At 32.4% G+C, this 277143-nt stretch overlaps 43 protein-coding genes and 5 non-coding genes across 82 annotated transcripts; 20 read left to right on the top strand and 28 right to left on the bottom strand.

Annotated features, from left to right (window-relative positions):
* Window positions 1-2976: 2976 nt before the first annotated feature.
* Window positions 2977-5532, bottom strand: LOC103487958 (uncharacterized membrane protein At1g75140-like). The gene has a single exon (XM_008446477.3). The coding sequence runs from the start codon at window positions 5145-5147 to the stop codon at window positions 3186-3188; it is 1962 nt and encodes a 653-aa protein (XP_008444699.1). The 5' UTR covers window positions 5148-5532; the 3' UTR covers window positions 2977-3185.
* Window positions 5533-8129: 2597 nt separating this feature from the next.
* LOC103487957 (uncharacterized) lies at window positions 8130-12719 on the top strand. The gene is made up of 6 exons (XM_008446476.3): window positions 8130-8326; window positions 9043-10727; window positions 10807-10882; window positions 11456-11796; window positions 12252-12350; window positions 12436-12719. Exons 2-6 carry the CDS (start codon window positions 9081-9083, stop codon window positions 12610-12612), a joined length of 2340 nt encoding a protein of 779 aa, XP_008444698.2. The 5' UTR covers window positions 8130-8326; window positions 9043-9080; the 3' UTR covers window positions 12613-12719.
* Window positions 12720-13096: 377 nt separating this feature from the next.
* Window positions 13097-16905, bottom strand: LOC103487956 (transcription repressor OFP8-like). The gene has a single exon (XM_051082387.1). The coding sequence runs from the start codon at window positions 13982-13984 to the stop codon at window positions 13175-13177; it is 810 nt and encodes a 269-aa protein (XP_050938344.1). The 5' UTR covers window positions 13985-16905; the 3' UTR covers window positions 13097-13174.
* Window positions 16906-17402: 497 nt separating this feature from the next.
* Window positions 17403-19052, top strand: LOC103487960 (uncharacterized). Its single transcript, XM_008446478.3, has 3 exons — window positions 17403-17873; window positions 17975-18196; window positions 18828-19052. The coding sequence occupies exons 1-3, from the start codon at window positions 17628-17630 to the stop codon at window positions 18873-18875; spliced, it is 516 nt and encodes a 171-aa protein (XP_008444700.1). The 5' UTR covers window positions 17403-17627; the 3' UTR covers window positions 18876-19052.
* Window positions 19053-20266: 1214 nt separating this feature from the next.
* LOC103487961 (protein ESSENTIAL FOR POTEXVIRUS ACCUMULATION 1) lies at window positions 20267-29485 on the bottom strand. 3 transcript variants are annotated; one of them, XM_051082385.1, is made up of 11 exons: window positions 29287-29485; window positions 27939-28027; window positions 26840-27751; window positions 26630-26759; window positions 26330-26521; window positions 24882-25679; window positions 22004-24758; window positions 21568-21743; window positions 21389-21448; window positions 20505-20916; window positions 20267-20344 (listed from the first exon to the last, which is right to left on the bottom strand). In XM_051082385.1, exons 1-10 carry the CDS (start codon window positions 29354-29356, stop codon window positions 20531-20533), a joined length of 5568 nt encoding a protein of 1855 aa, XP_050938342.1. In that variant the 5' UTR covers window positions 29357-29485; the 3' UTR covers window positions 20267-20344; window positions 20505-20530. The 3 variants fall into 3 exon arrangements, with proteins under 3 accessions (XP_050938342.1, XP_050938343.1, XP_008444701.1); XM_051082386.1 differs by adding an exon at window positions 28945-29077 and having other exon boundaries at window positions 20267-20916; window positions 29287-29448; XM_008446479.3 differs by having other exon boundaries at window positions 20267-20916.
* A 2093-nt stretch (window positions 29486-31578) lies between these two features.
* On the top strand, window positions 31579-32948 carry LOC103487963 (deoxyuridine 5'-triphosphate nucleotidohydrolase). The gene is made up of 3 exons (XM_008446485.3): window positions 31579-32282; window positions 32354-32445; window positions 32541-32948. Exons 1-3 carry the CDS (start codon window positions 31846-31848, stop codon window positions 32783-32785), a joined length of 774 nt encoding a protein of 257 aa, XP_008444707.1. The 5' UTR covers window positions 31579-31845; the 3' UTR covers window positions 32786-32948.
* Window positions 32949-32980: 32 nt separating this feature from the next.
* Window positions 32981-39927, bottom strand: LOC103487962 (glucose-6-phosphate isomerase, cytosolic). Of its 3 annotated transcripts, none has more exons than XM_008446482.2 (24): window positions 39738-39927; window positions 39319-39379; window positions 39163-39239; window positions 38984-39065; window positions 38858-38905; window positions 38447-38602; window positions 38278-38374; window positions 38080-38122; window positions 37773-37840; window positions 37586-37670; window positions 36805-36853; window positions 35729-35801; window positions 35569-35629; window positions 35157-35223; window positions 34913-34969; window positions 34752-34805; window positions 34547-34675; window positions 34328-34391; window positions 34166-34239; window positions 33953-34006; window positions 33809-33877; window positions 33625-33714; window positions 33398-33505; window positions 32981-33280 (listed from the first exon to the last, which is right to left on the bottom strand). In XM_008446482.2, exons 2-24 carry the CDS (start codon window positions 39361-39363, stop codon window positions 33230-33232), a joined length of 1701 nt encoding a protein of 566 aa, XP_008444704.1. In that variant the 5' UTR covers window positions 39364-39379; window positions 39738-39927; the 3' UTR covers window positions 32981-33229. The 3 variants fall into 3 exon arrangements, with proteins under 3 accessions (XP_008444704.1, XP_008444705.1, XP_008444706.1); XM_008446483.3 differs by having other exon boundaries at window positions 39677-39877; XM_008446484.3 differs by lacking the exon at window positions 39738-39927 and adding an exon at window positions 39455-39542.
* A 55-nt stretch (window positions 39928-39982) lies between these two features.
* Window positions 39983-40054, bottom strand: TRNAE-UUC (transfer RNA glutamic acid (anticodon UUC)). Its single transcript has one exon. It is a non-coding gene; the product is annotated as a tRNA-Glu (tRNA).
* Window positions 40055-40643: 589 nt separating this feature from the next.
* On the bottom strand, window positions 40644-43739 carry LOC103487964 (uncharacterized protein At1g01500). Of its 10 annotated transcripts, none has more exons than XM_008446487.3 (4): window positions 43252-43686; window positions 43018-43146; window positions 41646-42448; window positions 40644-41131 (listed from the first exon to the last, which is right to left on the bottom strand). In XM_008446487.3, exons 3-4 carry the CDS (start codon window positions 42348-42350, stop codon window positions 40901-40903), a joined length of 936 nt encoding a protein of 311 aa, XP_008444709.1. In that variant the 5' UTR covers window positions 42351-42448; window positions 43018-43146; window positions 43252-43686; the 3' UTR covers window positions 40644-40900. The 10 variants fall into 10 exon arrangements, with proteins under 10 accessions (XP_008444709.1, XP_050938336.1, XP_050938340.1 ...); XM_051082379.1 differs by having other exon boundaries at window positions 43014-43146; window positions 43252-43660; XM_051082383.1 differs by having other exon boundaries at window positions 43014-43739.
* Window positions 43740-51574: 7835 nt separating this feature from the next.
* Window positions 51575-58158, bottom strand: LOC103487965 (S-adenosyl-L-methionine-dependent tRNA 4-demethylwyosine synthase). 5 transcript variants are annotated; one of them, XR_007819523.1, is made up of 10 exons: window positions 57091-58158; window positions 56734-56849; window positions 55934-56109; window positions 54718-54908; window positions 54526-54612; window positions 54011-54168; window positions 53711-53921; window positions 53461-53624; window positions 52023-52143; window positions 51575-51882 (listed from the first exon to the last, which is right to left on the bottom strand). XR_007819523.1 is itself a non-coding variant. In XM_051082375.1 (9 exons), exons 1-8 carry the CDS (start codon window positions 57928-57930, stop codon window positions 53478-53480), a joined length of 1926 nt encoding a protein of 641 aa, XP_050938332.1. In that variant the 5' UTR covers window positions 57931-58158; the 3' UTR covers window positions 52290-52551; window positions 53461-53477. The 5 variants fall into 5 exon arrangements, 2 of the variants coding, with proteins under 2 accessions (XP_050938332.1, XP_008444711.2); XR_537361.3 differs by having other exon boundaries at window positions 52023-52130; XR_001762457.2 differs by having other exon boundaries at window positions 52023-52120.
* A 1907-nt stretch (window positions 58159-60065) lies between these two features.
* LOC103487967 (3-ketoacyl-CoA synthase 4-like) lies at window positions 60066-62213 on the bottom strand. The gene has a single exon (XM_008446490.3). The coding sequence runs from the start codon at window positions 62022-62024 to the stop codon at window positions 60480-60482; it is 1545 nt and encodes a 514-aa protein (XP_008444712.2). The 5' UTR covers window positions 62025-62213; the 3' UTR covers window positions 60066-60479.
* Window positions 62214-68780: 6567 nt separating this feature from the next.
* Window positions 68781-70106, bottom strand: LOC103487968 (protein RADIALIS-like 4). The gene is made up of 2 exons (XM_008446491.2): window positions 69799-70106; window positions 68781-68984 (listed from the first exon to the last, which is right to left on the bottom strand). The coding sequence occupies exons 1-2, from the start codon at window positions 70074-70076 to the stop codon at window positions 68960-68962; spliced, it is 303 nt and encodes a 100-aa protein (XP_008444713.1). The 5' UTR covers window positions 70077-70106; the 3' UTR covers window positions 68781-68959.
* A 3445-nt stretch (window positions 70107-73551) lies between these two features.
* Window positions 73552-74313, top strand: LOC103488545 (B3 domain-containing protein At3g25182-like). Its single transcript, XM_008447343.1, has one exon. It carries the CDS (start codon window positions 73552-73554, stop codon window positions 74311-74313), a length of 762 nt encoding a protein of 253 aa, XP_008445565.1.
* Window positions 74314-74743: 430 nt separating this feature from the next.
* Window positions 74744-81432, bottom strand: LOC103487969 (uncharacterized). 2 transcript variants are annotated; one of them, XM_008446492.3, is made up of 16 exons: window positions 80762-81432; window positions 79097-79413; window positions 78788-78865; window positions 78439-78659; window positions 77825-77917; window positions 77460-77543; window positions 77270-77386; window positions 76589-76694; window positions 76451-76513; window positions 76286-76339; window positions 76012-76069; window positions 75846-75922; window positions 75643-75713; window positions 75472-75532; window positions 75324-75383; window positions 74744-75220 (listed from the first exon to the last, which is right to left on the bottom strand). In XM_008446492.3, exons 1-16 carry the CDS (start codon window positions 80895-80897, stop codon window positions 75035-75037), a joined length of 1782 nt encoding a protein of 593 aa, XP_008444714.1. In that variant the 5' UTR covers window positions 80898-81432; the 3' UTR covers window positions 74744-75034. The 2 variants fall into 2 exon arrangements, with proteins under 2 accessions (XP_008444714.1, XP_016900080.1); XM_017044591.2 differs by lacking the exon at window positions 80762-81432 and adding an exon at window positions 80541-80706.
* Window positions 81433-86342: 4910 nt separating this feature from the next.
* On the top strand, window positions 86343-88480 carry LOC103487971 (uncharacterized). The gene is made up of 6 exons (XM_008446495.3): window positions 86343-86636; window positions 86733-86840; window positions 86915-87042; window positions 87251-87351; window positions 87649-87708; window positions 88158-88480. The coding sequence occupies exons 1-6, from the start codon at window positions 86423-86425 to the stop codon at window positions 88240-88242; spliced, it is 696 nt and encodes a 231-aa protein (XP_008444717.1). The 5' UTR covers window positions 86343-86422; the 3' UTR covers window positions 88243-88480.
* A 2325-nt stretch (window positions 88481-90805) lies between these two features.
* Window positions 90806-96667, bottom strand: LOC103487972 (sugar transporter ERD6-like 6). Of its 3 annotated transcripts, XM_008446497.3 has the most exons (20): window positions 96523-96654; window positions 96367-96389; window positions 96012-96253; window positions 95639-95701; window positions 95467-95556; window positions 95321-95380; window positions 95158-95223; window positions 95019-95084; window positions 94839-94914; window positions 94275-94339; window positions 94093-94185; window positions 93877-93957; window positions 93702-93786; window positions 92755-92801; window positions 92607-92669; window positions 92472-92531; window positions 92314-92379; window positions 92175-92234; window positions 91914-92028; window positions 90806-91144 (listed from the first exon to the last, which is right to left on the bottom strand). In XM_008446497.3, the coding sequence occupies exons 3-20, from the start codon at window positions 96201-96203 to the stop codon at window positions 91032-91034; spliced, it is 1461 nt and encodes a 486-aa protein (XP_008444719.1). In that variant the 5' UTR covers window positions 96204-96253; window positions 96367-96389; window positions 96523-96654; the 3' UTR covers window positions 90806-91031. The 3 variants fall into 3 exon arrangements, with proteins under 3 accessions (XP_008444719.1, XP_008444720.1, XP_008444718.1); XM_008446498.3 differs by lacking the exon at window positions 96367-96389 and having other exon boundaries at window positions 96523-96667; XM_008446496.3 differs by having other exon boundaries at window positions 96367-96549.
* Window positions 96668-100254: 3587 nt separating this feature from the next.
* On the top strand, window positions 100255-102658 carry LOC103487973 (uncharacterized). Its single transcript, XM_008446499.3, has 3 exons — window positions 100255-100809; window positions 100910-101781; window positions 101909-102658. Exons 1-3 carry the CDS (start codon window positions 100379-100381, stop codon window positions 102493-102495), a joined length of 1890 nt encoding a protein of 629 aa, XP_008444721.3. The 5' UTR covers window positions 100255-100378; the 3' UTR covers window positions 102496-102658.
* Window positions 102659-107738: 5080 nt separating this feature from the next.
* On the top strand, window positions 107739-109537 carry LOC103487974 (zinc-finger homeodomain protein 2). Its single transcript, XM_008446500.2, has one exon. The coding sequence runs from the start codon at window positions 108407-108409 to the stop codon at window positions 109349-109351; it is 945 nt and encodes a 314-aa protein (XP_008444722.1). The 5' UTR covers window positions 107739-108406; the 3' UTR covers window positions 109352-109537.
* A 5908-nt stretch (window positions 109538-115445) lies between these two features.
* On the top strand, window positions 115446-115518 carry TRNAA-AGC (transfer RNA alanine (anticodon AGC)). Its single transcript has one exon. It is a non-coding gene; the product is annotated as a tRNA-Ala (tRNA).
* A 1070-nt stretch (window positions 115519-116588) lies between these two features.
* LOC103487975 (protein RADIALIS-like 4) lies at window positions 116589-118236 on the bottom strand. Its single transcript, XM_008446502.3, has 2 exons — window positions 117791-118236; window positions 116589-116810 (listed from the first exon to the last, which is right to left on the bottom strand). Exons 1-2 carry the CDS (start codon window positions 118066-118068, stop codon window positions 116783-116785), a joined length of 306 nt encoding a protein of 101 aa, XP_008444724.2. The 5' UTR covers window positions 118069-118236; the 3' UTR covers window positions 116589-116782.
* Window positions 118237-124285: 6049 nt separating this feature from the next.
* Window positions 124286-124359, top strand: TRNAN-GUU (transfer RNA asparagine (anticodon GUU)). Its single transcript has one exon. It is a non-coding gene; the product is annotated as a tRNA-Asn (tRNA).
* Window positions 124360-125504: 1145 nt separating this feature from the next.
* Window positions 125505-128552, top strand: LOC103487976 (protein RER1B-like). Of its 2 annotated transcripts, XM_008446504.3 has the most exons (5): window positions 125530-125728; window positions 125979-126341; window positions 127155-127335; window positions 128108-128181; window positions 128266-128552. In XM_008446504.3, exons 2-4 carry the CDS (start codon window positions 125992-125994, stop codon window positions 128159-128161), a joined length of 585 nt encoding a protein of 194 aa, XP_008444726.1. In that variant the 5' UTR covers window positions 125530-125728; window positions 125979-125991; the 3' UTR covers window positions 128162-128181; window positions 128266-128552. The 2 variants fall into 2 exon arrangements, with proteins under 2 accessions (XP_008444725.1, XP_008444726.1); XM_008446503.3 differs by having other exon boundaries at window positions 125505-125728; window positions 128108-128552.
* Window positions 128553-129642: 1090 nt separating this feature from the next.
* LOC103487977 (uncharacterized) lies at window positions 129643-130669 on the top strand. Its single transcript, XM_008446505.3, has 2 exons — window positions 129643-129881; window positions 130228-130669. The coding sequence occupies exons 1-2, from the start codon at window positions 129761-129763 to the stop codon at window positions 130470-130472; spliced, it is 366 nt and encodes a 121-aa protein (XP_008444727.2). The 5' UTR covers window positions 129643-129760; the 3' UTR covers window positions 130473-130669.
* A 1692-nt stretch (window positions 130670-132361) lies between these two features.
* On the bottom strand, window positions 132362-135688 carry LOC103487978 (eugenol synthase 2-like). Its single transcript, XM_008446506.3, has 5 exons — window positions 135306-135688; window positions 135050-135184; window positions 133877-134114; window positions 133383-133586; window positions 132362-132736 (listed from the first exon to the last, which is right to left on the bottom strand). The coding sequence occupies exons 1-5, from the start codon at window positions 135495-135497 to the stop codon at window positions 132570-132572; spliced, it is 936 nt and encodes a 311-aa protein (XP_008444728.2). The 5' UTR covers window positions 135498-135688; the 3' UTR covers window positions 132362-132569.
* A 2727-nt stretch (window positions 135689-138415) lies between these two features.
* Window positions 138416-139365, bottom strand: LOC103487979 (uncharacterized). The gene is made up of 3 exons (XM_008446507.2): window positions 139244-139365; window positions 138875-139124; window positions 138416-138740 (listed from the first exon to the last, which is right to left on the bottom strand). Exons 1-3 carry the CDS (start codon window positions 139293-139295, stop codon window positions 138596-138598), a joined length of 447 nt encoding a protein of 148 aa, XP_008444729.1. The 5' UTR covers window positions 139296-139365; the 3' UTR covers window positions 138416-138595.
* A 2279-nt stretch (window positions 139366-141644) lies between these two features.
* Window positions 141645-143422, bottom strand: LOC103487980 (putative pectinesterase 11). The gene is made up of 4 exons (XM_008446508.3): window positions 142817-143422; window positions 142500-142688; window positions 142179-142414; window positions 141645-142076 (listed from the first exon to the last, which is right to left on the bottom strand). The coding sequence occupies exons 1-4, from the start codon at window positions 143180-143182 to the stop codon at window positions 141881-141883; spliced, it is 987 nt and encodes a 328-aa protein (XP_008444730.1). The 5' UTR covers window positions 143183-143422; the 3' UTR covers window positions 141645-141880.
* Window positions 143423-146396: 2974 nt separating this feature from the next.
* Window positions 146397-148966, bottom strand: LOC103487982 (flocculation protein FLO11). The gene has a single exon (XM_017044439.2). The coding sequence runs from the start codon at window positions 148964-148966 to the stop codon at window positions 146594-146596; it is 2373 nt and encodes a 790-aa protein (XP_016899928.2). The 3' UTR covers window positions 146397-146593.
* Window positions 148967-149208: 242 nt separating this feature from the next.
* On the top strand, window positions 149209-152234 carry LOC103487984 (CBS domain-containing protein CBSX3, mitochondrial). 2 transcript variants are annotated; one of them, XM_017044529.2, is made up of 6 exons: window positions 149209-149358; window positions 150586-150853; window positions 150939-151017; window positions 151581-151654; window positions 151738-151798; window positions 151930-152234. In XM_017044529.2, the coding sequence occupies exons 2-6, from the start codon at window positions 150593-150595 to the stop codon at window positions 152070-152072; spliced, it is 618 nt and encodes a 205-aa protein (XP_016900018.1). In that variant the 5' UTR covers window positions 149209-149358; window positions 150586-150592; the 3' UTR covers window positions 152073-152234. The 2 variants fall into 2 exon arrangements, with proteins under 2 accessions (XP_016900018.1, XP_008444736.1); XM_008446514.3 differs by lacking the exon at window positions 149209-149358 and adding an exon at window positions 149789-150480.
* On the bottom strand, window positions 151350-156301 carry LOC103487983 (pentatricopeptide repeat-containing protein At1g71060, mitochondrial). Of its 4 annotated transcripts, none has more exons than XM_051082374.1 (5): window positions 156002-156301; window positions 154359-155493; window positions 152489-153734; window positions 151839-152047; window positions 151350-151585 (listed from the first exon to the last, which is right to left on the bottom strand). In XM_051082374.1, exons 2-3 carry the CDS (start codon window positions 155463-155465, stop codon window positions 152688-152690), a joined length of 2154 nt encoding a protein of 717 aa, XP_050938331.1. In that variant the 5' UTR covers window positions 155466-155493; window positions 156002-156301; the 3' UTR covers window positions 151350-151585; window positions 151839-152047; window positions 152489-152687. The 4 variants fall into 4 exon arrangements, with proteins under 4 accessions (XP_050938331.1, XP_050938330.1, XP_050938329.1 ...); XM_051082373.1 differs by having other exon boundaries at window positions 151839-151950; XM_051082372.1 differs by lacking the exon at window positions 151350-151585 and having other exon boundaries at window positions 151632-152047.
* Window positions 156302-157382: 1081 nt separating this feature from the next.
* LOC103487985 (gamma carbonic anhydrase 1, mitochondrial) lies at window positions 157383-163018 on the top strand. The gene is made up of 5 exons (XM_008446515.3): window positions 157383-157825; window positions 158504-158647; window positions 161270-161395; window positions 161732-161883; window positions 162457-163018. Exons 1-5 carry the CDS (start codon window positions 157711-157713, stop codon window positions 162739-162741), a joined length of 822 nt encoding a protein of 273 aa, XP_008444737.1. The 5' UTR covers window positions 157383-157710; the 3' UTR covers window positions 162742-163018.
* A 2896-nt stretch (window positions 163019-165914) lies between these two features.
* Window positions 165915-169138, top strand: LOC103487986 (uncharacterized). Its single transcript, XM_008446516.2, has 8 exons — window positions 165915-166154; window positions 166546-166812; window positions 166908-166979; window positions 167142-167180; window positions 167424-167531; window positions 167658-167755; window positions 167917-168028; window positions 168657-169138. The coding sequence occupies exons 1-8, from the start codon at window positions 166002-166004 to the stop codon at window positions 168903-168905; spliced, it is 1098 nt and encodes a 365-aa protein (XP_008444738.1). The 5' UTR covers window positions 165915-166001; the 3' UTR covers window positions 168906-169138.
* A 610-nt stretch (window positions 169139-169748) lies between these two features.
* On the bottom strand, window positions 169749-173261 carry LOC103487987 (proteasome subunit alpha type-1-B-like). The gene is made up of 2 exons (XM_008446517.3): window positions 172738-173261; window positions 169749-170437 (listed from the first exon to the last, which is right to left on the bottom strand). The coding sequence occupies exons 1-2, from the start codon at window positions 173086-173088 to the stop codon at window positions 169943-169945; spliced, it is 846 nt and encodes a 281-aa protein (XP_008444739.1). The 5' UTR covers window positions 173089-173261; the 3' UTR covers window positions 169749-169942.
* Window positions 173262-174122: 861 nt separating this feature from the next.
* On the bottom strand, window positions 174123-174194 carry TRNAE-UUC (transfer RNA glutamic acid (anticodon UUC)). The gene has a single exon. It is a non-coding gene; the product is annotated as a tRNA-Glu (tRNA).
* A 3269-nt stretch (window positions 174195-177463) lies between these two features.
* On the top strand, window positions 177464-178201 carry LOC127148704 (uncharacterized). Its single transcript, XM_051082912.1, has one exon. It carries the CDS (start codon window positions 177464-177466, stop codon window positions 178199-178201), a length of 738 nt encoding a protein of 245 aa, XP_050938869.1.
* Window positions 178202-184007: 5806 nt separating this feature from the next.
* LOC103487988 (abscisic acid 8'-hydroxylase 2) lies at window positions 184008-187449 on the bottom strand. Of its 2 annotated transcripts, none has more exons than XM_051082370.1 (9): window positions 186942-187449; window positions 186416-186737; window positions 185842-185994; window positions 185517-185762; window positions 185359-185451; window positions 185162-185240; window positions 184885-184991; window positions 184351-184469; window positions 184008-184239 (listed from the first exon to the last, which is right to left on the bottom strand). In XM_051082370.1, the coding sequence occupies exons 1-9, from the start codon at window positions 187178-187180 to the stop codon at window positions 184140-184142; spliced, it is 1458 nt and encodes a 485-aa protein (XP_050938327.1). In that variant the 5' UTR covers window positions 187181-187449; the 3' UTR covers window positions 184008-184139. The 2 variants fall into 2 exon arrangements, with proteins under 2 accessions (XP_050938327.1, XP_008444740.1); XM_008446518.3 differs by having other exon boundaries at window positions 185842-185991; window positions 186942-187441.
* A 312-nt stretch (window positions 187450-187761) lies between these two features.
* On the top strand, window positions 187762-193716 carry LOC103487989 (inositol-pentakisphosphate 2-kinase-like). The gene is made up of 10 exons (XM_008446519.3): window positions 187762-188038; window positions 188114-188231; window positions 188468-188671; window positions 188873-189020; window positions 190126-190166; window positions 190377-190487; window positions 190623-191222; window positions 191741-191946; window positions 192510-192660; window positions 193241-193716. The coding sequence occupies exons 2-8, from the start codon at window positions 188130-188132 to the stop codon at window positions 191894-191896; spliced, it is 1362 nt and encodes a 453-aa protein (XP_008444741.1). The 5' UTR covers window positions 187762-188038; window positions 188114-188129; the 3' UTR covers window positions 191897-191946; window positions 192510-192660; window positions 193241-193716.
* A 664-nt stretch (window positions 193717-194380) lies between these two features.
* Window positions 194381-201281, bottom strand: LOC103487990 (transcription factor bHLH110). Of its 2 annotated transcripts, none has more exons than XM_008446520.3 (11): window positions 201252-201281; window positions 199531-199643; window positions 199313-199443; window positions 198170-198247; window positions 196871-197063; window positions 196289-196739; window positions 195490-195603; window positions 195294-195359; window positions 195065-195130; window positions 194848-194907; window positions 194381-194734 (listed from the first exon to the last, which is right to left on the bottom strand). In XM_008446520.3, the coding sequence occupies exons 5-11, from the start codon at window positions 196969-196971 to the stop codon at window positions 194564-194566; spliced, it is 1029 nt and encodes a 342-aa protein (XP_008444742.2). In that variant the 5' UTR covers window positions 196972-197063; window positions 198170-198247; window positions 199313-199443; window positions 199531-199643; window positions 201252-201281; the 3' UTR covers window positions 194381-194563. The 2 variants fall into 2 exon arrangements, with proteins under 2 accessions (XP_008444742.2, XP_050938326.1); XM_051082369.1 differs by having other exon boundaries at window positions 195071-195130.
* On the bottom strand, window positions 201044-206770 carry LOC103487992 (cyclin-T1-3-like). The gene is made up of 7 exons (XM_008446522.3): window positions 206451-206770; window positions 205420-205743; window positions 203804-203885; window positions 202751-202885; window positions 202469-202641; window positions 202212-202363; window positions 201044-201933 (listed from the first exon to the last, which is right to left on the bottom strand). The coding sequence occupies exons 2-7, from the start codon at window positions 205647-205649 to the stop codon at window positions 201341-201343; spliced, it is 1365 nt and encodes a 454-aa protein (XP_008444744.2). The 5' UTR covers window positions 205650-205743; window positions 206451-206770; the 3' UTR covers window positions 201044-201340.
* Window positions 206771-210590: 3820 nt separating this feature from the next.
* Window positions 210591-213972, bottom strand: LOC103487993 (alcohol acyltransferase 9). Its single transcript, XM_008446524.3, has 2 exons — window positions 213380-213972; window positions 210591-211657 (listed from the first exon to the last, which is right to left on the bottom strand). Exons 1-2 carry the CDS (start codon window positions 213827-213829, stop codon window positions 210662-210664), a joined length of 1446 nt encoding a protein of 481 aa, XP_008444746.2. The 5' UTR covers window positions 213830-213972; the 3' UTR covers window positions 210591-210661.
* An 8491-nt stretch (window positions 213973-222463) lies between these two features.
* Window positions 222464-226342, top strand: LOC103487994 (mitogen-activated protein kinase homolog NTF3). Its single transcript, XM_008446525.3, has 3 exons — window positions 222464-223029; window positions 223289-223714; window positions 225284-226342. The coding sequence occupies exons 2-3, from the start codon at window positions 223292-223294 to the stop codon at window positions 226019-226021; spliced, it is 1161 nt and encodes a 386-aa protein (XP_008444747.1). The 5' UTR covers window positions 222464-223029; window positions 223289-223291; the 3' UTR covers window positions 226022-226342.
* Window positions 226343-233059: 6717 nt separating this feature from the next.
* On the top strand, window positions 233060-234404 carry LOC103487995 (bZIP transcription factor 11). The gene has a single exon (XM_008446526.3). It carries the CDS (start codon window positions 233667-233669, stop codon window positions 234165-234167), a length of 501 nt encoding a protein of 166 aa, XP_008444748.1. The 5' UTR covers window positions 233060-233666; the 3' UTR covers window positions 234168-234404.
* A 3613-nt stretch (window positions 234405-238017) lies between these two features.
* Window positions 238018-238101, bottom strand: TRNAL-CAA (transfer RNA leucine (anticodon CAA)). The gene has a single exon. It is a non-coding gene; the product is annotated as a tRNA-Leu (tRNA).
* A 493-nt stretch (window positions 238102-238594) lies between these two features.
* LOC103487996 (uncharacterized) lies at window positions 238595-241686 on the bottom strand. Of its 5 annotated transcripts, none has more exons than XM_051082366.1 (8): window positions 241325-241686; window positions 241090-241182; window positions 240624-240702; window positions 240291-240369; window positions 239645-239684; window positions 239418-239552; window positions 239094-239249; window positions 238595-238998 (listed from the first exon to the last, which is right to left on the bottom strand). In XM_051082366.1, the coding sequence occupies exons 1-8, from the start codon at window positions 241558-241560 to the stop codon at window positions 238968-238970; spliced, it is 849 nt and encodes a 282-aa protein (XP_050938323.1). In that variant the 5' UTR covers window positions 241561-241686; the 3' UTR covers window positions 238595-238967. The 5 variants fall into 5 exon arrangements, with proteins under 5 accessions (XP_050938323.1, XP_050938324.1, XP_050938325.1 ...); XM_051082367.1 differs by having other exon boundaries at window positions 238595-238995; window positions 241325-241685; XM_051082368.1 differs by having other exon boundaries at window positions 239094-239231; window positions 241325-241676.
* A 993-nt stretch (window positions 241687-242679) lies between these two features.
* On the top strand, window positions 242680-245230 carry LOC103487998 (uncharacterized). 3 transcript variants are annotated; one of them, XM_008446530.3, is made up of 5 exons: window positions 242683-243027; window positions 243277-243417; window positions 243976-244095; window positions 244362-244457; window positions 244935-245230. In XM_008446530.3, exons 1-5 carry the CDS (start codon window positions 242788-242790, stop codon window positions 245037-245039), a joined length of 702 nt encoding a protein of 233 aa, XP_008444752.1. In that variant the 5' UTR covers window positions 242683-242787; the 3' UTR covers window positions 245040-245230. The 3 variants fall into 3 exon arrangements, with proteins under 3 accessions (XP_050938320.1, XP_008444752.1, XP_050938321.1); XM_051082364.1 differs by having other exon boundaries at window positions 242881-243027; window positions 243273-243417; XM_051082363.1 differs by lacking the exon at window positions 243976-244095 and having other exon boundaries at window positions 242680-243027.
* Window positions 245201-249153, bottom strand: LOC103487997 (26S proteasome regulatory subunit S10B homolog B). Of its 2 annotated transcripts, XM_008446529.3 has the most exons (10): window positions 248883-249153; window positions 248368-248487; window positions 248133-248269; window positions 247859-248020; window positions 247630-247716; window positions 247457-247543; window positions 247228-247365; window positions 245903-246094; window positions 245713-245811; window positions 245201-245604 (listed from the first exon to the last, which is right to left on the bottom strand). In XM_008446529.3, exons 1-10 carry the CDS (start codon window positions 248980-248982, stop codon window positions 245530-245532), a joined length of 1197 nt encoding a protein of 398 aa, XP_008444751.1. In that variant the 5' UTR covers window positions 248983-249153; the 3' UTR covers window positions 245201-245529. The 2 variants fall into 2 exon arrangements, with proteins under 2 accessions (XP_008444751.1, XP_050938319.1); XM_051082362.1 differs by having other exon boundaries at window positions 245201-245811; window positions 248883-249104.
* A 461-nt stretch (window positions 249154-249614) lies between these two features.
* Window positions 249615-253535, bottom strand: LOC103488000 (26S proteasome regulatory subunit S10B homolog B-like). Its single transcript, XM_008446531.3, has 10 exons — window positions 253219-253535; window positions 252586-252705; window positions 252358-252494; window positions 252087-252248; window positions 251886-251972; window positions 251701-251787; window positions 251478-251615; window positions 250408-250599; window positions 250226-250324; window positions 249615-250120 (listed from the first exon to the last, which is right to left on the bottom strand). The coding sequence occupies exons 1-10, from the start codon at window positions 253316-253318 to the stop codon at window positions 250046-250048; spliced, it is 1197 nt and encodes a 398-aa protein (XP_008444753.1). The 5' UTR covers window positions 253319-253535; the 3' UTR covers window positions 249615-250045.
* Window positions 253536-253773: 238 nt separating this feature from the next.
* On the top strand, window positions 253774-260848 carry LOC103488001 (uncharacterized). Its single transcript, XM_008446532.3, has 9 exons — window positions 253774-254066; window positions 254499-254566; window positions 254852-254948; window positions 255040-255168; window positions 255309-255417; window positions 255555-255699; window positions 256818-256860; window positions 259957-260130; window positions 260612-260848. The coding sequence occupies exons 1-9, from the start codon at window positions 253845-253847 to the stop codon at window positions 260720-260722; spliced, it is 1098 nt and encodes a 365-aa protein (XP_008444754.1). The 5' UTR covers window positions 253774-253844; the 3' UTR covers window positions 260723-260848.
* A 757-nt stretch (window positions 260849-261605) lies between these two features.
* Window positions 261606-266994, bottom strand: LOC103488003 (cytokinin dehydrogenase 5). Its single transcript, XM_008446533.3, has 5 exons — window positions 265915-266994; window positions 265583-265710; window positions 265194-265481; window positions 263225-263487; window positions 261606-262460 (listed from the first exon to the last, which is right to left on the bottom strand). Exons 1-5 carry the CDS (start codon window positions 266537-266539, stop codon window positions 262124-262126), a joined length of 1641 nt encoding a protein of 546 aa, XP_008444755.1. The 5' UTR covers window positions 266540-266994; the 3' UTR covers window positions 261606-262123.
* Between the last annotated feature and the right edge of the window lie 10149 nt (window positions 266995-277143).

Genomic DNA, 277143 nt, shown 5'->3' with positions numbered 1-277143 from the left:
ATTGTTCACTCACTAACTATAATTACTCAGAGGGATTTTAAATGGTAATTTAGTAATTAATTATAGGTTATAAAAATTGAAAATATAAATATCACAATTAGAGCCTCAAATACATTAATTAGTAAAGTTGGGTAGCCCAACGCTCCCTACAAATTTAAGTTAATAGGTTATATCAAAACTTGAACATTTTCATCTCACTTGTGATCTAATAAGTCAGTAAAGTACATAAAAAGGTGAAAATAAAATTGTTCTCAACCCTTTGTCGCTTATAGATTCGAATAATTAAAAAAAAAAAGAAAAAGAAAAAAACATGTTGAAAGATTACTACACATATATAGGGTTGAAGTAATTATTTGGTGTGAAACGCAAACAAAAACTTACATTGATTAGGAAATGCAAAGATTCAGAATGATAAGCGTCTGTATTTGGGAGGAGAGTTACCAATTTATTTAGATTTAATTTTTGATTGAACCAATAGGGATGTGAAAGTACAAGCAACACCCCGGGGTGATTTCAGTAAGAGAAGGAAGTCACGGGGTGAATTGAGGGCAAATGATTTATAAAAACAAAGGTACATTAGAGTACAAAAAGGAAAAAAACGTGGAAAGCGGGAATCTCGCCACGTGGAAGATGATGAAGAGGTGAGAAGAGAGAACGCAGAAATTGAGGGATTTGATATAAAAAAGAAAAAGAGAAAGAGAAAGAAAAGGTTGTAGATGGGGAATTATAGGAATGGTTGCATGTTATAGAAACTGGAGTGCTAAAAAGGTAAATACCCTTTTTTGTCCGTTTTAGAGAGGGTAGGGACTTTCTCTGGATTTGGGAGTGAGGACAGCTACGGAAAAATAGACATCACCTAATTTTCAAAAGTTACAATCATATAATAAAAGGAAAACTTAAGATGTGGGAGGGGAGGGGCTTTTTCGACATTTCAATTATTGGAAGAAATGATGGCTAACCAATTTGAACACGTCTGCAAGATTCCCCCCTTACTCATATGATATCACATTTATTACATACCATTTTCTTTTACTATTATGTTATAGTAAACTTGTTTACAGTTAAATAACTTTTTTTTACCTTTTGAATTTTATATTTATTGGAAATTGCAACTGAAAAGGTGGAAAGTTGTGGACCTTGTACGTGGTTAATGATAATAATAATAACTTCATCCTCATCTCTGGGTAGTAATTTTTGCATCTGATCCATCGTTGAATGGCGGGGCATGCAGTTCCTGATTCGATGCTGGGGTGCACCACGTGGGACTTCAAATATACCCAACAAGGAAACAGAACAGCACAAATTATTTTAGATTGCATGTTTCGTTTGATAGATTGTTAAGAATTATAATAGAAAAACAACAAGAAGAAATTTCATTTGTATTTAGCGGCTTCATTGAAGAATTTTCATCAGATTGTTGGCGTTATGTTTTGTATTGTTTGTTCTACTTTCCTTGTGAAATAGTGTAGTTAAAGTTATTTTGTATGTCTACACTTTAAGAAATTGTAGCATTTAAACAGATCAAATCAGATACGGTAGTAAACTATTTTATTTAGTTTCAAAACATTCATTAAATTCTATTATTTCTGCAAACTGCAAAATTATATTATCAATCCCATTTATATTTTGACTGACTAATTGGACGAGTAGCATAATTTTATTTTATTTTTCATTTTACGTAGAATCGAAAGTTTTGAGTTGAAAAGATTGGAACTAAAAAAGACTATGTAATGCACCATTGTGACTGAAAAGGAAGGAAAAAGAGCAATTAATTATATACATTAAATGATTCAAGACAATTTAATTTATGGTCTAAAAATCCACATGTTGATACTCTACTTTTTTGAACTATCGTTTTCTTTAAACATATTGAGTAGCGAGAGAAAAGGGTGAAAATCAAGATTTAGAATATTTGAGACATTTGGTAACTCCACTTCACGATCATACATCAAAATGTTGTAAAACTTTGGTTTTCAAGAGTGAGCCAAAATTTATTTGGGGATTGTTTTGAGTGTGTGGTTCTCCTACAATTTTCTCAAACGTGATTCATTTAAAGTGAAAGGAAAAAGTAAGAAACCACACAACCATCCAACCAGAAGATTGAGAAATTACAAAAAAAAAAAGCAATTAAAAAAAAAAAGTAGTACAATTGCATGATGTGGAGAATTTTCACAGGGATAAAAAGGAGAAAAAGGAGAGACTGACAGGTAATCATAGCAATTTTGATTCAACTTTTTGAGTTGCTTTTTGATCTCTCTCCCTCCCTCTTTTTTCTTTTGCTGATTGCAAAAACACAGTGTCTTCAATATAGATATGAATGGAACCCAATTGCCTTTTTTCTCCTGTTTGCAATAATGCTATTCATATGCACTGTGGGTCACCCATACTAGGCTTTGACCTCAGAATTATTGCTTTTTAATCCTTACAAAAATCATGCCAAAGCAAAACTAAGTTGGTGAACTCCATCTAAATTGACCTAAACAAGTCGACTGAGATAATTCGGTTGGTGACTGAAGTAATACCAATGAAATAAGATGTTCATACTAAATATCAATAATTTGCTAGCTAGGAAATTTGTATGAACGACTAAACTAACCCAAACAAGCAAGAACCCTACTGTACCAATAATTTATTTGAAGATGAGTTGCCTGCTACGAAAGTAACAAATAAGTAAAAAAATAAAAAGTAAACAGTAGAGAATCATCACAAAGATCTATGTAGTTTACTAATGGTGAAGGTTCACACCTCATGGACAGATCATGGACAGAGGGAGAGATTCCCGTTCTAACATTGCCTCTGATAGCTTGTGATTCTCTCTATTTCTACCTGATTATACAGTTTCATGTCACATAAAGAAGTTGGATTTAACTTAAACTCAGAGATTTGAGATTTGATGGTAAGACCGAGCAGGGATGATCAAATCCTTTTGCAAATACTAATGAAACTCGTAGTCAGAGTCACAAAGGGAAACACCAGTTTCAAAATAAGATTGCATTATTTCACTATATTTTACCTTTTTTTTGCATGCAGCTACAAAGAAGAGAGATATATTTTGAGATCAAACATGTTCATATCTATCAGCAAACAAGCAGTCGGGAATTAAATAAATAAAAAAAGAAGTAATTAGGATTTAGGAACTTGAAACTCTTCGAAGCAAAGATTTGTAGTTGATAATCACCCCTCTTTTAATTGCTATCATCTACCACCTGATTAACCACTTGATTGTTTGCAAATAGAGGCTCCCGTCGTTTCGGAAATCCGGGAGGTTCTAGAGGTGAGCCCCTGAATTTTAGCTCCGAAGCTGCTCGATAATTTGGATCAACAGCAGCCGGTCTCGAGCTATGGTCGCTTGTCGTAGCTGGCCTAAAGGAACTTGTTGCCCCACCTGGATAGCCCGTGGGAGAACCATAACGGCGTGCTGGTCCTCTTAGGCCACCACCACCTCTGAGATCCATCACATCAGTGCTTCTTGAAGGAGTGTCTATGAAAGATGCTCGCTCGCTGGATCCAGTTCCCATTGGAGCTCCAGTCGTTGGTGAAGTGGCAGTAAAAGGGTCATCGGGTCCCCATGATGTGAGGGCCTCCTTCTTCTTGGCAAAGAAATGCCAAGCTCCAAAGAGAAAGAGTATGAAAAACAGAACAGGGCTTGTCCAGAGCATTGTATTGAACTCTCCTTTAAAAATTGGAAGATTAGAGCGATACATTCCTACGTATCCACCCCCGAGTCCAAGAACCACAAGCTTTTCACGGTCACTGGATATTAAGGGTATATAAAAGTTTGCTTCAGATTCTAAATCCAAATTCTGGTAATTTAGAAAAGATGATTTGATTTCATCTAAACCAGCCGAAAATAGAAGCCTTGGTGCACCCACTCGAACATAATGGTGAGATGACACATTGAAAACATGAACCTTCTCATTGCTAGTCACAAGCAAATAACCCTTAATTGTCTGAAAAGCAAGCGGTTCATCAAGCTCAAACTTCCGTTTAGATCTAACCCTGCATTTGAAGTTCATTATATCTCCCAACAACAAAACATGTATTAAATCACCGTCTGATGTGAAACCATAGGCTTTAGATCGCTCTGTGGCATCAAACACGTAGTTCCGAACAAGAGAATGATTCAATCCCTCACATTCCGACTCCCTAAGTTTCATGCTTCTCAAATCCAATGAGCCTGCACCACTTTCTGTCAAGAACAAAAGCCTCTGCTTCAGGAATGCTATCGGCCTACTTGTAGGCATGACAGAACCATAAACCGTACCATCTTCTTTGAAAACCTTGATCTTTCCCCTCAAATCTGAAGACAGAATGTACCTAGTCCTTCCAACATGATGCAATTCCAATAGAGAAATCTGTGACTGTGACTCGTCTTCCCGACTGTCGGTGGCCACAAATTCCACGACACGTTCCATGAAAATCAAATTCAAATCCTCCCCATTGGATCCCTCCCAAATCCGATGCATCAAGATCCCCCCATTCTTGTGCCCAGTAACCAAAAGGGTCTCATTCTTATAAATTGACATATACGACAGCATTGCCGTAATGGGAGATCCAGGCACCGTAGGAAGCTCAATGGCAACATCTCCATTTCTCACAAACACGTAAATTCTCCCTCTCTCATCTCCAACCGCAACATACTTACTATTCCCCTCAAAATCCCTAAGAGGCAAGACATTGGTACAAGTAGCATCAGACTCCAGTTTCACAGCAGACAAAAAGTGAAACCTTTCAGACCAAAATGAACTATATTTGGTCACCGAAACAGCTCTCGTCCTACCCCCATCTTGAATTTTATGGTCTAAACCAACATCATTCGGATCATCTTCTTTCCCTTTCCCTTTCTCTTTCCCCACCTCAGGCACTACCCGTCTGGAAGCATCGATATTCAGTTTCTCTCTATTCACCGCCGTGGGAATATCAGATAACCTCAACTCCAACTTAGAAACTACATCGCTAAGGTTTCTCACTAACTCTTCGAGATTTTTCAGTAAATCATACTGTTTGATTTCAAAAGGGACTTCAATTTCAGATTGATTCTGCTCAAAGGAGTTGGAACTACATACAAAAACCCTAGAAACATGGGGAAAAGCAAAAATGAATAGAAAAAATATGAAAAAGAACCTGCCTTTCCGCTCAATCGCCATTCAAGAAGCTGAGAAGAAGCTCTTCAATAGGTTGCCATTCAAAGTGAAGTTAAATCGAGATCTCTGATTCCGTTTTGGATCTGGGAACAGGGAAGTTTCCCCCAAAACTTACTTGGATTGGTTTTTTTGTTTTTGTTTTGTTTTGTTTTTTCTGAGGAATCCGTGAGAAGTTATTGGAGATTGAGATTGAGAAAAGTGTAATAAAATAAAAACAGAGATGGAGAGTGTGGCAATATCAGGAAGTCGCGGTTTTGAAAAGGGCGGGTCGTGTTCTCAGGTGAAATAGTGTCAAAATGTTTCCGACCATTTCGTTGAAGAAGGGAAAGAAAGGGTTTTTACTTTGGTCAACTTTCAGTCAACTCATCGTTGCGCACTCCACCATCTTTTCCTAAATTCTATCCTCTTTTGTATTATATTTTTCGTTTTTCCTCTTTTCCCTTGCCGACATGTCGTACTGTGGGTTTTTCTTTCTCGATACAATTAAAGGAGCGAGGAGTTTCCCAAAAACCAAATTTTATGAATATTAATTAATACGTTTGAATGTCTGTTAGAACTAAATTGTTATTAACTGTTTTGACTATAGTCGATAGCATAGATATTATTGATTGATTTTTATATTTATTTTAACTTATAACTTATATTAAATATATATACAAATTTATTGATTTTAGAGTCGTATTATGTCATTGTCCATGCTAAGTTATTTATCAATTTTAAGTGTGTTTGTAAATTTATTTATTATTATTTTAAACGTCTTTAAAAACGTATTTTTTAGTTTTAATTTCATGGTTAAATTGAAAATTTTAAAAAGTTGATTTTAGTTCCTAACATTTTAGAAGTTGTATTATTTGTGTATTTAATTTTTTTAATCAAATATCTTTCTTCATATAATGTTTAAATTGATATTCAAATTTCATAACAGTATAGTTCAAACTGTACACCTTTTTCAGTACGATAAAAAAATAAATGTTTCAAACATCTTGTCTCTCTTATCATTTAATATGTGTTATGTCGATCAGGTTAAACTTATTTTAGCATTTGGATTATACACCTAACCTAGTCTAAGGTGTAACATGAGTTCTAATAATCTAACATGGAATAATGTTTGATGAGTTTGCACGTAGATTTAGTCAATGATGTATGAGATTGTATACGTTGTGTTGAAAAAAGAATCGACAACAATCCTTGGGAGATTGAAGTCTTTTTTTTCTCTTACCTTTTTTCAAACGAAGTTGACTACAAAACTTAAATCACAACTTTTAAAGTTTATTGAATAACCAACAAGTGGTAATCAATATAAAACAAGAGAATGAGACTCTAACACAGTACATAAAGTTCAAACACAAAATCTTCTACTCTCATACCATATCGAAATCACTAAACAACCTAAAAAAATTCAGTTGTTGATATTAAAGTATTGATGTAAAATAAACTCACAGCAATTAATAACCCTCTATGATAGCGAGAACTTCGACTTAAGGAGGATAGATGAAATCAATAATTGAAGCAGAAACAACGGCAATCACACCATCGAAATTACGACGAATCTCAACTCCAAATCTAGATCTAACACAATTCAAAAGCATATATAAGGCTTTTTTTTATTAATAGTTTCCTCCAAATTTTAAGAGCCTTTTAATATGACCGATCACGATGCATTAAAACGACATTTAGTTAGAAATCAACTCGTCCTAAACCTAAGATATGCTACTTAATTAGTTGAAAGTCGTATTTGCTTTTGTTGTTTTTATTACTATTGTTTACCATCTTCGTACTAGTTACAAAGATTTGACATGTTAGTTGTCTTGTCGTTACAAAACACTTTATGGCATCACTTTGTACTGCCACGTATTGTTTGTCATTGCAAGTTTCGAATTCATACATAGGACTTGCCTAATGCCAACTAATTTGGAACTTTTGCTGTTCCATGACATTGTAGCTATAATTTCACAACCACAACTTACCTTCTAACTTGTCTGTTGGAGCCTGTTAGACCAACATAACATTAATGTCTACACATACATGATTTATAAGAGATTCAACTTTCAATTTAGAAACAAGTAAAAAGTCGTGTCGGTAACTATCGAGTTAAGTTTATTTTAACTATTTTTAATGACAGTATTATAAATATGTAAGTAAAACTTGGTGCACAAATTGTTTATAACTACAATAACTACTTATTGCTACATTGAACATTACTTAAAAGTCTTTGATTAGCTATAGTAAACACTATATCAAAATTTTCAATTTGTTACGGTATTCATTATTTGCTACGATTTTTACTATTTGATATTTATCATTTTTTTATTATTTGTTATAATGTTCATTATTTTCTTATTATACTAAAATAGTCTATGCACTAAGCACTTACTATTATAACCCAAAATAAAATAATTCATACTACAAATACAAACTGTAATAATCTAAGACTGTAATAACTCATTCATTGTCTAATACATCCTCGTACTTAATTGATGATGCTAAAATATTGATATATATAGTTGATCAAACTTATTAATCCATAGATATTGATATGCTTACGAAAAGTTCTAGAATTTAATTGTTAAAGTTATAAATTTCACACATTGTTTATTTAGATCTATATATATTTGTAAAACTTAGGATCTAAAATGATACAATTATTCGTTTATAGTTTATGTAATTGACAGAACTCTCGAACTTTAGAATAATAAATTGATATTTTTAACTTAAATTTATTATTATCCAGCACCTTTTTAATTTCCGAAAAAATCTTCTAAAAAAAACCAACAAAAACTTAACTCAATTGTATAACTTTGCGGTTGAAATCTTTAATTTCCGATTTGAACGTATGGAGTCAATGAGTCAAAGGCGCACCCCTCTATTTTCCCGTCAACAAAATCAACGGTGAGATTTGGAGTTACGGATCTTAGAGAATGGGCCAGATCTAGGGCACGTTATAAAAAGGGATTTCGCTCTTATTTTTCTACAGTTTCATTCACTCTCGATTTCCCGCCAGACGAATTGGCGCGAAACTCAAGCCTCTCTCTAATCTCTTCTTCTTGGTAGAACTAGCCCTAGATCTCCCTTCCCGCCTTTCTCCACCATTGGAGTGACCTGCTTCTCTCCGCCCTTTGATCGCTCTACTTCTCCGTCGTTTCTCAACCTTGCCGCCGCCGATCCTGAGAGTCTCATCACTGGTTAGTCGATCTCTGCTCTTGCTTATCTGGTACTGCCGTTCAATCGACGGAGGTCGATTCCTTGATCAGATTTGCATATATTTCTTTTTATTTTCATCTTTGACTGAATTAGCGCATTTATCTTATCAGTTTAATTTCGGATCCATGCTTTTGAATGAAACCCTGGGCGTTAGCTCTGTTCATTATTCTTGTATCTAGATTCAGGTGTTTTGATTGATCGGAATATGTTTTCTAACGTCTATAGCTCTACAATGTCCATGGTTAAGTCGAGCAATGTTCACGCCGAGATCTTGATTTAGCAATTTTATGTTTAAAAGTTCAAAGTAAATTATGACTGTGTTCTGTGGAGGATTTACTTGTGATGCTTGATTGTTTTATGAACTGTGATCTTTCTTTAACGGTCTGCTTGGTGTTTTTCACGCACTTGCTTGTTGCGTGGTTACTGAATTTTTTTGCTGCACGAACGTGCCGATTATTTTATTCATCAATAACTTGAGTGATGAATCAGGAGGTCAAAAGGTTTTCAACTATATGAGACTTCACTGCAACAATGTTCTCAGTTTGTAGCATTATTGAAATTTCCTTGAATCTGAAGATCGATAAGATATTTGGCGGTGAACTTAGATTATTTTGATTCTCAACTTTCCCTTCGTTGCTCGGAATCATGCTGTCTTGATTTATTTCTACTATTACTTAATAAGTATTTTTCACCGCAGGAGAAGTATTATCCTGGTTTTATTAGAGGAAGAGTCCAATGGAGTTGCGAAGTTTCTGTCATTTGCATTATATCCATGCCATTAAAGGCGGCGTAGTAAATAAAATTTTGAACATCAACCGTGGAAAGCCTGCAGTCGTATTTAAGAAGCTTACTGACATATATGGATCTATAGATGACGAAGCCCGAGAACCACTCCCAACACGAGGGTCAAGAGAAGGTCTGGAAGAAAATACTCTTCATGGATGTGAGTTTAAGGTGGATTCCCAAGTTCTTTACGCGGAAAGAACACTATGCAATGATGAGCCCGAGATTTCTGATTCTGACAGTAAAGGTGATAGTGACGTGCAAAAGAGTGATTTTGAAGTTGATAGCATGACTTTAAAACAGATAATGGAAGGTTGCAAGAAAAGAAAGTTGAGCCAGTCAAGATCCGTTGACTCAAGTAAGGAAAAAACGAAGACATGTTTCAAACAAAAACTTGATCATTCATTCATGTTAACCGAGGAGGATGATAGTGATCTTAATATAGCGCTTAGCATCTGGAAATCTAAACTTTCAAAACGCAGAAAATTGAAAACCAAATGTGAAGAAAGCAGAATATCTACCAGTTCACAGTGGGACCAAACAATTGGAAGTTCCGACCCAACCGATAGTGATGAAGATCTGCTTCCCTCTGGTTCAAACCTACCCCTACCAGTAGACGTTAAAGTTGAAACTCCTGAAATCGATGTGACAGAAATCCAGAACACAAACCACACAATCGAAGAGTGTTCTCTATTTTGTGATGAAAATATAAACTTTTGTCTCAGTTATGGTCCTGTTGGACCTAATGATTTAAATTTAGATATAGGATTGACAGCATCTGAGAAAGAAGCTGAATATTGTGTTCTAAACAGTGCATGTTATGAATATTTTGAAGGATATGAACCCGGAACTTTTCAGATGGTAGGGGAATCCAGCACCAAGTGGATGAATGAAGATAAACTGGAGGTACACAAAACCCATCATTCAGATTTTTCTGCATCAGAGAGCATGAAGGGACAATATACCCCAAGTTATATATCCAATTCTAGTATATCAGAAGCTATTCCCTTGACTAAGGAACAGTGCTCTGGCTCTTATATTTCCCCAGATAATTCTATTACAAACGTGGCCATGTGTCAGAATAGCAGCAAAGGTATGTCAGAAGTAATTGCTCTGACCGAGGAACAGTGCTGCGACACTTATATTTCAGAAGGCAAACCTCTTACACACGAGGCCACATGCCTCAATAATGGTGAAGGCTCTACTCATATGCATGCATTGACCAATCTGAATAGCCTGGAAGCACCAGAGATGAGTCATGGAGCTGAAGTATGTTTAACTGAGAATAGTTATAAAGATGAGTTGGCAGTTGATGATGAAAGAAGTATTCCAAAAAAATCTAGCTGTGATAGTAACTTAAGCCCCGACCATGGAAAATGTATTTCAACAAGTTCTATCAGTGATCGTAACTCAGGTTCTGATCAGCGTTTGATATCTGATGACGAATGTCCAGCTAAGGAGAGACAACCACAAATGTCTGATTGCTCCGATTCAGAAAGAAATACTTCACCAAACTCTCATCTCGATGGTTCTGTGGACAAATTTAATCAATTTGAAGAACCTAAACGCCATCCAACAAGGCTGTTATCAACAAGAACGGTAAGTTGAATCTAATTGATTTAATATTTGGTTTAAAACCATCCGGTGGTTGCTAATATTATTTTGTTTTCACTTTCAGACCATTTCCCCAACATCTCAGGAAAGATTGTCCAAGGCTATGAAGTCTATGCGGTTACATGACAAAGAATGCAAAAGTAAGTTCCTGAAGTTAAACATTAGTTTGTAGGGAACGTGGCTTTGATATTATCCTATATTGATCCTTTTTTTATAATAATTTATTTTGATATTTGTAATTATGATTAAAAAAAGTTGTTTTTACTTCCTTAATATGCAAGTTATTTACCTCATAAATAGAATGTAAAAACATTTTCCTGACCAGAAAATGCCAAGGCTAGCAGTCTCCTTAGGAAGGGTTAAGTACGAACTACTTAAAAGCTTTGCAAGTCTAAACTCTCTTCCTTTTAGAGGGCTGGGCTTCTGTTTTTATTATAGGTGAAATAAAAACATCAATGGAATACAACACTTGTTTTACCAAGCGAGCCTTGGCACTGATACGTGAATATATATATATATATATATATGCATATACATATATAAATTGTGGGATCATTTGGTAAATATTTTATTTTTACTTATTTTGTTTTATAAGCATATTTGAATCCTTGCGAAATCCTAGAAATACAATTATGATAAGTTCTGATAGTTTGGGAATAGTTTCTTCACTTCCCATTTTTTATTTTCCTAATTGTTTTCTCTTTTCATTTTAGCATATGGTGTCAAACCACATTTCAAGCAAACCAAGTACGCGGTTGGCGCAGCTGAAGAGTGTGACCAGACAAAACAAGTGCACTCCGATATATATCAAGAGAAAAATATAAGGAAATCTAAGAAGAGAAGTTTCCATTCATCGAGCACCACCAAAGTTCCTCAAGCTACGGTCCAAAATTGTTCAGAGAGTGCAATTACATTCACACAAAGGCAAATGCAGGACATAGAATGTCTTGCTCTGAAACTTACCAGTCAGTTAAAGTCAATGAAAGCAATTGTAGAAGACAGACTTCATGTTGAAGGCAACAAATCTACAAGTTTCAAGTTTAACGCAGATGAGGTAACTAAACATATATGGGAACATAACTTAAATGACAACTTGATTACTGTTACCTTATTGCAGATGTCCCTCACATTTATTGTACTTGGCCCAGCTTGCTTTATCTTTCTTAGAATGTTGAGAAACTGAATTTTCCATGTTCCCTTGCACTTTTTATTAGCATATAGGAATGTGTTTTGTAAAGCTTTTAATCGCGATGATGGTCTTTTGGATGGTAACTCAGTCAAAGATAAATATACTTTGTTGGAATAAAAGGGTTAATTGGGCTTGTGCTTGTGTCAGTTAGGGACATTGTTCATTCCTATAAAAACTTATAACATATTGTTGCTTAGGTTTTGGTATATCAGCATTCAGCACCTCATGAAACTTGTAACCAGTACAAATATTTGATAGTTAGACTTAATGTAACTTATTATGCTGCTGTCCCCTCATGTACTATTTTGATTCTTTGGCAGGTGAGAACAGCCATTGCTGATGCCACAAAAGCGGAAACAAGTGCTAAAAAATGGCTTTCGATTATGTCAAGGGATTGCAACCGCTTTTGTAAAATAATGGTTCGTTCCTCACCAAAATCTTGTAAGAGAAACAGTAGTAAAACACTAATATTTCTTCCCCTAACTGTTGAATAAATAACTGCAGAATACAACCGAGCACTATTCAAATGCTTCTCCAGCTGCAATCCAGAAGGCGAAGAGGAAGGTTACATTTGCTGATGAAGCTGGTGGAAAGCTTTGTGAAGTTAGGTTGATTGAGGACGACGTCAATGCCGAGTCTTCTGCCGAAATGAGTCCAGAAAATTGTGAAACAGCCCAGTAACTTTCGGAAGCATACCTACTTGTATACTAATTTTTAACTTATACTAAATCATCTTTCGTTGTAAATTCCCATGTCTCGTTTAATGGAGTTCAGCCTAAGTTTTCTGATATCTAGTGATAATTCCTTGTCGTTCCTTTTACCTCATATTGAAAGTAAAATCAAGAAGTTTAAATTAATACGTAGAAATGCATTGAATCTGTTATCTAGTGCTCAACGTATATTGAAAGCAAAATCAAGAAGTTTAAATTAATATGTAGAAATTGTTATCCTGCTTAACGTATTGTAGCTTTTTATTAATCAGTTTCTATTTTGAGTCTATTATGTCTAAGGTTTAAGAGATGTGCTATACATGAAGCTTTTTAATCTTTACTTTTACACCAAGACAATAAAAAAGTTTCTCATCATGTATAGATTCCGCTAATTTGTGCATCAATTTTTTCTCATTACTTCTTGCAATTTGCAAATCTAATTATGGGGAGCAGTGTTAGAAATTAAGTTATTCATAATAATCATTGAATATAAAATGGACTCTCTTATGTTATCGTTAGATAAGAAAACTACATCAGTCACATTGAACAGCCTTGTTCGAGTGGGAATCACAGAACAGAAACTCCCAAACCTCAGAAAAAGCTCCGACGATAATCCGATGATACTCCGGCGAGTTCAATGTCAAATAACATTGCAACAGCTCCTCCAACCCCTTCGTTTCAAAAATCTCCTTCTCCAATATCATCTGTACCATTGACCTCTTGAAATCTTCTTGTGGTTCCTTCGATCTCTTCACCTGCACAAAGCTCTTCCCCATTTTCCCTTCCAATTTCCTCAGGCACGTCGCTCTTTTACTTCTCTTCACCGGTGATACATCGTCGGAGAAACTCATCGAAGAGTTCACCAACGCCTCTGTTCCTTCGCTTTCCTCTTCCCTGTAGCCATTCGCCTTGAATGGCTTGCTTTTAAGCCCCGTCTTCTTCAATTTCTTCTTAATTTTTGATCCCTTTCTAGTTATCCAAGAAAATAGAGCAGAACGTTCATTCTCTTCGTTGGTAATTCCATGCTCCGTTTCGGCTCTGTTTTCTTTCCCTTGCAATAGTCCGTTTTTTCGAGCGAATGATTTCAATTTGCAGCTATTGCAGATTGATGTGGACTTTTCTTTGGGAAAGTCTGCAAATAAATCCACCGGCGTTGACGGGGGTGGTGAGGGTGGATTGGAGTAACAGCTGCAGAATTTGGGGTTTGTCGGAATTTGCTTCTTGTAGTGGAAATTTTCCGGCGAAGAGGTTTTGGGGAATGTTAAAGCACGTAGATGTTTGGGGCGGCAGAATCGGAAAGAGGAGATGAAGAGACGGACTCTGAGCTTGAAGCTTTTCGCCATGGAGAGAAGGGAGGATGAAGGCCGGCGAATTGCTCTGTTTGATTCTGCATAAATAATTGTGATTAGAGACCATAGGCTGCCGGCCTTTGACGAAATCTGAAGTGAAGACGAGAGACTAATATTGATGTTTAATTATGGTGTAAGGAAGGTGAAAATTACATTTTGATAATTGAATTGGGATGGGTATAGATACGTCCTAAACTTGGAGAAAGAACGAGATGTGATACACTATTTTTCAAATTTGTGGTTTCTTTGATCTTTTATGTCAAAATTTTCTGGCTCTCCTCTTTTTCACTTCCAATCTTCTTGTTTCTCTCCTTGTTCTCCTCTTTCCCACTCACTCAACTATCTTTTTATTTTGAGCAAAAATTAAAAAAAAAAAAAGTTCTGATCTCTCTTAAATGTATGAAACCCAATTATTCAGTTGAAATCTTTTTGATTTTATTTGCTTCAAGAGCCACAAAGCTGCAACTTAAAAAATGTACTGTCAACTACATTTAAATTCAAAATCAGCATCTCATTTCTTGATATACACATGCTTATAGCAAAAATTCTCTCATAAAATTCTCTCTTCCCAACAAAAAAAACTTTTGATTTGATCTTGAATTCTTTTGAAGCATGGTTGATTGTGAATTGTTGTAGGGATCTTTAGCATGTTTATCCTATTGTGTTCTTTGACGGTTGAATTAAATTGAATGTGTTCTTTGTTCAACGAAAGAAAAATTGCTACAATTATCCATTTCCATTTTTGTCATTTGATTGTGAGAATTTACTTTTGGTATGCTAATCACTATCTTAAAACATCACCAAAAAGATTTAATTGCTTTCTTTTAATTCTTGCTTGTTACTGTTACACAATTATTCAATTTACGTTTTTTTATCTTGAATTGCCTAAACTGATCGGACCCGAACTAAACTAAACTTACCGAAACAAGCAAATAACACTATATTGTGAATTTTTTTTGAAGGTTTAGTTGATATACAGTTTTTGAAATTGAATTTAAGTTAACTTAAATTGATGTTAAACATTATGAAATCTTACTAAGTAGACCAGCAAAGAAAAACAATTTGAAGATAGAATATTGCATTATTTCACTATTTTTTTTCCTTTTCAAGTGACTATATTTTCAAGTGAAACATGGGGATATGGATATATTTTGAGATAAGAGTGCTAATATCACCAAGCAAAAATTTAACACTAATTTATGGCTCATATCTACTTCTCTTTTAACCATTTTCATCCACCACCTGGTTGACCACTTGATTGTTTGAAAATAGACTCTCCTAGTCTTGGAAATCTTGGAGGTTCTAAAGGTGAACCCTAAATTTAACTCACATCCATACGGTACTTGTTTATGAAGGTTGGATCCTCTCCCCATTGGAGCTATAGTAATAGGTGAGGTGGCAAGGATCATCAGGTCCCCATGAGGTGAGCAAACAAATGCCAACCTCCAAAGGGTTTGTACAGACCATTGAATTAGAGGGATACATTCCTATATGTCCACCTCCGAGTCCAAGAACCACTAGCTTTTCACCATCGCTAGATAGGGCATACAATTTGAATCTAAATCCGAATTTTGGAACATAATGGAAGCCTTGGTGCACCCACTCGAACATAATGGAACCTTTTCATTGGTGGTCACAAGCAAATAACCTTTAATCGTCTGAAACCATTAAGACATTTAAAGTTCGTTATATCTCCCAGCAACAAAACATGGATTAAATCATCTGATGAAACCATAGGATTTGTGCCATCAAACAGGTAGTTTCGAGCAAGAGAATGATTCAATCCCTCACATTTCGACTTTCTGTCAAGAACAAAAGCCTCTGCTTCAAGAATGCTATCGGCCTACTAGTAGGCATGACAGAACCATAAACCGTACCATCTTCTTTGAAAACCTTTATCTTTCCCCTCAAATCTGAAGATAGAATGTACCTGGTCCTCCCAACATGATGCAATTCCAATAGAGAAATCTGTGACTGTCACTGTCGTGGCCACAAATTCCACAACATGTTCCATGAAAATCAAACTCAAATCCTCTCCCTTGGATCCCTCCCAAATCCCGATGCATCAAGATTGCCCCATTCTTGTGCCCACTAACCAAAAGGGTCTCGTTCTTATAAATTGACATATACGACACCATTGCTGTAATGGGCGATTCAGACACCATAGGAAGCTCAATGGCAACAACTCCATTTCTCACAAACACATAAATTCTCCCTCTCTCATCTCCAACCGCAACATACTTGCTATGCCCCTCAAAATCCCTAAGAGGCAAGACATTGATACAAGTAGCATCAGACAAAAAGTGAAACCTCTCATACAAAAATGGACTATATTTGGTTACGGAAACAGCTCTCGTCCTTCCCCATCTTGAATTTTACTGTTCAAACCGTCATCTCCACCCTCATTCTGACCATTTCTTTCCCTTTCCCCCCGCCTAAACTAACCACCTCACCTGTCTGGAAGCATCAGTATTCAATTTCTCCCTTTTCACCGCCGTGGGTATATCAGATAACCTCAACTCCAATTTAGAAACTACATCGCTAAGGTTTCTAACTAACTCTTCAATATTTTTCAGTAAATCATACTGTCTAATTTCAAAAGGCACTTCAGTTTCAGATTGGTTTTGCTCAAAGGAGCTGGAACTATATACAAAAACTTTAGAACGATGGGGAAAAACAAAAACGAATAGACAATAGATGAAAAAGAACTTGCCTTTCCGCGGATTCGCCATTCAAGAAGCTGGGGAGAAGCTCTTCAACGGGTTTCCATTCAAAGTGAAGTTAAATAGAAGATTTCTGATTGCGTTTGGATATGGGAACAGGAGAGTTTCGTCCAAAACTCGCCAGGGTTCATGTTATTTTTCAGCTTTTTTAAGGAATCCGTGAGAAGTTATACGAGATTAAGAAAAAGGAAAGAGTATATGGAATGAAGAGACCGTAGGGATTTTGAAAAGGGTGTGTCGTGATCTCATGCGAGGTAGTGTCAAAATGTCTCGGTCAAGTTGTTTGTTTAAGGTAAGGAGTAGTTTTACTTTGGTAAAACTTTTAACTCTCCTATATTGTTAAATTATTATTTAACAATTTTTTACATCTAACTATAACTACAGTAATTAAGATATATAAAATCCTCTTATTTCACATCTAACTATAAAATTAAAATATATTTTTGGATGGAAGGAAGGAATGTGTGTGTATAATATGCATACAAAAGAGTAAATTGTTAATGGGTTTAAGGCTTTTTATTACTTCTTGTATCAATGTATATTGATACTATAAATGTGATAAAAGTCTCAATGGTTAATATTAAATAGAAAAAGGTATGCACTAATTAATGGTAAGTTAATGATGGTGAGGTAATGGTTAATTTTTTGAAACCCACATGGCTAAGTCTAAAAACATTAACTTGAAGAAGACAATGTTATTATAATTTCAACTAAGCGGGTCCCTCTTCCCCTTTGCGTCGGCAAAATATTGCAGAAGAAGCTCAGTCCATGGCGTTGGCCCCATTCATCACACACTCACCATTCATAAATTCCCATTATAAACTTCAAACCCATTGCCATTTACCTAAATCCCCCCCTCCCCCACCTACGACAAAAATCCTCCATTTATTTCTCCCTCAGTTTCTCCCCCAAATATGAAATCCGAGCTTTCACCCACTATGGCCGCCCTCAAGAAGGACACCTCATCAGAATCTGCCTTCTCCTTCTTCTTCTTCCTCTCAAAAAAAGCTCGCTACAAGTTCTGGGCCTTAGCTGCCATTCTCCTCCTCGCCTTCTGGTCCATGTTCACCGGCTCTGTTTCGCTTAAATGGTCCGCCGGAACCTTCGCCAGATTCTATGACGGTCCTCTCAAGCCGATCTTCGACGATCTCGACATTCTGGTGAACCTTTCTAGCCATTTCCATGGTGGGTTTTTGATTTTGTTTACTCTTCCTTGTTTTAGGGTTTTTTTTTTCTTTTTTTTTTTTTTGGTGAATTTTAGGAAGTTGAAGACCGGGAGAGGGATGTTCGGCACATGTGGAATTTGTACACACACGGTGGCGGTGGGCGGTTGCCGCGATTCTGGTCGGAGGCATTTGAAGCGGCGTATGAGGATTTGATCGGCGACGATCCCGGCCTTCGAGATGCTGCACTTTTGGAGATCGCTAGAATGTCTTTGCAATCTGTTCATGTTGATGTTGACCCAATTTCGATGAAACCGAAGGTCAGCTATCGTATCTGTGACTGAAATTTCATGCTCATCAATGGTTTTTCAGTAGAAAGGGATGATGAAACTTAACATTTCATATTATAATTCTCGAGATTCATTCTTTTCTTTTCTTTTTTAGCAAAACGTTTAGGATAATGGGAATTAGAAAAAGATCTACGCGTTTTTCTCTCACATCACTTTTTTTAGAAGAATTATTGTCTTTTTTATTCTAATTATTTGCATCATTTTATAGTGGAAATTACTTTTGTTTTTTTTTCGTTTGTGTCTATTAAATAATTTAAGAATTATGATTAATTAAATTTTATTGTTTTTTAATTGTTTTTACCATTACATTTAGAACTCTACTTTACTGTTATTTTTTAAATAATAATAATAAAACTTAACTTTAAAAGTTAATCTTAAATTCTTAAACGGTAAGGATTAAATTAAAATAAAAATTTAATTTCAGAAATAAATTGCTAACATTTTAAAACCTATTAACTAAAATTGAAATCGAACTTTCAAACTTAAAATAACTAAAACACACAAATAAGAAAAATATACATTATTTCGTTTTCTCAATTTAAAAGTATTAAAATATTGAACTAAAATGAAAAGAAACTGATACATTGGTTGTGATATGCAGGGTGAGAGCAAATTGAAGAGCGGCTCAAAGCAAAAGCAAATTGGATGAGGTGTAGCAGCCCAAGAAGGTTAAAGCAAATGCACTGTTCTAAGCCCCAAGGGCTTGTGCTTTTTTGAGGGAAGCTTTCAACTCTGTTTAGTTAAATTTCTATACTACATTGAGAACAACAATGGAATGTACAAATTTCACCACCAATCCAATATCAAGTGAAAAAGTTATTTTGTAGTTCATAAGTTCCTAAAACAAGTTCACATGAAAGTCTGATAAACATTTTCTTTCTTTGAATTTTGAGAAACAAGCTTCCGACATAGTATGTGTAGTATTATTAACCTTGAAATTAGACAAGTTAGAAATTAGAGAACCGAATGCCCACTTCATTCACATGATTTATTATCAAAATAATGATAGTCTTTTCGTATTGTTCTCTCTCATGTGCATTCAAAGTTGCAACTACTTTTTTTGGCCACATGTAAACATTTAATTTTTTGCATTCATAATTCTGAATTTATCCGAATCAGCATTTGTCCTGTTCTTCAACTTTCAGATCTGGTATAGCCTGCTTTATGACCAAATCATATGAAGAAAGTCAACATTAAGATTAAAAAATGAACAATATTTGTGGCTAATACAACCATAGTGAAGTAGACCCACAGTTTGGACCATTCAAGTTCATGTTTACACTACTTTTATCATTTTGTTATATATCAATCCTCAAATCAACCAAAAAATTTGTTTGATTATACATTTTGATAAAAATAGTGAGTATTATAATGAAAATAAGATGGAAGGTACAACCGAGTAAACCTCTCCAACAAGGTGAAAATGCATGATTAAAATTACTCTTCGAAACACAATTTTAATCCCTCTTGAATGATTAGGAACATCTTGGAAGTGTTCTAAAAATGACAAACATGATTTTATTCATATTCTAGAATTACTCCCAAACATGCAGTTCAACAATTCAAATCACCGACAGGCTCTGGATGCCCTTTACCTACACTAAGCAAGGCTCTTTACACAACCTAGAAAACTCACATGTGACCTTTTTCTTTAATAAAAGGCAGAATTAGGCATCCCTATACAACAAACAGCATCAACTATGACCTTTTTGCTAACAGCCCCATGGCTCCATAGACTAGGCTGGGCTAAAAGTATGGGTCACCAATTCTAATTCTATTGTTATGATCCAATTAACAGAACACTTACAAAAGGGCATTTAATGATGCCAGTCGATAAAATGAACCAGCACCAGCCAAGCTAACAAATTAAACAATAAACTAAAACGTTGAAGAATTGAACCTGCATGCCGAAACATCGAGAGCTCAACATCATCATTTTTGCAGGTGTTGATAGGTCGTGGGGCCAATAATGCATGAGAAAACGTTACTGTGAAATGCCGATGAATTCCCATCTCCAGAAGGAAGACCAACAAAAGGAAGTGAAACACACGAATAAATTACCTCGGTTAGGTTAAATCCAGCTCAAAAATGTTTGTAACAGACCCAATAACAACAAACCTACAAAGACAGGACAGTTAATTGTCAAAATCGTCCAGCAGACAGACAAAAATAGTCACTGCTGCTGCATCTCTGTGATGTTCTTTGGGGGGGGGGGGGGGGGGGGGGGATGAGGTACAAAAAAATCCATTTACAGAAAAGTTGGATGTCATGTATTTACATTTGGCTCCAAAGCCGCTCTTTTTCCTAATCTTCAATTGTCTGAATCTCGCCCATCATGATTCTGTTACTAACTACATTGAAACCCAAAACCGATGGGCTAACCTTCTTCCCTTTCTTTCCTTTCTTCTTTCCTCCACTCTTTGCAGACCCATCCCGGCCAACAGGGACATCAGGGTCCAGATCCCCACCAGCATTGCCTGAATTTACTTCTCGGGAAGCAATAGCCGATACCTTCCTGTCGTTGCGACTTTGAAAAGCAATTTCAAGAACATCTGCTGCAAGCAACTCCTTGTAATTTAGGAATTGATCAATGAAGTCGTGGTCAGGATCATATGATCCAAGGTTCTGTATTAAAAGCAGCTCTGCCTCAGATCTCGATTGCTTCAAGCAGTATTCCAAGAAACTTGTGTCTATAACAGGCAAAAAGATCGTACTCCATTAATAAAAGATATTAATAAAACAGTTCTTAATAACCCCAAAATATATATGTATAAAATTTAAAGAGGCCAAGTTGGATTATTTTCTTGTCTAACATAAATTGTGGACAATTAATTTCAGAAAAAATAGACATCGGAACAATGAAACATTAAACTAAATATTTTTAAATATTTCCATAACTTTACACGCTCAAGTATTTATATGCTCAAAAGGTGCAATTTTAATTATTCACTTATAAGATGAATGAGGGTCTCCAACCAAAGTTATCTAAGATAACACTTCAGAGTAAGAAAATCGCATATATGTCAAATATCGAAAACATTGTGCAAACCATAACCATTCACGCATCATAGGACATTTTTTTTAAAGCTACGAAACAATCAAGCATTCACATTGGACTTGCTTTCACACGCAAAATGTTTCTTCAACGGGAAAAAAAGATACCTTTTGTCCCAATGAGCCTTACACATTCACTCTCACACCAATCGCGGAAGCCCATAGCTTCTACAAGGAGAGGAAAAACTTAATCAGTACACGAGCCCAAAAGAGGCTTTTGACAAGAAAAAGCAAATGGGAAAATATCTAAACCCTTCCAAAGGAAACAAGGACCATAAAAAACAAACCTGAATGCTTGGTAACTGGATCTTGTTTGCCTTTCTGAGATGACTGTGCCGGCGAGGATGAAAGATAGTCAGCTTTCCCACCAGATGATTTTTGTCGACTTAACACCCCAGTCGAAGCTGCTTTTGCAGGAGTATTCCTATTTCCCCAGTTGTTGCTCCCAAGACGAACATCAACCCTGAAAACAAAAACATGGATTTGTTCCCCTTGATTACCAAGATTATATTGCATAAATGGCGGTTACAGAGGACAAAAATCTTTAGTGCTACCAAATATACACAAATTATAACCCTGACCCAGAAGAGGTGGGTAACGAAAGGGAAGTTCAAACTGCATGGACTACAATACTAAAAGGAAAAGTAGCAATACTATGTCATTGACCCATTAGTAGCACGGACGCTGATAAAAGTAAAGGTGGGGGCTCGAGAAAAAACGTACTGCTGATTTTCTTTCTTTGACTCAATGGGGCCCCAAAATAAGTCATCATCACCTCCATGATTTGACTGAGTAGGAACATTCTGAAGGGGGGATGATGCAGCTTTTGATGGAGAAGAAGCAGAGAGAGCCCAGGAAGGAGTACTAGTGCTGCTGCTACGACCAACCTGACTAGGCTGAGCCTTTTGGGGAGTGGGGATTTGATGAGAATGCTGAGCAGCAGCAGAGGTTTTTCTTCCCTGCTCCTTCTGAATATCCCTCAAAGAAGTGGGTTTGGGAACCTTCCCAGAGTCACTGGACCATGCTGGAGCCGGGGCCACGTTAGCAGCTTCTCCCTTCCAGAGGACAAAGTCACCAAAAGAAGGCCCAGAAGGAATGACAGGCATTGCTTCCTTCTCCTGCTGGGTCTGGCGGGAGATTTTCCCTTTCTCAATGGGACTTGAAGCAACAGGCACATCGGCAGAAGGGACTGGTGCGGACGGCTTGGTACCAACGCCCTTAGCCTTGGCAGACTTCTTGCGGCTCTTTTTGGTGTCTTTTGCCTCAATAAAATTGTCGTCCATGGGTTCTGCCTGTGTGGCCACAACACGAGGAGAAGAAGCAATCTGTACAGAGTCAGAAACACGAACATCACTTGCACCAGACTTTTCCATATTGTCTTCTGCCAGCAGATCATGCAATTGGCTCTTTCTACTCCTCGAAGTCAATAAATTTTCGTGTTTCTCACTTGATTCTGAAATCACAGAATCTTTATGAATTTCTTTGGAAGCTTTAGGGTCTGAACTGCTCACAATCCCAGCCCAAGGAGTTGATAAACTCATAGAGGTGATAGAAGTGGAAATCTCTGATACAGCCGTTTCTGTATGTGCCCTTTTCTGCTCTTCCTCCTGAATTTCCAATAATGACTTTGGCTTGAAACTCGAGGCAACTTTCCAAGCTCTTTGGCTAGATTGAGTCTGTGAGTTAAGGACAGAATCGGACCCAACTAGTTTGGCATCATCCTTCACTTGAACAGTGTCACCATCGCTCCAGGTATTCATAGCAGAGGCAGAGCTTTGAACTGGCTGATTGTCCACAATGGAAATTTTGCCATCATCCCCATCTCTGATCTTCCGAGGAGAGGAAGCCATATCACTTGCTTTTCCCATGATATTATCTGCCTTCAATTTCAAATCATTTTCTGATTTCCCACTTTTTGATTGCTTTGACTGCTGAATTGCAGAATTCTTAGAGTCCTTGGCCTGGTCTGAGGAAAGTGACTTCGAAGATTTTTGCTTCTTGGTCTTTTTATCAGAGGATTTTTTAGGTTCTTGTACTTCAACATTTTTCAATTCTGTCTCCAAGGAGGTATCATCTTTGTATCCATCCCTTTCAAGTTTTTGCACAGGCACACTAGCTTCTTGAACCTTCAGAACAGGTACACTATCAGCAGTCTGTGTAGAGCAACTATCGGGAATGGAAACTTCAGTATCATCAACTTCTGCTGGTTGTAGAGCAACTGAAATATCAGCAGTCTTGAGAGGAAGAGGTTCTACCATGGCATCAGATGCAAGAGATGTGGCAGTTTCATCAAGCCTTGGTACGGCCTCTCCTATCTGCTCCAAAGCTTGAACAGTGTGGCTATCAGATGACTTTTGCACATGACTCACATCCTCGATTTGTTTGCTAGTCAGCCCAGGAAAAAGTGAGGCCTCACCAACTATAGATCCAGGTAACATATCTTTCGGACGAGTATCAGTGAGCTGCTCGGGGAGACCAGGAGTCCAACCCTTCTGCTGAACATTTCCAAACATTTGATGCGGAAGAGCAAGGGAAGGATCCTCGGGATTAACATTGTAACTGGCTCCCTGGGTGACTTGCAAAGCCATATTTCCGAAGGGAATCGCACGATCAGTTACGACGTTTAAGGGCTTCTGTGAACCAATTTGAAATTTCTCTCGTGGTTGCTGGACTTGAGATGGATCAGTAGATGCATTTCCAATAGGTATAGGAGCACCTTGTAACTGTCCAAAAGATGGATCGATAAGATGCTGACGTGACTGATGTTCTGATAGAACCTGCGAGAGCAACTGTTGTTGCTGTAATAACTGTTGTTGCTCTTCTTGTTTTTGCTGCTGCTTAAGTAATAGAAGTTTGTCTAACAATGACATTTGTTGTGCAGAGAAAGGCACTTGAGAATGCAACTGCAACAAGTGTTGTTGTTGCAATTTACTTATCAGTTGTGGATCTTGAGATAAGCTGGAAGGAAGAAACTTATCTGGAGTTAAGGTAGGATTATCAGTAGCTTGGGCAAGTAAATTTGTCAAGGACGGCTGTGGTTGCAATCTCTGTTGTTGGAAACCAAAAGGTGCCTGCGAAGACAAGTTAAGCTCATGGTGCAAGTCAAGTTTACTTTGGAGAGGATCGGGAGCATGAGCAAATTTTGACCACCCTGCAACCTCATTAATGCCAGGAGGTGCTTTGTCAGACAAGCCTTGTAGAATGGCTGACATGTCAGGACTCTGAGAATGAGAAGTTTGACGAGAATGGTCTATGATTGAAGACAAGAGTTTGGCCTGCTGAATTGGATCATCTAGGCCAATATCCGGCTTAGAAACCTTGGATGTAGCATCTATTCCAGGCCAAAATGCATAAGGGTTGGACATAGACCTTTGCCGTTCAAGTTCCATTCTTTTGGCCAACAGGAAAAGGTTATTTCCATTGTCCATTCCCAAGGAAGACAGACTATTAGGATTAGTTCCAAAATATCCTGGCACACCTACACAATAAGTATCCGTGTCAATTTAGATATAACTGTAATAATATAACAAGAATTTTAACAATGCAAAAAATCTTTAAAGGAAAAAGAGAACAATTTTCCAATTCACAAACAAAAACAAACCTTCAGAGAAGGCACTCTTCTCGAGAGGTGAAGAACCTATATTGCCAGACATAAGTGACTCCAAAAATCTGTTTTCAGCTTCCACCGTTGAGCCATGTTTATGCCTTGTCTCGTTCCTCATAGTATCTATTTCATTCAACCCAGTATGAAGCTTCCCCAAGCTACCATAACTAGCGTTACCTAATGAATCTGCAAATTCATTCTGCTTCGGTCCACTAAATCCTGGTGGTGGCTTGGCTTTAGATCGTAAATGAGGCATAACATCACCAAGAGCTGAAAATGGCAAGTCACTTGGTGCATTTGTCGGACGGACAGGTAAATCTAAGCCAAAATACCCACCCTCAAACCATTGAATAATGTCAGCCCCACCAAAAGGGCCCTGAATTGCACCAGAGGGATCAATGTAATGAAGTTGCATATCCTCTGGAGCAGGTTGAACTGTTTTCCGCGATAGTTGTTCCTTGTCTAAAATCCCAGAAAGCTGCCTTCTAATGATGGATTCCTCCGTGGACTGCCATTTAGAATTATCCTTTGCATAAGATGGAGTAGTTGTGTTACTTCCCCACCCATCACTAAGATTCTTTGAAGACTGTACCCAACCCTTGTCAGGAGTTCCTGAGCTAATAATATTATTGGGATTGTCTCTCCAATCAGGCAAGGATGTATTCAGGGATTGCTCAAGTGATGAGGCATCCCACGTGCTGCTAGAATGAATATTGGTAGCCCCCTTAACACTCGATTCCCTATTGCCGGGCACCTCATCTGTTTTTCTCAAAGCATTGTCATCTTCTCTGAAAGCTGCATATACATACAGCCGCAGTACAGACATCTTGAGAGATAAAAGAGCAAATAGTCCATGCAAAAAAATGAACTTGAAAGACACAGATAAAATCCATGACTGAAACAGATGTCAGGAAAAACCTACAAAATTGAAAAAGACCAAAGGCAAGACGGAGCATTTAATAGTTCAATGTCACAAATTTGCCTGCCATTTCTTATATTCTCTTCCTTTTCTTAATATCTATCCTACAGTGGATCTAAAACAATGTGATAAATTAGAAGTTCAACTCTAAAATCACCCAAAAGCTTAAATTGATGGGTGAAGGTGAATTTAATATTATTTCATCTAACACTCTCACAATTGTAAGCTTGAAATATGTAGAAGGTCCAACAAGTGGAAATCAATATTAACTGGGGGTACATACATTGTAGGAGTTCGAACCCAAAAACTCCAGACCCTCTGTTCTAATACTGTCTTAAATCACCGATTGACCCAAAAGCTTAATTTGATGGATGAAGGTAAATTTAATATTACATGATCTAACATTAACTAAGAGAATTAAAAGAACACTAAAAGCATTTCTGCCCACATCAATCAAAAAATAGGTAGCAACTAGCAAGAGTAAACTTCTGAACTTTATTTACCCTCCAGTTAAGGTGTAACTTACCTTCAGATTTGAAATTGCCACTAGTATGTCCCATCTGTTCCTGAATGGCTTCATTTTTTGACTGTGGCCTGTGATAAGGCACCTGCCTCTCAGTAGAGACCTCTGAATAGTTTGTGTGACCAAGTTTAGTGGTGCTGTCATCTTTATCATCGTTGTAGTCATCAAACCCATGGGGTAAATCTTCTCTACTGCCTGCTCACAAAACAGGGTCCAAAGTAGTGAATTCCCCACTGATTTTTTTTTTTTTTAAATCAAACACCAAGCACCAAAATCAAACAATTGAGGGAAAGCATTTCAAACCTAGGGAAGGTGAAACACCAAGTTTTGTTCGCCTTGCTTGCATAAATTCTGATGAGTTTCGCCCATCCTTTGACACTTGAGGTGCACCACTACTGACAATTTCCCCTTTATCAATCCCCTTAAGAAAAGTCTAAAACAGAAAAAGGAAAAAATAGTCATTTAAACAACTAAAATGCACACTTAACATGACAGTAGATAATGGTATTTTACCATTTCTTCCGTAGTTGGTGCACAAAGAGCAAGAGGCTCCAAAGGTTCATCTAGTGTAAGAGTAGGCACAGGCACAAATCCATCTTTTAAAGTTTGCTGTGATGTCAAATTGGTAGTCCTGAAAACATCTAGCAATTTTGTCCTGCTATATTTGTAGTAACAAGGCTCTCTTCCAGATTTCTCGGAAGAAGCTCCAAGATAATTGGGAGATGAATAGACACTATTGGTAGGATTTACACCAGAACTGATGATTCCACGACCTAAAGAGAAGGTAGGAGGCGTGTTGTCTGCACGTCCACGATGGGAAAATGCAGGGACTTGTTTGCTTGGAGTTTGGGTTTGATGATGAGGCGGCTCTCCCTTACCTCGACCTTGAGCGGAACTTGACCTCCATGGGCGATAATGATCTCCATCCCTGTCATTTTTCCCGTAATTGGACACATGAGAGAAATTTTTGTCAAGATGCAAATCACCATCTCTTCCAGAGTCCACCCGCTTCTCACGAAAGCCTTCAGTTTCCTTATCATCAGGGCCCCATCGTGTATTCCATTTGCTCTCACGCCGCTGATCATAATGAACATTATCCCGATTATTTGAATCAGACCAGCGTTCCGATGGGCCTCGACGAGATTCCCTAAAGACTCTTGTGGATGAGTCTTCATTCCAACGATCCATCTTGCGACCGTCACCCATTTCTTTCTCGCCATCCCTCCAACGATCTTTACGCATTGAAGAATTATTTTCTCTTTCTTCATCATGCCAACGGTCACGCCTACCAATTTCAGAATCAGTCACGGATGGCCTAAACACTTCTTTTTTCTTTTGAGTGTCATTCATATCCTCATAATTCTCAGATCCCTTCATCATGTCCATGCGATTCCCATAAGCAGGTTGATGACTGAAATGGTTTTCCTACATTTAATATAAAATTTTAATAAGAATGAGAAATATTGTCGGAAATTATAGAGAACAAACCTACAGATAACATATTACAGTTGTTTCAATATAAAACTGAAAACTCAAGTGTCCCACTGTAGTCAAGTATCGCAGACATATTGTGGCATAGATAAATCATAGGGTCTGAGTTCAGATAACACACCCCAGTTCCAATTCCATGCTTACTCTCCCCTGGCTTAGGCAGAAGCCACTGTGGTGAAAGAGGAATTGGATTTTCAGATCCCTGAACATCTGCATAAAAATATTAAAGATGAGTAACCCTGCAACATTACGTACGTGATTACTAAACAGAAATAGTCGTGACATTTAATTTTGAAAAACTATAAAAGATTAAAACTTTAAACTATTCCAATGACCATGTAATGTGGCCTCCAGGAAATAGAGATAGTTGTAGATACAAAACCCTTTCGTCAAAATCAATTCTCACATTCTTAAAAACAAACTTTAACAAGTAAAAAGGGCCAGCCAATGGTCTAAAACAGTAGCATAAAGTATCAAACATTCGAATTATGGTAGGTTAGTACTCACCATTCTGATGAACTCCGGTTGTGAAACTATAATTGTAAAATCATTCAAATAGAATCATATGCAACACTACTCAAATAAATAAATTCCAAAACTAAGTTCACAACGTAAAAAGAAAGAAGAAACACATCAATGTGCAAGAGAAGCATTTAGTGGCTGCAAAATATCATTTGAAAACCTTGGTTTAGACTAATAGTAAACCCAAAATGACGTTAGCAATATGCAATCATCACAGATGTTTCAGTTTTAAAATTCTACAAAACATCCAGAAAAATCGAAGAACGCCAATATTCACATTCAGTCGAGCGTTTTACTGCTGCAATTCAAGTGGTAAGAATAGCAAGAAGAGACGAAAAGTTGAGATCCTTCAGAAAACGCGCACCATCAGGATTGGATAATTGCAAAATAAATCAAGGTTCTCATCTGAAAACCAAGTGACTGATATTAACTCAAAATTCGCGCTCATCGTGTATTGTCAAGTAGCTTTAGAAAGACAGAACCTTTCAACTTCAAAACAAATAAATTTAACTCAAGCAATGCTCGGAGACTTAACCTCAAAAAGAAGAGAAAAAAAATATACAGAGAGAGAAAGATGAAATGAGCACGGCACACATTAGCCAAACCTCGAAATTACGACGGCCGATGGCATTCAAACTCGTTCGTTCATTCCCCAGCAAGACAAAATGAAAACCCACGAGCCAAATTAAGAATGCAACCCAAAAATTCGAGGCCCATTATCGAAATACCCCAAAAACCCTAACTCCAAGAGCGATAAACATCAGCGCAGTCAGACGATGCCACACCCACATAACAAGATTAAACCAAGAACATCCAGCCATAGAAAAACCCTCAGCTAGGTTAAAACTAAACAGTACAAAACCCCAAGAATAACGATCAAAAAGGAGATGAAAAGAAAAGGAGTGTCGGAACTTAAAGTGAGTAGAAAAAAGATAAAGAAGAAATACCATTGGCAGCATGGAGAGGACTGGAAACAGAGAGATTGGGACGAGAACCAAAGTCGAAGCGGCCGGCCATGGATGATCTCGTAGAGTTGCAGAGAGAGATAGAGAGATAGGGAGCGGGATAGATAGAACAAAGAAAACCCTTTTCTTTCTTTAGCTTCGGTTGATGATTGCGCTTAGAACGATGTAAGAGTCGAGAAATGGGGTTACGGTGAGAATATATAAAACGAGAGACAATAGATAAACAGAGAAGTTTCAAAACGGCGTTAGGTTTAAGTAAAAACGACACGTCGTCCCACGACTGATTAAATTCTTCCTCTTGTGAAGATCGTGTCCCTCTCTCTCTTTAATCCATTTTTGCTCTTTCACTTCGTGTGGAAGCGTGACTTGCACGTGTTTATGTATCGGGTGTGAGTTTGTGAGTTCAAACGTAAACGGGCGCGTAAGAACCACGGTATATGAAATGCAAACAAAGTGATTAAATTCGTGATCTTTTCTTTTAATATTTTACCTAAAATTTATTGATTTCGACATGCTTCTTTCACTTACCATAATATATCATTTGGTCAACTCAAGACGGTTAAATATTAGAAGTTTGTTTAAATTTGTAATATACCATCTTTAAATTTTGTTTTATGAACTTTGTCTTACTAGCATCATTTACTCTATATAGTGTTGTAACGTACAAAATAACATAACATGCATGCATTAACTTGAGAAAGTGTGAGTTTGTGAGTTTAAATGAAATCTGCACGTGGAGTTCACGTGACATGTGGAATGATCGTGGGTTTAAGTTGATTGGTTTTGAGTAACGTGGATATAATTTAGACATTAATATTAAATTGTTATTATTATTATAAACATGTTATTTCACACAACAACTAGTGGTAGCCAATACATCAATGCTCATTCAATTTTTAAAATATTTGTAAACTTCAACAATCATGTTTTGCTTGATGTGTTATTTTCGACAAGTAAAGGAGTTGGACAATAATTGTTGTAAGATGTGAATAAGTGGCGTGGTTTTTTATAATTGATCACATGCACTGCTTAAATTTTTTTTTTCTATATCTTACCTATTGTTCCTTATATGCGAACAATTCATGCCTACGTATCAAATACTAAAGTGATGGTTGGTCAAATGTTTAAGTTATTTTATATTGTTTGTATACACTTTGAATTTGCATTTGCAAGTCTTAATAAGTATAGTCTCGCTATATTACTACCAACCTCAAAGTTAAAGGTTCAATTATCTCTTGGTTACGACACTAGTACCCAGACTTAAAAAAAAATTGTATCCACGACAAGTCTAAACGAGTATAGTCTTGCTATATTCTCTCGTGATTACCCCAAGTCGTAAAAAAAATTTGTATTTACAACAATTTACAAACATATTTGCTGAGTATGTTATAGTGACACGTTTGATTTGATTAACGAGGTAATGACAATACACAAGTACACATGCTAGTTGATAATGATAAAATAGCTAAAAGTTTGGTTAGAACATATGTGATTTTTGCATTTGTTCCGAACATTTAAATTGAGTTAAGAAATGCTCTTATTGGTTAGTTTTCGATGTAAACTCTTAATTTGTTTCTAAAATCCACGCCCAAGCTTATGCATGGTTTTAAAAACACTCTTAAACTTGAAAAAAAAAACACACAATAAAAGTATACCTAACCGTTAGTTTATTTTGGTAAAAAAATTGGAAAGTTACCATTTTAATATATTACTTTACTTTTTGAGTCTATCCACTTTCATTTTTAATTTATTAAAATAGTAAATCTTTAAAAGTTCACAAACCTTTAATTATATTTGAAATCATAAGACCTAAAATAAACGTTTTAAAAGTATAACACCAAAATGAACTAAAAACCATCAATTGACTGACAATAGTAGTACTCAAAATTAAATTTTACTAAGTTATTATATATCTCCAATAGAAATTAAAGTGAATTACAAAAATAGATTTGAATCTCGATTCCCTTCCCAACACACAAAAAATAAGTCTTAAAACATAATTCAAAGAATTTGAGAAAGGTAACACTTTAGAGCCAATAAATAAGGGACATGGTTAAAAGATAGAGATTAAAGAAATAGTTAAAAAGCATCTTAAATTTTGTTGGTAAAAATTGGTTTGAGTGACTTAAAGTATGAATCATTTGTTTTGAAAACTAAACGCGTAATAAGTTAATCCAAACACATCTTTTAAAGTATATTTTTAAGGAATTGCTAATATTCACGAGAAAAACAAAAACCAATCAATTCATCGAATCAACAGGTTCAATTTGCTCTAGAGTTTGGGATGAACCAAGATTCAAATCCCTTGACTTTAGGGTGTTGGGCTTGTGTTCATCCCTGACTACAAAGTCACCGTAAGAGGGTGTGCAAAGCAACCCAGCAGCCCAATTTTCCTTAAAGTCCATTAAACAAAAGAAAACCCTAGAGTAGAGGGTTAAGTTCACGTGGAGCCGCCCATCACCCCCTTCGCCTTCGTCTTCTTCGCGGCTCCGGTAAGATTCGTATTGAATTTGAATCTCCAAAAAATAACCGAGACCGAGCATGTTCGGGTTGGCCGGTTCAAAAGCATTGAAAACCGGTGTACTTGGTTCGGCCACTGACTTCGTTCAAACCGGACCGTGCGCAAGGCGATCGCGACGCAAAATGGCGGGAAATATTGGCGCCATTGTCGACAATGGAGCATTTCTTTCTCGTCTTCCGAGATATAAACCCCATTTATCTTCCTCCAATTCTAAATCCAACCGCATCAATTTCAGGTTCAATTCCTATTTCTCTCAAACCCTAAAGATGGCGCAGAACGGCACTTCAGAAGTTCAGGAATCGTTGCGGTCGCCCAAGGTGCAGAAGCTTACTCACGACAATGGCGAATCTGAAAATGTTAGCAAGTCATCGATGCTTCTCAGAGTGAAAAAGCTGTCTGAGAAAGCCGTGTTGCCATCGCGAGCCTCCGCTCTCTCCGCTGGTTACGACCTTTCAAGGTGTGTCATCTGAGATCTTTTTATCTATCTTTATGAACTCGTTTGTTTGATTCTTTTGTACGTTAATACAGTGCAGTAGAGACGAAGGTCCCTGCTCGAGGGAAAGTTCTGGTTCCAACTGACTTGAGCATTGCGATTCCGGAAGGAACTTACGCTCGGATCGGTATTTCTTCTCAGCTAACCCTTTACGCACCTTCTTTCCCGCACATTGGTTGTTTTCTGGAGATTGATACTAAAGCGTTTTTGGCTATTTGCCAGCGCCGCGCTCTGGTTTGGCTTTGAAGCATGCGATCGATGTTGGTGCTGGTGTTATTGATGCTGATTACAGAGGCCCTGTGGGAGTGATACTGTTCAATCACTCCGATGTGGACTTTGAGGTGAAAGCGGGCGACAGGATCGCTCAGATGATTCTTGAGAAAATTGTGACGCCGGAGGTGATGGAGGTCGAGGATTTGGATTCCACTCTCAGAGGTGAAGGTGGCTTTGGCTCCACAGGTGTTTGAGAAATCTCCACCTTAGAAATGGCAGATTTTCAGTTCTTTTTCCCATTTTGTATCTCAAAAGCTATATCAAACTTTTTGTTGAACATATATATGATTGTCAGGAAAAAGAACTTTGTTTTGTAGCCATTTCTATCAATGAATGGTCAAGTTTTCAGATATAAAACATGAAGATTGAAGGGTATATAACAACTGAAGTTTAGCAATCAAACGTTCTCAACAATTTATTTCATTTCGAGGCCTGGCAAATGCAACTGTTCCCCATCATGGTGGGCTCTGCAATAGTACACATTGTAATGTAGAAAATTTGTGCTTATTAAAAGTTGTGGGGCATAGTTTAAGGATAAGTTACTCAGCATAAACTTCATCAATACATTTAAAGTAGTAGGAAAATATACGATTAAGTTTATGTTATCCAATATCAAAATTCTTGGTCATCAGCAGCAGTTAAATTCGGGGTAGAAGAGTAGGAAGATCGGATGGTACATCTGAACTTGCCTGCAAAGTAAGATACCAACAAAATCATAAGATGTGATGTGCCTTAAGAGTAATTCTAATTATGAACATTGAAGAGATACCAACATCGCCACCACTTTGATGAATGATCAATCATACCTCTAGATATCTTTTCAACAATGTTGTTGTACTGTGGTTAAAGCCTTCAATTGGTTGTCCCTTTGTTCTAGATGCATTGAGCTGTTTCCGAACCTGGGTAGCAAGCGACTGCAATCGCACATGGCATAACGTATATTAGTACCAATAAAACCCATGCAACCTAAGCCATCACGAAAAAAAAGAAAAGAAAAGTGAGGGTGAAGAGTTATGATCATGGAAAAGCATACCTTGCCCAATTCAACTCCCCACTGGTCAAAGGAATTGATGCCCCAAACAAATCCTTCTACAGCAATTCTATGTTCATAGATTGCTAGCAACTGTGGTTTAAATATAATTAGTCACGATGTAAAAGGTGCAAGTAGGTTGAATAAAAAGCCTTAAAAATAGGGTATTTTGAAACAGACGAGATACCTGACCAATGTTGTAAGCACTTAATGATGGAAGAAGAATGCTGAGAGAAGGCCGATTTCCAGAAAATGTCTGAAGGGAAGGAATAGAGTTAGGTTGTTGAATCCAGTTCAAAATGATAGATAGCAGTAAAGATCTAAGTGTTACCTTGTGGGAAATAAGATGCTCTGGAACATTCTCCTTATGCAATTGCTCTGGCGTCTATAAAAGTGGTTGGATGTTTTAGTTCGGGAAGAACACAGTAAGTTATCACACCTCAATTTCCACAAACAGGGGAGGGAGAAATAAAAGATACATATTATTGTATGGATGGAAGATGGTTCGTTTTCAGAGTTCTCATAGAAGAGTGTGAGAACTGACCTTCCCATAGGCTAGGGCATCTGGCTGTGCAAAGAAGTTCGACATGAGTTCATCATGATTACTCACGACCTCACCTATGTGACAAATGGGAAATTAGAATTTGCAATAAGAAAAGCTCATTCTGGCTTCTTTATGATTGAAACTAAAATATGGCTCAAATACCTTTTAAGTAAACGGGTTGCTGGCTCTTCACAACACCAATAAAATCACAAGGAATAACACGCCCCTGGAATTTAAAAAGAAAATAGTTCAGATAACGTAGCAATCAATTTATAGCAATAACTAACAGAACTTACAATCTCCCTGGTCATAAAGTAGCATTTGCTGTAAAACAAGATCCATACATACATACTTGAGCACAATTTAAATATCCATACATACTTGGTGAATTAGTTGGTAAAAACTGTGTTGGCCGTTCGTTCCAGGTTCCCCAAAGTCGATTTCTCCAGCCTCAAAAGGGAGTGGAACCCCATCAATTGAAACACCCTTGCCATTACTCTCCATGCTAACCTAGAGTACAGTGGAATGAGCCTTTAGAATTTATCACTAGCGAAAAAGTTCCTCAAAGAAGAGTTTAGCTGCATGCCTGCTGAATGTGTGGAGCAAACTTCTCCAAAGCCTGGGAATAAGGTAAGATGGCCTGGGAAGTAATAGACGTCAATAGAATTGACAAAGAATAAGAGATAACTAAAGCTCACAAGAGAAAATATTCTCACAAACCCTCAAAACAAATTTGCTAAAACTTACTCTTGCAGCATGCCCAAGAAAAGAAACATTCCATACGCTCAACAATCCCAAAAGCACCTAAAGGAATTACAATATGGTTAAAATGTTAGGAAATAATATAGACAAGAAAATGTACAGCTTTTGACCAAATACACAGAAAGAAATACATCCAAAACTAAAAGAAAGAGAGAAGAATCAGGAAAGGAGAGGGAAACGTATCAGTGGCAAAACGTTAACTACTTTGTTTAGCTTCACACAGACTTACTGGAATATTTTTCTCAAAAGGAGAGGTGTAGAAATGCTGGTCAATGCTTGAAGCTCCCTTCAAGAATCTGTGTAAGAAATGCATCATCTAAGACGTCTCAAACTTAAAAAGGATCAATATAATATATTATCTTTTTAGATCAGAAAATAATATATTTTTTGTTACTCTTATTACACGACTTCAGCAACTAGTATACTAAATTTCAGAAGTTCAAAAAATTTCATTTTCTTTTGTTATCTTTCAATATAGATTCAACTGTTGTAAGCTAAAATGGAAGTAAGCATTTGATGTTACACAGGTACCGATACATCAGATTACTTGAGGGAAAAATCCAAATCAAATTAATTCTCAAATTATCCATGTTGAGATAACAAAAGACAAAACTATATGTTAGAATAACAAGGGACCATACTTTTCAACAACTGAGAAGCCATATTGAAGAGACAAAGGCAACACTCCTACAGCACTGCAAACTGCAATTGAACTTCACATTTTAACAGTTTTGTTGTGACGTATGAGATAGCAAACATAAGCATACACAGAAGAATTTTCAAAGAGCGAGAAATGTTTACCACTGTATCGTCCACCAACCCAGTCCCAGAATGCAAAGGCATTATTAGGATCAATTCCAAACTTCTCTACAAGCTACAACAGCAAATTTATAGGTAAGTTTACTGGAAGTGGCAAAGCCATAAAAGTTTATCCAAGGAACAAAACCTATAAACACTATTTAACTTCAAGCAGGACAAAATGAGCCAGCAAATATCATTGATGAAAAACACTGCCGAAAATCTATGGGAGAAGGCAGAAAATAGCAGAAAGGAAAATTATACATGTGAAAACGAGGTTGGGATGAGATATAATTAAAATCAAAGATTTGAAAGGCGTCCCTAGTGTGCATTGCTTTGTATGAGATGAAGTGACAACTTGGCATCATGGCACATACTCCAACGGCTTGTTTTCTTCATCTTCTTCTTTCTTTTTTTCCCCTGTTCCTCCTCCGTTCTTTACACTCCTTTTTTGAACTAATGAAGAAAGGTGCGGAGGTGAATATATGTTTATTTCAATAATTGCTAGGCACCAGAAATCTTTGAGACTATAATTGGTGTCTTATCCACTAAGCTATGTTTAGATTGTCTGTTGACGTGAATATTCCAAACATAATTTTCTAAATAAAGCTCACATCTTTAGCAATTTTTTCTAACTCGCCACTGAACTATTAGTTTTTTTTAACATAAATTATAGATACTATGGCTCATCTCTCACTGAAGCTCATATTTTATTTTCAAATCAAGCTTAAGCTCCAAAAGGCTGTTGGTTGTAAAACATTTCGCACTTAACAAAACACTACCTAAAACTAAAACATGCATCCCTGAAATGCTAACCAAGTGGCTGAGGAAGGAGTCCTTTAATCAAGCTTGGGGGCGGAAAGTTTGAATAGAAGATTTGCACAAATTTTAGTTCAAAATTGAAGTTAGCAGCTGTGAACTTAAATTTTTTAATGTACAAACTGCAGGTAAGGATAAGCACACAAATCGGACAGAATGAAACATTTGCTTCAACTAAAATAATGCCTGAGCAAAATAAACATGAAAGTTGTCAGGCATGGAGGAGCCACAACAAAAATACTTAAGGATCAGAAAGATACCGGGAGGTTTGTGCTAACTGCTACCATATGCTTTGCAACAGCTGAAGGCCTGGGATTGAAGAAAATATGTCATAATCCAGCCTTTGTCTGTGAGAAATAACAAAATGGTACTTCTATCCCCATGAAATCAGGGAAAAGAAATTCTGTCTCAATTTGCCAAAATGTACAAAACCATTTAAAAATGCACCAAAATGGATAGGTGAGTTGTGAATAATTGACGGATAAATGACATGTGATCAATTCTCATCTTTAATATAGCCAATAACAGATGCAAGTATAGCAAATTATATGCACGAGACTCAACGACATGACTCCCCAAACAGTTCAGCATTAGACTTGATGAAACACAAAAACACTTGACTCGACAATATTAAAAAATTCCCAAACAATTTAGTAGTAGATTCCACGAACAAGCACAAAAAGAGATCTCTTCACAATTTTTACATCTAAAAACTGTGGTAATAAATAATGAGTGAGCATCCCAATAAACTCAAATAGGTGGATGAACTCATCTTGGCATAACTAATTGATTTTTACATTCTTTTTTATTTCCTCTCACTCTAGGCTTACTTTTGTTAGTTACATGGGTTAGTTTTAAGCTATCTTAGGTGATCATTTGTTTACTTAAGTTAGTCCACCTTCTATGAAGTTAGCTATCTCTTAATTCATTACCTTTTCTATGTCAACCTCTCAAATCTATTTACAAAAGGAATATCATGCAATGCCTGTATGAAGTAGCGATACTAAAATGACCTTAATAATATTGTAGATAATTACTAACCCAAGAGCTGCAGAAATCCACTCCCTTAGTGTCCGGGCATTTAACATAGTTTCAGCAGTGGTAAAAGTCTTTGAAACCACCACAACTGTAAACATATTCAATCAGCAAAAACAAATAAAGAAGGTAACTGCGGTTTATGAAGAGTGGAAATTTGAATGACAATGCTCTTGATGAATAAAGAACCTACCCAAAGTAGTTTCAGGGTTTAAACCAGTGATATTTTTTGCCACATCAATGGGATCCACATTAGCAAGACTGCAAACATAGCACAGAAAATGATGAACTTTTTCAGCTTGATTCCCAGTAGCGCAAAATGGTGAAAATGCAAAACCACAAATCTTAAATCTGTAATTCATCTATTGAATAGCTGAACTCTTGTAGTTTCTGAATATTCCTGCTCCTTTTACAACTTCTCCAATGAGATGAAATCCCAGGTTCTCTAAAGTAGATTACTTCATTGTATCATTACAGAGAAAGTGCAATAGAGTACTTACAAACGTAATTGACGTCCTTCTGCAGATTTAATAGCCTCTGGATCTGAAAATAACATTGAAATAAGCTACAAATCAGTAAAGCCTTAGGAGATGGTTCTACTCAAAGAAACTAATTGAATGAGTTTTGACTTTAGAGATAACTCTACACAATGGACTACAATAATAAAAATAGACTAGAAGAAGAAATCTTTTCTCAACCTGTTTGAAGTGCAGTGTGCACAAACAGAGGCCCCAAGAAGCTGCCACCAATGCCAATAGCGACAACGTCCTTCAAAGGTTTTCCTGTGGCTCCAACCTACCAAACTTGTAAAGTATTAGAAGTGCAAAGGGTATTGGAGCCAATGAATAATAAAGAGCAAAGATTTACCCAAGAACCATTGCGAACTTTCTCAGAGAAATCCTGAATCTTATCAAGAACGTTCCAAACATCAGGCACAACATTCTTTCCGTTACTTTGTATTGTTGCATCTCTAGCTGCACGAAGAGCAACATGCAGGACTGCCCTATTTTCTGTGCTGTTTATCTATAAGCCACAAAAACCGAGGATAGAAAGAACAGTTATCATCTATTTTTGCAACGTTGAAGTCTTGATAATACAGATTTTAGATGCTCTTGAACAAGGAAGAGACGAGCTTAACAACTTTTTCATTCAGAAATAAATACATAAAATGCCAACATTTGCTTCCTGAATAAAAGAAGACTACTGGGCTAGATCATTACTATTGATTGCACAAAAACTTCCACACGAACTGGAAATGATAAGAAAACCTGCACTTACATGTTCCCCATTGTACATCCGATTAATTTTTTCCTTGAGATTTGCCGCCTGGATTTGACGAACGGGAAAAAGATATCAGAGAACAACAACTTCCACAACACAGTAATAACAGTGACCAAAACTCACCTCTGCCAATTTGAAGAGCTTTCCAATGGTGTCAGAGTTGACCCTTTGTCGTGAATAATCCAACAAAATCCCATCATACTCACTGACAAAAAATTAGCACTATCATTCATCAACGAAACGTGTTATCAAATTAAAGCATATCAAGCACAATTATGTAGAACCAAAAGATGTCATCCTACACCATCAAGGAATTGCATCTGGCAGCATCGCTCATCAAATCACGTAGATGGGTCTTGTTAATGTCCTCAACATGAGCCTGCAGCCAAGATAATCTTCAGCATTATGATATCACATAACAAGCGTAAATTCAACTCCAGTCCAACCAATCCAAGTACCTTCAGATTCTTCCATGCATCGGTGTCAGAGATTAGAGAAGCCATTTCAATCAGAAATCACCTGCAACAATTGGTAATTGAAAATCAAGATTTGTTTTCCTTCAGTTGAAAGTTATCACAAGATTCGACAACTTACAGAACATTCAAATACCAAAACGACCGAAAAAAAAGAGCATAACATTCAGAAAACCAAACTTGTTCATAGAACTTTCAAGATGAAAAAGCAGTAGAGGAATCAAGACATTGATGTAGCATAGATAGGGAAAGATTCTTATTCAGAGAAAGAAAAATAAAAAGAAGAAAAGAGGATTGGAATATGTAAAGATATACGACGAATACAGAAAAAGAGGACACAAACATTAGGTTCGATTCCGAGGTGGAATTCCAAGTTTGAAAGAGATGGAGAGAGCTGAAATCACCTGAGAGAGATGAAGAGAATGTTGTATTGGGGGATTACGGCGATGGGGAATTGCAAAAGCAGAAGTATTTTAGTTTCTGAAGAGCGAAACCATGGGAGGTGGTGAGTGGAGGTCTGTGGGCTTCGGGTCGGAAATGCCACGTGAGATCGGCGTTGTGTCGTCACGTGGAAAGAGCGCGCATGGTCCGTGCTGGTTTTCACTTTCAGCTATTAGGTCATCAAATTTGAGTAAATATAAAAACAAAATTCCGTTGCCGGGAATCGAACCCGGGTCTCCTGGGTGAAAGCCAGATATCCTAACCGCTGGACGACAACGGATGATTTGATGATAAGATGATTAGTTAATTTAATAATAAAGAAAATATCAGTATTTGGACAATTTTAATTTTAAACCATAAAATTTAATGTTTTTGATACAATGAACTACATATTCGTTTTAATATAATGTTATATTTTATAAATATTTTCAACAAGTTTATCATTTATATCAATTAATTTTCAATTTTTGTGTTTATATTCATACTAAATTTAGTTTGAAAAAAGAAAAAAACCATTTAACTGGTATATTTCAAAACATTTCCAATGATTTTTTAAAAATTTAAGACAATCTATTTTAATATACAACTTGGTACAGTATAACTATTTGAAAATACACACACAAACTATTTTAATAAATGTTACAAGAAATCAAACCAATTAAAATTCAAAATAGTTGTGAAAACAATAATAAATTAATACAAAATATAAAATTGAGGTGGTTGAGCCATTGAGGGAAAAAGCTAAAATCTAAAAAGCTTTATCTAATCTACTTATTTCTAAAATATTTTATTCTTACTTTTAACATTTGTTTAATGTTAAAAAAGGTTGAAGGATCCAAATTCCCCCTCGCATTAAAAAAGAAAAGGAATAATTAAACTAGAAAGTTAAATTATCATTTTGCTGTTTCCATACAACAGAATCACACTACTATACATGCAGACAAAGGCATTACAAAGCTTACAACGATCAAATCATCTCATTGTTCCTCTTAATGGACAAATAAGTAATGCTCCATCACTTTCTTTAAACATACAAGTTTTACACAATCAAAATTTCAGCTACACGAGTCTCCACTACAAAAAACAAAAGAAAGAAAAAAAAAAACTTCAGTGACTGTTGGATTTGTCAAATGAACCTCCTCGAGAAGTTTCGAGTAGTCGCTCGGTAGGTACGGACGAGCAAGCCAACTCCCACACCAATTCCTAAACAAACACCAAGCCCTATACCAACACCAACTCTCACGCCTGCATTAAACCAGGAGAGTTCACCATCTTCATTGTCTAAATATTCTCTCCTTTTCCAATACATGTTGTAGTCGTTGTCGATTTCCTGTTTGTATCTTACATATTCTGTGGCCTACAAGAAGTAAATGGATATTTCAGGGTGTGAAGGCCAAAAGTACAGCAGATCAATCAACATCATAATCAAGTAAGATAAGCCGAGCTGACACTTGGTGCCGATTACAAATTAAGATGACAGTTGAACCCAAGAAAGATTTAGCTATCAGAGAAGAATATCGGCTGAAACCCAAAGAACGTAGCATTATAGTAGGCAGAAAATGATGATCAATTTAAAATGAAAAGGCTACCAACCACACTGGATGAAAATCAGGGGTAAATTTTCTTTATAAACAAGTAGGTGCATACCCTTGAATTTGACTTGTACGATATCATCAAGCATGGAATATAATTAAGACACTTTTGTGTGTAGGTCAGTTCGCAATAGAGTGTAGACATTCGCTCATAAATTTAACTTGGCCATAAAGAAATCAATCTAATCCGAAGAAGGTTAACAGAGCCAATATTTGTGTAAACAAACTGGCAGGGAATTGAAATCTCAAGTGGCCAAACTCAGAGTATCAGTGATGTACCTGTAAATCATATTCTGGAAATTGATCTTCATTAGATTCAGGTGTCTCAGATTCTGGTATGACATCCAACATGGATTTCCAACTCTGCTTCTTTCGGGAGCTTAGATGCAAAGTTCTGGTCAAGATGATAGGATTTCCGGAGAAGCTACCAGCTACATAAACCTCAATTATTGGGGAAGAGGTTTCAGCTCCATTCATATGCTTTCCCTTCAAGAAGCCAACGCCCAACTTCGACTCACAACTCATGTGCCACTTCTTCGCATTGCCTTTTGATCCCCCTAATAAACCATTACAATTTGACATCTCTAGAATCCCAGAGAGAATCAAATCTTCCTGGTCATATACTTCAAATCTTACACTTCCACTCAACCTTATATTATCAGTAGTCACAAACGTAACTTCTTCGGATTTCTTATCAGCCCTATCTCTCCTAAGAGAGGAAGAGACCCCCTCAGAGTGACTACTACATCTAACACCATTGACCTCAAAAAGGGTATCGTGGCTGAGAGGGATATGGTTGAGTGTGAGGAACTCGGGCGTCAAGTTGTCCACTTGGAAATTACTGATCCTAACATAGAAGACTCTCAAATCAAGCCAGGATGATGAGTAGGCTTTAACACGAGGCTGATGACGAGAGAATCTTGCAAGTTGAAGTTCATTATCAATCGATTCAACTTTTGGTGGTGTCTCAACGGCACCCTCCATGGTTAAAGGAGCTCAAACTTATCGAAATGGCTACAACATGAGAGCAATCGTCCAAGAATAGATCAAAGGGCAAATCTAGGTTGTCTCACAATTCAACCCTGAAACATACATATTGCTAATATCATTAAAAGAAGAAACAAATTGATATTTTCTTTTAAGTTAAGAAAAACAAACAGAAAGTCTCAATTCCAAACGATAACGATGAGCACCATATGCATGCATCCACAACGACAGGTAAACAAGTTCATAAATAGAAAATTCAGGAATAGAAAACCCTTGAATTAAGAGGAGTCAAAATCAAAATAAAAGAAGTTCTAATTCAGGCAAACTCAAATCAAATGGCCAAACCAACCCCAACAAACACCAGTTGAATGAGATCCAAGTATCCAAACAAAGAGGATAAGAAACAGACTATGTAACGAATTCCATCAGTAGTATACTTATAAGCTATGACCTGTGGATGTAAGCAAATTGAAAGAGAGATTAACTAAGAAAATACAGATGAAACTCCTTAGATTTGGAAATATAGAAGCCGTTAGAAGAAAGCGAATCCACCCGACACGAACTTACATATTGCCAATTCACTAATCCCAAATAGTTCTAATGAAAAAGAAAAGACCCAGATCTCTTTTTGGCTAAATTTAATCAAATTGAACTTCTTACTAACCTGACAAAACGTTTTGGCTTAAAATTTCTGTATTGATCGTCTCCTCCAAGAACCAGCCAACCTCCAGCAAATCCAACAAACCCACATCACACGAGATAGAACCAGCCAAGAAACCCTTGGTCTGTATTGCTTGAGAATTACAACGAACCCAAAAATAAAATTAAAAAGGAAAAAACAGAGACAAATCAAAACCCCCTTTGACAGTTGGATAAATACGTAGAAAAATAAACTCACACGTCAAAATCCAGCACTCAAAATCTCGACAAAGACTAATATCTATAGGAATCCTTCTGCTTGTTCGAAGATTGTCCTCAAATCGCTTTCAAAGCTACGCGATTAAAGCTTTTGATTCCAACCCAATAGCGAGTAGGCAGCACCCACCACAGAAACAAATTACCGGGTCCCTCGTTACCCAATTGAAAATCTGACGCTTAGAAACGATTATTAATCGAAATTAAGCTGAAGCATTGAGGTGGGTCTACATGAAAAAGTATAAAAATGATGAAAGTGGGATCACTATCCAGAAACTTGTGGGAAGAGTTGGAAGTGAGAAAGAAAACTACCCGTTTCTCTGAAGAAAGTGATGGGAAATTACCCCGAAGAAGTAAATCTGAAGAAAGAAAAGAGAAGAGGAGATGGGGAAAATATGGGAGAGATCGATCTTATCCATTAACAAAAAGTACGTAGTGGCGCAAGAGCAGAGCGTTGACGCTCAAAGGTTGGTGACAATGACCGAAACCATAGCGCGGTTCGTGGGACGGCGTTAGGACCATTGTCAATGTTAATGGGCCACGTGTTACGAAGGCTTGTAATCCAAGAAAGCCCATGGGCCGTCCGTAACTCAAAATGTTACGCGGGACGTATCATATATCTAACGAAAATTATAACCGTAGGAATTTCAACTTCTAGCAACATTTTTAAAAAATCGTAAATATAGCACTGAACTCTTATAGTATATTTCGATTAATATTTAAAACAGTGTTTATCAGTGATAGATTTTGACAAATTTTATTATATTTCCAAATTTTTTAGAATGTTGTTATATACCTAATTATTTTGAATCTAATTGCTATATCTAATTATTTGTCATATTGTCAACATTAAATTACAAAAAATAAAAAATTTGAGAGAGTATAGGTTTCTCATATATCTAATTATTTGTCATATTTACTTTTTTAAAGATATTTTTGTTATCCGATGTAATTCCTAAAAATTATTAGCAAACAAATTTGTACGGTATATAATCTTATAAATCAAAAATACATGTGAAGTATATTCAAATTATTGTACATTTGTAAATTCTTAAAAAATAAACAAACCATAGTATATCCAATGTTAATAACCTTTTCCAATATATTCGACCCAAACTTCAAATATCAATAGATATTTGATTGGTTTTTAGTTAATAGTGTTTTAACGTTGAATGAATATCAATCAATGTTAATAAACTACTAAAAAAAGACGATTTTTAAAATTAAACTCAAATATTTAAAAATAATGGTACATGAGTGACAATTTTACAACTAGAGCATAAAGGTAAGAAGGATTCGAACTATTTGACCTATATTAGTTCCATGCTTATAAAATTAACGTTAATGGACGAAATAATTCAAAATCTAAAACATTTTATGAAATATAGAACATATGAAAAAACATTTGAGTTTTTTATTCCATGAAGAAATGCATATTTTCAATTTTTAGTTTTTGAAAATTTGGACAAATGAATGCAAATACAGTGTTGTTGTGGATGAGAAGTCCTAATTTAATCCCCTCTCGATGCGTCTAGGCTTTTCTTGAATATAAAATTATCTTTTTTTTTCTCTTTAGATTTAACTTTCAATTTTATTATTGAAATTTAGTTCCATGAGGATTCTTCCTGAGATTTTATTTAATTAGTTAGAGAGTGAATTCTAACTTTTGAAAGTAATTAATTAAGTTTAGAATTATAAAACGTGATATTTATCATTAAATATCAATTAAAATATAGTTAGAATGATAAATTTTAATCTTTTATCTACTTTAGATAATTTAGACGTGATAAGTAAAAAGTTGGTACGGATAAAGAGTTACAATGAGAATTGTTCTCAACAAAAAATAAGACGAACCACTTTAAGTTATTTACTATCGTGTTTTATTTTGTTATATGCAAAGGGTAATTTTATAATGAGAATCTTCCCTAAAAATAAGTTATTTTTCGACTAAATTGAGTTTGACCATAAAAGAGTATTGATTAGTCGATCGGTCAATTTAAATTGATTTAAGCAATTGAAACTTTTTACAATTAACGACGGTTATTTTTTTCTTACAAATCGACATTAATCAAATCCTATCATTATCTCTTATCAATCACCTTTGATTTTATTGATTTGATCGATCAACTCGATTTTCAATTTATCATGTTTACCTCTACGTAATACCAAATTTTAAAAATAAACGAACACGTACGAAGATTTTCATCGATATATTTTAACTAAATAAATATCGTAAATTATCGTATAATATAATTTCGAGAAAGACGGTTGATGGAGTTTCGTAGAAATACCTAATTTAATATTTTTAATTAAGAAACAAGAGCCACATGTTAATTTCTAGTCAATTGGTGAGTCAAAAATAATTTGGATGGCTCATTTTCAATTTTTTGGATTGCTTAATATTTGACTTTAGAGACCAAAAAGTTTATCCTATAGCAAAAGATGTATTAATTTAATGGCCCTTTATATATAGGTCGGTTGGACAAGATTGTGAGAGTTTATTATCAAATCACTTTATAAATATCATATTTCAACCTCCATCACCCATACATTATACAATCATGAAAAATAAAACATAAAATAATAAAATAATATTCGTACAAATATTTAATCCTACTGGCATGACTCAACTTGTTTAATCATATTACTTTCATTTCGAATCAAAGAGGACCGTTCTCTTAAAATTTATCTTCACAAAATCGTTGTAGGTTTAGATTTTTCTCCATAAACTCAATTTTCACATTTAGTTAATTTAAAAAACGATAGAATATTTTAAAGTCTTTATTATTTCATCTTTACATTTCGAATTACACACTTTTAATTGTTAATCATTAATGGGGAATTTTTTAGATTTTTCGGGTATGTCTATTACCTCTGATTTAGATCTCGATTGTCGACAAACTTTTCAAAAGTTAAAAACTTTCAAATCACACCATAAAACTAAAATACATTTAAAGTCAAAATTAAAGACTAAACTCAAAAGTGAACTAATTAAGTATGATTTAAGAGTTGACTAATAAAAACATTTGAAACTAAACTTTAAAGAATTCTCAAATTTAAAAATAATTTCAAAACTACTAAACGTAGTAAGCTTTCCCATAAAAAACCTATAAGTTTATATCAAAGAATCTTCATGTATGTATTAAAGTTTTTGAAGTAAGTATCCGTATTATGATTTTTTAAAAATATGACCAAATAAAACCATTTCGAAAACCAAATTAAAAAACGTGTAAATTTTTATTCCAAAACTAAAATTTTAAATTGAAAAAAATATATTTATGGTCTATAAATTTCACATCTAACTTTAAGTTTCGGTATTAAAGCTAAATTTCGATAAAAAAATAAGTTAAAATAAAGGTAGGGAACAAAAGTAATTCTTCTAAAAATTTAAGAAGTGAATAAAAAATATATTTAGAAAATTAGAGATGAATAAAGTAATTGTAATTATAGTGTTATATATATATATATATAAAAAAAAGATTGCATTAAAAAAGAATAAGTGAATAATTAAAATTAAAAGAGAAAACGAGTGGTTCGGTGTGCTCGAATGCATAGCATTATGATGTTACCTTTGGGCATATTTTGTTACCAAACCCTCAGTCAATGCAACACTCACATCTAATCAAATAATTAATTCTCCCCTTCTAAGCTTATAATATCCTCACACGTGACCCTCACGTGCTACAAATCACGAGTTCTATTCTCTTTATCATTTGGTGTCACAACACAATTCATCAATTCCAACTCAAAGTTTAATTTCACCAAAAGTATACATATTCATTAGTCCATTCTAAATTATTACTATTTATACCTTTATTATTTTTTAACTACGTTAGAAGTATCGGGATTTGAATCACATACTTTTTTTTTTTTTTGCTTATTAACAATTTATATGTCAGTTGATCTATGAATTTAGTTATATCTTTTTTATCCCTTCCTCCTTTATGGATGCAACTTTAGTATCGATTCTACATCATTGCAAATATTTTAATAAACAGTGGTAAAATTACAAATGTAATATTAGAATTTTGAGGTTTTATTTATTATATAGTATCTAATTTTCTAAAAATTAAGCAATTAAATTTAAAAGTTATATGGTTACCATATTTGATAAATGTCAGATGGTTACATTTACATCTAATGAGCCTTTTGAGATGAGATTTAAATTTTTTATATTGACGATAATGTTGAAGTCTCAATTTTATGAAAACGTAACAACGAAAGTATCGATAAACTTCTAACGTTAGAAGCATATTTTTACAAAAATATGAAAACAACCAAATATTATACCAATTAAAAAAATTACATTTTACCATTTTATAAACAAATTAACAAGTTTATTACTTAGATTATATCTACATAAGTAACCATTGCAAATTCCTAGATTTTATGATTTTTTTTTCATAATACAATAAAAGCTTTTATTTTCCTCCCTATGTGAATGTGAAAATATCTATAAAAAAAAACAATTGAAATTTATATCTAATTCATTACTTATTGTAAAATTGAAATTTAAGCAATTTAGTAGATAATTTAAAAATTAAAAACCTACTAAACAAAATTAAAAATTGATAATAAATCCATTAACAACACAAAATAATTGAAAATTAAGAGTTTATATAAAAATTAAACTCAGCCCACTCTTCTCCCTGTCTTCCTTTTTTATTTCCAATCAATCAATCTCAAGAAACAGCAACAATAGAGTTTGATTGGTTGAACCACTAACAAAAGAAAAAAAAATGATGTTGGAACAATCTTTGTTTTTTCTTTGTTCATTGTGAAAAAGAACATGAAATCTTGAAGAGAAAGTAAATACAAAGATTTGGATGAAAGGAAAAACAAGTAAAGATGAACTTGAAAGTGAATTTTCCAATCCAAATTTCGAATTCTTTCAACCTAATCCAATCAAATACAACAACAATACAATTTACCCACAAAAATCAAAGAAACGAAACCCAAGGATTTTTCTTCAGGTTTTTCAGATTCCTAAATTCCCCCCCCCCCCCCCCAAAAAAAAAAGAAAGAAAGAAAGAAGAAGAACCCATAAAATTGTTTTTTGATTTTTGATTTTCGTTTTATGTTTACCCATTAGCTACTTTTTCTGGGTTTGTTCTTTCGCCTTCCTCTGCTTCTCGAACCATCCCCTGTTTTGGGTTCTTCTTGTTTCGAACCTTCTTTCACGGAACCCGGCGGCGGTTCATCCACAGTCGCTTTAATTTTTTTCTCAGGTGGATTCTCTTCAACTTCCGGCAGCAGCGGCGGCGGCGGCGGCAGTTTCTTGTTCTCCTGTTCGTTTTGTTGTTCATCAAGAACCTTACGCGGCCGGCCTCTTTTTCTGGGCTGTATGGATTGGCCGATACCATCATCGGCTAATTTGGAGGTGGAGGTTTCAGCTATGGCGACTGCAATCTCCTTAGTTTTCTGGGTTTTTTTCTTACCCATCAAACAAACGAGGAAACGGGAGTGAAATTAAGAGACCCAAATGAAAACCCACAGAATCGGAAGGTTTGTTCAATAGAAAATCGAAGCGAAATCCATCGGCGGAGTTTGGAGGAAAGGGGAAGAAGGGGGAAAATTAGGAGAAAAGTAGTAGAAGAAGAAGAAGAAGAAGAAAACAAAAACGTCAAATCCTTGTAGCCAATCCACTGCTGCAGATTTCTATTATGGCTCTACTAAAAAGGGGGCGATTGTGAGAAGAGCCCTACAAAACAGAACAGACAGCGAGTTGAAATTGGAGTTTTGATGGACTTGGAGGGGATTTTGATTCATTCATTCATTCATTCATTCATTACATCTTGGGGAAATAAACTTTTTTGGAACAAAAGGGTTTTTCATGCACTCAATTTAGGCTAATGATACTTTATTTTGTGGATGAATCATAATGGTTTTTTAAACCAAGTATGTCTTCTCATCCTTACCAATTCCGATCAAGCTTCAGGTAAAATGAAACCCGCTTCAAGTCATTTCAATTTTTATTTGATTCGTAAGTTTTAAAACGTCCTAGTTACATCGATGGATTAATTGCAATAGACCTCGATTATAAACACAGTTACACGGACCACCTTTAGCTCGTAAACCAATTTATACATGTTCAAATGATAGTCCTATTTTTACTTTATGATTGATTTACTATGTCTTTTCAAGATAAATATAACCTAATATAAATTTCATATCCGATATGCTATATTCATAACAAAATAAAATAAATACCGGTTAGTTTCTTTAAACAATATTTTATGTCATTTAATTCTTTTATGTACATAAAAATGGCAATTTTGTAACAATTTATTCATTGAATTTTAGCATATAATCATCTAATTCTTATATTTTCAAATGTCGAAAGAAAAAAGATGTTAGGACCAAATGTTGAGTCATTAACACTCTTTATGAAAAAATTTAGATAGAGATAAAGTTGTTATAAGTTTTTAAGGTATATGAATAAAATCGTTGTTGTGTAAATTTTAATGACTAAATTGTAATGTATTTTTAAAGTAGATAGATCTATTATTTGATCGAACTATGTATAAATTTAATCAATCTCCCCGATATTCAATAGATTCATGACTTTTCTAATGGATTAAGTATGAAAGTTCAAGACAAAATAAAAAATAAAATGTAAACATAATATTGTTGTTATTATTATTATTAGTGAAGAGATGATTGTGTTTAATAGGCACTTAGATAAACTACCTTTACAATAAACACCTAGAAGAATACTAATTTTAATTTTAAGTGGCGTTTAGTATAACTTTTAAATGAATACTAATTTTAATTTTAAGTGTGTTTAGTATAGTTCATAAAATTATTTCAAAATGAATAACGTGTGTCCTTTTCTTATTCTGAAAAGTTTTAGAAATAAAAGGCACCATGAATAAAAAAACTGAATTAATTAATTTTTTTGGAAGAAAAGCACAAGAGACAATTATCCAACATAGCTTAAGAAAAAAATTTCAATATGAGTTTGTCTCCATCTAAAATTTAGATCAATAATTGTTTTAATTTAAACCTTAAACCAATAATTACATCAATTTAAAGCCTGAACTTATACAAATGTATCAATTCAAATTGTTTATTATGATTTATTTAGACACAATTATGAGAGTTGAGAGAGTTTAAATTGATACATGAATGGAAGTTTAAAGTTTCAATTGATGTATTGATGAAAGTATAAAGTTTAAATTGATACAACCTCCAACTTTATGATTTAAATTGATACAAATATTAGTTTAAATTAATACAACTTCCAAAGTTAAAGATATATAAATTGATATTTGCCCTAAATAGGTTAAGAAATTTTGGTGTAAAAATAACACTATTTATCTTTAAGAAAAAGCACCAAAAAAAATAACATTTGGCATGCAAGTAGGAAACTACATATTCATAGAAAGCTAGGGAATAACAAGGCACAAGAAATAATTAAATAATATTTAATATTGGAACAATTATAATTATTGGACAATGTACAAAGTAATTAAGAGGTTGATTCAATCTTTGATACGACCAACAAAACATGATTAGGTGGGCATTTAGTTGGTAGGAGTTTAAGATTATAGAAAATTTGAAGTTTTGTTTAATGAGAATGTCAAAGTGGAATTGAATTATTTGTCACCTAATACAAAATTTTTGTATGGGTATGGACAAACAAGGAATCTGGAGGAGGACAAAAGTACAATTTTATGTGTTGGGAAATTTCATATCTAAACCCATGACTTTCTTTTCTTATGCTTCATAGGTTTTTCACCAGGGCCAAACCTCAATTTCTTAGACTATTTAAACACTGATAAATCGATGGGAAAAAAAATACGACAGTTAGCGCCCTCAAATGAATAAATAGTTATACATAAACATATATACATATCAAGTAAGGTTGAAGGATGTATTTCAAAGTCGATTATATACTTTCTGGAATCATATTAAATAAAGGTAACCTTTTTCCATTTTACTAAGCTTTATGATGTTGCACACATTGGGTTTGGGAGGTTATATAACATCTCATGAGTGTACAAAATAGTCTTTGGATTTTGGATCTGGGAATAATTTTTTTTTTAGTATTGATGATGAATTGACCTTTTTGCAATACTTGATCATTTAGTAAGATCGACAAACCTTATGTAGCGAAGTAGTTCTCGTTACCTCATGGTCTTCGATCCCAAGATAACCTTTTTCCAACTCTCCTTAAAATTGTGCTGGATTGACTTGGAAAGCTTAGAAATTGTTATTATGGACTCAAATAACCAAAGGGTTCCTGATTTTTAATTTCTAGGACTTCATATAGTGAACAGACAAATAAACAAAAAAGCTTAAAATTCGTATCTAAAAGAGAACATAAATATAGAATTTAAATCCAAAATTTAGGGGATAAACCCTACGAAACAACACACTAATTCTGAATTCCTAAGCCTTTAAATATATCTAAATCAATGGTCATCCCGTTCTTTGGTTCATGGTATGTAAAACTTCCTAAAACAAACGACCAAATAATAGAAGAAACTATGTTCCAAGGTCAATTTCACATATCACCAAAGAAATTTACCTGGGGACAAATGACCAGCAGATGAGGATCTTGTCTCTCCATCTTTTACCGTGGGTTATTCACCAGCAGCCCCAGAAGACTCTGTACCACAAATCATTCTTTAATGCAACAATATACACCTTAAGATTACAACATCCATCAAGAATTCAGACTTAGGGATACTGGAAGTAAATTTGGAGTTCTTAAAGTAACGCTGAGTGACCATTTTCAAGACTCTATACCTTTACTCCCTCGCCACTCGCAACCAATTAAAGTACTTTATTCTCCACGGGTTGCACTTGAACTGATCGGATGGAGTTGGCAATGACAAGCTTTGTTTCTGTACAATCCTATAAGAGGAATCTGTTTCAACATTTATAACAGGGAAAATATACACCAGACCAGTTGTATATCATGAAAAACTTTAAGAACTATTACTACTACAGTACTACTAACACAGATCTAGATTTATCTGGACTTATTCTTACTGAACGTAAAACAAATCTTGATTTGATTGGGACTTATTCTTTGATTTTGAAGGTTGGATACAGTTAATATTGTAGGTACAACTATTTTTTTAGTATGAAGGTAGGTAGATGGCAACATGCCAGGATCCGTTCCTATCCTGATGGATTATATCTACTGATGTGACACGTACAGCCATGGTGCCCCTTCCTGCTTTCTGAGGTTGAAATAATGTTATACGTCGGCTGCTAACTCTTAGAAGGTAAACCAACCTTAAATGGATGGTGACATGACTCTGGAAGAACGCTGAACGTTTGCTAGTGTTAGGAAAATTCAGCAACTGTATGGGTTTCTTAATGTCTGAGGAGAATGATTAGGATGGGGCCCATAAACGTTTCCATTTATGAAAAAAAATCACAACTAAACATAAAAACAACAAAACTACAATTGTGTTAAAGAAAACAAGAGAAAAGGTAAGAGAAGACGCTGTCTTAGTTATCAGCTAACTTTGCATTCTTACATTTCTCAGAAACAATCAAGGAAATTAAGTTTAAAGATAAATTGGTTAAACAACACCTTACGTCCATGAAAATAACAACGTAGTACACGAACTTTAGTCTCTCATGATTTAGTCGCTCCAGTTTTACTGGTGTAACAAATTAGCCCATGAATTTTACCACATAACAACTTAGTCCTTGTATTTTAAAATTTATTACAATCTGGTCCATGAAAAAAATTGTTAAGACTCAATAAGATTTCTTACAGCTTATTTCTTACAAATGTAAATTGATACAGGACTTCATAGACAAAACAAAGATTAAGTCATTATGTAATAAAAATTAGTACTTAATTTTGATGGAATTTTTTATGATGGGATAAAATTGTGACAAATTTCAAGATACAATAATAAATTGTAACACGTTTAAAAACAGAGTAACTAAAATATTATTGATAAAAGTTTGAAAAACAAGGCGTTTTTAACCTATAAATTTTCCACCCAAAATTAAGAAAACAAGCTCCAAATTTCATTACCAAATTAAGCTCTATATTTTCTATAACTAGAAAGTAGAACAAGTTTAAACATGTATATGTGCGGAAATGCAACGCAAGACACCTTTTAAAAATAAATAATGCCAAGCTAGGCTGTTTTAATAGAACAATATAAACCACAGAAGTCCTCAATGAAAATTGATTAACCCATTAAACAAAACTGACCCGGACATTCAAAGCTGTCAGGATGTGGGTTTTGGTTTATGATGTCGCTCCTTCCTGTATCGAGATTGATCAGGATCGAATCCACCTTCGTCAGAGCCATATACAGCCCATGATGGTGTTGGAGCCATGTAGTCCTTGCTATCAAAAGGTTTTCCAGAGGCCACCTGAAATTTTCAAAAAGAATAAATTTAATGGAAGGAGCTTCAGCATTTTAAAGTTTCATTGTAAATTAGTTGTCGTCTATACAAACCAGGTCATGGAATTTCTCGTAATCTATCCAAGTGAACCACTGGCCATCGACCCTAAATTTGTCAGTTTTAGCTAAAAGAACGCAACACGAGTGCACGTGCTCACAAGCAACTTCATACTCCCCTTGACTTTTCGCAGCTAAAGCCTCCGAAAAAGACTTAACATCAGAATGCCAAGGAACATTCTCCATTGTCAACTTTGATGTATTAGATCTACAGAAGAACATTAGATTCGTTGAGCTCCCACAATTTTCAAATCAATATCCTGTCATCTAATGCAAAATAAATAAATATAAACTCACGATCCACAATACGTGACGCCCTTGATTTCTACAAAATCAGGTCTACCAATGCTAAAGAGATTCGAATAGGCATCGATATCTTCTGTGTTCCACCCCTTCACCAACGTCAATCGATAAACTGTTCGCTGTTGCTTTTCATTTAGAGCTTTCAAAGAATCCTGCAACATAATGGGAGTACACAATCAGTTATTTAAAGAATATTTCCTTCGGTCCACAGAATTTAAGGCCAAGATTAATTGTGATAGTCAAAGAACTTAAGTTATGGTGTGTGATGACAAATTGACAATGTACTTGAGAAACTAGAATGTCTTTTTAGGATTTTTGTAAAGAAACTGCAAATCTTTTGCATCTCTACATGGAAAAGAAGAACAGAAAACTACAAAGTAGATTATGGCAACAAAGCAACAAGATATAACCCCCCCCCCCCCCCCAAAGATCTATTTCTCTCATTAGTTCAGTTGAAGCCTGGTTGAAGAGACAAACTAGGAAAGAGGTGAGGACGTGAGGAAACTTACAATGAATCGCTCCCAGAAATCCCCAAAAAGTGGTCTATCAATTGCCTTCAAGCTCTCCTTCGTCGCAGCATCTACACTTACATACAACTGCATGCATCACAAAAATTAGATATGTAATCTAGTAACATGATTCATGAATATAATCCTGATATTTGATGTTATTTAGAAAACAAAATTCGAAAGCACGTAAACCTGGGTGACTGGCTTCAGCAATTTTATTTTATCGGGAAACTGAGCATTTGTCACCAAGAAAGTTGAAATCCGTCTTTGATGCAATTCATCAACAAGTGTATTAATCTCCGGGTACATAATAGGTTCACCAACAAGGGATAAGGCACAATGTCTTGGAGACAGGCCTTCCTCCAATTTCTCCTGCGTAACACCTGCAGGAAGATGAAAGACATTGCTTATCAACAAGATGGCATGCATTAATGACTCACCTTGTCATTAAAATCCCAAACTACCATATGCTTTTACACCTCAAAGCATTCATGGTTCATTAACTTCTATTTTATTAACATGGGTGGATCTGAATAACTAAAATTAGGTTTACACTTGTTTTGTCAAGGAGCAAGCAAGGGTTCGTGACATGTACTTCTTTGTCATTGCCTTTTCATGACATGTACTTCTTTGTTCTTTCTGAATAAAATAAATAAATAAATAAAAATAAAAAGGTTTATATGAGCATAAACTCATCGATTACATTTCATGGATTACTGCCCAAAAAAAAGTTTGAAATTTACAAGTAAAAAGAATATGAAAAATAACTTGCATATCAAGCATCCTCACAATACTCTCACCGATGGCTATTGGCTACTGCAAAATAAAATACCTCAACTTTTCATTCTCAAGCAGCCAGATAAAAGGATCTTAGATTAAAAATATTGCTTAAATTCCTTTGGAAGGTCTCTAAAACTCCCAAAGGAAAATTCAACTGCATAGAATACAGGTAACTTTTGGTCCCTACTACTCTTGATCTCTGTTTAGCCACAAAACACATGCTATGCCAACGCATTTTATACTCTCGCAAGACCCTCGATGATGGCTACTATAAAATAAAATACCAAAACTTTTCATTCTCAAGCAGCCAGAGATTCAGGAATCTTAGATTACATATTGCTTAAATTTCCAAAAGATCTCTAAAACTCCCAAAGAAAAATTCAACTGAATAATATGCTGGTTACTTTCGGTCTCTACTGCACCCGATTGCTTTTTAGCCACAAAACTCATGCCATGCCAACACATTTTTATGAAAGTTTTAAAAGAACAATTAAAAGTAAAAATATTGATGATTTACCAACATTTCAGATCCCACAATCAGAAAATCACGGAAACAATTGAGTATATCCAAGAAAAGACATTCATAAAAATATTGCTAGAGCCAGTGTGGTAAGGCAGGAGCACTAACCCGGAACACCTTTCATTTGCTTGATCATCTTTGTGTGTAAATCTATTGCGGAATTCACAATATCCAATGGATCATCCATCTCCCACTGCCAACTCTTTCCTACTGGATTTGTGTGATGCCTCCAGCAGAAAACACATTTGTTGGCACACGCCAAACTGGGAGTTGCCTCCATGCATCTGTTCTCAAAATTGAAAAAAAAAGTTACTCTGAGCAACAGCACTGATCAATAGATAGTTTTTACCAGTCCATTAAGAAAGTTAAGAGCTTATGAAAAGCCTTGTTGAGTGAAAGGAAAGTGAAGAGTCAACTTGAAATTTCCCAGAGGCCAGAGAAGTGAACTTAACACGCATGAATAAGAACTCATAATGCAAGTCAAACAAAAGGACCTCTGAACACACATCTTGCACCCGCGTAACAACTAAATGAGGATATTTAAGATATCAGTCACGCAGGCAAACTGTTAAAGATTGCCTGAAAAGTAGCTGGATATAATATTTGGCCGACCAAAGAATATCCAACAAAGTGATCTGCATTTGATATTGTGAATTCTGCAGTGCTTTGAAGGCCACGGCCAATCTATTCTTATATTCACCTAGTCGGTATTCAATCATATTCTATCATCCAGAATTGAAATTATATATTAACCAAAGTAAAGTGGCATACATTTCAATGACGGGGGATCTCCACTCCATTGCCACTTAATGCATTACAGTATCAAGAATTACAAATTTATAATGACCATGAAAAGGAAATAAGAAAAGCTATGGCCAAGCAGAATAGGATATAAAGTGAAACATTACCGATGACTTTCTATGCCATAAAATGAATGTTTATAGCAACCTCCTCGTCCTCGAAGCTGAGACTTCGTCCATCTACATATTTTTACTCCGCTATGTGAGCCAATAATTTTATATCCCTGCATAAGAAAAATCGTTCAAAGAGCCAACCAAACAACACAAGAAAAAGAGGTAAGGCTTCTAATTCAACCCACTAGCCCCTTGCAAGAACAAATTATCAAGTCAGTACAAATTTGTATTGATTCACAGGACACTCAGAATGGCCTTAAAAAAGCAGTTATTCGAACAATTTGGAAAACGCAGATGCGTGGAACCATATTTATGATTAAAAATATGCATATAAACAGCCAACGAACTTACCTGCTTTTCCAAGCTCGCTCTAATCACCGGGGTCACCATAACCTTTTTCCCATTCAACTTCCCATTAGTTTCAACTACATTCGTAGACTTTCTCGAAGGGCCCTTACCGGCAATATCCTCAAGATCAACGATGTCCTCCTCCCCAAGGTCGTCATCTTCTTCTTCATACTCCTCCTCAACACTTACAGCATCACTGTCCCCAGCAATCCCAGAACATAATTCCACCCCATTTCCCTCGGCATCAACCTTCACAACCTTCAGCAATTTCCTACTCCAATCATCAAAACACTTATCAATATCACCTCCATCAACGTCTCCTTCGCCAATCGGTAAAATCTCCTTCGCACCCAATGCCTTCATCCGCTTAGAAAAATCCCTTGCAACCGCATTGTATGTCTCACCATAAACTCGACTACCAACCCCAAACACAGAAAATTTACACTGAGAAAGCAACAACGAACCAACTCTAAAATCCTCAGCGCTTTCAGATAGCCAATTAGCGAGAAATTTAGCATGAGGAGGCGGTCCTCCGTCTTCCCAAGTGGAAGCAACAAACAAAACTAAAGTTTCCTTAAAAAGATCCTCAGGCTCGTAATCCTTGGGATCAACAAGATCGAAAACCAACCCATTGGAATTCAAAACGTTGAGCAGACGATGAGCTAGGGCCTTGGAGGTACCAGTTTGAGAAATGAAAAACAGTTTGGGTTTGCGAGAAGAAAGAGTGGGGTTTAAGGAGAGTTTAAGCTTTCTGAGACGGCGGGACTTGTAGAAACAATACAAAGTAGAGGCGGAGAGAAGAGCTAGAATGGTGAGCTTTGCGGAGCGTGAAGAAAAGGACATGGCGAATTGATTGGTTTTGAGATGCTATTAGGTTAATTGATCGAACGTAAACCGAAAGAAGAGATCCTTCGCTTCATTTTTGTTGCGACGCACGAGAGAATATTGGAAACTGAAGAAGAAGAAGAAGAAGGTGGCCTCGCCGGAGCATCCAGGTCGGAGCGGGCTGCCCAAATGCGAACTGAAGTGAACAAAGTCCAAGCCCAAATCTACATTGGATGGTTGCCCTAATTCATTTTCAAACATTTTTTAGTGCTATGTACTAACCTATGATGGTTGAAAGTATGATCAAATATAGCAATATTTTTTAAATAAAGCAAAATCTGTATAGTATGTTAATGAGAGATCTTATTGTTAAACTTTTGGTATATTTCTATTTTTTAAAATGTTATTAAGCATTTTATTATTATCTTTAAAATTATTATCTATTTTAATTATCAACAACAACAACAAAAAAAAAAAAAAAAAAAAAAAAAAAAAAAACCTTTTCCACTTAAATTTTATATCTAATTTTTAAATTTGGTAAAGTTAAGAATGTTGCTTTATGTTACTTTTTAGTTTAAGAGTTGTTTTAATTCAATCTTAGATTTCAACGCTACATTTTTTAACTTTATATTTTTCATAAATACTAAATTTTAGTCTTTAGATCGACTATACTTACATTAATCTAAAATAATCTTAAAAAGTTATAATTAGTTAGGTTTAGTATTTCTTCCTATTGCTTTGAAATTAATTTTGAAATTCATTCATTCATTTTCTAAAACAAACAATGGATACTGACATTAAAAAAAATGTAAATGAATATTTATTTAGAAAAGCTAAGCTTAAAATAATAAATAAATTCAAATATCACATTGAATCAAAACTAAAAATTTAAAAATTAACAATAAAACATTTTAAAATTTACAAACTAAATTGAAATGAAACCTCAAAACTTAGAAATTATAAGTATAACATTTTGAAACTTAACCATTAAATAGAAATTAGATTCACACCCTTTTAAATGAAATTCTATTTTTCGAAAGAAAGAAAATGTAAAAGTAGTGTTTATTATTATATTTCAATCTTAATGATTGTACTTTCAATAATAATCATCGACGTGCTTTTAAAATTACATAATATATAAAATTACTTATTCACATTAATTTTGATAATCATAAAAATTAATAAACATATGTGTATATATGTCAAATCGATGTAATACAACTAGTCTAAATTTATATTTTTAAGCAGAGACAAGAATTCGAATATGATATTACACTATTAATTCAAATTTGTAGTATTTAATAGTTAGGGGGTGCTATACTACCTAAACTAGTGAATCTAATATTTCTTATTAGCCCCCACCAAAAGCCTAATTTGTACATTTCGGAAAAAAGAAAAAAGGGAAAGAAAACCCTAATTTGTAGGTAATAGATATATTAGGTAATATCTGATATCTCTACGTGGTCAACTATTTCGATGTTTTATTTATTACTTGTTAGTATAATGAAAATATGAATCATCGAATTGGATGGACGTTTGGTTGAAACAAAATTGGGATGGACGGCCATGTCTTTTTTAGGTAGGGGATGATGCAGGTTGGGGGGAGATTACCCTAATTTGGTGTGTTCTATCATTTATGAGGGTTCAAATGAACTAAGACAAAAAGATGAAGTCCAAATTAAAGTCTCACAAACATTGTAAAAGAAATTTCAAATTGATCTTAGGCAGTGTTTAGTCTCTGTCAATCACAGTTAGCTTTATTTGGAGAAGCAATCTAGAGTCAAATTTGATATTGTTAAAGTCAAATTGGTTTTTATTTTCAAATTTAAATTTATTAAAGAAATTATACCCAAAAGTGAAGTGGAAAGCAACTACCTCTTGTCTTACACCCCAGGCCCTGGTCAAGAATGATATTGAAAATAGAAGAAACATATGGTTTATATTAGTTATTGTTATTCCATATCGTATACTTTATAATATATTCTGCATTTAAAAAATTTAAATTCAAGACCAAGATGTACTTAAAAACATAAAAACAAATTTGTCAAAGGGAAACATTTATAAATAAATTTCATTCAATTAATTTGAAAAGCATGCAACATCAGAAAAACCTACCAGAGGGGAAAAACATAAACATAAGCAGGCAAAAGTCAGAACAAAAAGCTCAAAAGCAAATTCACTGGGTTGAGAGGTAAAATCAAATTAGAGACAGAAATTGGAAGAATGCGTTCGAATGCGTTCGAATAGCAATAAGAGAGAAGGTTGTTGTCTTTTTTTTTTTTTTTTTTTTTTTTTTTTTTTTTCCTGACCTGAGCCATGGAGAATTTCTCGTGGCAGTAACCGAGTCTCTTCTCTAACTCAGACGTACAAGCATCAGATAAATGTAATTGAAGAAATCTTTGACATAATAAATAACCTGATGCAAACTGAAAAACTCTAGAAGAAAACTCATGACTCAATTTATGTTCCTAGATGCAAACGATATAAGCAAATAAAGGACAACCATCAGGAGCAGAGGGCAAAACCAAGAACAGTCGAAAACCGATTTTCCAAACCATGTTATGGAACTAAGCAACTAACTTAACAGGATAATTGTCAATGCAGTCTTCCCATGGACTTGATTGAGATGGCCTCACGTTCCTCAGCGCTTCCCACACAGCACTATTACATTTGAAACCACTTCCAAATGCAATCTGCCACACTCGGTTGCCTTTGTGCATCCTCCCTTTAGCCTCTGTATACGCCAATTCATACCAAATGGAGCTCGATGAAGTATTTCCAAATCGGTGAAGTGTCATCCGGGAAGCCTCGACATGAATAGGCAAAAGCTGCAAATTCTTTTCCAATTCATCAATCACAGCCCTTCCTCCAGCGTGTATACAGAAATGATCAAATGCAAGTTTGAAATCAGGGATATACGGCTTCACATTTCCATTAAAGAATTTCTTCACCAATAGTGTCGCAAAGAACAAAAGTTGCTCGCTAATTGGGAGTACAAGCGGACCCAAAGTAGTTATGTTTGTTTTTAAAGCACCACCAGCAATTGCCATCAGATCTTTGGACAGTGATACACCCGTCTTACCAACGTCGTCCTGCTCTTGATAGACACATCGAAAAGCCTTATCGTCAGCTCCACGATGGGTCCGCACAATGTGAATAAGCCTATACTTGGCTCGTCTCCTATCTGCAGACTTGTTGGACAGTAAAACTGCAGAACCCCCAACTCGAAACAGGCAATTAGGAATCAACATAGACTTCTTATTCCCAAAATACCAATTCTGAGTAATATTTTCAGTACTGACAACAACAGCTAAAGTGTTCCTATGAACTTGCAACAAATCCTTAGCAAGGTCAACTGCAATAACCCCAGCACTACAACCCATCCCACCTAAATTAAAGCTCCTTATATTACCCCTCAATTTATACTTGTTAACAATCATAGCAGAAAGTGAAGGGGTTGGGTTAAACAAGCTGCAATTAACAACAAGAATACCAATATCCTTAGGTTTGACATTAGTATTAGCAAACAATTTGTCCAAAGCACCAAACATGACCTGTTCGGCCTCCTCTCTAGCGGCAGCCATGGAAGGGGTAGGAGGAATACAATGCATAGCTTCAGGAACATATGTTTCCTCACCAAGTCCAGAGCGCTCCAAAATTTTACGCTGGAACTCGAGGGAGGAATCATCAAAGTCCCCTGTTAGCCTGGAATGCTCCATGAATCGATGAAATGGAGCCTTAAGGTCATCGGCAGGGCGATAACAGGAATAATCAACAAGATAAACAGGACGAGGACGAGTCATAGTATAAACCGTCAAACCGAAAACCATGACAGTGGAACAAATGATGACGCTAACCAAATTGTACTGGAGATGAAACCAAAGGTGACGAACATCATCGAGATTCATTTGAGAAACCTCGATTAGGGTGACGGCAATTAAAGGGACAATACACAAGGTTAATAGATTAGAAATCAAGTAGTGGTACCCTAATTTGACGTACTTGAGATTGACGCTTTGAAGAAAATCAGGCAATCTTGTGGAATGTTGGATCCGAAGGGCACCAGTACCGGAGCCACTGGTGGGAGCAGGGGTTGGGCCGCCTCGGTCCATGGAGGAGCGGCGGAGGATTTTCCGGCGAGTGATATCAGAGAAAGCAAAATCTGTGGAAATGAAAACGGAAAACGAAGACGAATCCGATGCGAAAGGAATTTCAATGGAAGGGAGAGAGTGGAATTTTTTTTCTTTTTCTTTTTCTTTTTTTTCCTTTTTTATTTTTCTAATGAAGCAGTGGTGGCGTTTTTTGACAGTTAAAATACAACTGAGAATTTCAATTTATAAAGAAAATAATTTTTATTTATTTGATTTTAATTCATATTTGTAAATTCCACGTATGGAAAGGCGAGTAGGAAAGCACGTGCACATGCCGGTGCTTTGACTCGGATTCCTTCTCTCTACAGCTAATACAGATTTCACTTTTTCTATTCTCTTCTCTTTTTCTTTCTATCTCAAATCATTTTTTATTCTCCTTTTCCACAAAATTAAACAATTAATAACACTCTATTACCTAACTACTCTTTTAATTTCTTTTCTTTCTTTTTAATTTTTGTTTATTAAAAACAATCCCATATTTTTCCTAACCAATTGTCAAATAAAACTTTCTACACTTTATGACAAAATCAAGAATAATTTTATTTGTAATATAGTGTAAATAATTTGTATTTTTATATTATTTTTTTTAAAAAAAAATCTTTTTTTTAAACTCTTTTCATTTTTAAAATTTTTTAATTTAAAATAAATTTATTGAATTAGTTTCTAAACATATTTGTTTAATTTCCAAGATCGAAAAAATAAAATTGGTTACTAAATATACCCTAACCATTTGATTTTTTAATTTACATTTTGTTTAAACATTTTCAAAAAGTTCCCAAATTTAGTTGCTTAAATATATTTTTTATTAAAGTCGAATAAAGAATAATAAAACACAAAATTTGAATATTGTTTTTAGAATTTACAATAAGATTACTAATATTAATCAATGTTTTAAAAAAATCGAATTGAATGCAAATTCACTCGTTCGGTCATGGAGGGTCTTTAAAGAATTAAAATGAAGAAAATTATCAATATTATGAATTATATACTATCTTCATTCATTACTTGTCATGCCGTTAAAATGATTTGTTAATTTATTAAATAATTATTGTACTTATTTTCCATATAGTACTCAATAATTGTAAATTGAAAAACGAAACTCCAAATATTTTAGTGAAATATCGTGTTAATTACTATTATATCATCAAAATGACATCGAAAGGGACACCTAAGTATCCTTTTTGTTTTGGAACTTTCATATTTGTCTACATTTAGTTTGTAATTAGTTAAATGTGCTGCTTCAAATTCCAAAGTTGGCAAACATTAATTAAGATGTGTAAAATAAATTATTAATTAAGAAAAAACTAGGCTAGTCCATCAAATTGATTTAGAAGTCTATAGCGTATTTAAATTATTAACAACATCACGTTGATTGTGTTATTAATTGTGTTGACTATTTTAAAAACTCATTTAAAGCATAATATAGCATCGCTTAAAAATAGTTTTATTTTCGAAAATGATCATTTAATAGTTATAATTCCTCTAATCTAAGTTAGAGTGAATTTCAGGTTTTAAAATATTTTTCTTTCTTTTTACTTTAAAGTTGAAATTTTAAAATTATCCTAAAAATAACTACGTCTCTAATAATAAGAAATCAAAAATAATATTATTTTTGTGTAAATTTGAAACAAGTCATCAACGAAACACATTACTTTTACGCACCATGTTACTTTGTAATTACGTTAGAGTTTTTAGGTACTTAACAACGATAATATACAAATAGATATTAAATTGTTCGGGTGTGTAATTTTGAAAATGGGGTTATTAACAAAGATGTATTTGTTTTTACTATGTTATTTTTTTTGCAACTATGTCTAATTTTCTAAATACTTTAAAACCATACGAAATAAAAACTGGATTTGTCTTTTTTTCCACTTGTATCAATTTGTGGTAACAAATAAAAGACAATAATTTAAATATATTTGTTTGTTTGGGTTTGTTTAGGTTTGGAATTGGATTCCATAGGCAATTGATATCCAATTCCAAGCTCAGCTAATTTTGTTTTTGTGTTTATTCATGTGGGGGGGAAATTTTTGGTGGGGCCTTGTGGAAGTTTTCATCAGGTCCATTGAAGACAACTCTTTTTCTTTGACATTTTTGTCCTAATCTTGTGTGAAGCTCCTTCCTCTTCCTCTACCTCTACCTCTACCTAGGTTGCCAACTTGTATTAATTTTGGTATAATGTGATATCATTTTCTTTCCGTTGAATTACGGTTTCGTAATCGTTTTATTTATTTGTTTGTTTTTTAAAATTAGGTTTATTTTTCTATTCTTTACATTGATGTGCACTTTTATTAAGTAAAATGACTAAATTTTTAGTCAAGTTATAAAAATAAACATAAAAATTTAAAACATATTTCTTAGTTTTTAAAATCTCACTTGGTTTTTTTAAGCAATATATTAATAATATATTATGTACATTCCATATATATATATATTAATAATATACTTTGTACATTTTAAGGACAAGTTTTTCTTCCATTGTCTATTAATTTTTAAAAATTTATGATAATTCAAGTTGAAAAATATATCAACAAATAAGTATATGAATTTCAATAATTTCGATATTCAAAAAAATTATCCTACTTCGTTTTAATTAGATTTTCTATTTCGATGAAATGAAAAATCTTAATTAAGTCAAAATAAATAACAATCGTTTATACTTTCGTAAAAACCATAATTTTGGACTCTCTTAGTTAAAATTATCATTATTATAACTTAACCATTATGATAGTTTTTATAAGAATCCTAAAATTGACGTGATATATAGTGAAATGATTTAAAATATTTTAAAATACTGTAAAATGTCATGATAGACAAACTATTATCATCTATTATCGATGAACACCAATAGATCTATTATATTTAAAGAAGTTATCTAAGGAGAGTCTTTACGTGCTTCTTTTACCTACATTTCATATAAATTCCTATATATTGCTTTTTATCGAATGGTTGCAACTTTTCGAGTAATTTCTTTCGTGGAGTGATTGTGACTTTTAAAGTACAATTGATGTTGACAGGACGCTGCTTTTCGAGATAAAATGTAATACATGTTGTTAGATGTATTTATTTGCACAAAGGTTGGTTATAATTCACATCAAATTGGTACCGTGCATCAATTATTCCAATGTATATGCGAGATGCACATTTAAAAGAAAAACAAAACAAATACTTGTATTATATATATATATGATATTTTAAAAAATAGCAAAAATTGAAATTTTCTTAGTCAATTTAAGTTTTATTTTTTTGTTATATTTTATAATATATATATATATATATATATATAATTATTTTTTTGCTATCCATAAAATCGTCGTATTAAATAACTTGGGAGTGGACGGAACGCAACCATTAAGAGGACGCATTTCGGGAAATAAAAACATAAAGCCAAAAAGCTTGCGTTGTTTTGGGAAACGGATATAGCGGCAAAAAACAGTTTTTAAAGAGGGGGAAATTTTTTGTGGGGATGAGAAGAAATAATTTTTGGGTAGGAGACATCAATTATTACAAGAGGGGGGAAAAAACAAAAGTAACCACGTGGATTGAGTTGACGTTATGCTCCAAAAAAAACGTGTCGTATTTTTTTCTTCTCTCTTTTATAGTATGGGTTCGGCAATTTTCTTTTCACAAATGGATCTGCTGCTTAATACTTCTTTTTCACTTTTCTTATGCATCATCTTATCTTAAGAATATTATACCTTTTTGGTACACTTTTTCTTTAGTAATTATAATTAGATCATCTCATTTTAAACGATAAAAATTGACTTTACACTTTTATTTATTTATATATATATATATATATATATATATATATATATATATATATATATATATTTATATATATGAGTATTAAAACTCAATCCTTAAATTTAAGTAGAAATTGTAACAGTTGTATAATCTTTAAAAGTTTAATTTATATATTTGGATACCAAGTTTCTACGACTACCTTAATAAATTTAAATATTCAATTTTTATAAGAAAAAGTACAAAGGTATAATGTAGTTATCACTATATTTTATGGGTGATTGTTGGAAGTAATAAAAAGAAACGGCCACACACAAACACATTCTTCCATGCTCCCTTGACCAACGAGCAACTTGATATATACAAAAGTATAATTGCACAAAATTCGAAGCTACACATTGCCCATGTTATTGGTAATATATAAAATAAACTTATCTTTAGTGATTAACTTAAACTTTTGAGTTAATTGACGAGTTAAGATGGTATTAGATCAAATGGTCCAAAAATGATCACATAAAGTTTTGTCTTTATATTGCCACCTTTATGTGAATTCACCTTTTTGTGCATATGTACGTGTAGATATGTGTGTATATTTTTTTTTATATCAACGAGTGTTCAAGACAGTTTATGCGTACTTCGACTAGTCTTGCAAGTCTTGTAAGACAACTCGTCTGATCCTATATCATTTGGATGTCAAGGTAGCTCATAGGAATTTTGGATGTCAAGATAATTCATAGGAAATTAATTCATAAACAGGTGGTCATCAAACTTGTGTATATATACATAATTAGGAAATGGTGAGAAGATAATTATAAATTTGGTTTTTAAACAATTTTTTTCCCAAAGCAAGGGTGAAGTACGAGGATTTGAATATTTAACATTAAAAAAAAAAAAAAAAAAAAGCATACCAATTGTCTATAACATAAACGCCTGTATATTATTAGCACGAGATCTCAATGTTCAAATTTATTCAAATACGATTATTTCATCCTTTAAACTTGAAAATAGAACATAATTCAAATATCAATGTAAATAAAAAGGAAATCGAAAAAAAAAGGAGAGGACAAAAATAGTAACCCTCAATAAAGTTAAAAAACAAAATTGCATACATCTTTGAAAAATGATGGCACAGTTTATAATCTTAGGTTTGTTTTTGTCTCGACGATTTTCATTTGATAAGCAAGGGATTCTTTGTCTCTTTCACAAGGTACACATCTTGTTTCTTCTTCGATTCTACAATCAATGAGTCGTCACACATGTGAAATATTATGTATAATAATTACAAAGTATTTATAGATACAATATAAAATATATCTATCAAGGTTTAGATTAAATTCTCAAAGTCTATAATGTCTGTCAAAATAACAACCGAATTTTTATAAATAAATTAAAGAAATCATGGACTATTTCTTTGAAATTTGTTAATGAAGTTTGGGATACTGTACATATTTTTTTCAAATAATGTGACGCAATCAAGATTATTGTGGGAGCAACAAAAATTAATAGATTTTGGATGAGAATTAATTATATAAAATATGGTTATTATTATTCTGAAGAAAAACAAAAATTTTAAAATACTATAAAACTTAGGCCTCAACAACAATCAAGATATCCATGTCATCGAAATGGAGCAATATTTGACAAAATCAATGGTCTCGTAAACTTTAGAGATGTTTAATATTAAAATTATATAATTGAATGATAATAAAATATAAAGATTCCTTGTAATCAAAACCAAAAGTTCAATTACTGAAAAAACAAACTGCCATTTTCATACCTCTCATTTCCATCCTGTCCCATCAATTTCATTGTATAATTTATTAATTTTAACGTTTTAAATAAAGTTACGAATTGAATTAGTCTACAAAATTCAAATAGATATTTAATTTTGAAGAAAGTATATGTTATGAATTTCACGTCAAAATATAATATTACAGCGTACTAATTTTAAAGTTGAATTTCTAATAATAATATATAGACGATATGACTTTTAAGTAATAACATGTTTATATACTTATTTTAATAAAAGAAGAAAAATAGAATTACAATATAAAATAAATTAAAAATTAACTGATTTAAGTGCTTTGATTTTCACATCATATTTGAGACATCAATGATGAATGAAGAGAGTAAATTGACAAATTTTATATTTAAGAAGAAACCGCCATATTTGACCTGTCCACAAAATTTATTTATATTTGCATTTTAAACATTTGGTCATGTTTACTATATTATATAAAAAAAAATGACATTGTTTCACTTGAGAAGAGATTATCTTATCTAATAAAACAAAGTATTGTGGAAAGAGATGCAATCTACTGATGACGTAATAGTGTCACCTATCGAAGTGATTTTCTCATAAAATAAGTACAAAAGTAAGTATTATAAATAACATGTTTTAATCAAAATTATTTTATTACTAGTATTTGTTCAATTTTAATTCGTACATTTTTTTAATTGTGTAATTTTAATTCCTAAAAATAAGTCTTTACAGAAATTGAATAAATAATAATAACAATTTTTATGAAAGAAAATACAAAAGAATATACAAAAAAAAGAAAAAAAAAATCAAAATAAATGAAGGTTCAATTTAGTTCGTTAAATGGGCCTACTTATATAATTGGGCCAAAACGACAAAGCCCAATAGCTCCGAAAGGTCTCTATTAAATATTTTAAATGTTATTAATAAATAATTGTTATATACGGAGTTCCATCACAAATTCAAAATTATAAAAATTTAATCGATCCATCACCTAAAAATTAAAATTTTATATTTCTTAAATTTTCAATTTTGAGAAAAATACAATGTGAATTTTAAAAGTTTTTGAAGCTCGTGATTAAATTTATAATATAATTGAAATTATTTCACACTATAACTTATTGAAACAAAAAACATATCACTTACTATATATGTTTTACATATTGCACAACATGGGTAAGTGACAATTTGATACAATATGGCATAGTAAATTAATCAAAATACTTCATATATTATATATGTATATATAGTACAGTGGAAAAAACTTTGTAGAATAATTTTCTTATTATATATATCTACAAGGACAATATATTTCAGTTTTGGAGCTTTGGTTGAATAATATAATTGTATTATCTTTTATTCTTCACTTCAATCTTGACGTGATTGCAAATCATTGTAACTTTAGACCCTTCAATCTGCATAACTCAAAGAGAATATCATCTAATTAATCCACAGGCAGGCATTAATCAATAAATGAAAAACCATTAAAATATTTCAAAAACTATTTTTAATTGGTTTCAAAATAGTTTATTTAAAATGATTGTTTCTTTTCAAAATTAAATAACCTATTACTCAAACAATTCAATTCATTTTATGAAGTTTTGGATTAAAGTTTTTGAGTTAATAAACAAATGAAAACCCTCCTGGTCTAGTTAATTAATTAGTTTGGATCATACACATATATATTGATCAAAGAAGTTTTGGATTCGATTAGATTAGATTTTTATTTAAAAATGGTATTTTGAGTTGAATTAAAACACTTGTGACGATTAACAATTAAATTAAGTTTAAAAATTATATGATAGTCACAGTCCAATCCAACCCACAAACTTACTTAGAATAATTCCCTTCCTCATATGTACTTCAATGGGAGTCACTACTTTTAATTGATAGTGACACATATTTTTCTTAATCAATTATTTACTATAATATATACACAAAATACAATTCTTCTGTTATATTATAATACCTAATAACACATATATTTATTAATTATATTCCAATCAAAATAGGATATATCTTACTAACTCTTTCACATGATACATTTTATTCGAACTTAATTACTATACTAACCTAAAAGTCGACGACGGTTAGACTTTGAGACCAACAAAAATGGAAAAATTAAATAATAATAATAATGGAAGGTTTAAAAGAGAGAGAGAGAGAGAGAGAGAGAGAGAGGAGAGAGAGAGAGAGAGAGAGAGAGAGAGAGAGAGAGAGAGAGATTGCCTTTGTTCTTCATCAAGAAAGTTGTTGTAAGAATAATGTTTAGAGTAATTAGGCAAAGGAACTTTGCCAGTCTCGATATTATGGACGTCCTCAACCAGCATCTCATAGTGTCTCTTCACCTCGTCCGCCGTCTTCCCGCCGACTGCTCTTGCCAGCTTCTGCCACCGATCGGGCGAGTCCTTGTCGTACACTGTAAGGGCATTTTCGAACATTTTGTTTTGCTTTGAACTCCAGCTTGAAGATGAAGATGATGAAGAGGAAGTAGTAGATGATGCCATTTTTATAATTTTTGTTATTCTATATGTATCTCTCTGTTCTCTCATTGCTTCTCTATTTATAGACAGCAAAAAGTAATATTAATTAAAAAGAAATTTAAGGGTTTATATATATATATATATATATATATATATATATATATATAAATGTGACATAAAGTTATTCTTCAAAATACATTCTTTTCCTCCACCCTCTTTTTCCTTGGCAAGTTGCCTCTGGGTCAAAATTAATGGATATCCACCAAATTTCTTTTTTTAAAAAAATATTTGATTACTATTGTCATGAAATTAAATTAAATCTTGGATTTTAGATTTAAATAAAGGATGAATATTGAAGAAAAATTAAGCTGACATTCAAGTATTTAATTGCCACCAATTTTAATATTTTTGTTTTGTTTTGTTTTGTTATTCAGTTTTTATGTAGGATGTTTTTGAAAACCAAATTAAGGATTAAAAAAAAACATATTTTTTTTCTAAAAATTTGCTATGAAATCAAATGTAATTTTAAACCCATTATTAGAAAACTAATACATTTTTAAAAAAATATAATTAAAAAGTGAAAATAGAATTAGTTATTAGATGGGGTGTAATTTTCTTTTTAGAATAAATATCTGTGACTAATAAAATCACTATAATTTGATATTGTATTGCATTTTTAATAATTAAAAGTAAATATGTAACGATGGAATGTCTAGTTTATGACTTCATGATTTCTACAAGTTAGTATGAGTTTGCCTAAAATGGCAACCTTAGTTTATGTAAAAATAGCTACACAAAATTGGTAATTTTGATATTAAGCAAACTTTTTTGTAGACCAAAAATTCGTGAAAATTATTTCTTTTGCTAACTTAGAAGATAAATCATCGAAATCACCATATCTAAACATTCTCAATCGAACTCCAACGTTTAAAGTTAATGAAAAGCTGTAAAAAAAAAACACAGTTAATAATTTAATTGACATATGCGCTTGTTTGTGTTGTCCACGAGGTGATTTGAGTCTTTTTTATTCTCATGTACTATAAAACAACGTTAATTAAAGTCATTATATTGATTTTATTTTTTAAAAGCGTTAACTAAGAGCGAAAAAAAAGGAAAATAACAAATAATTGGAATTACTTAAAAAAACTCAAATGAGTGATAAAAAATTTAATGCTTTTATTATAATTTGTATATTTTCGACCCAAAAGGTTCATTTTAAAAAGTATTTTTAAATTTTATTTTATTTTTTGAAAACATTAATCGAAGTTCTAATGATGAAAAGAATTAAAATGATATTTTTTACATATATAGAGATATGCAACAAAATAGGTAAATCATTCATAATGAATCAATAGATTAATTAATGAGAGTCGAAGTCAATAAAAAATTTGAAAGGGAATCGCAGACAAAAGGGATTTTGTACATTACGGAATCCTTATCACTCCACGTTCGTCGGGATGAGAATTTCTCCTCTTTTTTCTTTTCGAGTTGTTTTCCAAAATCATTTTCCTGTCTATTTGATAGCGATTATTTTAAATCAAAATCAAAGCATATATTTTCAAAAGCACATAAAATAAGCACTTATATATGTGTGTGTAAAGAAAAAATGGTATTGGTTGAATGGCAAGTTGGGTCATATCTCCCTTTTAGATATGAGCTGTTTGAAGATGCAATACTTAGCTTTTCTCAACCAGTAGTACTGTTCTTCCCTTTCTTTTCATGTCGAATCAAACCCTAAATCGCTTCTAAGATTCTTCCTTTGCTTTTCATTCGTATGCTTTCACTTACAACATAACTTTTAAGTTACAGAATCTAACCTTTAAAGATATCTTTCATCGAAATATTGCGGTTGAAAATATTCTAATATTTCTTTTATATCATGTTTGACGACAATTTTTCACTATTATGTTTGTTTCTTTGTGATAATGTTATTTCTATCAATTACCAATATATTAATACAACGATCAAAGATAGCCAAGGAGATTCACACATAAATTTGATGGTTAGGAGTATACTTAGATATCAGTTGAACTAAGTTTTTGTTAGCATAAAATAACGTTTGTTACTATAAAGCGTATATGAATAAGTAAGATTTAAAAGTTCTTCCTCCAAATTTGCATAATTAAAAATGCATGGTGTTAATTAATGGTAATTTCATCGTTTTTTTTAATAAAAAAGATAGATATTATATGAATTACATGAATCAAATTCTTGTTATAAACGTTATATATATTCAAAACAATCATTTAGTTAGCTTGATTCCATATCCCATATATATCTAATATATATATATTGAAATTGTGTTACATTTTATAAAAGTGATTCAAAAAATAGTCTCTTAAAAGTTGGAAATGATTTATATATAACCAAACTTTGATATATATATATATATATATATATATATATATATATATATATATATATATATTGTTGCCACATTGTTGATTTTTATTCTAAGTAGATCCCAATTAATTAATGTTACATTTTTCACCATAGTTTTTCTTTTTAAATCATCCACTTATTTTAATTAAAAAAATAATTGTTTTCACTAGTTTTAGTAATATTAAGTTTTGGTACAAATGTCAGTTTGATTCACACAAAATCTAGTTTGTAATTTTCTTTGAGATCTTATTGATTTTGTACCGTAAAAGAAATTTATAATATTTAAATAGTTTAATATCAAATTTTATTATTTTCAAACAAAATTAATCATGATTAATTCATAATTATTTTAGACCTATTCAAGATCAATTAGATATTAAAAAGATTAAAATACGGATACTAAATTTATAATTTAATCTCTTATATTTTGTTAATGATACATGCCTTATTATTAAATAAATAATAAGTTAGCATAAAATTGAAAATTTAAATACGAATTTACATAAATGGGACAATGTAATATAATTATGATTAAAACACTAAAATTTGCAAAACTATTTTAAAAAATAAATAACATCCATTAAATTAATTAGTTTTACTCTACATTCATTAAAAAAACAAAAGAAAAGAAAAGATAAATTATAACATTTTCTAATGGATTAAATTTCATACCTAACTCCAAATTAATTTTAGCATTGAGGTGACAATAGAAATTAAATAAAATTTAAAAAAATGAAGATATCGACGAAAATAATAAAATAGATAAAATATTTATCTAATTCAGGAAGAATTTGAACTTGAGATCTTATGTTCACGTCTTTATGGTATGGATTGAGTTAAGTTCATGTTTGATATATTTTTTTTTAATTTTTAAAAAATGTAAGGATAACTATTTTCTAATTTATATTTTCCTTTCCCGCCATCTTGAAGGGAACAGATGACTTTTTTCTTTTGAAGTTTGGGTTTCCGATTCCGAAGTGGAATTTCTATGGGATAATATTTTTACGAATACCCAATTCCTAATCGGAACTTGAAAACCAAACACTTTATATAATACAACTCTGACGATTTCACTTTCATACTTCAAACTTTCTGCATTTGATTTCCTCCTCCAACAATGGAATCCAACAACCACGTCTTCAAGACTTTAGATCTTATCTCATTGTTCGCTCCTGATCGATCAACGGATGGAAGCTCTGAGAGTGATACGGGATCGCAGATATCGAGCGAGAAGAGTAAGAACTCTTCTGGGTCTGATGATCATAAGCCAAGGATGGAGACGCGACGACGAAAGGCGAGCGAGAAGAGGAAGAAGAACGACAATTCTCCTGGGTCTGATCATAGGCCGAAGAAGGAGAGGCGAAAAGACATGGTGTTTTCGAAGACGATTGAGATGTCGGCGATGTTGAGAGATAGGATTGATGAATTGGATGGCTTTGACATCCAATATGTGACTCAAAAGAGATTGCAAGACACTGACATGAACAAGAATCACGGTCGGTTACTGATTCCTTTTAAAAAACTAAGGAATGATTTTGCTTCAGAAGAGGAGAAGCAGCTGTTGAAACAACATGATCAAGAAGATTTGAAAAACAAGAATGGAATGACAGTGTTGATAATCGATCCTCAGTTAAGAAATAGACACATTGAGTTGAAAATGTGGAAGGTTGGGCAACACGATAGCTATTGTCTGATGTCAAAGTGGAATTCGTTTGTCCAAGAAAATTCACTGGAAAGTGGAGATTACATCCAACTTTGGAGTTTTAGATCAAACAATATTTTCATAGTTGGCCATCAAAGTCAAGTGCCCGTCAACTCCAATCTTTGCTTCGCTTTAGTTAAACTTGACATCTCGGAGGGAATTTTTAAGTTTATTTGATCTAATTAATCTGTACAGGATTCACTTGATTCAATTATTAATAACATTTATTTTTTGTTTCTTAAAGGGTATTATAATTTTTTATGGATTTAAAGACTTCCAGCCAAATTAGTTTACAATTATATTGATATGTTGGCATAATAATAACGTAAGCATAATTATTTAGGAACATCAAAATGACACAAATAAACCAAATTTATCATCGCTATTTCCTAATTGGGTGAAAAATGAAAGTTTCAATTAACAATTTCATATAAGTTTTTAAGAGCATATTTGAAATCTCAATTGTAATATAACACTAGTCGTGACGTAATTTGAAACTCGAATCCCCACCACTAAACTTTTATTTTGGGTTCGACAAAATTAATAATACTCATCTTTTAGTTGAACTCAATCATTCATTTTATAAGTAAAAGAAATAATAACAATATACAGCCATAATTTATGTTATTATTTTTTATAAAGAACTAGAAAATCAATCCTTTTTATTTCTAGACTTTTTTTTACATAATTTTGGAAACAAAAAAAAAAAAAAAAAAAAAGAATAGCGACCAAATAGAAGGCAAACAGAAATTACAGGACTAAAGTATTAAAATGGCGCAAGTGAAACTATGTACTAGAATGTTAACTAATTATATAATCCTCTGTTTTGAGGAACTTATGAAGACACATATTGGATTTTTTTTTTTTTTTTTTTTTTAATTTTAAATAAAAACTATTTTCACAAAGGAATGATGCCAAATTCATGGGGCATAAAATCTTCACTTGGCCTGTAGTATTTATCTGGGGAATATAGGCTCAAGTTGGTCACTTGGCTGCTGTAGAGGCAAGCAAATCTCTCTACTTGATGAGCAAATCTAGAGTTTTGATATCCAGTCTTCATCAGTTGTCCCCAAACCCCATGAAACTGCCATATTTGTAGAGGAAATGAACCTTCTTAAGTTTCTTGAAAATTTTGAAACATAATATAGAAATACTCTAATTTTGCAAGAACATGCTCCGTGCCGTACCTGTCGGTGACATTCCCGTAGAGCATCTTGATGACTCAACCGCACTCGTTCTCGTTCACCCTATAAAACGAACCAAGTCAAGCTTCATTTACATGCGTGCCTACCCTATTAGTTTTACAGTTGAATTATGATGATTATTGAGCATCACCTCTAACTGATGTAGTCCAGTAGATAATTTGTCCTTCTCATCAGCCTCGATATCTTCAAATCTATAACAAAAGATTTATTACATTTCAATCTAGGTGGGATTGGCACACGGCAGGACAATGACAGAGACAGAGCATAGAACAAAATGAGGAAAAGAGTCCAGAAAAAGTACTTGAGAGACCACTTCAAATGATGTATTTGGTCTTCAATGGCATCCCGCTCGTTTCTTAATAGTTGAAGTTGCTGCACAAGGTTGACGCATACATGTTACATTAATTAAAGCGAGGAATTCACGAGTTGAACTACTCCATTCTTATTTCTTTTACTATAAATATAATTTCGTATAGTTGCTGACAGAAAAACGGAGTTGAAAACCTTGCGGGTCTTCCTCAACTCCCATAAGAGCTCGACCTCCCTTTCAAGCTCCGGAACTACAAGCATAGTCCTCCATCCTGCCAAATCACCAAGCAACGAATGATAAATGCTTATAAAACAACACTAACAACGGAGTAACAATCGGGGAAAAATGTGGGTGGAATACCTAGAGCCTTTTTGCTCCGTAATATATCTCCATAGATGTGATCTCCAACATAAAGAACCTTAAAAGAAACAAAAGCGATAAAAGGGTTCAAAAAGAAGTTAGAGGCGAAGTATCCATATTCAGCACGAAAAGTTTATGAAACAAAATAGCCATAAGCTTGGATCTGCGGGGACAGAAGAGAAAACCAATGGGACTTATTATGCAAACTATCATCTTTTTCCCCTTTTTTCCTTCCAACGCATACCATATCACTACTAGTAAAGTAAGAGTTTACCTGTGAACTCGATTCAATGGAAAGAAGTTTGTGCAGATGCCTGACATTGCCTCCCTGGAAGAATGCATGTCAAAGGCAATCTAAGTATCATATTGGGAAAGGGAGGGGGTATGTCTTGTCAAAAAGGTTTTAACTTGACAGAAGGCAGAAGGTTCCATCCCATACCTGAAAAACTCTGCAAGATTTACTTAACTTTGTCGGTGACAAAGCCATCGACGCCGTTCCCACCTACATTGATGAATTAAGGTCAAATTAAAGCCATAAACAAAATGCATTTGATGATACAAAACTTATGCAGCTAACCTGAGGCATTGGCGAACCATTATCAGTATTAAGTAGCATTCCGGACTTTGCTTCAACCTCAAATAGATTGGCACGATTGTCATCATGGAAGAAACCTGGTTTAGCACTGTTTTTACAAATAAAATTTCAGGAAAAAGATCCAAGGAAATGAGAAATCTAAATATACGTACATTGGTACTAGACCAACTCAGTGCTAGGCTCAGATATTGTTTTGATTGTAGTTGCAAAAGAAAAGGAAATCTAAACAGTATAACATCTTCCTACTATTTCAACTGTACAAAAATCCAGTCACAACGCAACATCATACCTCCACTTCATCCCCTTTTGAAACAATGGTTAAGATGGAAAACAACAATCAAATGGCTTCAATATTTTGTCTCCTCATATAAATAAATCCAGTTCCCAAATCAGGCTAACGGTATTCATATTTATGTCTTGTTTTATCAGAACATAAGTTCCAATTTTATCCAACACAAACAAATGTCAACATTTAAAAAGTCACTAAATAATGAAGCAAAAATCAAGAGACAGAAAACAAGAATGAAATATCTTCAAGGAAAATATGTCAACATTTGAATTCCACTCCACAATTTGATCAGTAAACAATAACTGTCAACGTGTTTATACTGAACTATTAACCATGGGCATAGATGATTTTATATTAGGATGTTAAAGGACAACCTGCCCGTGATAACAACATCGAAATACTGAAGCCAATCAAAATTGCGCTTCTGATCACCATCTGATGCAGAAGAATTACAAAGGAAGTTCATCACAACGTTTGTATAGTCCCATAAGCTGCAATCAATATCGAACCCTTAGGAACTATTGTATACGGGATGACAATAGCAACACTATGAAACTAATGTACCTGTTTGTCACCAAGAAAGTAGAACGGCCTGAATCTCTGAGCATTTTAAGCATGGGCAAAATTGAAGTATCTACATTGATATATCTAAGAAGGCAATGCCCCAAAGTAGAGGGAAAAAGATGTTAGTTCCTGATTTACAATAAGAAAATCAGCATTACATATATCAAGTTCAAGTGCAAAACCCCCATGAACAAAAGAATCAAGAAAGATTTCGAGTCACTATTACAAAACTAAAAAAATCTATTTTATTTGAACACTCAAGAAATTCTCATTAAGAGATTCAACCTTTGCATCTGTTAAACCACCATTGCTGTTTACATACAATCGTAAAAATAAGGGGAAGTTAGCACGTGACACATCCTCACCTTTCGGGATCTTTTGCAACCATTTGCTTTAAGGTTCCATCACGGTGACACAAATCTACTGCAGCTCTAACATCTTTATACATCCGAGCATAACTGGGAGAGCCAAATAAGAAACAATGCACAGAAACTAAACATATCACAATCAAGATAATACCACAAACCGTTAACAATTTCACAACATTACAGATCAGATTAAATGGCTACGAACCACCCTTCATGAAAGAAACTTCAAGCGATGCTTCATGATGGACATGTAAACCAGTGTAAAAAACAACAAAATTAATCTACTATTTTGATGTGGCAAAAAAATCTCACAAAATTAAATATTAGATTAAATGCTTTAGATTCACGACCTAACATGCTTGAAAGTTTCGGCTTTAACTATTTTTATTTGAGAAGATCTTAATTTATTACCTTTAAGATTGGACTAAAAACCATATTTGTCTGTGTTCGTAAATCCAAACATGTATTGATTAATGTGGTTTATCAAAATCCAGCATCCTATAACTTATGAAAGAAAACGAACTTCTAGAAAACTATGGCCAGATTATTGAATCGATACTTGAAAATGCAATAAAAGAAGTAAAAAGTGTCAAGGCAGAACAAATTCCTACTCAATATCTTCTGGAACTTTGTCTGGATTATTATCCTTGAAGTCAACCAGTTGAGCAAACAAGTAGGCTTCAGCTAGTGAAAAAAGGGTATCAATGAGAGCATAGTCAGGCTCATCAAAAGAATCCCGTACTAAAGTATTTCCATATGTCTCAACTTTATCATCCTTGGACATTTCTTTGAAACCATGGTAAGCCACTTTGACGTACTTGTGCCTATCCATCTGTACACAGACTCTATGTCAATCATTCTAGCCATTACATTTAAATTGGAAATAAGTACAAGCGAAAATAAAACTAAGCTGTAGGAAAAACTAACGGAAAAATATAAATAATGAAAGAGTAGAGTCACCTTCAATATGTTGCCTCTTTTTTTATCAAGAACCAAACCTCTGACCATGTATTTCCAGTCAAATGACCAATTCAGCAACTGTATAAGATCGATATATTCTTAACCAATGAATATTGCTACATCTCATATTAAAAAAAAAACAAATTGAACTGAAGGAAGTAAAGATACATTTATGTTGCAACAAAAGAATAAGATGAAATCACCGATACTCATTCACCAACAGAATCTTAACATTAAAGTTAAAGTCCTGAAAGTGGAAAATGAGCAGCTAATTAAAAAAATTAATTTAAGTTATAAAAGGTAACAAACCTCTTCAGAATATCCCAAATCATAAACCAACTTTCTTATTGTGCCTTCATATGCGAGGGACTCAAAAGTTTCTGGCTTGTATTGCGCCAACGTGTAATCCATGTCAAAGCCCACGGCAACAATATTTTTCATATTCAAAGATCTATTGCAAAAGATCTGCTTTCCAATATCAATTTTGCATTCTTCCGGTGATGACCATATGCATGGCTCCTGGCCATCCTCAGTGTGGGTAACATCAAGAGAATGTGTTCTCTTCTCCTTCAAGACAGTCCCAAGGTTCTCACCCATGGCATCAATAGGACGCAACTGATTTAATCCTGCCATGATAGTTAACAGAAAAGGGAAACTACGAGCTTCAAATTGAGATCTAAATAAACAGTCCAAAATTTACTCTGTGATTTAATATAAACCAACGAAGTATCAGAACATAGAAGTATAAAAGAAACTAATAATGTTTCATATAGAAGTCCTGACTCTGGAAGTCAATATTGCCAAATAGATTATAGATCCTGTACATAGACAAACCCATAATCGAACCCAAATGACAGACATTCAAAATTACTCTCTTGTCCCCTAGTATAAAACTTGTTCACGAAATAACAGTAATCTGACTTCCTAAACACAAATGTTTTCTACCTATTAGGGGGAAGAGCCAATTTACTGTTGGTGGAAATGTTTTCTATCAGCTTATTTGCTTATCAAAGTACTCAAATACAACCAGTCGATTCCCTCTCATCTTTCAGAACCTCTCTACAATCGATAGTAATCTCTAATGCAAGAAGAAGAAATTGTTGCAAAGAAAAGAAAAGAGAGAAGCACAAGGTTCCAACAACAACAGACTTGAGTGATTCAACAATCCACACCTACATCCAACATGAGAACTGAGAAGCAGTCAGGATCCTTTCTACATTAATCTTGGAGTGGAGAAATGACGCAAGATGGTCATGCATTCTTATACATTTCTTTCAAAATAATTCAGACATCGAAATAACCAATTTTGCCAACTAACTCCTCTCCTCTTCTTTCCTGTGCATGGTCTGAATTTTCTTCAGGTTTTAAATCGAATCGACAATCAAGAAACACAAATCTTCTCTCCCACAGAAAGCCCAGCCTTAATTCCTTACCCCTACTCTACATGGTCAAATTTAAATCAAACCAAACTCCATATCCAACACACATTTAAAATTCAACTCTCTCAAACAAGAAAAGAAAAAACCCTTTTAGCGTCTTTAAATATCCCACTCAAGAACACTGGTCATTGCATCCCAGACCTGCAGTTTCCAATTCTTGAATATTTTGTCAACTAAATGATCAAACTATTCCCCAAGAAAGGTACATACAAATACACATCCATTCAATCTAGATATACTCACAAACGTAAACAAACAGACAAACACAAAGGGACACATACATGAGAGATGAAAGAGCAAACTGAACAACGAACCTGAATAAGAAAGGTGCTAAATCCCCAAAAAGCAACACTAGAACGATAATTACAACAGACCAACGTACGGGTAATGAAGGTTGAGAAAACAGAACAAGAAACCATTGAAAGAAATATTAATGACACGTTTCAATTTGACCCAATTTATAAATGCCCCACATACATACAATAAACATGGCAGTTAAGCTCAATCTTGGAAAGAAAAGAAGAAGAAGACGAACCTAGGGTATGAATCCTTTTGGGTTTGCGGATAAAGGAATTGGGAATTCCCAGAAAACTTGGGGAGGATAAAGGGTATGTGAATTCGAGCGAGAATAAGGAGAGGCAAAAGGAAACCTGTCTCCTGGGAATTCGCATGGTGCATTTAAATAGGCATTTGGGGGAAGAGAGAGTTAAAAATGAAAGGGGAAGATTAAAGAAAAAGGAAAAGGGAGAATCAGATTCCGAAATGGACGTGACAGATGTTGGATTAGGAGTTGTGGCATTTGGGAAATTGAAGAGAAACAACAAATCTAAATTCCCAATACAACGAAATTAAGAGAGTAGTGGAAGTTGAATTTGCAGAGGAATTATTCGAACCCAGGATCAAATTGGTTGGGAAAATGGAATCGTACACCTAATTTTTTGATTCCCTATTCACCGGGAAATTGTGCTTTGATTGCTCCGGTCAGGTTGGGGAACTTGAAGCATCTCCGAAGAGGGATTGTGGGTTTTCGCCACGTGGAACTTGCTTGCAAGAGAGAGATTGTGGTTGACGATTACTGTTTGATGGGACGGCGCCGATCAGTTTCGCCGATGAAGATGTTGGACAATAGAAGGCGAAGATTTAACCTCCATTTTTCTTTTTCTTTTTCTTTTTTTTCTCCTCATCGCTTTCGCAACGAGAAACTGTCGCTGTGCATAAATCTGGCGGGTAAATATGTTCGTCGTTTCCCCCTCCATTTAACCCTTTCTTTCATTTTCTTACTCTTAAAAGATTCTTTTTAATTTTATTTTCTTAAACGGCTATTTTCAAATTTAGATAAATATTTTAAAATATTTGTAAAATATAACACTCCATCTCCATTACATATACGTAGAAATGTATTCTTGTATTGGTAAATATTTATAAAAAAATTTATCATTTTTTTTCGAAGTTTGGTTTTTATTTAATATTTGAAAGTTATTTGATAATATTTTATTTTTTGTTTTAATCAAACATATTTCTAATGGTCTGTTCATATTTTCGAAATATTAACCAAATTCAAAACGATAAAAAAAAAAAAATGAAGGCTATTTTTTTAAGTTAAAAAATTGACCTAGGTGTCTAAATTTTAAAATATTATACTCTGAATTGTGTTTAAATTTTATGAGTAAATTTCAGATTATTTTATTTTTACTTCTTTGTTTCATTCTTTTTTTTCTTTTTCATTTAATTCAATCGCTTTTAAAAGAGTTTAAATTTGAAAAGAAAATAAAAAAAAATTTGAAGTGTTCGATAACTTTTTAAAAATACACTTTTAAAAAATAAGATCGAAAAATAATGCATTTTGAATAAAATGCTAATAAATAAATTTTTAAACAAATTATGTATATAAACACACGAAACCTAACTAAATAGGTAAGTATTTAAATTTTAAATTAATAAAGCGTTCTAAAAAATATTTTTTTAATAATAAATTTTTTCCATAGATAATACAAAGGACACTCTAAAATTATACTTTTAGTCTTAATTTTTTCACTAAATCCGGTGATATTAATGTCTGATAATTAACATGAAATTTGTCTAACATACTGCCCAACTCTATTCTACACATCATAATTTAATAACATCTTTTTCTTCTTTGCTTATTGTGTTATGGGTTAGCTCATAATAACTAATGTGTTCACCAATCAAATATATTGATTTTTGTGGAATCATATTTTATTTCATTTTTATAAATTGGTGAAATTCAAGATGAATATAAAGTTCGTAACAAATTTAGATGGGGAGGATTCTTTGTCATATACCACATGTGACTTATATTTATTTATCCCGACACTTCCAATAAATACTTAAACTATATCCATCGATAAACTCTACACGTTTTACGTTTATTCTTTAAAATAATTAATATTACATTATAGTATAAAAAAAAAAGTCATATTTAAAAAGTATTCTCAAATACTAAAATAATATCATTGATATATATACACACACAACTTATCTATAATAACGTAATGTCATTAATTAACATAATTATTCAATTGCTTGATTGTCGTAAACTATATTCTATCTCATCTGATATAAAGAGGAATATTAATATTCATGCTCATTTTATCATTTGTTTTTTAACATATTCATATTCTACCCTCGATCTTAATAATTAATTTAAGATTACTATTAAAGTGCGTAATTAACATTACTTTATAATTAATATTTCGCAATTTTTCAAATAGGAATAATGTAAAAATGTCATATAAATATTTTAAAAAGGAATTCTCGTCCTACAATAATTTTATCAACAATAAATATTGAAAAACACTAGTAAATAAATGGTTATTGATAGTTCAATCTTAAATTATGATTAGGGAAATTATTGTAAATGAAATATTTACAAAACATAGCAAAATTTTAAATTAGATTAGTGTCTACCATAATCACTAATAGATGACGATAGATGTCAATATCACTAATAGATAATGATAGATATCGCCAAAAATTCAATTAACTCGTGTAACTAATATCAATAATAGAATCCAAAGAACGTTGCAATTCCTTTTTCAACTACCAAAGAGCTATCATATATTATATTCCTTCCTTTACAAATATTGGAGTATCTTGTTCCTCTTTCGAATTATTCTTTCAAAGTTTATAAAATCACATGAAAAAAAACCTACAATCTTTAGGAGGAAAATATTGGATAGTTGCATCTTTAATCTACTACATACATCATTAAGCATGTTATTTCATTTCTTTAAAACGCCATGCTTTACTTTTTTAGATTACGATATTGTATGAACAAATTAGTTGCATTCAACTTTAAAAAATTTATGGGATATTTTTGGTTAAGTGAGAAAAAATCGAACCTACAAAGTAAACATCAACATTGAAAGATAAAATTGAAAATTTGATAAAAATAAATAAATAAATTATATATTCGTAAAAGCTTGTTGAAGCCGTTAAATAATATGTATTTTAAAACTCGTTTTAAAATTTATATTAAATATGTGATTGGAATCGATCTATAACAAAAACATTATATATTCAATTCTAACACTATATAACAATTCTTTCTTCTTCAAAATATTATAAATGAAGTAAAACAAGTAAATCGTGGATATACTAGTGGTAATAGATTGTTAGTAAGACTGTAAAAATATACGATGACGAATGTCTCACCGCCCTATGAATGGTTAGAGTTAAAAAAAATTATATGCTGCCCTACTACTTTATGGGTGTATATGTATTTGAAATAAAAGTTCATTAGGATTGTAGGACCATATAGATGTAAACATGTGATGCATGTGTGAGATGTAATTTGTTTATATTCATTCTATTTATTCTACATGATATATATCAGATGTGGTTATATTGTTGAACCAGAAAAGTCAATAAAATTTTTGTATTTTCCATAAAAAATAAAAATAAAAGTGTCCATATTTAAATGGTATGTTATAAAAATCATCGACCAAAATTTCGAAATTTCAATAATCTCGTAACTTTGACGAGGGACAATTTTGTTTTATTAAAGATAAAGTTTTTTCAACGTGCTACTATTTATTGTCTTCTCGATTTACAGCTTAATTTTCGATTTAAAACTTTCTTTTAGAATAAATTGAATTTAAAAAAAACACAAAAAACGAAATGGCCTATATATGCTTAGGAAGAACCTATGATTTTGAATCTCACTCAAACTTTATTTTATTAAATTTTACCGATCGATTCGTCTCGTAATTGTTGATATGAACTTTTGTTTATTTTACCATCCAAAACTCTCGATCTCACGTTGTTTTATTTCAAAAAATTTTAAAATTTTTAAATTTTCGCTATGTTATTTTAAACGACAAGTTTTAGTTTAATTAGACCGCAACCGAAATTTCATTAATTAATCGTCGTTATTAATTTTTATAAAGTCTTCAAATTTCGAATGAGATTTTCCTAAAATCGGACCTCAATCTCTCAAACCCCCTAGCTTTTGTAACAAAATAATTTTATCCATTAGTTTGTGTTTAGTAAAAACAATTATGAATAAAATAATTCAAATCACTTTTTTTAAGTTACGTCAAAACATCAATCACAAAAGTCTATTCTCTAATACCTTTTAAACAAAATACTATATTCTACTAGAACCATATGCCTATTCCAAAATGATTCATATTCATTTTTATGTAATTAAACTTGATTTTTTATATCAAATATTTTCTCGAATTTCGAAGCTTTTAAATCGATCAACAAATAAACTATTTATCGATTTTTTTTTTATGGTAAATAGTTTTTTTTCCTTCTATTTGTTAAAAAAATTTCTTTAGAAGATAATATCGTTATAATATTTTAAAAATATGAAAATAAATAAATGAAAAAGAAATTCTTATGAATAGCAACAAATAATAATAATAATTAAAAGTATATAACTAATAAAAATTATATTATCTCCCTTCCTAGTTAACATATATATATATACACACACATACATATACTAAACAAACATCTTTCTAAAATTGCTAGTAGAATTGCTTTAGCTTTAAAAGAAGAAACAATGGTTTAGTAGTGAAACGGAAATTAAACCAATTTCTAAGAAGAGGTATGAATCAAAATAAGATTTTAACCTTCACTTTGTTTTAATCCTTATATATCCCTTAAATTTTAATCTATTTTTTAACAATAAAATTAGTCCACGATATCGGAATTAATACTCAATATTTTGAAAAGAAAAATAAAATTATTAAGTAGTTAAAATACTTTGTTTTAATAGTCTCTGAATATTTTCTTAATTGTCAAATGAACATGAGTATAAGGTTATTTATCTGCTTCAAATATAGAGGTTTGATTCCTAGATCCCATATTGTCAAAAATCTATCTTTCCTACGTTATATTTTTTAAACAAAACATTTATCTTATTTTCTAAAATTTTATAGAAAGAAAATTAAATTCAAAATTCAAACCTAACAATAAGATTTATTTTAAAATTTATTGAAATTAAAGATGTATGATAAGATAAAATTCAATCTGATTTTTTTCTCTTCCTGTAATAAAAATGACATATTTTAATTTTGTTAAAAAAAAAGGAAGTTATATGGATGAAGAGAGGGAAAAGAATGTCTACTTTAGACCATATTAAATTATTAATGACCATACACACTCGATCAATAAAATTATGAACCTAAGAAGGTACGGACCTTAATAACAAATAATTCGATTTAAATTGTAATATCGGTATTTCTCTTGATAACTATATAAATTCAAGATACTTCAATACTACAAAATCAATAATTTCTTGATTATTTTTAGAAAATTCTAATTATATAGATTTAAAGATTTCTTCAGATATGTCGAGCTTAATAAGAGCAAAACATACATGGTGTAAAGTCTCTCTTTGTTTAGGAAATCGACTCTATAGAATATGAAACTCCAAAATTGGATGAAGTCTCCACTCTCTAATAAATTGTTTCCCACAACATAATTTCCCTCTTACATAGAATGTTAACGTTATGATACATTTTTCTCCTATTAATCACAGCAAAGCTGTTCGATCAACTTTTACACTTCCATACTTCAGTTCACACAATCTAAGATTCTAAGATTTAAAAATAAATTAACTAAATCGAGGGAGGGGGGGGGGGGGGGGGGATTAGAAGGATATTTTATTTTCTAGAGGGAAAAGAATATCCGTTCGTTGCATTAATCATCGCCGTTCTCCACCATGACGACAATCGGATTCCGCCTTTTCTCAGTTCCTGCCGCCGTTTCACCACCTTCTCAAAGTCCGAACAGCGATCAATTTCAAGAAAGCCAAACGCTGCGCCATCAACTTCCGATTACTACATCTCGCAGAGGCCTCACCATGCTCTCATTTATCTCTGCAATGCCGTCTCTGTTTCTTCCCGCTCCCGCCAGTGCTTTCGATATCGGCATTTGTAAGCACCAATCAACCGCAACCTTCATTCGCCAATTTCTTCGTTTTCTGTTCTTTATTTTGTTTTTGGAACCCTAGTTTATCGGTTTGTTTGCAGCAGGACCAAAGGATTGGTTGAAGGAGCAGAAGAAGAAGTCCTCCAAATTCCTCTTGGCACCAATTGAGGCCTCCAGAGACAGCCTTCAAACAGTTTACCTTTTGCTTTGTAAGTCTTTTTTCCGTCTCCTGTTTCTCCGTTATCTCATTTTTCTGTATTTTCTTACATTGCATCGGCTGCAGCCAACGATTCCGATTACTCAAATAAGGATATGGAGGATGTTCAAAGACTGCTTAAGTCCGCTGCAAGGGATTGCGTTTTGAAGGACAGAAGTTCGTTTGTTCAATTCCAAGCGAGCACTGGAGTCGAGGTTCCTAATGTTGCTTATGTTTCTCTTTATATTCGTTTTCAATTCCTTGTGTTTGTAAACCAGGAATTATAATATAATGTGAATTCAAACTATTATTTTAGCATCCCATGCCGCTACTCGTAGACTATTTTGAACTAAATTAACATCGACAAGGTTAGATTAGATATGTTGAAATGTGTTTCCAATATCCTAGCTTGAAATTCCGCAGGTCTGTACATTCCAATTGATTGTGAAAAATGCAGCCTCCTTGCTTGGAAACAAAGATCCTATAAAACTAGAAGCTGAAAATCTATTAAAGGATCTAGTAAGGTAACCTTCATTTCATTTCTTGATGCCTATTATATCATTTCTTCAATTGGATGGTGCTTTGATTTTGATCAGTAATAGTGACCTGTCTGATCGGCTAGTTTATAAGGTAAGCTGCTTCATGTTCATTTGTTCAGTGGACGGTAAGAATAAAGATTACCCCGTCTAAGGGTTGTTGGATAAAGAAGTTCCAACAAAATTGAAGAGCTGTGTTATATCCTCTCTTCCAATAATCGAACAGTCATTAGTTTAGTTTTTTTTTTATTGGTATTGTAATATTTTCTCGCTCTTATGATGCAGCTCTTTCACATCTCTGAACAGTCTTGCTTATGAAACTGATATTCAAGTCAATTCCAATAGGTATGTAAATCCTCATTTGAAGGCTCAAATACGTTGTCTTGAACAGTTGTCTCATCTCAAATCAATATCTTGATGGACAAATATTATTATCTTAGTAATTAGATTATCCAACATGTTTTCTGCTACATGATAAGACTGCTGGATGATGATCCATTTTTCCAATTTAGGCGGTCAAGTTTAGGTGGTCCATTTTCTTTTGATTACATGACTTACATAAATTTAAAGACTGATGTGAAATGGAAGAGAAGTGAAACTAGAAATGGATTCTATGGGAAATTGTACTTTGGGTGTGCATAATTGAAACAAGCTCTTTCATTCTGCTTTATATATTTGATATTGTAGGGACCTTTTCTTCCGAATTTACTATTTAGGTACAAAAAATTGTGATAATCATAACCTTTTTCCGTGTATACTTGTTTACTTATATATTTATTATTGTTTTGTTGCAGACAAAAAGTACTGGATGCACTGAATGATACCATGACTTCCCTCGACAAATTTGAGAAGGGTATTAAGGATTGTCTTGAAATTTAACTCCAATTAACTTTTTCTGTAATTATATTTTTCTTGTCTAAACAAGCAACAACTAGATGAAACCAAAAGAAAAGCTTTTAAGCTCAATCTCAGTTAGCTTCTTTATTGCTAAATCTAGTGATTTTAAAGTTAAACGCGAACAGACTCACCTTTATTACACAATTAAATCTGTAATGTGCTTATGGGTGCGTGATGTGTATATTCATATTTAGTTTGGAATAATTATATATCTTGCAAATCTGGGATTGTAACTGTTTGATTTTCATTTCTTTTCCAAGCTACGCTATTTAGATATTTGGGGGTAAACTCATTGTTTCTTTACAGTAGTTATTTATCATTGAACTTACAAAGGTAAAGACATTTCCTTTATGATTGCGCTCGGAACATCATTATCTCTATTTGGTCTAATGGCAAATGATCTAGTAGCCTTCCTTTCATCCGTTGGGCAGTTCTCACAGACTATTGGCGCATTCTTTCGATGCTTTCACTGCTACTAACTCTTGCTGCATGGCTGTGATTCATAAAAAAATAAAACATATGAAATAATTACTACCTGATGATTTGCCATTCGTGATGTAATTATTTTCACTAGTTGCAAATGATCGAGTTGTTAAAATCGTATGCCTGTTGAATCATGTAGCCAAGAGATTCCCAATTAGTTATTCCAAGTCCAATGTCATGATCTCTTGCAACAAAATATATTCTTTATAGGTTATACAACTCTGTCCTTGATAGTCCAATTTCCTATGCCCTTCTCATTAATTTAGTGGACCCTGTTTCAGGGAAGATATTTGTATAAGTGATTTCTTTTCACAAGCAGAGATGTGAATTAGTGGAATACTTATAATCTACATTCAGAAAACACAATTTAGGTCCAAGTTGTGTTTTTTCTAATTGCTTAGTTTACATATGATATGTACTACAATTACACGAGTATGACCACCTCTGCTATGGAGTGTTGCAGAAACCTTGGACTTATAATTTGACATCCTTTCCATGGAACTTTTATAATGAAGCATGAAGTAGGTAGATGTGGCGTATGACATCCATCCAGCCTACTCAGAGATTCTCATCTTAGTTGCGGATTGTCTTTTTATGGGACGGGTGGTAGCTGAGGTGAACCAGAAGCCTGCTCCAAATCCAAGCAGGAGCTAGGTTTTCCATTATCATTAGGACTTGTTTTGCTATAAATATAACAAGGTTGTTATTTGTGCTATTTTGGCTATGACTAACATCCAGTTGTAACCCATCTATGTTTTGTAATGCAGCGCGTTGGAGTTGAAATATCAACCTGCATCAAGGAGAATGACCTGTGACTGTTTGCTATTGAAGGATGTTAGAGCACCTTCAATTTATGAAATCAAACCCGAGGGCACAAACAACAAGAATCACTCCAGAAATCCCTTTAGGGTTGTTGCTTCGATCTTTTTTTATCTTCTCATGAAGGTTTCTCAAGCATGCCGCTTCGCCCAGTGTTATCACGTGGTTCCAAAGTGCTCTTCCAGCTGCCAGTTGACTCTCCAAGCGTTGGAGGTAATCCCGTCTTTAGCCTCAAGTCTAGTATGGACTTCACGTACACTGTCGGCCGACAACGCATCTGGAAGCTTTAGCTAAGACCAGAGTGGTCTCGTAAGTAAATCTCTTTATCACTCATACTTCTATTTTAAAACTCTGTTAGAATTTGATAAGAAATAGGGAAGCAGATAATCATTCTGTTTTTGTAGGAAAAAGGTGTGCGAGAGAGAAAACAGAGCAGAATTTTATGGGATAAGGAAAGAAATCCACACACAACCAGTGCTTAAAAAAAGCTCAATCAATTGAAAAGGGATACTTGAAGTTGGACGAGTACGTTACAGGTAACCTCTGGCCCTTGATGAATATCTTGATTTTTGAAAATTGAACCTACAAATCTCAATTTCATTTATCGATTTCTAAATTTGGTTGTTTAACTTTTTGGAATGTTTTTGAAACCCGACTAAAATTTGTAATTAAAAAAAAGGTTGGTTTTGGATTTTGTCGAAGAACCAAACTCTATTACCTAAGATAAAAATCATGCCAAAACATTGATTGAAAAGACGTTTGTGTTCTAATTTAAATAGTAAAAACTTTTTAAAATAATGATGTCTTTTCTATATTTTATTTCCTTAATTCAGCTCATTCTTTCAATTGATTTGTTTGTTTATTTTAGTACATTCTTTGAATTGATTTGTTTGTTTATTTTATTACGAACCTTTTCTTTTTAGAAATTTTTATTTGTTTGAAACTGCATCATTCACGAAACAATTTTCCAAGAAATTGAAAATTTGAATATAAACAGAATTCTTTTTAGAACAAAATAGACATTTCAAACGAAAGTATAATTTAGAACGACAATTTTTCTCAGATAACAAGAGTGCTTAATTTTGTAACTCTCACAAATTACAAATAAAAAGGGATTTTTTTTTGTTCATTTAATTAAGTGGTAATTAGCATATGCTCCAGCCATAATTCAAAAGTCCCATGCTCCACATTCATTTTAATTAAAAAGGAAAATTTTTTTGTAGTTGAAAATGTCGAATGTATATAGTGCAGAAACAAAAACAAGAAATACATAAAATATAATTTAATGTAATCAAATAATATAAACAAAATTATTGGCCAAAGAGATGCAAAAACAGATTGCAAAAATATGAAATGATAAAAGAGCCAAAGAGGAGACTTGTTGTTTGATGCTTGCAAAATGAGAATGGAAGCAGACATGTCCTCCTCTTCCTAACTAATAAATCAAATAGGAAAAGAAAAGAAAGGATTCATCTAAAGGAAAACTGGATTTCTTCAAGGGTTCTGCCTTTGGTCTCAGGAACCCAAAGTGTTACGAATAGCACCATGAAAGCAGTCACCACCAAGTAAATTGTGAATGTTCCTGCAAAACCCATGCCTCAGATTGACTTTCATTCGAGCTTAAAAGGTTAGATTTACGCCCACTATTTCTATTATCTATTAGATCCATAAGTGTTCGTGAAAGTTGTTTTATCAGTTGCATCTTCTTCTTCTTCTGGCTTACTAAATTAGGTCCATGCATGTTCATGGTTAAGTAGGAGGGCTTGAATTTGGATTCGGTGGGGCTGGAAGCCAAATTTATCACTAAGTTAGTTAATAGTACTTATACTACATTAGTTTTATACGGAGTCTAGTTCTCTGAAACCCTCTCCCTATATAATGGTACATATAACATAGCAAAAATTCTAACAAAGGGGCTTTTGTGAGTTGTAACTTCTCGTGTGAATTTAGACGTTTGATTAAATTTTTAAAGGAACCCAATGTATGAAGAGTAGTTAACATCTATGGAGAGATGACAAAATGCTATGACCTGTGAGTTCAAATGATACTTTTGTGCTAAACAAAATGTTTAATTTTGTAAATACGTACATTATATACACTATTACTTCAAAAAAAAGGTTAATTTTGTAGATAGGTACATAAATGTAAGATTACTTCCCATCCTCTCCCTTTAATTTTTCATGACTAGTACATCAAATTAGAATGTCTTACTGATGTAATACTCAATTTGACGGTTGATATTGCATTACTAAAACTCAAACTGTGTCATTAAATCGCCACTAGACCCAAAAAATTCAAACTGTCTCATATTAAATCGTCACTAGACCCAAAAACTTGAGAGAGAATCATACCTCCGCTGCTCCATTGTAAGAGCAGGTTCGCCGACATTGTGACTGCCCATGCGCTAAACCAATTGGCTAGGGTTGCTATACTACCAGCAAGACCCTTGATATTCACAGGAAGAATCTGCACCCCAAAACCATATAATTAGCTTAAAGTTGCTAGAGAATTTTGTAGCTTATGTTCTAAATGAATATATTTTTATTAATCTCTAAACCATGCTGATTTTACAGTGGAAGAGGAAAAAAACCGAGATATTACAATGAGCATACCTCAGACATTATGATCCATGGAATTGCTCCAACGCCCAAAGAGAATGCGACAACCATTGCCTGCAGAAAGATATCTCTATTGACTCACAGGATCAAACTTTTAAAACTAGATTTTAATGATGTGTAAACTTGGACATACCACAACTCCAACTACCGACACGATCCCCGCTATACTATACAAACTGGAATCCTCCGAGACAGCATCCTGATGTCAATTTTGCAACACAGCAAAGCTTTTAGATGGCATTGCACTAAGATCTTGAGGCTAAGAAATAATCAAATAAAGAACTTCTTTACCTTCAGAAAGAATGCCACAGCAACAATCAAAAGGCTAAGAGTCATTCCAGCAGAGGAGATCTGAAATAAGATTACAAGATAATTAACAAAGAGTATAGTAATTAAAAGAATTAAGAATGACAACATGGAACTCACAATAAGTAGAAGACGACGTCCAGCTCGGTCGATCACCCATGTTGTAACTGCAGTGGCAACAACCTAAAAAAAACACGCAAGTCGTTGCTGAAAAGCAGAGTTCCGGTAGAGCAAATAAATCACTAAGCACATCAATTTTAGATTGTACCTGGATAGCGCCGAGGCCAACTGTAGCTGCATTACTTGAGGTAATACCTGTTTGAAAATGCGATATCGAAAAGTCATTTGATGCTTAAAATTGGGAGGAATTTAGGATAAGAATATTTTTTTGAAAGCGTAGATATGTAAGAATGTGCCTCAAAAGAAAAAAAAAAAGAAAAAAAAGTGCGAAAATATTAGGAATGTTATTATAAGACAAAATTAGGAATATTATTAAGATATTCAGAAGACTAACTTTTAATTGGCTTAAGTTATAACTATTAAATAGAGCAGGTCAGAGTAGTTTTATTGGCTTGCATATTTTGAGTACCCTTTAATTTTTCTTTGGTAGTGCATCATATTTCCAATTTTATTTTTCTTCTTTTTCAATCTCAATTCTGTTTCCTACCATGGAAGGTAATGTTCTTCACACTAGGAAATAGAGCAGGGCTAGGCGAACCGATTAGGACGCTAAGTAACTTTGTTCAATAAAAAATCTAACAACAAAGTGACAATTTTGGTCTCTTTCAAAATTCTAACAAAAATTTTATACACAACAAGAACCATTCAATATCATGACAATATTCCACCAAATGTATTGAGTGTGGACTGTTTGTGTTGCAATTGTCATAGAAAAGAAATAAATTTAAAAACAGAAACAAAAGGACTAAAATGGTTGCTTTTCAAGAAGGATTTTCAAATATAGCAAAATGAAGTAAAATATTTATTAAATATAACAAAATTTTATATTTTATCAATGATAGACACCGATAGATATAAAATTTTGCTATATTTTGTAAATGTTTTCAGTAGTTTTTGTCACATTTATAATAATTTTCCATTACAAAACTAAAATAGACAAAAACCACGTTAAAAAAAGCCAAAAGAAAAAGGTAAAGGGACCAGAAAATATGATTTAAACCAAATACTTAATGTAGGCCAGATATATTTACTTACCGGCGGATGCAAAGATGGTACTGGAGTAGAATAAAACGCCATTAATTCCACTCAGTTGCTGCAGGATAAGTAATCCTATGCCAATCTGAATAATATGAGAGAGCTGGAAAAGTAAGTTCCTGAATTCTAGGCTTAATATGAATATATTTAAACAGAATCTTCAAAATCTCCATACCGACAAAGGCAACCAGTATCTTCTCTGCTTCAGATCAGCAAATCTAATAGTTCTTCTTCTGTTGGCTGAAGCTACAGACCTCTGCATCATGAAAGCAGGAAGAAGTAATTTGAATCAATGGTGTTACTAAATAGACATACTTTCCATGGTTCTGCATGAAAAAACATGACTCGTAGCTAAAACGAATTCATTGAATTATCATGTGTATTCATTCACCTTGATTTCATTTACTTCAACGGTAATATCAGTGTCAAACCCACGAAGAACTTGCAAAGATGTTTCAAACTCCTCCGTCATCCCCATCTTTGCCTAAAAGTTGATAAAAGATATATAAAAGAAACTGTAAGAAATAAAATTTAGATTTATCAAGTTGAAGATATTCATGTCATGACTTTTACCAGCCATCTTGGAGATTCTGGGATGAAAAACAATCCAGGTATCAATATTGTACAAGGCAAAATTCCTGCAAAAGAAGTTTGCCGTGATGTTTCATCAATGAAAGTTTGTACTTTCTGATGTCAAAGAAATGTCACACAAATACATGACATTTTATCACAGCAACCATCACACACTCTGTGAAGAACTTTCTAACATCACCCACACACCAAAATCTGATGCTCATATTCACAAGGTTGAACTATAGGTTCTTCATCAACTCCACGCTTATAAAGACTAGATTTCAGAGCATGTCTTTTTCATTAAAAAAGAGAGTGCTTTTAAATGAAGGTTCTTTACTGAAGTAGGCCTGGAGCAGTATGCAATTAGAAAATAGCCAAGCACCCTCCACATCCCACAGCTTCATTTTTGGTACAATATTACATAACCTTTTTAACCATTGGCTATTTATAAGCACGATTTCTAGGGTCTAATTTCATTCCATTTGTCTGCCTAAAGGAAGATAAATATATCATTGATTAACAAACAACAAAAAGCACTAACAAAGATCATTCTAGATAACTTACCCAATACTGCAAGTATTCTCCATGGTACGAATAGTCCCAGCAGATAAGACAGCATTATTCCCAAGGTAACAGACAGCTACATCACAAAAGGTGAAAGTAGCTAAGTTGAGAGGTGGTTAGAATTAAAATGTTTTCCAATCCCAAGACCAATTCACAGAACAAACACCAAATATGTCCAACCTGATTGACTGAACCAAGACTTCCTCTCAAGTTTTGGGGTGCTATTTCGGCTATATAAACGGGGACCTAGAATAGAAGATAGATTTCCATCAGTAAAAGTACAAAATCCGAGATAATCTAGCTGAAATTAATGTCGCACCGTATAAGAGATTATTCCCACGCCAAAACCTTCCAGTAACCTCCCCATGTAAAGGAAAGACGAATCCTACATAAACAACAAAAATTGCTTATATATAGTAAGTATATGTTGCCAGTTTATATGGAAGAGTGTCCGTTACAAAATGAATCTCTTTTAAACTAACTTTTGCAAATGATATGGCAAGCCAGCCTATGATATTGGGAATTGCAGCAATCATTAAGGCCTGAAATTAAGCACATAAAAAGTAAGATTAAATCATCCAAATAGAAGAAAACCTTCAGCAAAACGAATTAAAGCAAGAAATATTACCCCTTTCCGCCCAATATACTCAGCCAACTGACCGCTGGTTATGGCCCCAACCATAGCACCAACATTGCTTAAAGAACCAAATAAAGAATACTGTTTCATGAATCAGGTCAGACATGATTGTAGTTCACAAATGTAGAATGAAAAAGGCAAATACAAGATAACAGAGACATACCTCCGAGACAGTAAGTCCAAGATCCCGAGTTATTGCAAATTGGGTCGGTGATGAATACCCTCCCTGCAAAGTCAATACTTACTCTGAATGTTTCTTCAACACAATCGACAATTTGCAACGAATTCCAGAGATACCCAACAAGCACAAATCTAATTAACATAACCGATCACAACAGAAATACTCGTCTCTACCTGATCTTTTAGTTCATTCTTCTAGTTTTTTCCATTGAAAAACTCAAACCCAGTAACTCTAAAGGTTCAACTGAAAAACGAACTAATAAACTTCCAATAATCCCACAAAATCCCTAGTCAATCAGCAACAAATTCTCTCAAAGATTTGGAAAACAAGACTGGAAGAGGTAGTTAGTTATTACCGTGAAACCAAACTGGATAGGGCCCAAAGCAACGATGAGAACACAAGCAACAACAGAGATGGAGTTATCACGAATAGCCTGAGACGAACCCATCAAACTGGATTGCCTGGAACCCATTCGATACCAGCTCCCCGTGTGCAAAAATGGCTTCCTGATGTCCCTCCCATCTTCACTATCATCCCTGAAACTCATCCTCTTGAACGAAGATCAATCGTAATCAAACCCCCAACCTGGCGCGCGATCTGTTTGTAGAAATGCCACAACCAAGTAACAAATTATATAGAAACTGAAAAGAAAGAAGAAAATAGTGGATATACATAAACTTCCCAGAGTAAGATATTCCCCAATTACTCACAAATCTAATTATGTTGCTTCAATCTTCCTCTCAAAAATTTGGCCACAAACGGACAGATTCACCAAAAACCAAACATCAATCAATACGTATAAAAATACAGATGCAGATTATATATATATAATTTGTGGGCTCGTTTCATTTTCTACTGGGCCATACCTTCTCACCATCATCGTGGCGACTGGTAGGATATTTGGCGAGTTCAATCGAATCTGAGGTTGTTGTGGTACAGCTTGCGCTATAAAATTATTTGTTCTTTGAGCTATGGAAATCGGTTGGTTTGAATTTACTAGCACGTTTTTAAGCTGCATCCTTACTAAATTCCAGAAATGTCAGCTTGAATTCGAGTGATCACATTGTTTTCAGAAATGAATTAGCTTTTCTCATTAATTAACCTTACATAATCTGACCCTTAAGTTGCAAATTTAGTCTATGGATAATCTATGAAAGTTGACTTTACATTGAATTATTGGTTCAACTTTCAGTTCTGTGCACAATAGATATATCGATTTTCATAAATTCAAAGAATTTAAAAGTTAGTTTTTTTACTAAGCACAATTTTGTGTTTTTATAAAACTCTAAGCCCCTTGTAAAAGTTTTTGGTTCTTTTTTAAAAAATCAGCATGTTTTCTAGACATCTCTTGCAATAATTTGTATGTTTTGTAAGAATTTTTAATCTAACTTTTTAGAAAAAAATCAAACGTTGTTTTTTAGGTTTTAGATTTTGGCCTAGTTTTTAAAACCATAAGAAAAAAAAATAGATAAAAATGAAGAAATTTGAAAGTGGAAAAAGGGTCTACAACAAATTTTATTTTATTTTATTTTATTAGATTTGCAAGTTTTAATATTTTTTAGAAAACTAAAAATTTTAATTTTAATTTTAAAAGATCGAAAAAAGCAAAGTTGACTGAATTTTTAATTTAATATAGTTTGGTTTATGGGATAGTTTGCTTTTGTTGGCTTTTCACCTAATTGGGTTATTGCAAAGAAAGGGATGATATGAAGCTTAGAGTTGTCAAGTAGAAATGTGAACCCAAATTTGGGAATTTTTGTCATGATCATTCAATTAGTTTGGATTTGTTAATGATTTAATTGGAACCAAACACAAAAGAGAAAAGGGAAAGAAAAAAACCTTTAACTTGTCCTCTACAACATTAGAATCCAGCTTTTAGTATTAATTAGGTATATGGATTGATCATTTTGCTTAGTTGAGTAACTAACCCCCATGTTAACAAATGGTTTGTCAATTTAGATCAATAACTAGATAACTCGATTTGTCAGTTATCTAACATCCATCTTCTATTAACAAAATGTGATTTTACTAGACTCTTCATTCATAACCATCTTAATTTGTTGAGTCAACCGTACAAGTTTTACAAAAATCAATCAACTAAGAAGTCTATTAAGTAATATGACGTGTTTCAAACACTAAGTTAAATTATGAAATATGGAATTAGGTTAGAATTAAGAAGATTGTATTTAGGGTGAAGATCAAGATTGAATTTTTTAATAAATGTCATTGATAAACATACAAACTTAAAAAGTTGAGTTATTTAATATGCAACTAAAGTGTGAGATTGAAATGTTTAATAAGTTTATAAATTGAATAGAGAAAAAAATGTGGGCATGACATCTCACTTATTTTTTGGTTTTTCATTACGTGTTTGTTTTTAAAAAATTTACTTTACTCTTCATAGGTAATTTGTCTTTGGGCAAAGTATATTTTTTGTTCTTGTATTTGACATTAATGTCTATTTGATGGTCTCTAAGGAATCATTTGAGAGAAGAGTTGGGTTATGGAGGATTAGTGTTATAATAAAACTAATTTGTGTTTGGAGGAAAAGTTTAAAAAGGTAATTTTATGATAAAATGTGTTTGGATGAAGAGTTTAAAAATGTAGTTTTATGGGGGAGTTAAGAGGTTGAGCTATGAAGAGTTGAAAAAGGTTTAAGAAGAAGGAGAGGGTGGGAAGAGGGATTATGATAACCGTTCCCCTAAACAAGGGTTGAATTACTATAACCCAACTCCACATTGATAACCCTTAGATCGAACGGCTCATAAGGTTTCAAAATAGTTGCTTTAATTAATTCTTAAGTTTGGTAAATGACCCTAGATGAATCCTTAGACTTGACAAACGAAAAATAATATGAAAGTTAAGTTGGACGTCTACTTCCCTCTCAACCATTGCATTCCTTTCTCTTTTCTCAAATTCATCGGTTAAAGATTAATTCTTTAAAACCCCGTATTTGATTTTTGTTGTGATCTAACCTAAAATTGAGAATGTTTCGAATTTAGACCAAAAGTAAAATTTAACTACACTTTCATTTAAAATAATAGTACAAAAAGCTATTCATCTAAAAAATAAAAAAGTTTCGACTAATTAGACACATTTATTTAGATAAATATGTATAGAAAATTCTAAGATAAACAGAAAATGAAAGCTTTGGTTTGGCCCACCAAAGAGAAAGCCCAAAAGCCGTCTGACGCTGAAGTCCCAAACTCTTCGATCTCACTTAAATCATATTCAAAATATAAACTTTATTATATTTACAATTTTTTTAAAATGTTAAATCAAACTCAATTATTATTTCTAAAGATGCTACCTAATATAATTACCTACGAACCTATAAATTTGTTTGTACTTCGAAAGGAAATAAAAAGGTTTATAATTTTGTTATCACTTAAATTTAGATTAACTAAACTTTAGGTAGTTATAGTTTTAATTTATTGCTCATAATTTGATAAAACTTCGTTCATAAATCTCTCCGTAAAATATTCTCTATCTGTGTGTTTCCTTTGACTAATTTTCTACCTTTTCAATATATCATAGCTAAAGACCAAGTTTATAGAACTAAACTTTCTTTTCTATTTACATTCCTATCTTCTATCATTTTTTCAGTACTACTTCCAATCTTCTACTTATAAGACTATATAACTGTGGTGATTAACATATATAGAACAACATTAACTTAATTAATAAGTTAAAATTCGATCTAGTATTTCTAAACTAAACTTTAGAGAACAACATAGATCAAACTTAATTCATAAAGTTTCAATTCCAACAAGACATGATCACTCAAACAAATTTTAATATACACACATCGATACACGTACATACATATTATTCTAATCTATACATTTTACTTAATTTGTTTAAAGACATAAAATTTCATGGACACCCACCAATAATAAGAAAACAAAATGAAATTTGGCATAATATTTAATACATTCCTTTACAAATAATAGGTTTAAACTAAGGCAAGACTAAATAAAATCCTATCATAATATAAACTTTCTCCACATAAGAGCCTATATGTCAACCTAATACAAAAGAATAACAACCTAATACAAAAGCATAATACTTATCTATATCTTCATACACCTCCTTCGATTATAAAAAAGAAAATTTAAAATATATATATATATATATATATATATATTGTTGGAAAAAAAATCTGACCTCAAAATTTATATGCATGGTTATGGTTATGTAAGTGTGTAGACTGTTACAAAATAGATAATAATATCCGAAACGAACAGATATGGTTGACATTAAAAGGTGAAATAATCAAAAAAACATATATGTATGGCATCTTTCATTTGTCGTGAGATTAAGCAGCCTGATTTGTTATTAAGCAATTTAGTGGCCATCTGATCTTAGTTATTATCAGAAATTATACGAAGATTCTTTTAGGATATACAATTAATTAAGTCTTTGTTTATTAAATTTTTATATGGCGTCTGTTTGTAGTTGGCATTGGCAGCTTTTATTATTTGCAATATCACATATTCTCATGGTATATCCCTTTCTACTAACTCTTGCTTTGGAACCAAATATTAAACCCTTTTTTTCTTTGTCATCTTCAAAAACCCATTTATTATGTCATTTAATCTTTAGTTTATAAAAAAGATCCATTACCCCATCAGTAATTGACTAGCTCTTCACGTTTTTTTAGTATAAATTGGGCCATATGCGGCAAACCAGTTGCTTAGTCGGAAAAAATATCAGATAATAATGTTATACGAGAATTTTGATCCATTATTCCCGGAGCAGCCGGTGGTCGACCGGTATCTCCCGGTTTGGGCGAGCCTTCCAGCGTTCGGGTCGAAGCCAGCGTTCATCTGGACCGAAGATGGCACCGTTGAGGCCATAAATGAAGGCTCATTTCTGACATACCGGCAACTTCACGATACCGTTCAGTTGATCACCGAACAGTTGCTCCGGCAGTTGCGGCGGCGGGATACGGTGGTTGTATTGTGCTCGGCGGGGCTGGACTTTGTCCAGCTAATATATGGTTGTCAAAGAGCTGGGCTAGTGAGTGTCCCCATCAGCCCCCCCGACGTTTTTTCTGAGAATGAAAATTGTCACCATCTTGGTAGAGCTCTATCCCAGACTAAGCCCCGTGCCGCCATAGCTCACCAATCTTACATCACTACCGTTTTTCGGTACGTTTTCAACGAACCTTAGTTTTTATTTGTTCATTTATTTAATACTCAAATGCATCCTAATGTGCATTTATTTGTGTGTATATATATATATATATAGGTACATCTCCTCATCTCCGGCCGACGAGAAGTTGGCTTTGTTATTGAAGAGCGTGCAATGGATTTCAATGGAGAGTTTAAAAGAACCCCACAAAGAATCAGAGCTCAATCAACACAAACACCATTCCTTTTCTCATCATTCTTCCTCGTACTCCGGATGTAATCCAGACGATCCTTATTTAATCCAATACACATCCGGCGCCACCGCAATTTCCAAGCCAGTGGTGATTACCGCCGGCGCCGCGGCCCACAACGTCCGTGCGGCAAGAAAAGCCTACGACTTAAACCCAAACGACGTCATCGTTTCATGGCTCCCACAGTTCCACGACTGTGGCCTTATGTTCCTTCTCTTAACCGTCATCACAGGGGCCACGTGTGTACTAACCTCACCCATATCATTCGTCACCCAACCAATCACGTGGCTCCACCTCATCACAGCTTTCAAAGCCACGTGCACTCCCGTGCCGTCTTTCACTCTCCCACTCGTACTCAAGCGGGTGGGTAATTATTCAAGTGGGCGGGCGGGTAATTTGGATTTGCGGAGCTTGAGGAATTTGATTTTGATCAATGAACCGATTTACCGGTCTACGGTGGAGGAGTTTGTGGATGTGTTTAAGGCGGTTGGGTTGGACCCGGGTTGTGTTTCTCCGTCGTATGGGTTGGCGGAGAATTGTACTTTTGTTTCGACGGCGTGGTGTGGCGGTGGTGGGTTTCCGGCGATGCCAAGTTATCGGAAGTTGTTGCCAAGTGGGAGGTTGAGGGATGGGATGTGTAAGGAGATTGAGGTGGTGGTTGTTAATGAAGAAACTGGGGAGGTGGTTGAGGATGGCGTTGAAGGAGAAATTTGGATCTCCTCGCCCAGCAATGCCTTAGGTAATTTTCTATTAAACTATAAATGTGGAATTCTTACCCTTACAAAAAATTTCAAAAATTAAAAACATTTGGTTTTTTACGAATTGATACTTTCAAAAGAAAAGCTCTCACAAAAGTTCTCTTTCAGGTTATCTTGGCCATCCATCTCTAACCGAAGAGACATTCCACCGTAAACTCAAGAACAAAGCAAGCCTTAATTTCGTCCGCACCGGCGACAGAGGAGTAATTAAAGGTTCCGACAGGTTCCTCTTCGTCATCGGCCGGTGTTCGGACGTAATCAAATTCAACGACAACAACCAACAAATCCATCCGCATTACATCGAATCCACATCTTACAAAAATTTCTCCGCCTATCTTCGAGGCGGCTGCATCGCCGCCGTCAAGATATCATCGGGGACAGTCGCCTTAGTTGCCGAGATGCAGAGAGACGACAGAAACGACGCCGAATTGCTGAGAAAAATATGCGAAGAAATCAGAAAAGCGGTGTTGATTGAAGAGGGAATTGAATTGGGGGTTGTGGTTTTGGTGAAGAGGGGAAATGTGTCCAAAACGACGTCGGGAAAAGTAAAGAGATGGGTGGTGAAGGAGAAGCTCGGCGGCGGGGGATTGGAGGTTTTGATGGCCGTCGAATTTGGAAAAGACTGTGAGGGTTTAAAGGATTTAGAAAGAAAAGGAGAGTTTGGAACTCGTCCTGTTCTGCTCTCCATGCTTTAATTTGAGTGTTATATATATGTGGGTGAATTTAGAAAATGTTGGCGACACCCACTTTAAATTTTACACCTTTAGCTTAAATGCATAATACACCAATGTAAGATCAGATTGCAAAATTACTTAGTTGTAATTTTCGTAATCACTACTTTACGTTTGAATTTAAAAACCCCCCAAATTTTATCTTATTCAATTTTACAAAAGACAAATGAAATTAAAAAAAAAAAAAAGAAAAAAAAAAAAAAAAAAAAGAAAACCATTTCAAATATAACAATAAAATAAAATAAAATAAAACTATTTATAAAACATACCAAAATCTATCAAATTCGTTTGTACATTTTAGTTTCCTTTTCTATTCGACTCTTTTTTTCTATCCGTAAGAATTTTGCTTCTTTTTCTTTCTTTTTAAACCGATGCAATTTGGTAATCTTATTTTTACATAACAGAGAAATTTTATCTTTACGTGACAAAGAGAGATAACTATATAGTAAATTACATTTTTTTTTCGATGCGAACCATGTTTTCTCTAAAAGAAAATATTATTACAAAAAAGTTGAAATGCTTATTCGTGTAGCCTCCAACTTAAGGTGGAGATTCGAAAATTCAACATTTTATAAGAAAAAAGCATAGCATTTTAACTAGGTAAGTTTATTTGATAAAATATAATGGAGTAAAAAATATTACTAGAAAAACTTATTTGCATTACATCTGTAAATTCTATCATATTTAATAAATTAAGTATCAATTAACATAAAATTTATCCTACAAACCTGTTTGTTTTTTTCCAACAAAAGAAACCGTAAAAATAAGAGTCATTTGCAAATATAGTAATTATATTCAAAATAATAAAGTATATAACAACATTTTAAAAAAAAAATTGCAAATATAACAAAATCTGTCAAAATCTATCAATAATAATAGTTTATCACTCATAGACCATGTAATAAATGTTAGTCAATAACTGATAAACCTTAAAGTCTATCAATCATAAAACTCTAACTTTACTATATTTGTAATTTTTAAAAAATATTGTTACATACATAATAATTATTCTCAAAATTGTTACCAACTATAATTACCATTCAAATACGATGGAATCGCCGTAATTTTAATTTGAAATCGTGGTCCATAGGCGACGCAAGAATCGAGGCACGTGATGGATGTCATTGGGGAGGGTAAAACAGGCCCGTTGAAAATAACCCCGACGTCGTATATGGGCCCCATCTTATGCTAGGTAATAATAGAAAAACAGTTGGGCCTAATTTTCCCCCTTGGAATAAAGCCCAACAAAGACAAATGTAAACTATTCTTATTAGTAAAATGAAAAAAAGAAAAGAAGAAAAGAAAAGAAAAAAAAAGAGTGATAAGTAACAGGGTCTCAAATTTTTATTTAGTAAATTTCTCGAATATATTAAATCCAAACTTGAATGTTTAAGATCATTGTTTAATGAGTTTTTCTCTCTCGTACAAGTACCATATTCCTTCTTAAAGGTTAGAGGTTCAATCTCTCATTTTATAGTTGTTGTATCGAAAAAGAAAAAATGATATATATAAATAGAAAAATTAGACTAAACTACATAAAGTTAACAATACATTGGAAACAATAATACATTAAATATTTTAATATTTTCAATATCTTGTATCAAAATGTCAAGAAAATGGTCGAGTTAATTTTAAAATGGCCATTCTTCTTTTAAAGAGAAGTCGTGTGATTAGTGACAGTGTGGTATTCTACATTAAAATTTTAAATCGTAAAAATTGAAAGAACAAAATTATAGAGATGTTAAAATTAGATTTCGTACAATATAGTTGTAGAGACGGTAAGAATTATATATATAAAAAGAAAAAAGAAAAGGTTTAGGGTTTGGTTGGTTAAATGGGAAATTTGGGATTAGGATTGGTGGAAAGATTTGGGATGATGGGAGTGTGGAGAAAACAAGTACCAAAGCAAAAGACGTGGAAAGAGAGACAAATGAAAAAAAAAAGAAAAAAAAGGCATCGATTGCATCAGAGAAAGGTAAAGACATTGCTTGGGGCAAGCGTGCTGTTTGCAGACACTTTCACAATTAACCTCTTCTGTACGACCAAACCCAACACACACACACTCACACACAATGCAACGCGACAATCCCATTTACTGTTCACTCTCTCTCTCTCTCTCTCTCACTTTTCACTTTCACCTCCCCATTTTTTACCTCACCCTTAATTTATGTGCTTAACCCAAAACGTCATTTTCTCTTCATTTTAAATCCATGAGCTTTCACATTCTCAAAACTTTAGGTATGTTTTTTCTTGTTTGTTTTGGTGTTGGTAATATATATGCAGCGGATATTTGAGTTTTCTAAAGCATGTCAAGTTGCAACTTCTATTTGATGTCTATACGAGTTAAACTATGATTGAGGACTAAAATATACTGCAAGCTTAGGTATTTATACAACTTTTTTACCTAGATAACTCAATAAATAAGAACTACAAACATATTTATATGGGTCATGTATTAGATATGTCCACGAACAAAAGGAAAAAAAAACTATCGTAATACATTTCGTATAAACCCTAAACAAAATATAGACCTAAGGTTTTAGTATCATGAGATAATTGTGCTTAATATTAAATTAAAAAATCAAGACATCTAAACGTTATAGCATACGTTCATTTATCACACTTTGTAATTTAGGGGTGAATGTATAGAAAATTTAAATGATTAATGGTATAACCTTTAAAAGGGTGAATGTACGGAAACTAATTAAATTAAATATGATTAATTAACATGCCTTTTAAAATAAAGATTTATTATGATTAGCTTCGGACACATAAAATGTATATGTTTTCATGCATGGTTCCGTTTGAATATTATGGGACCGCTATAGTATGGCAACAGATGCAAGAGGGTCGCCTACACAACAACAAATGAATTAGACTAAACCATGGAAAAGCAATACATATTGCATCCTCAAGAGCTTGTTTTTTAGTGATGCATTTTTTGGTATTTTCTAAATAACTTTTCTTTTATGACATTTTGAATTTTTAAATGAGAATATGTTTTTTGAATTTTAAATATTTTAAATCTCTTATTTGAATGCTCAAGAAAATGACTGAAACCTACAAAAAATGAGTATACTCAATTTACAGTTTTGTCAAATATGTTTATTGATAAATAATTATTAATAATTTATAGTCAATATATTTTTAAGAAAAAATACAATTAATATAATTATTGAATCCCTTGTTTTCCCATTTTTATTTTTAAATTCCCCACCATTATATAATACTTTTCAAATAGAATATTTGATCTTTAATCTATTATTTTCCCATAAAATGATGAATACATATATAATAGAAGAATTGTCCTTTTTTTTTTTTTTTTTAATTTTAAGAGAAAAAGAGCTTTGAAGCAAAGCTTCTAATAAGTAAGTTCATAAAACCATTATTATTCCAAAGAAATCAAATAGTTCATGATAATATAAAAAGAATGAATCTAACTCAAATGACATAGGGTTTGTAAAAACATCCAAGTTAGAGGGTTAATTCCTTACTCCACCATAGAAAAGGATTTATATATTAAATTTAAAGTTTCAATTTATTTATTTTTTCTAATTGAAAAAGGGAGTAAATCTTTTTTTTTTTTTTTTTTATGTCATGAGTATCCAACCTATATTTCACTCACTTTAGTTCTTAAAACTTTAAAATATTCCAATTTCTAAATTCCACCTTTAAATATTCTACATTTTCCCCAACCACAACTTTAAATTTGTCTTTATTATTATTACTATTATTATTATAAAATCTACCCTATCATTCATTCTTCATTAATCAACAAAGATATATGAATCAGTTTCAAAGTTCAACACCTAAACTTACAACATTAAAGTCGAAAATACTTGGTCTATGCAAATACCTACTTATTAGGTACCATAATTTAATAACAGCACACCTACAGACCATGTATCAATAAATCAAGTATACATTCATCAATTTATGGTTAAATTACAAGTTAAAGTCTGCAACTTTTTTTATTGATTTGGTCAAAATTTGCAAAAATGTTTAATAAATCTTTAAGCTTTTAAATTAGCTATTAATTGACATATCCATGCCTTGAGAAATGTCCAGCATGTCCTTAAGCTTCTAAGTATTTGTCCAATATGTATCAATGAATTTTGTAATGTGGTATGTAATAGAACATTGACCTACTATTATTATTACTTTTAATTTCTACTATGTACAAAATTGAAAGTTTTGAGTTAAATAGATATAAATTTTAAATTTATATATATAATAGATGAGACACACTCCTTTTAAGTTTTTGAAACGAAACTAATAAGTGAAAATACTTGGGGTTATTTAGGACAAGGATCATGCAATAATACTACAAAAAACCACTTATAGCTACGGTAAATACTATTTCAAAACATCTTGTTTGCTATATACAACATTTACTATATTCTATAACATTTATTGGATTGCTCACTCAAATGTTTAATCACAAGTTGTCACATAACATGATTATCTTTTTTTTTAAAAAAAAAATAACTTATTATTTGGGGAATTGTTATGAATAGAAAAAAAAAAAAAACTATAGCAAAAAAAAATAATAATTGTAGTTTAATAGATTTTGTTATATTTTGTAAATAGTTTCACTATTTTGCTATTTTTTTAAATGTCCCTGTTAACTTTTCAATTATGATCGAAAAGGAAATACGGCCGGTTGTTAGTTGCACATAGTTTTTTAACATACTTTCCTTCCTTCAAAAGTTATAATATTACGTTAAATCTTACGTAAATAGTTTGAAACTATCATTATAATGTTGGACACTAAATCGGAGTGACAATGACATAAAACGTTATGAATAATGACCATAATGCTTATTTGAATATAAAAGAATTAAAAATAACAACATTTAGACGCAACATCCGAAAAGTTTTTCTATTCTAATAGTTTTATATAGTACTAACTATAGATGAGGAATGAACCTCTAACTTCGAGAATAGTATGAGGAATGAACCTCTAACTTCGAGAGAAGGGAAGGAGTGATGGGGGAATGGTTATTAAGTAAAATGAAGGAAGGAATAAAGAAGATTAGGGTTTAAGGGGGGGGAAATGGGAATATGAAAGCGAAGTAAGGTCGCATCAAAAGGGGGTATGGTTATGAGTAGTAGTACAGAGCATTGGTGATGGACCATGGTCAAGTGCTTAGAGATAGAAAGAGAGAGAGAAAATAGAAAGCAATGAATAATAATGAAGGGGCCAAGGGAGGGAGGGGTTATGGGTCCCATTTATGGCAGGGCGTGGGAGAGGGATGAACATGACGTTGTCGGTTGTTTTTGTGTATTGCCCTTCCCTTTGGGTGCCATTTTTACCCCCCTTTTCCTATTTTTCCCCAAAATACCCTTCCCATCTCTCTCTTCTTTCTTCTTTCTCCTTCCCTTCGCTTCTCCATAAGCAACCAACCTGTCTCTTGTTGGATATGTAGCTGGCCTGTTGGATCCCTTGAAGCATTCCCCTCTCTACTCTCTCTCTCTCTCTCTCTCTCTTTCTTTCTATCTATCTATCTCTCTCTCTCTCTAAAACCCTAATCTCCTTTCATTTCTTCACTCTCTCTTTAATGGCGCCCAAACCCTAGCTAGCTTGGTCCCATTTCTTCTTCTTCTTCTTCTTCTTCTTCTTCTTCTCCTTCCTTGTTTTTTCTAATTTCATGGGGGAAAGTGGGAAAGTGGAAATTAATTTAATTGAGCATGCACCACTAGCAGTTTAATTTAATTCGATTTTCAATTTTAATTACATGTATGTACCTGATTGATTCTTCGATTTGAACCCCTCTGCCTTCTTTGAGATCTGAGCTCTCTTTTTCCTTTATCCAATTTTTTTTCTCTGTGTGTGTGTGTGTTTCTGTGGTTTAGGGTTTTGGAATTTACTCGTATGGATATGAGAGAACAAGAGAAGGAAGTAATAATGCCTGGAGCTAATTCTGGTGCCGGTGCTTATGGTCATATTTTTGGGGAAACTTCTTCCGATAGGATTCATAATGGTTCTCATCACCATATCCAAACAGACCACCACGATGCCGGTGAGAATGTTGGCGGCGGCGGTGGCGGAGGAGGAGGAGGTGGAGGTGGTGGTGGTAATTTTTCCTCTGGCGGTAGATCCAAGGCGCGAGGGGGTGTTTCTGGAGTTAGATATCGTGAATGTTTGAAGAATCACGCGGCGAGCGTTGGGGGGAATATTTACGACGGATGTGGAGAGTTTATGCCGAGTGGTGAAGACGGAACCCTAGAGGCTTTGAAATGTGCTGCTTGTGAATGTCACCGGAATTTTCACCGGAAAGAAATTGACGGTGAGACTCAATTGAATATCAGTCCTAATTACAGAAGAGGCTTAATGTTGAACCATCTCCAGCTTCCTCCGCCATTACCTTCTCCTTCCGCTCTTCACGGTCACCATAAATTCTCCATGGCATTGAACCTCCATTCTAGTCCTACTGCTCCAATCATCGCTCCGATGAACGTCGCCTTCGCCGGCGGTGGCGGAAACGAGTCTTCCAGTGAGGATTTAAACGTTTTCCACTCCAATGCGGAGGTTATGCCGCCGTCTTCCTTCTCCTTGTCGAAAAAGCGTTTCCGTACAAAGTTCACACAGGAGCAAAAGGATCGGATGCTCGAGTTCGCTGAGAAAGTCGGATGGAGGATTCAGAAGCAAGATGAAGAAGAAGTGGAAAGATTCTGTACGGAAGTCGGAGTGAAACGGCAAGTTCTCAAAGTCTGGATGCATAACAACAAGAACACTGTGAAGAAGCAGAACGAAAATCACGAACCTGATCAACTCACCGGTACCGGCGCCGGTGCCGGCATTACAAATGAATCGTAACTTGGAATCCATGGCGGCCAATGCCTGCTGAAGAAGGTAAGAATCACGTACGTTAAATTAGAGGAATATAACGTCGTTTATATAATTGAAGGAATATTGAGAGACGATTTTATGTCAGAGACCTTCTTGTGATTCTTCTTCATCTTAATTAATTTTAATCCCTCAATTATTTATCGTTTTTATTTATTTATTTTTTTTAATCATTTTTTTCCTCAACAGCTTTTCATCATTTCTGACCAATGGGACCAATTTTAATCTCATTCATCTTTCAATTAAAATTAATTAATATCCTTTCTTAACTCCAATGCTCTTAACTCTGACACTCACATTATTGTAGTCTTCATGTTTAAATAATTTCTCCATGTTTTAATTGTATTTATAAACAAAAAAAAAACCCCATTTTTTATTATTTAAATTTAAGTAAATTATTTGTGGATATATATGGACAATTTTTAACTTAGAGAAAAAAAGGAAAGAAAACACATGAAGCAAGGATTGTTCTAAGAACAGTTTCTTAAAATAAAATTTGCCAATTTAGTTTATGCATCAAATAATTGTTTCTTATCCTATCTTTAGTTTAGTCCTCAAATATGCTTCTATTTAGTAATTTTCATAATTAACTAGCTAGAGGACCTAAGTACTCATATTTGTTATTCTTTTAACTTTTTTTCTTACTATTACTAATCAAGCTTTCGAAAATGATGATGTGACATGTTAATTTAGCTTTTTTTAATTAAAAAGTATTCATCTTGAAATACATCTATAATTAGAATAGATATCGAAAGAGACATGAATGTCGATAATAGAAAATGCATGTATTCTTTTTTGTTTTTCAAAAACATTGAACAAAATCTTGTCTTTTTGACTTGAACGAAATAACAATAAAGCCTTTGATGTTATGGATGATATAGAGTATGTATTATTATGGTTTTTTTTTTCTTGGAAAGAAAAACATTGGGGCCTAGGAAGAGTTGTACCGAAAATTTATTTTAGATGCGGGTACGTAAAACTTTAAGGTTGTAGTGCACTCCATGGAAGGAATAACATTATGTCATCTATATTTACATATTAGATTTTAGGTTTAAATTTCATCATGGATAACATAGGTTTAAAACCCATTCGTCACATTATATATATACATATATTTATTGCAGTGAGAAAACACACACATTCAATTGAGGTGTGAGAGTAGATCATTTTGGGTTTGTTGAATAATAACAATGTTGTAAAGGGATTGTTTTTCTTAAAACTAGTCAAAAATTAATTACACCCTTTATATTCACCGAAAAATATATACAATCTAAAGGTAAATAACTAAAATAAAATAAATATTTTAAAAATAGGCATAATTCAATTATATAGAATTTGTACATTAAGCTAGTAACGTTATTTGTTGAGCAAACAATCCTTCTTCTATAGTCAACACCATAAGATTATTAAGGTCGACATTCATCCATGCACGCTAAGGGAGGTATTGGAGTCGAGCTCCTCTCACCGCTACGTATGAAAACCTTTGCGTACCTCTATTGCTCTATGGAATATGGAAGAGCTACCTCCCATAAAATCTATCTACCTTAAACTATCCCTTAGCTTATAGGTTCTTATATGGGGTTGTTATTCTAGTTCTCCTAAAATTGTATTACTCACCCCACATCGGAGATGAGAAACAAATGTTAGAATTTAAGAAAGAAGGATAAGATTTAAACCTATATTTGAACTATAGGCGTATTTAGAGTATAAATTGGTAGATTTTGTAGGCCAAAAAAAGGAAAAATTGTGATTAGAGAGTTAATTATATTTTGTGTTAGGGAGGGTCCCAAAAGAGTCCTTTGGATTTGGAGGGATGTGTGAGATTGAGTGTGATATATAAAGCTGATTTGACTTGAAGCTTTATTTATTTATGGTTGAAAATAGGGAATGGGTACATGAAAGATAGGGCTACCCATAGGCTACAGACTGGGAGGAGGGACATGTCCCCCTCTTTTTAAATTTAAAGTTAGAAAACTATAACAATAATAATTACAATATTAATAAAATAATAAATACTTAATTAATTTTCAGATCAAAATTCAAATTTGTATTTTGAAATTTTACTTGAAATTATTCAAAATTAAAGATAAATGAGAAAAGAAAAATGAAGGCAGCAATTCAGGCACAATACATACGTGATATATTATTTATTTGTTTCGTCTGAAAAAGTTATCGTTACACTCAATTACTTAATAAAATTTAAAAATTTAAAAATTTAATTTATACGTTGTCAATGCGATAATGGTATGATAGTAAACGATTCAATTTTAATTTTTACTCACTAATAAGATGATGCAACGATTATCATCTAATTTAAAGAGGAAAAAATATTCTCGATAAGATTTAGTTTTTCAAATATATCAAAGTTCATAAAAATATTAACCGGGGAATAATTTGAAATAATTTTCAATAGCAATAATATTTTATATAAATTAACCAAGAATTTAATTTAAACTATGACAAACTTTGCAATTTTCTTAAAAATAGTGTTATATACGTCAATACTTTATATCTAATTCCTATATTTGCCGGTGTTTCCAACCCAAAATTATTAAAGACATGAGTCCAACATCCCATGAAGTTTGATGCTTACGATCAGCAATAACATAACAGATTGGTTTAATAGGGAAAGTTTGAATGGTTTTTGCAGATTTTTTGGCTAACTAAAATTGGAATTGGAACAATACATCAAATATGAACTTAATTTGTTTTGGTATTGGACATTGACTTTGTGGACCCACATATTATTTTTCTCTTTTGAATGAATTATAAGTTTTAAAGAAAGAGATGTATGAATGCGGGGAGTCTCATATTCTTTTTCAATATTCAAAATATGCAAAGATTAAAGAGTAATATTACCCTATCGATCTAACACTCCTTCTATCACAACAATTAAAATCAACTTTAATTATGAATGAAATAATATTGTAGAGGTTTGTAAATAAAACTCCATCAATGTGTTTTTATATTATATTAAATAAAAAATTACAAAAATTATCTCTAAAGCATAGTTATAGTTGTAATTACACTACCAAACTTACATAATCAATTTATAAGTTTAATGAATTAAGTTTAATTATAATATGTTATATATATATATATTATAAATCATGTTTTAGGTGTGGGTTTTACTATGATTGTACTTTATGATAAGCCAAGTGATCAAGTGTTACTTTGTTATATTTAGATTAAAACAAATAATTAAAGTGTTGTCCTGAATTTCATAGAACACAACACTGCATGGGGATGCGAAAAATCAACTTAATTAAGAAACAATATAAAAATATATTTCTTTTTTTGTTTAGTTGATTTTATAATCATTAGAGGAAAGCTGAACTCATCACCCTAACTTCCTTCTAGATTTGTTCACCAACCCATCATTTTGTGGCACTAATCTTTATAACTTCTTTTTTAATGTATATATTTGCGTGTATTTCTTTTTGTTTATTTTATTGTATGCCTAAACCAATAAATTAAAATAACATTTCGGTGCCACAGTCCTAATCCTTTTTTTTTTTTTTTTTTTTTTTTTTTTTTAAGTTTAGTCATTTGAAGTTACTTATTTTTATTAAAATTAGCTATAAATAATAGTTTTGATATAAAAAATAAAATAAAAATACAATACATGAATAAAAAATGTACATAAATTGAAAAAATAAAATAAAAAATGTTAGAAACTAAAATGATATACTTTAATTTGGAAAAGTCTTAAAACTGTTTTTGGGGTTAGTTTTGTTGTTGTTGTTGTTTTTAAACCAAAATTTATTTTTTTATCAAAAATTGATAACATAAGATATTAGTTTTTATTAGAATTTAGACGCAAATGATGAATAGGTCTCTAAGTTACTAATTTTTTTTACTTTAATTTTTAGTGAATTAGTGTTTTAAACCATTTGATGTCAAAAACATTTTCGCACATTTTTTTTATCGAGAACTAAAATTAACCCGGCCTGTTAATGGTGTAGTTTACAAATTTTTAATGTGAGAGATCAATAATTTATGAAACAATTAATTAAGACATATTAATTAAAGAGAAGTCGTCAGACATGGTAAAATAGATAAATTATTTGTACTTTATAAGAAAATCAATTACAATAAAATTAAAAGTTTTAAAATATTGATTTAGTAATAATAATTTTCGTAATTGTAACTCCACGTACTTTGTTCTTTTTTTTTAAAAGAATAAGAAAAAATTATTGAAATCATAATCTAATTGATTTAATAATCTATGGATTTATTTGACATTAATTAGAATTCCATACATAACTTTGAATATTTTCGAGCCGTGAAGAGAAAACTTCTTATACAGTTTTAGTGGGGGTATTGTTGATTTACATCTATCCCAATGAGACGTTTACCAAATCATTGCAATTAATGTTCGATCCTCAAAGAAAAGGAAGAGATCTTCGTAAATTAGATGTTTATGATCCGATAAAAAATCAAACATATTTAAATGTTTCTATTATTCTATATTTTCTTGAAAATGGTACTCACACTACATGAATTGTTCCTATATTTTAAAGAAGAAATGTGTCTTTACGAAACTTCATCTTAACCAAGAACTGAAATTCCATTAATATCAATGAAATAAAAAAGAACGAGGGTGTGAATAACTTAACTTGTACATAGCTTTAACTATCCTTTTCTTTTGTTAAGAAAATTATCATAAATAGCATTAACAAAAAACTTAAATAAGTTAGGAAGGAGTCCGGTAAATATTTTTAATATTTTATCATGTTTGAAGATGTCTCTATTTTTTATATATCTAATTAATTCCAAGATTTGGCAGCATTGGCACGCTTTCCTTTATCCTTTTCTATTTTTTATTTTATCAAATATTGATAAAAAAAAGTATGATATTTAAATAATAATAAAAACAAATAAATAAAAAAACAAAGGACGAAGAAGATGACAATGATTATTAATTAAAATAGTGCATGCATTAACAGCATTATTAATAAGACAGAGTAAATTATTAAGAGATGAGAAGATATACATTAGATTTATGTGTCAGAAAAATGGCGAACATATCTTAATAAATATGGGTGAGTAATGGGTATGACGTTCATTATTTCAACGCACTTAGGCTTATGTAATCATTCCTAATTTTTAGATATTAAACATATAATTCTAACTAATTATATTGCAGTCTTTTATATTATTGTAGTGTTCATATCTCAACATTTAATACATCCTTTGAAGTTAGAAAGAATCAACTAACAAATAATTAAGACATTAGTATGTGATAAAATAAAATAGTAGAAGTTATATCATTAAAACTGTGAATGCATGTGACTAAAATCACATTTACTCTGCAAAATAGATTGAGACGTAACTTATAATGTATGTGACCGTGAAATGATATTTTAACTTCAAAATTATTAATGTATTAAAAACTAATTATAAGGGACAATAACTGAGTATATAATAATTTTTTTCTTAAAATAATACAAATATAGCAAACTCTATCTGTAGTAGCTATACTTTTATCAATGATAGACTATTATATTATTTACAACATAGTATACTAGCGATTAATTTATATAATTGATAAGTTTTGACAAATTTTGCTATATTTATAATTTTTAAAAAGTATTACTATATTTTTAATTATTTTGAACCTAATAGCTATCCTTCCAACTATTCCTACGTTATCCTACGTTAAAGGTTCAATGTATACACTATAAAATTTCAAAATAATTAAATTACCACTTTCCCACAATTAGAAGACACCTAACCTCACTCTTACACTATATTAGAAAACAAAAACTACAATTACTATGAAGAAGAAAACAAATGTTTTTTCCTTAACTAAATAACTTTTGGAGAATAAATTAAAAGTAATAGAAAAGTAATTAGATACCAATATAAAATTATCAAAAATGTTTTTTTTTATGCTACTAAAATTTCTATAATAATAATAAAAAAAAGTAATTCACACAAAGTATTTATTTGTTTTTATTGTCTTGTAATTACACAAATAATATTTGGTCAATAGTTTCATAAAACTTCCCTATAAAGGAATAAATTTTAGTTATTTTTTTATTTACTTTGTCAACAACTCGGGGATGTAGCTCAGATGGTAGAGCGCTCGCTTAGCATGCGAGAGGTACGGGGATCGATACCCCGCATCTCCAATTTTTTTATTTTTATTCATTTTCGTAATCGATGGCCAAGATCAGATCCTCAGACTAATTTTCCACTGACTAACGGTCAGGATTTTTCGCTGCTTCCCACGCTCTCAACGGAAGGAAGATCATACCATGTAAGCGCGTCCCACGTCTCAAATTTCCCGCCAGTTCGTTTTCTTCCAATAGGGGGAAATCGTTCCCAATCTCTCGTCTCCTTCTACTCCACCTCCTGCTTCCAACTTGACTTCGCCTTTCAATGCTTTCTTCCTCCAATCTCTCATCGTTGTTGCCTCTACTGTTCGTTCAACGTTGTTCATTTGATTGATTTCAGGCGTATATACTTGCATTCTCGTTTTGTTTTCACCGTCCACAGATCCGTATCGTATCTTAAATCGCAGTTCCGTTGATTCTGGTTCTTGATTACTGTTCACCTCGCAGTTTATGTTGATTCACATTTTTCTCTCAAGATTTCGTTCGGTTTTCGACTCAGGATCGAAATGCTTGATTCGCATTTTGAATCGATTTAACCAGAGAAGTTACTCATCGCGGAATTATCGTCTCCAGGTCAGTGAAATAGATCTTAGCGTGTCTTGGTTCGTTAACTGTTCGGGTCTGTAGTTAGTAATCTTCCACTGTCTTTTCTCTACCTTTATTGTTTCTTTTTTACACCAGAATTTTGAAGCGGTTCGAACGGTCATCTGATCTATTTGCATCGATTTTACTAAAGAAGATACTTATTTGGTGTTAAATTTACACTAACAATTACAAGAAGATACGGTATGACTCTTGGATCATTATCTATTTTTCCTTTGTTCACTTATTATTCTGGCTCTTAATATTCTGTCGACAAGTTAGTTGATGAAATGCTGCTGAGTATATAATTGATTGATCCTTCCACTTTATACTGATTAGACATAACATTGACTAGCCTGTAGCATAGGAGTATCTTTCGTAGCGATAAACAATAAAGGTAAGCGAATATATTACATGATATTCCTTTCTTTTCTTTTCTTTAATGATTGGAAAGCGCGAATGAAACAGTAATGATAGAAGTACACAAAAGCAGAGAAATCGGGTACACGAACAATCAGATTACAACTTACAATAGATTATAGTTCGCTTCACAGGTTACAATAGTTTAGCAATATATGGTAGAAAGGACAAACAGAGCGGGAAAGTAGAGAAATACCGACAGCAAGCTATATTCTTGAAATTATCGAGAACAACGCTTCTACAGCTCTTATTCTATCGTTGGTATGACACCCTTGCCTTATTGGAGCTTTAGATTCTTCATGAGCCTGCAATAGTTTGAAGAGAGAATGATCATTAAAAAGATTAGTTAATCTTAAATTAATGCTGCAAGGGGGCAGCGGAATTCTTCATAAGCGTGCAATAGTTCAAGGAGGCAACGATGTCCATTTAACGCAACCCATGTTAGCTTAAAAGTTTTTTAATTAGTACTTTTGTGGCCAAATACTGATCAAGCAGATCTAAATTTCAAAGAAGGGATTTATAATTAAATACGTAGATGTCTAAAGTCAGAAATACAGGACCACGTGCAAAGTAATTTAAAGCATGGGAGATTAGATTTCACGTGGTCTTTTTCTTAGAAAGAGGAAGTGGGAATGCATGAATAGATTAGGAATAGCATGAAGTCTCCGTAGAAAAGAGAGTTGTCGGTGTTAGGATTTAAGTTGTAGCTAATTGAGTAGGAAAAGACAGAGCGTGGTACGTAAGGATACATGGACATAAAATAATATCATCTTCTCTCCTCTACATATACTGTTTATAGAAAATCGGTTGAGATAGATTATTTCCTTTTATATAGCCTGCAGCCATTTGAACTTCCATTGGATAAATGATGAAAAGGAAATTGAAATTTTAGTCTGAGGATGGTTGGGAAAGAAACATATACGTGTAGTCTAACATCCACTCAGAAAGAGAAGATCCATGATATATAAATAAATAAGGACGGTAATGCTATCGGTACGTGGTTTTTGAATGAAACTAAAATCAAAGTCTTGTGGATTTAAATTCCAAAAATGGATAATATTATGCCTTTGAAGAAACAAGGGAGGTTGGTTCACCCAGCAAAGATGAATACCCTTTTTCTTATAAGTTGTTTTTCTAGTGACACTAGTAAGAATCATGTTATTTTGAAGATCTTTTTTCCTTAAGAACTGAATACTCGAAGGTCTTGAATGATTTCCCGAGGATGAAACTATAGGATAGCGATACATGACATAGAAAACACGCTTAAGAGTAGTAAGAACGTTACCTCTGTTCATCATCATATATTGAACCGTTGGGAACAACGGGCTTGTAGTTAGGAAGAGGAACTTTTCCAGATTCTATATGCATGAGATCTTGCAACAGGATATCGTAATGCCTTTTTACTTCCTCAGCTGTTTTTCCACCCACTGCCCTGGCCACCTTTTGCCATCTATCTGGCGTGTCCTCAGGATATAAAACCAGAGCGTCCTCAAATTTTTTGTTTTGCTTAAGAGTCCATGAGGAGCTAGAATTGCCTGAAGATTTAAAAGAGCTTGATGCCATTATATAAAGGAAGTTTGGATGGAAAGTTTTGAAGGGTGAAGATATATGGTTTGTCTTACAATACACAGGAGAATAAGTAGGTGAAGATACTGTAAGGAAAGCCAAAGAAATAATGGTAAGAAAGAGACTTAAGGATCTCGTTTAAGACGAGGACCAAGTCAAGGTATGGTGTGAAAATGTGGGCTCTGAGTGCTTCTTATATACTCAAGGTGATGATAGTGGGATTAAATAAGTTGAAGAATAAGGTTTTAGGGCGATTCCCTTTGCTTGAGAAAGTGCAAGTGACCGACCAAACGAGTCGTAAAATCTTTTCAAAACACTGTTATTGTCACTTAAAATATCATCACTTCATCACTAATAGGAAATTCTTGAGAATTTATAGGCTGGTGGAGGGATTAGATCCAATTCTTAGCCTACGCAATAACACACTGATACTATTTTCAATATAATTAAATTGCTGGTTCGTTCCCATTGCATATTTGCTTCGCTACTTGCAATAAATTTAATCCAACACTAAGACCACCTTTCTCGCTACTTTTTTTAACCGGAAAAAACGGCTACCACTGGTACAGGCCTTTTTGCAACATTAGCTTAGATGTGGAAATAAACTTTTAAAAGAGCCTATAGAATGCATGTATTTGGGAACTTCGGGAATGGAAGCTTTTCTAGAGATATCAAGTACAGAAAGAAAATGTCGAAGAAAGAACACTTTAGTCACTAGAATCAAAGTGTTCTGAAATGAGAGAATAGGATGACTGAAAATACCCTGGAATTCTGGGTGCACAAATAGAAATAGGAAACAAGTTATAACCAGGAGAATTGTCAATATTCTTTATAGAAAATTAAATGCAATGTATTTTTCTCTTACTGTTTTTTTCTTTTATGAACGTTTGTTTTTATTATTACAATTATCGGGAAAACCACTTAAAACTAATTAGTAGATAAGAGACCCTAATGGTTATTTCAAAAGTAATAGTTTAATTCCTTACTTTCCAACTGGTGAAGTGTTGTATGTTAACCTTTCACTTTAGTAATAAAAAAAGGTACAGTTCTTGGTTTTTTTTTTTTGTTCGAGAGGGTTTTTGTTAATTCATTAAAAGAAAAATTGGGTTGAAAATTCTAAACGCGTCGGATTTGGAATATCTAGTTTCATGTAAATATCTGTTTATTCAATAAAAAGAAGCAACATATGTACATGTTAGTGAGAGTTTCTTGAATTTTTAACATGTATTAGTAGTTTTTCGGTGGTCTTTTTTTTAATATTATGAAATAAGCATTTTATAAAGTAACTTTATATTTTTCATAGATTTAGCTATATCCCTATTGCTAAATTATAGACACTAATAGATATTTATTTAAGTTTATCACGATTTATTATAGATGAAAAGTAAAATTTTATTAAACTCGTAAATGTTTTGAAGCGTTTCATTATTTAAAATAATTTTTCTGGTAAATATTTACATCTATTTCCGGCCTTAAAGAGAAAGTTTTTCAATAGAAAGAAAAATTTGCTATGGGTCAATTTGAAATTAGAATTGAGCTACGGGGTGTATTGTACATACAAATCAGGATTACACATCTTTTTGTAAATTTTGGCTGCGAAAAATTATTAAAACTTTTTAGGCCAAAATGTTATAAGATGTTTTAGGATTTTATAATTCATAAGCATAGATTTGAGAAAAATATTGGCTAAAAGTAAAGATTGTTTTATTAGAGAGGAATTCGAGTGCCACTAGATTATGATTCAGGTTCCAATCTTAAAAAAACGAACACCAAGTGCTCATGTACGTACGTAGTCAGATTAAAGCAAGATACTCATGTATTTAAAAAAAAATATGTGACTTTTGGTGATTGTGCGAGTCAACTACATCTATAGATTGCCTCTCGAAGTATGTAATGTAATACCTTTTTTTTTTTTTAAAAACAAATCAGTTTATATGTTTTATAATCTGTGTATCTGATTTCTTTAGATTTAGTCTTATAGCTCCACTTAGAGAAAATTTATATTTAATGGCACTATTATTTTATAAAAAAGTATTTTCAGGGAATTCCAAAAAAAAAAAAAAAAAATCAAAAATCAAAAATCAAAAATGAAAAAACAAAGGTTACATAAAAAATATTATTTACGACCTTGCCCTTGCTAGTTGCTGTTTAGGCTTTCAAATGCGGAGAAAATAAATATTCCGCTGGTTCATCGGTGCGTTTTGGTTTTTTTAGATTAAATGATAAATTTGGTAATTGATTTAAAGAAATAAGAATCTAGTTTTTAACTATAATTAAAATTTAGCCTATATTGATAAAATCTTGGATCAAATCATACACTTATTAAAATTTGTCAAAGTATAATGAGACTTGAGTTTTTGGCTTTTTAGAATTATATGGACTAAATTCTAGTCTAGTCATTTTCTTCTAACTATATGAACTTAGTAATAGTTTAGTTTCGGTTTAAAATTATATATATACCTGGTTTCTTTTGGTTATTTCAGGAGCAATCAAACATTTTTCAGAAGCATGCCTCGTGAAAAGAGAAAAAAATTGTTCAAAATAATAAAATGACCAAAATACTTTCATAATCTTTTTTATTCATTTTTTCATATTTGAAAATAGAAAAAAAAAACCCTTTAAATTAAACTATTTGGTTATTTTAATAACACTTTTAAATTATTAGTACAACAGATTTTCTGGGGAAAAAATTGATTATTATTTCGTAAATTTCCCGTATTTTTTGTGATTTTTTCTCTCTTTTGTTTGTGCCTTGATCATAAGGACTTTTATTTTTAATGCAACTTAATACTGTTTATTATTATTATTATTATTTTGTTGCTAATGATTAGATTTCTACTATATCTTTTTCTTTCCGAGTATAACATGGGAGGATAGGAATTTTTACCCCATCTTTTAAGGGAGTGGATAAATAGATCTTGAATATTAAGTTATGCTGTGTTGGCTACAATTGAATTCACATTAAATTAATTCTTGTGCAAGAAATTACTTAGAAGGGGTTGTGGTTGTTGTTTGAAGTCTATAATTTCTTAATTTTATGTCATAACATTCTACTAAAATTTGTTATTCCTGTGGGCCGCAAATATATGAGTTTAGATAGCATATTTATTGTTCACACACATCAAACATTGGGTGGACACTTGAACTAGAATGTTAAGATCTTGTACAACTTTCTTACTGAAAAAACTATTGACTTGAAAAGAAGGTAGTAGACATAATGAAAATATTGAATTGTGGTCCTTTTATTTCGACGTTCCTTACTATTGACTCGCTGCATCTCTTAGTGCAGCATATAATTTGTATTTAGTTTTAGATTTAATTTTGTTTATTAATTTCCACTATACTATTTTCTTTTTCTTTCTCATAGTTTGGTTAATATGTTGAAGAGTGCCTATTATCAAATATTATTTAAAAATTGGTCTACCAACTCCTTAAATTGATGTAAACAACTCAATTTCGATAGTTGACATCGGTGAAGTTTGCACGTTTATTAAGTAACTTTATCTTTTTATATTTTTTTTACCTTTTTACATTTATTGAAGAATTTTTTCACAATTAACTTCATCTTATAACTCTAAGTCGTCCTAAAATCATTGTCTAGCTAGTGTCATGGTGTCGGTTGGTGATTTGAATTGGTTATTTTATTTCTAACTGTTCTTCTAGATTCGAAGAAGTCTCTAATCCTCTTTGTATTATTCTAGACTCTCTCTCCTTTGTTCTTAGTTTGGTGTTGGTTAATTCTTTTAATGGATTTTCTTTCCAAAGAAAGATTAAAAAAGATGGAGTTAATAACTTGACATATGAACTCCACACAGTAGGCCATGCCCCCATATTTTTTTTGAAAAAAATCTTATCTTTTAGGTAATTATTTATTTGATGATATTTGCTTGAGTTAGTTGATTATTCTAAGGTTGTTTGATATTTGGGTTTAAATTACTTTTGAATAAAATGCTTGAAAGCATACAATAAAATAAACACAACCAGTTTGATGGTATAAATTGTGGTATTAAGGTGGACTATGAATAAGTACACACTAGTTATATATTGTTACCACTTGCTTGGAAGAAACCTTGAATTGATACGCAGTTTATTCTGTTCCGACAAGAAGGACCAAGCAATAGAGGGCAATATTCAGGTAAGTGCTTTATCTTTTTCTCATGGATTCTTTCTGATCTATCGTTCTCATTTAGAATCCTTATCATCACTAATTTTACACAAAAAATGGAAATTCCCAGTTCTTTTATTTTCGTTTGGATGGTTTTCTTTTCTTCTTTCTTGCCATTTTTATTCATTTTTTTTATAAATATCATTCAACGAGACTGCTACAATGTTGATTGACTTATAACGAGATTCTAAAATTTGTATGTTTTTGAAAAACAACTCGATACAAATTCAAATGTACATCCAAAGGTATAATTTCTTACTTTGAAAGTCAATTCAGGCTCCATATAAGTTCAAGTTGTAAGATATTCATATTACATTATACAAAACTATACTATTATTTAAACTTCAAATTTGTTACAAATTAACATTTTTTTTCAATTTAGCTTTAAGTTTACAAAGAGGATATCTTCTTTTGTCATTCCATCAATAACTTTTAGTTTACAAAAATAGGTACTTTCTTTTAGTCTAAGTCAATAGTTTCCATTGATGGAAAAGAGACATGTTAATGACTTGCTAATAGTGTGATAGTATGCATGACATATAGATAGTTTGATTTTGTCCTTTTAATTCAAGTTTTAATTATGCTCTTATTCTTCACAAAAATGATTTCAAAACCTAATATTGAATTGATTTTAGTAATTAAAGACGTATTTCTAAGTAATTTTATACATTATAAAAATGATTTTAACAATTTCAATGTTATTATAAACCATGTATATTAAGTCCTTTTAGAAAAATCTTTAAACAAGTGAAATCCTTACGGAGCACCATCATAATTTTGAATCTATATCGAAAGGAGAAATCCTTTGTGCTCGATTATTCCAAATGATAAGAGATAAAGAGCCTATATGATTTTTTTAAAAAAAACTACCAATGTAAATTGCGAAATGTTTGGGAGGGAATATACACTTTTTAGCATGTTGAGCAATAATTTGATCTATAATATTTATCTTATATATAAATAATTAACACAACTTGGGTGCATTTCTTTGATTTTATTCTGATGAAGTATATATGTTTTATTATTTTTAGCTGCTAATAGTTGGAATATTTGTGTGATTATATATCCCTGTGTAGGTGCCCTTTGGGATTGTTTATGAAAGATTCCTAACCATTTCCTATTTTTCTTTTTCGGGAGTGCACTCCAACACTGCTTTTATGTTAGTTGGTCACTTAGCCATAAAAATCATAGAATTTAGTTTTATAATCCCAACATTATTCTAAATGAGATAGCTTCGAAATAAATATGTATTTATTTTAACATCTTTGAGTTGAACATTTTACTGTGAAAACCTGAAAATTTTGACCATTTAGATCTACCGCGATGGGTCAGAGCAGATGTAAATAATAGAGGTCCTGGAAGGAACGGATATAATATTCTGTAATTTTTCTTGAATAAATAAATATAAAGAGGATAAGTAGTTGTCACCAGATGGTTGAGCGGTATGTAAATTTTGAAAAATATGTCGATTGTTTCTAAATAATTACTGTAAATTTTTTCAACCACTATAAATGGATTGATCAAGTGATAAGAAATGAGACATAGTCTCAAATAATAAAGTAAAAAATCCCACCAACATAAATATAGAGTTAGACGAATTGTTTCCTTATGTTAATTGAAATACATATAAGCTGATTCTAACACTTTTTTCATATTTATCATTCCAGCATTTGAGATCCTTCATGATGAAAGTGTTACCAAGACACAGTGATGCTTATGACCAAGCTTATTAGAGCCAATCCTTATAAAAATAAAATTGGAAATAGCCGGTCCAAAATCTTTCCTAAAATGATCAAAAGCTAATAACTTAAATTTCAATATTTTTAGTCCAATGGAGAACGTCAAGGTTCTTGCATTGACAACACAACACAAAATTTAATAGTGTGACTGAAGGCAAAAATTACTATCTTCTTGATGTAGCATGTTTGCTAATGTTCACATCACATGTTTAATGTTTTGCTAACCTGTTGGGATGAAACTATTGTTGCAGGTACATTTGTTTAACAAAATTTCAATTAAATAAAATTTGTTCATCATATATCACAAGTAGCTGGAATAGCTCAGTTGGTTAGAGCGTGTGGCTGTTAACCACAAGGTCGGAGGTTCAAGCCCTCCTTCTAGCGTTAGTTTTTTTAACAAACATAAAATATTTCTCACTATTTTAAAATTCTCGAGTTAAGTCATCTTGGATTCCAAATAACTACTTTTCCTTTAATTTCTGAAAAGGTATTTAACATTTGAATTAGAAAGCATGTGGTTCACAATTCCACATTCAATTCGACTATTAAAAATACAAATTCTAAAGAGAAATTAAATTAAATTAACTTCCGATTGAGAAAAATTAGTGAATTCGGAATTTCATAAAAGACAAAAGTCAACATGTTTTCTCCTCCAATATTTGAAATCCACTGGTTTTGTTTCTTTTTTTTTTTCACTCTTTTTATTAAAATAACAATTTTAATTTCATTTATCCGTTATTGTCAAATCTATTGTAGATTATATTATATTATATTCAATTATATATACATTATTTAGAATAATATTAACAAATATAAGGGAAAAAAACTCAAACTTAGATCTTTAGGTCTAAAAAAATGATATTGTTTAATTTTTGTGGTTTGAGTTTTGTTGAATTTGGGTAGAAGTTTCAAGATTTTCATTTTTTACTTTAATCGTTTTCTATTAAATCCTCATCTTATTTTGGTTAACATCTATTAATTAATTTAAAATTTAAAATTAAGTTGATTTCTTAACCTTCAAAATCAAGTTCATCCACGATAAAGTAAAAATTAAATAATTATAATTAGTTTTCTAAAAGTAATACATATCAATATTAAAAATTGAAAGAATTTTATGAAAAATGAAATCTTTAAATTTATCAATCAAATGGATACAAAATTGGACCAATTTGTACGTATTTTTAAAACTTGAACTATATTTAATCACACTCAAAATCTTCGAGTTTAAAACTATTAAGTTATTGTTCGATAACTATTTGATTTTCAAAATTTAAAAATTTAAATATATATTTGAAAATATTTATAAAAATATAAAATAAATAAAAACAAAAAAAAAAAGTTACGGACAGAATGGATGGTTATTGACTTAATTTTCAAAATCTCAGAAATAAATGCTGAAAAAAAAGCAGTAATATTTCAAAATTTAGTAATAAATCAGAATTAAACCTAAAATGTAGAAATAAATTAGTTTTTTTTTTAATAAAATAAGAAAAAAAGAATTGAAATGAGAGGCGTGGGGAGGGAGTGATAAATGATAATAGGAAAAGAAAAAAGAAAAAGAGAGAAAAAAAAATTGGGGGAATATTAATTTTGGTTGAAACGAGGCAAAGCGAAAGCACGGATTCATCGTAGAAATAAGAAAGGAAAAATCAAAGCGATTGAAGAAACAAGGCAAACGGATTCGACTTAATTCATCTTCTTCCCAATTTCGCTCTCAATTTTTTCCATTTACTGTTCTTCCACTTCCTTCAAGGTTAGGTTTCGATTTCTTTTCTTTTCTTTTTTTTCTCAATTCCCTTTTCTGAACCCTACTTCTACAATTTCTGTTGTTAATTTCCTAACTGTTTCCTTACTTCCATTGATTTATGCTTCGGATTACTCACATTCCCTTTCTGCTTATGTTTGAAGAAGCTGTAGATTAGATCCACAATCCATTCGACTGATGCTATTGTTTTTGCTCCTTTAGATCGTGTTTTCTTAACCTAATGCCGTTTCTTTCACAGGGGATAAGTCTTTATGGAAGGAGTTGGGGGCGACACGGCATCTGCAGTAGCACCTCTGGCTAAGTGGAGAAACGATTTTGCTAGAGCATTTCAATATTACTTGGATCGATCCACTCCTCACCCGGTCCAGAGGTGGTTGGGAACCCTTCTTGTTGCAGCAATTTATGTGTTGCGTGTTTTCTATGTTCAAGGGTTTTATGTTGTTTCCTATGGATTGGGAATCTATATCTTGAATCTCTTGATTGGGTTTCTTTCGCCCAAGGTTGATCCTGAGCTCGATGTCTTGGATGGAGCTTCCTTGCCTACCAAAGGTTCTGATGAGTTTAAGCCTTTCATACGCCGGCTTCCGGAGTTCAAGTTTTGGTATTCCTCTTTCCATTAGCTACTTCAGTAATTTTTTTATTCTGGGATTTGATTGCATTTTAATTTTGCAATTGGTTTTTGGTTAATTATCAAGTAACTTTGGTTCTGGATGCTTGAGTTAAATAGATTTCGTTGCTGAAAACTATCATATGCTGCAGCATTTGGTATTCTTTTCTCGCTCTTTTTTTGAAATGTTGTAATCGGAGTTCAGATAGGTATATCAAATAATGTTCCGAAGACCTCACCATTGATACAACTCGCGTATTAGTATTGATATACATAGATAACTTGCATTGCGAAAAGATTATATTTGTTTTACATACTCGTATAAATTACAGGCTTTATGTTGGAAATATATATTGTATCTATATCCAAAATTTCCTTTTTCTGGGCGGAATGTGCATTAATACTTCTGTACGTTGCTCCTTGCCAAGTGTAAGCATATTGCTAGAATTTTTCATTTCATGGAGATGGGGTGACTTTGATAATTATGGTGGTGGACATGTTTTTTCTCGTCAGTTGTCATCCTTATTTCAGACACATTGCATTCTTGAGGATGTACATTCATTGAATTGTGAGGGATTACTATAAGTTATAACTGTATTAGATTTCATGAGTTGTGTGGCATTTTGTAATGCTGGCTTTGATGATTCTGGTGGGCTCTTAGTCTTTTCAAGTGTCAAATTATGGCGAATGCTTTGTCGTCGCACGGGGTTGGAATGAAATGTGCAGTATCAGATTATACTCATACCATTTAGTTGAGTTGATATGGACTTCATGGACCCTTAAACCTTTTTTTTTTCTATTTTTCAGGTACGCCATCACCAAAGCTTTTTGTATTGCGTTCCTCATGACCTTCTTCTCGCTATTCGATGTTCCGGTTTTCTGGCCCATTCTTCTTTGCTATTGGATTGTTCTATTTGTCCTGACAATGAAGCGCCAAATCATGCACATGATCAAATACAAATACATTCCTTTCAGCATAGGAAAACAGGTGAGGCAACAAGAACACTTGGCTAATAGTAATTGAGTAGGGCAAAAGTACAGATAAAACACCTTCCAGATGGAGAGCTTTGCCCAAAAATCAGTAGCACCCTCCTGCTAAACGGGGAAAAAACCACATACACACACACACACACAGAGAGAGAGAGAGAGAGAGAGAGAGAGAGAGTAGCCATAGAATCCCAACCCAGGGAAAAATACTGAAAGACGCCTCTCGCATATAGATAGAACTTTCCCGTTCTCTAATACTCATTTAAAACCCATCCTGCTTCCTGGGACATAATTCATGAGTAGCCATGTACTCACATCCCTGAGCGAAACCAATTTTATTTGATTAATGGTTTAATGAATCCATTAGATGTTTGGAAGATAAGTTACAAAAGGTATTTAGAAACTATATCCAATGGTCATTAGGAAGGAGGATTTAGAGTGAAAGATATCCTTCCCATTCCCAAGACAAAACACTGAGGTGGTGTTTGGCTGGCCCACCGACTTCATAAACCGAATTTAAATAGCTCAAACTTCCAGCCTGCTCATTTCAATGGTATTCACTCTGGTTATACATTTATCAATGAAATTTCTCTAGCAGCTTCATCTTCACGACTCAGCACCCGAAATACTTTCTTAGTTTCAGACTAAACACCTGCGAAATATACATTTTCCTTTCCATCCCTGGGCAAGAGATAGGGTGAGGGGTAGTGGTAATTCTGAAAGGTGGATTAAAGTATTGTAACTATTTAACTTTTGTCTTTTTGTTGTGGCAGAGATATACGGGAAAGAGGTCTTCTGCAAGTAGCAGTGGCGCTTCAAGAGACTAAAGTTTCATCATTCTCATCTGGTTAGTAGTAGACAGAAGAAGTGTGCAGCACTCCCAACTCTTCTTTCAGTTTTTCCTAAACAAGCACTTGCTCTTCTCTGTCAGACAAGTACGAATTCAGGACACTGGTTGAAGAGAAGAAACAGCTTTTATGGTGGTGGTAATATGGATATTGTAATAGCTTTTTTTCTCAATTCTGTGTTGACCACAAATACACATCCTATATGGACCTTTTCTCTTCTTGTGTTTGTTTTGTCTCTAGGACTCTTTAGGCTCTATTACTATAGAATATGGCTTATAAATTTTCCTTTTTTTTGTATCTTTATTTTTATTTTTTTTTTCTGCTGGGGAAGAAAAAAAAAATAGATGTCCAATTAATATTTGTTGGGTCCTGATTTTCTTGCCAATTTTCTTTCGCTTTGAAATGAAATGAAATGACAGGAAGACATGGAATTGGCCTTTTGAGGTCTACAAGGTTTGAGCAATTGGCTGATTAGCTTAATTGAAACAATGCGTGCTTATGGACCTTTATTTCATTTAATTAAATAAGGTTGCTGGTGAAATAATAGATTTGATTTTTATTCTTCTTTTAAGATTAAAATCGGTGGCGTGTCCAATTTGATTTCAAAGATTATATTATAGATCTGGTGCCTAATTATCATCCATTTACATTTATAAGCTGCTATAAGTTTCAATTGTGTTTTTATTTATTTTAGTTTCCTTGAAGTTGGTTGTTTTACTTGAAGTTGGTTGTTTTAAGTACAATAATCAAATTCGTGAGAACTAGGAGGTAATGGTCTGTTATTACACTTCCTCATTGACAGCATTAAATCAAACTAACAATAAAAAGTACAATGGGAGGCAGTACGTAGTACCAAAGCAATAACAGTAGAAGATGATGAACAATTTGCTAAAATCAAGATTTCTCTTCTAGTAGAAAATTTGTTTTCGTTTCAAAAGACCATTAACTAACTAGAAAGGAAACTTCAGACAAATCTTTTGCAATTACATTTTTCCAATTAATCACTCAATTAACCAAACCAACAAAGTACGTTAAGAGCATAAAGTTTTGAATTGGTGTCTCAAAACTTTGTTTTTCTTGTTTAATATTCAACAAATCACAAAAACTTGTCTTATTCATATGGTTGAAGTTAACATAAACATAGCTTGGCATATAAGAAGAAATTGACTCATTAATTTGAATTTATTGAACTTTTTTTTTTTTCAACTATTGTATTTTATTAAGCTGTTTTTGAAATAATGCTGATTATACATCTCACTTGTATTTGTATCTAAAAGTAAAACCCCTAGAAGTAGTGATAACAACCTTCCCAACAACTAGTTCTCAACTAACTTGACTTCCTTATATGAAAATTTAAAAAAAAAAAAAAATAATAATAATAATAATTGAATTGAAATGGAATGGAATAGAACAATAGATTAATTAATTTTAAATTGGTTAACATAAAACATGGCCAGCTAATACAATTAGGGATTTCCATTGCCACTTACCAACTCCAAAATACCTTTGCTCTTTGCCTTTAAAACAAAACTTTATTCCCTTAAAGCTTTTGTTCTCTCTGCTTTCTCTTAACAACAAATGACCCCTCGAGCTTATGTCTTAATCTTCTTCTTCTGGTCTCTCCTCACCATCCTCACACCCGCTCTCGTTTTTCTTTCCGAGAATTCGAAACCGTCGTTGGTCTCGTTCGAATCTACAGGTAAAAGTCTCATATTTAGTAACGTTCTCCCCTTTTGAAATAGACAAAAAGTACTGGCTAACAATGAGTTTGATACCCTTTACTTCTTTCCTTTCTTTGATCAAGTTATAGTTTTTGAAAAACAACTTTTTATTTAGATATTAATTTTCTTTAAAAACAATTACTCAAAACTATTGTATCATATTGTCAACTCGTAAAATTTTAGAAACTAGATTTCGTTGGCATAAATGATCTCGAGAACTCAAAGACGAAAAGTAAAACAATTTAATGGATGGATGAAAGCCAATATTTCAATTTCTATAGCTTTTGTATTGATTTAAGATAGCTTATTTTTCTATCTGAGCAGATGGGGAAAATGGAGGTATTGAAATGAGTAGAAAAGTTGTTGGATTGACAAGAAAATATCAGATGTTGAAAATTTTGGCTGAAGAACAGAGAGCACCACCGTTGATTCCGACACCCATTACAGCACCGGCGCCGTCGCCAGCCCCAGCATCGGCTCCGGGCAACGTTGTCCCGGTAGGGAGGTTCATGGCTAATGCTAGAAAACTCATATTGAGGACATTGAAGGGCTTGAAAGAAGCACATTGATTAAGGGTAGGAAAAAAAAATATAATTCATCTCTTGAACATTGTATTGTTTCAAAATAAAAATCACAATATGGTTAGTTGCAAAATACAAATTATTTTGACACTTTTGGTAAATAAAAAAGGGGAAAAAGGAAATTGTTTGTAAATATCTTACCTTTTATTAAAGTAATTATAATAGACGTATTGCCTTCCTATTTAGTGCTTTTTGGTTTTATTTTTTCAACCAATTATTCTAATATTCGGTAATAGGAGATTAATTAGTTGACTTATAATTTAATTAGTTTAATAATTCTTTTAGTTGTTGTACTAATAATTCAACTGCAATTATTTAAATTTTCTTTCTAATCTCTCTCAACAAATTTTATTTTAATTGTTGAGCTAATTAAAACAATTCTCTAACAACGTTTCCCTTTTGTTGGTATAGTATTATAGAAATCCCTCGTTGTACTTGTACATGACAAAAATAATAATTCTTATCAAATATTCAAAGAAAAAGAAAAATTAATTGTATTGAAAAATAAAAATAGAATGAATCCTCTTACAACAAAATGTATTTTACTTCTTTTAGAAATATAACTATTTGCAAGTTGCAATTTTAAGTCGTATAAGATTTTAGATAATGATTTTATATTGAATTATATACTAATTTACTTTACTGTTTATTAATGATTCTTTTTATAACATCATCCCAAGTAATTATTTAAAAATCTACGAATAATCTCAAACTAAACCTCATTAACTTAATTAAACAAAATCATTAAATCTTTTGGTTTACTTATTTTTGTAATCTATGAGATGGAAGATCGAATCTCAAATATAAATTGATAATAAAAATTAAATTAATGTCGATTTTGTCGGTAGAGTTATTCGTGTTTAGACAATAATTTTTTTTGTTATTATATCTTAGTATATCTAAAAATGAAAGGGAGTGAATCAGATTTGAAGTAAACTATAGGGAATGGATATTCTTAAAAAAAGAGCTTCACATAAAAGCTTTTATTTAGAAAAATGTGGAGTAGGCAATTAATAAATTTATTAAGTTACATAATAGAAATGAAGTTGATTGTTGTGGAAAAGACTTTTGTATTTGTAAAAGAAGCAATTTGTGTGTTATTTAAAAGACAACAAAAGCCAGTTGTTAAGGTATATTTGACACAAAAAGCCAACCCCAAGCTTTTGCATTTGGAAAACATAATGAAAACCTTCAATTCCCCTCCTCTTCACCTTACCTATCCCTTCCACCTCCAATTACGCACTTTCATTAATCAACTAATAATTATATTCAATTTGGTTTGAGAATATATGGACTCTGGTATCGTTTGAAATTGGTCGATGTGTCAATCAATTTTTACACTCGTGTACGTCAATTATAGAATTAACAAAATAGAAGATCAAAATTGATGTATAAACTATTTTAAAACATTGTAATCCTTACCCGTATTTGTGCAATTCGTTCAAGTATCTAATCACAAGTAATAATGGAAAGTATATATAAAAATAAAATTGAGTCTAATTTAAATCACACCTAATTATTACTTTAAATCAATAAACTTACAAAAGGGTATAAGTTATTGATGTGAACAAAAAAATCAAAATATTAATTATGTATATTTAAAGTTATAAACAACACTCTTTTAACCGACTAAAATAAACATAGTTCAACCGACATAAAACATGCATACCTATATGAAAATAGAGCAATTCAATCAGTAAAATAATATATTTAATCATTGATCTATAAGATAACGTAGAAAATGTCAATAAAACATATACAAACCTAAAAACCTATTTGAATAGCAAAATTGAACAACATAGATTTCAAAACATGTATAAACTGTTAAAATTTGAAAAAAAAATGTAACAAAATGAACAAACATATGTACATTAATATTAAGAAAAGGAGAGGCATAAGCTGAATATTAATCATAAAAAACACCCCTTGGTGAGCATATTACATAGTACGTATGCATATATAGAATGACAAAACTACAAGAGAGGAAGAGAAACCAAAACCACAAAAGAAAAAAGCAGGGCATGAAACAGAATATTCAACACACCAAGACAAGAAATTATTCACTTTAATTCTTCCAATTTTGATTCAAACAAATCGAGAGAGATACTGATCGACGGTGGTGTATTGGACATCAGGGTATAGCTTTGAAGCTTCCACTCCAAAAGATGGTTCAATTTCAAAATTGGTCTCATCTCCCTTCACAAATATTGAGTGGTTGAGACTCAATATCACATTCAAAGGAAGTGGAGCCTCTGCCAAATTAATCCATAATGTGTATGAGATATATATATATATATGTTTCTAAGAAGTTGAAATTTAGAGCTAAATTAGACCTCACTTGTTCTAATTATTGTCGATAAACTCAAATAGAGGTTCGTCTAAAACATTGGAATCTATGGTGAAAATTTGACTGGAATCTTACAGTAGTTTGATAGGATAATGATCATGGATCTACGAATGAAGACATTTATATCAAACATTTATAAGACTAAGACTTTTTTTACTCAAGAGAGAGAATATCATATTCTTTTAACGCTCCCAATTCATTCTCCATCCAAATTTTTCGTTTAATTTTGTTCGCTCGTGAATATTTCTCTCATGCTATTGAAAATTTCTCTCTACTTTTTTTACTACAGGATTAATCATATATCACCTGGACATTTTGAATTTAAAGAAATTTTCTGATAGAATGAAATAATTACTAATCAATTTATTCGTATATATAATTTGTAATAATAATAATAACAATAACTATGCTAATAAATTCAAAAATTGTCTAAGGGGAGGATTGTTCAAAAGAAAGAAGAAAAGAGCCCTGTGTTGGTAAGCATTTAGGAATTCATTTCAAACCAGCTCAAAACTTAATGAATTAAATATTTGGTGAATTAAAAGACTGACCTTGAATGTCCTTAAGAAGTTGGTGTTCAGGAACATAGAGCTTTTCCAAGGGTTTGCCGATCTTCTTCTCCCACAGAGCGACTAGGTCGTTGAAAGAATAGGTGTTGTTGGGAGGATTGATATACAATATTTTGTTTTCAGTTCTTGGATCATCCACTGCTTTTATGGTATAAGTCCCGATGTCTTCCTCCAAGTTAAATATTGCTGTGTGTTTGTTTTATTTGTCAACCAAAATTATCACTTACAAATCAAATACAAATACAGAGTGTTTCAAAATAAAAATTTAAAAATAAAAAAAAATAGTCGAAAGGTCCCTTCTCGGTGAATATTAACTCCATGAAAATTAACTAATACAAACCAAGGTTGAAACTAGAGAGATTAAAATGAAAATAGTAAAAAGACTAAAATGAACAAAAATCACTAAAGACTAAAGTAGTAAAATGATATAGTTACTACGGATAATAATTCAAATTGGTTGGTAAGTAGTGACTGACCTTTGGGGTGTCCGTCGCCGGGAATGATGACTTTGTGAGTGGGAGGGGACGTGAGTCCATGCTGCATCAGAGTGGGGAGGAAGTAGCCATTGAAGCAGTTGGAGACGACATAAGTGTAAGGTATCCCTTCCTTCTCAATGGCCCTTCTGATATTAGACTTTACGGCCAGTGCAGATTTTGCTGGCTCAACTGCGTGGAGTCGATCCACATCCACTCCAAACTCCGATGGAAAAAATCTCTGCATCCATCTTACTCTAAATTAAGCAACCCCTCTTTCTCAATTATCATTTTTTTTTTTACACTCTCTCATTTCAAATATTAGCATTTCATATCTAATTATTCTTTTCTTTTCTTTTTTAAATTCCCATTTGTGTAATAGTCATCAAATTATTATCTAGAATTAAATTTTCATCCAAACATAAGAAGTGAGTCGACATATTCATTACATCCTTAAAAAGAATCAATGATCCATAAATTAAAATGAAAAAGACAGTAATAAATGGGAACAAATATAAATAAATATACCTTTTAACTTATTTACCTGTGTAAATGTTTGTTTATTATTATTATTATTATTTTCTATAAATATTCATTTTACCGATTTTCTCATCAACATCTCTCCCAACTTGAGATCTTTTCCATCAATATCAACATTTTATTAAATATCAAAATTAAATATAGTTTTTACCTTTTTTAAGACAGTGAACTTGAATATATGTTGATCTGAAAAATAATAACTATAGTTGCAGCATCCAGTTATCAATAATTTTAATGACATATAGTATGCACATTTTAGCGACTAAGAGATTTATAGTTTAAATCTCCTGTCATATATGGATAAACATCTCAATTTTGATGCTAAATAGTCTTTTTACTTGTATCATAAGTTTTGTCCCTAGATGTTGTGTTTCAAACATTTATGTAATAAGTGATATTTTTGCTTTCAATTTAAACTAGTTTTTTCTATTAAAAAATCCCGAAAGTTCAGTGCAAATAATTTGTCGGGAAGAACCAAAGTTGAAAAGAGTTCAGAAATTTGTAACTCTGTGTCTAACGTAACCGTGGAGCAGATGAATTTATTTCATAAACTTGAATGATGCCAAACACGACCAGATATATTGAATTGAAGATAAAAGCAAATCGTGAGAATCAATTAGTGACTGAGTTCGATACCTTGACATTGCCGGCCTCTTTAATCGCATCAATGATCTTGCTCTGATCTGCCAATTGCATTTGTCCAACAGTCGAGATCACAACGTCCACTTGCTTAATCGCTTTCACTAAACTTTCATGATCATACAGATCCCCCTGCATTATTCCACAATTAAAAATCAACTCACGTTCCTCAATTCAACCACGATTCTCGAATAGAACATCGAAAAATCAGAGATCAATCAACCAAATCACAATTCATTCAAATTAAACTCACAGTGATGAACTTAACGCCTAAACTCTTGAAATTCTCCACCAGTTTTGCTTTCATAGGATCGGCTATGGTGCTCTCTCTGATGAGAACAAATGTAGGATGTTCGGCCTTAGCGCTCGCTTCCACGACGAACTTTCCGATGTAGCCAGTGCCGCCGATGATCAGAACTCTGCTCTTCCGACCACTCTCCGCCATTTTCAATAACTTCAATATCTTCTTTCGCTAAAGAAACGCAATTTGCTTCGCTCGGCTTCCTCCCCTAAAACCAATGGTATTTATATGCAGAATTTTAAACAAGTAATAAAATTACATTTATATCCCCTTTCCTATATTTAGGAAAAGATTGAAGAAGAAGCAAAACTTGCATGGCGATGTTAAAAGACGAAATTACCCCCTCGCCTAATGGTTGTTGGCCATGGCTACATGACTTTGTTACACAGCAAACAGGTGGGTAAGCAGTCATTTACATTTACATTTTCTTTCCACTATGCAACAAAGTCCATTTGTTAGAACAATCCCTCGCAACAATTATTATCTTAAACGTCAATTTGTTTCTCAACTATTTAGATTTTTAGCTAAAAAAAATCGTAAAAATAAATTTATACTTTTGTATCTTCGTAACTTTAATAAATTGATTAAAAATTATATTACCAACAAAAAAAGTTAGTAGAGTATAGTTTTATAAGTGAAATTGAGTTGAGCATATTGATTATGAAAAGTGCTTCATCCACATGTATTTTCCTTTCTGATTAATTAATATCATATCCATATGGAACTAATAAATAGCATGGCATCATAAAGCATCATTGCCACAAAGAAAGAAAGAAAGAAAAGAAAAGACATATAGCAAAAACAATTATAATAAAGTAAAATGCAAGATACATATGGCATCATCAATCAAATTTTCCTTTTTATGTAGGCTAAGAAAATATTGCGAAATTCAACCTAGAAATAGGTAAATTTAATTTATTAAGGAATGTAGCTTCAATAATGATAAAAAGTTAGTGGGTTTGAATTTTTTGGACTGCCATTTAAACTAACAAAATACATACTTACCAGAGAGTTAAGAGACCAAGTGAACAAGTATTAGTTTAAATTAATTGATAAAGCTAAGTTTTTAATGAAAAATAAATTGTGGAGACGATGGAAAATAGTAAGGGGTTGTTTGGGGAAAGGGTTATCATAACCTCTTTTTTCTCTTTTTCCTCCTTCTTAAACATTTTTTAACTCTCCATAACCTTATCATTTTTCATAAAACTACTTTTTTAAATTCTTCTCCCAAACACATGTTAGGATAAAACTTGATTTATTATAATATTAACCTTCTATAACCCAACTCTTTCCCCAAACGATTCTTAAAAGTTTATATCATAACACCTTAATTTTTGTGCATATTGAATTTTATAAATTCTCGTCTAAGAATACCAAATATGCAAAAAGGTTTATTATTTCTATAATTTCTAATATTTAGATCATAGATCAAATAATTAAAAAAAGAAGAATTTAATTATGACTTTCACCGCTCAAATTATTATTATTTATTATTGTTGTTATTATTATTTACTTCCAATTATACAATTTTAATACTTGTATTTTGAATAGATATTAAATTTAATACACCGTTCATTTATTTTAATATTTTTTACTCTAAAATTTGAAAACATATTGGAGATTGTAATTCCTATTATTAACTAATTTTCGTGAAAATTAACTAAAAAATTGAAGGAACTTCCCATTTTAACCTAAAAACTATTTTGGAAAAGCTAAATGGGTTTGAAAAGACTTAAGACTAAAAATATCAAGGGAACCCATTTGGAAGCATGAGTGGGCCAAGCCCATGAAAATTGGGCCCATGTGGCCAATTTTAAATTTCTAAAGAATGGACCCCACCAATACCCTCCCATCCAATGTTTAGAAAATTAATCGATAAATTTTTGTTATTGGCTCGTCAATTCTGGGTGAGGGCTCCGCGAGTGATTACACCCAACTTGCTACGTCAAAAAAAAAACACACTTAAACACAAAATTTCTTTGTTTAACTGTACTCTATCGTCGTGTCATTGCATGCATGAGCATGATAGATAATAATCAAAGTTTTCCAATTAGACTTCATTTCAATTTGACTGACTCCGTTCGAAGTTCAAATGTACTAGAATCACACCCGAATGGCAGCTTAAAGCCTAGAATTGTTAAAGAATAAATATATATCATTTTCATTTAAATTTTTCTATTCAAGGTAATTATTATTAATAATTAGTTGGTTCGAGCTATTTTCTTTATCATTAAAAACTCCATCAGCCCATTGAAAGAAGATAGAAAGGGCTTTGGAGTTCAACTACAGTGATAACAAGGGGAGGTTCGTGTTATCAAAATTATCACCACAACAAAAGAAAAAAAACATATATATAATTATCAACACAACAAAAGAGGAAAGTAGAAAAACATATATACGTTATAGATCTGAGCCCAACAAACTCACATTGCTTGAATTTGAGTTTTGAAAGTTGATCGAAACAATGTACCAAACGTTAAAATTGTGAATAATAAGAAGAAAATCTTTTAGAAGAAAATAAAAGATTAGAAAAATTGATATCTTCTCCAACCAAATAGAAGAAAAATGATCTTATTTATAGACTTATTCGTTCATTATTCGAAAAATCATATCATTTTCACAAATTTAGTTATTAATATTCTTCGTGAAATGATAAATCACCAATAAAAAATACGAATAATTATTCATTTATTTTTTATAAAATGATCCGTCCACTCATGATAATTATAGGTAGTTGATTAATCAAGCAATAAAGGTATGGGCACTAGAATTTTTTATGAAATAAAAGAAATAGAAGCTAAAAAATCATTACACATATAGATCATAAGTAAACTTTCGGCCTATAATTATAATCTAACAATAATTAGATAAATTAACAATTATGATTGATTAGTTCATCGATGCACATCATGATCAATTATATAAAACACTCACCGGAGCTTATTGAATCGATTATTGATAATTATTGATAAAATTCTATCGATAACTCTTCTTGAAAATGTCAGGCAAACTATCGGGTGGTGGAAGAAAAAAAAGCAAACCAAGAGGGAAGAAAAGATGTATACTACCAAATATTAATTATCATAAAAAAAAAGTTTCAAATCACAAATTACAAAACCAAACATAAGTGAAATCTTACGATGAGTAAATATATATTATATAATACATGTTTATAACTCATATTAATTTTACATAAATTACATATGATCTTAAGTTCTCTTCTTCTTTTTTTTTTCACACTTTCAGTGTAAGCAAGCACCGACTCCATTATTGTGGTTCAACTTACATGAGGCCACGTCGGCGACGCCGTATAACGACACGCAAGCTTTTGAAGCGCCGTCAAGGACTGGCGGTTCATTCAGAAACGCCGAATTGCTCCTCGTCCACCTGCACAATACACAGAGAATTAAACAACCGTACACATGATCTCTGATCACTAATTTATTTAATTTCGTTCATATAAATTTCAAGCACTAAGATCCGCGATCGAATAACTGATTAATGAGCGATTTTAATTTTACCAGCCAACTTTTTCCAATTCCTCTAGGTTTTTCCTGTCCAATTTGTTCTCTACAAATTTTGATTCCACCGCAACGTCCCTCGCCGGCGGAAACGAACTCGATCTTTTGTAGTCTATTCCGACTTTTTCGCGATCATAACGATCCACCGGCAAAGAAATCGCTCTGAGATGTTCTTCCTCCAATTTCCTCTTTGATTTCCAGTATGCGTCGATTTCTTCTTTCGTAAGTGACCGATTTCTCTTGAACTTGACTGAAATTTCGAAGTTATTACACACGATTAAACTAACCTTCGGTAACAAAAACAGTACATAATGCGATGCATAAGTCACAAAATCAATGAAAAACTACGAAAAAAATCATCTCGAATACCTGATTTAGGATCGAGAACGGGAGAACTCCATCCGCCCATTAGAGAGCCCATTTCTCTACTACTGAAATTTTAGGTTCACGGAAAAAATTGAGCGAAAACAAGGCTTTTACATGAAGTTCTTTTAAAGGATTACGCCCTTATATAGTCTTACACAATGCGTGCTCCTTGTGGGCCCTTTTTGTTTTTTTCTTTTAGATAATTATTTAATTGTTTAAATTTGTTCCTATCTCTGAAGTATATTTATTATATTTTATGTAACGAAGTTAATGTCGGTCTTTTGCCAAATTTATCCAAATAATAATAATAATAATAATAATAATAAAATAACAATAATAATAAAATAATAAATCAAGAGAAGATGTTGTGGTAAGAGATATTTGTAGTGATAGATTGTACCTCAAATGAACTTGATTAATTATCCATTGATTAACACAAATTAGATAAGATATCGAATGGTTAAAATAAGTTTAAAATAAAATTAAAAGCTAACCCTAAAAATTGGAGGGAAAAAGAAAAGCACACTAAAGGTAGAATTAAGTTGAATTATTAGTAGTATTAGAATAGGAAAAATATAATGATTTTTGGTGGGGGTGGGAAGCATCCTTGCAATTGATTATTGTCCCACACACCACAAAGTTAAGGATTTTATTGTGGTAGCAATTTTATACAAAAGTTTAACTTGAGCATTTTTTTTTTTATATTAATTGATATATAAAATAAGAATTATTAATTAGCATAAGATTTGTAGGGGAATTTTTGCTAGGTTGCACTAGCTGACAAAATTATTAAACCCTATGGTAAATTATTTCTCACTTTTAAATATATATATATATATAAAATTTAAATGAAAAAGGGTTGGAATTGTACGGCGATGAATTCGTGGGTTTTTGTCGCGATTTAGTACGTGTGGATAAAATGTGTTTTGGGGTAAGAGAGAGCCACGTAGGAAGTGGGTGGGTCCAGTTGAGATTGATGATGCGGCGGACATGATGAGGTGGTGTGAGATTCTGTTTTGTTGCGCCATCGAACTTACGGCGCCCTCATTCTTTTAATACTTTACGTTTTTGCCAGCCTGTCACCTTTCAAGCCCATGAGAGAATGTAGGAAATGAGTCGCGAGGGAATAGGATAAATTATTAAAACTTGAATTATAAGTTTAGAAAATAGCATTTGCTCAGTTGATGGAATTGATTTTTTGGCGCTAGTCGTTGGAGATGTTCGTTGTTAAAGTTTGGAGGTAGTCAGGGTGAATCATAGGAGCTAATTGTTAGAGACGATCGTTCACTAGAGTTGGTTGTCAAGGTTGATTCGTTGGAGGTGGTTCTTAAAGTAGTCGCTACTATCACTAGTAGTGGTGGTAGTCATAGGCAACAAAAAATGACGTTGGTGGTCATCGGAGGAAGTCCGCGACCAACATCAACCATCGTGGGAGTGAGGTAAAGAAATAATGAATATATATTTTTGTTAATTAGAGAAAATTTAACTATCAAGCAGGAAAAAAATCTAAATGTTGATTTCAAGTATTTTTCTCAAGTCGACTTATATTTTATAAGCTTCATATTTTCTTTTCTTTTTTATTATAAAATTGATAAATAAAACATAAAACACAAAAAGAAAAAAGAAAAAGAAAAATCAGTCCACAACTTTATATGGTTCAATGACAGTATTTTTGATACGTTCATATTGTAGAACAATTTTATTAAAGAAAATAATTCATAATATAGAAAAGAATACTTATAAAATTAAAGAGTAGTTATATTCTAATACTTCTGTCATAAGTTAAATCAAATGTATTTTTCATTTTTATTTGATATAAAAAAATCAAATGAATGAAATAAAATGAAAATATAACAAATTAAGACTTCACTTGAACCAAAGATATAGGATCAAATGTATCATTAAGTTTTTATTGTCTCCCCCAAATTCAAACTCTACTATTCCCACACATGAAAGTTCTCAACAAGCACACAAGGATTGAAAACGACAACATTACTAAATACCCGTTCAAATATCTCCACCCACTATCCATGTGTTGGCAAATGAGGGGTGTTAATATATTCACACTTTGGCATGCATGGCATTATGACACTAACACCAAATTGGTTTCCCAATATATATAGGGAAAGAAAAAATCTTTCATATTTTACATTATCTGTATCTTCCAAAGTTTTCAAATTTTCAATTATATGGTTGCATTATACCCGGACATTAATTTCCACAAATATCATGCATATAGAATATCGATGATTTTTTTCAACATTTACGAGTACTTAAATCAGTTTTATAGGTACAAATAGGTGATCGTTATGGAATATTGAACAAATTCTCTCTAAGTTCTTTATTAACCTTATGATCTTTATCGATCGTTCGACTAATTTACAACTACGATTACTATTCGATATGAGTCGACCTCTAATCATTGGTTGAGGTCGTATTTTCAACCCATCGCTCGGATAACAAATACCAATCAGTTAGAAAGAAAGCAAAGTTACATTTCCAACCCTTTGTTAGAGTAAATGTACAGAAAAGAATCATGAAATTAATATTATTAACCGATAATTTATTAGTGTTTAGATACATATGAGGAAAATAATAAAGAATGTTTGTACATAAAAGAGGGTAATTTAATTATTGTAATTAGGGGTGTGAGCGTGAAGAGAAGGCTCTCTTGAAATGTTTTGGCAATGGCCTCAGCCAATCAGCAGCACCAATGAAGGATTTGGTGAAAAATGGTGCAGCATCTTGGGCAGTCATGTTGGTAAACGACCACGATACCCTTCTCGAAGGATTTGCTCCTTTTCCATAACATTTGTATTGCCCATAGTAAACCGTACTGCCAAAGACAATTTAATTAATTAATTAATTCAGTTGTGATTAATTAGAAAAGTATAAAATAGTTTAATTAATTAATTAATTAAATTAAATAATAATAAACCTTTGTTTGGATGGGTCTTGCCAATTATCCCAACCCTCGGGGAGAATAACGTCGGACATGAAAGTGAATCCAAACACGACTCTAGAGAATGCTCCCCACGGTCTTCCTAAAACCGCCGAGTTTATTCCGGTGATCTTACACCCCAGGAATACGAACCCTGTATTCTCCGACGGCGATTCTCTCCGTTGGGCTGTGATGGTCCCGACGTCGTCCGAAACTGAACGTAGATGACAATTCTGCAAAAGCCCAACACCAAAATTAGCCCATTATGCTAAGTCCAATAGGCCCATTTTAATATATATGTGTGTGTGTGTGTCAAACCTCGAACAATGAAGCTGCGTTTCCACAAATGAAATCGGTGGCTCCTTGGATGTAACAGCTTTTGTAGTAATGGCGGCCAATGTCATCTAGAAGAGTGTCTTGATGGCCTAAAAATCGACATGCAGTAAATGATACTCTATCTCCAGATACTCGTAAGGCAACTGCTTGTGCACCCGCCCCGTATTCATTCTTCGATCAGCCCCCAATCAATCAAATAATATAAGTCAATCAAACTTTTCTCTTAATTTTAATGATCAGTAAATAAAACTTAAGTTTAACTTTAATTTTATATTTTTTTTTCTGTAGAAATTAGAAACCTGAATTGTGAGGTATCGTCCAACGAAATCAGAGGCCAAAACTGCAAGAGTTGCTGAATTATAAGTATTTTTGCTATCATTCCAACTGATGATCGTATCCGCCGCTCTTCTTCCACTTATAGTAATGAACGGTTTATTCGCCGGAACCACCACCTTCTCTCTATAAATCCCTGCCTTCACCACAATAAACACTTCCTCCCTATTATTTTCCGGCACTGCATCAATCGCCTGTTGAATCTTCGTAAAATTCCCCTTCCCCGATTGATCCACAGTTATCAAAACCGCTGTAGTTTCCGCCGCTGTAACCTCTGCCACTAAGACCGCCGCAATAACACTAACCACAACTAAAAAACTCCGACGAGACATTTTTAAAACGAAATTCAGAGAAATAGTTTTTGAAGAATATAATGATATGGTCGATGAAGAATTGGAGTGGTTTTATAAGATCTTTTTTTCAAAATTTTGAACGCGTTGACAAGGAAATCTGTAGAGAGAGTTGCTGTTTATTGAAGGGACGGCGGCGGCGGCGGCGGAGTGAAATTGAAAAACGGAGAGGGAAAAGAAAGGAAGAGTGAGTTTGTGGCATTTGGAGGAAAATATGTTTAATATTTAAGGGTAAAAAGGTCAAATGTGTGATTAAGGATGTGACGTACACGGTTTCCTCGATTATTAGTATTATATGGAAGGTGGTGCCATTCCATACCTGCTTCTGTTATTCGTTTAATTCTTCCATTCACTTTTCCTTTTCTTCTTTTTACTTTAATTTTCTTCCTATTACAAATAATAAAATTATATTTCTCGTTTCTGGTTTCGGGTTTCATTTTAATCTAATTTTTAAGAGTTATATTGAAACAAAATTCAAGACTTAGACGATAAACGACATGCTATTTTAAAGACATTTGGATCAAATATAATTAAAATTTATAGTCTATAGGGACAAAAATGTTATTCTTAGTTATTTTATATAATAGTTATTTTTTATGGTTATTGGTTTGTACATTGTTCATGCATGAGTTTTGCTAATGTCATCTAATATGAAGTAGGATCCATAATGTGTTTGGTGAATTATTTCACCGTATTGTTAGCTTGTACTCAATATCATAAATAAATTTTGGCTCGTTAGAATGGTGAGTTATGAGTAACATGCTAAAGTTGTAGTGAGATCATTTGGTTCTTTCCATTTATTCGGATTAGGTCATTTTGCTAGGTTCATAACACATGGATTATTGAGAAAGACGCGTGGAAAATTACTATATCTTTTTCTCTCACCCATGACATTACTTTATTTTCATAAAGTGTCGTTTGTTTGTAGAATTCCAGGATTATTACGAGGTGTAACTAGAATAACTTGTTTGTTTTGTACTAACGTAAGATGCCAAAAGAAATGTAGTATAAAAATTTTTAATTCAAGGAATGAGATTGTTTTATATTTATAATTAGGATTTGAGGAGGGATTATTAAGAAACAATCTTTCTTTCTAAGTTTTAAAATGAATTTGTTGAGTGATACTATTAAAAAATAATGAGTGAAATTTCAACTTTTTCAAATTCTTATTATCTTAGTTGGCCATTCTTCAAAAACACTTCTTTGAAGAAGTGTGTCATACTACCTACTCCAAATTTATTTTGAGTAAATTATAACCAAAAAAGAAAAAAAATGTGAGAAATCATCACATTCTTCATCCTTCCCTTGTTCACATGCTTTTAGATTAAAAAAAAAATGTAAACTCTCTTATTTATTAAAAATTCTAAATAAAAACATAAAATTCATATTTTATATTACAACGAACTCAACTACAAAAAGAACTTAAATTTTAATTATCCATAAAAAAGAACTAATAGCATGCTAGCTATAAAAACTATTATTGTCAACTTAGGTGTGTATGGAAACTTATAAATTGTGTACAGCTATATAGATGGTTGGTCAAAAATACATATTAATTATCTAAAATTCGTAAGAGTGGTTGAGGAATTTTATGTCACACGTGATCAAGAGAGTCATAGCTTGAACTTGTTTAATTGAACCCTATTTTCTTAAGAAAAAAAGATTAAGTAATTAACTAGAGATTTACAAGATTTGATCGATATAAAAAACAGAGAAGAGAGAAGCAATCTGAATTGAAAATTGAGTCAAACAACAGCAACATCTTCACTTTATGTTTTATTTTATCTATACATATATTTGGTATTATCCGCCGGCGACTCTTGCTTGCAATGCTAATTCTGAGACTTGAGCATTTAGGCCGGTGTCAATTGGGCCTAAACAGTTGGGCTCATGCCATTTGGGCCCAAACAGTTGGGCTCGTGTCAATTGGGCCTGTTTTCTTTGCCAATCTTTCGCCGGGTAGAGCAACTATTGTTAGCAATATTTTTAAAAATTGCAAATATAGTAAAGTATATCGGTCATAGACTTCTATCATTGATAAATTCTTATGGTTTATCAGTGATATACCAATATTTGCTACATAGTTTTCCAGTGATAGACTCTGATAAATTTTTGACAGATTTTGCTATATTTGAATTTTTTTTAAAATATTGCTATATACTTAATTATTTTGAATATAATGACTACATTTACAACTATTCCAAATTTGTATTTTAGTAGTTTTGTTCGAGCGTAAATAATTTGTTAAATTTTTATATTTAAAAAAAAACTACTCGTTCGATTGTATTTTGGTTGGATATAAATTTACGCGCAGGACATTTTTTCTACCTAGTCCCTAAGCCTTAAGTATTTTATTTACACTCTTGAGTTTCATTTGAGTACAAGAAGAAGTGATTTCAATACCCCATTTCTATTTCTTCACTAAAAACAATAAAAAGTTAAGAACGTACGTGTGATTGAATCACTTTAATTTCTCTAGCAAGCGGAAAAAACATTTTTTACAAAGGTTTTGGGTCTAAAATCGATTAAAATATCGTTTGAGTTCAATATACTTTTAAATTTGTTCAATATTGATTATTATATTTTTAAATGTTCGACCGTAATATTTGTACTTTCAGTAAATCTTAAATTTATTTCTTAAAGTTAATTTTATTGGCATTGAATAAATAAGCACAATAATTTTAATGCAAAAAAAAAAAAATCTACTATAAACTACTAGTTAGAAATTAGATTTAATATTTATTAAAAATAAATTGAACATTTAAAAATACATATACTAAAATTAAACAAACTCTAAAATATATGGACCAAAACAATATTTTAACCTTTAAAACATTGTAAACTTAGTTTCGAAATTTAAATTATGTTTTAATTTTGGTCATATACACTTAAAACCCTAATTTAACATTTTACTATTTCTTTCGTTAATATTTTACTAATTAATTTTAATTTTATAGAAATATACAAAAATTGAGGGAATTTGTCAAAAATATAACAATGGACAAAAACAAATGTACTAAATTTAATCTTTTATTAGTTTTGTTGCATAAATAATTTGTGAAAATTTTCTATTTTTCTTTTTTAAGAAACTCCTAAAATTAATTAAATTTCACTATTTTTTGTAATTGTTAAAATTTAAATTGAAAATTCGAAGTTAATTTAAGGCTGAAAACAATAATGGCGGGTTCGTCAAATATTTGTAAACTCGAAGCTAATTTGCATGGAAAATTTCAGTTCTTATTACAATTTACAATCAATCATCCATAAGATTTGAATATATATCGCTACCAACTTCCAAATTCTTCATATACACAAACCTTGTCAAATTTCTTTTCTGTTTTTGAATATTTCTCCATTGTTACTTATGGAAATGATGCTTGAAGATCTTTCCCATTACAGAGTTTCAACCTTTTTTCCTTTGCTACTTCGACTGTAGCGGCAGCCGTGGCATCGGAGCTTTCTTGGATTCTCGTCCTCAGAATCACCTGACTCCATTAAAAGCCCTCCCAGGTATCTTCGTCTTATTCTGGGTTCATATGTAACCTTCTCGGCAGGTGTCGGTATGTATGTCGATTTTCTTGTATGGCGAGACTCTAATTCATCTTGAGAATTTGTTGGTTCTCCATCTCCAGGGAATTTCAACTTGATTCCTGGGTTATTCTCTGTAAATGAGGTGTTGAACATGATTGAGTTGTTGATACCTTGTACATTGTGGTTAATGTATAATTCCAGGGGTGGTGGATCTGGATTCTCTTCTGTTGTTGAATCTTGCGGTGTTTCGTTATTTGAATTTTCTTTGATGTTTGTGGAACTTTTAGGGCTTTGATCTGGATTACTTTTGTAACGATGGTTGACGTGGATTGAGCTTTCGCTTTTGGCTTCGCCGGAGAGTAAGTGCACCGATGATCCTTTGTTATCGCCGATCATTGTTGTGAAACTTTTTGGATTTTCTTCATCTGAATATTTGATGTTTAGTTTGTTAAAAGCTTTGGATAAGTCTTCCATGGATTCGTCCTGTTGTGTGTTCTTTTCTGGTTCAAATGATGAACGACTTTTGGAAGATGTGATTAATGTGCTTCTAGATGCTTTGGCTTGAAGTGCATTGGTTGTCTTTCCCCCATCTTCCTTAGTTTCTTTTGACTCTGTTTGTGATTCTAGAGAGGAATCTAAGCCCCTTTCTACGGTTTCATCAGATTGTGTAGGGTTTTCAGAAGAGTCCTCGTCCGAATGCGGATTGGAAGTGTTCTTAGATGCAAGCTCTTCCTTGGTTTCGTTCTTGGATGTAAGCTCTTCCTTGGTATCATTCTGATTTTTTGATGCTTTCAATTCCACTGGTTTCACGTTTGGTTCCGGAGACTTCTTTGATTTGGCTTGTATCTGAATTTCTCCACTTGTAGGTATCGCTTTTGGGGATGGAGTTGCAGGATCGGAAAGGATTCCATCTGTTGTTTGGTCTCCAATGGATGCAGTAGATTCAATAGGCTGTTGTGAGGTTGATGGTGCAGTAGGTTTTCTAGACAAATTAGATGGAGACTGAACGCGGGAGGTTTTTTCCGATGGTGGTTGTAGAGAATTTTCTTGAGATGGCGACCGTGGCGGCATAGAAGAATCTTGAGATGGAAATTTTGACTTTGAAGATGATGAAGGCCGAGATTCAGCTTTAAATCTTGATTGTGACGATGGTTTTAAATTTGGATGGTGTTGAATTCCAATGGTTGCAGGAGATTCAATAGGCTGTTTTGATGTTGATTGTGCAGTAGGTTTTCTGGACGAATGAGATGGAGATTGAACCCCAGAGGTTTTATCGGATGGTTGTTGTCGGGAATTTTCATGAGATGGCGACCGTGGTGGCATAGAAAAATCTTGAGATGGAAATGTTGATCTTGAAGACGGTGAAGGCTGAGAATCAGTTTTAAATCTTGATTGTGATGGTGCTTTTGAATTTGGATGGCTTTGAATTCCAATGGTTGCAGGAGACTCAACAGGCTGTTTTGATGTTGATTGTGTAGTAGGTTTTCTGGAAAAATGAGATGGAGACTGAACCCGAGAGGATTTTTCCGATGCTTGTTGTCGAGATTTTTCCTGTGATAGCGACTGTGGCGGCATAGACGGATCTTGAGATGGAAATGCCGACCTTGAAGGCGATGAAGGCTGAGAATCAGCTTTGAATCTTAATTTTGAAGTTGGTTTTGAACTTGGATGCTTTTTATTGGATGCTTGAGATGATGAAGACGACGCCTTTGAAGCAATCCGAGGAGCTGTAGCAGCAACTGTTGCAGGTGATGAGGGCTTTGAAGAAGCATCCTGTGAAGGGGAGAAAACTTTACCTGCTGGTGATGAAGGCTTTGAACTATCCTGAGATTTGGAGCCCTTGCCTGACGTTGAAGGATACTTGTTGGAAGCAAGTGGAGATTGAGGAATTGCATTCAATGGTGATGAAGGCTTGGAAGCCGTTCGAGACCGGTTTTTGGCTCGAGAATTTGTTGATAACTGAGAATGAATTTTGCCTTCCTTGTGAGATTTTGAAGGTGGCATAGTTTCACTTCTTTCAGCTGCCTGAGCTGTTGCTAGAGGAGGTTCTTCTGGTTTTATCTCAGGAGACTGGTCTGGTTGGTGCCGAATATTCGGCGCAGTATCGGCTTGAGAAGCAGAACTTTCCGATTCATCTGTAGGCCCAAAACTCCCTTCTGGCGACTCATTTGCAGGACGAGGAGACGCTTTTAACGATTGCCAAGGAAGTAGAATCCGCAATTGTGAAAGTGACATAACAGACAATAAAGGAATGCTGGGGTTTATCAGTGAAGTTATCGTATCCAAAGCAATATATAATTTGGCATTGGATACTTTGGAAACATGAAAACTTTTGGACTAGCTTTTGCTTGAGAACTTCCTTTTTTAGCTTTCTTTTACCTTTCTATTCGACAAAGAATATGGGATAGATGGTTTTGCCTTCTCAAATAACATAATTCCTTCTTGAATGAGCGACAACATCACATTCAATCCTAGAGTTTACAGTTGCATTTACCTTTGATTTTCAATTGCGTAGGGATGACAACGAGAGGAGGCAAAATTTTCCGCATTTCCTAACCAGACCGAAGACTTTCGGTTTAGTTCGTGCTGGATCTCGACAAGGCATTGCTCCAAAAACCTTACCATCCGTAAGTCTACTTTCTTTCTTTACCCCCCTACCAAGTAAAGAAGAAGGAATCCCCTTTTCCTTTCGAGGCATTACACTTTTTGTGGTAAAATCGAAATGAATTGGCTTAAGACTTAAAACGTACATGAAGAAGCAAAGGCTTTTATGCCTAAAAGAAAAAGGGAATTTGGTTTGGATAGAGAAGATCTGAAGAAAGTTTTGGAAATGCAAAAGAAACATGACTCTTTAAGTTTAGATTACACAAGAATATATTCCACAGTTGAGAAAATATAATTCTTAACATTTGGTATCTTTTAAGATTCTTTTAGTAATAATATTGTTTTTAAATTCTTGACATGAAAAATTAAACAATTTATTACTCTTTTAATAACAATATTGTTTCTAAAAATGAAAATTATTAACTAGTTATTTATTTATTTTAAAACATAATTTTAAATTACAAGTACAATTGCATTTTTTTTACGTTTATAATCATTCACTTTTCTTTCTTTGTTTGTTTGTTTTTTTTTCTTTTTTGATACTCATCTCTCATGTTTCTTTTTTAAAAAACAAAAATCAGAATTAATACATTTTTAGGCTTTTATGTATTAAGTATGCATACCTCTTACCCGTTACAAATAGCGTAAGAAAGCAAAAAAAAATTGGGTGCGCACCCATCTTCTTCAATCCACCCAAATTCAAGTAAATCTTTTTTTTTTCTCTCTTTTTGAAAAAAATAATTTATAATTTTTTTTTATCGTGGGTAAATATAAAAATATTGGTAGACACTATCTCCTTAGTTGCTAAACTTTTTTAATTCCAATTATTGGTAGACACTAAACGGTTTAAACTCAAAATTCAAGAATAGGATTTCCTTCATTTTGATAATTGAAGCAAGGAATATGTTCAATAATCGAATTGTTAATTAAAAATTAATTTCGTGATAAAATCGATTATGATGGCAGAGATATTCTTGTAAAGCAAAGAATAGTGTGCACTAATCAAATTAGTTTCATAGTGAGATGGACGATAATTACAAGTTATTCTTGTTTATCCTATCTCAAACTGCCATGATAATATAGAACATATTGTGCGACGTTCATCTACAACAGAGCTTCCTATCACAGTCCAATCCAGATCCTAGGTTAATTGTCGCACTAATCTGAAGTTTTTCTATAATAACAGAAATGACCAAATGAAAAATTGTTCAAATTAACTAACGATTTCCGTTCAAACTTCCGATGAACAGACCTAAAATGCAGGGGATCGTGAGAGCAATACGATCATGGCAAGAGACATTAAAGAAGATCACGGTCAAGCAATACTCGTGCAGAAGAGAAATGAGTAAAGTGGAAAATATCTTAGAAGGATCAGAATTAGGAGGTGGTTCACCTTCTTCACCGAAAAGTTTGGAGAATATTACTGTCAGAGAGATTGTTTCGAAAAGGGGAGGAGGTATTGGCTCCTCCATGATATCCTGTAGGGCAGAGGATACTGCAATTGAAGCTGTGCAAAATGTAGGGAGTTTTGTTTGGTTTATGCCATTTTCTAAAGCATGAATGTTTTTTCCTTGGAAGAATGAGGACTTCTTCTTTGTTGCAGATGGCTAGACATAACATTGGATCTTTGGTGGTGATGAAGTCTGAAGGGGAAAGCATTGCTGGGATTGTCACAGAACGAGGTAAATTAAAGGCTACTCTGATGAATAATAATTGTTTTTTACTTTAGAACTTATTTCAATTTATCGTTATTTTCTAAAATTTGAAAAAAAAAAAAAGAAAAAAAACTTTTTGATCCTAGGATTTGAAAATGTTACACATTTGAGTGTTTAGGGTATGGCGTAAAATAGTGAGGAGTAAAGTTGGAATCTGAGGAGTTATAAATATCTGGACCTCACTGTGGATTTGATATGTATAATTAAATTGATAGTTCTTTTAAATTAATAAATAGACATTTTTAGGTAAGTATTAAGTGAGAAATCAGTGTAAGTTTAAATCCAACCTAAGGACCGAATGAAACAAAACTCAAGTTTAAGGGTAAAATTATAACATCAAAGCATATGGATAAGTTGAAAAGAACTCAAATCTTAAATTTAAAGTGGACTAAGTATGTAAAATTTTGAAACCTAGGGATCAAATAATATTTTTCTGGGGAAAAAAAAGAAAGAAAATAGGTTCTTCTCCTTTGAGCTCTATTCCATGAATACCAACTTGATAACTGCTGATTTCTGATGATCCTAAGCAGACTACCTGAAGAAAATAATAGCAGATGGGAGATCTCCCATATACACAAAAGTAGGAGAAATAATGACTCGTGAGGTTATTTTCTGTCTTCCCTTAGCTACAAAACCAGATTACAAACAACAGTTCTCAAGCATACATTTTTATTTTTCCATCAACAGGACAAACTAGTAACCATAACGTCCGACACGAACATCCTCAAAGCAATGCAGCTTATGACAGGTAAATACTAAATGTAGTTTAATTTAGATTCTGAAATTACCATTAAAAAAAGGGAAGTCAGCTCCTTCTTCAGCTGCATCAACGATCATCCAAGAAGAGAATAATCCAGTTGAAGTTTTTGGCATTGGCAGAGAATCGCATAAGACATGTTCCTGTGATAGATGGCAAACTAGTTGGCATGATTTCTATTGTAGATGTTGTCAGAGCAGTTGTAGAGCAGCAAAATGGGGAACTCGAGCGACTAAACGACTATATAAAAGGAGAATACTATTAAAAATTGAATCTAAGAATTGGAGAATACACAATTCATACAATAGAAACACTCTTTATTTAGAGACGGCCCAACAATGGGTATCATGTAAAAGCAAAACAAGGAAGAAGATTTAAAAGAAGTCAAAGCATATTGTGAAATCTTTACACTTTATTTTCTTTTTTATATATATATGCATAGGACCCTAAAATATTGGGAGCCAGGAAACACGCAAGAGGTAGGTGGCTGGATCAAATCCATTCCCTCCAGGACCTTATTTCCACGACCCTGATTGACCACTAGGTCGTGGTCAATGAATGATAGTTTTTCTTTTCATGCATTCTTATGAACTTCATGAAAAATAAAATTCGTAAGGTATATGCAACCAAGAATATAGCATGGTTAAAAATGGATAAGTTAAAACTAGAGATGGGTTTAACCTATATTCGGTTGGGGGAAATAACAATGCCTCACAAAGCAATGCTGAGATGCCAATTATTTCCATAGAGATCCCATTCCATCCTACAAAATCTTTCCAGCCACTAGCTTTGCACAGAATTCAAGTTGATGGTAAAATATTCACATTTCTGCCAGCAGCAACGAATTGTCAATAAATTTTTAAACGATCAAAAAATCATCTCAAGGTAGTCTTCTGCCACGAAGAGCTTGAGATGTCCTCAGAGCCATTTGAAGAGGTTGGGAAGCAGTAAAACCCTGGGCCTCCATAACCCCCGCCATTCTTTTAGCATCCTGCAAAAAGCCACCTGCTACAAGTCCATTTATGATCCTTTCAAAATCAGCATGTCCCAACTCCTCCTTCTTAGCTTCCAAGATTCTCAGAGCTTGCAGTGCCTTCTTCTCAATCCCAGCTCTTGAGTACATATCACATAGGCTAATACGAACCTTAATGGGGAAGGAGTGACCCCGAGCGCCAATCTTGCCTAATACCTGCTCGGCTTCATCAACCAGCTGCAACTTACCCAACCAATCTACAAGAACAGCATAAGTTAAAAGCCCAGGCTCAAAGCCATCCTTTTCAAGTTGTAGTAAAAGATCCAAAGCCTTGTCCAACAGATTCTTCTTTTCATAGGCTGCAATCATACTTGCAGTGCATCTGTCATCAGGCGCGTGCCCAAGTTTTATCATGTAGTCAAAATTGTTCCTTGCCTGATCAGGATCACCAGCTTGCCCATATGCCTCGACGAGCAATGTACATGACTCCAAATTTGGAGAGATGCCAGCAAACTGCATAGTAGCAGCAATTCTTCCAGCGCCACTAACATTACCACATTGGGAAAATGATCTAAGTAATGCCATGTAAATGTCCTGGCTGGGTTTGATGTCCCTTGCTTCCATATCTCTCATCAGTGACTCGCCCAACTTGGGTTGTCCAGCATTTACATATGCCATGATCATGGAATTATATACCTTCTCATCTGGTTGGAAGCCATGACTCTTCAAGGTATCAAAAGCTTCCTTCGCACGATCAAGATTGCCCACCTTGCTATACATATGAACCAAAACTGTGGCTGTCAATATGTCTGGTGTAATACCCTTCTCATTCATCTTCATAAGAATCCTCTCAGCATCCTCTAGGCGACTCTCTTTAGCATAGACATCAACAAGCTTAGAGTAGTCACGGATGTTGGTCTGGAAGGACTCTTCATTCAAAAGAAGTTCTGCTACCTTCATTCATAGTAAGCAACAAGTTTGAATTAGGGTCTTATTGCTAACATTATATCGTTCTTTGTAGAAAAGTTTCATTGATACACACACCTATTGCATAACACCATCAATCAAAAGAGTAGAGGGAAACTTCATGTCATTCCAGAACTCCAAATCAAAGACATATTCAAATATGAAAATCCAAACAAAAGCAAGCACCGATTCTAACTATGGATAAATGAAATTTCCTCTCCCCTGTTCAGGACACATAAGCATTAAGCAATAACAATTAAGAAAAATAACAAAAGGTAAGTGAGCCAAAAAGAAATAACGACAACAATCTTCTCCTCTGTTTATACCAATCCTCCGTGGAAAACAGCAGCTTCTACTCCAATAATTGATTGTTAAGCACATATACTAGATTGTAATACAAGTAAAAGTTATTTGTTTCTGAAATTAAAAATGTTCATCTGCAAGATATCTCGATAGGATTCTACATGGTTTGTATTGACAACACAAGTCTATTTAATGTGTTCCACCAAGCAACAAGTATATATATAGAGTAACTGAGTGAATTTTGAAACAAACTATCAAAGTTGTACTATAAAACAAGGCAAGAGGGGAAAATAAAAGATGATGTTTTACCTTGAAGTATAAGAATCTATTCTTCTCATTCAACCTATCAAGTAAGGTAATCCAGTCAATCCTAGTGGGTTGAAGAAGCTCTTTCCATTCAGCCAATAATGGAGATGGGTCGTCGTTCTCATTTAATGAAAGAATTCTCTCTGTGACTAGTTTGCACATCCCAGAAATTGGCTTTGGTTCCGGCGGCCATAGCATCTGCCCTGCCTCGTGTATTTTGTCTGCCACTTCACTCCACTTAGTATCAGATAAATCAAGACCATAAATCTTGTACTTTAACTTCCCTCGCCTTTTGGGAAGAGAAAAAGCCTCGGATTTCACCTCAGATGCAGCCTCTGTACCACTTGCAGAATCATAGGTTTCTTCCTGGGTATGTGCCTTTTTTCTGAGCTGCTCCAATCCCTCATAAAACTCACTTTCCTCCATTTTCTCACGGGCCCATTTGAACCTAAATTCCCTCAGCATATCCCCTCGAATACCAACTTCCCCAGCAAACCTACACATTTCCTGAACTTCCCTGGACAGCAGAAAACCCTTCATTTTCTCCTTCTTTGTAGCCTTCTTCATATCGTCCAAAACCATGTTGCTAACTTCACTTACTGTCTTCCACAAATCCTCACTTAGGTCCCAATCTGGATTATCAGTTGAAGACTTTAGTGTCTGCTCAAAGCTACCCTTTTCCATTTCAGATACTACTTTTTCCACTATCATCAAAAGCATTGCATTAACTGTTTGCTTATCGTAATCCGGAAATGCTTCAGAGATTTTGCCGCGCATTATCCAGACAAATCTGGATAAGAACTCGTTCATCGATCCATCATCATCCTCAACTTCTGCAGATTCAGGTTTTAGCTCAATTGCTGCATTATTCAACTTGGTTACAGTGAAGTGAATGCACCTACTGAAAATTGAATTTGATTTGCTGAGCTCAAAATTTCTAGCAGCAATTGAAGAATAATAACCATGGTGTGAATCAAGCAAAGAAAACGAGGGTTTTGTGATGAATATGTGAGTGGCATTGATGCTAGGTGATTGCCGATCCAGTAAGTTGCCGTTGATTTTTGAAAAATTCTTCCGTGTTTGACGCAGGAGTAAATGCTTTAAGCTCATCTTTGGTCCCTTCCCTTGTTTGGAACCCCTGGTTGCAAATGAGGAAAAAAATCGATTTTCCAAGATTGTAAACAGGAAAGAAACAGAAAAAAAAAAATACGAATAAACAAACAACAACAACGACAAAATCGTTCCCAAGAGCAGCTCCCTGTGTCTCAATTCGCTTCAATTAAACTCAAACTCAAAGTTAGTTTTCTATCCTGTTTCCCTTGTATCTTCCAACAAGATTTTCATACCAGAACACACATCTTTCTTTTCTTCTTTTAATTCATCTTCTGAAACATTTTAAACCTATTTGTCTATTGATTCTGATGAGAACAATAGGCTATTGTTCCCCTTTCATTAATTGATTTAATTCCCTTTTTCTTCTTCTAAATTGTGAGGTAAAGATTCTTAGTTTTGAGCTTTCATTAAGACTAGTCGAACGTGGATTGAATCACAAATCAACCATTGATTTTCTTCTGGGTGAAGCGTACAAACCAGCAAAACCGAGCAAAACAAAACATAAATAAACGCAGAAAATAAAGCCTTGGGACCTGAAAAATGAGCTGGTACGGAGCGATCTCACAAACGGAAATGGTTAGGGGCTGAACCACTGTGTTTCTGAGAAGAAAAAACCAGAGATAATTAGATTGGTCGGAGGGGCGAGAGAATGTGAGAAGGGGAGGTCACGACAATTTCGTTGGAAGGCGGAGAGTGCGGCGGTGACCGGTGAAGCGGCGGCGGGAATGAACAGCGCGGGGAGGGCAGTGGGTACTAATGGAAATATGGAGGTGACTGAACTGAAGTAGGGTTTAGGAGAGAAGCAACCTTGAAAGTTGACGGAAAAAGGAAATAACGATCTTATGCCCTAACGGACGAAATTATACGAATAAGATAAATGAAATTAAAAAATGATTACAATTTTTTTAAAATAAATTACAAAAATCATTCCTAAAATATGATCTTGCAAAAACACTTTTGTTCAATTCGATTTAAATAAATTTCGTGAATTAATTCGGTTTAAATTGATTTCAATAATTTGAATATATTTTGTAAATTAATTCGATTTGACTCGGTTTCAATTTAGTTTAAATAAATTTCGTAAATTAATTCGATTTGACTTGGTTTCAATTTCAAAAACCGAATTTGAAATTGAACATAATTATTTTAACTAATATATAATCAATACATATATAAATTAAATATTTTTGTTTGATTCCTGTGACAAATAAAACCAAAACATATTGTTTCCACTCTAACAATAATTGTAATTATATCTTTCAACTTTTAAAATTAAAAATTAAACCATCAAAATTATCCAAAATTAAAAATTGGATCCTAAAATTTTTACAATTGTATAAATGATATTGATTATATAAGTTTGAGGTCTTAATTTTTATCATTTGTGAATTTAATTATATTATTGTTGTAAATTTAAAAGAATTTATATGTCTAATTTTTATTATTAAAAATTTGATAGTGAAATTACAACTAACTACGACGATATTCTATCTCAAACCTCAGTAAATAGAGTTTACTTATTTAACATAACAGATAAATAGGAAAAAAAATATTTAGGTTAACCCTAAGTGAACTCAGTGTTAGGTTTTAATTACAATCTTACATGATTGAAATTACTAATGGCATCTGTAAATTCGTAAATATTATTATTTTTTTGTCAAGCGATTCTTTTGACATTAATCATTGCATCAATTTATTTTCTTTTCTTTAAGTAAATAGAATACAAAATATAATAAATTTTTATTATCGACAATGAATATCAATTGTGAATAAATTTCTAAACTTATAGAATTTTCTTTAGTTAGTTTAATCTATTTGGCTGAATTTCAAAACATCAAAATAAATTTGAACAAAAATAATTAAATTTTAGAGAAGCCATAAATGAAACTTAAGTTGAAGACATTGTGCATCTAATTTAGCAAAAAAACATATAATAAAAAGAAAGGGTATATTTGTAAAATCATACCCTAATCCACGAATGACGGAGCATTGATCTGGAGTTGCAGCACGTCCGGAGGCAAATAAAACGCACCGTTCCAAGTGACTAGATGTCCAAATTGCCCTTCCTTTTGTGGGATATTCTACCCTATTGTGCAATCCCCATTTCTTCCTCGTAGCTTTACTCAGCCTTCCTCGTTTCCACCATTTTTGAAGCAGATACAAGAAGAAGCCCAAAAGCTTCCAGTGATCTTGGTAGCCTCTGTATAGCGCGAGATCAGAGAGCAGAAGGAAGAAGAAGACGATGGGAACTCTGGGCAGAGCTATTTACACCGTTGGATTTTGGATCCGCGAGACCGGTCAGGCAATCGATCGCCTTGGCTGCCGCCTCCAAGGAAGATATTTCTTCCAAGAACAGCGTAAGCATTGGTTTATTCTTCTTTTTTCTTTTCTGGTTATACCGCGTTTTCTCCAGTATTGGATCTTTCCACCGTTTGTTTTGACTGGATCAGCTTGTGGGAATGCTAATTCATGTTGTCTGAATTTGATTGATTAAATACAGCTTATGAGTCGTTCAGGGTGCGTGTGTTTTTAATTTTAACTGAATTGAATAGATATTAGGTTCGTCAGGGAGAATATTGATTCTCAATTTGTGAAGTGGCTGAGTTTTCGAGTGTTAGGTTTAGGGGTACGTACGTGAATTATTTTGGGATTTGTATTAGAATTGTTGATTTTCGGTATTTGAAGCAACGTAGGATGGATGCTTCTATGATTTTCGGGGGGGGGGGGGGGGGGGGGGGGTGTCTAATGCGGTCAAACGACACTTACTGGGTTATTGTGGAATTTTTAATTCAAAATGCTGATGTACTTTGAGAGTGAAGGTTGTAGTGAAATTACTCACTTGGGGATTTCGAAGTTTGATTGTTTATGGCATTGTCACTGTAACACATTTCTTGTTATACATATTTTGCTTAATTTTCTGTTGTGTATGGGTTGTTGTTGTGTGGAATATCAATTTGGCGATGACTTATGACTTCCCCTTTCTTGTTCCATCGTCTTGATACCTGGTGGTTTAATATGTCCGAGGTTTCTTGCAGTGTCTAGGCATCGCACTCTGATGAATGTATTTGATAAGGCTCCTGTTGTTGACAAGGATGCATTTGTAGCTCCAAGTGCATCCATTATTGGGGACGTTCAAGTTGGACGAGGATCTTCTATTTGGTATGGGTGCGTTTTGAGAGGTAAAACCTACGTGAAGACTCTTGCATTTCTACAGTGATTTGTAGTTCTTTTCGTCAGCACATATAACCAGGTTGATACGTGCTTGAAAGTTTTGGACTCTAAAATGTATGTCCATCTTAAACCTCTTCACACTATTTCTTTAACGGGAAGGTTTTTAAAATTAATGTAACAATAGTTTGTGTTTTTTATGTGATTTGTATTTTTATGCTTTTTTATGAGATTTTTTTTTAAAACTTTTAATTCTTTTTGTTCTACTTATTAATTAATTGGGATGTTATCCATAGTTTCTATCTGTATCCTTTGACATTTCAACTATCATTAGCTCGCTTCCATTCTGCACTCTATGCGTTCTCAATATTGTAGCTTTGTCTTTTCCTGTCAAAAAATATCTTCTTCCCGGCTAGCTCTTGCATTCCCTGTTCACCTTAACTTTTACACTTGATGTTTGGTCATCTTAACCTTTTTTTTTTTTGTACTATATATATCTTACTTGGTAGGATAATTTTTAAGTAGTTTTTTCTTTTAAAAACCAAAAAATGAAAATAGTATTTTGTAATGTTTGTATGACAAAGAAATAATAAAAGAATAAGAAGGATATTTTACCAGATATGTTTATTTAAAATTGAAGAGGATAAAAAATAATTTGAAAAGGTCGACGTACAAAATCATTTTAACCACCTTGAGTTGACTTAGTGGTCATTGAGGCTAGTGAAAATTTGAAGGGACTTAGAAATCATACAAGTTTATTGCTCAGATAGAAGATTGGTAGAGGTGAGTGTAAGCTGACCCCAAATGCTTAAGGATTTTAAGAAAAGAGTCTTACTTCAAACATCTTCCTAAGCTCGTTTTCCAACAACTTTTCCTAATAATCAACTTTTAAATAAAATTTCTAAATCCTTGCTAAAATTTCAAACTTGGAAAAACTTTATTCTATTAGGGAGGACAGACTGTAGAAAAGAGTATAACTCTATCTGAATGGTAAACATTCTTCCAATTATCTATTTTTCCCAATTACATTTCTTTCGATAGGCCTTTTTTATTCTTCTATTCACCTTATTGCATAAGGTTGTAAACATGGTGGATGACTGATTAGAGATTTCATCTTGGGCTGAAACGAATGAGGAAGTGAAGCACTTGGTTAATTAGGAAACTAATTCTTTGCTGTTGGAACATTGGAGTTCGGGACCAGATAATATTGAAGGCATTCTACTCTTATCTTATGATGGCTAAATGGTCCTAAGAGATGGTGACCTTTTTATTCTCTCAAGTAGGGAATCTGGATTTGGATTTAGTGAATCTTGGTATTGAACCTTCTCGTAGCCATCACAGGTTGGCCTAGTGGTAAAAAGTGAGACATGGCCTTACTAACTAAGAGTTCATGGGTTCAATCTAGGGTTCAATCTACAGTGATCACCTATCTAGGAATTAATTTACTACAGGTTTCCTTGACACTCAAATGTTGTAGGGTCAGATAGGTTGTACCGTGAGATTAGTTGAGATACACATAAATTGGTCTGAACACTTAATGATATAAAAAAAATGGTATTGAACCTTCTTGTGAAATCCTTATATGAAAACTGAAGTTGTGACTGAGGCGCTACTGTTGTTGCATACAGCAGGGTCACTTGATGTGGCATGATTCCAACTAGAGTAAAATTGTTTATTCTTTTGGAATGTATCTGATTTCTAAATTGGGTAATGTAGATAGGTTCGAGGAGGCACCAGAATCTAGCTCTCTCCTTCTTGGTGTGTCTTATCGCTTGTGCTATGCTACAAACATATAGATGACTCCGACCATGCATTTTCCTAACGTTTGGAGGTCTTGGGTTCAGGATCATTTGCCCTCTTCCATGAGGGAAGAAGAGATGGTCTTAGATCTAGGAGTTAGTGAGATTTAATTGTGGCACCGACTAGTTTTTCGGAGCTCTAGGAGTTGGTGAGATTTTATTATGGCGCTGAATCAAAATATTGTGCTCATATTCTCCTCTTTTAAGAATTAGAAAAGTTCCCTATAAAAAATTGGAAAAGTTTTGTCATCTCCCTCAGTTTCTGTAGGTTGGGCAGATATCTTATTTTCCCTTTTAGTTCTGTTTTATTATTTATTTATTGTTTTCTTCAATTAAAAGTTAGTTTCAATAGAAAAAATTGTCAACTGTCTTTTATTATTTTGAAGAATAAACTTTGCACGATAGTTTAGATACGAGTCAGCCATGTTTTAAGAACAAAAAATCATTTTAAACACAATCTTCATAGGACCTCATGTTGTCGTGTAGATGTTTGTTGTTATCTTTCATTAAAATATGCTCAAATATGTTTTATTAAAGAGTTGTTCATTTTCTAAATACGGATTATCATTTGAACACAATCTTCAAACAACTTCACAGTGTCTTGCACATATTATTTTCTTTTTTTTTCTGTCTTTTTGCTTTTGTCTTTTTTTTTTCTTTTTTTCTTTTTTCTTTTTTTGGTCTCTCATTTAAACGTTTGAAACCAACAATCTGAGTAGCATCACCAAACTTAAATTCAAACAGACATTTATTTATATATCTATTAAGCTTGTTAGTCCATGGCATTACTTTTACATTTGCTTTATTCCCTAACTTAATAATCTATTTGACCAGGTGATGTGAACAGCATCAGTGTGGGATCTGGAACCAACATACAGGACAACTCCCTTGTGCATGTGGCAAAATCTAATCTAAGTGGAAAGGTTTTACCGACTATCATTGGAGACAATGTCACCATAGGTGTGTGTACTTTGGCTATGCTGTATTCATCTCTGATTCTTTTATCCTGTATACTGTGAGCAACCAAGCATGCAGAGATTGCACTTGAAAGTTTTATTTATCTTTCTTATTTAACAACTAAGAGGTCATGGGTTCAGTCCATGGTGGTCATCTACCTAGGAATTAATTTCCTACGAATTTCCTTGAGACCCAAATGTCGTATGGGTAGACGGGTTGTCCCGTGAGATTATTAGTCGAGGTGCGCGAGAGCTAGGGACACTCACGGATATAATATATATATGTGTGTGTGTGTATTTATGTATCTTTCTTACTTAAAAGTAAGTTTAAACCTGACAGGTCATAGTGCTGTAATACATGGCTGCACTGTTGAGGACGAGGCTTTTGTTGGTATGGGTGCAACATTGCTTGATGGCGTTGTTGTTGAGAAGAATGCCATGGTAGCTGCCGGAGCTCTTGTGAGGCAGAATACTAAGATCCCCTCTGGAGAGGTATTTATCAAGATCTTTTATTTTTATTTAAAAAAAAAAAAAAAAAGGAAAATGTGAGATATACATCCTAAAGGCAAAGGGACGAGAGGTCTACTGCAAAGAAGTTATGAAAAAGAACCTGATTGATCAAGAAACTATTAACATTACAAAAACTTGTGAAGGGCAATACACTAAATTATAGGCTGTAAGCTATCTCTGTCTAAGATTTTTGTTTGTCTTCAAATAGTCTAGCATTCCTTTCTATCTAAATGAACCACAAACGAAGCTCTAATTGCAATTCCAAAATACTTTAACTTTGTTGTTTAGCCACAGCCACCAATCCATGAGATTTTTTAGGGCAAACTCTTACTGTTTCAATCTTCTCTCTTGAGAAAATCCATCTCATACTCTAAAGAATTGATCATTTTCCTTTCATATTGGGACATAATTTGATTCCCCTTGATATTATTAATCGTCTATGATCTCTTTGTCAAAACATTCTGTTCTGTTCTGAAACTTGCATTGGAGCATGGATTTGGGCTTTAGCTTTATGTGGTCATCGGTAGTTAGCCTTACCACAATGTTTATTTGCAGGTATGGGGAGGAAATCCAGCGAAATTCCTCCGAAAGCTCACTGACGAAGAGATAGCTTTCATATCTCAGTCTGCCACCAATTACTTGAACCTTGCACAGGTTCACGCAGCTGAAAATGCAAAGTCCTTTGACGAAATTGAATTTGAGAAGGTGCTCCGCAAGAAGTTTGCTCGCAGGGACGAGGATTATGACTCAATGCTTGGTATTGTTCGTGAAACACCTCCAGAACTCATCCTTCCCGACAACATCTTACCCGATAAAGATCCCAAGCCTTTGCAGAAATAAAACAGCCCTTTTGTTGAATCTTGAGTTGTTTAGCTGAAGAGTATTTTGGCATCACATGCAAAAATACATGAAATCAAAAAAAGAGTTTGTGTACTTTCACAATAATATCAATCATCTTCTACTGCAGAATTATGGCTTCCATTTTGGCTGTTGGGACTATTCTTCTGGCAGCTTTTTAGAAATGGTTTTACTGCTCAGGATGGATGAAACTGACTTCATAAAGTAGATTGTAAGTTTGTTCATCTGTATTGAAGAGATCCAATTTTCTTTCTCCCAATCATTTTGGTGATGTGTTAAATTTTGAAGCATTTGATGTTAAAAAAAACTTCAAAAAGTAATTCCTACAGTGGTGTGGAAGCTGCTGAGAATTACTCTCCACTCTATAAGTTCAAATCCTTTGAATTCTTTGGACATTTACATTATAATTGGGGACTATATTTAATGAGCTTGGAAATCTCTGATTGGATAGTTGAATGTATTAATGATTTAAGATCTAATGTATGATTAAAGATATTAAGTTAAATTTAACAAAAATTAATTGAATCATGATGATGGGCTGACCAATATTTTGTCGCTATTATTCATTGATTTGCGCAATCTACATATAAAACATATTTTAATTTTATTTACCTACTAATTTTATATAAACTTATTTAACCTAAAGTTTTGATTAGTCTTTTTTTCTTTTTTCTTTTTTTGAAAAATAAGCTTGAATATAATTTCAATTTTTTAGTTTTAAATGTTCATAAAGATTAAGATCATTAAATTTAGACACATCATGTAAAAAAGAGTGTTTATTTTGATTTTTAAGTTGTACGAATTAAACTTTGCTACTATAAAGGACGAACTTTTTATATAAATCACATAAGATGTGATGAAACGAATCCACTCAAACTTTAATTTGTCTGGGAATCTCATAGATAAAGATTATAATAGGAGTGGATCATATTGTTTTTCAAATCATAAAATATTTGTATAAAGAAAAAACCTTGGAATCTTTGAAAACCCAAATGTTCTTTTCTATGATAATGGCGTGATTTGAGGTACCCTTTGTTATACAATTATATATATCCTTTCAAACAAAAAAAAAAAAAGAATATTATTATATCTCTAAATATTCGTCCATGGCCGTTTCTTATTTCTTGCCTTTTTATCTCATTTTTACAAAACTCGTCTGATTTTTTACTTCTCTTAACAAATATAACATTCATACAATACAAATCATCGTAAAAAAAATGGTACCTAAACAAAACTTTTCTAATTCAATTTTTTTCTCCACCCATAATCTAACGAGGAAAAATTGACAACTATGAAAAATGAAAAGGATAAATAATCCATATTGGTTGGAGTAATGTGTGTTTGTTGAGAATATTCCTTTATATGTATATATAAATCTGCCATTGTTGCAGAGTGGAGTAAGTTTTCATAAAATGATTGAAAGTTGAATCAATGATTTCATACAAAAGAAGACACATATCAGAGTCCATAGCCATGCTTTTTGCCGAAAGCAAAGATTCCAAATCTTCCAAACACTTTGACTTAGATCTCCATTCTTCCAATTTTGGATAAGTTTAAATATTACTTTATATCTCATTTTCCAATCCTATCCTTAATCTTCTCTGTACATTTTAAAGCTTGAATTAGAAGTTTGTTAGAAAGCCCTATGGTAAGTAGTAATTGAGATGGTGTGGCTTGAAACTGAAACTTTCATGCCTTTACACTATTTTAAATCCAAAATTTCAATTAATTCCGATTCTCAAATAGATTTAGAGGAATTTTAACTTAGATTAAGGCTTGTGATAGTTAGAGTTTAACTATTCCTTTATTTTTTTTTAAATGTCGAATACTTGATCTTCCACCTCATAGTCGTTGTAGTTAAACGAATTAATTTTAATGAACCTAACGATAAAAATAATCACCAAATGGATCTCGACAATAAAACATATAGATTTAAATAGATTAAAAGAAAAACATTGGAGCAATAATAGCCAAGAAAAAGGCAGTCAAAAAGTGTTTTTGTCTTATTATTTTCATAGGCATGATACCACACACATGTGCAGATCAATAAACAACAAATGCACTTTAAATCATACTTTAGATGGCAAGAAAAACCCATCCCACCAAAAACGGCATTAAAACACAACTTCTAATATAGTATTAAAAAAGAACATTTTGAAGTTAAATACATAATTTTGTTTAGTACACTACACTTGAAAGAGAGATGATATAACTTAATAATTAATACAAATTTAATTAAATTTATTATAATATTTTATCAAATTTGTATTTAAAAAAGAATTATTTATTCGTGGAAGAAATAATAATTTTAAAAATATACATTAGGTTTAAATTAATGGCTTTATACGGCCCGCCCCATCACGAATCAACGTGACCCCTATAACCAAATTCTATGATTAATTTTATCATATTGTTTTTAGTATCAAAATTTTGGGTCAAAGAAATATTCCCTTCACGACGCAATTATTATGATTTACAATTAAACAATGAAACAAAATAAATTGTTTTCTTTTAAGTGTATGAATTAATTTTAACCATAAAATTTTAATCAATCGTAATTTATTTTTTTAGTCAAAGTCTAACCTTAAATGTTAAAATACCTATATATATATATAGTAATAATTTTTTTTTTTATAAACAAATATCAAAGTAAAGTGGTTATTGTAATGGGAAGATGCTTTTCATAATCAATATAAAAGATACTTTATAGAAGAAACCAAAAATTGAATGAAAAACAAATCTTAATAGTGTATTTGAAATAATTTGAATTTTTTAAATTCATAATTAAATATTCTATAATTATCAATAATTAATAATTAGAAGTGTGCTTAGTATATATAGCCTTTTGAATAATTTTAAGAGATTCAAAAAATATATATTAATTTAACCTAAAATTTTGAAGTTTTTATTAATTTTGGTTAATATTTCCTTAAGAAAAACACAACCATTCAAATATAAAATAATTAAAACATGCTTAAAATTAATAAGTTTTAGGGGAACTTATAGAAAAAGTTAATTTTGTTTAAAGAGTATATATTTGATCAAAAGTTATTCCAAAGATGGATAAATTCCGAAAATGGGCATAAGAATGGGGTGAAGTTGTTGAAGTGAAAGAGGGGCAGTTTGGGGAAAGAGAGTCATAATTGAATTGTGTGTCCCGAGAGATTCCCTTCCCTTCCCTTCCCCGACGGAGTCCCTATATAAAGAAGTGGCAGAGAAAAACAGGGCCTTAAGCCACGAAAATGGGAGCCGAGCCTTTGCTTCACACTGTCAATGATTCTGAAGCCGCCCCTCTTATTCTTGGACTTCAACCTGCTGCCCTTATCGACCATGTTTCCCGGGTCGATTCCTCTCTTCTTGATCGAATTCCCGGCGACCGCGGTGGCTCAATGCCGGTATAACATCCTTTTTTTTTCGTCTTTTATTTGTTTTTGTGTACTTCTAATCTCTCAATTGTGTGTTTTCTGTTCTGGGGTTCCTTTGTTTTTTGAAGATCAGAAATGTTGTTGATTGATCTTTGATTAGAGCGGGTGAATTCTGCTTCTTGGGATGTCTTTTGCTTCTTTCCTATTTGAAGCATTTATTGATTATATGTGTTCTGTTCTGTTGGTGTTGTTGTTTTTTAAAGCTTTTACGAGCTGGCTTATTTGTGTCTTTGCTTAAATGGGTTTTTCCTATGTGGGTTTTCTTTAATTTGAAATCATCGACGGCCAGCATGTTTCTTTTTTTACCTCTTTTTTTGTATCCAAGTGCTGAATTTTGTCTGTTCGAGTGTTTTTCTTTCAGGTGGGCATGGAAGAGCTCGAGAGTATACTGAGGGAGGTGAAATCCTATATACTTTCCTCGCCTGATGATCTAACGACTCCTGTTAAGACAATAGCTGGGGGAAGTGTTGCCAACACTATTCGAGGATTGAGTGCGGGGTTTGGAGTCAGCTGTGGAATTATTGGCGCCTGTGGGGATGATGAGCAAGGAAAATTGTTTGTCTCTAACATGAGCTCCCATGGGGTCAATCTCTCAAGATTGAGGATGATTAAAGGTCCCACAGCTCAGGTCTGCTTCACTCCCTTCATGGAGGGGTGTCCAAATTTGCATTGTGTGTTTATGTCTTTTATAGTTCTGAGAATGTATTGTAAATTGTACGGCAGTGTGTTTGCCTGGTTGATGCATTAGGCAATCGCACGATGCGACCCAGTCTCTCAAGTGCAGTTAAAGTTCAGGTAAACCACTTTTTTCAATTGGTAGTTTGTGTTGGTTTACGTGTGAGTTTAGAAATTTGTTTTGGATAAATTGCCTCAGTTTAATTAGTACTAAGGTATGTTAAACAGAGGAGTTTTGGTTACTCAATTTGCTGACCATCTCTTTGTTTTGTCATCTTTCAGGGCAATGAACTGACTAGACATGACTTTAAGGGCTCTAAGGTTTGCATACTTGTATCTTTATTTTTTTTAACATGTATGATGTGTGTTAAGAAAATGAGAGCGATTGGCCAGAATTTGAAACAGATGGGGACGAACAGATTATTATGTTTTTTGGTCTTTCCTGTCATGCAAAATATTTTAGACTGATTTTGTTATAATTTCTATTGAATCAATTATCTCTTGAAAGAAGTTAGGATGTGGAGGCTTTTGGTAGATTTAATTACTGTCATGTCCTTATTGCAGTGGCTTGTAATGAGATATAGTATATTTAACATAGAGGTTATTGAAGCGGCTGTAAAGATGGCTAAACAAGAGAAAGTTTTTGTGTCCTTGGATTTGGCCAGTTTTGAGGTACATATTCCTAGAACTTCAGTTCTACTTCTATCATTTGTGTGATTTTGGTTTTTGGAGAAGAGGTTGTCATATCGTTTGAAAAGAAATGTAAACATAGTAGCTTACATCTCTATATTTCGCCAGATGGTTCGAGACTTTAAATTACCTCTTCTCCACCTACTGGAGTCTGGGAATATCGACCTTTGCTTTGCTAATGAAGATGAGGCAAAAGAGTTGATAAGGTGACTTTTGTTGCTTTGAATCTCATTATTCTTCAAACTCAATTGATTTGTAAATTTGATTTCTGCACTGTCTCTGCTGTAGGATATTTCAACTTTGTTATAGAACATTATCTAGTATAGTAAATAACATTAATTTCTGTTACCATATTTAATCTTTACAGGGGTGAGAAAGACGCTGATCCTGAAGTTGCACTAGAATTTCTTGCAAAGCATTGTCAGTGGGCTGTTGTGACATTAGGCGCCAACGGTTGTATTGCTAAGCATGGAAAAGACGTTAGTGATTGATTTTTCCTCTTTTTAGTAACATGAAAGGATTTGACTTTGTGAACATTATTAGAATATCTTATCATGATTCATATATATGGAGACAGGAGAGGGCGCTTTGCTTTAGCTAGGTTCCTTTTCAAGCCTACACCTAGAACTTTAGCAAAAAGAATCAGATTTTTAGGATAGCTAGTACTTGTGCTTTGTTTCAGAGTGTTGGGTGAGAGAGGAACAATAGAGTGTTTATTTGTTGTTTAGAAGTGCGGAGCAGTTTAAGGAGGAAGTTTGGTCCCTTTTTAGGTCCCATACCTTCCCTTGGACTTTAGCTGTCCAAAAACTTGTGTAATTATCTGTTAGTGTTGACCATTCTTCGTTGGACCCTCTTTCTTTAGCTTGGCTTCTTTTGCGGGTTTGTTTTTTTCTCTGTCCTTTGTATTCTTTCATTCATTTCAATAGGACGGAAAAGTTTATTGATCCATATAGGAAATAGTTCGTTATTTCTTTACTTATTTGTAGTTTGGTCCACATACAAAATTCCAGAGATCAAAGAGTGAAAGCGAGTGTAGCTAAATTCTGATAAATCATTTCCATGTAGATCATTAGTTATGAAGTTACATAACTTACCTCAATATATCAGATTGTCCGAGTTCCAGCAATAGGGGAATCGAAGGCGACGGATGCCACTGGAGCAGGCGACTTGTTTGCAAGCGGGTTTTTGTACGGGTTAGTGAAAGGGTTGTCTCTAGAGAAATGCTGTCAACTTGGATCGTGCAGCGGCGGTTCCGTTATCCGTGCTCTTGGGGGTGAGGTTACCCCAGAAAATTGGCAATGGATGCACAAGCATTTGCAGATCAAAGGGCTTCCTCTTCCTGAGATCCGTCAATGATCAATTTCATTGTTGTCCCATCAACTTTAATTCTCATCAATTTTCTCTATTTAACAGACATCTCTTTCAACCCTTGGGATGGCTGATCTTTCTTTCAAATTTCTGGGGGGGAAGGGATAAGTTATTTGAAGTTAGCTGGAGGACCTCTTTGATAATATCAGGCTTATATGTCTCTATCAACAAGATGTAAAAATTTATTTTTCATTAATGTGATTCCATCTATTTTCAAGCTACCTTTTGGTCCCTAGCTGTGCCTATTATGCATCTATATTTGTATATAAGTGATCTTTTTTCTATAAATTAACTGAACTATATAATAGCTGTGTCCAATTGGATAAACGTGGAATAGATATTTAGTACTTAACAATATTGGTTCATAGAGATTTGGAAACAGGATGAAAACTATACTTTAGCAGCCAAATAGTCTAAATAAGTAAAAGGAATTTTAATTGCCAAATATGCATTCATTGTATCCGTTTAAACTTTAAAGAATTCAACTTCGTAATCCAATAAGATGACATGAACTATTTTTACTGTAATTAAGATATCTATTAAATTAATATGCAAGGTACGATCTTCTTTAGATGTCAAGATGAGGAGTAAAGTTCAACGTCAATTAGCTATACTCCCACTCATCCCATTGGGCATTCACCTTGCTCTGAGATTGGCGGTTAAATAAAGAACGAAAGAAAAAATCAATTCATCTAATTTACTGCAGATTTTGGCCTTACTACCAAATTCAATATAATTTTTAGCTCAAATTTAATCGAAACTAACATGATATGATTCCATATGTCCAAGGGCCGTTGTGGATCAGCTTACTGTTCTTCTCCCAATATAGTATAATGGAAAAACAGAATCAGTTATCATCATAACACATTTTCAACAGTCTGATACAACCTTCATAAATGTAAAATTGAAATCTGAGGCCACAATAGAGAAGAAGTATCAAAATGTCTGCACTAAAGAACCAAACCTAACAGCAACACCCAGGAAGTGGGGAAGAAGGGGGAGGCGACCTCTAGCACGGTGTACCCTTAGATATCCATTGGCGCAACACCTTGATCTGGGGCACTTCCTTGGTCTGTCCCTGCAGCTGGTTCAGGGGCAGCAGAATCACCCTGCTCTGGGGCGATATCCTGATCCGCAGCAGGAACGTCATCCTCCTTAACAATCTCAAATTCATCAATCAACTTCTGCACAGTTTCCCTATCCAATATATGAAAAGGTTCCCCAACTCCTAAAATGGCAATTGTGCATATGGAGGAAGTAAGTTTTTCTCCTTGCAAGGTTTCTCTGGTAGCGATCAGTGCATCTTTGATCAATTCATCTCTAGAAGAGTCCTTGAAGTTCTCAAACCTTCTTTCCAAGTATGTCTTTGCAGCCTGTGAACGGGACCCTATGGCAAAAGCTTGATACTCAAAGTAATTGCCACTCGGGCAGTTGTAGTAAAGATGAGCGCCAGATTCGTCCAGACCACCTACCAGGAGTCCAACACCATATGGACGTTTCCACGAGCGCTGAGTGCAGACCTGTGACATGTGGACAAGATAATTAGAGAGAAACAAAAGGTTATGAATATGAGAAGTGGTTTTCCCTATAAAAATAACAATGCTTAGGGTCCTAGAAGGACACATATAATAAAACAGTTCAAAGAGGATACGCCCTCAATAAAGTATCCAGTTTCATTCCTGTTAAGGCTTTATTTGTCTCTAAGAGCTCTCGCTCATCTTAGAAAAGATGGATAAACATTAATAACGAAAATGATAGGAAACTCACTATACTGGGTTGGCTTCCAAGGTTGAGATAAATTCCACCTACAGCTTAAAGACAGACAACTTGATGGTTTTGTTAGGTAATTAAGCACCTAGGAGAACCACCCCAAAAACCAATTATTGAAGTGGGAGAGGCAATCCACTTAAGTAATACATTGGTCATCCCATTCTAACCATTGCAGGACAAAAGCGTCCCATACATTGGTTCCTACCGGATTCATGGAAGGAGAAGGGATCAGCAAAACATTAAAGACAATTAACAACTACATCTGCTGCAGAGCCATAAGGTCTAACCTGAACACTTAAAAATACTGTTGGGGGGAAGAATTCGCCATTATCAAAACCAGTAGCCAAATCAATTGTCACAGAAACAAAAGGGTACACGTACACAAAAATGGCAGGCAATTCCCTTTTACTCATATCGGTTGATATCCTAAGTCATGAAATGCAATTTACGGACTGCTTTCCCAAATGCATGAAATTTGGATCCTCGAAGCTTGTTCAGGCTGGGGGCTGAAAGGAAAAGATAGAGCCTTTGGAAGTTCGCCATTAGAGTTTTTTGTGACTGATTTGGTTAGAAACAAAACAATCTTTTACTACAGAGAAATCCTTACATAACTCCAGTCATTTTATTCTTCATACAGCCTCATGTTAGTAAATCCATGCACAAAAAGTTGTCTATAACATAACCATGCAGTATTTTAGATCCTAGTTTGTTCCTTCATGTATTAGCTAACTGTGGATGGCATTTTCTCTACCCCTGGACTCTAGGTTGTTTTGTCTTCATTTTCGTAGTGAATACACCTTATATAAACAAAAAGTGGGATCAATGCAATAAACCAGGTTACCGATTGTTTCTCCATTTTCGCTGCAATGCGAGTATTGCATCACGTACACCAACATTTTATTCCCTAAATTGAAAGGAAAGCTGGGGGTTGGGCAGTAAAAATGAATTTAGAAATAAAAAATGATCAGGAAAACCAAAGAACTTGATAGAAGAATCTAACCCCTATAAAGGATCCGTTTAAACAAAAACCAACACCAACACAGAACGACCAAAATGAAACAAAATTCAAAAACATATCATTCTTTTTGTTAATTTTCAAGGTTGAGAATACCAAACCCCATTCTATCTCTCACTACCCCATCACAAGCTAATATAAATTCAACCCAATTTTAGGAATACAATATTCCTCAGCTTTCTCACCCTCTCTCTCTTCTAGGTAAGAAACTGAACTTCCATAAGATACAGTGAAAGAAAAAGCTCCATAGGTAATTGATCAAAGATGGTCCAAACATTTCTTGTTCACAACTCAGTCCTTCAATGACATGACATATATGTGCACATAAGAACATTCAACGTTCATGAATCCATAAAGGCTTTCCTATCCGGAAGAAACTATAGCGAGCTATCCCACCCCATGACCACCAAAAGCATTTTTTAATCTCTCATACGTCAAATGGTGTCATAAAAAGTGGTACATACATTGCGACCCTAAATAATTACTCAACTTCCTGGTTTTTACTAAAACCTAAACTATTGAACAACAAAATACAATAATTTAGAAAGAACAAATTACCAGCAAAGCCAGGTGGGTTCGGACCAATTCAACAATTAGAATAATCAAACAATTTGGAGAGCTGAAAGTCCTAATCTCCTTCTACTACTGAGCAGCGGTTAAGAATCAGTGGAACAAATGCAAACAACATAAGATAGGCAAACGGAAGCTGCCTTTAAACAATCAAAATGCTGAAAATTAGAGGGTACAGAGGGCGATATTCCCCCATCTCTAAAATGTTGCTTAACCTCCGTTTCGGACTAAAGATAAATTCGACGTTATAATCCTCAGCTTAATAGAGAGCATAATAATCTGAAAAGTTCCACCTTTAACTATCCAGCTAAAACAATTGGTAAATTCAGAGCCAAAACCATCATTAACAAAATAAATCCAAAGAAATGTGAACCCACAGCAGAGACATCTAAAATTCAAGAAATGCATAAGAAATCAAAAGGCAGGAGCAAATTGTAAACAGAAAGAGGGCTTCCGTATACAAACCTGAGCCTTATCAGCGAGTTGAACTACGAGACGACCAACAGGAAGCGGAGATTCATAGGTGTAGCTGTAATTGATACACTCAGATCTCATATAACGAGAAAGAACGCGTCCATCAGCAGTAAGGCCAGAAATGGCGACGCCGATGTGATCGTCGACTTTGAAGATCTTCTTCTGGTGAGAGGATAGTTCAGAGTTAGCCTTATTAACGCAGGCTAGAACCACGTGGGTGTTGGATCGGAGGCCAATGGCGGCGGAGCCTTGCTTGACGGCCTCCATGGCGTACTCAACCTGAAACAACCTACCGGCGGGACTCCATGTGGTGACATCGGTATCGTACTGATTCCTAAACATATTGGGTGAAGAAGAAAGAAAAAGAAGAGGCAGAAAAAGGATCTCCGGTGAGTAAAAGGGAGAGGATTGAGGTCGTATTAATGGAGGATTTAGGGGTTTTCGTCTTCTCCAAGGCAAAATTTCGCGATGGGTTTTCTCACTTTCTAGTGTTCTGACTTTACTCCTTTTTTTTTTTCTTCTAATTCTATTTTAATTACCTTTTCCTCTTTTTTAAAAATATATTTTTTCTATTGTAAAATATTTTTTGGGTTTTTTTTATGTGGTTAAGTTTTTCAAATTATTATAAAATAAGAACGATGGTAGTTTTAGAAAAATTGATCAAAGGTGAATAAGTCGTTAATTATCATCTTAAAAGTCAACGATAAATATAAATTATGTTATTACTAAACTAATAGTTGGGCATGACTCGTGAACTTGGGCTATGAGAGAAGAACAAAGAACGATGTTTTGTTCTTGAAGAATTTTGAAATGCAAGAGGATATACAAAACATGCTAAATATGAGACTAAAATGTATTGGTGGTGATAGCATAATCATATCATCAAATACATGTGTCATCGTTCGTCTAGGATTTTACAATTAATTTTGTTGTTATTATTTCTACTAGTTGGAAAACTCTACTCGATTGTTTTCTTTTCCTCCTCTCATCTTAATTCTATTTTTATTTCGATGGTTGTACATAGCATCTCGATTGACATCATGGATAATTACTTTCAAACGAGTGGTTTGTCATAGCATATCAATTCCTTTCGACATCTTATTTACAACAACTAAGAAAACAAACTTAAAATTATGCTTAACTTATCAATATAAAGATATATAACTCAAGTCACTATCCTACCTCAAATAGTTACACTATACCAAAAGTGAGACGAAATATATATCTCAAAGCCAAAATAACAAATTGCACAATTTAACATTTAGCCTTTTAGGGTTTATATTATAAATAAACTACATTTTCCAAATATAGTTTTTTTTTTTTTGTTAAATTAATAAATTATAAAAAAAAGAGGAACAAAAAATTAAAAAACAAAATTCCGTTGCCGGGAATCGAACCCGGGTCTCCTGGGTGAAAGCCAGATATCCTAACCGCTGGACGACAACGGATGATTTAATAATAATTTAAACATTCTTTATTAATTCCCTTTTCTATACATTAAATACAAAAGAAAAGAAAAAGGCTATTTTGTGTTTTATAAACTATAGATTTATGATGTGTTTGTGATCAATTTTGTTCAAGTTTAAAATAATTGCGCAAATTCTAACTGTTTTATAGTATTTAGTTAAATCGATAATAAGATGATTGGAAATTGGCAAATAACTGCTAGAGTCGGATTTAAGTTTAAAGTTAATATGTTGGAATTTATGCATTAAGTTCGAAGTTAGATAAGAAAAAATAGAAAAATAAAAGGAGAAACATATAGTTGTTCAATAAATGTGGAAAATTGAATAGTAAATAAAGTTCAAATTCGTGAAGTTTGAGTCATTGAACATTAGCTAAAACCCATAGCGACTAACGTTTTAGATTTCATTATATATAATACAAATACTACTTATTACCTTAAGAATCATAACAATTCCATAAACGAATCTTAACCTTTATTGTTAAGATATTTAAAGGAAGAAAAAAAAAAAAAAGATAAACATCTACTTTTTAGTAGTGATCGACACATTGTAATAAAGAGAAAATGGTGACTATTACTTGATTAATGGATAGTAATCAACAAATAAACTTGACTTTAATAAAATGAAATTTAAGTATTATCTGAATCATAAATAAATGATGTAATCAGATAGAGATTTAGTATAAAGTATTTTTTTTAAGGAAATATTTGATATAATTTTATTTAAAGAAAGTATTTAATATAAAGTATTGATTTCACGAGAAATTGTTTGGTTTTGGTTGAGGGGAAGAGTCTTCACATGAGAAAGACAAAAAAGGGATCCGAAAAGAAAACTGTTAGAGGAAAAACAAAAAAGGTTCAACTGTTTATTTAATTCTTATGATTTGGGGCATAGTTTCAAATTCTCCACAAACTATAGTTCTTATGCTTTCTTGCTTACAAAAAATAAAATTAAATTTAGTTCATAATCATCTCCAAACTATCTTTAGCATAAATTCGTTTATTTATTACTTATTTGAAAAAGAAAGTGTCAAAATAGATATTTATATTTTACGAGAAAATGAAGTGAAGTGAATTTTGTAATTTATGGCAAAATCAAAGTAATAATAATTATTTTTCAATGGTAATTTTCTATTGGTTGTAGAAAAATGAAGTGACCAATTTTTTTTACAAAGTTTAGTGTATGGAGGAGGGCCCAATATTTTCATATACTTTACATATCCTTTGTCGTTTACTAAATAAAATTTTAGATATAATTTATATTTAGTCCTCAAATAACTAAGGTGGGAGTTGATAACTATTTTCTTTTTTATCTCAAATACTAAGGTTATAAACAATATTTTTACCTCTTTTTTATTTACTTTTTTCAATTATTTAAAAAATCAAATTAATTTTCTTAAAAAAATATTTTTATAATATAGTTTAAATTCAACTATTGTACTTAAGAAATATACAAATTATTGTAATAAAAGATGAGAAAATATGCTTACTTTTCTAAAATAAATAAATAAATACAAGGAACAAACTGGAATTAGACGTGCAACATTTTAAAATTTAGGACTCAATTAAAACCAAACTCAAAATGCATTAAATGTGTAACATTGTAAAACTTATAGACCAATTGAATAAAGTAGACCAAAAATATACTTTCTTTAATTAAGTTATTAAGGTTCTTATTTATTTATTATAAATCGTAAACAACTTACTACACAATACAACGATAATGCCTTAAATTGTGATTATTATAATGTAAAAATTGTTTTACTTATTTGAGTATCATGTTACAAGTATATCTATCTGTATTGATCATTCAACCAAAGAATAGTGTTATTGATACAATAGTTGTTTAGATATAATTGAGTGTGTCGTTCCTTTTTTCTTTAATTTGGTTGATTATGCTTTGGAGACCACGACGGGGTAGACCCACTCATGACTTACTTTACAATATTTTCATGCCAAAAAAAAAAAAAAAAAACGAAGTCGTTTCATTCATCTGATGGGAACTAAAATCAAATGTGTGATGATAATGATATGATGACGTGTGAAAGAAGTGAGAGAAAGAAATAAGGAAGACTAATGTCTTTCCATTAGAAGGAAGTTTGAAAAGTCTATGCTATTGGATAATTATTTAGTACGACTATTTATATTTGGTATAGGAAAACTAAACGGTAACAATTTGTTCTATTGAGATTTCTTTTGTCATCTCTAAATAGATTTGATGTTTGTTTGTACTTTTAGGAAAATGGAAGGAAATAGGTTTTCTTAAAATGATAAAAAAAAAAAAAAAACTAATAACCTCTCATTTTTCAAAAAATAAAGCTTGTAAAGATTAGTTCAAGTTAAGTGTTTAGGTCTTTTATTAATTGGACTTTATTTACTAATCTCTTGAATAATTTTTTTAGAAAATAGTTTTACGTTATTTTTAAGAATTTGATTAGAAAATGAGAAGAAAATAAATACAGATTTGGAAAACTAAAAATGAAATCACAATGAAAGAGGCAGATAATATGCCTTTCAAACAAGAAAAAAAAACCATAGAATGTTCTTCAAATTGCAATAAATTCTCCCACGTGGGAAGAAGGTATAGAAATCAAAGTTAAAAATACTGACAATTTTGACTAGAACAAGAACCATTTTCAAACATAAAACAATGACAAAAATAAGCAAATGAGAGAGCTATACATTAACATCATACATTATTTTAAAAAAAATCCAATAGATCCTTAACAAAGAAACAGAAAATGAAGAGATATAAGAGACAAAATTGAAAATTAAAAGAACTGTTATAACAAAATTCAGAGATGAATACAATATTCAAAATTTATGGACACAACAGAGATAGAGAAGATTATTAGTGAAGGGGTAAGCACGTGAGAATGGCTCGACGGCGTCGGACCCATGTCAAAACGAACGCACGCGCGGCGGTCCTGGTCCCACCTAGAACTAGTCGTGGTGGTCTGGCTTACTCTCGGCCCATGTGGCTTTGCCCCAACAAATCCCTTTACATCATTTCTTCTAAACTAAAATTAAATAAAACCGCATTATTTTAATTAATAATAACAACAATAATAATCACTTTTAAGTTTAACTAATCACATTTACTTAATTAATTAATCTCCACAATTTTGACCGTACAAATTCAAATTCCCACCTCTATTTAAGGAGAGAAAATTCATACTCCTCACTCTCAGTTTCCCCTTTTTTTTTTTTTTTTTTGTACATTTCTTCTTCTTCTTAAGAAATTTCCCAAGAATGGTTCTCAATGGATTCGATTCCGTCAAGGCCTTGAAGGCTATTTCCATCGGGAATTACAGCCGCCGCCGCAAGCTCAAATGGTTATTCGAGTTTTTCGTCTTCTTGTTCCTTGTTTCCAACCGCTCTAGTTTCTTTTCTCTCGCCGGTCCGATCCTCCACCATTTTTTCCAGCGAATCCTCGCCGTCCTCAACAGTCATATCTTCGTTTTCATGGTTTTCCACGCTATGCTCTTCGTCGTTTACTCTCTCTCCCATTTGACCGACAACAAATCCGGTTCGAACCGGACCGAACCCGATTCGTCCGAGAGTTTGGTAGCTCCGCCGGTTGACGTCTCCGTCGAGGAGAAGAGCACGGAGGAGATGCCGGTTATTGAAGACTCAATCGCCGAAGCTCCGGCGGAGGAGACGACGGAGCTGGTAATCACTGCGGTGGATGATACGGCGGTGTTGCCGCCGTCCTCTCCAGTCCGGCATTTGAACGCTGAGATGGAAGCGGCGGAGATTATACCGGAGGAAAAACGGTACCGGAGGACGGAATCGGAGAGATTCGAGGAGAATCGGGAAAAGAGCAAGTTCAGGAGATCGAAGACGGAGATTAGGTGGAGAAATACCACCGCAGAACTGACAGGATTTGTGGATTTGGTGGATGAGATGGACATCGACGATTTCAATCGGACGGTGGAGAGCTTTATAGCGGAACAGAAAATGCACATCGGGGGAAGGGTTTCCGGCTAAAAGGGGGATTCCGACAACCGAATGGAAGAATCCGAAAGGAAAGAGACACAAAGGGGGCCGAAAGGAAAAGAAAAGAAAAGGTTTCAATTGTTTTCTATTTGCAATTTAATGCCCCTGATTTGCCGGAAATTGTAATAAAGCCATTTTACCAAAATTTTTCCAATTCTGAAATTGGAATCTTTTGGAAATTAAGGGATTTTCCTGTAATTTTTTTGGATTTTCTCTTTCATTTTCCATTTCTGGGTCGGAAATTGGATACAGAATATCAAAGAACCAAAATGTTGTTTGTAAATATCAAAATATGTCACAAAAAAAAAAAAAAATACTCTCCTTTTTTATCATTGTCATATTATTATTATCATTTATGTTTTCTAATTTCTATCAAAGAAATTTATGTAAATTTCATAGAAGAAATTGAAATTTGCACTTATTTTTCAATTTTAAATATATTGAATTGATATTTCAGCCGACAGACAGAAATCAATATACTTTGGAAAAACGATGGACCATTTTTTTTTTAATAATAAAAAGTACATCAAATCAAATTTATCATCATTAACTAATCAAACTATTTAAATAATAATAATAGTTTTTTCATAATAAATCCCAGTGATTTCATTAAATAATCAACTATTTCAAAATAAACCCATATTATAAAATGTACCCAAAAGCCATCAAATCAACCAATATCTAATTAAAACACACTCATAACAAATATAATTAAGAAAAATTAATACCCAATCTCAATTTGTAGTTTAAGAATTCTTTTTATAATTTAATTGACAATAGATTAAATTTTATTAATTAGGAATTTAGGGGGAGAGAGAGATAAGTAGTTTTGGTTTTAATTAGAAATAAAAGAAAACTTGAGAGAAAGATGTCAACATCCACCGTTGGCTGTCAACAAAATAAAGAAAGAAAGAGGGTATTAATTATTTATTTTTCATTTATATGTAAATCAACTTTTTCTCATTAGACCTTTTAACCACTTTTCTTTTCACTATCCCATGCGTTTCAATTTTCTAAACTAAATAAAAAAATTAATTAAATCATAAAAGATATTTTGTTAGGGCAAAAACTTTCACATCTCTTCCATTTTAAATAAAATATAATAATAATTTAAAGATCGGTAAAAATATTATTCATTATTTTAATCTATCATTGATTTTTATATAAAATTACATGAAATGTCGTTTGTTGCGTTTATTTATCGATTCTATATTTTACGGTGTCTCTTAATTTTAAATATTAACGTTCGTCGATCTCAATTTTTTAAAATATTTATTTAGTTTAATTTATATGCCTTCAAATATTTAATTTTAATCTTTATGGATGGTTTACTTTTCCCTAAAGTTTGTTGTTTGTAATCTTTTTAGATTTTGATGAGATATTCACATCCAAAGGTTTCATTGTTTCAATTAATTTAATAAAAAAAAGGTAATATTTATATACTAAGCTTAATATTTATTTCAAGTAAACAATTAAAGTTGAATTTAAAAGTACAAAACAAGTAAAGGATGAAAATGGTATTGAAATATTTTTTTTTCCTTTGTCGTTATTTAAATAATTTTGATAAAAAAATTTAAGATTAATTTAAAGTAGTAAACAACTAAAATTGAAATTAGAAACAAAAAATAAGAACTAAAATTAAATAAGTGATCACCTATCAACTAAACCAAAATGGAATGTAAACCTTTTTTTTTTCTTCTTTTTGGTTTTTCATTAAGGAAAGCCTATGAATTTATCAAGTCTCAAATTGCATATACATATACATATATATATATATATATATATATATAGAAAGAGAAAAGGAAAAAAAGGATGGGCAAAGGGTGTAGATATGGTAAAGGGTTGGGGAGGAAAAACGAAGGAAGAATAATGATGGGAATTAGGAAAAGCAATGCATGAGGGGAAGTTTCAAAATTCCCCTTAGTTGTCTACAATTAGTTAATAATTAAAAAAAAAAAGATGGGGGAGATAATTTGTAGGATTAGAATAAACCAAAAGGACCAAATATAATATATACATAATTTGGGATAAAGATAAAGAGAGTATCCATATATCATAATTACATTCACTAACTAATTATATTAACTTAGTGCCATGTGGGGTTTCTCTTCTCCAATATTTCCCTTATAAACTTTCACTTTAAATCCCCTCTCACCCAAATTTCTCCATCAATCAATATCAATAATCTTCATATTTATCAAACTATATACTTCAATTTATAGAAATGCCCTTTGATATAATATTCATCCACAATTATAATAATCAAAACACAAAACAAAATCTTAATTACATTAATTGACAATAAGTTTGTAAATGGTATATATTATACGATAAATCTATATTTCTAAACATCTTCAATTTATTAATTAAAAAATATATATGTAAACATTATTTATCGATAGATTCATGTATATATGTCACGTTATTATTTTTTTATTTCATTATATTTGTGAATAACAATCATTTAGTTGCATGTGAATTATTAATAATGTATTTATATGTTATAAAAGTTGACTAAAAAGAAGGAAAAAAAAACATGATTAAAAAGTACAAAATAACCAAAATCCTAAAAGAAAAAAAAAATCTAGAAACTAAGTTGCTGGACTTTAATTTATTAAATGATGAAATGTCCCCTACCCATGAAATAAAATTATTGGCCAAAATTTGAGACATCTAATTCCAACTTTGTTGACTTTTGATGCTTATTGTTTTGTCCCAATTCAATCTCTCTCTATGAGAAATGGAAAATTCAAGTCAGTCTCAATCATGATAAATAACCAATTTTAGTCTGCCAATTACAAATAAAAACCTCTATACAAAAAGAAATATATATATGAAAAGAAATTAAATTAATTAGGTAAAATTTTTTATGGATAATTGCAATTATATATCTCGAATTTTTTACGGTAAGAATTGGTATAAACTTGAAGTATGGTTTTATGTAATATTTGGAAGTCCAAATTTATTTATAATTGCAACTATCAACCTATTTTAAATGTTCTTAAATAGAAACAAATCAAAATGAAAATAGCTATTGTTGGTAGATGATAGTTTAATTAATGGGTCTAAACACCATAAAAAAAGCCTCAATGATTATTATGATAAGTTTGTAATGTTCTATTTTTAATCAAAAGTCAATTTTTTTTTAAAATCTGATTAAATAAAAAATTGAAAGCTGGAAAAAGTTGTTTTTCATTTTAGGAAGATGATATGTTATGGAACAAAATTAAAATGATGAGGAAAAAAAATAATAATAAACGATTTGAAGACCTTCAAATCCTCACATTTCATTTTTCTAACTTAAATCAATTCGATTGTTCTAACTTTTTCCTTTTCAATATAACAAAACGATGTAATCAATGTAATACGTGTTGGTATATGGGCATAAGCAATTTATTATTAGCAAAAACTATTTTTCTTTTAAATTTTACACCTCCTGCAAGTTGTATGAATTAAAATGTTTCAATTAGGGGAATCTAACACCATTTCAAGTTGGTCTTTCTTCTCATAATAACAACGAACAACACCCATATCATAATCCAAAGTTTCTAGCCATCCAAACAGGAACACACCCACTTTATTTATTTATTTTATACACACATACATACAATACATATAAATATTGTCACCAAACAAATATTTAACCATAAAATAACACACCCTTTTGAATATTCCACACCCAATTTGCATACTGGCAGACAGGTTAATAAGGAAAATAAAAAACCTGGGGTCAAAATTTGGTGAAAAAATATTTGTTTTAAAAACAAAATGCTAGCTAGCTTAATTAGCTACTATATTAATGAAAAAACATTAGACAAAAATATTACCGATTCATAGATTAAAATGTCGAGTTTAAAAATTAAAGAAACGAACATATTACCAAATCTCAACGGTACTTTTTATTTAACATGTCTTGGAAAAAAAACCATCCAAAGTTTGTCCTTGTGGTCTTACTATTTGTACTTTTGTTTGGATGATTCAACTTTTAATGGGCGGTTTGACTTCTTTGAGAACGAAGCACAAATTAAAATTCGGACACATGTGGCAGTGTTATATTTAATTTGTAAGTTAGAACAATGCATTAGAACATGTTATTGTGATTAAGTACACTACGGTCATAATTTTTGAAAAACATCTTATAAGTTACCGTAACAAAATCAATTTAGAAATTTTTATCAAAATTAATTAACATTTGGACGAATTTCATTGAAATTCCTAACGATAAGTGTAAATTAATTTTTTTCATATAAATTTGTAGACTTGATTGATAAAAGTAGAGGTCTCATGCGATGTCACCCAAACAAAATATAATAAAATGTACAAATAGATACATATAAGTAAGTAACGGTGACAAACATTAAATTACAATAATAGATTTAATTAAAAGAAAAATAATGATCCTATAGAGATAGGAGATATAAAATCCTACACATAAAATTATTGTATTAAAAAAGAAGATGAAGAGATTATATTATGAAAAGCATTGGCAATATATATATTATAGGGATGGAAGGGCAATTATTGGAGGTACAAAGTGTAAAATCAAGGCTCATGATTGGCAAAAGCGTCGTCGTTTTCTTCGAACTTTCCGACAACTTTCTAATAATATAGGAAATTGGGATGGTTTAAAATAAAATAAAATAAAATAAAATAAAAGGTATATTATTATTGCTATTTTAAAATTAGAAAAAAGGGGTAATTATTATTATTATTATTATTATAAAGTTTTTCTTGGGATTTGGGTTTGTGGATTAACCACATAAAAATCCCACATTCTGCGACTATGATTTTCTTTTGTTGGGTTGTTGTGTCGAATTTTTAGTGGGTTTGGAAATGGTGTGGTTTTGAGGGATTTTGTATCAATTTATATAGAGAAAAAAAGAAAGAAAAAAAAAAAGGGAAAGAATTATTAAATACTGGAAATTTGTAAACTAGCCCTCAATGATTTGATTCCTTGAGTAATTGTTTTTTCAAGTAATTGTGATTAAATTTTTATGGTAATAACTCAATTAGTGGTTGAATTATCATATAATTTTAGGATGAATTCTCTAATTTTATGGTTTTTTTTTTTTTTTGCATACACTTATTGATATTGAAATAAAGTTCAAGGATTTTGTTAATGTTTTCTTTGCACAAAACAACGTTTTACTATTGATCATGATTTTTCCTACGTAAATCATAAGAGAAACACCCTTGTTTGTAATTTTCAATAAAAATTTGAATGGAAGATTCCCTATCACTAATCTCTTTGAGGATTCTTGTTTGTGGGTTTTTTTTTCCTAAAGTAAAAAATTGCAACTAGTGGTTGAGTTTTAAGTGCAACGATTTTATAAATTTGAAAATATAATCGTAATAGCTCTCGTAATTTTGCAATTTAAGGGATTAAATTGGAGAAATTATTTTAAACGAGAACATTTAGATCACTATTATATGTCTATCATGATATCGATAAATACAAACATTAGTCTATCATAATCCATCGTAATATTTTATTATGATTTGTAATATAGTTGTTCATTTTCCTATATTAAATAATGGATGGAATTTAATTGAAAAGCACCTTATTAATTAAAAACAATGTTACAATGTGAAGTAGGAAGACTTTTAAAATGAATCTCATTTTTGTCTTGTCATTACAAAATTCAATAAATGAAATATTTTTATAATATGAAATGGGTTCCATCATGTTGACAATTCTTTCCTATATAAAAAACCAAGATTAATTTTAATTATTAGTATTGGGATACATAAAATTTTCAACCCTTTTGTATTATTTTCATTGTAAATCATACATATACACCATCAAATCAAAGCTGAATACTAAATTAAGTTCTGTTTTAGAATTTAATTTTTAATTATTTTATATACAAAAGATAAAAGAGAAAAAAAAAAAACTTAATTATTTGATAGTGTTACGATAGTACATAGTTTAAGATTGAATAGGCGTGATGAGAATTGGACAACCGCTCTTTAATTTGGTGAAAAGCGCCCACTTTTCAATGCTGGAGTCGCAGTCCATTACTTTCCATCTACGTAAGATAAAATTGAACTTGTTTAAGAACGAATACTCACCATGTAAGTGTATTAAATAGTGATGTAAAGAATGGAAAAATAGAAAATGAAATGGTTTGGTGAGTCACCTGAAAGAAGTAACCAAGCGGTGAAGAAAGACGAGCATCATGGCTTTGGCTAGGTTCATACCTAGGCACTGCCTCCCTCCCATCCCAAAGGCTAGAAAGCCAAATGCCTTTGTTTCTTCCTATCAATTTAACCCAACAAATTAAAAAGAAAACTAATTGTTTGGACTATTTTAAAATTTTAAGATTTATTGAAATTAAACGAACTAAAAATAAATATTTGAAAAAAATATTAATAAAAATTAAGTGATTAAATTCAAAGTATATAAACTAAGATCTGGTTTGACAGTTATTTGATTTTTGGTATTTAAAAGTTGAATATATAAATACTACTTCTATGCGTTTTTGTAATACTATTCCTATTAATATTTTCAAGGGGTTTATTTCAAAAATAGGAAAAAATACCTATTTATATCATTTTGATTTTTCTATGAACGATGAATATTTTGACAATTTCTCTAATAAAGTAGTTTCCAAGAACATAAAAATGATTAGAAAAAAAAAAAAAAGAAATATAAATTGTAATGTAATTCTTACATCAAACCTGGATGGATCAAACTTAATTGGATCTTTGTAAATAGAAGGATCTGAGTGCAGTGATCTCACATCAATGTTAACATTCCAACCTTTCTTGATTTTGTAATCTGTGTCCCAAACAAACACATCAATCATACATTGTCTTCTTTTTTTACCCTTTATTTCTTTTGTCAAACTTATATTCACCGAGTTTTAGGTTAAACATCAAACATAAAATTGTATTTATGTAGCTAATCTTGATAGATGGAAGAATAAAAAGAGAGAAATATGAAAGTGCCTTGAATTTCAGTGTCGTGAAGGATTAGCCTCGGCAACCATGGAACAATAGATGCTAACCTCAAGGATTCTTTTACTATCTACAATATTTGTAACAATAATATTACACATATACATATGAAAAAGAATGTAACATTTCAAAATGAAAAAGAAGAAGAAGAAGAAGAAGAGTGTATGAAAAATGGTTTCATTTATTACCTTGGCAGCATAGGACATGTTGGCAAGATCTTCCGATGTAAGGAAATTTCGATTCTCTTCTCGTTGTTTCTCCAATATTTTAAATTGTTCTTCCTATTTCAATTCAACGTTACAATAAACAAATTTATGAATTAGAACGAGACAAAATTAATACATACCTTTAGATTTTGAAGCACGTCTTGGTTCTCATCTAAGAATTTCACTATCCAAGTGATAGCACTCGCTGTTGTATCTTGTCCAGCAATCAACATCGTCAATATATTATCTCCAATCTCCATATCTGATAGTGGTCTTTCATTGTCCTCTTCCATCAGCAATTGTTGTAGGAAATCTTCATATTGGAGCTCTAATTCTCGTCTCTCCTGAATTATGCTTTTGAGTTTCTTTATGATTCTTCGTCTTGCCTAATCAAAACGTAGAGTTTGAAGATCGAAAATATTGCATTGAATAGAGAGAAACTGGATTAAGAAATAAAATTACAACCTTAAGACCTGTGTCGAATCTTGTCCATGGAAATCGCCATGGGAATGCGAGCATAGCTGCACAAATATATGCAACATCTTTTTGTATCGTCTCTACTTCGTTTTCCTCCTCTAAGCTTATTAACATCTTACACATCGCTTTGCATGTTATCTCCTCCCCACAATTACACAAAAATTTCATTAAATTTTTACGAGTTAGATTATAAAGTTTTGTTATATTTTATAAATATTTTTGGTTCATTTTGCTATTTTTAAAAACAAACATTTTAAAATTTTAAAAGTTATTATTATTATTATTATAGTTTCAATATATTATTTTTCTTCAAATTTATAATTAGTAAATAAAAGTAATTTTTAAAAATTAAGGAAAAAAACTTAAAAATTAATAAAAATTTAAACTTTAAAAACATCAATAAATTGATAACTTTCAATTTGAAATATAGTAAATCTTCAAATTAGTAAATAAAAAAAAAATCTTAAAAATAACCCAATTAACTTATTAAATATAAAATTAAAAAGTTGTATATTTTACGTTTATCTATCAAACATAAGTCGAAAGACGTTCAAGAAAATACCTTGAGGGCTTCGGTGAGGACGAAAATGGTGGAACCACTCTCCCATCTTTGAAACGTCTCGACAATTTGTCGATCGAATTGAGGAACGAAAGAGGCCAAAAAGCAAGAAGAGAAGAGATTGATGAGACGACTTCGTAAGAATTTGTGGTGTAAATGTGGAGCACAGAGCAAACTTTGATGGCCGACTAACTCAGCAATGGACTTTATGTACTTTTTAGTGAACCTTCCTCCTCCATCGTTCAGTATAAGCTTCGCCCATTCTGTGCTTGATACAAACACATGTGTTTCCCCAAATATTCGAGTCTTAAAACATCCTCCATACCTATAAATTCGATTTAATTCATATTTGTTCTTATTATTATAATATGATGTAACGGTAAGTTGGAACCAAAATTGAACCAAGAACACACCTGACGACACTGCCGTATCAACCAATTCCAAGTTTCATTGATTCGAACACTTTGTATAGACAAGAAAGGATATGGTTTCTTAATAAAGAAAAAGAGAAGAGGGAAGTTTCATTTACCGGAGGCAGCGGATTCTGACGAAATCATAAACGCCGCTGCTACAGTTAACGGCAGCCATGAACTGCAGCGTCTCTCCAATGAAAGGCAATCCTCTGCTTCCAGGAGGAGTACCAGCAGGAGAAATCCGCGAAGACGGCGACTTATTCTTCAACAAAAAATGGAAAACGACAACGATCCAGAGAGCAACAGCGGTGGCCGTGGCCGCGGCCGCAGAGCACCAGAAGCAGAGGGAGGACATGTTTTTTGATATGGAACTGAGAGATCAGAGAGTGTTGTAGAATATTTGTAGGAGTTAGATTCTTGTAGATAATGATGGGGTTGGAGTAAAAATGAAAATGGGGTATGGAATTGGCCGACAGAGGAGAGCTGAAGTGATTGAGTTGAGGCACCAATTTGTGTCTTTTTTCTTCTTCTTATATGGTATGGGACGCAATGCATGAGGAAAGCAACCAACAAACACAACCGAAGGATTCAATTTATGCATTTTCATTGAGATAGTGGGGTTTAATCAAATTGATTTAGTTTGGTTAAGGGGTTGCTATACATTGATTATGATATAAACACAATTTTTTTTGTTTAACCTTAGTGAAATTATGCTTGTTATCTCAAAACGAATCAAGCTTAACTAAGTCTAAAGGTGTGGAATTTTCTTGTACTTTATTCTATTTTTTCTATAAGAGGAATCTTCAAATTTGTCATTTTTATATTTGAAGTTTTAGATACCATAATGTAATGTAAAGGACAAAAAAGGGTGGAACTTCAAATTAATTTAATACATAAAAAGGAATCATAATGTTATTATTTTTAAAAAAATTTAATATGATAAAACTCCCCAAAACCCCCACGAGATTGCATGGAACAAAACATCGGAGTCCCTGTTAATCCAAAACTTGCCTTTCCCTCTTTCAGATCTCATCCGCTTCCATTTCTCAGCTGATTCTTCCACCTCCATCTCTATATCCCCAAATTTTACTATCCTCGTCTTTTTCATTACTCACTTCCTCTTCACCTTTGCATTGTGGAATGTGGGTTCCCTCTGTTGATCTAGGGTTTATATCATCGGATTTCTTCCGACTACACCCGATTTTCAGATCAGGTACTTTATTCTCTTTCTCTCCATCTCCATCTCCCTCACCCATTCCTTCTGTTTAATCTTTTAAGCTTATCTCAGACCACGAATACACGGGATGGAGACTGTACTAAAAGAGAAGGACGCTGCGGATTGGGTATATAGAGGTGAAGGTGCCGCTAATCTTGTCCTTGCTTATACTGGCTCCTCTCAACCATTTGTACGTTTAATCTATCTCTACCCTTTTTCTCTCATTGTGAAAAAAGATGGAAAAATTTGATTTTTATTTTGGATGAATTTGGTAGTTTGTACGTTGTTAAAAATGCTTTTATCATATGGGAATCTAAATGAAGGGGTGGTTTCAATTCAAAATTAGAGAGAGAAAGAGAGAGAGAGAGAGAGAGTGTGTGTGTCGTTTGTGTCGAATTGGGGATTAAATTATTCTTCTTGATGTAGATTGGAAAAGTTATGCGTATACAAAAGGCTCCTATCAATGGGTCACAGCGTGCGAGGAGTCCGACGGCATTTTCTAAATACGAATACTTGTTGTGGGGTGACATAGGGAACCTTGTCTCTTCCAGTGATAGGGACACTGCTGCCCAAACCTTTGTGCAGCGTGTAATGAGCCCCTTATTGGGTTCCAAACACGTTGATGCTGGTGTATGTCCTTCCTTTGCTCTTTTAAGTGGATTGATCAATTTCAGAAATACAGCCGATTTTATACCTTCTTCTCTTTGTATAATTCTACCATTAAAAATGTTGCAAAACTGAATGTACCCAAACATTTGTTGAGGCTGTGATGACTTGTAGCTCGTAGACATGATATATATTTCTCAGTGTAGTTTCCCTTTACACTTGCAGAAACTTATCTTAGTAAGCAAAGAATTCCTAGAGTTGGCAGAGAAGAATGTAAGTAGTCAGCGCCCATCTTGGAGGGTAAATGCCGGAAAGATTGATACTCAGCGTGATTATGTTCTTATTCTATCTGATCATTCCATTTTCCCTAACGGTAATAATATTCCTTTTCCCTTCAAGTTTTCTATTAAATACCGTTTTACTACTGAATTTTTTAATAAAGAACGGGACAATCTGCATGTGTAGTCTGTCTGACTGGTCATTTGTTCACAGAAGGTGAAAAAGCTGTTTAAATTCTTGCCGTTTTTCATACAATTGTTCTATTTTCTTTGTAAAGTAGAAAGGAACTGTACTATTTATTTATTATTTTTCCCCAATGGTTCCTTTTCCGTGAGAAATGAACCAAGGGGCAGATCGTAGCTTTTGCACATTATTCAAACAGAATTTTCCAGTAGGTTACACATCGTGGTAACTTCATTTGAAGAGAAGCCTATAACTACTGCTTGGATCAATTAATTTTAAGTGGGGAGCAACTAGAATTAACCAGCCTTGACATCTTTAACGAGTTTCTGCCCAATGTATGCTAAATGTTCTAGTAGCATCCAGGAACATGCATCTTCTTCCACTGGCCCAATTAAATTAACCTTGCTATCTTTGCTAACCTCATGTTCAAAATGAATAATTCAACACTGATTTTAAGTTTTATTCAACATTGATTTTAAGTTTTCATTAAGATGTAGAAATTATCTTGGTATCTGTGCATTGATTTTAATCTGCGTTGTAGTCATGATGTAGGATGGCCATTTTTGGAGTGACAAAGGTTTCCTTCCCAATTCCTTGTTTTCTTGCTGTTGATGTGTTGCAGTGTTCTGATTTCTCTCTTAAGAAAGAAAAATGAGTGTCTTCTGATTGTTTTATAGTTTGTATTATAGATATTTTGATATTCAAGAGAACTTTTCAACATGTCATAATGAATGGTCAACTGTTCTGCATATGATTTTATTGATTCGACTATCTCCATCTTTGGTATGCTTTTAAAAAATATAAGCTAATGGTTTAAGAAAAAACACCCGAATATGCGTATGTTTACCACTTTGATTTCTGTTTGAAGTGGAATGCTACCTTAGGAATTGCCTGGCCTTGCTTGCATCCATGAGATAAGGCAGATAATGACGTCCTTGTTAATTTTCCCCTATTGTTTTCCACTTGCTTTCGTAATTTTATTCTGGTGATGGAATTGCTTACTTTCTCTATTTCAGGTTCTTTGGAAGGTGAGCCTTGCATATCTGTTGAGATAAAGGTACTTCTCACTTCTATTTTACTAATTTTGATTTCTTTAGGGAATTGATTAATTTAGTTCTGCAAGCATTCCTATGGTACCCTTTTAACTGCAAAAGGAAAATGGAGAAATAAGAAAAAAAAAAAAAATTCTGCAATCATTGCTCTGAATGAATGATCTGACATGATTCTCTTCTAAATCTTGTGTTCTGTTTTCCTCTTACCCCCAAAGCCAAAATGTGGCTTTCTCCCATTCTCAAGGTTCATAACTCATTGCAATGCGGTTAAAAGGTGTATGACTCGTTTCAGAATGCACCAAGCTCTTAAGTTGCATCAGGAAGAGGTAATCTCTCATCAACAATTTTTTTTTTATGATTGGCGATTTAGTTTTGAGTTATTGTTTTGATGAATTTAGCTTCCTTAATTGATCGTTTCCTAATATAGTTTTCACTGGTGTTGCACTTTCTTTATTTTGTAGATATCAGAGTTCAGTGATTATGATCCACTAGACCTCTTCTCTGGATCCAAGGACCGTATACTTAAAGCAATTAAAGATCTTTTTTCCACACCTCAAAACAACTTTCGAGTGTTCCTGAATGGCTCTCTTATATTTGGGGCACTGGGTGGTTCTGCAGAGAATACTGACGTGATTGTTGGAGAAGCATTTGAAGATGCACTAAAGTCTGTGATCCTGGCAGATGATGGGTTGTGCACTAGTAGCTTGCTACAGCTTGTCACTGATACTTTATATAAATCTGGCGTTCTGGATCGGCTTCTTGAAGTCCAGAAGCTTGATAGTTTGGACATTGAAGGTGCTATTCATGCATATTATGATGTAATTTCAGAGCCGTGTGTGGTTTGTGGACAGTTGAATGAAGATGAAGAGTTGCATAGATTTGCCTCTTTACATTCCCTCCCTCTTGATCAAAGCTTAAAGATTGTTAAAAACTTTTTGATAGCTGCTACTGCTAAAGACTGTAGCTTGATGATTAGTTTTAGGCCAAGAGAAGGTGAAGACTGGGGGTCTTCAAATAATACAATATGCCTTGAGTCTACAGGGCAATTTTTTGATTATAAGGTACATTTAATTCATCTTTCGTTCTGTTTATTTCAAAGAGATTCCAGAATATTTGAAAGCATTTTATGTTTATTAATCTTCCAATTGATATTCTTGACACTTGAGAGTAAAGATTTAAGAATGAGGGAAGAGAGTTTGTTTCTAGAAAACAGTTATGAACATTGAAATCAAGCAAGCGTCAAACAACTATTTGGCATTTTCATAATAATATATGATTTTTAACTTATATTATTAATTATTAACAATTTATCAGGTTTCTCCGGTGGATCTTTTGAATTCAATGACTTTCAATATTGCATCTCTTTGGGTTTGTGTAAAATATTTTCCTTCTTGCTCTAGTTATGAGCTTTCCTTCAGTTCACCATATTTTTAAAAACAAATGCAGTCCATATCCAAGGATACAAAAAAAAAAAAAAAAAGAAAAAAAGAAAATGATTGCCAGTCTCTAGTAGATTTCTCTCCACTTTAAGATGTCAAATTATTTGTGAGGTGGAAATTACCTGCTTACAATATTGCAGGTATACTTCATTGACTTGGATCTAAAACCTATGAAGAAGATGGAAGAATATTATGAACTGGACAAGAAGATAGTGAGTCTCTACAGAAAAATAGAGAAAGGGAAAGTAGGTGATATTTCAAATGCAAAATTTTACGAGTCTATGGTTGAAAAGTAGATCCAATAATAAGGAATAATTTCCTCATTGAGGATTTACTTGTGTATGTGGTAAGTCCAATATTTTGACTGCTTTCCTTACCGTAATTATTACAGTGTGCATGTTCTGGGGTTCTGCTTCACGCAAATTTATATGTACTATTTCACTGTTTTGCTCATTGCTGCCAAATAAGATTCTGTGATGCAACAAATTATATAATATTTCACCATGGCTTAGTTATCATGCTTCACGATCTTGAGCCTCCCTACTAGTCCTCAGGTAAACTTTTGCCCAGTCCAAAGCTAGGTATAAGTGACAATGAGGATTTTGTTTTGTTAGATTATAAAGATGTCTACTTTGAGGCTTGAACTCGGGTAAGGTTACTCTAAATAATCCAAGCCTTTACTACAAGAGCCATCCCTTGTGAGTTATGATTAACATGTTGATTTTCCACAAATTTTCTTGTTTACCTGGCGTTTTGCCTTAAATTAACCGCATCCTTTAGGAAAATTTTCTTAGCATTCAGTTTTCGGAAGTTTGAACTATTATCAGCAAATTGCAAATATTTACATTTTTCGGGGAGATTATACTTGATTGAATCTCTATTAATCCTGAGTATCATAAATGTTTACAGAATACTGGAGATGCGGGGTTTGTGTTGCCCATGTCTATATCTGGACCTTCAGACAGGAATTTGTGGGGAAAGCTTGAATGCTGTGTATCATGGTCCAATGCAATGGCTGCTCTTGGCTGTACCCTTCCCTAAAAAACGAGCCATTGAAAAGGTCACTCTCTTGCACCCCTTTGACCTTATTTGTATTTTTTATGCATGCATAAAAGCAAAAATCTCTCAAGACTTCCCTTCAAGGGGAAAAAAGATCTTATAAAAGTTGATTGGTTAGTGTGGCAAAATAAATGAAAAGCCGACAAATCCTCATTAATTTTTTTTTTTCATTAAAAGGAGCTCGTATATGTTTTGCAATAGCTACAAGTAATGCTGGTTGAGTTCTCCAATAGATTGACCCCAATTAACACAACACCCATGGCTTCTCCCTATTCAACCTTTCTAAAAGCCTGCCGATATTTTGGTGCTTCATCCTTTTATGGTATTAACACTTTAAGTATCCTTTCTGCATCAGCTGTGCCATCATAATATTACCTTTCACAGTACATAACACACGATCGTATCTGTAAACTAGTTCCTATCCTACTCTATTCCAGTCATTAGTTGTATATGAGCTTCAAATCCCTCTCTCCTCTTCTTGGAACGGTAGGATGTTTTGATGAGAGCGTAGATGCATACTGTTATTTCTTCTGATTTCAGTCATTGGTTGTCTTGTGATTTTGATTATCTTCCTCTGGCAGGTATAAAAAGAAGGGAAGTCAACCAAGAAACTAGGAACTTTTTTTTAGAAAAGAGAGATGTAGGTGGCGTAGTAGCACGCACACTGCAGCGCATGCTACTACAGTACGACGCCTCAGCGTCAAGTGTGATAGATTGCACAGAGCCCTGCTTTGATGGAAGGGCTAGAGTGTAGAGGAGCCATGTGTAATATAATGCTATACGTTCTGAAGGGGAATTGGGCATTGGAAAGGACAAGAAGACGATAGACAAGAAGGGACGGAGTAGGGAGAAAGACAAAGTCGAGGGATCGAGGACGAAGTCACGATTCTGATTTCGCCTCATTTTCCCCTTCCTTTCTTACCTTCCTGCATGTGTTTATATGGATTTCATCAATTTATTAGGTAAGTGAAGTGATATTTGACTTGTAGGATCCCTACTCTGTTTTTGTTATACTCTTTTGTTTCTTTTTTAATTTTAAAAAGAAGTTTGATTCTCACTCTATCTTTTTTTTTTTTTTTTTTTTTTTTTTGGTTGAATTTAATCATGACCAATGCAGGATAAGATTCAACTATTGCTTTCTTAGATGGTAAAAATGATTTTTAAGTATATAATCATACATCAAACAACTTGATTATGAGGTAAAAAATTCTCACAACAGAATTTAAATACAACATAGTTATTGAGGTCCCATTCATTTTATTTTACTAGCGATGATGACATTTTTAAAAAGAGTTTAAGGGTATTAATGTTAATTTTGAATGTTCATTGATGAGAACATCCATAAAAATCATAATCCAAACTGTCTTGATTGATTCATTTCATAAAATTCATACTCTAAAACTCAATTACTAATGGTTCATCACCATCACCTCATCACAATGTGAATAGCCAAATTTGTATACTAGGATCTTCTCTTTTACATATGGTTATTTACATGGTTTCTTACATATCACCCAATCTATAGAAACAAATAGAAACTAACTTTTCTACTAATGTTACAACACACTATCACTTTAATTAGGGATGTCTTTCCCATTCTGAGATAATCGATGTCCTAATGCAACATTCATTTCAATCGAGATTTTGCAACCAACTAGTGAGATTAACAATGAAAAATCACGATGGGACTTCCATAATTTTAGCTTTTGGGATCGGTGAGATATTGTTAAAATCAATAAAGCATCAAAGGGAATGCTAAGGGTGCTGTATAATATAAACAGAATGTTAGTTTTTACGAGGATTAAATAGACTAGGACTAGGTTATCTGCCATTTGACATTGACTTGACCAGGATTAGGCCATATGTATAAAAATGTAATTTGAACTTGGTGGTAACCAAGTACATCAAAACAACCTTCTATTGAAATTTGCGGCGGCCAACGGGGGCCAAAGGCTGCCGATTCTGCCTCCGTTGCTTGAATCCTCCGGTAAGTAAGAAATGCAAGCCAATGGTACTAAGCATAATCCTTTGGCTTTCAAATCACTTTCTTGTTTCTTGTCATCATTTAATTCATCCTGTGGAATGTAATACATTTGTGAGAACATTGAAAGTTAGAATAAATCTTAAGGAAATGAATTAAATTGACCTTCCCCTCTAGAAATAATTAAATCAATTAAGAATTTCTCACCCGACATGTCGTTTTGTAGTTTTTGCTGCGACATGATTTCATGTAAGAGTGGCTTAGCATCTGAGAAATTAAATAATTTTATCTCAAACTATTAGTTTACAAAAATATATATATATATATATATATATATATCTATATATATTATTTTGTTCATTTATTTAAAATAAGAAAAGAAAATAAAGTATGAGAAAGAGAAATTAGGAGATGGAAATAATACCTCAACCTGATTTTGAAGGAAATTAATATAACTAATGGCCTCCATTAGAACTGATGCTGTATCAGTCTGCAATGTCAGTTTAGGTAATTTTAATTATACGTCACTAACACAATGCTACATTTTCGAAAATGTCCAACACAAACTTAATCGATGAAGTTAGTCTCGTAAATTCTTGAACTTTAAATACATACAATCCTTAGTTTGATGTGCTTTTTGTTTCCTTCCATACCTTACCAAATGGTGCCACTAATTGCTGAAGTGCTGCTATTCTGTCTCCTAGTTTTTCTTTTCTAATCTGTTGAACAAAAATTAATATTTAATGCAATTATCATAAAAAAAAAAATGCTAATTATAAAGATTTTTTCAAACTAAGGACAATAATAATAATCCTAAATGAATGAATTGGAAGTTAAAAGAATTATTACCTTTAAAGGAGGGCAAGAGGCTCGTGGCTCGACTCGCGTCTTCTTGTTGGAATTTGGTTTTTGCTGCTTCAAACTATAAACTCTCTTTGCATTTGTAACTTCATGGTTTCCAATCTTCAAATTTTTTTTAGATATTATTCAACATTGATATATTTTCTCAAAAATTAGAAAAAAATAATAATACTATCAAACATCAACAAAAGAAAAAGAAAAAGAAAAAGAAAAAAAAAAGGAAAAGAAACCAGTGATTGGTTCAAAAAAGAGAAAAAAGATTCCTTCTTTAAAATCTTATTTTAGTCATTGACTTTTAAAAATCCTTTCTAGTATTACAATTTTTATATCTTAACATTTATAAATTATAATCTCCTACTTTTCCATAAAAAATTATTTAGTCCTTACAAATATATATATATTTTGGTTAAAAATGACATTTTGGTTCAATTCTTTTCATTTTAATTCTTATGATTTTAAATATCCAATTTTAATTTATATACTTTAAATAAATTTTGATAGAATAAATTGAAGATTTATTAAAAAATATATAATCTAAAACTAAATAAACTACTGCGTTTAGGAACAAAAATTATATTTGATCATATTGTTCGGTACATTTGATATCAAATTGAAACTATAATATTAGTAAAATAAAACATTGAAAGATGAAAACAAAAAAAAGTTTAACAAAAAGTAGCATATCATTTTAGAATGTTTCGATAAAAAAACCTAATGAAACCGAACAAGAGTAAAATTGAATCGATACTAATAATTTGAAGAAAGAGAAAAGGAAAAAAGAACTCACTTTAGTAAGAAGAGAGGATGAAGTTGTTGATTGGTCCAAGAGATGAGGTGAAGAAGCAAATGAAAAAGAATGATCAAATAATCCTAAAGAGCTTGAAAACTCTGTCGTCATCGTCAATGGCTTATAATTATTTCTCGATGAAACATTAACAGTTGGATGAATTTTGCTGCAACAACAACTTTGTCCAATCTTCTTCATTTGATCATCTTCTTCAAATTTTGAAGAAGAATGATAATAATAGTAATCATGGCTTTTCAAACTTTCATCATTATTGGTTTTCTTTGGAGAATTATTAGAACTTGAGTCCTTTTTCCCTTCTTTATCTTCATACCTTTTCTCTTTGCTAATTCCATGGGAATTATAATGCTGCAAACTCGTAAAGCTTTGTGCATCAATGGCTGGATTCAAATCTTGGAAATGAAAAATTGGTTCAAACTCACAGTTTGGTGACCTACCAACAAAAACACGCCATCAAAATGTTTCAATTCGAACATAGCTTAACTAGTTAACAATTATGATCTCTATCCCTCTTGTTGTTGAGTTACTTGATAAATAAAAGTACGATATGTCGAGAGTACTTACAAGGAGAGGTCGGGAGTCCAAGCATGGCCGCTTCCAGAGCCAACAAGCAATTGATTTTCGAGTTGAAGAAGTTGTTGATGGAGATTTGTAGAGAAATCCATTGGTGAAAAGACGAACCAAGTTTACTTAATACTTACAATTTCCTCTCTTGAGGGGAACCTCCTTTTATAATATAATGCCTTTCCTTTAGGATCTAAAATATGGATATGAAAAAGAAATTTGAAATTTAAATTATTAACAAAAGACAACGTCTTCTTCATGGCAAAGAATCCAACGTGGCTGCCACGTTGAATCTCTAGTTTACCCGTTGGCATACTGAAATTATAGTTTTTTTCTTCTTCTTAATTTCTATTATTTCAAGTTATTTAGTGAGTGACGGCATAATTTATGATATTATTTTCTACTAAATAATAAAGCAAACTTTTTTAAAAAATTGAAACATAATAACTTTCGTAAAGTTGGAGAAAAATCAAGACTTGAAATGAATATGGCGGTGTATGATTCCAAATTTTTTTAATTTGTCTTAAATCCTAATCTATATATGTCCGTTGTACTAAACATAAGAAAAAAAATTAAAAGCAGCTTGTTTGAAAATAATGTCATTTGGAAAAATACCAAATTAGATTTTGGCCTTTACCTTTAATTATTATATTCGACAACTTTGGAGTAAAAAGAAGTAGTTGATTGTAAAGTTAACATTAAATTATGCAGATAAAGATAAGTATAGTAAAGTATGTTATAATATAATGAATCTTTTGTCTAAAATACAATATTTATAATTAAAAAAGAAAGAAAGAAAAAAAAAAAGAAAAAAAGAAGAGTATTCTGTTAATTAAAAAGACTACTTCTTTAAGAACATTTTTTAAAGATATTATGAAGCTTTGATTGGGTTAAAATAAGCCCCACACCACTTAATATTACCAGTTCATTATAGAATTTGAGAAAGAAAAAATATATATATAACTTATATTCTTATGCACTCAATTGAATAAATTTTAACCTCAAAGTCTTAATTTCATAATGTTACATCTAAAATTAGATTGATAGCAAAATTCCATAGCTATTTAGTGAGTATAGCACAAATTTAATGAACATATATTGTTTCTCGTAATGTTGCATGTGGAAATTATAGTTTCACTTTTATAACCTTATTTGTAAAATTTGAAGAATTAAGAGAACTTTTCTTCCTTTTAAAAATGATATGTAATAAATTTAAACTAAAACTTTTCAAACATTCAACATTTATAGAATAATATAGAATCTACGAATAAACTTAAGTATAAGGATAAAAAACAATACCTCTCCATTATCGAAAATAAGTTTGAAGCAATTCCATGGTTCCTCAATTTTTGTTCTTTGTGAAAAGGTTTGAGTTTCCTAATAAAAGAATTTTAATTATTATTTGACATGTTGATAATTAAAAAATTTACAATATTAATAATGGGTACAAATGATCACATACCAGGTAGTCAAATAGAAATCAAATACAATCGTACGAATAAAATGGAGATGTAAAAAATTTCAAGCGAAGTTCATAGATATTGTAAGTTAGTATTTTCTTCGAAGTTTATAGATTTTCTCATTTCCTTCTTTTTGTTTTTGTTACTTGCAAGACTAGAAATTTTCTTTTGTGTTTCTCTTTTGATGATTTATAGATAAGATTTTTATGGATACAAAAATTCAAGTTTAGAATTCAATATGATAACATTAAAGCTTTATAAAGTTCAAAAATAACTGAAGTACCTAAAAGAAAAAGGGTTTTATTTTAGATAAAACCTTTTTTTAAAATCCTGTTTAAGGCAACATGACAATATGGCCTCAAATTTCTTTATATCTTTGACCACATTTCTTTCTCTCTTTCTTTCTTTTTCTCTTTCTTTTGTATATAAAGGCAAAGTTCCTCTTTAATTTCTTTATTCAACACTATCATTTTCCAAAAGGTCTTTCCACTCGTGCACTTGGCCCATAACATCCTTTCATTACAAGAAACACAAATCTAAACAACAATTTGAGATGTTCTTAAACACCTTTTAAAGTTTCTGAGTTAGAAATCTCAGATTTCTCAAACCTAACATAACATAAGAGGGCCATGTTTTTGGAGTAGACCATAAACATAACACAAGACATTACATGCTCAGACCGTTTGATCAAGATGAGAATTGAAGTTAGAGAACAAATCTCCCAAAAAAGAAGTCATTAGCTATGATTGAGAACTTTATAGCATATGGGGTCCATCACATCATTCAGTAAAAGGTGTACCCTTCATAAAGTACAAAGTCATAGTTTTCAACTTAGGTGTAGAGGTCAAAAAATAAACTATACTCTCATTAACCCCTTCCCCAAAAATAATAATAATAATTTAGGAGGGGAAAAAAACAATACAACAAATCAAATATGCTCTGAATTTACAAATAGTTTGTGGTTGGTTATTCAACTGTTTACCTGAGAAAAAATTAGTAGGGGCCTCATTCCTTTTTCTGTTCTATGAATGAAGTGATTTCATAGTGTAATCCACATTTTCCACATCAATCAAGATTGAAAATTCAGCTTTTCTTGTGCCGATACTTTATCTTCTAAATCCCAATCAAGCAGGCAGATGAGTAATTATCAGAAGGAAAAAAAATGCAAGTATATATATCTTAGAGATGGTTCAAACTCACTGGTTTGCTCTAAAGTTGAATGTGCTAGTAATCCTTCACTATCAACAAGCCTGGCTTTTCCTTTTCCCTAGGGTTCTTCAATGTAATTTTCGCTTTCACAATGCTCATACCTACTGAAAGAATATGATGCCATTAATTTAGTTTCAATACATAATAGCAATATAGTACCATTCAGTTTTTCCCCCTGCAACAAAATCTCATAGTTCAATTATTTGACCACTTCAAAGTAATCTACAAACTATTCGAGTCAAAAGACGATTTTGCATGTTTTGTTAAAGAAGGATTAAAGTAAATAAGATTTAAAGGTGTGTTGGGAAGAGACAAACCATTTGCACGAAAGAGGGGAAAATAAAGAAAAGAAAAGAAAAAAAAGAAAGTATATGCTTTCTCAAGAAAGGGGGATGAAATCCAAACTCTGCTTGGGAATGTCTTTCCATAACCACAAACATACCCCTTTTTCCTTAGCTAAAAGCTTTGCCTTATACAATTTGATTCCTCATCTCCTTGGTATCTATCAGGTTCGTATAATAGTGGCAATACAAGGACATGGATGTTCATATACATGATGGTTAACATCCCTAGATGGATGCACACTAAAGCTTCATGTCTCAATGCTTTTACGTTCACTTTGCGTAGAGTACTCTAAAATTTAACATGACTTTATTTCTTCCATAATTATGGCGGTGCCATTTCTATCTATGAGCACAGCCTGATTCAGGTTTACCAGGAACAAAAAGTCGAGCAATCAAGGATAAAGAGTTTCACAATCATACGCAAGCCTGCTGTGCATCTAAGTGCCTTGCTTTTGCTCGAAATGTGTGAAAGGTTGTGAAAATAACAGTTAGTGAGAGCTAGATGTAATAAATCCAATGAGTCCCACTAGTCCACTGCTTAAAAGAAGGATTTCTGAAAGTGAAAAGGGAAGAGAAGACTATTTTATGAGGAAAATACCAACTCATTAAGCTTAGTCATGAAAGACTAAAGATTTTTTTCAGGCTACTCCCTTCTCTGGGATGGACAAGAAATTTGGGCGACATATATTCTTCTACTTAATCCTTTAATGGGTTAGGGCTTCTCAGCAGATTCATAAGAGCTAATAGCACAAATAATATGGTATACAGTAAATCCAATTGAAAGAAGAAACAAAAATAAGCTTGCATGCATGGAGGAATTCTCCTGATCCCCTTACCCCTATAGATTGTATACAATTCACTCAAAGGTTCTGAACCCAACTTTATTTCTTTAGAACCAAAGACATTTTACCATTGACACTAGGAATTACGATTTTTTTTTTTTTTTTTTTTTTTTTTTTTTGTAAATTTGATCTAAGCAACCTAAACACAGTAAGAGCCAACAAGCAATATAACAAAACTGCATAACAATGAATGTGGGGAAGGATCTTGTCGCAAGGAATGAGAAGCGGACGACACCTAGGTATGTTTACATTAAATGCTACACGGTATCTCTCAAATAAAAAAGGTCCTATAAAAACTAATGATAAGGCTGCAGAAAATTCTCAACAGAACAAATAGAAAATTGTTATATAAATACACTTCAGCATAAACATGTACACTTACTTATCAATGGAGTGGTACGTTATTAGACTACATAAGAGTTTTTTTTTTTTTTTTTTTTTTTTTTTTTTTTGGGGGGGGGGGGGGGGGGGGAGGGGGGGAGACAAAGAATGAATAATAAGCTGAAAGTGCCCTCTTAATACTTACAGTTTGAAGAATTTCTGGAATTAATCAAAAGCTCTGACAAGAAAAATATTGATGATACTTTATCCGTAAGTAGAAATTCATTCCCAATTTCAAGATGCCTTTCTTTTCTTATTTAATGAGGATTCGTATTCTAGCTCTATTCCCTGTTCCAGCTCTTTTTCTATCCATGCTTCGCCGTCAATGTCTGGACTCATGGGCTGTACTTCCTTCGTACTTGTAGCTCTAGAAAGTCGTCTTCTCTTTATTGCCTCTCTGATTTGAAATAAGTTTATCTTTTTGCAGTCCTTAGAAACTGGAATAGGAACAGTTGTTGACAGTGTGATGTGATCAGAATAATTTTCCTCAGTATTCTGACAAATCCCAGTATCACCATTGTCAATGACACTACTTGAACTTCCCGTGTCGCTTGTTTGGCAGGGTAAAACTTCCACAGGACTGATACTGTGATTTATATTTTGCTGATTGTGGCAACAATTAGGCATTACAGACTTATTGCACTCACTGGACTCTGTCATGGCTTCATGACTCTGATCAGAAACTGTCACGCTGGATATACATGATTGGGAACTATCAACCCTTGTCTGTCCATCTAAAACTTCTGGCTGGTGAGGTTTCTCTTTTGAAGGTGGTAGGCTTTGTTTTCTATCTTTCTCAAATAGCTTCAACATTTGCTGTATAACCTCTGAAAGGAATTCCAAAGAAAATGATAGATGATCTCAATAACCAACAGTGATATAGAGGGGTAAGACAATAATGATTAAAAGTAACTGTACAGTGACAGACCCAGTGCAATGTCACGGCAAAGAGCACAGATAACTTTCACTCCCTTTTCTTTAGTAAAAAATACTCACACGGTGACAGACCCAGTGCAATGTCATGTGACCATCAGTGCCATGCTCATTTGAAGACAAAAATTGTCAAGAGAGAATAAACACAAGTACAAAGATTCATTTTAACAACCTTGTAACTGTTTTGGCGAAACATCAAACTCCATCCACCAAACCTTTCCCTTATCCGAAGGCAATTTCACCTTTTGAAATTTGGAAGCAAGAAATATTGAGCCTGCTGCAATGTAATGGGGTTTGTACTCCAAGCACAGCGTTGTACAAAGCCTACAAGTTCCATGATGGTCACATTAATCTCTTAAAGAGTGCCTGAAATATTAGGAAGTAGGAACAAGTAAAAATAAACTAGATGATAAAGATCAAGCCCTTTACCAATCATTTACAAAATTCCAGGCCACCTTCCCAAGGTCAGCTGCCATTCCCAATCTTTTTAGAGCAGCAACAAGTGGCTTGTAGGGAAGTTGAATATCAACTTCAAATGCAAGTGTTGACAATAGAAGCCTCTCTGCAATCAAGATTAATTCCTTTTGTTTGTTGAAAACTTCCTACAAGCATAAAGTTGCATTCAGCCATCCCATTATTTCCTTTATATGTGCAGAATTATCAATCACTTAAACATTATTGTTAAAGAAGATAATAGTCAGACTAACGTACCTTTTGTCTGATTCTTTTAGAGGCAGAAGGATCCCATTTGAATATCAACTCGTAAGCCACAACAACAACATCATTCAGAAACCGGGGTGTTTCTTCAATCTTACAGGCAAGAAAGATACCTGCAGTTCCAATTGTCTGCAACAAATTATACGTGTTAGAGTTATAAAACAAAATCCTGTTGAACAGATCACTTTTTTTTCAAGGGAGAAATCTAAATAGGTTCATGAGCCCAGATGACATCTGTTTTTCTTTATATCCATGGGTGTTTGGGCCAGCAAATGACATGGATTATTATATTTCCAAAAAATATGATGTTTCTTCATTTGATCTTTTGCTTCAAAATTTAGTTTTTCTTTTCTTTTCAATACACACACACACACAGAGGGTGCAACCCCTAGAAGATTCAAATATTTTTACATAGGAAAAAGACTCAAATATTCTTCAAAGCCTAAGGAAGCATATCAAAGGAAATGGAAATCGTTCTATGGACCAATGACTTGGCTCCTCTACGACTCTTTGGGATAGTTCTCAGTTCAAGGCCATTCATAAGTAGTGGTTCTCACCCAAAAGTTTTGTGTATGCAGGTGTCAAGTACGGTTAATACATTTTGAAGGCTTAAACTTGACTATAGAACTCCAAAGAAGAAATCCTTATCTAATTATGAACCCAAGTTGTCGCACTGTAAGTTTAAAAGTAGAAGAGAACCAGAATCATGCCTTCTCCCATTATTCTATAGGAGAAGTTTTGGGCAGCAGTATTTCAAGGATTCAGTTTCACATGGGTTGTCAACTTGGCAGCAAAGATAATGTTTTTCTTGAGGTTTGTAGCATTTAGTTGGGATGACTAAATTATCATGATCAAAGCTACAGTCTTTGTGGGGTCTTCGAATATATAAGAACTGATGTAATTTTTAGAAGAATGCAAGCACCGTAGGTTGGTGAAAAGGAAAAAAATTCTCCCGCTACAATCACTGGTTCTTAATGATGCTTTAGTTTTTTAACTTTTAACTACTATAGGATTGGACTTTGGAAAAAAAAATCTTAATAAACTTACCTGCCAGTCATTTTTAGCATGGGATTGACGCATATAGAACCGGTGGCATAGCATCATGGCACTTGCAATTGTTACTTGAGGCCTGAAAGGTATACAAATCCCAAATTAGCACATCCACGTGAAAATTTTGAAACAGTCCTGATTAATAAAATAAAAAATAATCATCAATATCTGAACAACAGCTACCAATAAACAAGATGCAAGGTCCATTCTTATAGAGGCCGGTAAGTGGAGATAATTGAAATGGCTAAAAAGTTATATGAAGAATCATCCATTGTAAGAAAGATTTCTCACCTAAAAGAACAGGAGAAGAAATAGTTGAAACTAAGTTGAATTACAAATTTGGTCACTATTGTTTGGAGAAAGTAAAAATTTAGTCCCTTTGGTTGTAAAAGTTAGAACTTCATCCTTATGGGTTGATAAATCTCTAAATAGTCCTTATGGTTTGATAAAACCATCTAATCCATAGAGACTAAATTTTAACTTCCTTCAACTCATAGGCCAAACAAGTAATATAACCTTGAATCCACTTAAATATGAACAGAGTACATTAGAAGAAATTTTCTTGTAGTAATTGTGACTGCTTGAGAGTTGGATGGTGATGGAGGTGGAGAATCTGGAAAATGATGGGAGGGAAGGGGAGACTTCATTAAGCAGATAAGCAAAAAGTACAATGCATACAGCAGAAATATAAAATGAAGATCGTGAACCCAGGCATGCAGAACCTTGCTACCATTAGGATTATGAGAACAGATATAGAAATGTGTTAACAAAACATGTTTCAGCATTTGGTATCAGCAAATGCACGGTGCTCCTGTGCCAGCCTACTCACCAAGTGTCACCTATGGGTTTAGGACTCATTCCTTATATTCTCTATTTTCCAACAAAATCAACAACAAGGCTGTTGATGCATGCTATGGGATCCCTTTATTCACTAGACCACAACATGCCTGTCATCAACTGTATTATACTATTCAAAATAAGTGCTATAGTATAGAAATCATTTTTAACCATTGTTTTTACTTGTTTAATATTATTCTCTCTCTATATATATATATAAGAAACATAGATGTATATTCATCAAAAGAGTCAAAAAGGGCAGTCTACCGGTAGAGGGTTGAGGCAGTAAACCCCCTCCCACAAAACTAATAACCACATAATGGAGAAACCTGGAAAATACACTAAGTAAACAAAAATTCAAATCATATTTTAGCAATATCAACCCAAATACCATGAAGTTTTCTCCTAATCTCAATATACAAACTCCAGTTCAAATTCAAACACAAGCATATCCATATTTCCAGCTGTTCTCTTCCTAGGTTTCCTACTTTGTACCAAAACATAATGAAAATGCCCCATGGAACTATGAAAGCATTGACCACCTACAATAATGATCTGAGAAACAAAATTTGTGTGTCAAAAGAGATGGTGACAGAAGATTGATGATAGCAAATCCGCATAGACCAAATAGTAACTACAAGGAAAGACAATTTTACAAATTTCTCAGGAAGGAGTCAGCAACAACATGTTGCCATTTTTTTCTTTGAACAAGAAACAAAATCTACATTAAGGAAATGCACAAACTGTAATGCTCATGGAAATTATTAAATTCTTACACTTTCAGTTTCATTCCAAGCTCTTGCAGAAATGAGCAATATGACTTCCGCAGTTGAGACTCTTTTTTGAAATCAATTCCATCCTTCCTGGAGGGCGAATGATTTTCAATTTCCTGTTTGCAGAAATACCATTTTCGTGCAGAGAGCAGATGCTCCTCCTGCACACAAAGGCTAGGTGTAGTTCCTGGAATGTGATTCGCAAGATGATTTTGGGGCAGCTGTCTTGCCATGCTCTCACTCTCTCAACTCATCGAACGGCTTCAAACAAACCCAATAGTGACCGTGGAACGACTGACAATTCTGTTTCCACAAAGATTGGAAAAACTGCAGAAAAGTGGCAATGGGGAAACTGATAAATGGACTAAACCATTTAGGTAGGACCACATCACTTGCTATTAAAACACAGAACTTTCCGCTACATCCGTCTCTTCTCTCTTCCTTCTAACCAGAACTAGTTCGAACCCTTCTCAACATCCATCAAGCAATGAAGTGGAAAGGACCCCTCACCACCCTCGACACAATCACACACACACCCACAAAGGAAATAATAAAAGAAAGATAATAATAAGAATCGACAGATTGAACATTCTATTAGAATTAAAATGTTAAATAAAATTATACATTAATACTGTTCCTACTCGCAAAAAGGCACACTCCTCATGCAGTAACCAAAATGAAAGCAAATGCAAAAACCAAAGAGGAAAGCAGTGCCTTTACATGAGTTTACAAAGCATGATAGAAAAGCTAACTTGGACAAATATGCCAAACAATTTATTGTTAGCTGATCAACAAAAAACAGAAAAATAAAACCCTACAATACAATATATCCTCCTCCTAAGAAAAACGAATACAATGGAAAAGGTATTAATACATGAAGTGGAAAAAACCCTAAAATATTAGACTCGAACCCATTATTACAATAAAGACGAAACATTCAAGCGATCCTAAAACAACCCATAAATCGTTGCCGCCTCCAGGAATTAAGGAACGAACAAAAAGAGGGGAAGAATTAGGTCAAGAACATGAATTACCTGATGAACAGGGGCATACCCAGAGGAGAATATTTGGGTTGGGAACGGAGCAGCTTAGAGCTGCGACGGAAACCCTAAATTCCGGCAACCAAAAACAGTTGTAGAAACGTAAGATTGGAGTGGACTTGAGTTGACTGGATTCCTTAAGAATCACGCAAACAAACGGAGGGTTTTGGTTGACGGATCAATGAGATTCCCAAGTTGGCGGCGAACACAGAGGATGTTGGAGAGCAGAACGTAACACAGAATCCGCCGCGCCAAAATCTTAGCTACCAATAACGCCTCAGATTTTTCTCTTAAAAATGTTGTCAAATATGAAATCCCTTTCTCTAGGTTACAAACTTTCAAGTTTTTTGTTTTAAAAAAATTATTAAGAAAAACCTTACCATAATTAATTTGGACGTAAATTAACCTAAAATTTTTATTTGTATTTTGTTGACTTAAACTTCTAGTTTAATTAGGAATATGGTACTACATTAATTAGACCACAGTATTATCAATAACTTTTTTTAAAATATTTTAAAATACAACTTAATTAGATATTAATATTAATATTACGAATGAATATGATTAACGGTAAATACTTGATACAAAAGATGATAACGAGGTCGAGTGGATTCGACTTGGGCAATTTAAAATTTTAAAATGATGTCATATTTAGTAGTATTGGAAACTAATCGAGATAAATGTAGTTTTATATTAAATTTAAAATGTTTTTGTAATTTAATTTATTAATTTTTTTACTAGAAAATATGATATAAAAAGGATAGTAAATTATAGAAAATAGGTGACGTTATATAGATTAATTAATTAACCATTCTCTCATCCGGAAGAATCCAAATTGGATCTAAGCCCAAGTAGTTTGGGCCCAGAATTAAGCTCGCCCCCGAAGGGGCTACCGATGGGGCTAAGAGGGGGAAATATTTGGGCTTTTTAAAATTAGACGGCCCATTCAAATATTCCCCCGAGAAATCGAATTATTGGGTTCTCTCATATAATTTTAAGAAAAGAAAATTAGTAAAAATAATAATAAAACAAAACTTGATTTTAAAATTAAATATTTGTTCAAACTATACATTCCTTAATATTAACTAAATTCATCCATTCAAATTATATGTTTAATGCCTCAATAGGGGGATTTTAGATGAAATTAGTGATTGGATGAGTAAAATTTATATTAAAGGATTTTCTCTCCCTCCTTGTAATTGCAATGGTGTTACCATTGATCTTTAGTAAGATGGTTAGTGACAAATGTTGATGGGTTCGTTAAACTTTCATTACTGTTGATTTGGATGCTTCTGTTTGTATCGAATTAATGAAGTTTCATCCCAATTAAAGTATACGCGTAAAAATTTACTTAAATAATTTATAAGTCTTATTATAATCGTTATTTAGATTATTAATCAACACAATAGTTTAAGTAGATGTTAGTAATTTAACTATATCAATAATATAAACAAGGTAAGCACGACCCAACTAGAATATTTTATATTTTAAACAAAACCATACTTCATATCTCATCATTGATGAGCATCAAACTAATGTTGAAAGTAATAATAAATGAAATGAAATAGGAAGAGGTGTGTGTGAAGAGAGGAAACTTAAATGATGATATATCAAGTGGACACCTTAGAACAATCCATTAAAACCAAAGTTAGTGGGATGAGAGTGTGCACTTCTTTTTTGTTCTTTGTTTTTTTTTTTTTTTTAATTTGGTACTCTTTAAGATTATTATAAAAACAAAAAACTCACATTATTATTAGATAACCATTTTGTTTTTGAAAAATAAATATATAAATAAGTTTTTTTTTTCTTTCTTCAATTTGATTGTGAATGCAATTTTTTCTATACTTATCATTGATATAAACCACGATAAAAAATGAAAGAAATTTGTTATAATCGTGAAAGAAAAGAAATACCGACCTATAGCTAATGGAACATTTTGATATTAGTTACGAGCTCTGCCACATGCCTACACTCCCAACTAAAAGATTCAAGAAAGGTTGTGTCCAAATTGAAGACTCTTCTGGATATGTCTACTCCAATTTGAAATAACCCATCTTGTGTTTTTTTCTTTCTTTTCCTTTTCAATCATTTTTGGCTCTTCTACCTTTCAAGGGACACAAAAATAGTCGAAATTGTGTTATCCAAAACACGAAAAAGCATGTTTGAATTAGTAATTTTACCACGTAGTTAAAATTTCTTTTGATATATTTAAAACTACTTCCAAAATTAATATTTAAAACGTATCACGATGATACAAAAATTCAAAATAAATTAGAATATGTAAAATAAAATATTAAATTATCAAAAGATAGATAAGAGTGGAAGAAGCAGTAGTGAAAGAGATTAAATGTTATAATTATGGAATAATCATTTGATCCATCATTAATAAACAGTAAAGAGAATAATTGTGGTAGGTACTTTAACATTGTTAATGTTAGAATATTATTATGTTTGCAATAGTTTTTTAGATTTCGTTCTAAAATTATATTGGCATTATGTATTTTATTGCATGAAAATTGTTACTCTATTTAAGTTTTACTAAAATTACAAATTTTGAAAAAGTAAAATGATCAAAATAATATTATATATTCTATAACTTTTAAAAACATATATATATATATATATATATATATATATATATATATATACACGCATGACCTTATATTAATATTAGTTTTGAATAATTGCCAACAAGTTTTGGGTGTTATATTAATCGTTAAAAAAAATTAAAAAGTGATAAATGAAATTTAGATGAAGATATTATTTATATATGTAAAAGAAAAACAAATATAATATTAATTTAGTTCATTTTTATTATTTGAAGTGATAGAAGTTTCTTAGCTTTGAGGTTTGAAAATGTTATTAGAATATATGGATTAAAAATGGGTAGGGATCACTTTTTTGGGGAATAATATTATAAAATGAACTACAAATCAAAGTGGAGGAATGCCACGCCACAAAAGCCAAAAATAAAATAAAACCTTCCTTTGTACCAAAATGCATTATTCTACCCTCCAAATATATGTTTCCTTCAACATCAATTTTAAAAGATAAAGACCAAAATACATACTTATATATATATATATATATATATATATATATATATATATATATATATATATATATATATATATATATATAGAGAGAGAGAGAGAGAGAGAGAGAGAGAGAGAGAGAGTACTTATGGATTTTAATCCCAATATATAAACTAACAATTTTAGATATGTATTGGATAATTTTTAATTTAAAGTTTTAATTGATATGAATTATAAAGTTAGTTATAGTAGATGATCTAATGATATTCTAATGTTACCATATATATTAAATTATGAAAAAGTGAGTATATCGTGCCTAATAATATAATATCATTTTATTGGCCAAACCCAATAAAATGTGGCCAAACTCTTATTTTCCTATCTCTATCTTTCTTTATTCTCTATAAGCTAAGGTTGGGATACTATAACATAACATAGAGAATCTTGATGTTATGAGCTTTATTATTAATTTTTCTTTTCTTTCTTTTTTCTCTTTTGAGATTTGTCAATTAAAAATATTTTTAGAATATTGAAGACAAACAATTACCAAAATTTGATTACCTTGATTGACAAAGTGTCCAAACATATACTAAAATTACACTTCAATATATAAAATAATATATATGAGTGGAATGACATAGCCTTATAAGTTATAATGGTTAGATAGATTACATAAGAATGTAATAATATGTTTAAAAAATGACACTTTTAAACTATTTTTAAAATAACACCGGTATATATATTTCATTTGAGTTCAAATTTGTCATATGGTTATATTTATGCTCTTGAATTTTGATAATTGGATTTCTTAATTTTAAAATAATCGTAATTAAATTATTTTCACTACATTTCCATCGTCATTACTAAAATTAATTAAAAATATATCTTACATCAAATTTAAATTGATTAACTTTAAATTAATGCGTGCTAATTAAATTAATTGTGAATACTCTAGTGAGTGAAAATAATATAAAATATAGAAACTCAAGCAAATTAATTAAAAGAAACTCAAACTCAAAATTAATTAAAATTGTAATATTTATAAATTAGGTCTCAATTTGATATTTTTTACTCTAATTAGTTTTAGTATAATACTTAATTTTGCACAATGTTAAAAAGAGAGTGAATAGTAGATTGAGAAATAATTATGATATATACATCTTTTTTTTTTCAGATGAAACAATTTTTTTGTTCATTATTACTATTGTTATTATTTTTAATTGTATCTTCATCTTCATTGTCACTGTAACAGCAATTCTTCATAATAAATTCAAACTTCTGAGCCACACATTCCGGCACCGAAACCAAAACTCTAACGGCGGAGAGATCACCACAAACCGGCAAAAACAGGCAATAAATATCACTGGCAAGAGGCCCCATATGGACCGGTTTCCCCTCTCCGAAATCCAAATCTTCAAGCCCAAGTTTAGACCATTGCGAAATCACCAACGTAGACGACATGTCTGTTCTCACACTTCTGTCGTCTAACATGTCGACCACCGACCGCACATATTCCTCCGTCACGGCCGCCTTCGCTTGTTGGACGAGTGTCACGCCGTGGTAGATGTTGCCAATGGCAGCATTGGCGGTAAGGTCCTTCACGGTGGATTGGGCGCATGCTAGGACGAAGGCGTTACCGTAGAATCCCGCGGGTGGTTCGGGGTGGAGCATGCGACGACGGACGTTGACAGAGAAGAGGAGGTTGACGGGGAGTGAAGGAGGAAGAGGGGAAACAATGAGGGTCGTCGTCGTCGTGGTGGCAGCAACAAGAGAGTGGACCCAGGATTGCCAGGTGTGAGCTGCGACGGCTTCGAAGGAAGTGCATTTAAGGGAAGGGGTGCAACGGCGCTTGAGGCGGAGAATGTCGGTGGCGGAGAAGACGACCGAAACGGGGCGGAGAGGGAGGGAGCGGAGGAGGTCGAGGAGGAAGTTGGCGTTGTTGGAAGGGGTAGTTTTGGAATATTGAGGGTGGGGGAAGGTGACGTGGAGAGGGTTGCGAGGTTTGAAGACGTGGCGGAAATGGAATGGTTGGATTGGAAGAGGGAGATTGGGTTTGGTGGTGAGGTGGGCCCAAGCATGCAAGAACTGTGAAGTCCCAACACCGTCCGATAAGCAATGGTTTATTCCGGTACATACAATCATCCCTCCACAACGTAAATTTGTAACCTGTCCAAAATACCCCTCCTCAATAAACCACATTCCAACCCTTAAAAACAAAAAACTCCTCAAATTTTAAATTTTAATTAATTACATTTATTAAAAATAATAATTTCTCTCTTCTTTAAAAAAAATATTCTTAAAATATAGACATTCAAGTAAAAATTTCCTAAACTTTTCCAGTAATTGATTTTTTAAAAGAAAAAAGTGAAAACAAAAGAATCTAATGCTTATCAATTAACTAGACACCGTAAAAAATTCTTGAAACAAAATAATTTTAATGGATTAAAAACATTTTCCATCCTTTCGAAAGTCATTTCAAACTCTACATCTTTTATATATTTATTAGATTATCGGTGTTAGAGTTTTTTTTAATTGGATTTAAATAAACAGTTTAATAATGCGACTTAAATGTATACTACTATAAAAAAAAATGATTTATCTCACTTAAGTATACCATTTTGATATGTATATTAGTTTCCCTACTTTTTCAAGTTGAGATATATTCATACTTATTCTTGAATATGTATTTTGGTCATCGTTAATTATAAAGAAAAAACGAAAAAGGATTTGGGAGTAGGTTTAACTTAATAGTGTGTATGTATATATATATATATATGTAAAGTTTTTTGGAATATATTATTTTAATGTATTAGATGAAAAAGGTGGTAGCCACATAATAGTAGCATATTGAATGTGATATTTCATGTGTTTGAAGATGGTGAAAGGACATTGGACTAATGGATGGAAAAGAAACTTTGATATGTGTGGGGAGACATAATTTGGGAGGGACCATCCACCATCTAACTATTTGAAATATATAGAGTTTAAAATATCATTTTAGTCGTTATAATTTGATTTTTTTTTCAATTTTTTTAGCATATGAATTTTTAAAATTCTTAAATTTAATCTCCCACTGTTAGTTATGTATGATTGATGGAATATATTCAAATTTAGTTTTTTTTTTCTTTTTCTTTTTTTTCTTTCTTTCTTTATAAATAAAAAAGAAAAAAGGAGAAAAGAAAAGAAAAGGTATGGAAAGGGATGGAAAAAGAGAAAGGGAGAGATAAAGCAAAGGCGGAGAAAAGCCATTCTCTGAGTCCTCTCTACCACCCAAAAGCTGAGACCGACCATATAAGAAAGAAAATAAAATAAAAACACCAAATATATATTTATATATAACCCATACTAATATTTCTAAAGTGTGTTCTTTAAATAACTATAAACTTCTCTCTTTTCTTTTTCCTATAAAAAGAAAAAAAAAATCTCTTTCTCTTGAGATTTTTTTTCTTTATAATAGTACTAAAAACATTCCCCATTTGATTTAACGGCAGCATTTTGTATACTTAAAGTTGGGAATATAATCACTAACACTTTTCATTTGTATAGTCTCGAAGAAAAATATTTTGTTTAATACAGTAATTATGGAGGCGAATATTTAATTTTTGAAAGAAAAAGTTATGTTAATTATAGTAAAACAAAATACACTGGAATAATATAATACTTTCTATTTTCCATTATTCAAACTAGAAACTATAGTCTTTTTTTTTTTTCAGAAAAAAAGTTATAACTTACCACACTAAAGTCTAATATTCGATTGGGATAATAAAAGAGTACTCTATCTAAATCGAACATAACTGAACCGAAAAATCAATATATTACTAACGATGACAAAGTTTGTAATTCGAATTGAGGGATGGAAAATTAATGAATGAAATTAACAGAAATTACCTGAATAACGAGAGGAGGAATATCCAAGAAACCAAGATTTTCAAAGCGATACAGAAGCTTTCTCCAAGACCGATTAGGTGTATCCGCCATTTGAAGAAACTCCTCCGCCGTCAAATCCATAAACCCCTCGGCAAAAACCGCTCCTTCCCCATTACAATCCACCTCAAGTTTCCGATCAAACTCTAACGAAGACGACCCTCCGCCACCGGACACCCTCAGACGTCCGGCAAATGGGTAGTAATGTTCGAGAACAATGGCCAGAGAGCGCTTGAGATTGCATAAGCTCACGCCCTTCTCGAATAAGAAGACGTATTTAATGGCGAATCTTAGAAAGCTCTGATCGTCCAAATTGGAAAGGTATAAAGAGTGTTTTGGGGTTGGATTCGCCGGCCGGATTACCACTGGCGGGCTTAGGTACCGGCAGTCCGGGAGCTCCGGCGATTTTACCATCGTGTTGTGTGTGTCTTGTAATTGTTATTGATGTGATGAGAGATTTAAGGGAGAGGGTGGAGGAAAGAGAGGTAATTTGTAGAGGGGAGAAAAGGAAGCGAGAGAAAGAGGAGAGAGAGAATTAGAATTAAAGTTTTTTTTTTTTTTTTCTATTTAGTACACATTTTAATTAAGATTTGAATCTGAAATATTTTATACGGTGCATATAGAGAGAAAAGAAATGGACATTTGTAGATATGTAAACCATTATTCAATAAATTTAGAAGTATATTAACATTTTGTACGTTGGTAGATTCTCAAACTTTAACCTCTATCAAGTGTTTATATATGAATTCGAGAAAAGTCGAAACTGCAAATTAAATTTGTTATATTCATATTTAATAACAATTTTTTTTCGTCAGTTTGATAATCACAATGTTTTAGTATGATTTTTTTTTTTGAAGAAATATGTTAAATTTGGAAAAAAAAAAAAGGAAAATTTTTGGAGAAAGAAAAGTAATTTTAAAAATTTAGCTAAAGAATTAAATGTCTTTTTTTTTTTTTGGGTACGATTATTAATGGGGTCTATATGGTTTTCATTAATTGTATTTTAGATGGTAGTTTGATTTTTGAAAGAAGTAATATCAACATTGATTTTTCTTTTTCCCTTTAATTTAATATAGGTGGTTGGAAAATTAAATTGTTGAAATTTGTTGGCATTGTTTGGAAGAGTCCCCTCAACATACTACGCTTCTTTTAATGCTCAAATTTCTCTCCATTTATTTTGGTTACGGGGCGGAAAGTACATTTTTTCTATAGAAGTATTCATAATTTTTTTTAAAAAAATAACAATACTTTTAAAATTTTAAAATTCTCTCACACTTAGTAATCCAATTCTTACACCAATTTTTTTTCACAAGAGTAAGAGTAGTTTGTATACTCGAGACCATAAAAATTAGAAAAATTATAAAAAATGATGAACTTGACAAAATATTTATAAATATAGTAAAATTTCAGATTTTTATTAATCATAGACACTGATATACTCATATTAGTTATATTGATAGACAATAATATAAGTCTATCAATATATCATTGATATAATTCAAAAAATTTATATATATCGTAAATATTTTAATTTATTTTACTATATTTAAAAATGTCTCTAAAAATTATGTGGAATAATGGGATGTGAGACACAAATTATAATAAAAAAAAACAATTACTTAATTTTTGACCTTTTTTTTTAAATAAACGTTGAAATCATAGTCGATTTTTATTTTTAAAAAAGAAAAGAAAGAAAAAAGACTTTTGAGAAAGTTGAATTAACTCGTACAAAATGGGTATAGATATTGATTCATAAGTGAACACAACAAAATAAGAAACCAATGGTTAGATTTACAATTCCAAAATTAAAATTATTTGCAAATTGTAAAGAAGGTATATTAACATTTTGTACATCGGTAGATTCTCAAACTTTAACATGTCTAAAAAAGAACATTTCCCTCCTTGTCAATAGACAATAGCAGGAATCTTCGTACTAACTACCACTAAAATTTTTTGTATATATAATTTTTGCATAAAGCAAAACATATTTTCCTTTCTTCTTTCTTTCTTTTTTTTTTTTTTTTTTATTCTCACCTTTTGCATTATTTATATTTAAGGCTAAGTAAGAGATTCATGTTTGATCATTCAATTGGTAATGTTTGATAGACCTTTAAGCTTCTAATTTTTCTTTTGAGTTAGACTTTAGACTATTAATCAAAATTTAACATGTGTTTAATATAATATATCTCATGAGTTTTTAATTATAAAAATAGAAAGTAATTTAATGATCGATAAAAATGTTTTCTTAGTTTAAAAATTTATTAGACTAAACTTTGTAACATTTTTATCTTTTCAACTATGTATTATAATTACTCCAAAAAAAAAAATGGGAGAGATTAAACTTCCGTTATTTTTAAATATAGTAAATAAAAAAATACGTATAAAATATAATAAAATATCAAAAATCTATATCACACTGAACTGCAATAAGCAAAAAATAAACTACTGTTTGCGTTTGGTCTGTCATGATCTAGATAGATTGTGATATTTTACTACATTTGTCAAGTTTTTATATATATTTTTTATCTTGTGTCAAGTAATTTATCGTTGGATGTTGATAACTATAATATTATATTATATTATATCAATGTTAAGGATATTTTCAAATCTATCATAAATTTTTATAATTATTTTAAGTCGTCTTCTATTGCAGTAACTTTACTCGATATTATTATTATTATTATTATTATTATTATTATAAACAATATAACAAAAGACTTAAAGAAATTGGGGAAAGGGCAGACAGAAAAGCCTCTCTTTTATCCTTCTTTCAAAATGAAAATAGTAAATAAAGATAAAAAAGAGATGTGGGTTTGGCCTTTGAGAAAATGTTTGCTTGAAGAATAATTTACTTTAACTATAAATTATTTGAATATTTTTTTAGACAATTAATGTAATTAGGGTATGACCAAAAAGTGGGTGTGGTGGATTTTGATTTGTGAATTAATTTTGCATAGAACAACAAGTTATCAATTATATGGAAAGGTGAACAAATGAATGATGTGAGAAAAGACTTGAATGATCTCATTTTCTTATCTCAAGGGTATACCACCAAAATTCTATATTTATTGGAATCCAAAATTCAATTGATGCAGAAAATAAAACGATTTATAACCTAAGAAGAAATATATAGCATTTGCTACATGGACTACATGCAAAAAGAAGGTATCTTTCTAGTTGACAATGTTGAAAAAAATCTAATTGTTTCAAATTTGAATTTTCGTTCAAGGTAAAGAACTTACTATTTAATCATGTTCAACGAACCAAGTTAAGATTCTATCATCGGATATGGACAAAGTTCACCGAACAAAATATATTTTTATTGAATATGGTATATCTTTTAAATTAAGTATCGTTAGGTAAAGTTTCAAAATTAAATTTGTACAGAACGAATTCTTTTAAATGAAAACGTTTTTGTTTTAAATAAAGTCATTTTTATATATTTTTAATAGGTAATTTTCAACAAGATTTTCGAATAATAAGAGGGGATTTTAACTATTAAAGATATAATTCAAATTTAAGTTTATAACTTCACCAATGACCTAGGACTAATTTTTTTCCAAAAGACTTTGTAATTTAAGCAAAGAAGCTTTATTATTTTTGGGAATAAATATATGAAGCAAAAATAATGAACTTGAAGTATTAATATTACTATATGGAAAAATTTCTTAGATACGAATCATCCCTTATATATATTAAAAAAAAAGTTACTAATTATGTTCATTTACTAAGTTCTTTTTATGAAAGATTCGACGTTGGTTTGGACCCTTTTTTCCCAATTTTTTTTTAATAACACTTTTTAGAGTAATTATTCAAAACATCCTATTTTGGTAATTATCATTCTTACTTTTTTTAAAAAACTTTTTCATAATGTTTAAAAAGGATGACAACTTTCAATTATTTATTTTTACATAGAGATTCAAAAAGTTATATTTATATAACAATTACTCTAAAAATAAGTAAGAATGGTGTCCACACCTTCTTCAAAATAATTACTCTAGTATTTGATTCAAGTCTTGCTATGGAAGTAATTTTGTAATCATAATTATAATTATAATTTGGAACTAAAAAAACAAAAAACCGGAGAATACTTTATTTAGAAAAATTATTTTTAATAACAATAATTTTTTTGAAAATATTTGCAAATTAATATAGAAAATATCATAATTCATATTTGATAGATTATTGTCTATCTAAATGTAATAATAGTCTATCATAGCTACGGTAAATAAATATATTATTTTCTGATTTTTTTGGCAAATAGTATTTCCACTAACCTAATCTTACCAAAGTTATCATGTCTCTTATCTGTCTCCTCCAATTTCCTCCCCTAACTTTGGGTAATCTCCAAAAGAATTTAAAAGAAATCTTCCCATCAAAAGAAGAGTTCTTAGGGTTTTCTTCCCTGTTATATGTCAATAACTCTATTTTTTTCCCCATGTTCTTGAAAGACTCCTTCTATTTTTATTTACTTCAAATAAAACAATACATACAAGTTATGTTCACGTCGATTTATAAAACACTAATAAAAAGTAAAGATATTTTCGGAATTTAAAGAATAAAAGATTGAAAAAAAGTCACAATGTAAAATAGGAAGAAGAAGAAGGAAGTTTGATGGAAATCAAGTTAGCATACAAAAAAGAAAAAAAGAGTGTGGAAGGTCTTACATGATAGGGATATAAATCTAAACCTAAATATGTAAATTAAAATTTTTACCATATAGTGTGAAGGCATGAATGATTAAGGGGGAGAGAATAGCACTAATTAATATATCTAAAACATTGCATTTTGATTTGGGAGTGTATGTGTGCTTGGAGGTTGGGAGACTGCATCATCAGCACATTGCCCCTTCCCCAGTCTTCCAATATAAATAATTCATATATTTCTTTTTTATTATTACTGTTGTAGCATGCCGTAAATAATTATTAATGACCACAAATGATTAATTTTATGTTCATGGTTTTGAGAAAAACACACTTAATTTTATAAAATTATTACAAAGTTTATCCATCATGAAAAGATATGATATGATATAATGATAAGTAATCTATAAAATAAGACAAAAACGATATCATTCCAATTAAAGATCATTCTAGGTTAATTAGGACACACAACAATGACGACGTTGTTTTGATTGTAGTCCAATAACGCAAGTGAATAGAAAGGTATAAAAACGATGTCATTTCACAAACCGATCATTTTAACTATATTCTCCTAAACTACATTACTCATTAAAAGAAAAAGAAAAAATTATATCGCATGTGATCGATTAGACACCTTGCACAAATAAATTTCATTTAATTAAAAATCTTGTTCCGAATAATTAGATAAGGACCTTCTTGAGATACTTAACTTTGTTATATTCGTCTTGCGATATACATAAACAGAGGAGAAAAAAAACAAATCAGTTTTTCCATATGGGATATTGTCAAAGTGAGGTTTTTTTTGGAGGAGGCAGAAGCACATGAGAATTTGTAATATCAAACAAATTAAATGTAAAAAACTCAATAACCACACAATATATAGATATGGGAAAGATTTAATATTGAGTTACAAAAAAATATAGGCCGCAAGCTTTTCCACAACCCTAAATAATATTTAGTTATGAGATTATCAAAAAGACTTTTTAAGTGATTGAAATGATGGATTAGACTTGATTCTTATTGTCCAAACAAAAGCATATCTTCTCAAATTACAATCCTTTCTCGAATATTTTTCTTTAGATTTTTCGCATCTCATTAATAAAAATCCCTATATATTTATTATATTTCCACCATGTACATTTTCCTAATTTCATATGCATGGTTTTCTTTTTCTTTTTGCATGAAATTGAATCTAGTTCCTAAAATCTATTGAAAATATTCTTGTTTGTTAGTTAATTCAATTGAGTTAGAGTTAAAAAGAAACAACGGTATTATGAGATGAGGATTGAAACTCCTACTCCGAGATTGATAATACCAAATTCATACTAAATTGAATTACATTCATATTGCTATTGTAAAAAGTTAATAAATTATGAAGTTGATATTTTTTAGTCGTGGGATCTACGATACTAATTTGAGTCAAACAATATGATTAATTCAATTCATCCATAACGATATTTGTTATTGTTGTTTTTTTTTTTTTTTGATAGTGTAAGAACATTTCTAGAATCAAATACTAGGACTTGTGTTTAAAAAATGAAGTATAGTGTATGAAACAAATATACAAATATGAATACGATCGAATACGATCATTTGTTGAATTTCTAAAAAAATTAAGATACAAATGTATATATATCTATATACATTTAATTTGGAAATAATAATAATAAAATTTAGTTTTGATATAATATTTGACTATCGGGGATGTTGGCAATAAAGTTGTTTCAATTCAAAATTGAAATGGAATAATTATAATGAGAGCACAGGAGGAGGATTAAATTCTTCACAAAGTTGGGGACAAATAAGACATATCCCAATGTGGCCAACCACTACTCATTCCAATATTATATACTTATACTATGGTACACATTTACTATACACAAATATGCCTTCTTCATATCTACATTCACACATTAACCTCTCCAACAAAATTCTATTTCCTTTATTCTCAATATATCCAAACATATCCCTCAACATATATTACATTAGTTCTTAGGGTACGTTTGGGAGAGAGAAAGAGTTATGGAGGAAAAGGATTATAACAATCATAGGATTATGTTGGTTTATTGTATTATATTATATCGTCAATTTGAGTCGATTAAATTGGTTTAAGACATAATAATTTCGATTTTGATACTTAAGCGATTCAATTTTCTTCGTCATATGTTGTTGTTATATTCGATAATTTTTTAAATCGTTACTTATTATTCTAGCAATGACTTCCCGTATATTGTAATTGTTTATTGTGTTTTTAAAAAAGTTATGTAAATTGATTTTAATCTCTTGCAAATTTTGTGTTGACTTGTGGTTTTTATATATACTATCTATATATATATACAAAAGTTAAAAAGTAAGAAAAAGATATAAATGAATGGGGGAATCTTAATCTACAATAGTTAGATCTTAGGAGGAAAAAGAAAATAACTTTTCTGTATGGGAAAAAAGTTATTATCATGACCAATTTAAATTACACTTTCTCAATCAGCTTTAGAATAAATTCACACACACACATATAAAAAGTAATTTTGATAACTTTTTGTGATTTGGCTTTTAATTTCTTTTAAAGTTAGTTTCCAAAATTAAGTTATTAACATCTTAATTATCACATCCATTAATAAATAATTCTTGGGATATTGATTATTATTATTACAATTAATTAGCTGTTTAATTTCCATTTAAAAAAGTTTACATTAGTGGCGTCTTAAACTAAAACCAAATAATTAGATAGAAGATTTCAAATCTAAACCATCACTCATGTTATTACAGTGTCTTAGTTCAACCATGTTTGGGCTTGGGCTTTGGGCTTTGGGCTTTGGCCTTATTTATTATTATTATTATTATTATTTTACAATTTTCAATTTTTTTTTTGGAAAAATTAAGTTTTAGTTTAGGAATTTTAACTCAAAACATTAAAAGAAAAAAGAGTTACGTTTTCCCCTAAACTTTTAATTTTTTAAAATTAATTCTACGCAATTTTGTACTCTTAACGGTGTTTAAGAACCTAATAATTAAAATCATTTCTCATTAGTGATTTTTTTTAAAAAAAATATATTAATTTTTTTAGTTGAACTTCAAGAACATGGCATGACTAAATAGAGAATTTATTTATTTTTCTTTTAATTCCTCTTAAAGATATATGAATAGTGAAAACAGAAATTAATTTCAATATTATTATTTGATGCATTTATTGATAAAATGATTGGGTAGTTATTGAGTATTATGATGATAATTATTATTTTCCAGTTGATAACTTGATATTAAGTTTGGATTTTTATAAGAAGCAAAAAGGTTTTGAATTTAGTTTTAATTAAATTTATCTGAATAATTATATATTTAGTCCCTGTAATATTACTATGTCAAATTTGTACTTCAAAAAAGAAGCTATGTTCAATTCCTCCATTTATCTCTTAATCATTTTTAATCTTTTACGCATTCGAAAAACTATCGATTCTATTTTCAAAATAATAATAATAAAAACAATTCTTTATTTTCTTACTTAATGTTTAAATTGATATTAAACTTACCGAGTTAGATTGTTTTGTTTGACGTTTTTTTTTTTGTTTTTAGCTCAAGGGTTCATGTTGACTCATATTTTCGAGACATGTTTTCATAAGTTGTATGAGTTTTTATTATTTTTCTTTAAATAATGTAGCGGTCGTTTTCCTTTCGATCGTGTCTTTGACTTTAGGTTGTTAGGGTACTTCTTTTTAGCCTAATTTATTACTTTTCTAAAAAGAAAAGAAAAAACCAAATTAACAAAAACATGTCAAACATAACGGTAAGCATTAGATTAACTATACTTGATCAAAATATTAAAGATGAGAATCTCTATAAACTTCACATGTTAAGTGGAATAAAACAAAGAAAAGAAAAGACCAACAAACATAGGAAAAATTTGAAGCTTTGTTTTTTTTATAAGACAATTTTGAAGGACTTAAAACAATAAAAGTATAAAGGATTAGAAAGGGGAGAAACATCAACTTAGCTAAATGTCACTCTTTCAATCTTAAAGAAAGTGTATCTGTCACCTCTCTATGCTATTACATGTCAAATTTTCATTCAACATTATAAATAACTTATATTCAAAATGGATTTATAATGTTTATTAAATATCAAAATAACTTTGCAACTTAAAAAAAAAAAAAGAAAAGTAAAATTCATTATATTTAATAATTTAGGGGAAAAAAAAGGAAAAGAGGATAAAAAGGAAAAAAGCTTATTCCCAAAAAAGGTAAACACCAAAAAGAAAAAAGGTTATTAAAATGGAATTGAGAAGGTAAAAATGGGAACTTTATCCATATGTTTTATGGACATGTTCAAAAAATCCACCAGATATTTCTCCATCGACGTCAGTGTAAACAAAATGTCAGCACAAGAAAATGGGTCCCATCAAGAAAGCGAGATTAAAGAAGAAGAACAACAAGTAGCAGAAGAGGGTAATAATCCAAATCCACTAATCATTGATTATATTACATACCCAAATTGCAAATTTACCGAAGGTGGAATCGAAAGCTGCGCGCGTGAGCTTGTAATTGCCTCAGGAGGAAGCTGAAACTTCAAACCGAATCTGCTTCCCATCGCATGGGGATCAATTTTGTTTTGAAACCCCATAAGAAAATCATTTTGAGTTCTCGTTGACTGCGACCCATTTCGAAACCCCATCTAGTTACCAAGAAATTTCCACTCCCACACTCTCAATTCACTCGATTCCATCCTTTTCAGCTTCCTATTCGAGCTGGGGTTCTGTTAATTTAAGGGTTTTTCTTCTTTTCCCCACCTGGGGTTTCTCTGTTCCTTCTGATTCACTTTCTTCAAGGTTTTGGAGGCTAATTTTGAGCTGGGGCAATTTTGTTTCATGTCTGGAGTTTGTGTGGTTGGGGATATGAGAAAGCGATGTAGCAGGGAACTGAGGACGAGGACTTGACTGAGCTTTTTCTTGAAATTTGCTCGTTTAAGAACAAGTGGTGATTGGTAAGCAAATTTCCCAAAACGGTGACTATTGTCTTATATTTTAGTGGAATTGTTTGTCTGTAGTTTTGACTTACAGATCAGTGTTCCTTGTCTGTTCTAATGTCGTACCTTACATCTGTTTGGCTTTTGTTGAGCTTGGTTGTAGCTGATATAGTTACATAAACGTGTTGTTGATGGGTTTGTTTGAGTTTCATAGCTGATTTTGAAGGCATTCGTTTATTTAGAAAGTGAATTATGTTAGTTTTCATTTGACTTCCAGGAAATGGCGACCCCTGTTGAGCCTCCAAATGGGGTTAGATCTCAAGGAAAACATTACTATTCAATGTGGCAGACATTGTTTGAGATTGATACTAAATATATACCTATCAAGCCTATTGGTCGAGGGGCATACGGTATTGTGTGTTCTTCTGTGAATAGGGAAACAAATGAGAAAGTTGCGATAAAGAGAATACATAATGCTTTTGAGAATCGTATCGATGCTCTCCGGACTTTGCGCGAGCTGAAGCTCCTTAGGCATCTTCGCCACGAAAATGTCATATGTTTGAAAGATGTGATGATGCCTATCCATAGGAGAAGTTTCAAAGATGTCTATTTGGTTTATGAACTGATGGATACTGATCTGCATCAGATTATTAAGTCTTCTCAAACTCTTACGAATGACCACTGCCAATATTTCCTCTTTCAGGTTTGCTTTTTAGCTTCCTTGGCCGATTAGTGTATTCTTATGTTAGTATTACTTCAATTAATACTTGGTTAATCAGTAGAATGATACATTTCTTTTGATATTAATACATGCATGTCTCTTAGATTATTGTGATATTGTTTCTTTAATTTGTTGAACAGCAACAAATTGCTCTGTTTGTTCCCTTGGTGGTGTTTTAACTGAAACCAACAATCCCGTGTTACTCTAATTTGTTCCCAGCCCGGCATTGGTGTTGTTAATCACCATATGTTCAGAATTTGGCATGGCAAAGTAACTTTCTTACTTTTTTGAGCATTCATCAATTTCTATTTTAACGGAACTTAGATCTTCTCAATATTACGTTCTCTTTACCCTGAGCGTTTGGTTGTTGTATAATGCGAAAGCGTCTTCTTGAGATTAGATTTGGTTGCATCATCAATATCTCCCAACCCATCCTAGCAGATTAGAATTTTTTTATTGCATCAATATATGGACCCCATTGGACCAGTTGAAAATTGTTGATTATTAATGTCGAAGTAACGAGAGACAGTAAACACCTGACTGTGGCCATGCTCTATCGCCATGCCACAGTTCTCAGTCCAATTTGCATCATTTTGTCAGAATTATTATTATTTGTTTTTCTCTATTGCTGTCCTTGTACATGTCAAGTAATGCTAATTGTATTTATCTTTCGCATTAGCTATTCAAGAGAGCTAGGCCTCTTTTATCTAAAAGCTAAGTTAATTTTAGGCTAAATTATTTGAATTTTGTATTTTTCATATAGTATCTCAACTTTAGAAAGTTTTAGTTACATGAATTTTGTTTCTATTTAGTCATGAACATTTAAACATTGTATTTGGTTAATGGTTAGTATCTAAACTTTTAAAAAAGTATTAATTACATGAATTTTATTTCTATTTAGTACCTTCTATCTGTTGTTGCTTATTAGGTTAATTTTGGTTGAGTTGCATGATGTGTCTATCAATTGGATAGAATAAGAGACATGCTAGGTTAGCATATTCAATTGATGGTATCAGCAACAGGAAGTAATTGATTTTTTTTAAAGTTCTGAGACTTTGATGGACACAATTTTCGAAGTTTAGCAACTTGGTGTGTAGATTAATATCATTATATATTTCTTTTTTGCCCTGAGTATTTCTAGGCTTTAGCTGGAATGTGCTTCAATATTCATGATCGGTGTATTAAAAAGCACTCCAAGTCACCTAGACGCAAGGCGCAAGTGGCTTAAAATAGGCACCGGAAGCCCCAAGGCTCAAAGCCCTAGGCCTTGAGGATTTTTCTTTCTTTTTAAAGAATTATAATAATTAGAAGGGTTTTCCTTATTTATTAACTTAAAAAATCGAATTTAGTAAATTTCAACTATATTTCCATTTCAAATTTCTTGTGTTAGTTTTTCCCCATGATTCCATTTCAAATATTTTCTCTTCTTTATGTAGTACTTTAATATGTGGTGCTTTTTTTTTTTTTTTTTTTATGCCAATGTTGTGTAACATTGGAATTCCTTCTTTGATTCATACTTTCCTGCCCACTTATTAAAATTTCCCGATGCAGTTGCTCCGAGGCTTGAAGTATCTGCATTCTGCAAATATTCTACATCGGGACTTGAAGCCGGGGAACCTCCTTGTCAATGCAAATTGTGATCTTAAGATATGTGATTTTGGTTTGGCACGTACGAGCAATGGGAAGAATCAATTTATGACAGAGTATGTCGTAACTCGCTGGTATCGAGCCCCAGAACTGCTGCTCTGCTGCGAGAATTATGGGACGTCAATTGATGTGTGGTCTGTAGGATGCATCTTTGCCGAGCTTCTCGGTAGGAAACCTATCTTCCCTGGTACAGAATGTTTGAATCAACTCAAATTGATAATTAACCTACTGGGTAGCCAGAGAGAGGAAGATCTTGAGTTCATAGACAATCCAAAGGCAAGAAGGTATATAAAATCCCTTCCATACTCTCCTGGAGCTCCTCTTTCCCGTCTTTATCCGAACGCTCATCCTCTTGCAATCGATCTGTTACAAAAGATGCTCGTCTTTGACCCATCAAAGAGGATTAGTGTAACCGAGGCATTACAGCATCCTTATATGTCCCCACTGTATGATCCAAACAGCAATCCTCCAGCTCAGGTGCCAATTGATCTTGAGATAGATGAGGAACTTGGAGAAGAAATGATACGAGAGATGATGTGGAAAGAAATGCTTCATTACCATCCCGAAGACCTGGAAGAACACTCAGAAATGACACGTTTCCATCCCGAACCTACTACAAGTAGCACTGCAGTGTATTCTTAACAGAATCTTGTTGGCAATCCAGCTTAGAAGCTTTGGGTTGTGATGATGGTGACAAACATTGAGTTCCTTCCTACATCAAATAGCTTGTTAACTATCTAGTAACTTCGTTCCACTCCCCCTCCCTGCCCTCGTCGCACTAGGGAAAAATGGTGGTCATGTAATAATGAAAAACGTTAAAACAAAGCATGCATTAGAGGGCTTTTTTTTTTCTACTATAAGCATGTTTGTCTGTTTGGTATTGAAGAAACCTTGTTTGGCTGTTCTTGTTTGTTCTTGTAAATAGTTTGGGTTTGGATTATGGAACTTGTTTCTGTTTTTAAATTAGAATGTTTCTTAGATCCTGTTGAATTTCTACTCTCCCTAATCTTACTGATCCTGATCAATAATTTCAATTGAGTGGAGCTTAGAGCAAATAACATAGGTAGATGAAAAAGAAATTAAGAAGAACCAAGAAGGTGCGTTTTTTTTTTTTAAATTTAAAATTTAAAATTTATAAAAGCATCATTGTAGTGTTGACATGTTTAAGCATTCTTGTGGCTATTGGTGAAGAAGAAGCTTAGGATTTGTGTGTGTTTAGAAAATCATAGTGGACTCCAAGGGCTTCACCACTAAAATGCATCCAAGTTGCAATCAAAAAGAGATATTCCCCATGGCAACAACAATAATACCCTTTCATTTCAACCTTCCAAAAGATTGCACCATTCCACATCCCTAGTGTCACTAATATATTTCATCCAAAAAGATTCGCCTGAACTTCACATGCCACCGCTAGCATATATCTATATTTTGGAGAAGATGTCACTTTCAAAACAAAATCAGAAGAACACACCAGCGTAGTACTTTCCATAGGTACTTCTTCGATTTAGAATAAAATAAGCTTTTTAGGGAAGAATAATACAAACTTACTCGATATGGAAACAAGACCTAATTCACAAGTCATGTGGAGGTAACACAGTAATATATAAGTTTCAAACAATGGAGGAAGCAGAGGCAAACAAATTGCCTTTGCTAGCTGATCTCTTGTCATTGACGGTGAATGATAATGCAAAGTTTTCCATTTTACCCTTACATTTTGATTCTGACCTTCTCATCATCTAAAATTGTCATATATAAAAAAAGAATCCACAGTAACATTTTGGAAGCATTGATTGTTTCCCACCAAAATAACTCCATTGGAAATGATGAAGTGAGATGAAAATGACAAAGAGACGACAAAGAAGTTTGTGGTTTTTCTTCTTTTTCATGAAGGCTTTAAAAGGACAATGGCACCATTGACTATTATACAGTTTTGCTATGACACTACATTTGCTATCACTCACAATGAATCTTACATTATTGTTTCATGGAAATTGAACTCTTACATTAATATCAAAATGAGAATTGATAAATCAACTTATATCAAATCTATATACTATCACCTTTGAAATCTTTGTAAAAATAGTGGATAATCAAATTGAAACTCACTGTTTTTATAAAAAAAAGTGTCTTGTGGAGGCAAAAGAATATAATAATTGTTTTACAATTAACATATGAGAAATATGTTTAATTGTCAAAAGGAAAAAAAAAGAAAAAGAAAAAATGAAGGTAATATTTAATTAGTAAAATTAGCAAATGAATCATCTAAATTACAAACCTGCTAAAGACCTAAGTGTTAGGTTGTAAAAAAAGGTCAAAATTAAAACAAACAAACAAACCGACCTAATCAATGCCTCTATTTAGTATTTATTGCTACAAAATGGCATCTAGATATAGGGCTGTTTTTTCAATAAAAAAAAGTTTACAATAACTTAGCTTGAAATATTTAATTAAAAGTCTCGCACCCTAATAAAATATGGTACATTGACATAAGATCATTTTTGGGCATATAACCAATTTCAAAGAACAAAACATTACGAAACATATGGAGAGATCTATTCTACTCGTCCTTGCTCTCTAACAAAATCTACACATCTTAAATGAGAAACAAAAGAAAAATGACGTTTTTCGAATGTGATCTCTACTTGTTTATAATTAATTAAAAAGTTTTGGTCCTATGACCAGTAGGTACCATAAAGAAAATGTAAAAGGAGATGTGTAATATCCCACTCCCACATACACATTTATTATTGATTCTCAAAAGGGTCATTGGTTGTGTGCCTTAAAGCCTTGCACTTATTTAATGACTGACAATTTTCTTTCTTCTTCTTTTGGAAGATCCAAACAACTTGGCTCCATTATTATTAAGAATGGAGAGAGTAAGAAGGAGAAAACAAGCCCTAAAAATGGACCACTTTCCCTTCAGATATCTCAAGTGACATATCATCAAATTTTGTAATAATGTCTACTTTTATTAACCTACCCTCTTCAATAATTTACAACTTTCAACTTTCCTATTCATTTCTTTATCAACTTCCTCAAAATAGTCGGAGTTTCAACGAAAAACACTTATGGTTATACTCACACCTTTTTATTGTTTCCTTTTTACCATAGGTCACCTTATATGATTTCCACTATTTTCTTACACGACATCTCGACTTAACCTTTCGACAAATGATTTTAAAAAGAAATTTTTATCTTCAATTTTGTAAATTTTTTTATTATAAATTATTATGTTTCTAATTTTATTTCCCTAAATTTATTCTAATCTCTAACCAAAAATTTAGTTGTCTATAAAACTTTAGTTTCCATAACTCTTTCTCACATATTATTTTTTCTCTACTACATACTGAAAAACAAATTACTTTATCTTGAAGTTTATAAATATATAAAAATGCAATAATAATCGTCGTTGGAGCAAAAATGAGAGACTTTGAAAAAGAAAAAAGAAAACTCATATAAGATTACGAGGTCCGATCTCTATTATTAATTCAAAAGAAGATTTGAATTTACAACTTTTCTTTTTCCTAATTTTTATATATAATTTTTAGTGTTTGTTTTTTATTTGGGAAAATAAGATTGTATTTTGGATGGAAGTAGTAGAAGCATAGTTTTTAACACACAGTATATGATAAGAACTAGATGCCTAAGATGGGAAAGTTACAATATAAAACCAAAACCAAAAAATATGCAACTTGCATTAAAGGTGAAACTTATGAATCAAACAACCCAAGTGGGTTTAATTTTGCAAAAAAACACACACACACATATATATACACACATACACATGAGAAGAAAAAAAAGTGCATCAACTTGTACTCATCAATAGTTGTTTCAACGTATGCAATTTGTCAACAGCCAACATTACTTACTCTAAAGTAAATAATATTTTAGGTAAAAATACTCGGTCACTTTGGTTGTACTTCTTTATATTGTTCAAGTTTAATGATTGTACTTTTTCGTTTGTATAATAACATTTTCTATATAAATGTTTAGTTACCTTAACGAGCATGTTGTTTCATTTCAACATTCTAAGAGACGGTTGATATATTTTAAAAATTCGAAACGAAACACTTTTTTTTTGTTTGGTTATTACTTTTGTATATGTATATGTTGAGGTTATTGTATAAAAGTATAATTTTTAGGTAAAATGAAAATTATGAAAGAGACATTGAATTATTTTGTCAAACTCAATCTTTTACGGCTAAATTTTGATCTCTTTTGGGCTCTTAAGGGACCATCTCATTAATATCTTTAGAGCTTCCTTTTTGGCTAAAATTTCTTGTGAGGTTACAATACGTTTGTTGTTTGTGTCCCCACTTAATTTCCCTTTTTTTTTATTTCGATGTCTTTTTAGTCTTGTCGTGCTTCTTCTTTCTTATGGTTTTCTTTTGATACTTTACGATGAACCTCTTAATCACTAATACATATCACATGTCAATTGAACTATGCTCACTTTAACGAGAATCATATATGTCATGAAGAACAACGAAAAAAGTGCATATTAAGTTTCGTTGAAATATACTCATTTTGAGGAACAAATTATAACTAAAGACACATATTATTTGATTTATAGGATATTAAACTACCCATCGGCCCTACTTTTTTCCTCAACATCTCAAGTAGGCATGAGATTTATTAAAAGATTTTAGAAGAAATATTAAGAGAAAGCTTGAAATTGTGGGTATGCAATTTGGTCTGTGATTTCAAACCAAATTTTCATCTTTGTATTAGTTAAAAGTACAATAATTTAAGTCATACATCATCATCATCATCATCATTTATTGCCTCTTTTTTTTTATATAATATATTTATATTATAAAGTAAGGAAATTATTACATTTTTATGTTGTAACATCTTTTTATTTCTCTTGAATAAACATTATCTTTATAAGCTTAAAAGAAAAAAAATTGATTAGCCAATTTGGTAAAAATGGTAGTGAGGTTTGGAATTAATTTTGTTTGAATCCATGAGTCCAAAAGCGTCATTATAAGTATATATGAAGATGGAGAGTAAGATTCTCTCATTCTCCGCCCCACAAAATCCCTTCATTCATTTCCTTTTTCTTTCTCTTTTAGGGTGGAGGATTCAACTCTACGCCTATCTTCACTCTTCTCTTTTTACCCTTTATGCCAACCTCCCTTATTCTCATTTTCTTCGCTTCAAAATTCTCGACTATTTTAATCCATTCATATAATATTTATTGTTAATAAACTTCTATTTGGAAGATTCGGGATGACAATTCAAAACTCCTAGGGATCATTTGGGGGAAATGTTGGGTTATGGAGAGTCAGTGTAGTTTTATCATAACATGTGTTTGGGAGAAGTGTTTAAAAATGTAGTTTTATGATAAAATGTATTTGGAAAAAGGGTTTGAAAAAGGAGTTTTATGAAAGACTTGAAGAGATAGGGTTATGGAGAGTTAAAAAAACAGTTTAACAAAAATGAGAGAGAGGAAATAGGTGTTATGATAACCCTTCCCCCAAACAAGAGTTGAGTTACCATAAAACCCAACTATTTATCTAAAGGGATTTATTATAGTAAATCTATCATCAAATTGAGTAAGTCAATTTTCTTCGATAGTAACTCATGTCCTTTCTATTTTCTTCGATAGTAACTCATGTCCTTTCTCCCACTCAATCTAATATGTTTAGTAACTAATTAACACCCAATTATTTCATGTGGTAAAAAAAAGTATATTTTTTAATTGAATAATTATAAAGGGTAAGTAATCAAAGCATGGATGTTTAAGATGGTAATTGAGTGTTTGATCACCACTAATTAACTGCCTTTTACATGAATGTTAGATTAGGTAAGAAACTAATGAGCACTTGGATTAAAAAGATGACATAACTACCCTTTCATTGGATTCTATAAAGTAAAGTGGGAGAGAGATGTGGAAAATATGATAATTCGCATAAGCAATGGGAATCAAACTCACAAATCGGAGTCCAACTCTTATCACCAACTTTCACCCTTTTTTCAATATTCAAAATCATAAATAACTTACAAAATTAATAAATACATTCATTTTCTCTAATAATTTTAAATTTCTTACCCAATATGACATAATAAATAATAAACATATATTTTTTTTTTTTAATGTTTGTTAAAATAAAAAAGAAAATTGTTAGTGCGATTTCTATTAATGATGTCTATCAATCTTCTCCAAGTTGTATACGTCTCTCTCTTGTCTAATTATTTTTAGCTAACTTCAATGTCATTTTCTCTTTTCTATTTCCTGTCTTATTCGTCTCTTCTAAAGCTAAGCTCCCTTTTTAGTCTCTATTTTTCTCCTTCACATTTTCTATTCTTTTTTTTCCCACTTAATTATATTGACAATGAAATATCTAATAATCTCATTCTCATTAATTATATTTTCTTACATGGCCCATACAACACTGACACCTGTTTCTTTTTCTCTCTTTTAAACCTTATATATATACATATATCATACTTACATTTATAATCGAGTATACGAGGATCGATAAGATTGCATGCTTTATAGTGATCTATATTATTAAATAACTTATAGTATGCTTTTAAAAATTTGACTATTGCGAATTACAAAATGGGACACGTGCACATTATTATCATTTGAAGTACATTGCGAAAATCATTTTGGACATTTTAGAAAGCATTTTGAAGGCCCTTTGGAGGTGGTGATCATTACGTAAAGTTGTATGTACGTGTCCAATCACAACGTCTACAAATATTAGATTAAACTATTTACGAAGAGTGAGCTTGAAAGTCTATAAATATAGTTCACCAACACTCTCAAACACATTCATTTCTTGACAACTTCTTATTTATTGTCACCGTTACAACGTAATTAGTCTATTATCTCTCAAAAGAATTTTAGTTCACAAATTAAAAGGTTAATATATGATTATGTAGATGGATTATTATTAAAAAAGAAACTATTTTTTTTCTTCTAATTTTTAATCAACTATTTGGATATTTTTGCTCTATTTTTTTAAATAACATATGGATGAACAAATATGAACTTCGATCAAAATAATACATATTAACATATAACAATTATTAAGATACCAAAAATCTAAAAATAAAAATGATTATAATGATTAAAGGGTGATTGATGGAAAATGAAGTTAGTGTTAGGTAAATTCACAAATCATCCCGACCACTTCGTTACACAATTATTTGTCTCCTACGTCCTACCAAATAATATATATATAAATCAATACAAAATTAGGAAAACTAATCTTATGTAAAGCGTATGAACGATAAAGCAGCAATAACAAATTGGCCTATTTTCAATGATTTTTCGAAATTCAATAAAATTTTTAAAAATAGAATTTAAAATAAAAAAAAAACATTGTTTTTTTTTTTTTTTTTTTTTGCTGAAAAAAATTCAAATGATTTATTAAAAAAACTGAAAATTCATTCAAAAAAAGAAAAAAAGGAAGAATGTAAAACAAGAGGGGGGAAAGTATGAAAGTTAAAGCTAATAATTGATTTAGACCAAATTTAGAACCTAATGAACAATTAATTTTGAAAAACAAAATAGAAATGATTCATATACATATGGAAAAAAAGAAAAGAGTGGGTGTGGTGTGGAAAGCAGATAAAAGTTGGAGGGTTATAAAAATTAGGATTTTATTCAATTAGAAGAATATATATATAGAAAAATAAAAATATTTGGTGTGTCCCGCCGAACCCAATTGAGTTGAAGGAGATTCCTATGCCCTTTTCTCTCTCTCTCTCTCTCACTTTTCTTTTCTTTTCTTTTCTTTTTAATTTTTCTATTTTGTTCCTAAATTTTCTCGCATTTCCCGATCCTTTTCCATCGTTCTCTCTTCTATAAATTCACCCTTTCCCCACTTTCCCCAACCTCCTCTCCTTCTCTCGATCTTCTCCCTCCTTTCTTTCTCTCCCCCTATTTCTGCCCTTTTAGATGCTCAATTTCTTCTTCTTCTTCTTCTTCTTCATGTTTCGCCTTCATGTCTCCCATTCTCAGTGAAATTCTCCGTTCCGGTTTTATGATCGATTCCTCTCTCCGCCGCCGCACCCATCTCGTTCAATCTTTCTCTGTCGTCTTCCTCTACTGGTTCTACGTTTTCTCGTGAACTTCCTTCTTTCTTCTCCCTAAGATCACACCAGATCCATTCCCGGTTCCGTCATTCTTATTTTCTTTTCTTTTTTTCCTTATAATAACCCTTTCCATTTAGGTTTTCTCTTTCGACCATAGATTAGATCATTCTATAATCTGTAATCTCTGTCTTCTGTGCTGTGAGTTTAATTAATTGTTATCATCTTCATCGTCTCTATGGATTCTGCAAGCGGAAATTCCTCGGGTTCCATTAGGCTTCAAAACTCAGGTTCCGAAGAGGATTTGCAGGTTCTGATGGATCAGAGAAAACGGAAAAGAATGCAATCGAATCGCGAATCAGCGAGACGATCTCGGATGAGGAAGCAACAGCATCTTGATGAATTGATGGCGCAAGTTACACAATTAAAGAAAGATAACGCTCAGATTCTTTCAAATATCAACATTACATCGCAGCTTTATATGAATGTCGAAGCTGAGAACTCGATTCTGAAAGCTCAAATGGCGGAACTGACGCAGAGATTGCAATCGCTCGAGGAGATCGCTAATTGCATCAACAACACCGGCGGCAACAATAATGGCGGATTTGGAGAAACAGAGGAGGAGGAGGAAGCATTTCAGATTCAGACTATTGTGGCCGCCGATAGCTTCATGAACTCAATGAATTTCTTGTATGTCAACCAGCCGATCATGGCCGCCGCTGATATCTTCCATTATTGAGTATCCAAGAAGCTTTAATTTATTGATCTGATCTATTTGTTAGAAAAATGTGGATCCATCCATGTTTCTGTGATTTCCATTGAAACAAAAACAAGAACAATCTTTCTTTGGGGAGTAGAAATGGGTGGGGGCCTTAGTTGAAATTATTTTTGTAAGAGGGGGGTCGGGGGGCATTTGTGCAAATCTCATCAAACTTAACCTTATTCCTCTTTTAATTACTATTGTTTATGGATCTAACCTCATATTTACAAATTCTTAATTCTCCTACTTGATTGATTTCTTTTTAAAATAATTGGGAGATTGCTACCTTTTTCTCATATTTATTTAAGAACTCACCAACCCCCTTTTTTTTTTCTTACCTTTTTATTTAAAACCACTCTTCTCAACGATGAAGATATTTATTTCATATTTCCATATTAAAAAAAAAAATGTGATGCTTATTTTAGATTTCAAATCAAAGACGAGAACGAGTTTGAGTATGCATTCATTTTTTTCCTTCTTATAATTAATTAATAAAATCTCAACCGTTGATTTTTTGGTTTATACACTTTTAAGTGTCTTCAACCTTAGTCTATCTTCCATTTTTTTTTTTTTTAATGTGTAGTTTTAGTTTTTATATATAATTTTTGGGTTTTTTATCTTTTTACAACTTCTCTATTTTTTTTAATTTACTTTTAATTTTCAAATATTAGATTTTAATTCATGTGCTTTTGTTCTTTTAAATATCCAATTTGGGTAATTTTTTAATCAAATTTAATTATGTAATAATAACAATATTTTCCTAAAAAACAATATAATATTTGGGTAATTAAAATAATATTTTAGCACATTTTACAAAGAATGTACCATTCACTATGCCACTGTGGTCAAACTAGATGAGTTTTGGTTCACTTAGAATAATTATATAAAGAAGGGCAAAAGCACAAAAGAAAAAAGAAAGGGAGGGAGGGGGATATAATATTAATTTAGTTTGTACTTTTTTTTTTTTTTTTTTTTTTTTATGATTTAAGAAGGTAAGGGATATAGAGAAGTGCTTTTGGTTGGTCATGGAGGGGTTTTTGATAAATGATTGGTGAAGAATATTACTTGGTAATTTGGATAATTGGCCCTATATTTTGAAGAAAGGGACATGTGGCTTCCCACTCAATTCAATATGCATATGGTTGCTTATGGTTGGGCTTCAAATATCTCTTTCTTTCTCTTTTTCCCTTTTCCCAACCACTTCTCATTTTTCACTTTCATTTCCATTTTCTTTTTCCCTTTATCACATCATTTTTTATTTTGAGTTAATTTGAGCTACTTTAATAAATAAACATCTATGATTATCATTTAATAAGTGGATAGATTTCATCCTCTCACACATTTTCGCAATTTTGAAAAAAATAAAGTATAATCCTCGACGTATGTACGATGATTTATAATAACTATGTGAAATATTAAAAAACTACTAATGTTTTATCTAAATATGATATAATATTACAAATAATATTAAAATGCATGTAAAGATTTAGTCGTTCAACAAATAAACGACAAATGTTATTATTACTTTCATTTTGATTCTACGATGTGATAATTGAATTCTAAAGGTTCAATGATATTATGATTTTATATACTGAGAGAAAATCATGTCAAGATCATCTATGAAATACATTCCATAAAGCTCAAATATCATTGCGATTTAATTTTTATTTTATATGTTTAGAAACATAATTAAGTGATTGTGATTAATTGAGACATTTTTTTTTCTTTTTTCAATAATACGTGAGATGAGAAGATACTAAATCCCGAACTTCAAAATTAGTAGAATTTATAATAATATTTATAATAGCGTGTTACTTTTCTTGTCGGTGTAACTCGAATATATTTTTCATATAAACAAACATAATTCAAACTCATATATATAAATATTTGCTTTTAAGTTGGCAATGGTATAAAATAATCTAAATTATACATAATGCAAAACTATTTCAATGTTCTTGAAATAATGATTTTTTAAAACCTACCGATATATATTATTTTATATAACATAAATTATTATTATTATTATATGTTGACAATTTGGGTGAGATAATTAATTAATTGTTTAAAGTGTCATAAATTATGGAAGATTTGGAACATTGAGTATAATAAAAGATGAAATATCATGTGAAATGATGCTCAAATAAAAGTGTCATTTCTTAATCATTGGATAAACAACAACTCAATAATAGTTGTATTATACAAACCAATCTAAGACACAATCTCCTTTTCTTCACCTAAAAGTATGCAAAGAATGAAAGAGTGAGTTCAAAAAAAGTTGTAACGAAATCGAGAGTGAGATTTTCTTTCGTTTATAATACTTTGCTTAGTTTAATATATTTAACCCTTTACCAATTTACCCTTTTTATACAAGCCTTTTGTATTTGAGAGATTCTTTTACAATAATTATCTTGAGAATTTGTAAAAAGTGATTAATTAAGTGTTTTATTTTTAATTATTGCATTAGTAGTCAAACAATGTTAATATAAAGTCAACATAAGCTTTGCTCAAGGCATCGAGGTCTCAAGTTCAGATATCTTGATCCCCAAGTTGTACTAAAAAGACATTTTCAAAAAAAAAAAAAAAAAACAACAATCCTAATATAAAATTTTCATAACAATTAAGAAAATACAAGGTTAAATATGTTCAATAATTAGAAGATTGAAAAGAATTTTATTAGAAAAACGAGATCATCTAAAAATAATAGTTGTCATGCATAATAAAATACGTATATAAAAGAACAGTCAACCCCTCCTCTAGTAGTGATTTATCGATTTAAATCTTATCTACATTAGCTCTTTTTCTCCGATTCATCAAACAAATCTATTTAATAGAGGTACAACACCACATGACATATGCACTAATTAAACTATGATCGTCCATGACTACTTTCAACACTCCGCTACATCTTTAATCTATATAATTAGAACATTGCTACTAATATGATTAACAGGTTAATAGCATGTCTCTAATACCACACTTTCTCACTTAAGTATTATTAATTTTTTGTTTATGTTAAATCAATATAAAACTTTTTGGTTGTATTCCTAACAAGAGGGTGATCATAAGTTGGTATAAAAGAAGTAAGGGAAAAGAGAGAAAAGCATTTTGTGTTTGGAAGTCAGTTTTAGTTGTAAACATTCTGTCTTTTTAGTGCAATTAAGGGTCAGTGTTTCTTTTTTTTTTTTTTTTTTTCTTTTTTCTCTTTTACAAATTTCTTATTTAAATAATAATAATAAATAACAAAAAAAAAAAAAAGGAAAAAAGTGGGTCCCCCTCTCTACATTTATTTTATAGAAAAAGTAAAAGATCTTAATTAATTTACTTAAATGTTTTATTTTTATACTAAGCGTTTTTTAAATTTAATTTTTAACTTTTTCCAATTTGACTTCACATTGGTTGATGTAATGTTATATATAGACATAAGGAAATTCCTTATGCAACTATTTATTTATTATTTGCTTTAAGACTTCCATAATTTTACTTTAATGTTTTGTCTTTTAGTTTCTTATTTTGATACTTTTCAATTTTATTTTTTTTTCATCTTTTAAGGAATCAAAATGATCATTTTTCTTATAACAATTAAAGTTTAGATATCAAAATGAAATTTTATAAATGAAAAAAATAGAATAATGAAATGAGTGATTTAATATGTGTTTTTTCCTTATAAAAAATTCAAATGAATTATATTAGTGTGATATTGGATACATAGTTAATGGGTCTTTTGAAAATCCTTTCTTTTGGAGGTGACAGTTTCGATTCTCCTTGGTGGTTTTATTTTATTTTCCCTAATTTCTTGTCACAAGAAGAGAAAATTATAGAAATAAAAATTTATCAGAAGTGGGATTTGAACCCACGCCCTCTCTCGAAGACCAGAACTTGAGTCTGGCGCCTTAGACCACTCGGCCATCCTGACATTTTTGATGTTGAAATGCGATGTCACAATATATATTTAATATCTCATAGTAAATACTGCTACTTTCCTGCAAAAGAGAATGATCAACTCAATTTGGAAATGAATTCTAACTTAAAACTAAAAGTTAATATTAATTTCAAAATGCTTATTTCATTTATTTTCTTAAATTATATTTAATTTCATAACTATTTTACATCATTTGTCATAAAACAAACTTATAATTATAATAATTTTTGGAGTTGGAGTAGTTTGTAAAGAATTTTTATAGTTATGGTTTTAAATTGAATAATTCTATTTACAAAGATAATGAAATAAATTTATTATATATTCACAATTTATTTCTTTTTTTGAAAAAAATCAAATCATTAACGTAAACCAACTCAACCTAAATGAACCCGCATTTGGGTTGAAGAAACTAACCTAGAATCACCTCTAGATTATTAAGCCTTCGATCTCCAAGACCAAGTAAGAAGCAAATTCGAGCATAGCTTAATTGTTAAAAGCATTAATCATCATTTCAAAGTTCAATCATTCAATCTTTGCCCACAATTTTTAACTCAAAAAAAGTTCCTTTATCATCTACAAATTTGAAGGTCTCTCGCTCTCCCTTCACGAGGGCTCCTCATCTCCCATTTGGTCAATTATGCTTTGCAATCCTGATTTATAAGTGGGATACGCAAGACTCACTCCCAGCTCTCTTTTCATACGTGCATTGCACACTCTTTTATCGCCTCTTACACTCCCATTGGTAACATCACTTTCCTCCACTGGCTTCAACAATGTGTCGAATTTCCCAGGCCACTTTTTCTCGACCAAATCTCGAGCGTATGAGAAAACTTCTTCCCTTGGAGCTGGATCGTCATCAACTATGTTGTAAAATCTCCTGCAAAAGAACTTCTAGTATTGAAAATCTTGGTTTATTTACCAGTTTTGATTTCATTACTCTCTCTTTCTAACTACATGGTGCTTTCATTGATTTAAAGTTATGTTACCTGGAAGAAGGCCTTTGAATACAAGCTTTAAGAGCTTGGCAGATGTCCTGAACATGAACTCGGGATGTGAATTGTCTACGTGCTCTACGTTGTTGACGCTCGGATAAGGATCTCTGCTTGATTATTGTGTCAATAGCACTGTGATTGAACCAATGTCTTTTAGAGAAAAGAGAACATTTTGTTCAGACATGGACCATATGAAGGAGATCACAAGTACCGAAATGGTACAGACGTGAAGTTGAGTGCAGTGAATGACAAAGAAGAATGGAACCTTGAAAAAAGCTTGAATTCTAACACATACATTAAGAGAAAGGAAGTCACAACCTTCTACCTGGTCCATAGATACCTCCAAGGCGAAATACTTGAGTTGAGAAGCCAAGATCATTACCCAAATTTATCCATCTCTCCTCTGCTTCGATTCTCAACTTGCCTGACCGACTTAAGGGGTTTGCCGGGTTACTACCATAGAGTGATTTACTTATTTAATACCGAAACCAAGTAAATATATGGTGATGAAAATTATGACTCAGTAGATATCCAAAATCACTTACTCTTCATCTACCCAAGCACCTCCATAATCTCCATAAACACCTGCCACGAAGAAGAAACTCGGATCATATGGTCAATAATGGAAATATGCAATTACTGTGGACAAAGGTCTAGTGGGAAACTGTGCCAAAGGCCCAAAACAGATGTGCACTAAAGGAAGAAGGTACGGTATCCCTTGAAATCACAAATGCTATACTTGTTGCATTAATGGCATAGCAGCCACTGGAAACTTAATACATCCTACAGCAAAGGACTACGTGCTGATAGTATAAATAAAATAAACAGGGACCATAAGCAGGACTTCCAACTGCAAAATGGAAGGGCTCTACTCATATCTAGGGTTTATACCCTCATAAAACGCTTCTGAGAGAGAAAGAGAGGCAAATGTGGGCAGAGAGTGAGATCAAACCAAAATATGAAAGCCTCTCTTGTTTTCTATCCTTATCCATAAAATAAGGTAATTTCAAATTTCGAAGGTAAGTGTACTTTGGCAGTTTTACATAAGGTAAAGTTCACTTTTTTGAGGGGCAATGGTGATTAAAAACATTTCTAACATTCTTGCTAGACCTATGGTATACTACTGTTTTATTTTAACGCATGTATAACAACAGGAAATGCTGGCCTATTAACACTACAGCAAACACATACTTGTCGACGACAAATAGCAAAGCCATCGAAGATCTCCACCCTGTAAAGTAGTCCTTAATAGCTTTTCATGATGGAGAAGCTGCAAAGTCAATGCAGGACAGCAAGAAAATTCCCTAAGATTACTCAAGTTAACAAGTCTTTGATGCAGGACAAAGTTACAACATTTCATTGCAATTAATCTAGGGCGTTTCAGATTCACAAGCTGTGAAAGCCCCTTTAATAGTATCAAAAAGCTCAGCTGAAACACCAAAATTAATCTCAACAAAATTTTCGAACGCCATCCTGCAATAGTATTCAAATTTCAAAATAAAACTGATAAATAATATAGCATACAGGATCGCCCACATCCACATCTGGTGGAATAGAAATGAGAAGGTGAGTATGATACTTCATTGCTTTTAGAGTGTCCTGTCTACAAAACAAACACAGCAATTAACTAATGGAAACATCACATTATGATTATATCAACTTCCAAATTGTCAATTGGTTTTGAACAGACCACTCTAAGAACATCACAGCAGAAACATAAGTATATAATACATTGTCTCACTTTACACTATGATCCAGATATCCGCCAGGAGCTTACAGCCAAGCTCGTAGGGTTCATAGGGTATGGAGTGAACTTTGACCGTAACATCATCCGAACAAGCATCACGAACTTCGGTTTCAATTTTGTTTATATTAGTACACTCATCTCACGTACTAGAATATATACTTTCATATCAATGAAATAAAATGTAAGGGTTAGCAACAAATTTAACTTTCATGATCTCTCAAAGAAACACAAACAGAAACTTACACTGGATCATTTGCATCAAAAACATAAACATCAAAACCCCTTCCCTCCAATTGCATCTTCTGCCCAAGGTTTCTACAAGTCCCAGAAACATCCCTAATGATCAACCCCCACGTCATTAACTTCACACCCATAACTCTTAAAGCTAAATCTAAAATGTCAACAAATATTTCGAATCCGAAAGATATTAAAGGGTAGCTATCTATCTAATTTGCAGAAAGAACTGTAGCGATTTTACCATCCTGAGTACTTCAATTCTTGCGCAAAGAACTGTCCGACGAAACCCATCCCCAGAATAAACATACGATTCTGGATTTTCAGTGGCGATGGTTTTGATACTGGATTTGAACTGTTCATCGCGGCTCGGCAGTGAAAAAGCGACGAAGAAGATTTGGGTGTAAGGAAACCATGATTCTCAGAATTTTGGGTGGCTTTCAGAGAAATTGCTGGATGATTCCAACACAATGCATCCATTTCATAGTGATGAGCTACAAAACTGCACAAGTGATTCTCAGCTCACACCTTCAGCTTTGCTTACTCTTAATTATTCCAAAATGAAAAAACTTTAACCTTAAAAAAATTATTAAAATGACCGCAAAATTTAACGCTAAAAATGTTTAATTTTAAAGATTTTTATTTCATATCAATTACTACAAAATTAATTAAATTGGGTTAGAAAGGAAACATATTTGATAACATAATAATTAAAATAATCATAAATATGATATAAATGGGTTAGTTGTTAGTTATAAGTTGTACTAACAAAATAGTTAATGAGTGTTATATAATATTAGCTAACAACTACCTCCTTCACTCTATCCAAAATATTACTTTTATGATATGTTTTGGTTACATTTTTAAGTGTGTAATTTAAATAACAAGTTATTTTAAAAAAAATTAAAGTGTTTGGAAGCCACTCAAAATAATTTTTTTTAGTATATTTTAAACAATTTTCACAAAAAGAAAGCTTAACCAAAAATGAGTTTTTTCCTAATTTTTTAAATTAATAGTAATTAAAAATAAATTGATTAAGGTAATATTATTAATAGAAAAGTAAAAAGCTCAAATCTTGAATTTGAATTTGTTTAAAAAAAAGTTCAAAAATATATTTTTTTTTATTTCTAGATTTTGAGTTTAACACTTAAAACGGTAAACATTCGATTATTTAATTTGGTTTTGAGTCTGACTTCAATTAGTTCATAGGTCTCAAAATCTTACAAATTTACTCTAGTTTTGTTAATTTCATGTAATATATAAAGACCCTTTTATGTTAATCTTTAGCTATCCACTCATTTAAAAGAGATTATAATTAATTAAATTTCATTAATGTTCATTACTATTAAAATTAAATTTAAAATCTTTCTACATAACTATTTTAAACTAACTAAGAAGAAAAACATTTGAATATTAGATAAAAAAAAAAAAGAAATTAAAAGTAATATTTTGATATTTATGGATTCGAAGAGAAATTGAAAACTAAAGAAGCTAACATGATGGGAGTAAATAAATGTTTTCCAACAAAATGACAACCACAAAATCAACTTCTGAATTAAATGAAAGAAAAGAAAAAGGTTGGTTTTTTATTTCACAAGAAGGCTCCACAATTGACTCACAACTACTTACTCTACTCTCCTCTTTCCCCAACACTCGGCTTCGTCTTCTACAAAAAGGAAAAAGGTCATCTGCTTTGTTGGAGCTGCCATGGAAGTTTCCGAGACTCGAGATCCGGACATTATAAACGTCGTCGTTTACGGTGTAATATCATGGACATTGGGTTTCGTTTTGTTAAGAAAAGTAGTGTTTCCAAATCGATCTTTTGAGTTTTGCAATCGCCTCATCTCAACAATCCATGCTTTTTTAGCTGTCACATTGGCTTCCATCTCTGTTCAAAATTGGCGATGCCCCATTTGTCCTCTTGCTTCTAAATCTTCATCTTTTCAGGTTACTCCACTCTCTTTAATTCTCATGTACTTCTTGAATATAATCCCTCAAAACATTTTGAATCTTTCAGGTTAGATCAAACACGTTTTTAGTCGTTTTGAGTGATTAAAGTCAGTTAGCTGATTTGTTATTTGAGATTGTGAGTTGTTAATAAGATTCTTTAGAATAAAATATAGATATGAACTTGAAGTGGGGTTCTTTTTTAACCTATTGAATATATGGTGGTTGGAATGATAATGTGTTAGACAGATGCAAACATTGGGTGTGAGCTGTTCATATTTGATATATGATATGGTGTGTTGCCATTTTGACAAGAAAGTGAGTTTGGACAATACCATCCATCACTTGGTTAGCATTGTTGGAATTGCAGCAGGCTTTGCTTATCAAAAGGTAAACCATATTTTTTTTCTTTTTACCTTTTTGTACTTCAACAACCGTCGGATCGGAAATTGATTGTCGACAATTACACTCAAATTCTTCTTCCTTTTTTTTTAAATTTCTTCTGCTTGATGTCCAATTGATTTTAACTTCTCAAAAATTTCCACGCTTTTTTGTTTTGTTTTCTACTTCCAAACCATTGAAAATCCACACTACGTTTCTTAATTTAACTACAAATTGAAATTGAAATGTTAATTTAAGAAAGACCTACAATAAATTGTAAAAAAGAAAAATAGAAACAAAGTTGGTGACCTCAATAATCAAATTTTAGATTTTAAAATTAGGTCGGTCATTTATTTAGGATTTAATATTAGAGAAGTTAGTTTAATAATTTAAATAAAGTTGGATAATCTAATCGTTGGAGGAGAATAATTGTTTTTATTTAACCAGACAACAACTGATTTACATAATTGATGAATAATAATGTGAAGATTTAAAATTATTTTGTCATTAATAATTTACTCAATTAATTAGAAATAATTTTGGGTGTATATATATATGTATGTATAGTGTGGGTCAGAGATGGTAGCAGCATTGTGGATAACAGAGATCTCAAGCCCCTTTCTCCATTTAAGGGAAATTCTCAAAGAATTTGGTTACAGAGGCACTGACCTTAATTTGGCTGCTGATGTAAGTCACTCTTTACTTAACATAAGTTTAGTAATATGTTAGTTTTAATTTTTCACTTTTGAGTTGAGCTAAGTATAGATATTTGGACAAGTAATTAGACTATTTTAGTACAAACAAATAAACTAAACATAGAACTTTAAAAAGAATTAGAAGCAACAATATCTTTAAAACTGTCTGTTTTTTTTTTATTGTTTATAGAGTGAGAAAACAAGAAAATCAATCAATTATCGAACAGTTTCGCTGATTATCGAACGATGTGGTGACAGATTGGATTTGCAGTGATATTTTCATTTGCAAGAATGGTTGGAGGGCCTTATCTCACTTACATGACTCTATCTGCCAATGTCCCTTTCCTTATTAAGGTATTTGTTTTATCAAACGTCTAATGCCGACTTTGTTTCAATTAATAAAATGTCAACGTCAATGGTTATTAAGATAAAGAAGTATAAAAAAATTTGAATAATGAAGTAATGCAGTTATTTAGCAATGCATCACGGAGACAATGACATGGCATAATAGATCATTTCACACAAAAATCAATGGATCACAATATGATATGAATGTGACAAACTATAGAACAAGACTCGTAGGTGAATAAAAAAAATCTCACTTTACGAAAACGGTATATTAAAGTCATTTCAAAACTAATTTTCTAATTTATCCAACGATCAACTACCAACGATTTACTTTCATGTCATGTAATCATATTATTAAATAAACACAACCATATCAGTAACAAATCTATAACATTAAATGAAACGTTGACATGGTTACTCCATAATCAAGTACTTTATGCAACCATCACTAACAAATTACTTCCTGTACTAATTTTTCTTCAGGCCATGGCGCTGGGATTGCAGCTTGTCAGTGCCTACTGGTTTTACAAGATCGTGAGAATGATCAGATTCAAACTCAAGAACAGATCTACATTGAAGAACAGTTAAATCTTAGCCAACGAATGTAAAAAAGATAGAATTCTAGCAACTTTATAATTCATCGAATCCCATTTGAATGTTCGAAACCATGACATCCCAAACAAAAACAGAGCATAAACTTTGAAATGAGGTGTGTATTCGCAGACGATTATGTTTAAGAAAATCATAAATGAAAATCACAATGAACGATTTCATCTTCAGCTTTATAACTTGTCGATGTGAGTACATTAATAAGAAAAGTTAAGGCAGTGTGAAGAACAATCTATTTTAAGCCCACAAGCACAGGGGAATAAATAAGAAAAGGAAGAATGGCTAGATTTTCATGAATGTTCTTCATCATCTGTGATCAGATACAAAAAAGTTCCTATAGTTCTAAGAAAAACACCAGTGATACCAGGAAAAGCTCAATTTTGCATGAATCCCAAGAGTGCATCGTTTCCCTAGGAAGGAAAATGTTATGCTTGCAAAGATTTTGGCTATCAAGACTAAAATACATCGCTCAGTCCTTCCCAAAATCGGCACTATAGTGCGCACTGGATTCGAGTTTCTTTGCCTCGTTTAATTTTCTTACAGCCTGAACATCAAAAAAGATAATGAAAGCGAGTGAGAAGAAAAGGCTATCTCTCTGTAGGGTTCTGTTGCAATGCAATGAGTAAAGACTACTATAGAAAGAAAATGTTACCTTCATGAAATCTTCATGGATGACATAGTCACGTTCGGCACGAATAGCTGACATTCCAGCTTCAGTGCAGACATTACGCAAATCAGCTCCATTAAATCCCTAGACAAAGGATAGTTTTAGGCATTACAGATTATGGACAAGGTAGACTAAAAGAAATTAAATAAATAAACAATAAAACTAGCAGGGTTACCTCTGCAAGCTTTACAACAGCTTCATAGTCGATCTCACCATGCTTGGCAATTCCAGCTGCATGAATCTTAAGAATCTCCGTTCTGGATTGCTCATTAGGTAATGGAATCTCAATTTTGCGGTCCAATCGCCCTGGCCGAAGAAGTGCAGGGTCCAGCACATCTGGCCTGTTAGTAGCCATTATCATTTTGACCTATGGTATCGTCAAATTAACCATCTTGTGTTACGATAGCACCAAGTTTGAAAAAAAAATTGCAATAGAAGAATTTAGACTAATGACGAAACAAACAATTAAGTCAAAGCATTGGCGGGAACATGATTAAGATCTAAGACCTTATTTTTATATCTTCTCTTCAAAAGGTAAATATGTTCTTTTTTTTTTGCATGAATATATGGTCTCATGTTCTCTTGATTTATTAAATACCATGCTTGGTCAAACAAAAATAAAACTATTATTCGATATAGAAAAATTCAAAATAATAAATGTCAGCTATCACAATTAAAGAGTAATTGACAACATGAGAACACTTTTATAAAATCCGAGTGTGTCCAAACCAACTTATGCACATCTTGAAATCTCACAAGACAACTTGTCTGATCCTCAACATTAGGGTATCAAGGAAACCGATAGAAATTAAGTCCTAGACACATGACCAACATAGACAGAATCCATGATCCCTTAGCCGTTTTATCAAGGTCATGCCCGTGCCCCTATATACCTCTAGGTCGACACACGATGGTTTGACAATAAGAGTGCTGCCCAAGTTAAATATTAAAAAAAAAATCCACTAACATTCCAAGTTAAAAGTAATTTTTTTTCTTCACTAAAATTCCTGAAGAACTTCCGCAACATATCAGTCTTAGATACGTCATATGTGATCACGAAGCCTTTTGACCCATTATCTCTCTTATTTGTTTGCACCTTTTATTACGATGCTAAGAAATACTGGATAAAGAAGAGAGTACAATCATGCCCATCATAAACTCAAATGATAAACATGGTTAAAGGTCATTTATTTGCAAAGATCTGTGAACCTAAAAATCTAGACGTCTGAACAACAGTTAGCTGTTTCGCCATCTGTCTAGGGTACATATAACAATTGCATGTTGTTCCAACAATTATAAGATATGGTACTCTTTCAGCTTAAAAGACCCTCATAGAACCCTCATCTCATAGGGTTTTTTAAGCACCGATGTTCATATGACATATCTAAAGATCAAAGATAGCTTCACAACAAAGGTGGGATCTGAATATATATATATATGAGAAGGGTTTGGAATTCCCAGAAGAAAAAAAAACAAGGGATCAGATTAATTTGGACATACCTTACCGAGTTGATCAAAACCATCAAGCTGATTAAGTAACTCCATCAATGTTCGCTGAATTTCACGATCAGCACTTGTTCCCTCACTGAATCTCCTCCCACCAATGGCATCAATCTCATCCATAAAAATGATGCAGGGCTAAGCACAGATAAGAATGGCGCATGAATTATGAATCCACAATTTTTGTATAGAATCACACCAAAAGAATTCATAACACATGAGTACTTACCTGGTGATCACGTGCATATCCAAACATTTCTCGTATTAACCTCGCACTTTCTCCAATGTACTTATCAATTATGGCACTTGATACAACCTAAAGAGAAGAAAAAAGCTAGTAGTTATACACTAACTGGGAAGAAGGGGAAGTAAAGCCATTTCAGTATATGAAGAAAATTCAACCTTTAAGAAGTTGGCATCTATGTTGCTTGCAATGGCTCTTGCTAACAATGTCTTGCCAGTACCAGGAGGGCCATACAGAAGCACACCCTTCGAATAGAAATGGGGAAATTTTAAGCAAAAGGAGGAGAAAGTATACAGGACAGTGAAAGTAATTGATAATGCAAAACCTATCAGCTAGAAAACCAAAATTTGGTAAGCCCATCAGCTATGTGCTTTAGAGAGGGAGTACCTTGGGGGGTTTGATGCCAACCCTAAGAAAAAGCTCAGGATTCATTAGAGGTAACTCAATGGACTCCCTCAGTTCTCTAATTTGATCAGATAAGCCACCCACAGCAGAATAGCTAACATTACCAGGATCTTCGTGCAACATATTATACACAACAGGATCTACCTATTAGATCAAATTAGTCAAACATTTAGGCCAATCGTGCATTAGAGGATAATACAATCTTTTTTCTTCTTCTTTTGTAACCATCTGAGTATAATTAATAAATCTAACTTACTTCACGTGGAAGAGCCCTCATAATGGTGAGTGTTGTCATATCAAGAACTACTCTAGTACCAGATGTTAATTTTTCCTTATCAACTTTATTGCGGCATCCAACCACATACCGAGGTCCACTGCTTGCTTTGACAATCACTGAAATCACAAAAGGAGTGACACTCTACCACATTATCACCCAAATTGAGAGAATCTTCACATCAAAAGAATTGCAAAGAAATAACAAGAAAAACTACAGCGTTCATTGTCAAGTGGCCTGAGAACTTCTCCAATAATCTGACCAACACTCTGCAGAGACTTCAAATCATCTTCCGTTTTGTTAAACTCCTTCTTTGCAGCTCGCAAATTCTCCCTCACTGAAAACCATAAATCAAAGATAATTTCTCAAGAATACCTAGAACAATCAAGAACTTCAGCTTATGTTATCACATGTCACAAGCAAGATAGAAATGTAGCAAAATAAAAACTAAGAAACAACACAAACCCATTTCCCAAAACTTCCTAGAAATATAACACACTCTCACAAACTTTCTCAGAGACCTAAAGTTAAATCGAGGGGATGGATTAAAACACTCTAAAACCAAGATGCAGCAATCTCCTAGTCCATAAAACGACCATTGCCGAAGACCCATACCCTACTGTTACTCAAATCAACAAAAAGAAACCCTTTTCGGAACGATAGGAACCGGAATTCAGAGAGTAAAAAACAAAAACAGGAGGAGATAATAAAGTTGGGTATTGAGGGACAAACGAGATCGGACTCTGGCATCTAACTCTTTGTGCTGAAGGAGTTTCTTGCGGTAATCATTGACCGCAGTGTGACGACGGGCAGCATCTTCACTGTCAGCCATTCTTGGTGGTCGGAGGTGGAAGTTCCGATGGATTAGTCAGAGAAAGCTTGGGAAGCAAGAAGCTTTAGATGCTCTCTCTTTCTGCAAAAATAATTTTCCTTCTTCCCCAAATTTAAGGCTTACGCTTTATAACCAATCATGATACGACGCCGTTTACTTGTACTATGTTTTGTTGTCACGAAATTTTGCTTTGGGTATTACTTAACGGTGGTTATGATAGTCGAATTAAACTTTAAAATAAATAAAACTATGAAAGAATTTTTAAAAAAATTGTGATATCGAAGGTAATCGTAAGTTATAATAGTTGAAGAATTACAGTGTCCACTATTTGAAGTGGGAGTCATTTGGTTAAGAATGACTAATTTTGCACTTTGATTTATATGGATAAAGGGATTGGTGTATTATTAATAAAACTATAAAACGAACAGCTTACAATTGAATCAAATATCAATGGTATACGATGTGGACATTTATGTAATGTTTGTCACCCATAGAGAAATATTTAGTAAGCATCTCCATTTAACTATAATATATTGTGGAGAAGAAGGCAAGGCAAAGCAAAGAAATTTGTTGAAGGGAACTGTGAGAGAATTGGAGAAGTTGTTTGGACTTATTTCAAAAGAAAAATAAAATAAAAAGAAGAAGACGAAGATTCATGTTGTATCAAGTTTTGATCAAATCATGTAGGTTCAGAGAGCAGCAATATTACAAATGAAAAACAATCATAAACTTTCCAATCAACCGTATATTCTGCCGCCGATATCATGTTTGGGTAAATAATAATCACAGTGGACAAAATTCATCTCTCGGCTTGGAAAAAGAAAATAAGACAACAAGAAGAATAGCCACATTTTCATGAATAATATTCATTATCTCCCATCTATGATCTCAAATACAAGCAAATTCCTATTGTTCTAACATCTAAAAGATAAGCAGTGATGCCAGTAAAAAGCTCAGTTTTGAGGCCTGCCTGCAGCGAAAGACCGCATCGTCTTGCCGGGAAGGGAAGGGAAGTTTTGTGCTTAGAAGAGTTGTTTGGCCACTAAGAGTAAAACACATGACTTCAGTCTTTCCCAAAATCAGCACTGTAGTGTGCACTGGACTCGAGTTTCTTTGCTTCGTTCAATTTTCTTACTGCCTGAACATTGAAAGATGAAAATAAGTGAAAATGGGAGAAGAAAGAGCATTCTGCCTGTACGCGAACTAATCTCAACATGATAAAGAGAAATTAATATTAGATTACCTTCATGAAATCTTCATGGACAACATAGTCACGTTCGGCACGGATAGCTGACATTCCAGCTTCAGTGCACACATTTCGCAAATCAGCACCATTGAAGCCCTGGACGAATGAGAGTTTCAAGCAATCATAGATTGTGGATACAACTAGAAAGAAGATTAATAAATAAAAACTAGCAGGATTACCTCTGCAAGCTTCACAACAGCTTCATAATCAATTTCACCATGCTTGGCAATTCCAGCCGCGTGAATCTTAAGGATCTCCATTCTGGACTGCTCATTTGGCAGGGGAATCTCTATTTTGCGGTCCAATCGCCCTGGTCGAAGAAGTGCAGGGTCAAGAACATCGGGCCTGTTTGTGGCCATTATCATTTTGACCTACGGTTCCAGTTTTAAGTTAATAATCTTTGACTCAGAAAACAAAAATGTTTAAAAGTTATCCAAGTAAGTTCTAAGACAAACAGTTAAGTCTTGGCATGGTCAGCATCAACAATAAGATCTAAAGACTTTACACTTTCTGTTTTTACTGGTTATATGACATCATATCATCGCATAGATAAATACAACTAAAATTAGAAAAAGAACGAAAACATTCTTGGTATTTGGCCACTGACTTCCATTTTAAAAATTTCTGTCTATCCTTACTTGTTAGTTGTTACTACTGCAAGGACTGTTCTCCAGTCTCCACAACCTTTCAAATCATATCAACACACAGGCAAACAAAACTAAAAATAGAACGAACACATTCCTGGGATTTGGCCAGTGACTTCCATTTTTACTTCGGTATATCCCTAGCTAGCTATTGTAAGGAGGACAGGCCTTTGATCTCCACCAAATTTGGGGTATACACCTTTTGGAATTCAGCATACGAGAAAAGAGTAAAATTCTTATTGTATATCAGTTTCAGTCGTTTTATTTCCTTCTTTTCTTACTGTATATCAATCAGAAGGGTAAACACCCATCATTTTGATGGGCACTTGGATACCGATCATAAACATCCTTGCATATTGGAATATATAAAGACGCCGTCAAAACATGTTGGAAGAAGACGGCCCAAGATCTTATTGTAAGATTTCCATCAAGATGAAATATTCAAAACACCCATCATCTCGTTGGGCATCTGGATCAGGTTCAAAGGATCCTTGGATATCTGAATATCCAAATGTGCCTTTGATTTTAAGACAAATGTTGAAATCTAGATATACATGAGAAGATTACTTTTCTTCACAAAACAAAGAGAACAAATCCAGAGATACCTTGCCAAGCTGATCAAAACCATCAAGTTGATTAAGTAACTCCATCAATGTACGCTGAATTTCACGATCTGCACTTGTTCCCTCACTGAATCTCCGCCCACCAATGGCATCAATCTCATCCATAAAAATTATGCAGGGCTAGCATGGAAAGTATTGGAGAATGAGTTATGAAACACCTTTCCTAATAGATACATAGAGAAGTTCATACCACACAAGGACTTACCTGGTGATCACGTGCATATCCAAACATCTCACGTATTAACCTTGCGCTTTCTCCAATGTACTTATCAATTATGGCACTTGATACAACCTATATTTCAACAAAGAGAAGAGAGAAGCTAGTAGTTACATCTTAGTTGGAAAAGAGAGAAATATATTAGTCATTTCAGTACATGTTGAAAATTTAACCTTTAAGAAGTTGGCATCTATGTTACTCGCAATCGCTCTTGCCAACAATGTCTTGCCGGTACCAGGAGGACCATATAGAAGCACACCCTTTAAATGAAAAGTAAACGAATAATGTGAGTAAAAGAGGGAGAATGGATCTTGTAGAGTGTAAGTAATAAACTACAATTCGGTAATCCCATCAAAAAGATAGAGAGATAGTACCTTGGGAGGTTTGATACCAACCCTAAGGAAAAGCTCAGGATTCATAAGAGGTAGCTCGATAGACTCTCTCAATTCTCTAATTTGATCAGACAAACCACCCACAGCAGAATAGCTAACGTTACCAGGATCTTCATGCAACATATTATACACAACTGGATCTACCTATCAGACCAAATTAGATAGAAACATTCAGGACAACCATGCACTATATGATTGTACCTATTTTTTATTTCCTTATAATCATTTGAGTATAAACAAAAATCTAACTTACTTCACGAGGAAGAGCCCTCATAATGGTGAGTGTTGTCATATCAAGTACCACTCTAGTACCAGATGTCAACTTATCCTTATCCACCTTATTACGGCATCCAACCACATATCTCGGTCCACTGCTTGCTTTAACAATTACTGAAATCAAAAAGGCAACGATAATCCAACATCACCAATCAATTTGAGATAATTTAATCTCAAAATAAATTCAGGGAGTAAGAAGAAGTACAGCGTTCATTGTCAAGCGGCCTGAGAACTTCTCCAATAATCTGGCCAACACTTTGTAGGGACTTCAAATCATCTTCCGTCTTGTTAAATTCTTTCTTTGCACCTCGTAAATTCTCCCTCACTGGAAACATAAATTAAACACAATCTTAAAGGCTTCTGTAAAATAAACAAGAATCTCAGCTTCCGTTAATACTTAACGAAATACCAACTAATCAAGTCACATTAAAAGAACTACAGAAATGTAGCAAATAGAAATGACGAACTAGCAGTCAGAAACACAACCCCATTTCCCAAAGTTTTCTAATTCCTACAATGATCATATTTTCCTAACAGATCATATCCAAATCTCCCTCCTTTAAGCCCTATATCTTATTGCACTTCTCCTCCCTACACAACCAACTACACGAAACTCTACACAAGGCGTCTTGGAAATACTAGGGCTTTCAAAGGCTAAAATGTATAATTGGGGGGATGAGTTAACAGCCAAAAACTGAGATGCAGTAATCTCATATACCAAGAAACGTCCATTTGCAGAAGATTCAGAAGCTGTAATTACTCGAATCAGCAATAACAACGGAATTCACAAAGTAAGAAATGGGAGTAGATTATAAAACTGGTTAGGGGAAGGACATACGAGATCGAACTCTAGCGTCGAGTTCCTTATGCTGAAGGAGTTTCTTGCGGTAGTCATTGACCGCCGTATGACGGCGTGCAGCTTCTTCTCCATCGGCCATTTTTGATGTCGCAGTCGTGGTTCGAGCTCGGAGTGGGAATCGGATATTTGTGAGTAAGCTTGAGGAGCAAGAAGCCCTAAATTAGTAAATTCCAACTCATATTTCTTCCTTTCCCCTTAATAATAACAATAGTTTTTACTAACCCTTACACTATGATAATTGAACCTTGGAAATGCCTTTGAACATAAAATTTAGAGACAAATTAATATAGGAAAATTTATTTTTTTCAAAAAGTAAATTTTTTTAAAATACCATTTTAAAGTATTTCAAAAATTATTTTGATTAGTCAAGAAAACTAAAAATAACTTTTCTTTTAAATTAAAGTCTTAAAAATATATTAACCAATATATTTTTAAGACTTTAATTTTATTTATAAATGTAAAATTAAATATTAAAATAATATAATTATAATATGAATATAGTTTTATTTTAAATATCCCTAACCTTCATTGAAATCCTTTACCGTTTCTTCCATTTACATTTTCAATTTGGGCTGCTCCAGCATTAAGGCGGCAGTGGGAAGCTAATGTTGGCGCGTCGAATGCCTTCAGTGGCAGTTTATCTCCCGCAAGCTCTTCCATGGCGTCGTCGACCTCCTCACAGTCACTCTATCAACTCCAGGACGGCGCTTGTATTCCATTCCTTGCTCGCTTTTTGCCCCAAAACTATTTTAGTTTCTCTTTGTTCTGCTTCCCAATTAGCCACTGAAGCTGTAGAACCAATTCATGCGGAAGAATTCTCGAAGCGCGTAAGATCACCGATTAATTTCATTCTTACAACTGTTTCTGTAAGAGTGTTGTTGGATCGGATAGAACCTAGAGCTTAAGCTATTTTATGTGCATTATTTCTTAACTATTTCCTTTATGAGCTTCAAAATCAGCACAAACCCAATAAGCGATTAGCTGAGAAAAGGACATACATGGTTAGATAGAGCAGAAGACTGAACCCCTAACGCTTAAAGAGGATAGTGTATATGATCCTTTTATATATTTTTGAACAGTTATGTTTTGGAGAGGATTTATAATTGTCTTGTTTTCTACTGGATCATAATTTTAGTTGTAACAAATTTGTTAGTCTAAAATGAAACTAGGTACTGAATTCCATCCATTTTCATGGTTTAGGATGCTTTGTTTTTTTAACTTTGATGGGCATTCTTGTTTTTCGATCTTCGTGATTGCAGGGACCCTTGAAACCTGGGTTATATCTGGTTGGCACGCCAATTGGCAATCTTGAAGATATCACCCTACGGTATGATAGTTCATAAAGAGCACGGTTGTTATTATATTTTCTTTTCAGCGTAAATATACACCGAAAGCTTGACACTCAGCACTGGCAATTTGTTCTTTTCTTTTCAACGTGTACATATGTAAACTCATAATTTGGAAATAAGAAATAAGAAGAGTCATTCATGGAGCGAGATGTTAAGTTCTTAAGTTTCAGGATTTTCTCCTTTCTATTGATGCGTATTTGATGATGTTGTTCACTTATTTTGAATGATCTGCCTATTTATCACCATAAAATTCTATTATACAGTGCTCTACGTGTCTTAAAATCAGCACACGTCATTCTTTCAGAGGATACAAGACACTCAGGAAAGTTGCTTCAGCATTTCAGCATTAAAACCCCTCTTGTGAGTTTGTTGAGGCATTTATTTGCTGGCATTTTAGTTTTCTTTTCCTTCTTCATTTGTTACGATGAAGACTTTTAGGTTTCACTTTCAGTTGAGTTTTCACAAATTCAACGAGTCTCAAAGAGAGCAAACAGTGTTGAAGAGATTAAAACAGGGTGAAATTGTTGCCCTAATTAGTGATGCAGGGACACCAGGCATTAGTGACCCTGGTACTGAGTTGGTGAGCATGCTCTACAATTTTAAATTTAATTATTTCATTATGGTTCTCTTAAGCATCTATCATTTTTATGATCTACCTTTATTGATAAAGTTGGGAAGTATAAATGGTGGTATTAATGTCACTGTACCTCGTGAATACAGGTTAGGTTATGTGTCAATGAAAATATACCGGTTGTTCCTGTTCCCGGGCCCTCTGCTGTTGTTGCTGCAATTTCTGCCTCTGGCTTGTCAACTGATGAATTTACTTTTGGTAAATTTTGTACTGATACTTGTAGTTGTGTTTTGACTGCGAGGGTATCTTTATTTGATTTTTTTTTTTTTTTTTTTTTTTTTGCCCTATGGCTACTTTTGGGCTCGCTACAATTTGTGAATGTGCATAATGTGCAGTTGGATTTCTTCCTAAGCATGCTGCAACCAGAAGAGAGAGGCTGATGGTTTCAGCAAATGAGGAGGCAACTCAAATATTCTATGTTCCTCCACACAAACTCAAGCAGTTTCTCGAGGAAACTTCACAATTATTTGGTGAATCAAGGTACTTCGTAGATGTCCAGCTCCAATCTACTGTGCTAATATTTCTTTCACAGTAATTTATCAATATAGTTCCACTTCCACTATCTGCTTCATTCTATATAATTCTGTTAGACCACCAATTATTCATCAATATCATATAAGGAAGAAGGATGTAAATAAAAAGTGTTAAGAAAGTTGTTAGTCTGTTATAAGGGGGGACCACTTAGAAGAGTCTAAATAGATAGAAGAGAGAGAAAGTGGGGGAGAAAATATTTTTCATTGTAGTAGTTTCCCCTACTGTGAGTTCTTGAGAGATAGAATTACAGTGGGAGAGTTGTTTGTGAATGAATTACATTCTTGTATTTCTTATATTGTAAGCATTTTACATTGAGCTTCAATAATATTGATCATTCTCTTCTTGAGAATTCTGTGTTGGTTTTGAGACCAATAAATTCATTAACCAATGACATCTGATTTGGAACCTTTGAGGGAATTGATTGTATGAAGATGCTTCATTCACCATGATCATCTTAATCAGACCAATTTATTTCATTTACGTTCAACTTGTGTTAGGAAAAGAGTGTGATGTATTTGGCTTGTTCTAGTGTTTTGGAGATGATAAATAAACTCACTAATTCTGCAGTTAAGCTTGCATTATGCATTATCCTGGTATGCTTTACAAGGATTTGTCATTTGTAGTACATTGTATAACTTAGAAGCTGGCGTGTGTTTCTTTCGATGACTGTGGATATTGGTTGTATTTTATTGTTGATGTGCTTCTTGTTACATGTGTGGCTATTTGGAAATGATTCTAAAATTGTTAAAAGTCACTTTATCAGGTTCAAAATCAATTCAAAATATGCTGTCAATATTGATAAACCTATGATTATAGTACATACCAAACATGAATGATTATACTACATATCATATGTGAAATCATGTTTAAAAATGTAAAATCAAACATTAAATTGATGAAAGAAAGTTCAGAAGTGATTGTAACAATTTCAAAATTTCTCCCAAACATGCCAATAATTTAAACTCTTATTGTGATCCAAATTGCTTTAGTGGAGTACAGACTCATCTTTAGTTAGCCAGCTTGTCAACTTGGTGAATATTTTCGTTTCCAATACTGTTTTGCAGGCGATGTGTTATAGCTCGTGAAATGACCAAGATACACGAGGAGGTAACTTTCTTCCTTACTCTGTTTTTTGCTATCTTTAGTTGGTAGGGCTCCCAATACTTATGCTTACTGGAGAGTAGCGAGCACATTCTTGTATTCGACCAAAATTTTGTCCGTACACTGCTATTCTGCTAATTACCTTGTATGATGTCATTCTATGATTTCTTCTGTGCTCTGTCGAAGTATGTAGGATTTCAGCAATTTGTCCATTTTAAGTTGGACACTCCAACACTTGTCGAATACATATCAGACACTTTTTCAGCACATTAATAGATGTGTATTAGACCCTAAGGGAGCATTTGGAGCGCTTAGTTGATTATTATAGATTGTGTAGATTGTGGGTTATAATAGTTTGTAGATTAGTCCGTGTTTGGAGTACAAAATATTTTAGTATGAGCAAAAACTGGTAAACATTGTAAGAAAGAGGGAAATAGAGCCAGAGAGGATAAGTAGAAAATAGTCTATAACAAAGAGGGATTTGAAATAGTAATATTGTAGGTTATAATAGTTGGAAACACCAACTATAATTGGAGCTCAAACATGAAACTCATTTTTTAAGCATATCTACCCATAAACTTATTGCTATAATTTTGTTTGGTATAAAAATTATATGTATTTGTAAAAATGCATATTTTATTAAACATGTCCTTGTCGCATTTGTTTTAGAAAATAAGGTGTCATTTTGTATATCCATATCCATGCTCCTTCAGTAAATAGTAGGACTGAAATGACTGCTAAACAGATAGATACAGTAACTACTAACTAGATATTATGGATCAAGTTGTTCAACACAAATGTGATTGGTTGCAACTATTACTCGGAAACATTTTAGTCTTCCTGAAAGCAAAAAAAAGAAATACTTCGAATTTTCATTTTCTATCATTCTTGTGAAATATAATTGTCACTCATTCTCTTGTGGAGGCTTCGATTTTTTTTTTTTTTTTTTTTTTGATATCCATGAGTGTCGGACTAGCGTACGCGCACCTCGACTAATCTTACGGAACAACCCACCTGACCCTACAACATTTGGACGTCAAGGAAACTGGGTATACCTACAACATTTGATTTTGTTGTTATTATTATTATTTTTGGGAAAGGATAACATACTTGCATTAAGAGAATGAGAATGAAAGGGACTGCAACAAGAGTAAAAAAAAAAGAAGAAAAGAAGAAAAAGTAATGACAATGGATCATGAAGTAAACAAAAATATAGGAAGAACTCCGTATAAATGAAGTATAGAGCTCTCTCAACTACAATTATTATCTTGAAAGAAAATCCATTTAACCTTTTGGAGAGGGCGCACTAAGAGAAACATTTGACAATCTTAAAGACCCTCAAGCCTACTGTTTCAAAGCATTTGATGCACACAAGAGCCTCCCTCTTTGATATCGTACATAACCTACAAAAGCAACGGGATACTGCTGAGGGAACTTCTTCTTGAGGACTTGATGGATTTGGAAATATCTTTCTGCTCGAAATAGCCATGAGTCGTGTCTTCTCTGGTAAATACCGGCATGTCTACCTTTTTAAACTTGCTTCGATCCGTTGAAAGCTCATCGTTATCGGCTTTTCTCTCAACTCGGCCTTCTTCAGCGTTTCGGATCGTATCGGGCGGTTTATTCGTCGACGTCTTCTTCTCTTTTCCTTTTGCAAACGCAGACTCGTGCGTAATGGGGTCTGTAGTCTTTTCGCTAACGATTGATCTCTCCTTCGCAAACGACTCCATCATTAGCAGAAGCATTTGTTGCTGCTTCTCCGATTGTGTTCGCATCAGGTCCAAATTCCTCGATATCTTGCTTAAGCTCGATTCAACCGCCGGCATTTTACTTATCTCCTTCTTCATCGCAGAAATCTCCCGATTGATCTGCTCTAGCCTTTCTTCAATCCTTGTTTGTACCATTCTTTGCCCAGTGATCGTTGCTCTGATACCAAAAATGATGGAACTCCACCTTTGGTATTAAATCTCTCTTTATTATTATATGAACAAACTATAGAATTCAATCGATACCTTCTGTTGATCTTCTCTCCAGATTCAACAGCCAATCTATTACATGAATTTCATAATACCCCTTCCCACCTAACTACCCTTATTTATAGCAACTCCTAACCGACTTACTACCATATATTTCACACGTGCAAAGAGTGTGATTTATTTCTTCTTTTATATACAAACTTAATAGGAGGAGGTCTAACAGGAATCTAGAGACTAAATCCAAGTGTCCTCAAAAAATTGAGCCAAATCAAGTAATAAAGATAGCTTTTGACCCTTTATAAGCACCACCTTTGAAAGGTTTGCCAAATAAAAGCCCCATGAAACTGTTAACTCATCCCAATAATAAAAAGACCGGAATAAGTGGATTAGTGACAATGGAAAAAATGCTGTGGAAACTGTCTTTCAATTTAATCCCAATAAACCCAAGGATCCTTCCAAAACAAAGAGCTTTGACCGTTACCAAATTTAAACTTCGACAGCTCAAACTTTTTCCATGAGACTTTGATTGACAAAGAATATCCACCTTGAAAAATTCCATAACCCGAATTTTACTTTCATCTCACATCATTAGCAAAACACAAGATCTACCTAACGCTTTGGCATGTACCCAATTTGATTCCTGGGTGGGAATTGGGGTCATGCTATCTTTCAGAAATATATATGCTATCAATGTTGTATCTGATCTACTTTCTATTGATCATTTAACTACCCGATCCAACCATCATGGTTGACCTAGTGGTGAAAAATGAGACAGTCTCAATAACTAATTAAAAGGTTAAGGGTTCAATCCATGGTGCACACCTACCTCGGAATTAATTTCCTACAAGTTACCTTGACACCCAAATGTTGTAGAATCAGACGGGTTGTCCCCTAAGATTAGTCGAGGTGCACGTAAGCTGGCACCAATGCTCACAGATATATTAAAAAAAAGAATTAACTACCTGATCTGATCTCAATTATTTTTTATATGTGGGGGTACATTGCTGTTATAATTCATGCTTGAATACTGTAATTTGTGGCAATGCAATTTCAAGGGTTTCCAATAATAGGTTTCACAATGTTGACTTGACGTGTCATTCAGTAATAAGTGTGATGATTGCAACAGTTTTGGCGGGGTACCCTGGCTGAAGCTAAAGAATTCTTCTCGTTGAACCCAACCAAGGGTGAAATTACACTGCTGATTGAGGGAAAGCTAAGTCCTGAAGTTGAAACTCCATCAGAGTCACAGTTGGAAAAGGAGTTGGAAGAATTAATCTCCACTGGGCATAGGCTTTCAATGGTAATGACTTGAATTGGACTATAGGATAAAGACAATTTTATGAATAGTAACGCATTTTCATAGGCTTAGTATCATTCTCTCATTACTGGACAAAGAGGAGTGTCTTGGTTTGAAGTTTCATGGGTTTCTTCTAGTTTAGTCTCCAAACATTTGAATAATAACTACTTAGCCATGATGACTGATATTTGACAATCAATACATGGATGACATTAACTTCAAAGTCGATCTAGATGTGTTTTGTATCATGTCATAGTGGTGGGGATTATTGAAGGTATATAAATTGGTTGAGGGTCGGTATTGAGGGGCAGATATTAGGTAGTAGTGAACAAAATGATTATTTTGCTAAAATTCAAAGATTAAATAGAAAATTTGAAAGTTCAGGAAAGAAAATAGAATAAATCTTTAGAATTTTAGAGATGATAACAAGCCTTCAACCATAAAAATAGTCCTTGAAATCTGACAAAACCTTATTTTCATGAAGGCTGTCAAATTGGTTGCTAGCAAAACATCAGCCAGTAGGAAAACTGTCTATTCAATTGCATTGCGAAGATTCGGGAATCAACTTGGAGTGGAGAACAATTCTTGTAAATAAATGACCGTCTGTAACATACTTGCCAGAGGTGTAAGTTGTTAATTGCTTATACTCATCTCTTTTTTTGCAAAATGACTACATTGTATCAACTTTTCTGGTTATCTTATGAAGAACAAGTTGCCTTTCCATATACTTTTTAACAGCTGTTGCTTTTGTCTAAATCTTTTCATTAGATATTATTGGGGTCAGTGGGAAAATGATGTATGATTTGTGCTAGGATGGGAGATGTATAAGAAGCATAGATACCTGTGACACGTCAACTTTTTTGGAAAAAAATTAGGGATGGACACTGTAAGGACACATTTAACAAAATATATATTTTTCAAAACATTTATCTATTTTTTATATAATAAGGAACAAGCTTTATGAAAATAAGTTTGATATATTTTGCTCTTAAAATTTATTATTTTTGTCCCCTGTTACCATTTTTGTTTCTTTATCAAGTGTTCAATACATATGTTCACTCTGTATAACTAGTGTTTAACATACATCCATTCTACTAACAAATGTCATACATGTTCAATAAATGTCAAAGTGTTGGAGTGTCAACATGTGATGGACGTGGACAAAATAACCAAACTAAAATCTGAGGTTCCATACGTGATTTTCTAGAATCTCGTTTGAGATCTTGAATTTACCATTTTGCTACAGATAACCATCCTTGTACTCCACATTGAATGGCTGGTAGTTTGCATTTTAAGTTCGATTTTTAGGAGTTTTCCTGACTGATTATTCAGGATAAGTAGTAAAAAACAAAAATGTAAATATGTAGATTTTACATCATCAAATATGTATGTTGGAGAGATTTAAATCTCCATATCTGGCTTTGCTTTCTAGTTGAATTGAAAGATGATCCTTGCACAAGTTATTGATTGAAGAGAAATTGAAATAAGAGGCATGTTTGATTACATAAGCAGGTGAGGCAATGCATTACTTTTAACTTGCATCAATAAAAGTGTAATAAATGGATTAAACAATGAAAATTTGTAGATTATGAAAGGTAGACTTCGAAGTTAGAACTGAACCCATCATCAAACGGATGATGATCAAAAGCCAGAGGCAAAGCATTTGGACGGTCGAAAATCAGCCTCAGCAGGTACATTATTTGTGCAGCATTTTGAATCATTTGATCATGGAGGACCCCATCTCCATGTTGCTGAAAATCCACCGTCCTTTTCTGGTCCTCGGCAAAACAATTCTGAGCTGTGTTGCACTGTAAAAAAAGGGGGAAAAAAGGGAAGGAAAAAAAAAAAAGAGCCCTCTTTTCAAGAACATTTTGATTCTCTGCTCTTTTCTACTTCATTATATACAACAAAATATTTCTTTCCTAATTCATTACAGTATATGTGCATACTGCTGCAATTCTTGTTGTTTTCTCTTATGTCAATCAGGTCTTGTCAATCAGCGGGATACCGCTGTGTTTCCCGGCTTGAAGGCTGGGAATATCTTCTGTCCAGTGGCTAGAATATGGTGGGGATCAAACTTCATCTTCCTCGCTTGAAACTCCGGCCACTTATCCCCGAAATGGTCTGCCCATTCCTCCTCCGTTGTATAATGAGGCAGGTACTGTTTCACTTCAATCCCACTTTCATAACAGAATTCCAAGATCTGATGATTCTGATGGCTCAGATACTCCAATGACTGCGTTGGCTCCCCATTGTCCAATGCCGACCGTAGCAATGCTACCAGGTAGAACACATCATCCTCCGGAGTCACGGCGGAGGTCCTCGGGTCCCATCTACAGAGGAAAAAGGGAAACAACTGTCATAAAAATTGGAATGAATGGGACCCCAAGTTGTTAGATGTGTAGTAACAGCCAAATTGTTCATTACAATATTGCAAACTGAATACGTCAACTTCCCCATTGGTAGGGACCAATGGAGAAGATCTTCTGACACCAGAATCTTCTCCCTTGGACAATCACCACCGTCCGATTAAAGTATATATCAATCCGAGCTGGCTAGGCTCCTCCATCTCATGTCTTATGTGGATTTTAAAAAAAAAAAAAACTAATTCACCCATTTCTTTTTGGTAATTCTGGTACCCATTTCATGATTTTAATTATATGAGTGACTTGTTATATCTAATGAATTACATGGACTTAAATTCAAGGTAGTTCTCTCCTAGTCCAACAGTGAAGAGTTGTTAGCCACATTACGATGGTGTTTACTATATAATTTCTCTTTCAGGTCAATATCCAAACATGAAGCATAATATCTTCTCAATGGCCCACTTTGTATACCTATACCAAAGAAGAAAAAAAGAAAAACTTGTAGGGACTATTTGAAAGCTATCAAAATTTGGCAACTATGTTATGGACATTTTGAGAGGTGAATTATATTATAAAAAGCTCCCTCCTCCCCTACATATAATAATAATAATAATAATAATAATAATAATAATAATAATAATAATAATTTTGCATGTTGCATGCAGAAAGTGATTGCTAGCTATTTTATTGTATCAAAAAAACAAAAGAATAGAAAAGAAAAGAAAACTCACTTGTGTTTGTTCATGGGGTAGATGAGGATGGGGCCGCTGGTGTTATTTCCCAAAATGCCCTTGAAAACTCCTCGGTCAAAATCGGCGATTCTTGACTTTGGGACGAAGAGGTTTAGCCATGGATGTGGGACATCCCATAAGCCCTTGGACCGTAGCTTTAACTCGGCTTTGTGAACCCGGTCCAGAAAGTCCACGTAACCTAGGTCCGTTGTGAAAACCGACTCGGGTATGTAATTCAATTGCTTCATCAACGCCTCCACTTCCTGATTAAACGTTGTCGTTTCAAGTCAATTGCAAAATAATATATTGCTTTGAAGTTTGAATTTTGAGAGAAAAAAAAATGAAAATACATAAGAAATAAAAATGGGTGAACAGCTTTTGTTGCAAAACAGGTGCTACTTTTTGTCAGAGAGGATAAGTTTTGATTCCAATCAATCTTAAAATTAAGAGAGAGGGAGAATAATTTGGTAGTTTATTATTTAATGTTAAAACATAAAGAAAAAGAAAAGAAAAGAAATTCCTTAAAGTTGTGTTCTTTTCTATGTCTTAGGATTTTAAAAACAATAATTGATTCACACAAGATCTTCTATGTATTATTCTTATAAATTATCATACCATTTTAATTATATTCAAACTACCCTTATCCTATTGTGTTTATAATAATAATGATCGAGTCATTTACAATCAAATAAAATAAAAGTTATTGACCACTTGACCTTTTTGTGATGGATGATATCCATGGAGTTTGACCCAAGAAGGATTGAGAGGGCAAAGAAGAAGAACAAACACAAGGAAAGACAAAGATGGCAGTAGAAGATTCCAAATCCCTATTTTTAGCAAATTTCAAAATATATACAATAAAAATACTTGAATTCATGCTAAAATTTATATTCTTGGAGTTAACTCAAGTGTCCAATCTCACTGAACATCACCGGATAAAACTTTTGTTTATTAAAAACAGATACTTTCCATCTCCGATATTTTCCCTACAACGAACCTAAAGAGATTAGTGTACTATGAATTGCACTTAAATTTTTTAATTTTACTTTGAAAATGAAAATGAATAATAATACATTGGGTGGGTACATATATATATATATAAAGAAAACAAGAAGAATCCAGCCATGCAGCAGAGAGAGACACAAAACTCAAAAAGAATAATGCAACAAAGAACAAAGTTGGCCCACTTCCCCTTAAAACTCTGAATCATTTGGGATTTTTATATGTATATCTCCCTCTTTCCACACTAAAATCCATCTTTAAATAGAGAACAAAAAACCACACAAACCCTAATATTCAATTTCAACACTAAAGCCAAATACAGCTTGCAAAATCCCCTTCTAAATTATTTCTTTTAGTTTTTCCCTGGAATGTTCTTAAATTCACTACTGTGTGTGTCATTCTTATATTCTTTTTATGTCGATGAGTATTAATCTATGACACAACCTTACTACCTTCTTAATAACTATATGGTTTCGAACATCCATCGCAATAAATTATTTCATATGAATTCGGTTGTTTATTAGGATAAGAAACCTATTTCTAAACTAATTTTCTTTAGAAAAATTATGAGATTTAGTAGTAATAAAATTACTTATTTAATCTTAAGTATCACATTATTGTATATATATTTTTTGTTTAAAACCATTCATAAAACTGAACACCTATATTGTTAGTAACATTTTTTTTTTCATTCTTCACTCCCCATCCAACACAAAATTTAAAAACATCCACTTCAAACTATCTTTATTGTTCCAAAAAAAGTAATAAAACAAATAAGTTTTGAATTTTTTTGTGAAACATTCTTGGTAGGTTTTGTATTATATGTGTGTTTAGGGTAAAAGAATAGAGGATATAATTAAAATGGCAATGATTGAATAATGATAATAATGATAAACCAAATGGATGATATAAGAATGATATATAGTGTAATTAAGTTGAAGTATATATATATGATATTAATAATTACCTGATCAAGGGTGTGCGATGAGGATTCATGGTAATTTTTGGTGATCTCCAAGCAGTACAAAACAGCTCCATCAGATTTGTTTTTACTAAAGGAAGAAATTTTGACAGGATTCGCCGGTGAGAAAAAGGAAGATCTCCAGTTGTTGATTAAACCTTCATCAACGATCACAAATCCTTCCACGTAATCGAATTTTTCTTTGCTATTTGTTTTCGAATGCAATGAGATTAGCCATTCTTGATCCTTTGTAAATGCTTCGAAATTTGAGTACAGTACTCTAATCCATCGAACCTGAGATATAAATTTTCAGTTTACTTTATTTTAGTTTGCATGGAATTAAAGGACAAGAAAAGGTATTGATTATTTTTCTAATCTTAATAATTATTGTATACCCTTTGAGGGGCTGGTTCCAGAATAATTCTTGCTCGTGTGATGATTCCAAATTGTCCTAATCCCCCAAGAACTCCATGGAATAACTCTGCGTTGTCTTCATTTGAACATTTCACTATCTCTCCATTACCTGTTCATTACGAAGATAAGCGTAAATTATTGATGTTATATTTTCGAATTAAACAAAAACGACTATAAAAAGTGTTTGAACGTTAATGCGAACAGAAAACACACAATACATTTTTTTAGAAAAAAAGCTTATAGTTAATTGAAGATATAGTTTTGAATAATTGCATTAGTTTGCATTATATTGGTAAGAAAGAAGAAAGAGGACCTGTGACGACGTCAAGTTCATGGACATTGCTAATCTGAGGGCCATGGTTAAAAGCTTGGCCGCTGATTCCGCCGTTCGACAGCGTCCCGCCGACCGACAAATACAAATAATCCGTCCACGATCTCGGCGCCAACCCATATTCCAAAGTCCATTTCAGTACATCAATCCAAAGCTCTCCGCCCCACACATCAACAAATCTCCCTTTCTCCGACACCACTGGTACCGGCGGCGAAACACCCCTCCCACCGACGCGCCGGTGCTGTCTTCCGCCGCCACTCATTTCAATCACCACCCCATTCCCCGTCTGCGCCTGCCCGTTTATCGAATGCCCATGCCCTCTCGCCGACACCGTAAACCCACCATACTCCTCCTCCGCCGCCGCAACCGCCGCCGTCCGGATCAATTTAGCGACGTCATCGGCAGAGGCAGGGTGCAAAACGGCTAGAGGCGGGTCGCGGGTCATGAGACCGAAATCGATAGAAGCAGTTTCAATATCGAAAGGGTCGACGGTGAGAAGGCCATCGATACCAAGACGGGGAAGCTCCGTCGCGAGACCCATGTTGAGTCCGACGGTGGCTATCAAACGGCAGAAGGAAAAGGCCAAGAGAAGCTTAGTGGTGATCATTGTTGAATTGTAAATGAAGAATTTTAGGGCGGCGCGGTGATCGGATGGCGGTGTTGTATGGGAAGGGAACAGAGGAAATTTGAAGAAACAAAAACAAAAACGAAAAGTTGAAAAACTGCAGAGAAATGGGAGAGTTTGTGTGTTGTTTGAAGGGTAACGTAAGACTAAGCATTATATATATATATTGGAGCTTTTAAGATTTTTTGTACGCAAAAACATGCACTTTAAACAGATTCTGTTTTTCTTCTCTCTTTCTTTTTGTTTATGTTTTTTATGTCGATTTTTTTTTTTTTTTTTTATTGGAGAAGGCAAAAACGAACATAAAAAGATCAACTTTATTTTCAAGAAAAAACACTTTTGTTTCTCTCTATAAGTAACCCATGTAAACAAAATCTCAACTTTCATAAACAGAACAAGGGTTGACGATTGACTCTCGATTGTGTTTGTGGCAAGAAGTTGAATCGTTTAGTTTTGGTAATTGTTAATTTTTGGAGTTTATAAAATAGAAATTAATAAGCTATGAAGTTAATGTATTTGGAACAATTTTACACTATTTTTAACTTTCGAGTAATATCAAGGCTTTATATTGTTATTATTTTGGTTGTGAGGGATATAGACTATTCACGTGGACCATTCGTTTTATTTAAGACACGGAATTTTCCATTAACAAATAAGATCATGGAAATTATCTTCTTCCTCAATTGATCATATGAAACTAATTAACTCTCTAATTCTTTACTCTCCAAACATGTCTTTTGTTTATAAGATACAAAAATAATATATTTCCAAATACCTTGAATACATATTTGTAATACTTATTAGACCATATGAAAATTTTGAAATTTACCTCTTTAGCATAATTGTCAATGATTTTTCTAGACCTAATTTTTTCTGAAAAGATCAAACAAACATGAGGATTGTTTTAAATATAATAAAATACACCAAAAATTTCCTTAAATATTATCGATATCTATTTTACCATTTAAAACTCTAATATTATTAATACCATATTTAATCTTTTAAACTTTTTCACTTAAAATTTGTCCCATGTTTAAATAACTATATAATATGTAAAAAATTGAATTGTCAATTTAATATATAATTTTTCTTCTTCGGAGTACAATTTCAATATATAGTTCAACCAATTAAAAACATCCAATTTTATATATGCTTTTCAAACAAAACAAAGTTAGGTGTTAGAAATTAATTGCATTTTATTGAATAACAAAAGCTAGCTTTAGGCCTTCAAGTAGTTGATTAATATCTATATTTCTTTATAGGTTGAACTTCCAATAGCTAAGTTCATTACAATGTAAATTATTTTCAAAACAAATAAAAAAAAAATACTACATTCTTTAATTTAACCTCACAAATCAAAACTATAAAAGGAAAATATTAGACATTTATTTTGATTACTTATTAATTAATTTGAGTTTGATTAAAGGAGGGATTGACACGTTGGTTTTCACGTGCAAGGATGAGGGAGACACGTGTGAGGCTGAGGAAACTGTGTAAAGGGGAAGATGAAAGGAGGGCTGCTCCGGGCCCCACTTTTGGATACGGAGGATCTCCGTCGGGACACGAGCATGGGTCTTTATCCCGTGTGAACGCAACACACCGCATTCGATTTCGTTCTCCAATTACATTTCGATACGTTCCTCATTATTTGACCTCCCCATTTTCGTAATATCGTTAAGTAACAAGGGTCATAAAAGTCTTGTAATGTATTAGGTCCCCTATTCTACTGCCCTCCCTCAATCCACTTGGAAAATAGAAGTTTGGTATATTTTAACACAAACAGAATCTAAGCCTTAGATTGCATTAAATTTCTTATTATTAATCTAATTATAAAAAAAAAAAAAAAAAAAAAAAAAAAAAAAACTTAGTAGGGACTTTGTGTATATTAGTATTATTAGTCTGACAAATTTGATGATCTATCGTTATTCTCTATAGTAAACTCTATTTTTAAGTGGGTACATTTGAAAAGTCGTTATAAACTCTTCACAATCATAACCCATCATTTTAAACTTTTTAACCCGTGCAAAAACAAACAAAAAATTGATTGGTTTCTCTATTACGCACGTTTGTTTTACGCACTAAGATAATAAGTTAAAATACTATTTTCATCCATATATATATATATATATGTATGTATGTATTCTATATAAAAGATAATTAATCCCTACTTTATAATTATTATATATGCTTCTAAAATTAACAAGGGTGCAATCATGCATAAACACACAAATTATTTATATGATTAATTATGGGGTGGGTTAGCTTTGAAATAACAATAAAGAATAAAAATTTAAAATAATAATAATTAAAATAAATAAATAAAAGGAAGAGAAAGAGAATATAATGTATTGTGTTAGAAATGTGAAATATTTGAATAATAATAATAATAATAATAATAATAATAATAATATGTGTGTTGTGTTGATGACAAGTTTAGCGGTCTTTATTCGAGGGGACCTATAATGTCCGGAAGGAAAATGATTGGCCAATAAATGAATGCTAATGTTTTAATTCTCCTCTATATCATAATAATAATAATAAAAAAAAAAAAAAACTTTGTTGGACCACCAATAATTTATCTCCACGTATTTTTCCTTTTCTCTCTACGTGTCATCCTTTCATTGGAACTATTTACCCTTCTTTCTTCACTTTCTTTCACCCTTTCCTCTTCCTGGGTGAATTTAATTAATAATACACACATGTGATTTGCCTTTTTCCTATCTAGTACTGCTTTTTTCAACCTTCCCTTTCCCTATTTCATTTTGGCTTCTTTCTTACCCTTAAAGAAACTTTCTTTTTTCCTTTTTCTTAATGATCACTTGTTCCCAAGTACGACTATATACGACTATATATCATATGTGTTTTCTTTCTATTCGTTCATGTGAGTCGGTATTTAATAAGTCATGTCAGAAAGTTATACGTTTAAACTACGAAAAATATCCATATATTATAGAGTTGATTTTAATTGTATCCATAAAGGTTTAATATTAATTATTAATGTAAGTGCAAATATGTGAAACTAATGTATCAATTAATTGTTTTCTTCCTTTCTTTCAACTCTATGACCTCATTTTTTTTGTCTTTTTAATTTGTTTATGATTTTCCTTTTGTATCTCTCAAATTTATGTATTAATGGATGTGTATTTAGATTTAAATTTTTTATTTCTGGATTACGTAATAAAATGAATGCATCAATTTTTTTACCCACGAATTTAATGAAACAAAGAATTCACGTTGTTTAATATTTAATTGAAATATTAATAATGTTGTTTAATATATGTATGTTATGATCAAATTTGCTAAAATTTGACCGGTCAACTTCGTAAGGTAACCCATTACAATAGTTTTTTAGTCATTCTTGTGGTACAAAACAAACGTAGTATGAACAAGATTAGAGAAACGTGGAAAAATTGAAATGATTATTGGTCAAACTATCATGTTAGATATTAATTATATTATACATTTCTTTATTATATTGATAAATAAAGTAATATAATGCACTCTCATTTTTCACACAGATGAGTTTTGTAGAACAAATTTTTGTTACTCGAGACTTTTTCATAAAGAAACCTACTTTAAAATCTATATTTATTATAGTCAAAATAAAAAAACTTTAATCCGTTGAAATATAAAATTTAGCTCTATATCGATCTTCTGTTAAAAAAAATTATAAGATAATTTTCAAAATTTAATAAATAAAAAAAGAGGAAAATATACCAACACAAAAGTTTAGAGCATTAAACTTACAAATTTATTAAAGATTTGACCACATACCCAATGCCATGTTCTGAGGGTTGAGGAAAATGTAACATTTGAATGTCAAACTTTATGTTTGTGTTTTTCATTACACATACAATTAAACAAAGGATTGTATGTGTGTGTTTGAGACAAATGTTACATTGGAAAATGCATAGAAGTTTTTCAATTTACAATATATATATATATATATATATATATATATATATATATATATATATATATTTTATTTATGATATGGTGTCTCTTTTCAGTCTTTTCAGACAGCAATTCCCAATCAAACTCAGATTTTTTTTTTCTCTCTTATTTTTCCCATCAAACAAGATCTACATTACACACACAGAGAAAGAGAATCTGTCCTTTATTTTTTATTTTTGTTTTTTAAGAAGACATATTGCATTAAATATTATTTGTTTGGGAAGAAAAAAAAAAAAGAAGAAGAAGAGGAGGATCTCCAAGATTTGGTTGAAGAGATAGAAGAGAGAGAGGTTTGTTTGACTGTTGGTGTTTGTGTTTTTTATTGGACAAGAAAATGAAAAAGAAAAAGAAAAGTTCCAAGTTTTACCTTTTTTTTTCTTTAACCTAGGTGATCCAACTAGTCAACTTTTGTTCTTTAAATACAAAAAAAAAAAAAAAAAAAAAAAAAACCTTAATTTCATTATTGACTTATTTCAAATTTTGAAAATTGAGTAAATATTGAAATATTTTAAAGTTTGCTTATAACAACAATGTAAGTTAATCTCCCGATTATTTTTATCTTTTTTGCTAAAAAAACCATACATATAATATATAATAAAAGCTTGTTCGTAAGATTGGATAAAAAAAAAAAGTTTTACTCATCAAATGTATTAACTAGAAAGACAATAGAAAAGTTTCATCGAGCCAATTTGTGAGCAGTCAATCATTTCAACCTCGACACAAAACAGAAAAAAAAAAGTTGATCATGGAAACAAAAAGAAGATGCTAAATTGCAACGTTATTTGTTAAAGTTATTGTTTTAATTAATTCAATTGATAACATGTTGAAAATTCGAAATGAAAGAGTAAATATCGTAACTTTTACTGAACAGGATTACAAAAGTTAATAGGGAAAAAAAAGGGTGAAAACGGGTATATTATTTGCAAGAAGAATTGGCAAAAGAGGAGACATAAAGATAATATGATGGAGGCCAAATAATTGTTGAAATTTGCAAAAGAAAGAGAGATGTTGCATTTTCCTCGTTGGTCTAAATATACATTGACATAAGTTTTTTTTTTCTAATATTGTACTTTGCTTTGTTACTGTAATAAATTACTAATTAAGCATGCATTAAACCTATATCTGTCAATTAATTATTTCAATACCCCATTAATCCACTTTCTTAAAGATTGAAACTAAATACAACAAAATCCATCCAATCCTTCCTAATTCATTTAAGTTTTTTTTTTCTATAATTTGTACCAAACTTTTTTATTTCTTTTTTATATACAAACTTTTAAAATATAGTAAATTATGTTTTAAATCTTAACATTTCTAATATATAAATTAACAATGCTAAAATTGCTAAATCATTTTGGGAAAAAATAAGAGATAATTGTTTTAAGTAGAAAATATGGGGTGTAAACATTCAAACTTAAAACGTTATTAAAAAAAAAAAAGAGAGAGAGAGAGAGAGAGAGAGAGAGAGAGAGAGAGAGATTATTATTAAATTGGATAAATATTATTTATAACTAAATCAATACACTTTGAAGGAACTAATAATATTGAAAGAGAGAGATAAAAAAAAAAAAGAGAGAGATAGTAATTAACCAAAAGTGAAGGAAAAATTATATTGATTACCATTTAAAAAATATGACAAAATAATTAATATCTTTTGAAAATAAAAATAAAAAATATAATATTACAAATATGAATTTGAAGTATATATAGAAAATATGTTAATTATTGTCAACTACAAATTCTAATATAGTACTTTTGAATATAATTAACTGTTTGAATTGTGTTAATCTTTTCAATTAATAACGTAGTTTAATTAACAATTTTGAAACTTGGATGTATTAAGCATCAAATCATGAGGTTAAAAGAAGTAAAAGCATATGTGAGAACAAGTGAAATATGTTGTTGGGAAAAGTTAAAGTGGCGATGTGTCAGTTTCTTAGATGTATTTAATTCTAAAGATCATTCACATCCCTTCTTTAATTATTCTAAATGTGTGTGTGAGAGAATATATATGATATGCTTTTTAGGGTCCCTAAAATATAATACATGTTTAAATATATTTACAATTACTTCAAATATACCATTTTGTGGACACATATATGCTTTTTATTTCTTTATTGGCATCTTATCCAATCAATTCAAAACTTTGGAGAGACACATTATTACTTATATTTTAATTGTAATTTCTTCATCCCATTATTTGACTTCATTATTTCACATATAATTAATTGTATAATAAAATTCGAACACTCTTCCATATAATGTTATTATATCAAAAACCAATTACCAAAGAAGATTGAGGTGAATAAGCACTTCTTGGAAAATGGGAAAACATAATTCTCCATTATTGACCATATTTTAAATTGTATGTAGAATTTGTAACATAAATTTTTATATATTAAGGCTTTAAATGGAATAAAATAAAGTATGCATGCATGCATGCATTAAAGTAAGTTAATTAGCTTTGTGAAGTGTGTGTTCTCCAATCAACATTTATTTATTTATTTATTATTTCTACTTTAGTTTCATTAATTCTTTTAAAATGTGGGTGTACAAAATTTTCTACAAAGAAAATCACAAATTATAAATTTGTATATTATTACTTTCAACCATTGGTTTGTTGTAATAATTTCAATGCCAACGGACAGAATCGAAACTAAAAAACAATGTCGAAGAATAGTGTGTAATTAGGTTTAGAAAGTTGAATAAAAACGAAATTAAGTTTCTAATACTCAAACAATACATATTTTTTAGTTTAATAAAGTGTGTTTTTTAAGAACATGAACCTTTAATATTGATATTGACCATAATAACAATATATCTTATTATATACTTTGAGTTAAATTTCATTCTTGCTACGACGTTTACAACTATTTATTATGTTATCAATCTAATATCAATTATCATTTTAAAAGTAGATAGTAAGAATGGTATAGAAAAGTGGGATGAGCCATTTCTCTATCATGAAATATTTTAGAGAGAAAATTTGAAGAATCTGCAGAATGTGATGATATTTCATGTGATACGAAGAAAAAAGAAAAGGGAAAAAAGGGGTTTTATTCCCTTTCACTTTCTCACAGATAAAATCTTTTTCTATTTTAGTTAAAGGTTAAAAAGTAAAACACAACCACATAACACACAAACATCTTTTTAACCTAAAAAGTTCATCTCTCTCTCTCTCTTAAAATAAAAAGCAACAGGAGAGAGAGAGAGAGAGATAGGAAAAAAACTCACATGGGTTTAGACTTTTAGGGTTTGATTCTCTCAGGTAGTTTTTTTATAAGTATTTTACAAGAGACAGAATCCATGGGCTCTGTCTGTTTTCGATTTTGATTTTATTTACACACATCACATTTACTCGATAATTCAACGTGAAAGGTCGCTTACCTACGCGTTACGTAATCATAATAAGTTGTAAGACTTTTCTTGAAATTTGAAAATCGGATCATGAAATCTAATCGAGGATATATAATGCACACTCTAATTGTGGTTAAAAACTACATGAGACCCACTACCTCTATAACTACCATAACAATATGAAAATTATAAATCTATTATCGTTGTAATTTAGGGTCAAACAATATAATCATAATGAGATCTCATTCGATATTCCTTTGGTTTGGTAAATGTAACAAATGCATATAACTTTTTAAAAATTACAAATATATATAAAAATCTATCAACAATTAAAATACAAAATCCTTCTTACACAAATGGAGAAATTAGCTTTAAACATGGAGGGGAAAAGAAAGGGTTTTAGGGTTTGAATTTTGGTTTTTACAGCTCATTTCTCATTTGTTTTCATTATCCTTTCATTTGTTTTTCTGACCACTGATTCAGCTTTTTTTCTTAAACAAAAAAAAAAAAAAAAGAAGAAATTTCAATACATCAATAGAGTTAATTAGGTTAATTAGATTCTGTGATCAGCTTTTTTTTTCTTTCTTTTCCTTTTCCTTTTTCTCTTTTGGTAAATAACATTTGATTGTGTGTGGTAAGTCAGGTTCTTTCTTTCACTAAAAAAAGTTATAAATTCTCTCTCTCTCTCTCTCTCTCTGTCTAGAATTTATTAATAATAACAAGATTTGGACTTGTATGTTTTGAACATGGTTTTAATTTCTATTACTCCTACATATATTTAATTAATCTTAATAACTTTTAACAGTAACAGTTTCAGATATATTCTTCAAAATGTGTTTGTTAATTAATGTTTAAATAATATTAAGTTTGTGTTATTATCTGTACATGTCGTTCTTATTTTGGCTCAGTCTAACAACATAATAGAAAATTAAAAAGAATGAAAAAAAAAATGTATCATGTGACAAATCATGTTTAGACAATTAAATGGGTTGCACTTATCATATTTTTAATTAATATATGTCAATGAGAGAAGGTTGGATTGAATATGTGACCAATATTATTCTTCATGTATATTAATTAAATTGAACTCACATTTATATATGTTTGTTAAATGATACCCATTGGTCAAAGAAATAACAATAATATATAATATGTAATTAATTTATTTCACATTTTAATATTATATTAAATCATCGTCCATACAAATTTAAAAGCTTAGGCAAATTAATAATCTAAAGTCTAAATTTAATTACATTCAAATAGAATGACCATAAATATTTTATATCAACCTTTGGCCAAACATAATGAGCAACCATAAGATAGACAAGAATGGTAAGAAATCAATAAGTCTATAGAGTGTTATAAACTTAATTTAAAAAATTATATAAATAAATCACACCCTTAATTTCAATTGTAATAATGTAGATATGGTCAAATCAAATAAAAGCTATTTAATATTCCAAATAGGTGCAATGGATATTCAAATTAAAGTTAGAAAAATGAAGAAAGGGGAACTAAAGAAAGATTATGTTATTAAATTACAAAGCTATATTATCCACATGAAGAGAGACTATGACCCCTATCTACATTCATTTCACTTTGATATCATTATGAATTTTGCAACTCTTTGGAAAGCTTAGTTCAAGTTTTTTCCTTTCTCAGTAAACAAACACTCAACTACTATAGGAGAATTCAAGATATAGGTTTCCTTATATATACATGCTTATATATATACAATGTATGCATTCGTCAAATTAATGACATAAGATTCATATTATTATCGTCTAGATTCATACCATATTAGTTTATTTTGTTTTTTCGTCTAAGTTCATATCATGTTGATCTTTCTTTTTAGTCGAATTCGACGTCAAATTTACTATATTTCTTGTCTACTTGTAAATGAAAAAACAAAATTCTTGCTGAATTTTAGTAGTGTTTATTAGTATTGAAAAAATTAGTTGAATACGATCAATTGAATGAAATAAAGACACTTTTACATCGTTGAATATATACAAATTATTGTGCAACGACTATTAACTTTTTTCTCCTTTTTTAATCTTTTCATGATAGTTAGACTAGAATTCTATCGATAGACAAAGCAAGAACTACCAGTTCTTCACCCACGGGATTTCATAATTCAAGATCGAATTCACAATTCACTAACTTTTTCCACAGAAAAAGTAGAACCTAACAAACAAGACTTAAGTTGTTTTTAAAAATTGCAACTATAATGAAAGGGGTATAATGAGCTGCAATTTCATTATATATATATATATATATAGACACACGCAGACACTTGGTTTTTTCTTTTTTTTTTTTTCTCTTGGATAATGTTTGGTTTAGCACTAAATCATTGTATCATATGAGAAACAATTATTTAGGAAAGAATCTAGAAGTAACACCCACCTTTCTACATAATGATTGTTTCTCATGATTTGGATTCTGGAAGAAAAAAGAAAAAAGATTACACTGATCATTAGTACAAATCACATTCCAAAATCAGATAATATATCATACATATCCTTTTGTTAATCGATTTCGTTGATATTAATTTAGTTTAGATTGAAAGTTGTAGAGATGAAAAGACAATGTTTGTTCACTACAAAACAAAACTTGAATCTTGATGCCCTGTCTTTGAAATTGATAGTTTTGTAACTTTGACGATCATAACTTTTTATCCTATTTTCCCTCTGATTTTGTCACACCAAAACGTTATTAATATTCGTATGCTTCAGTTTGTGCACAACCCATTGAACCTCGCTTTCCAAAGCCCCATTTATCATTTGAGGAATTTTGGCCCACGACCATCTACCTAGGCCCAAATTAATTAATTTTTCCAATCACATAATACCTGGTGAAAGCGAGCTATAATGGGTAACAATTTTAATAATTATTTAGTATATAGCAATATTTTTTAAAAATTGTAAATACAGCAAAGTCTATCGCTTATAAATTTCTATCGTTGATAGACTCTTATAATTTATCTGTGATTGACCAATATTTAGTATATAGTCTATCAATGATAAACTCACATCATCGATAGAATTTGACAAATTTGCTATATTTACAATTTATGTTGCTATATATTTAATTATTTTGAATTTAATTGTTATGTTTGTAATCATCCTTACTGTTAAAGAAAAATCATGGAGTGTATAATAAAATAGTTAAAAAATTATAAATATAACAAAATCTATCAGTGATAGAATTAGAGTTATATTCTATACTAGCAATATAGTTTATCTAGTCTTGAAAGTTGAATCAAATTTTGATAT

The sequence above is a fragment of the Cucumis melo genome, chromosome 3, assembly GCF_025177605.1.
Source record: "Cucumis melo cultivar AY chromosome 3, USDA_Cmelo_AY_1.0, whole genome shotgun sequence".
NCBI classification, from domain to species: domain Eukaryota; kingdom Viridiplantae; phylum Streptophyta; class Magnoliopsida; order Cucurbitales; family Cucurbitaceae; genus Cucumis; species Cucumis melo.
The sequence above is the reverse complement of the archived record's forward strand: the minus strand, read 5'-3'. Positions and strand labels throughout refer to the sequence as shown.

Bases quoted from the DNA above. Each gene is read 5' to 3' on its own strand.
- LOC103487963 (XM_008446485.3), top strand. From the start codon at position 31,846: ATGTTCGGGTTGGCCGGTTCAAAAGCATTGAAAACCGGTGTACTTGGT. The intron at 32,283-32,353 runs GTGTGTCATCTG...ACGTTAATACAG, and splicing joins GCTGGTTACGACCTTTCAAG to TGCAGTAGAGACGAAGGTCC. The intron at 32,446-32,540 runs GTATTTCTTCTC...GCTATTTGCCAG, and splicing joins AGGAACTTACGCTCGGATCG to CGCCGCGCTCTGGTTTGGCT.
- LOC103487974 (XM_008446500.2), top strand. From the start codon at position 108,407: ATGGATATGAGAGAACAAGAGAAGGAAGTAATAATGCCTGGAGCTAAT.
- LOC103487978 (XM_008446506.3), bottom strand. From the start codon at position 135,497: ATGGCGGAGAGTGGTCGGAAGAGCAGAGTTCTGATCATCGGCGGCACT. The intron at 135,185-135,305 runs GTGAGTTTAATT...GGAATAATGCAG, and splicing joins TAGGCGTTAAGTTCATCACT to GGGGATCTGTATGATCATGA. The intron at 132,737-133,382 runs GTCAGTCTTTTA...TTAATTTGGCAG, and splicing joins ACTTCTTAAGGACATTCAAG to AGGCTCCACTTCCTTTGAAT.
- LOC103487980 (XM_008446508.3), bottom strand. From the start codon at position 143,182: ATGTCTCGTCGGAGTTTTTTAGTTGTGGTTAGTGTTATTGCGGCGGTC. The intron at 142,689-142,816 runs GTTTCTAATTTC...GGCTGATCGAAG, and splicing joins GACGATACCTCACAATTCAG to AATGAATACGGGGCGGGTGC. The intron at 142,077-142,178 runs GTTTATTATTAT...TGTCTTTGGCAG, and splicing joins CAAGACCCATCCAAACAAAG to TACGGTTTACTATGGGCAAT.
- LOC103487996 (XM_008446527.3), bottom strand. From the start codon at position 241,560: ATGGATGCATTGTGTTGGAATCATCCAGCAATTTCTCTGAAAGCCACC. The intron at 241,183-241,324 runs GTAAAATCGCTA...GTTGATCATTAG, and splicing joins GAATTGAAGTACTCAGGATG to GGATGTTTCTGGGACTTGTA. The intron at 240,370-240,623 runs GTATGCTATATT...TTGACTTTGCAG, and splicing joins ATGTGGATGTGGGCGATCCT to CTTCTCCATCATGAAAAGCT.
- LOC103487965 (XM_051082375.1), bottom strand. From the start codon at position 57,930: ATGTCCTTTTCTTCACGCTCCGCAAAGCTCACCATTCTAGCTCTTCTC. The intron at 53,922-54,010 runs GTGAGTTTATAT...GTTCTTCTGTAG, and splicing joins GGCGTCACGTATTGTGGATC to ATCTAATACATCAAAGTTGA. The intron at 53,625-53,710 runs GTTTGTATAGAC...TGAAAATTTCAG, and splicing joins ACGAGAAATTCCATGACCTG to GTGGCCTCTGGAAAACCTTT.
- LOC103487956 (XM_051082387.1), bottom strand. From the start codon at position 13,984: ATGGCGAAAAGCTTCAAGCTCAGAGTCCGTCTCTTCATCTCCTCTTTC.
- LOC103487957 (XM_008446476.3), top strand. From the start codon at position 9,081: ATGGAGTTGCGAAGTTTCTGTCATTTGCATTATATCCATGCCATTAAA. The intron at 10,728-10,806 runs GTAAGTTGAATC...TTTCACTTTCAG, and splicing joins GGCTGTTATCAACAAGAACG to ACCATTTCCCCAACATCTCA. The intron at 11,797-12,251 runs GTAACTAAACAT...ATTCTTTGGCAG, and splicing joins TCAAGTTTAACGCAGATGAG to GTGAGAACAGCCATTGCTGA.
- LOC103487989 (XM_008446519.3), top strand. From the start codon at position 188,130: ATGGAGACTGTACTAAAAGAGAAGGACGCTGCGGATTGGGTATATAGA. The intron at 188,232-188,467 runs GTACGTTTAATC...TTCTTGATGTAG, and splicing joins CTGGCTCCTCTCAACCATTT to ATTGGAAAAGTTATGCGTAT. The intron at 188,672-188,872 runs GTATGTCCTTCC...TTACACTTGCAG, and splicing joins CCAAACACGTTGATGCTGGT to AAACTTATCTTAGTAAGCAA.
- LOC103487961 (XM_008446479.3), bottom strand. From the start codon at position 29,356: ATGGCCGGCCGCTTCGACTTTGGTTCTCGTCCCAATCTCTCTGTTTCC. The intron at 26,522-26,629 runs GTTTGAAATGCT...TTTTGTGAGCAG, and splicing joins TGGTGTTTCACCTTCCCTAG to GCAGTAGAGAAGATTTACCC. The intron at 24,759-24,881 runs GTTTGTTTTTGT...CTTATTGTGTAG, and splicing joins GAAGAGTGCCTTCTCTGAAG to GTGTGCCAGGATATTTTGGA.
- LOC103488000 (XM_008446531.3), bottom strand. From the start codon at position 253,318: ATGGCCGATGGAGAAGAAGCTGCACGCCGTCATACGGCGGTCAATGAC. The intron at 251,973-252,086 runs GTACTATCTCTC...TTTCATTTAAAG, and splicing joins TTGGTATCAAACCTCCCAAG to GGTGTGCTTCTATATGGTCC. The intron at 250,600-251,477 runs GTATCTCTGGAT...CTGGAACCGTAG, and splicing joins GTTTTGATCAGCTTGGCAAG to GTCAAAATGATAATGGCCAC.
- LOC103487983 (XM_051082374.1), bottom strand. From the start codon at position 155,465: ATGAGCTTAAAGCATTTACTCCTGCGTCAAACACGGAAGAATTTTTCA. The intron at 153,735-154,358 runs GTAAAACATCAT...CTATGAATGAAG, and splicing joins ATAGATTCTTATACTTCAAG to GTAGCAGAACTTCTTTTGAA.
- LOC103487995 (XM_008446526.3), top strand. From the start codon at position 233,667: ATGGATTCTGCAAGCGGAAATTCCTCGGGTTCCATTAGGCTTCAAAAC.
- LOC103487986 (XM_008446516.2), top strand. From the start codon at position 166,002: ATGGGAGCCGAGCCTTTGCTTCACACTGTCAATGATTCTGAAGCCGCC. The intron at 166,155-166,545 runs GTATAACATCCT...TTTTTCTTTCAG, and splicing joins ACCGCGGTGGCTCAATGCCG to GTGGGCATGGAAGAGCTCGA. The intron at 167,532-167,657 runs GTACATATTCCT...ATATTTCGCCAG, and splicing joins TGGATTTGGCCAGTTTTGAG to ATGGTTCGAGACTTTAAATT.
- LOC103487993 (XM_008446524.3), bottom strand. From the start codon at position 213,829: ATGGTAAAATCGCCGGAGCTCCCGGACTGCCGGTACCTAAGCCCGCCA. The intron at 211,658-213,379 runs GTAATTTCTGTT...TATTTTGGACAG, and splicing joins TTCCTCCTCTCGTTATTCAG to GTTACAAATTTACGTTGTGG.
- LOC103487973 (XM_008446499.3), top strand. From the start codon at position 100,379: ATGTTATACGAGAATTTTGATCCATTATTCCCGGAGCAGCCGGTGGTC. The intron at 100,810-100,909 runs GTACGTTTTCAA...ATATATATATAG, and splicing joins TACATCACTACCGTTTTTCG to GTACATCTCCTCATCTCCGG. The intron at 101,782-101,908 runs GTAATTTTCTAT...GTTCTCTTTCAG, and splicing joins CTCGCCCAGCAATGCCTTAG to GTTATCTTGGCCATCCATCT.
- LOC103487976 (XM_008446503.3), top strand. From the start codon at position 125,992: ATGGAAGGAGTTGGGGGCGACACGGCATCTGCAGTAGCACCTCTGGCT. The intron at 126,342-127,154 runs GTATTCCTCTTT...TCTATTTTTCAG, and splicing joins CTTCCGGAGTTCAAGTTTTG to GTACGCCATCACCAAAGCTT. The intron at 127,336-128,107 runs GTGAGGCAACAA...TTGTTGTGGCAG, and splicing joins CTTTCAGCATAGGAAAACAG to AGATATACGGGAAAGAGGTC.
- LOC103487979 (XM_008446507.2), bottom strand. From the start codon at position 139,295: ATGGGCTCTCTAATGGGCGGATGGAGTTCTCCCGTTCTCGATCCTAAA. The intron at 139,125-139,243 runs GTATTCGAGATG...TCGAAATTTCAG, and splicing joins CGTTCTCGATCCTAAATCAG to TCAAGTTCAAGAGAAATCGG. The intron at 138,741-138,874 runs GTAAAATTAAAA...TGTATTGTGCAG, and splicing joins GAATTGGAAAAAGTTGGCTG to GTGGACGAGGAGCAATTCGG.
- LOC103487997 (XM_051082362.1), bottom strand. From the start codon at position 248,982: ATGGCTGACAGTGAAGATGCTGCCCGTCGTCACACTGCGGTCAATGAT. The intron at 247,717-247,858 runs GTACTCCCTCTC...TTCTATTCGAAG, and splicing joins TTGGCATCAAACCCCCCAAG to GGTGTGCTTCTGTATGGCCC. The intron at 247,544-247,629 runs GTTGAATTTTCT...TCTTCTCTTTAG, and splicing joins TAGATGCCAACTTCTTAAAG to GTTGTATCAAGTGCCATAAT.
- LOC103487962 (XM_008446482.2), bottom strand. From the start codon at position 39,363: ATGGCTTCTCTAATCTCTGACACCGATGCATGGAAGAATCTGAAG. The intron at 38,906-38,983 runs GTGAGTTTTGGT...CGTCAAATCCAG, and splicing joins AGCTCTTCAAATTGGCAGAG to GCGGCAAATCTCAAGGAAAA. The intron at 33,878-33,952 runs GTAACACTTAGA...CCTTCCCTTCAG, and splicing joins AGCATCTTATTTCCCACAAG to ACATTTTCTGGAAATCGGCC.
- LOC103487985 (XM_008446515.3), top strand. From the start codon at position 157,711: ATGGGAACTCTGGGCAGAGCTATTTACACCGTTGGATTTTGGATCCGC. The intron at 158,648-161,269 runs GTAAAACCTACG...CTATTTGACCAG, and splicing joins GTATGGGTGCGTTTTGAGAG to GTGATGTGAACAGCATCAGT. The intron at 161,884-162,456 runs GTATTTATCAAG...GTTTATTTGCAG, and splicing joins CTAAGATCCCCTCTGGAGAG to GTATGGGGAGGAAATCCAGC.
- LOC103487967 (XM_008446490.3), bottom strand. From the start codon at position 62,024: ATGGACCGAGGCGGCCCAACCCCTGCTCCCACCAGTGGCTCCGGTACT.
- LOC103488545 (XM_008447343.1), top strand. From the start codon at position 73,552: ATGGAATCCAACAACCACGTCTTCAAGACTTTAGATCTTATCTCATTG.
- LOC103488003 (XM_008446533.3), bottom strand. From the start codon at position 266,539: ATGATCACCACTAAGCTTCTCTTGGCCTTTTCCTTCTGCCGTTTGATA. The intron at 265,711-265,914 runs GTCCTCTTTCTT...CGTAATGAACAG, and splicing joins TGAACTTGACGTCGTCACAG to GTAATGGAGAGATAGTGAAA. The intron at 262,461-263,224 runs GTGAGTTTTCTT...TTTCCTCTGTAG, and splicing joins TACCCCATGAACAAACACAA to ATGGGACCCGAGGACCTCCG.
- LOC103487998 (XM_008446530.3), top strand. From the start codon at position 242,788: ATGGAAGTTTCCGAGACTCGAGATCCGGACATTATAAACGTCGTCGTT. The intron at 243,028-243,276 runs GTTACTCCACTC...TGTGTTAGACAG, and splicing joins CTAAATCTTCATCTTTTCAG to ATGCAAACATTGGGTGTGAG. The intron at 244,096-244,361 runs GTAAGTCACTCT...ATGTGGTGACAG, and splicing joins ACCTTAATTTGGCTGCTGAT to ATTGGATTTGCAGTGATATT.
- LOC103487987 (XM_008446517.3), bottom strand. From the start codon at position 173,088: ATGTTTAGGAATCAGTACGATACCGATGTCACCACATGGAGTCCCGCC. The intron at 170,438-172,737 runs GTTTGTATACGG...CACATGTCACAG, and splicing joins AACTCGCTGATAAGGCTCAG to GTCTGCACTCAGCGCTCGTG.
- LOC103487971 (XM_008446495.3), top strand. From the start codon at position 86,423: ATGACGACAATCGGATTCCGCCTTTTCTCAGTTCCTGCCGCCGTTTCA. The intron at 86,841-86,914 runs GTAAGTCTTTTT...CATCGGCTGCAG, and splicing joins AACAGTTTACCTTTTGCTTT to CCAACGATTCCGATTACTCA. The intron at 87,709-88,157 runs GTATGTAAATCC...GTTTTGTTGCAG, and splicing joins ATTCAAGTCAATTCCAATAG to ACAAAAAGTACTGGATGCAC.
- LOC103487960 (XM_008446478.3), top strand. From the start codon at position 17,628: ATGAAATCCGAGCTTTCACCCACTATGGCCGCCCTCAAGAAGGACACC. The intron at 17,874-17,974 runs GTGAACCTTTCT...GGTGAATTTTAG, and splicing joins TCGACGATCTCGACATTCTG to GAAGTTGAAGACCGGGAGAG. The intron at 18,197-18,827 runs GTCAGCTATCGT...TGTGATATGCAG, and splicing joins CAATTTCGATGAAACCGAAG to GGTGAGAGCAAATTGAAGAG.
- LOC103487994 (XM_008446525.3), top strand. From the start codon at position 223,292: ATGGCGACCCCTGTTGAGCCTCCAAATGGGGTTAGATCTCAAGGAAAA. The intron at 223,715-225,283 runs GTTTGCTTTTTA...TTCCCGATGCAG, and splicing joins GCCAATATTTCCTCTTTCAG to TTGCTCCGAGGCTTGAAGTA.
- LOC103487972 (XM_008446498.3), bottom strand. From the start codon at position 96,203: ATGAGTTTCAGGGATGATAGTGAAGATGGGAGGGACATCAGGAAGCCA. The intron at 95,702-96,011 runs GTAATAACTAAC...TTGACTTTGCAG, and splicing joins CTATCCAGTTTGGTTTCACG to GGAGGGTATTCATCACCGAC. The intron at 95,224-95,320 runs GTTAGTTTAAAA...TTGTTTATGTAG, and splicing joins TTGCCATATCATTTGCAAAA to GATTCGTCTTTCCTTTACAT.
- LOC103487975 (XM_008446502.3), bottom strand. From the start codon at position 118,068: ATGGCATCAAGCTCTTTTAAATCTTCAGGCAATTCTAGCTCCTCATGG. The intron at 116,811-117,790 runs GTAACGTTCTTA...AAACTATTGCAG, and splicing joins ATATATGATGATGAACAGAG to GCTCATGAAGAATCTAAAGC.
- LOC103487982 (XM_017044439.2), bottom strand. From the start codon at position 148,966: ATGTCACTTTCACAATTGCGGATTCTACTTCCTTGGCAATCGTTAAAA.
- LOC103487969 (XM_008446492.3), bottom strand. From the start codon at position 80,897: ATGCGAATTCCCAGGAGACAGGTTTCCTTTTGCCTCTCCTTATTCTCG. The intron at 76,340-76,450 runs GTATGGGATGGA...GCATTCTTCCAG, and splicing joins AATCTTGCAGAGTTTTTCAG to GGAGGCAATGTCAGGCATCT. The intron at 76,070-76,285 runs GTAAACTCTTAC...GTTTCTTTTAAG, and splicing joins CCATTGAATCGAGTTCACAG to GTTCTTTATGTTGGAGATCA.
- LOC103487968 (XM_008446491.2), bottom strand. From the start codon at position 70,076: ATGGCATCATCTACTACTTCCTCTTCATCATCTTCATCTTCAAGCTGG. The intron at 68,985-69,798 runs GCAATCTCTCTC...TGAGTTATGCAG, and splicing joins TTTCTTGATGAAGAACAAAG to ATTGAAGGGTCTAAAGTTAC.
- LOC103487992 (XM_008446522.3), bottom strand. From the start codon at position 205,649: ATGGCAAGACAGCTGCCCCAAAATCATCTTGCGAATCACATTCCAGGA. The intron at 202,886-203,803 runs GTAAGTTTATTA...AATTTGTTGCAG, and splicing joins ATGCTAAAAATGACTGGCAG to ACAATTGGAACTGCAGGTAT. The intron at 202,364-202,468 runs GTAAAGGGCTTG...TGGAACTTGTAG, and splicing joins TGGAATTTTGTAAATGATTG to GCTTTGTACAACGCTGTGCT.
- LOC103487977 (XM_008446505.3), top strand. From the start codon at position 129,761: ATGACCCCTCGAGCTTATGTCTTAATCTTCTTCTTCTGGTCTCTCCTC. The intron at 129,882-130,227 runs GTAAAAGTCTCA...CTATCTGAGCAG, and splicing joins GGTCTCGTTCGAATCTACAG to ATGGGGAAAATGGAGGTATT.
- LOC103487990 (XM_008446520.3), bottom strand. From the start codon at position 196,971: ATGGATTTCTCTACAAATCTCCATCAACAACTTCTTCAACTCGAAAAT. The intron at 195,360-195,489 runs GTAATAATTCTT...TTTGTTCAACAG, and splicing joins CCTCTTGCCCTCCTTTAAAG to ATTAGAAAAGAAAAACTAGG. The intron at 194,735-194,847 runs GTGAGAAATTCT...TACATTCCACAG, and splicing joins ACTACAAAACGACATGTCGG to GATGAATTAAATGATGACAA.
- LOC103487988 (XM_051082370.1), bottom strand. From the start codon at position 187,180: ATGTCCTCCCTCTGCTTCTGGTGCTCTGCGGCCGCGGCCACGGCCACC. The intron at 185,763-185,841 runs GTTGTAATTTTA...CGTTTTGATTAG, and splicing joins GATTCGACACAGGTCTTAAG to GCAAGACGAAGAATCATAAA. The intron at 185,241-185,358 runs GTAATAAATGAA...CAAATATTGTAG, and splicing joins ACATGTCCTATGCTGCCAAG to ATAGTAAAAGAATCCTTGAG.
- LOC103487958 (XM_008446477.3), bottom strand. From the start codon at position 5,147: ATGGCGATTGAGCGGAAAGGCAGGTTCTTTTTCATATTTTTTCTATTC.
- LOC103487984 (XM_017044529.2), top strand. From the start codon at position 150,593: ATGCAGGGGATCGTGAGAGCAATACGATCATGGCAAGAGACATTAAAG. The intron at 151,655-151,737 runs GTTATTTTCTGT...TTCCATCAACAG, and splicing joins GAGAAATAATGACTCGTGAG to GACAAACTAGTAACCATAAC. The intron at 151,799-151,929 runs GTAAATACTAAA...TGGCATTGGCAG, and splicing joins AGCAATGCAGCTTATGACAG to AGAATCGCATAAGACATGTT.
- LOC127148704 (XM_051082912.1), top strand. From the start codon at position 177,464: ATGGTTCTCAATGGATTCGATTCCGTCAAGGCCTTGAAGGCTATTTCC.
- LOC103487964 (XM_051082383.1), bottom strand. From the start codon at position 42,350: ATGGAGGGTGCCGTTGAGACACCACCAAAAGTTGAATCGATTGATAAT. The intron at 41,132-41,645 runs GTACATCACTGA...TACTTCTTGTAG, and splicing joins TTCCAGAATATGATTTACAG to GCCACAGAATATGTAAGATA.
- LOC103488001 (XM_008446532.3), top strand. From the start codon at position 253,845: ATGTTGGCGCGTCGAATGCCTTCAGTGGCAGTTTATCTCCCGCAAGCT. The intron at 254,567-254,851 runs GTATGATAGTTC...TCTATTATACAG, and splicing joins CTTGAAGATATCACCCTACG to TGCTCTACGTGTCTTAAAAT. The intron at 255,418-255,554 runs GTAAATTTTGTA...CATAATGTGCAG, and splicing joins AACTGATGAATTTACTTTTG to TTGGATTTCTTCCTAAGCAT.